General features: G+C 44.5%; 1 protein-coding gene across 7 annotated transcripts; it reads left to right on the top strand.

Annotated features, from left to right (window-relative positions):
• Positions 1–142,883: 142,883 nt before the first annotated feature.
• LOC142760285 (excitatory amino acid transporter 1-like) lies at positions 142,884–277,646 on the top strand. 7 transcript variants are annotated; one of them, XM_075863421.1, is made up of 12 exons: positions 142,884–142,999; positions 162,022–162,084; positions 224,074–224,121; positions 245,717–245,966; positions 246,129–246,266; positions 254,777–254,981; positions 257,819–257,861; positions 270,231–270,565; positions 271,028–271,261; positions 272,505–272,699; positions 275,228–275,362; positions 275,575–277,646. In XM_075863421.1, exons 4-12 carry the CDS (start codon positions 245,750–245,752, stop codon positions 275,771–275,773), a joined length of 1,701 nt encoding a protein of 566 aa, XP_075719536.1. In that variant the 5' UTR covers positions 142,884–142,999; positions 162,022–162,084; positions 224,074–224,121; positions 245,717–245,749; the 3' UTR covers positions 275,774–277,646. The 7 variants fall into 7 exon arrangements, with proteins under 7 accessions (XP_075719536.1, XP_075719560.1, XP_075719553.1 ...); XM_075863445.1 differs by lacking the exon at positions 224,074–224,121 and adding an exon at positions 220,952–221,086; XM_075863438.1 differs by lacking the exon at positions 224,074–224,121 and adding an exon at positions 169,639–169,741.
• Positions 277,647–288,358: the final 10,712 nt, after the last annotated feature.

Below are 288,358 nucleotides of genomic sequence, written 5' to 3'. Positions count from 1 at the left end.
AATTTCTGTGAAATGCCTGAAGGGTTAAAAAAAACTTTCTAAATGCTGGTTTGAATACTTTGAGGGGTTTAGTTTTTAAAATGGGGTGTTTTATATGGGTTTCTAATATATAGGCCCCTCAAAGCAACTTCAGAACTCAAGAGGTACCTTAAAAAAAAGGCTTTTCTTAAAAATATGAGAAATTGCTGTTTATGTTCTAAGCCTTGTAACATCCAAGAAAAATAAAAGAATGTTCAAAAAACGATGCCAATCTAAAGTAGACATATGGGAAATGTGAACTAGTAACTATTTTGGGTGGTATAACCGTCTGCTTTACAAGCAAATGCCTTTAAATTCTGAAAAATGCTATTTTTTCAAAATTTCTCTACATTTTGCAATTTTTCACCAATAAACACTGAATAGATCGACCAAATTTTACCACAAACATGAAGCCCAATGTGTCACGAGAAAACAATCTCAGAATCGCTTGGATAGGTTTAAGCATTCCGACGTTATTACCACATAAACTGAAATATGTCAGATTTGAAAAATGGGCTCTGAGCCTTAAGGCCAAAACAAGGCTGCGTCCTTAAGGGGTTAATTTACACATTAGACGTCTATGAGGGACAGTGTCAAAGGCCTTTGCAAAGTCCAAAAACACTATATCCACAGCGGCCCCTCTGTCTAGGCTTCTGCTCACCTCTTCATAAAAACAAATCAGGTTGGTTTGACAGCTTCTGTCCTTAGTAAAACCGTGCTGGCTGTCACTTGTAATACTATTTACTGTCACATAATTCTGTATATAGTCCCTCAAACATTTTCCACACAATGGATGTTAAGCTTACTGGTCTATAATTACCCTGGGAAGACCTAGGTCCCTTTTTGAAATTAGGCACATTTGCCCTGCGCCAGTCCCTTGGCACTATACCAGTCACTAGAGAATCCCTAAATATTATGAAGAGAGGGACAGAAATAACTGAACTAAGCTCCTTAAGAACTCTAGGGTGTAACCCATCTGGTCCCGGGGCCTTGTGTACGCTTATTTTATTTTATTTAGCTGGCACCATATTTACATTCATCCAATTCATTATATTAACTGATATATTAACAGCACTGGCACCAGCTACATCAGCTGCTCTTTCTTCTGTTGTACATACAGAGCTGAAGAACACATTTAGTTACTCTGCCTTCTCTTGATCCCCTGTGACCAACTCCCCATTACCACTATCTAGGGGTCCTACATGTTCAGACCTTGGCTTTTTTACATTTTATACTTATTTTTTGGGATTTGTTTTACTATCCTTGGCCACCTGTCTTTCATTTTGTATTTTTGCTGATTTTATTACCTTTTTACAGTTTATTAAGCTCCTTATATTTTACAAAGACTACAGCTGTACCCTCGGATTTGTATTTTTCAAATGCCGTTTTTTTTGTCATGTATTGCCCTTTTTACAGAAGGTGTAAGCCATGTGGGGTTTAATTTTAGTCGTTTATACTTGTTACCTATAGGAATAAATTTTGCACTATAATTACCCAAAGTAGATTTGAAAATCTCCCATTTATCATTTGTACCATTATTTGACATTATTTCTTCCCAGTCTATATCCTGAATTGCAGCTCTCATCCTGGGGAAATTGGCCTTCTTAAAATTAAGTGTTTTTGCCCTTCCAGCCTGTGTTTGTTTTTTACAGTATATGTAAAATATAACTATATTGTGATCACCGTTACCGAGGTTTCAACGAACATTGATATTCCCAACAAGCTCTGTATTGTTAGAAATGACCAGATCCAACAGAGTTTCACCTCTAGTCGGGTCTTCCACAAACTGGCCCATAAAATTTTCCTGCAACAGTTTGAGGAAATATCTCCCCTTTGCCTGTTGATAACGAACCATGACACCAATTAATATCTCGGTAATTAAAATCTCCCATTATCACTACAGTACCCGCCTGTGCAGCCCGCTCCATCTGTTTATATAGCTGAACTTCCATCTCCTCAGTTATATTGGGGGGGTCTATAGATTACACCAAAAGTAATTTTTTCAGTGTTTACCTCCCTTTGTAATTCCACCCACAAGGTTTCAACCTCCTCACAATCTTCACCCTCTAATGTCTCATTCACACTCGCCTTCATATCGCTTCTCACATACAGACATACACCACCACCTTTCCTATTCACCCTGTCTTTCCGAAACAGTGTAAAACCCTGTAGATTTACAGCCCAATCATGTGAAGAGTCTAGCCATGTTTCAGCAACACCAACTATATCTATATGCTCTTCCAGTATCAAGGCCTCCAGCTCCCCCATTTTGCTTGCTAGACTTCTGGCATTTGTGAACATACACTTTAACTTGCCTTTAAATGTTTCACTTTCAGTATCAGAAATGTGATTATTTGACATTATTTGGCCATTTTTATTTTCACTGCTGTTTTGTAATGAAAGAATCTCATCTTGTTGCCTAGTCCTCTCCCCACAGTCTGTTTCTCCCCCCACCAATATAGTCTGACCCCTCTCTAACCTAACTACCCCTTTATTTTCTACATTAGCCTCCCTCCTCAGCCCTAGTTTAAATACTCCGCCATCCCAGCTAGAATTCTCTCCCCCAGCACAGCGGACCCCGTTCCATTTAGGTGCAAATCATCTGCAGAATACAGTTTGTACCCCAATGAAAAGTCAGCCCAATGCTCTAGGAACCGAAAGCCTTCTCCTCTACACCAAGACTTAAGCCATGCATTTAACTTCTGCATTGACTTGGTATCCTGTTAGCCAGCAGCTATACCGCTACGGCGGTACGGCCCAGTGGGTCCACATACCCAGAGATCGTGACAGTGGCCATCTTTGTCTCGCTTGCGCTAAGACTCCTCGAAGTCGTCCTGTGGGTGAACTGCTGCCATTGTCTGTTCCACAGAAATCTTGGTCTCATCTGTCCATGGATTTTATCACCAATTTTCCTCCCTCTGAAGAGAAAACTGTCATTTGGGTTGTGGTGGACTGTTTCAGTAAAATGTGTCATTTCATTCCATTGCCTCAACTCCCTGATTCCAAAACGTTGTCTAAATTATTTATTGATCAAGTGGTTCGTCTGCATGATATTCCAGATAATATTGTCTCTGATAGGGGTGTACAATTTGTGGCTAACTTCTGGAGAGTTTTCTGTAAGAAACTTGGTGTACAGTTATCTTTCTCTTCTGCATTTCACCTTGAGACTAATGGTCAAACTGAGCGCTTTAACCCCTTCCCGCTCCTGGACGTACTATTAGGTCATGGCAGCTGTATCGTTCGCGCTCCATGACCTAATAGTACGTCTCGGGGGTAACGGCCGTTTCGGCCGTCCTCCCGACACATACAGGAGCTGTGACAGCTGCTGTCTTGTTCAGCAGCTGTCACAGCTCCTACAGCGGGGACCGATCGCTGTGTCCCCGCTGATTAACCCCTGAAAAGCCGCGTTCTAATGAGATCGCGGCTTTTTAGGGGTTAAGCTGCCATCGCCGGCCTGCTACGCGATAGCGGCCGGAGATGGTGACTATGGCAACCGGACACCAAGCAATGGCGTCCGGCTATGCCATAGATGGAAGCCTAGTGGGTCCTGACAACGTCAGGACCCACTATGCTTGCTGTCAGTGAGTAGCTGACAGTTCTAATACACTGCACTACGCATGTAGTGCAGTGTTTTAGAATTGCGATCAGGGCCTCCTGCCCTCAAGTCCCCTAGTGGGACAAAGTAATAAAGTAAAAAAAAAGTAAAAAAAAGATGTGTAAAAATAAGAAAATAAAAGTTTTAAAAGTATTCAAAGTAAAAATCCCCCTTTTTACCTTATCAGTCATTTATTATTAATAAAAATATATAAACAAACAAATAAACTATACATAATTGGTATCGCCGCGTCCGTAACGGCCTGAATTACAAAATTATTTCGTTATTTATCCCGCGCAGTGAACGCCGTAAAAGAAAATAATAAACCGTACCACAATCACAATTGTTTGGTCACTTCACCTCCCAAAAAATGGAATAAAAAGAGATCAAAAAGTCGCATGTACCTAAAAATGGTACTGATCGAAACTACAGTTCGTTACGCAAAAAATAAGTCCTCGCACGGCTTTATTGATTGAAAAATAAAAAAGTTCTGGCGCTTAGAATAAGGTAACACAAAAAGTGAATGATTTTTTACAAAACGTATTTTATTGTGCAAACGCCATAAGAAATAAAAAAAAACTATAAACATCTGGTATCGCCGTAATCGTATCGCCCCGCAGAATAAAGTTAATATGTCATTTATAGCGCACGGTGAACGCTGTAAAAAAAAAGAATAAAAAAACAATAGTAGAATTGCGGTTTTTTTAGTCACCAGGCCACCTAAAAATAGTATAAAAACTGATCAAAAAGCTGCATGCACCCCAAGAAAACTACAATGAATTCCTCAAGGGGTCTAGTTTCCAAATTGGGGTCACTTTTGGGGGGTTCCCAATGTTTTGGCACCACAAGACCTCTTCAAACCGGACATGGTGCCTAATAAAAAAGAGGCCTCAAAATCCTCTAGGTGCTCCTTTGCTTCGGAGGCCGGTGCTTCAGTCCATTACCGCCCGAGGGCCACATGTGGGATATTTCTCAAAACTGCAGAATCTGGGCAATAAATATTGAGTTGCGTTTCTCTGATAAATCCTTTTGTGTTATAAAAAAAATGGTATAAAGAGGATTTTCTGACAAAAAAAATAATGTAAATTTCACCTCTACTTTGATCTAAATTTCTGTGAAACACCTAAAGGGTTCATAAACTTTCTAAATGCTGTTGTGAATACTTTGAGGGGTCTAGTTTCTAAAATGGGGTATTTGATAGGGGTTTCTAATATATGGGCCTCTCAAAGCAACTTCAGAACTGAACTGTAACCTAAAAAAATTAATAAATGAGGCAATACTTTGCTTCTTACATTATACTGATAATGAGCCGTGCCCACCCCGAGATGACCCAAGTTTTGACCGTTTGTATAAACGGAGACCCCTATTAGACCGTTCCAGTGCCCGGTTTTCCCAAGCATACACCCCCGAGAAGTGTATTTCTATTGATGAGTCCCTGGTACATTTTAAAGGAAGGGTTCAATTCTGCGCGTACCTGCCGGGTAAGAGGGCAAGGTATGGCGTGAAGATGTATAAGCTGCGAGAGTGCATCAGGGTATACCTACAGGTTTAGGATATATGAAGGAAAGGCCACCCCCAAACCAGACTGCATCCTGGACTACAATAGGTACATGGGAGGGATGGACTTGTAAGATCAAATCCTGAAGCCATACAGCGCCATACGGTGTGGTAGAAGGAGCTGGCCGGGGCACATCATACAGATGGCTTTGTACAATGTGTACGTGCTACGTCGATGTGCAGGCCAGACGGGAACTTTCCTGGAATTTCAAGAGGTGATTATCAAGAACCTAATCTTTAGGGACCAAGAAGGGGGGGCACCCAGTACTTCTGGAAGCGAGGCCACACGCATCGTACCAGGGCGGCAACACTTTCCAGGAGAAGTTCCCCAAACTGGCAAGAAGGGAAAAAGTCAAAAGAGGTGCAAAGTCTGCTATAAGAGGGCGATAAGGGATGACACAATATATCAATGTGACACGTGTCCCGAATAACCAGAGCTCTGTATGAAAGAGTGTTTTAAAATTTATCATACATCCCTTGGTTTATAATTTACCCCAATTTTACTCACCCTGATGCCCTCCGCACAGCTTATCCCCCCTCGTCTTTCCCCTCTGAGCCCTGCTGTGTGCCCAGGTAGCTGATAACAGCCACATGTAGGGTATTGCCGTACCCGGGAGAACCCACATTACAGTTTATGGGGTGTAGGTCTCAGGTCAAAATTCTCACTACACCTCTAGATGAATGCCTTAAGGGTGTAGTTTTTAAAATGCGGTCACTTCTTGTTGTTGGTTTCAACTGTACTGGTACCTCAGGTGCTTCTGCATACATGACTTCGCACTTGAAAATCCCCAGTAGGCCAAATGGTGGTCCTTTCCTTCTGAGCCCTCCCATGGGTCCAAACGGCAGTTTATCACCACAAATGGGTTATTGCGGCACTCAGAACAAATTGCGCAACCGAATGGGGTATTTTATTTCTTGTGAAAATAAGAATTTTTGAGTTAAAATGACATATTATTGGAAAAAATATATTTTTTTTTAATTCGCAGCCCAATTCAAATAAGTTCTGTGAAGAAACTATGGGGTCTAAATGGTCACATTACCCATAAATGAATTCCTTGAGGGGTGTAGTTTCCAAAATGGGGTCACTTCTGATAGGTTTCCATTGCTTTGATACCTCTGGGGCTCTGCAAATGCGACATGGAACCCGAAAACTAAACCAGCAAAATCTGTACTCCAAAGAACACACAGCGCTCCTTCCCTTCTGAGGCCTCCCATGGGCCCAAACGGCAGTTTATCACCACAAATGGGGTATTGCCACACTAAGAACAAATTGGGAAACAAAATGGGGTATTTTGTTCCCTGTGAAAATAAGAAATTTTGATCACAAATGACATTTTATTGGAAAAAAATACATTTTTTTCAATTCACAGCCCAATTCAAATACGTGCTGTGAAAAAACTGTGCGGTCAAAATGGTAACAACAACCATAAATGAATTCCTTGAGGGGTGTAGTTTCCAAAATGGGGTCACTATTGGGGGATTCCTACTGTTTTGGCACCTCAACACCTCTTCAAACCTGGCATGCTGCCTAAAATATATTCTAATAAAAAAGAGGACTCAAAATGCACTAGGTGCTTCCTTGCTTCTAGGGCTTGTGTTTTATTCCACGAGCGCAGTAGAGCCACATGTGGGACATTTCTAAAAACTGCAGAATCTGGACAATACATATTTAGTAGTGTTTCTCTGGTAAAACCTTCTGTGTTACAAAAAAAAAAAATGGATAAAATTGAAATTCAGCAATAAAAATGAAATTTGCAAATTTCACCTCCACTTTGCTTTAATTTCTGTGAAATGCCTGAAGGGTTAAAAAACTTTCTAAATGCTGTTTTGAATACTTTGAGGGGCCTAGTTTTTAAAATGGGGTGTTTTATCAGGGTTTCTAATACATAGGCCCCACAAAGCCACTTCAGAACTCAAGAGGTACCTTAAAGAAAAGGCTTTTGAAATTTTGTTAAAAATATGAGAAATTGCTGTTTATGTTCTAAGCCTTGTAACGTCCAAGAAAAAGAAAAGAATGTTCAAAAAACACTGCCAATCTAAAGTAGACATATGGGAAATGTGAACTAGTAACTATTTTGGGTGGTATAACCGTCTGTTTTACAAGCAGATGCATATAAATTCTGAAAAATTCAATTTTTTCAAAATTTTCTCTAAATTTTGCAATTTTTCACCAATAAACACTGAATATATCGCCCAAATTTTGCCACGATCATGAAGCCCAATATGTCACGAGAAAACAATCTCAGAATCGTTTGGGTAGGTTTAAGCATTCTGACGTTATTACCACATAAATTGAAATATGTCAGATTTGAAAAATGGGCTCTGAGCCTTAAGGCCCAAACTAGGCTGCGTCCTTAAGGGGTTAATCAAACCTTGGAACAGTATCTTAGGTGTTATATTGCTGATAACCAGATTGAATGGGTCTCGTATCTTCAATTAGCGGAATTTGCTATAAATAATCACCACCATTTCTCTTGACACCGCACCATTTTTCTGTAATTATGGTTTTCATCCTTGTTTTGGTTCATATTCCGCCTCTTCTAGTGATAATCCTGAGGTAGAAGTTGAATCAAATAAACTATGCACAGTTTGGGCTCAGGTTCAATTGAACCTGAAGAACTCCCCAAGTTATTCAAAAGAAAAATGGTAACAAAAAATGTATGGTGGGTCCTGTGTTTAGTGTGGGTCAAAAGGTCTGGCTTTCTACTAAAAATATGCGACTGAAAGTGCCTTCTCGTAAGTTAGGTTTATTGGTTCATATGAAATTGTTGAACTTATTAACCCTGTACCTTTTCGTCTGGGGCTTCCTGAAAATTCATGATGTTTTTGACAAATCTCTCCTTAACCTGTTGCGGACCTGCTCCGCAATAGTACGGCGCACGAATTGAAGCAGACCTGCACCGTACTATTGCGGAGCAGGAATAAACGGCGATGGCAGCGGTCATTGACAGCCGACCGTCTATGTTACCGGGCTGGGGACCAATCAGCATTCCCCCATGCCTGTGATTGGTCAGTCTTCAGAGGCTGACCAATCACAGCCGTCTATGACATCATCTGCAGGAGAAAGCTACTGTTTGCATCTCTGATCTCCTCATTTCTGTAAGATCGGTGAGGAGATCAGAGAAGACCTACAAGTGAAAAAAAAAAGAAGCTTTTATTAACCCCTTCCCGCAATTATGCGTACAGCAGCGCCCTGAGGATGAAGCGGGCACAGGAGCTGTGCATGCAATATACAGCCGACATCCCACTGCAATGGCGGCGATCACAGTTATCTCCGATCGCCTTCGTTTAACCCCTTAAATGCCGCTGTCAATAGCGACAGCGACATTTAAGTGATTAACACAGAGGGAGGGGGCTCCCTCTGCACCCCGTTGGCCCCCCGTGAAAAATCCGGATTGTGCCGATGGTTGCTATGGCAACCAGGAAGCCTAGCATCGACTTCCTGGTCGGCCAGGTACGGAAGACAGGACATAATAGGCTTAACTGTTAGTTGTAAAATGGCAGTTACAATACACTGCACAACATAAGTAGTGCAGTGTATTGTACAGGAAATCAGAAGATTAGATCTTCAAGTCCCCAAGTAAGTGTAAAAAAAAGTGTTTGGCAAATAAATAAATAAAAGTTGTATCTAATAAAAACAATAATCACCCTGTTTCCTTGATCAAGACCTTTATAATTAGAAAAAAATGAAAAAATAAAAAAAACCATACATAATAGTTATCGCCGCATTCATATCGGCCTGAACTATAAAAATATATTATTTATCCCGCACGGTGAACACCGTAAAAAAAATAAAATAAAAAACAAAGGCAGAAATAGCTTTTTTGGTCACGTTGTTTCCAAAAAATTGTAATAAAAAGTGATCAAAAAGTCGCAAGAACCCCAAAAGGCACCAATAAAAACTACAGTTTGTCATGCAAAAAACAAGCCCTCACACAGCTCGACAAAAAATAAAAACGTTATGGCTCTCAGGATATGGTGACACTAAGGCTATGTTCACACAGAGTTTTTTGACGAGATTTTTGTCGCGGAAACCGCGCCGCAAAACTTGTCAAAAACGGCCCTAAAATGCCTCCCATTGATTTCAATGGGAGGCGGAGGCGTCTTTTTCCCGCGAGCGGTAAAACCGCCTCGCAGGAAAAAGAAGCAACATGCCCTATCTTCTTGAGTTTACGTCTTTGACCTCCCATTGACATCAATGGGAGGCAGAGAAAGCATATTTTGCGGCGTTTTATGCCCGCGGCGCTCAATGGCCGCGGGCGAAATACGCCACGAAAATCGGCGTGCAGGGAGAGGAAAATCTGCCTCAAACTTTCAACTGGAATTTTGAGGCAGAAATTCCCCTGCAAATAACTCAGTGTGAACATAGCCTAAAACATTTTATTTAGTAAAAAGTGTTTTTATTGTGTAAAAGTAGTAAAACATTTAAAAACTTTCTAAATTTGGTATTGCCATAATCGTATCGAACCGCAGAATAAAGTAAACATGTTGCTTATACTGCACAGAGAACGACGTTAAAAATTTATAAAAAACAGTGAGAGAATTTCTGTTTTTTGGTATCCTCACCTCCCAAAAAAATTGAATAAAAATTGACAAAAAAAATCGCTTGTACCCCAAAATGATACTAATAAAAACTACAGCTCGTCCCATGAAAATCATGCATCTCACACAGCTCGTCAACGGAAAAATAAAAAGATATGACTTTCTGAACGCAATAATGCAAAACGACGGCCTAATTTATATATGCAGCAGTTCTTCACTTAAAACCCCACCTCATCATTTGCTAGTCCCCACTGGTAGACCCTGTAAATGTAGCGAAAACTATGACATTTTGGGGTCTGTGCTACATATGGGGCTAGTGAAGAAGTCAGAGATTAGTCAATGCTGGAGTGCGGATATTTTGTACAATACCACGGATACCCTTGAGAAGTGTGACTCCTGCACCCAAAAATCTGACCTGAGCATAACGGATTGGTTGAAAGCGTACGTCACTATCCATGGATAATTAATTTAATTATTCATTTACCCCATTATTACATCATCCTATTATATACCCTGATATACTCCGCCCATCTTACATATACCCTGATGTACTCCACCCAGCGTACATATACCCTGATGTACTCCGCCCATCTTACATATACCCTGATGTACTCCGCACAGTTTACATATACCCTGATGTACTCCTCACAGATTATATACACCCTGATGTTCTCCACACAGATTACATATAGCCTGATGTACTCCGCACAGTTTACATATACCCTGATGTACTCCTCACAGTTTACATATACCCTGATGTACTCCACACAGATTACATATAGGCTGATGTACTCCGCACAGCTTACATATATCCTTATGTACTCTGCACAGCTTAGATATACCCTGATGTACTCAGCCCAGTTTACATATACCCAGTGGCGGATTAAGAAGACCATGGGCCCTGGGCTGTTACCCAAACTTGGGCCCCCCTTCTCCACCACCACCCTGCCGCGCCGTAACTATTGCTAACACTACCTAAACACTAGTACACAAAGTACGCACATTATGCACAAAGTACGCACATTATGCACAAAGTACACAAAGTAGGCACATTATGCACAAAGTACGCACAGTACACAAAGTACCACATTATGCACAAAGTACGCACATTATGCACAAAGCACGCACAAAGTACGCACAGTACACACATTATGCACAAAGTACGCACAGTACACAAAGTACCACATTATGCACAAAGTACGCACAGTACACAAAGTACCACATTATGCACAAAGTACGCACATTATGCACAAAGTACGCACATTATGCACAAAGTACACAAAGTAGGCACATTATGCACAAAGTACGCACAGTACACAAAGTACCACATTATGCACAAAGTACGCACATTATGCACAAAGCACGCACAAAGTACGCACAGTACACACATTATGCACAAAGTACGCACAGTACACAAAGTACCACATTATGCACAAAGTACGCACAGTACACAAAGTACCACATTATGCACAAAGTACGCACATTATGCACAAAGTACGCACATTATGCACAAAGTACACAAAGTAGGCACATTATGCACAAAGTACGCACAGTACACAAAGTACCACATTATGCACAAAGTACGCACATTATGCACAAAGTACGCACAAAGTACGCACAGTACACACATTATGCACAAAGTACGCACAGTACACAAAGTACCACATTATGCACAAAGTACGCACAGTACACAAAGTACCACATTATGCACAAAGTACCACATTATGCACAAAGTACGCACAGTACACAAAGTACCACATTATGCACAAAGTACCACATTATGCACAAAGTACCACATTATGCACAAAGTATGCACAGTACACAAAGTACCACATTATGCACAAAGTACCACATTATGCACAAAGTACCACATTATGCACAAAGTACCACATTATGCACAAAGTACGCACAGTACACAAAGTACCACATTATGCACAAAGTACCACATTATGCACAAAGTACCACATTATGCACAAAGTACGCACATTATGTACAAAGTACGCACAAAGTACGCACAGTACACACATTATGCACAAAGTACGCACAGTACACAAAGTACCACATTATGCATAAAGTACGCACATTATGCACAAAGTACACAAAGTAGGCACATTATGCACAAAGTACGCACATTATGCACAAAGTAGGCACATTATGCACAAAGTATGCACAGTACACAAAGTACCACATTATGCACAAAGTACGCACATTATGCACAAAGTACGCACATTATGCACAAAGTACGCACATTATGCACAAAGTACGCACATTATGCACAAAGTACGCACAGTACACACATTATGCACAAAGTACGCACAGTACAAAGTATGCACATTATGCACAAAGTACACAAAGTAGGCACATTATACACAAAGTATGCATAGTACACAAAGTACACACGAGTATGCACATGATACACACGAGTATGCACATTATACACAAAGTAGGCACATTATACACGAGTATGCACATTATACACAAAGTACACCTTGTAAACACATGAATATGGACATTAAACATACATGAATATGGACATTAAACACAAATGCACTTACCTTTTATGTCTTCACCACAGCTCTTCTGCTCACAGCACGACACAGAGCCCGCCGACAGTCTCTCCTCCCCCATGTCCCGACAGCTAGCAGCAGAGGAGAGATGTTTAGAGCAGGGAAGGGGGGCTGGAGGGGGAGCTTCTAAAGCAGCACAGACCACGGCTGCTAAGTAGAAGCGAAGCTCCCCTCGTCTGACAGGTGCGGTCCTGGCACCGGGGCTCCCTCCGGTGCTAGCGACGCCACTGGGCATGAGGGGGTTCGGGCGGTCATAGGCCCCCTGGGAGCCTTGGGCCCCCTGGCAGCCTTGGGCCCCGGGCGACCACCCGAAACGCCCTAATGATAATCCGCCACTGCATATACCCTGATGTACTCTGCCCAGATTACATATGCCCTGATGTACTCCGCACAGATTACATATACCCTGATGTACTCCGCACAGCTTACATATACCCTGATGCACTCCGCCCAGCTTACATATACCCTGATGTACTCCTCACAGCTAACATATACCCTGATGTACTCCGCCTAGATTACATATACCCTGATGTACTCCGCACAGTTTACGTATATCCCGATGTACTCCACACAGCTTACCTATACCCTGATGTACTCCGCCCAGCGTACATATACCCTGATGTACTCTGACCATCTTACATATACCCTGATGTACTCTGCACAGCTTACATATTTCCTGATGTACTCCGCACAGCTTACATATACCCTGATGTACTCCACACATCTTACATATACCCTGATGTACTCCGCCCAGCTTACATATACCCTGATGTACTCCGCACAGCTTACATATACCCTGATGTATTCTGCACAGCTTACATATATCCTAATGTACTCCGCACAGCTTACATATATCCTTATGTACTCCGCCGAGCTTAGATATACCCTGATGTACTCCTCACAGTTTACATATGACTCTATGAATCGCAGCTTTTCCGCCGCAAAAAATCGCAACATGTGCTATTTGTTGTGAGTTTTACCTCCCATTGAATTCAATGGGGAAAACCCACAACAAAAGAGCAGCGATTCCGCAGCATAAATTAACATTCTACGCACCGCAGGTCAGTTTATAAACGCTTTTTAGCAGATTTTTTACACAGCGTGTGGATAAGATTTGTTCAATTCTCATCCATTCTACTGCTACTGTAATACACTGCCGATTTTCCATAATGAAATCCGTTGCGGAAAATCGGCAGCATTTAGCCTGTGTGTGTGGACATATCCTTAGGCTGCATTAACAGCGCGTATTCAAGGTTAAGGAAATTCCAGTGACTCCATCTGGAATTTCCTGCATAGTAATATCCAAGAAATATTAGCTCTGAGATGCAAATTCTGCCTTGCATTTCAACCATAGCACTTTGGTTTTCATACTATATAGCAATTCTAATAATAATTACTAATGTGATATCAAGAAAAACACATGCATTTGGACAAAAAAGGTTCAAATATGGTCCTTAGTTCTTGGGCTACAGACATTAATAATTAGCAGTATTAATGTACAAATAATGTTTATATATACAGTAGGTTGACTATTTGAAAATCAGAAAATTAGCTGGTAGTGCCTTGGATAGTTTAAAACTCAGCACCAACAATATGATTAATGCCCTGTGCAGTACCACAGTACCTATTGTTGGAAGCCTCCCATATGGTGTGCTGTCATACAGTGCATAAATAACCTTACCAAACATAGCCCAAGTTTAACCCCTTCCCTCTTTAGCCACTTTTGACCTTCCTGACAGAGCCTCATTTTTTAAATCTGACATGTGTCACTTTATGTGGTAATAACTCCGGAATGCTTTCACCTATCCAAGCGATTCTGAGACTGTTTTCTCGTGACACATTGCACTTTAAGATACTAGCAAAATTTGCTCGATATGTTCAGTATTTAATTGTGAAAAACAACAAAAATTTGCGAAAAATTGCAAAAATTAGCATTTTTCTCAATTTAAATGTATCTGCTTGTAAGACAGGCAGTTATACCACACAAAATTGTTGCTAATTAACATCACCCATATGTCTACTTTAGATTGGCATCGTTTTTTGAACATCCTTTTATTTTTCTATGACATCACAAGGCTTAGAACTTTAGCAGCAATTTCTCACATTTTCAAGAAAATTTCAAAAGGCTATTTTTACAGGGGCCAGTTCAGTTGTGAAGTGGTTTTGAGGGCCTTATATATTAGAAACCCCCAAAAAGTCACCCCATTTTAAAAACTTCACCCCTCAAAGTATTCAAAACAGCATTTAGAAAATGTCTTAACCCTTTACACATTTCACAGGAATTAAAGCAAAGTAGAGGTGAAATTTACAAATTTCATATTTCTTTGCAGAAATAAATTTTTAATACAATTTTTTTTATAACACAGAAGGTTTTACCAGAGAAATGCAACTCAATATTTGTTGCCCAGTTTCTGCAGTTCTAGGAAATATCCCACATGTGGCCATAGCGTGCTACTGGAATGAAGCACCGGCCTCAGAAGCAAAGGAACACCTAGGGGATTTTGGGGCCTTATTTTTGTTAGAATATATTTTAGGCACCATGTCAGGTTTGAAGGGCTCTTGCAGTGCCAAAACAGTAAAAATCCCCCAAAAGTGACCCCATCTGGGAAACTAGACACCTCAAGGAAATTATCTAGGGGTGTAGTGAGCATTTTGACCGCACAGTTTTTTTACAGAAATTATTGGAAGTAGGCCGTGAAAATTAAAATCAACATTTCTTCAAAGAAAATGTAGGTTTAGCGATTTTTTTTCTCATTTCCACAAGGACTAAAGGAGAAAAAGCACCGCAAAATTTGTAAAGCAATTTCTCCCGAGTAAAACAATACCCCACATGTGGTAATAAATGGATATTTGGATACACGGCAGGGCTTAGAAGCGAAAGAGCGCCATTTGGCTTTTGGAGCTCAAATTTAGCAGGAATGGTTTGAGAGGCCATGTCACATTTACAAAGCCCCTGAGGGGACAAAACAGTGGAAACACCCCACAAGTGACCCCATTTCGGAAACTACACACATTGAGGAAATTATCTAGGGGTATAGTGAGCGTTTTGACTCCACAGGTTTTTTGCATAAATTATTGGAAGTAGGCCCTGAAAATGACAATCTACATTTTTTCAAAGAAAATGTAGGTTTAGCTAATTTTTTCTCATTTCCACAAGGACTGAAGGAGAAAAAGCACTGTAAAATTTGTAAAGCAATTTCTCCCGAGTAAAACAATGCCCCACATGTGGTAATAAACGGATGTTTGGACACATGGCAGGGCTTAGAATGGATGGAGTGCCATTTGGCTTTTGGAGTCCACATTTAGCAGGAATGGTTTGCGGAGGCCATGTCACATTTACGAAGCCCCTGAGGGGACAAAACAGTGGAAACCCCCCACAAGTGACCCCATTTTGGAGACTACACCCATTGAGGAAATTATTTAGGGGTATAGTGAGCGATTTGACCCCACAGTTTTTTTGCAGAAATTATTGGAAGTAGGCCCTGAAAATAATAATCTACATTTTTTCAAAAAAAATGTAGGTTTAGCTAATTTTTTCTCATTTCCAGAAGGACTGAAGGAGAAAAAGCACCACAAAATTTGAAAGCAATTTCTCCTGAGTAAAACAATAACCCACATGTGGTAATAAACGGCTGTTTGGACACACGGCAGGGCTTAGAAGGGAAAGAGCACTATTTGGCTTTTTGAGATCACATTTAGCAGGAATAGTTTGCGGAGGCCAGGTCACATTTGCAAAGCCCCTGAGGGGACAAAACAATAAAAACGCCCAAAAAGGGACTCCATTTAGGAAACTACACCTCTTGAGGAATTCATCTAGGGGTGTAGTAAGCATTTTTACCCCACAGATGTTTCATAGAATTTATTAGAATTAGGCAGTGAAAATAAAAACAGTCCTTTTTCTTCAATAAGACGTAGCTTTAGTGCAGATTTTTTCATTTTCTCAACAAATAAAGGAAAAAAAGAACCCAACATTTGTAAAGCAATTTCTCCCGAGTATGGCAATACCCCATATGTGGTCATAAACTGCTGTTTGGGCAAACGGCAGGGCTCAGAAGGGAAGGACCGCCATTTGGAGTGCAGATGTTGCTGGATTGGTTTCGGGGCGCCTGTGGGCCCAAAACAGTGGTAACCCCCCAGAAGTGACCCCATTTTGGAAACTACACCCCTCAATGCATTTACCAAGGGGTGTAGTAAGCATTTTAACCCTGCAGGTGTTTTGTAGAAATTAGTGTTCACTCGATGTTGCAGAGTGAAAATGGGATTTTTATCCATAGATATGCCAATATGTGGTGCCCGGCTTGTGCCACCATAACAAGACAGCCCTCTAATTATTATGCGGTGTTTTCCAGTTTTAGAAACACCCTACATGTGGCCCTAATCTTTTGCCTGGACATATGACAGGGCTCAGGAGTGAAGAGTACCATGCGGAGTGGAGGCCTAATTTGGCGATTTACAAAGTATTGGTTCACAACTGCAGAGGCTCAGATGTGAAATAATAAAAAGAAACCCCTGAGAAGTGACCCCATTATGGAAATTGCACCCCTCAAGGCATTTATTAAGGGGTGTAGTGAGCATTTTCACCCCACAGGTCTTTTCCATAAATGAATGCACTGCGGATGGTGCAAATTAAAAATTTATATTTTTCCCTAGATATGCCATTCAGTGGCAAATATGTCATGCCAAGCTTATGACGCTGGAGACACACACCCCAAAAATTGTTAAAAGGGTTCTCCCCGGTATGACGATGCCATATATGTTGAAGGAAACTGCTGTTTGGGCACGCTGTAGGGTTCAGAGCCGAGGGAGCACCATTTGGCTTTTGGAGAGCGGATTTTGCTTGGTACTATATTTGTTTGAGTATTGCTGGTGTTTCCATTTATAATGTGGGGGTACATGTAAGCGGGGCGGAGTATATAAGGGGCAAAGTCAGGTGGTATAAAAAAAAAAAATAATCCATAGATGTGTGTTACGCTGTGAAGCAATCCTTTCTGCACAGGCCGGTGTCGCACTGATAAATGATATAATTTCTTATCCCCCTTTTGGTCCACACTCCGCACCTTTGTAATTTGGGGAACTTTGCTGGGAAAGTGTTGTCCTGGTATAATATTTTTGGGGTACATGCAACTTTTTGATCACCTTTTATCCTATTTTTTGGGATGCCAGGTAAACAAAAAAACGCAATTCTGGCACAGCTTTTTTCGTTTTTTTTATACAGCGTTCACCATGCGTTATAAATTACATGTTAACTTTATTCTGTGGGTCAGTATGATTCCGGCGATACCTATTTTATAGGACTTTTTTATGTTTTACAACTTTTTGCACAATAAAATTACTTTTATAAAAAGAATGTCTTTTTTCTGTTGCCAAGTTGTGAGAACCATAACTTTTTAATTTTTTTGTCGACGGAGGTGTATGAGGGCTTGTTTTTTGCGGGACGAGCTATAGTTTTTATAGGTACCATTTTTGGTACGTGCGACTTTTTGATCACTTTTTATTCTAATATTTGTAGGGCAAAGTGACCAAAAAACAGAAACTCTGGTAAAGTTTTTTACGTTTTTTTTTTACGCTGTTCACCACGTGCAATTAATAATATAATATTTTGATACCTCAGGTCGTTACGGTCGCGGCGATACCAAATACGTATGGTTTATTATTTTTTTCAATAATAAAGGACTTGATAAGAGTAAAAGGGGGATTGTGTTTTATTTGATTACTTGAAACTTTTATTGTTTTCAAACTTTTATTTTTTGCACTTTTTTTTTACACTTTTTTATACTTTTTTTTACACTTTTTCTCAAGTCACACTAGGGGACATGAAGGTCCAACGGTCAGATTTTTTTTTTCTAATACATTGCACTACCTATGTAGTGCAATGTATTAGATCTGTCAGTCATTCACTGACAGCAAGCCGATTAGGCTTCGCCTCCCGGCGGGGCCTAAATCGGCTTCCGTAATGGCAGAGCAGGAGACCATTGTGTCTCCTGTTGCCATAACAGCAGTCACCAGTCCTGATTGCCTGACAGGGCTGGCGATCTGCTAGTAACCGCTACGATGCAGCAATCACTTTCGATTGCTGCATCGAAGGGGTTAATGGCAGGGATTGGAGCTAGCTCCGTTTCCTGCCGTTACAGGTGGATGTCAGCTGTACAGTACAGCTGACTTCCACCGCTGATGACGCCGGATCAGCTCCTGACCCGGCGCCATCTTGCCGGCAGCTACGGAAGCCGATCAGGCTCCGCCGCCGGGCGGATCTTGACCGGCTTGGGTGCTAGGCAGACCGGGAGGCCAGTATTAGGCCTCCGGTTGCCATTGCAGCCACCGGAACCCCGGAAATTTCATTGCTGGGGCTCCGATGAGCTGCAAACACCTTAAGTGCAGCGATCGCGTTTGAGCGCTGCACTTAAGGGGTTAATGGCGGAGATCTAAGCTAATTTCGGTCCCCGCCGTTACAGTCGGATGTCAGCTGTAAGATACAGCTGAGATCCGATGATGATGGCACCGGCTCAGCTTCTGAGCCGGTGCCAAACATTTGGCGTAAATATACGACATTTTGCGGGAAGCACAGGCTTTCCATGACGTATATTTACGGCAAAAGTCGGGAAGGGGTTAAGCGCTATACTTCCACACAGTTGACAAATGAACAATGTTATTTACTGTTTATGATGCAGTTAATATGCACTATGGTGCACAGTCAGCATATACGGGGGGAAAATCCCCTAATGTATACGCCATTGTGTCCTTGGACTTTAATGCCCAAACAGATGTCAAAAAGGTGTAAGCCTGTACAGGAACAGCCATGTCATTGATTACATAAGTGCCTCTCCTCCTATGCCCCTGCACAGACAATGCATAAGACGCTATATATGCCGAGATATATACAGTAGTTTAGAAAGCAGCACTGTAAATCACACTGCCTAAACTACTATCTCACCCATCAGAAAGCTTTTTCCTGCATCTAAAACCTTAAAATATTCACGTTTATTATTGTATATCTGTTTATTATAGACATGGTTTAAGAGGTTTATACTGTATGTATTACTTTGTGTACAAAATACAGTATCAATCCACTGTGCTTAGCACCGTTTACTAAAGGTATGTTCACACTTAGTATTTTTACGCTGATTTTGATGCATTTTGTCGGAATCAGCATAAAAAACACCCCAAATCCGACTTCTATTGATTTCAATGGGAATCAGAGGTGGTTTTTTTTATCAGAACTGATTTTTTTATGCTCCCTGAAAAGAAAAAGTGTCCTACTCTATCTTGGAGCGGGTTCTGATCTTGAACGTCCTATTGAAATCATTGGAGGCATAAAATAAACAGTGCCGTGCGGCTCAAAGTGTTTTTTTGATGGTTTTTTTTTGTCCAATATACGCTAGCGGATTACAGATACCTAAGGTTCCTGTCTTAAAAATAGCCTAAAAAATCCACCTCAAAAAACGTCTCAAAAACCGCCTATATTTTAAAAACTTCCTCCAAAATCCTGAAGGAAATTTGGAGGCAGATTTTTTTCTGCTTGACAAAAAACTCCATGTGAACATACAGTTCTGTTACATATAACTTTGGCTGCACATCAAGTTTGTGCCAAATTTCCTGCAGGGCAAACAGAGCATTGTATGAACAGGTCTTTTTGAAGTAATTTCCTTTGAATCAGATTATGATGAATGCCTAAATATACATGCAATAAGAATTATGATGTAGACATACTTCTTACCTGCATCTCAATATAAGTTTTGGCATGTGTCTAAAAATGCTCATGAGGTTCCTCCTTATTAATGATAGTTAAAGTGTATCTCCACTATGAGGACAAATGTGAAAACATCAGGAGCATCAGTGCTCAGCAATCGAGTGCTGCACAGTCATTTCTCACTGACTATCATACTGACAAGCAATACGTTTGTATAGGTCATGTATATAATGTAAAATGTATGGAGTGCCTACCGGCAAACAGAGCCCTTGTTTCCCAACCACCAAAATTAAAATATAAAGTTTTAATTGGTATAGACGACCATCAACAGACTACATAGAAGTTAAAATTCCTTGTCCATTGCTGATAGAGATCAGCATAGTGCAATGTGTGGTTATTCAAAGAATAACTAGCCCCTATACCCCTGAAGACGCTACGTCGGTAGTGAAACATGTCGGGGGGGGGGGGCTCTTTTGAATTTTTAACTCTGGTCCTGCTGGTCTCTTAGTAATTTAACTTACAACGTGGTCCTGCGGTCTGCAGCCGTTAGCACCTTGCTTCTTTGAATAACCACACATTGCACTATGCTGATCTCTATCAGCAATGGACCAGGAATTTTAACTTCTATGTAGTCTGTTGATGGTCGTCTATACCAATTAAAACTTTATATTTTAATTTTGGTGGTTGGGAAACAAGGGCTCTGTTTGCCGGTAGGCACTCTATACATTTTGAATCCTTTGCGCCCACCAACTACTGAGGTCCACCCCTTAGTAATTGCTTATGTATATAATGTAAATCCTGATCCGGGTATTTGTAGAAGTGAACTATTCCCTATATTTCCCTTTACTATGAGGACCGCTCTTAACCTCTGGAAACAGCATCGAACTGGCCCACTGGAGGACCCCAGGCACCGAGTTGCATATCTCTTGTCATGGGGCAGGGAGCCATTGGATCCCTGCCCTGCCGCCTACTGGAGGTCAAGAAGACGTTGGCAACCCGGTGCAGGTGACACATTGACGTCACTGCGCTGGTGATGCGATGACATCACTGTGCCAGGCCACAGCAGAGGGAGGAAGAGGATCTAACTGCTTGTCATAGGAGCGGGGTTAGGTGAGTTTGTTTTATATTTTTTTCATTGGTGAAAATGGGGACCTGAAGTACTATAGGGAGGGCACAAGAGGGCATAACTTCTATATGGGGGGCACAAAGGGGGCCTGACTACTATATGAAGGGCACAAGGGGAACCTAACTACTATATGAGGGGCACAAGGGAGGCTAACTACTATATGGGTGGCCAGGGGTGTAGCTAAAGGCTCATGGGCCCTGGTGCAAAAGTTCCGCTTGGGCCCCCCCTTCCCCGCAACTTCTCTTTATGGCCGATGTCTGTGGCCCACCTGTAACTTACAGCTACATTGCTGGGTTTCTTAAGTGACCCATTGATGCAGCATTATCAGCCAGAGGCGTTGCAACGGCCAGAAAAGATTATGGGCACAAACTCAAAGGCATATACTTTGTACCGCGCCTCATACCTCTAAATAATGCAGCCCCCAATAAGTGTCAAATACCAGTTCTGTACAGTGAATAGTGAGCATAGTACAGTTACATCCAATAACTTACATTTGACGTCTTCTCTTACCCTTCTCTCCTCAACTTCTTCCAAATTCCAGTCGTGACTCGTTTTTCTGCACACACTTCCTACTCTGTGGCTACCCACAGTGCTTCAGCAGAGTTAGGCTATGTTCACACAGGGCGGATACGCTGCGGCACAGGGAATTCCTGAAGAAAAAATGCACCAAATTTTGGTGCAGTTTTTCGGCCGGAATGTCCGCTGCGGAAAATTGAACATAAAAAAGTCATACTTTTGAATAGCCATGGAGACGCGTTGCTCTGCCGTCCTGCAGGATGACCACCTGGGATGACATTTTATCCCATATGAATGGTGCAGCCTCTGATTGGCTGCAGCGGTCACATGGGATATCCCAGGAGGCCGATCTGGATGAAAAAACACATAATTCTGGATAAGTATAAGACCATTTTTTTGGGGGGGAGTTGAATTGCTGCTTTTCCGGCGCAAAAAAAACAACATCTGCTATCTGTTGCGGGTTTTACATCCCCATTGAATTCAATGGGGAAAACCCGTAAAAAAAAAATAAAAAATACAATTAACATGCTGCGGATTAAAAATCGCACCGCAGGTCAATTTCTAAGCAGATTTTCCCGCTCGTCATTTATGCAGCGTGTGGATGAGATGTAATTAAATCTCATCCACTTTGATGCTACTGTATTAACCTGCGGATTTTTTGCAAAAAAAAATCAGTTACGGAAAATCTGCAGTATCTACGCTACGTGTAAACTTACCCTTAAAATATTCCTTTTTGTGCCCCAAAGTAATAATACCCCCTGCAGTCTGCTGAGACAGAATGAGAGGTCCGGTGCCACCTGCCGTTTATCATGACATGTCTTTATTGGCAGTGTCTATATTGCATATATATCTAAATATAAAGTATTTTATTTTTTGTTATTTTGTTTTTTAAATAACTCAGTGACCCCTTTTATGGCTTTCTCCCCCAAGTTCTTTGTCTGTTCCCAGTTGGTTGGCGGGCAATCCTTGTAGGCCAGCACAGCAAACACAGTTTGTACTTCTATACCAGCTTGAAGGGGTTTTCTCATCTTGGACAATTATGGAATATCCACCTCTGGGACCTGCACCAATCTCTAGAACGGTGCCCCCTAAACCCTGTTCTAGCTTACACGGCTCTCCTGGCCAGATCCTGGTTAGGTGGTCGGGAGTTACGGAAACAGCCGAGCTCACTGAGCTACGCTGTTTCCGTAACTCCCATAGAAGTGAATGGGAGTTACAGAAACAGCGTAGCACAGCGAGCTATGCTGTTTCCGTAGCTACCGAGTTCTGGAAATAGCGTAGATCGCCGTGCTACGTTGTTTCAGTAACTCCCGACCACCTAACCAGGATGTGGCCGGGAGGCAGCGGAGTCGAGTAAGCTAGAACGTGGTGTAGGGGGCCCCATTCTATAGATAGGTGCGGGTCCCAGAGGTGGGACCTGCATCTATCAGACTTTTATGGCATATCAATTGTCCAAGGTGGGAAATCTAGTTAACAGGCACTATTTTACGATTTGTCTGTTTGTACCTTTCATGGGCAGTGAACTCTCAAGTGATAACAACAATACTATGAGTGTGAACTGAGCTATGCACAGCAGAACACATTATATATAGAGATGTAAATATCTCTGCACACTCCAGAAGAAAGGAATCAGAGTTTTTGGAGCAGTCCTAGTCTTATCTGATGCTAATTAGCAGCTCAGATTACAGTGTCCTAAGACTCTTTGCTGGAAGGAAGGGGGAGAATCACCCAGGCACAGAGACCAGTGCACGCAGAAAATTCATCCTAATGATGGGGAAGTAAGAGAACAGCACTGCATGCAAGTCCATCACTGCAGCCTGACACAGCGCGGAGTGCGCAGTGTGATTATCCTGGCTCCTCCTCCTTAGTACAGCCCTGTCAGCGTTAGTGTGGCGAGGGGGGCCTGCAGGCCCCCCTGGCTTAGGGGTCCAGTCGCAAGTGCGAGCGCTGCAAAACCTAGAGCTACGCCACTGTGGGTGGCACAAGGGGAGCTAACTAATATATGGGTGGCACAAGGGGTGCCTAATTACAATATGGGGGCACATAGTGGTCCTAACTACTATATAAAGGGCACAAGGAGGCCTAACTACTATATGGGGACAAAAGGGAGCCTAACTACTATATGGGAGGCACGAGGGGAGCCTAATTACAATATATGGGCACAAAGGGGGCCTAACTACTATATGGGGGGTACAAGGGGAGTCCAACTACCATATATGGGCACAAAGGGCCATTTTTGGAGCCATTTTTCATTGACTCTATTGAAAACCGCTCCAAAAACGGCCGTAAAAAACGCAGCGAAAAACACAGCGAAAATCGCGAGTGGCTTAAAAAACTTCTGAAAATCAGGAGCTGTTTTCCCTTGAAAACAGCTCTGTATTTTCACACGTTTTTTGACTCAGCGTGTGAACATACCCTGAGAGTGTCCAAATCAGCTTGCAATTTACGAACATCTTTTACAGACTGAACAATATTACATAGCTTGGTGTCACCTGCAAGAATATAAATAGTGCTATTAATCCCATCCTCTATATCATTAATAAATAAGTTGAATAATAGTGGCCCCAGCACTGAACCCTGGGGTACACCACTGATAACCCAGGACCATTCAGAGTAGGAATCATTGACCACAACTCTCTGGATAGGGTCCTTTAGCAAATTCTCAATCCAATTACAAACTATACTTTCTAAACCTAGTCCTTAATTTAATTTAAATGGGGACCCAACTACTACAAAGGGACACAAGGTTGTCTAATTACTATATAGGGGCACAAGGAGGGCCTAACTACTGTATGGTGACACAAAGCGGCCTAGCTAATATATAGGGGCCCGAAGGGGGCCTAACTATTCTGTGGTGACACAAAGGGGAACCTAACTACTATATGGGGCACAAAGGGGACCTAACTACTATATGGGGACACAAAGGGGGCCTAACTACTATATAGTGGTACAAAGGGGGACCTAACTACCATATGGGGCACAAAGGGCACCTAACGACTATATGGGGACACAAAGGGGGGCCTAAGTACAATATGGGGACACAAAGGGGGCCTAACCACTATATAGGGGTACAAAGAGGGACCTAACTACTATATGGGGCACAAAGGGCACCTAACGACTATTTAGAGACACAAAGGGGGCACCACACTGTAATAATACCCCACTTTTGTACTCCACACAGTAATAGTGCCTCTTGCACATTAATAGTGCCTTCTTTAGACACCACACAGTAAGGGTATGTTCACACACCCTATTTACAGACGTAATTCGGGCGTTTTTGCCACGAATTACGTCCGAAAAAAGCGCCTCGATAGCGCTGACAAACATCTGCCCATTGAAAGCAATGGGCTGACGTTTGTCTGTTCACAAGAGGTGTATATTTACGCGCCGCTGTCAAATGACGGCGTGTAAATAGACGCCCGCGTCAAAGAAGTGACCTGTCACTTCTTTCGGCGTAATTGGAGCCGTTATTCATTAACTCCAATGATTAGCAGCGCCAATTACATCCGTAACTGGCGCGGCGTTCAAGCGCCTGCACATGCCGTTACTGCTGAAATTACGGGGATGTTTCCTCCTGAAAACATCCCCGTAATTTCAGCCGTTACGGACGCTGCCGTGTGAACATACCCTAAGAGTGCCTTCCCTACACTGGAATGCCTTAGTTACCCCTTTGTGCCCCCATGTAGTAGTTAGGTCTTCTTTGTACCCTATATAGTACGAGCGCATCATGTATGCATCATATGTCCTAGAGGGAGCTATACTGGTAGAGTCACCTGTTGAGACTTCTCAACAAGTGACTCTCCCAGTATAGCTTTCTCTAGGACATATGATGCATGCAGGTTGTTGGTACCCAGATGCATAACTTTACATTTATCTACATTAAACCTCATTTGCCAAGTGGATGCCCAAACACTTAGCGCATGTTCACACGGCCTATTTTCAGCCGTAATTCGAGCGTTTTACGCCTTGAATTACGTCTGAAAAAACGGCTCCATTACGCCTACAAGCATCTGCCCATTGCTTTCAATGGGTTTTACTATGTTCTGTTCCCACGAGGTGTAATTTTACGCGTCGCTGTCAAAAGCCGGCGCGTAAAAAGACGACCCACGTCAAAGAAGTGCAGGACACTTCTTGGGCCGTTTTTGGAACCATTTTTAATTGACTCTATTGAAAACCGCTCCAAAAACGGCCGCAAAAAACGCAGCGAAAAACACAGCGAAAATCGTAAGTGGCTTAAAAAACTTCTGAAAATCAGGAGCTGTTTTCCCTTGAAAACAGCTCTGTATTTTCACACGTTTTTGACTCAACGTGTGAACATACCCTGAGAGTGTCCAAATCAGCTTGCAATTTACGAACATCTTTTACAGACTGAACAATATTACATAGCTTGGTGTCACCTGCAAAAATATAAATAGTGCTATTAATCCCATCCTCTATATCATTAATAAATAAGTTGAATAATAGTGGCCCCAGCACTGAACCCTGGGGTACACCACTGATAACCCAGGACCATTCAGAGTAGGAATCATTGACCACAACTCTCTGGATAGGGTCCTTTAGCCAATTCTCAATCCAATTACAAACTATACTTTCTAGTTGAAACCAATCCACTAGATCCTGGTGGATAAAATTAGCAGCCGCTCCAGAGTCAAGATAGGCGGAGGAAGGATGTGATGTCTGTCCGGTGACGATGGCCACAGGTATCGATAATTTGGAAGAGGTTTTAAAGTTTGGAGACATTCCACCTAGAGTTGCCTCTCCAACCAACCCTAGGTACTGGAGTTTCCCGGTTTCTGTGGGCATTGGCGCACAAAATGACCCTTGAGGCCACAATACATACAAAGTCCAGAGGAGCGTCTGCGCTGCTTCTCCTGTTCAGATAACCGGACTCTGTCTACCTGCATGGGTTCCTCGGGTAGCGCACTAGGAGTGGGCAATAGTGGTCTCTGGGCAGAGGGTGCTGGTCTGTGGACCCGGCTCTCCTGACGAACCTCTAGAGAGCGCTCCCGGATTCTCATATCAACCCGGGTGGCTAACAGGATGAGGGCATCCAAGGTAGAAGGAAGGTCGCGGGCTGCCAGTTCGTCCTTGATGTGAGAGGACAGTCCCTGCCAGAAGGTCGCCACCAGTGCCTCATTGTTCCATGCCAGCTCGGCTGCTAGGGTATGGAAGGAGATAGCATACTCCCCTACTGTGGAGCCTTCTTGCTTGAGGGTCAACAGAGTGGCTGCGGCAGAGGATGTTCGACCCGGCTCCTCGAACACGGCACGAAAGGACTGCAGGGAACAAGGCTAGGTCCGAGGATACAGGTCCTTGTTGCTCCAAGATTGGGTTCGCCCATGCGAAGTCCTTGCCAGCGAGGAGGGAGATAATAAACGCCACTTTGGCCTCCTCCTCGGGGAAGAGATGAGGCCGTAGCCTAAAATGTACCGTGCATTGATTGAGAAATCCTCTACATGCTCTGGGGTCACCGTCGTAGCGAGGAGGAAGAGGCAGAGGAATTGTGGATCCGGAACAAACAGGGGGAGCAACAGGCAGTGGCACAGCAACAGCTTCAGGAGGAAGAACCGGAGGTGGAACAGCGAGTAGATCCAGGCGGACCAGGATAGAATTCACCGCCTCAAGGAGTTGATCCTGACGTGTGCGTAGGTCATGCATCTCTGTCTGAATCTTCTGTACTGGGGTCTTGGGCTGGCCAGCGGGTTCCATGGCCTGAGCGTACTGTCACGGACACTGGGTTTGTGGACCCACTAGGCCGCTCCGCCGTAGCGGGGAGGCAGCTGACCAGGTCACAGTCTATGCGAAAGTAAAATGGCAGACAGTAATGCTTGGGTACCTGAAATAGTCCGGCGGTGGCTGTGGCTTCAGCACGGATGGAGGCAGGTGCGGCAAGTGGCGCCAGACGTGACGGGCAGTATCCGATGAGCGGTAGACACTTGAGGTGGCAAATGACACTTGACGTGGCAGATGGCACTTAACGTGGCAGATGACACTTGATGTGGCAGATGGCACTTGACGTGGCAGAAGACACTTGAACGCGGGTAGGCACAGGAACAATACGGAATACAGGAATGGTAACAGGGCACGGGTAACAGCTGGAACGGGAGACACTAAGGGACCATTTGCGAGACAGACTGGGAAAGACTAACAACGCTCAGGCAAGGATTAGAAGGCCAGGGGCATTCTTATAGACCAGGAAATCGTGGAAGTTGATGATTTCCTAATTGCGCGCGCTGGCCCTTTAAGGCCGGGCGCGAACGTGCGCGCGCACCCTACGGGACCCGGACGGAGCGGAAGTGAGCGCTGGCATCTCCTAGGAGGGAGACGGAGGCCAGCGCTCACAGATCCATGGCTGCGGGTGTCGGGAGGTGAGTAAACCCGACGGCCCGCGGCCATGGGCGCTACAAAGACATCTGAGCGTCAAACTCTGCAGAAATGGGTTGAGGCCGGGAGAAGTCATCATAGAGGTCAGGACCGGATGGAGAAGAAAAGAGAAAAAGAACAACTAGAATCTCAGATAGTCACCGATGAGTCACTTAATATAAATATTTATTCTGCGTCTAATCAGTACTGTAGTCACTGTATAATCTGCAGCGAGATGATGGGTGGTTTGTTGTTTTTTTGTGAAACAGTAACTCCCAGCATATCCTTACCATTGTTCGATCAATGCTGGGAGCTGTAGTTTTACGCCGTACAAACCTATACGGCAGGGGTTGCACTAAATTGAGCTGTATTTGTGCTGGTGCTGTATTTATGTGCTGAGCTTTGTTCTGATGCTGTATATATGTACTGAGCTTGGTTCTGGTGTAGTATATATGCACTGAGCTTGGTTCTGGTGCTGTATATATTTACTGAACTTTGTTCCGGTGCTGTATTAATGTACTGAGCTTTGTTCTGGTGTTTATATATGTACTGCGCATGTGTCCTAGGTGTGAGTGCGCATGTGTCCTAGGTGTGAGCGCGCATGTGTCCTAGGTGTGAGTGGCAAGAATGCAGCATGTGTCCAGCTTCTTGGTTGCATCTGTGCGTCAGGTTTCCAGGATATGAGTGTGTGCATGTGTGTGTATATGGCTAAATATGAAATTGAAATCATACTATTTAGTTACAGTATGGTGATATTTTAGCATTGTATACTGGTATAATTTGCAATCTTTATACGTCAGTATTAGGCCACGATCACGCAATCTGGATTTGATTAGGACTAAGTCCCTGATTCCACACCCAAATCCCTTTCAAAACCACTAACATTCTGCATCCATTATTAGTGACTGGGCTATATTATACCCCATTCACATGCAGCAGAAATAAGTCTGCTTCAATTTTTTTAGGTTCTTTCATGACTTGTATAGCTGAAAGGTGGTCCCAGCCCAACACTGGCGGCTGCGTATAGCCTGCGGTGGGCCTGTATGCTTAAAAATGCCAGGGCTGATTTTAAGTCCCCGTCCGGCCCTGCTATCATGTATGATACTGTCTGCTGAGACAATGCATCCAATTCTATCCAGCGATGTAGCTATAGGGACCTTAGTCTTATGGCGGATTTACACGAACGTGATATACGTCCGTGCAACGCGCGTGATTTTCACACGTCTCACACGTACCTATATTAGTCTATGGGGCCGTGCAGACAGTCCGTGAAACGCACGACATGTCCTATATTTGTGCGTTGTGCGCGCATCACGCACCCATTGAAGTCAATGGGTGCGTAAAAATCACGCGCACCACACGGAAACACTTCCGTGGGACACACGTGATTTGCGCAACAGCAGTAAAAAGTATGATTGAAAACAGAAAAGCACCACATGCTTTTCTGTTTACAAACATACAAATAGAGTGTCATAATGATGGCGGTTGCCAAATCACGCAGCCGCGCATCATATGGTGATGACACACGGAGCTGTTAAGTGTAAATCCTCGTGTAAATTCGCCCTTTTAGATATGCTATCTCCAATATGTACACCGTGTTCCAAATTATTATGCACATAGGATTTAAGTGTCATAAACATTTAATTATTCGTTTTTCAATAAAACTCATGGATGGTATTGTGTCTTAGGGCTCTTTGGATCATTGTAATCAATCTCAGACACCTGTGATAATTAGTTTGCCAGGTGTGCTCAATCAAAGGAAAACTACTTAAGAAGGACGTTCCACATTATTAAGCAGGCCACAGGTTTCAAGCAATATGGGAAAGAAAAAGGATCTCTCTGCTGCCGAAAAGCGTGAAAAAGTGCAATACCTTGGACAAGGTATGAAAACATTTGATATTACAAGAAAATTTAAGTGTGATCATCGTACTGTGAAAAGATTTGTGGCTAATTCAGAGCACAGATCGGTTCGTTCAGATAACGGCATAATGATGAAGGTTTCTGCCAGACAAATTAATAGCATTAGGAGAGCAGCTGCTAAAATGCCATTGCAAAGCAGCAAACAGGTATTTGAAGCCGCTGGTGCCTCTGGAGTCCCGCGAACCTCAAGGTGTAGGATCCTCCAGAGGTTTGCAAGTGTGCATAAAGCTATTATTCGGCCACCCCTTAACAATGCTCACAAGCAGAAACGGTTGCAGTGGGCTCAGAAATACATGAAGACTAATTTTCAAACCGTGTTGTTTACTGATGAGTGCCGTGCAACCCTGTATGGTCCAGATGGATGGAGTAGTGGATGGTAGGTGAATGGCCACCATGTCCCAACAAGGCTGCAACGTCACAAAGGAGGTGGCGGAGTCATGTTTTGGGCTGGAATCATGGGGAGAGAGCTGGTAGGCCCTTTTAGGGTCCCTGACGGTGTCAAAATGACCTCTGCAAAGTACGTAGAGTTTATGACTGACCACTTTCTTCCGTGGTACAAAAGAACAGTGCCTTCCGTAGCAAAATTATCTTCATGCATGACAATGCACCATCTCATGCTGCAAAGAATACCTCTGTGTCATTGGCTGCTATGGGCATAAAAGGAGAGAAACTCATGGTGTGGCCCCCATGTTCCCCTGACCTCAACCTTATTGAGTACCTTTGGAGCATCCTCAAGCAAAATATCTATGAGGGTGGGAGGCAGTTCACATCAAAACAGAAGCTCTGGGAGGCTATTCTGACATCCTGCAAAGATATTCAAGCAGAAACTGTCCAAATACTCACAAATTCAATGGATGCAAGAATTGTGAAGGTGATATCAAAGAAGGGGTCCTATGTTAACATGTAACTTGGCCTGCTAAGTTTTTTTTGATTGAAAGAGCTTTTGATTTCTGTAAATATGACCTCCTTGTAGCGCCCATGGCCGCGGGCCGTCGGGTTCACTCACCTCCCGACGCCCGCTGTTAGGGATCTGCCAGGTACTTCATCTAGGTATACTCCTGGGATTAATCAATCCACACCTGAGGCCAGACCTGTTCGACTGACACCATCTCCCACCAACCAGGGTGGCAGGCTCAGGAGTGGGAGAGCCTATCGCGGCCTGGTCTGTCGGAGTTAGCTCCGCCCCCTGTCCTTTATTACTTGCCCTGTTCTCTCCCTCAGTGCTTGTAATTCTTTTGGATTCCTGGCCCCACTGCTGCTTGCTCCAGCCTGCTTCTGCCGTGCTTCTGCCTTGCTGCAGTTCTGCTTGACCTGCTTTGCTTTGCCCCTGGCTTGCTTCTGTCTCCGTGCCCGCTCGGGTGTACTCACTTCGTCCTGGTCCTGACTGTTCGTTCGCCGCTCCGTTTCCTCGTGGCGTTCCGTGGCTACTGCCCCTTCCCTTGCGTGTTCCCTGTTTGTTTTCCTGTGCACTTAGACAGCGTAGGGACCGCCGCCCAGTTGTACCTCGTCGCCTAGGGCGGGTCGTTGCAAGTAGGCAGGGACAGGGCGGTGGGTAGATTAGGGCTCACTTTCCCTTCACCTCCTTCCTGCCATTACATAATTACAAGCCCTTACCTAGTCTACCATTTCTCCTACGCTGACGCTATCATGGACCCCCTTGAGACCCTGACCCAGCAGATGCAGGGCCTCTCCCTACAGGTCCAGGCCCTGGCCCAAAGGGTCAATCAGGGTGACGCTGCTTTAGTAGTACCCCTCACCTCACCTCTAGAACCCGACCTCAAGTTACCTGACCGGTTTTCAGGGGACCGTAAGACGTTTCTCTCCTTCCGGGAGAGTTGCAGACTGTATTTCCGCCTAAAGCCCCACTCCTCAGGTTCCGAGAACCAGCGGGTGGGTATCATCATATCCCGACTCCAGGAAGGGCCCCAAGAGTGGGCCTTCTCCTTGGCTCCTGACGCCCCTGAACTTTCCTCTGTTGATCGTTTTTTCTCTGCCCTCGGACTCATTTACGACGAGACTGACAGGACTGCTTTAGCCGAGAGTCAGCTGGTGACCTTACGTCAGGGTAGGAGACCGGTTGAGGAATACTGTTCTGATTTTAGGAAGTGGTGCGTAGCTTCTCAGTGGAACGATCCGGCCCTAAGGTGCCAGTTTAGGTTAGGATTATCTGACGCCCTGAAGGATCTGCTGGTTAGCTACCCCTCGTCTGACTCCCTTGACCAGGTTATGGCCCTAGCAGTACGACTTGACCGACGTCTCAGGGAACGTCAGCTAGAACGCTTCAGTGTGCTCCCCTCTGACTTTTCTGCGATCCCCCCCGAGGTCCCGTCTCCTCGCCCCTCCACGGAGGACTCGGAGGTACCTATGCAACTCGGGGCCTCCATGTCCCCTCGACAACGTAGGGAGTTTCGCAGAATGAATGGTCTCTGCTTCTACTGTGGGGACGACAAGCATCTACTGAACACCTGTCCCAGGCGCAAGAATAAGAAGCCGGAAAACTTCCGCGCCTAAGTGATCATCGGGGAGGTCACTTGGGCGCACAGGTATTTCCCGTTAATGTGAAACGCAATAAAATTTTGCTTCCCTTTCAGGTCTCGTTTGCTGGCCGGTCTGCCACAGGCAGTGCTTTCGTGGATTCTGGCTCATCTGCTAATATCATGTCTGTGGAATTTGCTATGTCTCTAAAGATGCCTTGTATTGATTTACCTTATCCTATCCCTGTAGTAGGAATCGACTCAACTCCCCTTGCTAATGGTTATTTTACTCAGCATACTCCTGTTTTTGAACTCCTGGTTGGCTCCATGCATTTGGAGCAGTGCTCTGTACTGGTGATGCAGGGATTATCATCTGATCTGGTTTTAGGCCTTCCCTGGTTGCAGCTGCATAATCCCACGTTTGATTGGAATACTGGGGATCTCACCAAATGGGGTAATGAATGTCTTATGTCATGTCTTTCTGTTAACTCTATTTCTCCCCGGGAGGAGGTAAACACGCTTCCTGAGTTTGTTCAGGACTTCGCCGATGTGTTTTCTAAGGAGGCCTCCGAGGTGTTGCCCCCCCATAGAGATTACGATTGCGCTATCGATTTGGTGCCTGGTGCCAAGCTTCCTAAGGGTAGGATATTTAATCTTTCATGTCCTGAACGTGAAGCTATGAGGGTGTATATCCAAGAATGCCTGGCCAAGGGTTTCATTCGCCCCTCGACTTCTCCTGTAGGTGCTGGCTTCTTCTTCGTGGGGAAGAAGGATGGTGGTCTTAGGCCGTGCATTGATTATCGTAACCTGAATAAGGTCACCGTAAGGAACCAGTACCCACTTCCTTTGATTCCGGATCTTTTTAATCAGGTTCAGGGAGCCCAATGGTTTTCTAAGTTCGATCTACGGGGGGCATATAACCTTATCCGCATCAAAGAGGGGGATGAGTGGAAAACTGCGTTCAACACACCCGAGGGTCATTTCGAATACCTGGTCATGCCCTTTGGGTTGTGTAACGCCCCTGCTGTCTTCCAGAATTTTATTAATGAAATCCTGAGAGAGTACCTGGGTAATTTTCTTGTTGTGTACCTTGATGACATACTGGTGTTTTCCAAGGACTGGTCCTCCCACGTGGAGCATGTCAGGAAGGTGCTCCAGGTCCTTCGGGAGAATAATCTGTTTGCTAAGACTGAAAAATGTGTCTTTGGGGTACAGGAGATACCATTTTTAGGGCAAATCCTCACTCCTCATGAATTCCGCATGGACCCTGCCAAGGTTCAAGCTGTGGCGGAATGGGTCCAACCTGCCTCCCTTAAGGCGTTACAGTGTTTTTTAGGGTTCGCCAACTATTACAGGAGATTTATTGCCAACTTCTCGGTCGTCGCTAAGCCTCTTACGGACCTTACCCGCAAGGGTGCTGATGTCCTCCATTGGCCCCCTGAGGCCGTCCAGGCCTTTGAGACTCTCAAGAAGTGCTTTATCTCGGCCCCCGTGCTGATTCAGCCCAACCAAGAGGAGCCATTTATTGTGGAGGTTGACGCTTCCGAGGTGGGAGTGGGGGCCGTCTTGTCCCAGGGTACCAGCTCCCTCACCCATCTCCGCCCCTGTGCTTACTTCTCTAGGAAGTTTTCGCCCACGGAGAGTAACTATGATATTGGCAACCGCGAACTTCTAGCCATTAAATGGGCTTTTGAGGAGTGGCGGCACTTCCTGGAGGGGGCCAGACACCAGGTAACGGTCCTTACGGATCACAAGAATCTGGTTTTCCTAGAATCGGCCCGGAGGCTTAATCCTAGACAAGCTCGGTGGGCACTATTCTTTACCAGATTTAATTTCTTGGTTACCTATAGGGCTGGGTCCAAGAATATTAAGGCTGATGCTCTGTCACGTAGTTTCATGGCCAATCCTCCTTCCGAGAAGGATCCTGCTTGTATTTTACCCCCTGGTATAATCTGCCACGGATTCTGATTTAGCTTCTGATATCGCGGCTGATCAGGGTGCAGCTCCCGGGAACGTCCCTGGGGACAAACTGTTTGTTCCCCTGCAATACCGGCTGAGGGTACTCAGGGAAAACCATGACTCCGCTCTATCTGGTCATCCTGGCATCTTGGGCACCAAACACCGGTGGCCTGGGTTGCCTAAAGATGTTAGGGCTTACGTCGCCGCTTGTGAGGTTTGCGCTAGGTCCAAAACCCCTAGGTCCCGACCTGCGGGCCTACTACGTTCCTTGCCCATTCCCCAGAGACCTTGGACCCATATCTCCATGGATTTTATCACCGATTTGCCTCCATCTCAGGGCAAGTCGGTGGTGTGGGTGGTAGTCGACCGCTTCAGCAAGATGTGCCACTTTGTGCCCCTTAAGAAGCTACCTAACGCCAAGACGTTAGCTTCTTTGTTTGTGAAACACATCCTGCGTCTCCATGGGGCCCCAGTCAATATCGTTTCTGACAGAGGGGTACAATTTGTTTCCTTATTTTGGAGAGCTTTTTGTAAAAAGTTGGAGATTGATCTGTCCTTCTCCTCCGCCTTCCATCCCGAAACTAATGGCCAAACGGAAAGGACCAACCAATCCCTGGAACAATATTTAAGGTGTTTCATCTCTGACTGTCAATTCGATTGGGTCTCATTCCTTCCCCTTGCTGAATTTTCCCTGAATAACCGGGTCAGTAACTCGTCAGGGGTCTCCCCGTTTTTCTGTAATTTCGGGATTTAACCCAAGGTTCTCCTCCGTCTCCCCTGGTTGTTCCAATAATCCTGAGGTAGAGGATGTTCATCGGGAACTGTGCACTGTCTGGGCCCAGGTTCAGAAGAACCTAGAGGCGTCCCAGAGCGCACAAAAGATTCAGGCGGATAGTAGACGTTCTGCTAACCCCCGGTTTGTCGTCGGGGATTTGGTCTGGTTGTCGTCCAGGAACTTGCGCCTTAAGGTCCCGTCCAGGAAGTTTGCTCCCCGATTTATTGGACCTTATAAGATCATTGAAGTCCTCAACCCTGTATCCTTCCGTCTGGAGCTCCCCCCATCCTTTCGCATACATGACGTCTCCCATGCCTCCCTCCTTAAACGCTGCTCCCCGTCCTGGTCCCCCTCGAGGATACCTCCTGTTCCCGTTCTCACCCCTGAGGGGGTGGAATTCGAGGTGGCCAAGATTATGGACAGTAGGATGGTCCAGGGCTCCCTCCAGTACCTGGTCCATTGGAGAGGATACGGGCCGGAGGAGAGGACTTGGGTACCTGCCCGTGATGTTCACGCTGGGGTATTGATCAGGAGGTTCCACCTCCTCTTCCCCACTAAACCGGGTCCCCTTAGTAAGGGTCCGGTGGCCCCTCATAAAAGGGGGAGTACTGTTAGGGATCTGCCAGGTACTTCATCTAGGTATACTCCTGGGATTAATCAATCCACACCTGAGGCCAGACCTGTTCGACTGACACCATCTCCCACCAACCAGGGTGGCAGGCTCAGGAGTGGGAGAGCCTATCGCGGCCTGGTCTGTCGGAGTTAGCTCCGCCCCCTGTCCTTTATTACCTGCCCTGTTCTCTCCCTCAGTGCTTGTAATTCTTTTGGATTCCTGGCCCCACTGCTGCTTGCTCCAGCCTGCTTCTGCCGTGCTTCTGCCTTGCTGCAGTTCTGCTTGACCTGCTTTGCTTTTCCCCTGGCTTGCTTCTGTCTCCGTGCCCGCTCGGGTGTACTCACTTCGTCCTGGTCCTGACTGTTCGTTCGCCGCTCCGTTTCCTCGTGGCGTTCCGTGGCTACTGCCCCTTCCCTTGCGTGTTCCCTGTTTGTTTTCCTGTGCACTTAGACAGCGTAGGGACCGCCGCCCAGTTGTACCTCGTCGCCTAGGGCGGGTCGTTGCAAGTAGGCAGGGACAGGGCGGTGGGTAGATTAGGGCTCACTTTCCCTTCACCTCCTTCCTGCCATTACACCCGCAGCCATGGATCTGTGAGCGCTGGCCTCCGTCTCCCTCCTAGGAGTTGCCAGCGCTCACTTCCGCTCCGTCCGGCCGGGTCCCGTAGGGTGAGCGCGCACACGCTCGCGCCTGCTCTTAAAGGGCCAGCGCGCGCACATGAAAACTATGATCACTAACCCACGTGATTCCCTGCTACCATCACGTGGTAAAGTGTCTTCTGCCACGTCAAGTACCATCTGCTCATCGGATACTGCCCACCACGTCTGGCGCCACTCTCCGCACCTGCCTCCATCCGTGCTGAAGCCACAGCCACCGTCCGGACTATTTCAGGTACCTAAGCATTACTGTCTGCCATCTTACTTTCACATAGACTGTGACCTGGTCAGCTATATGGTGGAATGGCCACGTCCTCAAGGCCTAAGGGCCATACAGCGGTTCCTGGGTTTCACCAATTTCTACCGGCAGTTTATTCCGAACTTTTCTTCTCTGACGGCCCCCATCTCTACCCTTACCAAGAAGGGTGTGAACGCCAAGGTGTGGACTCCGGAGGCAGAGTCCGCCATTCATTAGCCTCAAGAAAGCCTTCACTTCAGCTTCGATCCTCCATCACCCTGACATATCTCGGTAGTTCTCACTGGAAGTGGACGCTTCCTCTGTTGGTGCAGGCGCACTTCTGTTCCAGAGGAGCTCCAAAGGAAAGGCAGTAGTGTGTGGCTACTACTCAAGACTGTTTTCCTCTGCTGAGCGCAATTATTTCATTGGAGATCGGGAGCTACTGGCTATCAAATTGGCCCTGGAGGACTGGAGACATCTTCTGGAGGGCACTGCTCACCCCATCCTGATCTTCACCGACCACAAGAATCTGACATACCTTCAGTCCGCTCAAAGACTGAATCCTCGTCAAGCCAGGTGGTCACTGTTCTTCATCCGTTTCCAATTTCTGCTCCACTACCGTCCCGCGGACAAGAACGTGAACGCTGATGCCCTGTCCAGATCATTCAAAACGGAAGACACGGTGGAGTCCCTTCAGACGATCATAGACCCATCCTGCGTTGTCACCGCCAATCCTCTGCAGCTTAGAAATATCCCTCCAGGGAGAACTTTTGTTCGGTTGGCTGACAGAAAAAGAATTCTCCGCTGGGGACACTGTTCTAAACTGGCTGGGCACGCTGGTGTCTGTAAAACCCAAGACCTGGTCGCTCGTCACTTCTAGTGGCCCACGCTACCTAAAGATGTTCTGGACTTTGTCTCTGCTTGCACGGTGTGTGCCTCTAACAAGGTGGCTCACAGCAAGCCTGCCGGCCTGCTTCAACCCCTGCCTGTACCCAGTGCCCCCTGGCAGCACATCGCTATGGACTTCGTCACGGACCTTCCTCTCTCAGCAGGATGCAACACCATCTGGGTGGTGGTGGACCGGTTCTCTAAGATGGCACATTTTATCCCGCTAACCGGCCTACCCTCTGCTCCTCGACTGGCAAGCTTCTTCATTCAGCACATCTTTCGCTTGCATGGCTTGCCTCTTCACATTGTGTCCGACTGGGGGGTTCAGTTTACCTCCAAGTTCTGGAGAGCCCTCTGTAAACTCCTGGATGTGAGTTTGGACTTTTCCTCTGCCTATCACCCCCAGTCCAGTGGGCAAGTTGAGAGTATCAACCGGATCATGGAAAATTACGTCCGCCACTTCATCTCATTACAGCACGATAATTGGGTACAGCTTCTACCGTATACGGAGTTTTCATATAATAATCACACAAGTGAGTCCACCACCTCCACTCCGTTTCACATCGTGTACAGTCAACATCCCAGAGTTCCTCTTCCAGTGCCGACTTCATCTCAGGTACCCGCTGCTGACTCTGCATATGGGGACTTCCTGCAAATCTGGCAACAGACCCGGTCCTCTATTTTGCAGGCGGTAGATCGCATGAAGCGTAAGGCAGATACCAAAAGAAGAGAGCCGCCTCAGTATCTTCCTTGGACTAAAGTCTGGCTGTCCTCTCGAAACATTCGCTTGAGGGTGCCTGCATACAAGTTTGCTCCCAGGTTCCTTGGTCCCTTCGAGATCCTGCAACAAATTAACCCTGTTTCCTATAAGCTGCGGCTGCCCCCTACCCTCAGAATCCCTAACTCCTTCCATGTGTCCCTCCTGAAACCAGTGGTCCTGAACCGCTACAGCAAGACCTCTAGTTTCACAGTTGCTTCCAGCGGTCCTTCTGATGAATTCGAGGTAAAGGAGATCCTGGACCGCAAGAGGGTAGGAGGAAGGACTTTCTATCTGGTGGACTGGAGAGGGTTTGGTCCTGAGGAGAGGTCCTAGGAGCCAGAAGAGAAACTCAGTGCTCCTGCTCTTATTAAAAAGTTCCTCTCTCACTCTGGCCCCAAGAGGAGGGGGTGTAAGTGGGGGGATACTCACCTCCCGACGCCCGCAGCCATGGATCTGTGAGCGCTGGCCTCCGTCTCCCTCCTAGGAGTTGCCAGCGCTCACTTCCGCTCCGTCCGGCCGGGTCCCGTAGGGTACGCGCGCACGCTCGCGCCTGCTCTTAAAGGGCCAGCGCGCGCACATGAAAACTATGATCATTAACCCACGTGATTCCCTGCTACCATCACGTGGTAAAGTGTCTTCTGCCACGTCAAGTGCCATCTGCTCATCGGATACTGCCCGCCACGTCTGGCGCCACTCTCCGCACCTGCCTCCATCCGTGCTGAAGCCACAGCCACCGTCCGGACTATTTCAGGTACCTAAGCATTACTGTCTGCCATCTTACTTTCACATAAACTGTGACCTGGTCAGCTGCCTCCCCGTTACGGCGGAGCGGCCTAGTGGGTCCACAAACCCAGCGTCCGTGACAGTACGCTCAGGCCATGAAAACTATGATCATTAACCCACGTGATTCCCTGCTCTATAAGAATGCCCCAGCCCTTCTGATCCTTGCCTGAGCGTTGTTAGTTTTTCCCTGTCTGTTTCGCAAATGGTCCCTTAGTGTCTCCCGTTCCAGCTGTTACCCGTGCCCTGTTACCGTTCCTGTATTCCGCTTTGTTCCTGTGCCTACCCGTGTTCAGGTGCCATCTGCCAAGTCAAGTGCCATCTGCCACGTCAAGTGCCATCTGCCACGTCAAGTGCCATCTGCCACATCAAGTGTCTTCTGCCACGTCAAGTGCCATCTGCTCATCGGATACTGCCCGCCACGTCTGGCGCCACTCTCCGCACCTGCCTCCATCCATGCTGAAGCCACAGCCACCGTCCGGACTATTTCAGGTACCTAAGCATTATTGTCTGCCATCTTACTTTCACATAGACTGTGACCTGGTCAGCTGCCTCCCCGTTACGGCGGAGCGGCCTAGTGGGTCCACAAACCCAGCGTCCGTGACACTCCTGATGCTGCAAATTCAACAAATTACCATTTTAGTTCTCTTTATAAACTTTAAAATGTTTTGATCTCTGTTGTGCATAATAATTTGAAACAGTGCATTTTGAGTTTTTTACTTCTAAAAAAAAATCTGTTATCATTAGGAGATTTGTTCAAGAAAATTTGCATTATACTCCAACGGTTGATGGCTTGAAGATTATACTGACTGTCATTTGCATCGACTATTTAGGAAAATCAGCGATAAATAATATTTGCATAATAATTTGGAACACGGTGTATGTAAAAATGTATTTATATTTGGGGGAGGGTAAATATATGTCTCGTGCAGTGGCGTAGCTATAGGGGTCGCAGCGGTTGCAATTGCGACTGGGCCCCGAAGCCAGGGGGCCCGCGGCCCCCGCAACCACATCAATAAAAAGTTACTATAGTACCTCGGGCCGCAGGCGGAAGTTCTGTCCTGACTCTATCCAGGATCACGATATTCTGCGTGGCGCACAGCGCTGTGACGTCAGGACCCCCGCTGTGCTCTGGAACCAGGAAGGTAAGTAACTGACAGGAGGGTAAGATTAATATCCCTGTGTGCTGAAGTTGATTGGTAGGGTCCGTCTACTGGGACCCGCCAATCAGCTGTTTTGTAGGGGCCGCAGCGCTCGTACGTGAGCTGCTTCCTCTTCATTCCGGTTCTTTCATCCCGGTCACTATCTCACACTGTGAATCCATGTCAGCGATTCACAGTGTGAGCAAGTAAGGGAAATGAAGGGGAAGCAGCTCTCGTACGAGTACTGCGGCCCCTTCAAAACAGCTGATTGTCGGGTCCCGGGAGTCGGACCCGACACATCAGCTATTGATGGCCTATCCTGAGGATAGGCCATCAATGTTTAGGGACTGGACAACCCTTTTAAGCCTACGCTGCAGCAGGCTTAGAGGGCCCATGAGACAGGATCACAGATTGTGTGATTGTAATGCCGGGGTAGGGAGACAGACAGGTGAGCCCTAATCTACCCGCCACTCAGTCCCTGCCTACTTGCAACGGCCCGTCCTAGGCGATGGCGTACAACTGGGCGACGGTCCCTACTCTCACTATGTGCACGACAGACAGACAGACAGACAGACAAGGGTACAACGAAGCTAAGGGAAAAGGGGCAGATGCCCACGGCAACACCGTGAGCTACAAGAGTAGTGAACGAGCTGAGTCAAACCAGGAGCGTACGAGGTACCAAACGCAGAGCAAGAGAGTAGTCAGTAAAGCCAAGGTCAATATGAAGCAGAGGACAAATAGTACAAACAGCAGCAGCAAAGCCAGGAAACAATCAGAATCACAGGCAAAGGAGAAGCATTAAATGAAGGTATAAATAGACAGAGGGCGGGAGATAGCTCTGTCTGGCCAGGCTGTGATGGGCTCTCCCACTCCTCAGCCTCCCAGCCTGAGTGGTAGAAGAAGAAGTCACTCTATCAGACTTAAGAGCAGGTGCAGACTGAGTAACCATGGGCGTCGACACAGAAGCTGTGTCTGGCAGATCCTTTACAGTACCCCCCCCCCCTTTTATGAGGGGCCACTGGACCCTTTCTAGGTGGACCTGGCTTATTGGGGAGCCGAACATGGAACCTCCTGAGCAATACCCCAGCTTTAACATCCCGGGCGGGTACCCAAGTCCTCTCCTCAGGCCCGTATCCTCTCCAATGGACCAGGTACTGGAGGGAGCCTTGCACCATCCTGCTGTCCACAATCTTGGCCACCTCGAATTCTACCCCTTCAGGGGTGAGAACAGGGACAGGAGGTTTCCTCGAGGGAGCCAAGGACGGGGAGCAGCTTTAAAGGAGGGAGGCATGAAACACGTTGTGTATTCGAAAAGACGGGGGTAACTCAAGTCGGAAGGAGACAGGGTTAAGGACTTCAATGACCTTGTACGGCCCTATATAACGGGGAGCAAATTTTTTGGACGGGACTTTAAGGCGCAAATTTTTAGAAGACAGCCACACCAGGTCCCCGACCACAAATAAGGGGTTAGCAGAACGTCTTCTATCTGCCTGAGTCTTTTGTATGCTCTGGGACGCCTCTAGGTTCTTCTGAACCTGGGCCCAGACTGTGCACAGTTCCCAATGAACGACCTCTACCTCGGGATTGTTGGAACCACCAGGTGAAACGGAAGAGAACTGTGGATTAAACCCAAAATTACAGAAAAAGGGGGAGACCACTGACGAGTTACTGACCCGGTTATTAAGGGAAAATTCGGCAAGGGAAATGAAGGAGACCCAATCATATTGACAGTCAGAGATGAAACACCTTAAATTTTGTTCTAGAGACTGATTAGTCCTCTCAGTCTGGCCATTAGTTTCAGGATGGAAGGCCGAGGAGAAGGACAGATCAATCTCCAACTTCTTACAGAAGGCTCTCCAAAACAATGAAACAAATTGTACCCCTCTGTCAGAAACAATATTGACAGGAACCCCATGGAGACGCAGGATGTGTTTGACAAACAAGGTAGCTAACGTCTTAGCATTGGGTAGTTTCTTGAGGGGCACAAAGTGGCACATTTTACTGAAGCGGTCTACTACAACCCACACCACCGACTTGCCTTGAGATGGAGGCAGATCGGTGATAAAATCCATGGAGATATGGGTCCAAGGTCTCTGGGGAATGGGCAAAGAACGTAGTAAGCCCGCTGGTCGGGACCTGGGAGTCTTGGACCTAGCACAAATTTCACAAGCGGCGACGTAGGCCTTAACGTCTTTAAGCAACCCAGGCCACCAATAGTTTCTGGCAATGAGGTGCTTGGTACCCAGGATGCCTGGATGGTCAGATATTGCAGAGTCATGATTCTCCCTGAGTGCCCTAAGCCGGAATTGCAGGGGAACAAACAGCTTGTTCTCAGGAAGCTTCCCGGGAGCTGAACCTTGATCAGCCGCAATTTCGGAGACTAGGTCAGAATCAACAGAGGAAATTATTATACCTGGGGGCAAAACACAAGCAGGATCTTCCTCCGAAGGAGGGCTGGCCATGAAGCTACGCGACAGTGCATCAGCTTTAATATTTTTAGACCCAGCCCTATAGGTGACCAAAAAGTTGAATCTAGTAAAAAATAACGCCTATCGAGCTTGTCTCGGGTTTAGCCTCCGGGCAGACTCTAGGAAAACCAGATTCTTGTGGTCGGTAAGGACCGTTACCTGGTGCCTAGCCCCCTCCAGGAAGTGGCGCCACTCTTCAAATGCCCATTTAATGGCTAAGAGTTTGCGGTTGCCAATGTCATAGTTACTCTCAGTGGGTGAGAACTTCCTGGAGAAGTAGGCACAGGGACGGAGATGGGTGAGGGACCTGGTACCCTGGGACAAGACAGAACCCACTCCCACCTCGGACGCGTCAACCTCCACGATGAACGGCTCCATTTGGTTAGGCTGAATCAGCACCGGGGCCGAGATAAAGCACTTCTTAAGGACCACAAAAGCCTGGACCGCCACAGGAGGCCAGTGGAGGAGATCAGCACCTTTGTGAGTGAGATCCGTAAGAGGCTTAGCGATGACCGAGAAGTTAGCAATAAATCTCCTGTAATAATTAGCAAACCCCAGGAAGCACTGTAACGCCTTCAGGGAGGCAGGTTGGACCCATTCAGCCACAGCCTGAACCTTGGCAGGGTCCATGCGGAATTCATGAGGAGTGAGGATTTGACCCAAAAATGGTATCTCTTGCACCCTAAACACACATTTTTCGGTTTTAGCAAACAGTTTGTTTTCCCGAAGGGCCTGGAGCACCTTCCTGACATGCTCAATGTGGGAGGACCAGTCCTTGGAAAACACCAGTATGTCATCAAGGTACACTACAAGAAATACCCCCAGGTAGTCTCTTAAAATCTCATTTATGAAGTTCTGGAAGACCGCGGGAGCATTACACAACCCAAAGGGCATGACGAGGTATTCGAAATGACCTTCGGGCGTGTTAAACGCAGTCTTCCACTCATCCCCCTCTTTGATGCGGATAAGGTTATAAGCCCCCTGTAGATCAAACTTAGAGAACCATTGGGCCCCCTGAACCTGAGTGATGAGATCTGGAATCAACGGAAGGGGATACTGGTTCCTTACAGTGACCTTATTCAAATTTCGGTAACCGATGCACGGCCTAAGACCACCATTCTTCTTCCCTACGAAGAACAAGCCAGCACCTACCGGAGAAGTAGAGGGGCGAATGTAACCCTTGGCCAGGCATTCCTGGATATACTCTCTCATGGCTTCAGGTTTGGGACAAGAGAGATTAAATATCCTACCCTTAGGGAGCTTAGCCCCTGGTACCAAATTGAATGCGCAATCGTACTCTCTATGAGGAGGTAACACTTCGGAGGCCTTTTTAGAAAAAACATCAGAGAAGTCCTGAATAAACTCAGGTAGAGTGTTCACCTCCTCAGGGAGAGAAATAAAATTAACAGAAAAACATGACGTCATGCATTCATTACCCCATTTGGTAAGATCCCCAGTGTTCCAGTTAAACGTGGGATTATGCATCTGCAACCAGGGTAGGCCTAAAACCAAATCGGACGATAATCCCTGCATCACCAGTACAGAGCACTGCTCCAAATGCATGGAGCCAACAAGGAGTTCAAAAACAGGGGTATGCTACGTAAAATAACCATTAGCAAGAGGAGTGGAGTCGATGCCCACTACCAGGACAGGTTTAGGCAATTCAATCAATGGCATAGCTAGAGACATAGCAAATTCCACCGACATAATATTAGCAGAAGACCCTGAATCCACTAAGGCATTGCCGATAGCAGACCTACCACCAAAAGAGACCTGAAAGAAAAACAAGATCTTATTAGGTTTCATGTATGTAATGGCAGGAAGGAGGTGAAGGGAAAGTGAGCCCTAATCTACCCACCGCCCTGTCCCTGCCTACTTGCAACGACCCGCCCTAGGCGACGAGGTACAACTGGGCGGCGGTCCCTACGCTGGCTAAGTGCACAGGAAGACAAACAGGGAACACGCAAGGGAAGGGGCAGTAGCCACGGAACGCCACGAGGAAACGGGGCGGCGAACGAACAGTCAGGACCAGGACGAAGTGAGTACACCCGAGCGGGCACGGAGACAGAAGCAAGCCAGGGCAAGCAAAGCAGGTCAAGCAGAACTGCAGCAAGGCAGAAGCACGGCAGAAGCAGGCTGGCGCAAGCAGCAGTGGGGCCAGGAATCCAAAAGAATTACAAGCACTGAGGGAGAGCACAGGGCAGGTAATAAAGGGCAGGGGGCGGAGCTAACTCCGAGAGACCAGGCCGCGATAGGCTCTCCCACTCCTGAGCCTGCCACCCTGGTTGGTGGGAGATGGTGTCAGTCGAACAGGTCTGGCCTCAGGTGTGGATTGATTAATCCCAGGAGTATAGCTAGATGAAGTACCTGGCAGATCCCTAACAGTACTCCCCCTTTTATGAGGGGCCACCGGACCCTTACTAAGGGGACCCGGTTTAGTGGGGAAGAGGAGGTGGAACCTCCTGATCAATACCCCAGCGTGAACATCACGGGCAGGTACCCAAGTCCTCTCCTCCGGCCCGTATCCTCTCCAATGGACCAGGTACTGGAGGGAGCCCTGGACCATCCTACTGTCCATAATCTTGGCCACCTCGAATTCCACCCCCTCAGGGGTGAGAACGGGAACAGGAGGTATCCTCGAGGGGGACCAGGACGGGGAGCAGCGTTTAAGGAGGGAGGCATGGAAGACGTCATGTATGCGAAAGGATGGGGGGAGCTCCAGACGGAAGGATACAGGGTTGAGGACTTCAATGATCTTATAAGGTCCAATAAATCGGGGAGCAAACTTCCTGGACGGGACCTTAAGGCGCAAGTTCCTGGACGACAACCAGACCAAATCCCCGACGACAAACCGGGGGTTAGCAGAACGTCTACTATCCGCCTGAATCTTTTGTGCGCTCTGGGACGCCTCTAGGTTCTTCTGAACCTGGGCCCAGACAGTGCACAGTTCCCGATGAACCTCCTCTACCTCAGGATTATTGGAACAACCAGGGGAGACGGAGGAGAACCTTGGGTTAAACCCGAAATTACAGAAAAACGGGGAGACCCCTGACGAGTTACTGACCCGGTTATTCAGGGAAAATTCAGCAAGGGGAAGGAATGAGACCCAATCGAATTGACAGTCAGAGATGAAACACCTTAAATATTGTTCCAGGGATTGGTTGGTCCTTTCCGTTTGGCCATTAGTTTCGGGATGGAAGGCGGAGGAGAAGGACAGATCAATCTCCAACTTTTTACAAAAAGCTCTCCAAAATAAGGAAACAAATTGTACCCCTCTGTCAGAAACGATATTGACTGGGGCCCCATGGAGACGCAGGATGTGTTTCACAAACAAAGAAGCTAACGTCTTGGCGTTAGGTAACTTCTTAAGGGGCACAAAGTGGCACATCTTGCTGAAGCGGTCGACTACCACCCACACCACCGACTTGCCCTGAGATGGAGGCAAATCGGTGATAAAATCCATGGAGATATGGGTCCAAGGTCTCTGGGGAATGGGCAAGGAACGTAGTAGGCCCGCAGGTCGGGACCTAGGGGTTTTGGACCTAGCGCAAACCTCACAAGCGGCGACGTAAGCCCTAACATCTTTAGGCAACCCAGGCCACCAATAGTTTCTGGTAATGAGGTGTTTGGTGCCCAAGATGCCAGGATGACCAGATAGAGCGGAGTCATGGTTTTCCCTGAGTACCCTCAGCCGGTATTGCAGGGGAACAAACAGTTTGTCCCCAGGGACGTTCCCGGGAGCTGCACCCTGATCAGCCGCGATATCAGAAGCTAAATCAGAATCCGTGGCAGAGACGATTATACCAGGGGGTAAAATACAAGCGGGATCCTTCTCGGAAGGAGGATTGGCCATGAAACTACGTGACAGAGCGTCAGCCTTAATATTCTTGGACCCAGCCCTATAGGTAACCAAGAAATTAAATCTGGTAAAGAATAGTGCCCACCGAGCTTGTCTAGGATTAAGCCTCCGGGCCGATTCTAGGAAAACCAGATTCTTGTGATCCGTAAGGACCGTTACCTGGTGTCTGGCCCCCTCCAGGAAGTGCCGCCACTCCTCAAAAGCCCATTTAATGGCTAGAAGTTCGCGGTTGCCAATATCATAGTTACTCTCCGTGGCCGAAAACTTCCTAGAGAAGTAAGCACAGGGGCGGAGATGGGTGAGGGAGCTGGTACCCTGGGACAAGACGGCCCCCACTCCCACCTCGGAAGCGTCAACCTCCACAATAAATGGCTCCTCTTGGTTGGGCTGAATCAGCACGGGGGCCGAGATAAAGCACTTCTTGAGAGTCTCAAAGGCCTGGACGGCCTCAGGGGGCCAATGGAGGACATCGGCACCCTTGCGGGTAAGGTCCGTAAGAGGCTTAGCGACGACCGAGAAGTTGGCAATAAATCTCCTGTAATAGTTGGCGAACCCTAAAAAACACTGTAACGCCTTAAGGGAGGCAGGTTGGACCCATTCCGCCACAGCTTGAACCTTGGCAGGGTCCATGCGGAATTCATGAGGAGTGAGGATTTGCCCTAAAAATGGTATCTCCTGTACCCCAAAGACACATTTTTCAGTCTTAGCAAACAGATTATTCTCCCGAAGGACCTGGAGCACCTTCCTGACATGCTCCACGTGGGAGGACCAGTCCTTGGAAAACACCAGTATGTCATCAAGGTACACAACAAGAAAATTACCCAGGTACTCTCTCAGGATTTCATTAATAAAATTCTGGAAGACAGCAGGGGCATTACACAACCCAAAGGGCATGACCAGGTATTGCAACACTGAGGAGGATAGACAATTTTGAGCGGAGCTTGCTGCTCACAGAGCATGCAGTTAGTGGGTTAGAACTGGAGGGTGAAGACATGGGTGAGCAGGATCAGGTAAGTAGCTGGGTTAATGTAGTTAGGGGCAGTAGAAAGGGGTCAAAGACAAGGAAGGCCGATCCGGTTTCTGGCATTCCAAGCAAAATTGCCAGGTTGGGTGATGATGCGAGGGTGTCAGTCTCAGAAAAGGCAGCCCTAGTGGATACTGATCTCCCTAACAGCCGGGAGAACAGCCCAGCTAGTAGTCGGCGGGATGGTAATGCAGGCAAGCCAAGACAATTGATAGTTGTAGGGGATTCTATAATCAGGAAGACGGATAGAATAATTTGTCGCCAAGACCGCCTCAACCGAATGGTTTGCTGTCTCCCTGGTGCCAGGGTTCGGCATGTGGTGGAACGGGTGGACAAATTGCTGGGAGGGGCTGGTGATGATCCAGCTGTCGTGGTCCATGTCGGTACCAACGACAGAATAAATGGTAGGTGGAGGAGCCTTAAGAATAATTTTAAAGAACTAGGCTACAAGCTGAAGGGAAGGACCTCCAAGGTTGTATTCTCAGGAATACTGCCTGTGCCATGCGCATCACAGGAAAGACAGCGGGAGCTTAGGGAGTTAAATGCATGGCTGAAGTCTTGGTGTAGAGGAGAAGGATTTGGGTTCCTAGAGCACTGGGCTGACTTTTCATTGGGGTACAAACTGTATTCTGCAGATGATTTGCACCTAAATGGAAGGGGGTCCGCTGTGCTGGGGGAGAGAATTCTAGCTGGGGTGGCGGAGTATTTAAACTAGGGCTGAGGAGGGAGGTCAATGTAGAAAAAAAAGGGGTAGCCAGGTTAGAGAGGGGTCAGACTATATTGGTGGGGGGAGAAACAGAATGTGGGGAGAGGACTAGACAACAAGATAAGGAGATCCTTTCGTTGCAAAACATCAGTGTAAATAAAAAGGACCGATTAATGTCAAATCACATTTCTGATAATAAAAGTGAAAAACTGACAGGCAAGTTAAAGTGTATGTTCACAAATGCCAGAAGTCTAGCAAGCAAAATGGGGGAGCTGGAGGCCTTGATACTGGAAGAAAATATAGATATAGTTGGTGTTGCTGAAACATGGCTGGACTCTTCACATGACTGGGCTGTAAATCTACAGGGTTTTACACTTTTTCGTAAAGACAGGACAAATAGGAAAGGTGGTGGTGTATGTCTGTATGTGAAAAGTGATATGAAGGCGAGTGTGAAAGAGACAATAGTGGGTGAAGACTGTGAGGAGGTTGAAACCTTGTGGGTGGAACTAGAAAGGGAGGTAAACACTGAAAAAATTACTTTTGGTGTAATCTATAGACCCCCCAATATAACTGAGGAGATGGAAGGTCAGATATATAAACAGATGGAGCGGGCTGCACAGGCGGGTACTGTAGTGATAATGGGAGATTTTAATTTCCGGGATATTAATTGGTGTCATGGTTCGGCTTCAACTGCAAAGGGGAGACATTTCCTCAACCTGTTGCAGGAAAATTTTATGGGCCAGTTTGTGGAAGACCCGACTAGAGGTGAAGCTCTGTTGGATCTGGTCATTTCTAATAATGCAGATCTTGTTGGGAATGTCAATGTTCGTGAAAACCTCGGTAACAGTGATCATAATATAGTTACATTTTACCTATACTATAAAAAACAAACGCAGGCTGGGAGGGCAAAAACATTTAATTTTAAGAAAGCCAATTTCCCCAGGATGAGGGCTGCAATTCAGGATATAGACTGGGAAGAACTAATGTCAAATAATGGAACAAATGATAAATGGGAGATTTTCAAATCTACTTTGAGTTATTATAGTGCAAAATTTATTCCTACAGGTAATAAGTATAAACGACTCAAATTAAACCCCACATGGCTTACACCTTCTGTGAAAGGGGCAATACATGACAAAAAAAGGGCATTTAAAAAATACAAATCTGAGGGTACAGCTGTAGCCTTTGTAAAATATAAAGAGCTTAATAAAATCTGTAAAAATGTAATAAAATTAGCAAAAATACAAAATGAAAGGCAGGTGGCCAAGGATAGTAAAACAAATCCTAAAAAATTCTTCAAGCATATAAATGCAAAAAAGCCAAGGTCTGAACATGTAGGACCCTTAGATAGTGGTAATGGGGAGTTGGTCACAGGGGATCAAGAGAAGGTAGAGTTACTAAATGGGTTCTTTAGCTCTGTATATACAACAGAAGAAAGAGCAGCTGATGTAGCCGGTGCCAGTGCTGTTAATATATCAGTTGATATACTGAATTGGATGAATGTAGAGATGGTCCAAACTAAATTAAATAAAATAAATGTGCACAAGGCTCCGGGACCAGATGGGTTACACCCTAGAATTCTTAAAGAGCTTAGTTCAGTTATTTCTGTCCCCCTTTTCATAATATTCAGAGAATCTCTAGTGACTGGTATAGTGCCAAGGGACTGGCGCAGGGCAAATGTGGTGCCTATTTTCAAAAAGGGCTCTAGGTCTTCCCCGGGTAATTATAGACCAGTAAGCTTAACATCCATCGTGGGGAAAATGTTTGAGGGGCTATTGAGGGACTATATACAGGATTATGTGACAATAAATAGCATTATAAGTGACAGCCAGCACGGTTTTACTAAGGACAGAAGTTGTCAAACTAACCTAATCTGTTTTTATGAAGAGGTGAGCAGAAGTCTAGACAGAGGGGCCGCTGTGGATTTAGTGTTTTTAGACTTTGCAAAGGCATTTGACACTGTCCCCCATAGACGCCTAATGGGTAAATTAAGGACTATAGGTTTAGAAAATATAGTTTGTAATTGGATTGAGAATTGGCTCAAGGACCGTATCCAGAGGGTTGTGGTCAATGATTCCTTCTCTGAATGGTCCCCGGTTATAAGTGGTGTACCCCAGGGTTCAGTGCTGGGACCACTATTATTCAACTTATTTATTAATGATATAGAGGAAGGGATTAATAGCACTATTTCTATTTTTGCAGATGACACCAAGCTATGTAATATAGTTCAGACTATGGAAGATGTTCATGAATTACAGGCAGATTTAAACAAACTAAGTGTTTGGGCGTCCACTTGGCAAATGAAGTTTAATGTAGATAAATGTAAAGTTATGCATCTTGGTACCAACAACCTGCATGCATCATATGTCCTAGGGGGCGCTACACTGGCGGATTCACTTGTTGAGAAGGATCTGGGTGTACTTGTAAATCATAAACTCAATAACAGCATGCAGTGTCAATCAGCTGCTTCAAAGGCCAGCAGGATATTGTCGTGTATTAAAAGAGGCATGGACTCGCGGGACAGGGATGTAATAATGCCACTTTACAAAGCATTAGTGAGGCCTCATCTAGAATATGCAGTTCAGTTCTGGGCTCCAGTTCATAGAAAGGATGCCCTGGAGTTGGAAAAAATACAAAGAAGAGCAACGAAGCTAATAAGGGGCATGGAGAATTTAAGTTATGAGGAAAGATTGAAAGAATTAAACCTATTTAGCCTTGAAAAAAGAAGACTAAGGGGGGACATGATTAACTTATATAAATATATTAATGGCACATACAAAAAATATGGTGAAATCCTGTTCCTTGTAAAACCCCCTCAAAAAACAAGGGGGCACTCCCTCCGTCTGGAGAAAAAAAGGTTCAAGCTGCAGAGGCGACAAGGCTTCTTTACAGTGAGAACTGTGAATTTATGGAATAGCCTACCGCAGGAGCTGGTCACAGCAGGGACAGTAGATGGCTTTAAAAAAGGGTTAGATAATTTCCTAGAACAAAAAAATATTAGCTCCTATGTGTAGAAATTTTTCCTTCCCTTTTCCCTTCCCTTGGTTGAACTTGATGGACATGTGTCTTTTTTCAGCCGTACTAACTATGTAACTATATAAGGTATTCGAAATGACCCTCGGGTGTGTTGAACGCAGTTTTCCACTCATCCCCCTCTTTGATGCGGATAAGGTTATATGCCCCCCGTAGATCGAACTTAGAAAACCATTGGGCTCCCTGAACCTGATTAAAAAGATCCGGAATCAAAGGAAGTGGGTACTGGTTCCTTACGGTGACCTTATTCAGGTTACGATAATCAATGCACGGCCTAAGACCACCATCCTTCTTCCCCACGAAGAAGAAGCCAGCACCTACAGGAGAAGTCGAGGGGCGAATGAAACCCTTGGCCAGGCATTCTTGGATATACACCCTCATCGCTTCACGTTCAGGACATGAAAGATTAAATATCCTACCCTTAGGAAGCTTGGCACCAGGCACCAAATCGATAGCGCAATCGTAATCTCTATGGGGGGGCAACACCTCGGAGGCCTCCTTAGAAAACACATCGGCGAAGTCCTGAACAAACTCAGGAAGCGTGTTTACCTCCTCCCGGGGAGAAATAGAGTTAACAGAAAGACATGACATAAGACATTCATTACCCCATTTGGTGAGATCCCCAGTATTCCAATCAAATGTGGGATTATGCAACTGCAACCAGGGAAGGCCTAAAACCAGATCAGACGATAATCCCTGCATCACCAGTACAGAACACTGCTCCAAATGCATGGAGCCAACCAGGAGTTCAAAGACAGGAGTATGCTGAGTAAAATAACCATTAGCAAGGGGAGTTGAGTCGATTCCTACTACAGGGATAGGATAAGGTAAATCAATACAAGGCATCTTTAGAGACATAGCAAATTCCACAGACATGATATTAGCAGATGAGCCAGAATCCACGAAAGCACTGCCCGTGGCAGACCGGCCAGCAAACGAGACCTGAAAGGGAAGCAAAATTTTATTGCGTTTCACATTAACGGGAAATACCTGTGCGCCCAAGTGACCTCCCCGATGATCACTTAGGCGCGGAAGTTTTCCGGCTTCTTATTCTTGCACCTGGGACAGGTGTTCAGTAGATGCTTGTCGTCCCCACAGTAGAAGCAGAGACCATTCATTCTGCGAAACTCCCTACGTTGTCGAGGGGACATGGAGGCCCCGAGTTGCATAGGTACCTCCGAGTCCTCCGTGGAGGGGCGAGGAGACGGGACCTCGGGGGGAATCGCAGAAAAGTCAGAGGGGAGCACACTGAAGCGTTCTAGCTGACGTTCCCTGAGACGTCGGTCAAGTCGTACTGCTAGGGCCATAACCTGGTCAAGGGAGTCAGGCGAGGGGTAGCTAACCAGCAGATCCTTCAGGGCGTCAGATAATCCTAACCTAAACTGGCACCTTAGGGCCGGATCGTTCCACTGAGAAGCTACGCACCACTTCCTAAAATCAGAACAGTATTCCTCAACCGGTCTCCTACCCTGACGTAAGGTCACCAGCTGACTCTCGGCTAAAGCAGTCCTGTCAGTCTCGTCGTAAATGAGTCCGAGGGCAGAGAAAAAACGATCAACAGAGGAAAGTTCAGGGGCGTCAGGAGCCAAGGAGAAGGCCCACTCTTGGGGCCCTTCCTGGAGTCGGGATATGATGATACCCACCCGCTGGTTCTCGGAACCTGAGGAGTGGGGCTTTAGGCGGAAATACAGTCTGCAACTCTCCCGGAAGGAGAGAAACGTCTTACGGTCCCCTGAAAACCGGTCAGGTAACTTGAGGTTGGGTTCTAGAGGTGAGGTGAGGGGTACTACTAAAGCAGCGTCACCCTGATTGACCCTTTGGGCCAGGGCCTGGACCTGTAGGGAGAGGCCCTGCATCTGCTGGGTCAGGGTCTCAAGGGGGTCCATGATAGCGTCAGCGTAGGAGAAATGGTAGACTAGGTAAGGGCTTGTAATTATGTAATGGCAGGAAGGAGGTGAAGGGAAAGTGAGCCCTAATCTACCCACCGCCCTGTCCCTGCCTACTTGCAACGACCCGCCCTAGGCGACGAGGTACAACTGGGCGGCGGTCCCTACGCTGGCTAAGTGCACAGGAAGACAAACAGGGAACACGCAAGGGAAGGGGCAGTAGCCACGGAACGCCACGAGGAAACGGGGCGGCGAACGAACAGTCAGGACCAGGACGAAGTGAGTACACCCGAGCGGGCACGGAGACAGAAGCAAGCCAGGGCAAGCAAAGCAGGTCAAGCAGAACTGCAGCAAGGCAGAAGCACGGCAGAAGCAGGCTGGCGCAAGCAGCAGTGGGGCCAGGAATCCAAAAGAATTACAAGCACTGAGGGAGAGCACAGGGCAGGTAATAAAGGGCAGGGGGCGGAGCTAACTCCGAGAGACCAGGCCGCGATAGGCTCTCCCACTCCTGAGCCTGCCACCCTGGTTGGTGGGAGATGGTGTCAGTCGAACAGGTCTGGCCTCAGGTGTGGATTGATTAATCCCAGGAGTATAGCTAGATGAAGTACCTGGCAGATCCCTAACAGTACTCCCCCTTTTATGAGGGGCCACCGGACCCTTACTAAGGGGACCCGGTTTAGTGGGGAAGAGGAGGTGGAACCTCCTGATCAATACCCCAGCGTGAACATCACGGGCAGGTACCCAAGTCCTCTCCTCCGGCCCGTATCCTCTCCAATGGACCAGGTACTGGAGGGAGCCCTGGACCATCCTACTGTCCATAATCTTGGCCACCTCGAATTCCACCCCCTCAGGGGTGAGAACGGGAACAGGAGGTATCCTCGAGGGGGACCAGGACGGGGAGCAGCGTTTAAGGAGGGAGGCATGGAAGACGTCATGTATGCGAAAGGATGGGGGGAGCTCCAGACGGAAGGATACAGGGTTGAGGACTTCAATGATCTTATAAGGTCCAATAAATCGGGGAGCAAACTTCCTGGACGGGACCTTAAGGCGCAAGTTCCTGGACGACAACCAGACCAAATCCCCGACGACAAACCGGGGGTTAGCAGAACGTCTACTATCCGCCTGAATCTTTTGTGCGCTCTGGGACGCCTCTAGGTTCTTCTGAACCTGGGCCCAGACAGTGCACAGTTCCCGATGAACCTCCTCTACCTCAGGATTATTGGAACAACCAGGGGAGACGGAGGAGAACCTTGGGTTAAACCCGAAATTACAGAAAAACGGGGAGACCCCTGACGAGTTACTGACCCGGTTATTCAGGGAAAATTCAGCAAGGGGAAGGAATGAGACCCAATCGAATTGACAGTCAGAGATGAAACACCTTAAATATTGTTCCAGGGATTGGTTGGTCCTTTCCGTTTGGCCATTAGTTTCGGGATGGAAGGCGGAGGAGAAGGACAGATCAATCTCCAACTTTTTACAAAAAGCTCTCCAAAATAAGGAAACAAATTGTACCCCTCTGTCAGAAACGATATTGACTGGGGCCCCATGGAGACGCAGGATGTGTTTCACAAACAAAGAAGCTAACGTCTTGGCGTTAGGTAGCTTCTTAAGGGGCACAAAGTGGCACATCTTGCTGAAGCGGTCGACTACCACCCACACCACCGACTTGCCCTGAGATGGAGGCAAATCGGTGATAAAATCCATGGAGATATGGGTCCAAGGTCTCTGGGGAATGGGCAAGGAACGTAGTAGGCCCGCAGGTCGGGACCTAGGGGTTTTGGACCTAGCGCAAACCTCACAAGCGGCGACGTAAGCCCTAACATCTTTAGGCAACCCAGGCCACCAATAGTTTCTGGTAATGAGGTGTTTGGTGCCCAAGATGCCAGGATGACCAGATAGAGCGGAGTCATGGTTTTCCCTGAGTACCCTCAGCCGGTATTGCAGGGGAACAAACAGTTTGTCCCCAGGGACGTTCCCGGGAGCTGCACCCTGATCAGCCGCGATATCAGAAGCTAAATCAGAATCCGTGGCAGAGACGATTATACCAGGGGGTAAAATACAAGCGGGATCCTTCTCGGAAGGAGGATTGGCCATGAAACTACGTGACAGAGCGTCAGCCTTAATATTCTTGGACCCAGCCCTATAGGTAACCAAGAAATTAAATCTGGTAAAGAATAGTGCCCACCGAGCTTGTCTAGGATTAAGCCTCCGGGCCGATTCTAGGAAAACCAGATTCTTGTGATCCGTAAGGACCGTTACCTGGTGTCTGGCCCCCTCCAGGAAGTGCCGCCACTCCTCAAAAGCCCATTTAATGGCTAGAAGTTCGCGGTTGCCAATATCATAGTTACTCTCCGTGGCCGAAAACTTCCTAGAGAAGTAAGCACAGGGGCGGAGATGGGTGAGGGAGCTGGTACCCTGGGACAAGACGGCCCCCACTCCCACCTCGGAAGCGTCAACCTCCACAATAAATGGCTCCTCTTGGTTGGGCTGAATCAGCACGGGGGCCGAGATAAAGCACTTCTTGAGAGTCTCAAAGGCCTGGACGGCCTCAGGGGGCCAATGGAGGACATCGGCACCCTTGCGGGTAAGGTCCGTAAGAGGCTTAGCGACGACCGAGAAGTTGGCAATAAATCTCCTGTAATAGTTGGCGAACCCTAAAAAACACTGTAACGCCTTAAGGGAGGCAGGTTGGACCCATTCCGCCACAGCTTGAACCTTGGCAGGGTCCATGCGGAATTCATGAGGAGTGAGGATTTGCCCTAAAAATGGTATCTCCTGTACCCCAAAGACACATTTTTCAGTCTTAGCAAACAGATTATTCTCCCGAAGGACCTGGAGCACCTTCCTGACATGCTCCACGTGGGAGGACCAGTCCTTGGAAAACACCAGTATGTCATCAAGGTACACAACAAGAAAATTACCCAGGTACTCTCTCAGGATTTCATTAATAAAATTCTGGAAGACAGCAGGGGCATTACACAACCCAAAGGGCATGACCAGGTATTCGAAATGACCCTCGGGTGTGTTGAACGCAGTTTTCCACTCATCCCCCTCTTTGATGCGGATAAGGTTATATGCCCCCCGTAGATCGAACTTAGAAAACCATTGGGCTCCCTGAACCTGATTAAAAAGATCCGGAATCAAAGGAAGTGGGTACTGGTTCCTTACGGTGACCTTATTCAGGTTACGATAATCAATGCACGGCCTAAGACCACCATCCTTCTTCCCCACGAAGAAGAAGCCAGCACCTACAGGAGAAGTCGAGGGGCGAATGAAACCCTTGGCCAGGCATTCTTGGATATACACCCTCATCGCTTCACGTTCAGGACATGAAAGATTAAATATCCTACCCTTAGGAAGCTTGGCACCAGGCACCAAATCGATAGCGCAATCGTAATCTCTATGGGGGGGCAACACCTCGGAGGCCTCCTTAGAAAACACATCGGCGAAGTCCTGAACAAACTCAGGAAGCGTGTTTACCTCCTCCCGGGGAGAAATAGAGTTAACAGAAAGACATGACATAAGACATTCATTACCCCATTTGGTGAGATCCCCAGTATTCCAATCAAATGTGGGATTATGCAACTGCAACCAGGGAAGGCCTAAAACCAGATCAGACGATAATCCCTGCATCACCAGTACAGAACACTGCTCCAAATGCATGGAGCCAACCAGGAGTTCAAAGACAGGAGTATGCTGAGTAAAATAACCATTAGCAAGGGGAGTTGAGTCGATTCCTACTACAGGGATAGGATAAGGTAAATCAATACAAGGCATCTTTAGAGACATAGCAAATTCCACAGACATGATATTAGCAGATGAGCCAGAATCCACGAAAGCACTGCCCGTGGCAGACCGGCCAGCAAACGAGACCTGAAAGGGAAGCAAAATTTTATTGCGTTTCACATTAACGGGAAATACCTGTGCGCCCAAGTGACCTCCCCGATGATCACTTAGGCGCGGAAGTTTTCCGGCTTCTTATTCTTGCACCTGGGACAGGTGTTCAGTAGATGCTTGTCGTCCCCACAGTAGAAGCAGAGACCATTCATTCTGCGAAACTCCCTACGTTGTCGAGGGGACATGGAGGCCCCGAGTTGCATAGGTACCTCCGAGTCCTCCGTGGAGGGGCGAGGAGACGGGACCTCGGGGGGAATCGCAGAAAAGTCAGAGGGGAGCACACTGAAGCGTTCTAGCTGACGTTCCCTGAGACGTCGGTCAAGTCGTACTGCTAGGGCCATAACCTGGTCAAGGGAGTCAGGCGAGGGGTAGCTAACCAGCAGATCCTTCAGGGCGTCAGATAATCCTAACCTAAACTGGCACCTTAGGGCCGGATCGTTCCACTGAGAAGCTACGCACCACTTCCTAAAATCAGAACAGTATTCCTCAACCGGTCTCCTACCCTGACGTAAGGTCACCAGCTGACTCTCGGCTAAAGCAGTCCTGTCAGTCTCGTCGTAAATGAGTCCGAGGGCAGAGAAAAAACGATCAACAGAGGAAAGTTCAGGGGCGTCAGGAGCCAAGGAGAAGGCCCACTCTTGGGGCCCTTCCTGGAGTCGGGATATGATGATACCCACCCGCTGGTTCTCGGAACCTGAGGAGTGGGGCTTTAGGCGGAAATACAGTCTGCAACTCTCCCGGAAGGAGAGAAACGTCTTACGGTCCCCTGAAAACCGGTCAGGTAACTTGAGGTTGGGTTCTAGAGGTGAGGTGAGGGGTACTACTAAAGCAGCGTCACCCTGATTGACCCTTTGGGCCAGGGCCTGGACCTGTAGGGAGAGGCCCTGCATCTGCTGGGTCAGGGTCTCAAGGGGGTCCATGATAGCGTCAGCGTAGGAGAAATGGTAGACTAGGTAAGGGCTTGTAATTATGTAATGGCAGGAAGGAGGTGAAGGGAAAGTGAGCCCTAATCTACCCACCGCCCTGTCCCTGCCTACTTGCAACGACCCGCCCTAGGCGACGAGGTACAACTGGGCGGCGGTCCCTACGCTGGCTAAGTGCACAGGAAGACAAACAGGGAACACGCAAGGGAAGGGGCAGTAGCCACGGAACGCCACGAGGAAACGGGGCGGCGAACGAACAGTCAGGACCAGGACGAAGTGAGTACACCCGAGCGGGCACGGAGACAGAAGCAAGCCAGGGCAAGCAAAGCAGGTCAAGCAGAACTGCAGCAAGGCAGAAGCACGGCAGAAGCAGGCTGGCGCAAGCAGCAGTGGGGCCAGGAATCCAAAAGAATTACAAGCACTGAGGGAGAGCACAGGGCAGGTAATAAAGGGCAGGGGGCGGAGCTAACTCCGAGAGACCAGGCCGCGATAGGCTCTCCCACTCCTGAGCCTGCCACCCTGGTTGGTGGGAGATGGTGTCAGTCGAACAGGTCTGGCCTCAGGTGTGGATTGATTAATCCCAGGAGTATAGCTAGATGAAGTACCTGGCAGATCCCTAACAGTACTCCCCCTTTTATGAGGGGCCACCGGACCCTTACTAAGGGGACCCGGTTTAGTGGGGAAGAGGAGGTGGAACCTCCTGATCAATACCCCAGCGTGAACATCACGGGCAGGTACCCAAGTCCTCTCCTCCGGCCCGTATCCTCTCCAATGGACCAGGTACTGGAGGGAGCCCTGGACCATCCTACTGTCCATAATCTTGGCCACCTCGAATTCCACCCCCTCAGGGGTGAGAACGGGAACAGGAGGTATCCTCGAGGGGGACCAGGACGGGGAGCAGCGTTTAAGGAGGGAGGCATGGAAGACGTCATGTATGCGAAAGGATGGGGGGAGCTCCAGACGGAAGGATACAGGGTTGAGGACTTCAATGATCTTATAAGGTCCAATAAATCGGGGAGCAAACTTCCTGGACGGGACCTTAAGGCGCAAGTTCCTGGACGACAACCAGACCAAATCCCCGACGACAAACCGGGGGTTAGCAGAACGTCTACTATCCGCCTGAATCTTTTGTGCGCTCTGGGACGCCTCTAGGTTCTTCTGAACCTGGGCCCAGACAGTGCACAGTTCCCGATGAACCTCCTCTACCTCAGGATTATTGGAACAACCAGGGGAGACGGAGGAGAACCTTGGGTTAAACCCGAAATTACAGAAAAACGGGGAGACCCCTGACGAGTTACTGACCCGGTTATTCAGGGAAAATTCAGCAAGGGGAAGGAATGAGACCCAATCGAATTGACAGTCAGAGATGAAACACCTTAAATATTGTTCCAGGGATTGGTTGGTCCTTTCCGTTTGGCCATTAGTTTCGGGATGGAAGGCGGAGGAGAAGGACAGATCAATCTCCAACTTTTTACAAAAAGCTCTCCAAAATAAGGAAACAAATTGTACCCCTCTGTCAGAAACGATATTGACTGGGGCCCCATGGAGACGCAGGATGTGTTTCACAAACAAAGAAGCTAACGTCTTGGCGTTAGGTAGCTTCTTAAGGGGCACAAAGTGGCACATCTTGCTGAAGCGGTCGACTACCACCCACACCACCGACTTGCCCTGAGATGGAGGCAAATCGGTGATAAAATCCATGGAGATATGGGTCCAAGGTCTCTGGGGAATGGGCAAGGAACGTAGTAGGCCCGCAGGTCGGGACCTAGGGGTTTTGGACCTAGCGCAAACCTCACAAGCGGCGACGTAAGCCCTAACATCTTTAGGCAACCCAGGCCACCAATAGTTTCTGGTAATGAGGTGTTTGGTGCCCAAGATGCCAGGATGACCAGATAGAGCGGAGTCATGGTTTTCCCTGAGTACCCTCAGCCGGTATTGCAGGGGAACAAACAGTTTGTCCCCAGGGACGTTCCCGGGAGCTGCACCCTGATCAGCCGCGATATCAGAAGCTAAATCAGAATCCGTGGCAGAGACGATTATACCAGGGGGTAAAATACAAGCGGGATCCTTCTCGGAAGGAGGATTGGCCATGAAACTACGTGACAGAGCGTCAGCCTTAATATTCTTGGACCCAGCCCTATAGGTAACCAAGAAATTAAATCTGGTAAAGAATAGTGCCCACCGAGCTTGTCTAGGATTAAGCCTCCGGGCCGATTCTAGGAAAACCAGATTCTTGTGATCCGTAAGGACCGTTACCTGGTGTCTGGCCCCCTCCAGGAAGTGCCGCCACTCCTCAAAAGCCCATTTAATGGCTAGAAGTTCGCGGTTGCCAATATCATAGTTACTCTCCGTGGCCGAAAACTTCCTAGAGAAGTAAGCACAGGGGCGGAGATGGGTGAGGGAGCTGGTACCCTGGGACAAGACGGCCCCCACTCCCACCTCGGAAGCGTCAACCTCCACAATAAATGGCTCCTCTTGGTTGGGCTGAATCAGCACGGGGGCCGAGATAAAGCACTTCTTGAGAGTCTCAAAGGCCTGGACGGCCTCAGGGGGCCAATGGAGGACATCGGCACCCTTGCGGGTAAGGTCCGTAAGAGGCTTAGCGACGACCGAGAAGTTGGCAATAAATCTCCTGTAATAGTTGGCGAACCCTAAAAAACACTGTAACGCCTTAAGGGAGGCAGGTTGGACCCATTCCGCCACAGCTTGAACCTTGGCAGGGTCCATGCGGAATTCATGAGGAGTGAGGATTTGCCCTAAAAATGGTATCTCCTGTACCCCAAAGACACATTTTTCAGTCTTAGCAAACAGATTATTCTCCCGAAGGACCTGGAGCACCTTCCTGACATGCTCCACGTGGGAGGACCAGTCCTTGGAAAACACCAGTATGTCATCAAGGTACACAACAAGAAAATTACCCAGGTACTCTCTCAGGATTTCATTAATAAAATTCTGGAAGACAGCAGGGGCATTACACAACCCAAAGGGCATGACCAGGTATTCGAAATGACCCTCGGGTGTGTTGAACGCAGTTTTCCACTCATCCCCCTCTTTGATGCGGATAAGGTTATATGCCCCCCGTAGATCGAACTTAGAAAACCATTGGGCTCCCTGAACCTGATTAAAAAGATCCGGAATCAAAGGAAGTGGGTACTGGTTCCTTACGGTGACCTTATTCAGGTTACGATAATCAATGCACGGCCTAAGACCACCATCCTTCTTCCCCACGAAGAAGAAGCCAGCACCTACAGGAGAAGTCGAGGGGCGAATGAAACCCTTGGCCAGGCATTCTTGGATATACACCCTCATCGCTTCACGTTCAGGACATGAAAGATTAAATATCCTACCCTTAGGAAGCTTGGCACCAGGCACCAAATCGATAGCGCAATCGTAATCTCTATGGGGGGGCAACACCTCGGAGGCCTCCTTAGAAAACACATCGGCGAAGTCCTGAACAAACTCAGGAAGCGTGTTTACCTCCTCCCGGGGAGAAATAGAGTTAACAGAAAGACATGACATAAGACATTCATTACCCCATTTGGTGAGATCCCCAGTATTCCAATCAAATGTGGGATTATGCAACTGCAACCAGGGAAGGCCTAAAACCAGATCAGACGATAATCCCTGCATCACCAGTACAGAACACTGCTCCAAATGCATGGAGCCAACCAGGAGTTCAAAGACAGGAGTATGCTGAGTAAAATAACCATTAGCAAGGGGAGTTGAGTCGATTCCTACTACAGGGATAGGATAAGGTAAATCAATACAAGGCATCTTTAGAGACATAGCAAATTCCACAGACATGATATTAGCAGATGAGCCAGAATCCACGAAAGCACTGCCCGTGGCAGACCGGCCAGCAAACGAGACCTGAAAGGGAAGCAAAATTTTATTGCGTTTCACATTAACGGGAAATACCTGTGCGCCCAAGTGACCTCCCCGATGATCACTTAGGCGCGGAAGTTTTCCGGCTTCTTATTCTTGCACCTGGGACAGGTGTTCAGTAGATGCTTGTCGTCCCCACAGTAGAAGCAGAGACCATTCATTCTGCGAAACTCCCTACGTTGTCGAGGGGACATGGAGGCCCCGAGTTGCATAGGTACCTCCGAGTCCTCCGTGGAGGGGCGAGGAGACGGGACCTCGGGGGGAATCGCAGAAAAGTCAGAGGGGAGCACACTGAAGCGTTCTAGCTGACGTTCCCTGAGACGTCGGTCAAGTCGTACTGCTAGGGCCATAACCTGGTCAAGGGAGTCAGGCGAGGGGTAGCTAACCAGCAGATCCTTCAGGGCGTCAGATAATCCTAACCTAAACTGGCACCTTAGGGCCGGATCGTTCCACTGAGAAGCTACGCACCACTTCCTAAAATCAGAACAGTATTCCTCAACCGGTCTCCTACCCTGACGTAAGGTCACCAGCTGACTCTCGGCTAAAGCAGTCCTGTCAGTCTCGTCGTAAATGAGTCCGAGGGCAGAGAAAAAACGATCAACAGAGGAAAGTTCAGGGGCGTCAGGAGCCAAGGAGAAGGCCCACTCTTGGGGCCCTTCCTGGAGTCGGGATATGATGATACCCACCCGCTGGTTCTCGGAAACTGAGGAGTGGGGCTTTAGGCGGAAATACAGTCTGCAACTCTCCCGGAAGGAGAGAAACGTCTTACGGTCCCCTGAAAACCGGTCAGGTAACTTGAGGTTGGGTTCTAGAGGTGAGGTGAGGGGTACTACTAAAGCAGCGTCACCCTGATTGACCCTTTGGGCCAGGGCCTGGACCTGTAGGGAGAGGCCCTGCATCTGCTGGGTCAGGGTCTCAAGGGGGTCCATGATAGCGTCAGCGTAGGAGAAATGGTAGACTAGGTAAGGGCTTGTAATTATGTAATGGCAGGAAGGAGGTGAAGGGAAAGTGAGCCCTAATCTACCCACCGCCCTGTCCCTGCCTACTTGCAACGACCCGCCCTAGGCGACGAGGTACAACTGGGCGGCGGTCCCTACGCTGGCTAAGTGCACAGGAAGACAAACAGGGAACACGCAAGGGAAGGGGCAGTAGCCACGGAACGCCACGAGGAAACGGGGCGGCGAACGAACAGTCAGGACCAGGACGAAGTGAGTACACCCGAGCGGGCACGGAGACAGAAGCAAGCCAGGGCAAGCAAAGCAGGTCAAGCAGAACTGCAGCAAGGCAGAAGCACGGCAGAAGCAGGCTGGCGCAAGCAGCAGTGGGGCCAGGAATCCAAAAGAATTACAAGCACTGAGGGAGAGCACAGGGCAGGTAATAAAGGGCAGGGGGCGGAGCTAACTCCGAGAGACCAGGCCGCGATAGGCTCTCCCACTCCTGAGCCTGCCACCCTGGTTGGTGGGAGATGGTGTCAGTCGAACAGGTCTGGCCTCAGGTGTGGATTGATTAATCCCAGGAGTATAGCTAGATGAAGTACCTGGCAGATCCCTAACAGTACTCCCCCTTTTATGAGGGGCCACCGGACCCTTACTAAGGGGACCCGGTTTAGTGGGGAAGAGGAGGTGGAACCTCCTGATCAATACCCCAGCGTGAACATCACGGGCAGGTACCCAAGTCCTCTCCTCCGGCCCGTATCCTCTCCAATGGACCAGGTACTGGAGGGAGCCCTGGACCATCCTACTGTCCATAATCTTGGCCACCTCGAATTCCACCCCCTCAGGGGTGAGAACGGGAACAGGAGGTATCCTCGAGGGGGACCAGGACGGGGAGCAGCGTTTAAGGAGGGAGGCATGGAAGACGTCATGTATGCGAAAGGATGGGGGGAGCTCCAGACGGAAGGATACAGGGTTGAGGACTTCAATGATCTTATAAGGTCCAATAAATCGGGGAGCAAACTTCCTGGACGGGACCTTAAGGCGCAAGTTCCTGGACGACAACCAGACCAAATCCCCGACGACAAACCGGGGGTTAGCAGAACGTCTACTATCCGCCTGAATCTTTTGTGCGCTCTGGGACGCCTCTAGGTTCTTCTGAACCTGGGCCCAGACAGTGCACAGTTCCCGATGAACCTCCTCTACCTCAGGATTATTGGAACAACCAGGGGAGACGGAGGAGAACCTTGGGTTAAACCCGAAATTACAGAAAAACGGGGAGACCCCTGACGAGTTACTGACCCGGTTATTCAGGGAAAATTCAGCAAGGGGAAGGAATGAGACCCAATCGAATTGACAGTCAGAGATGAAACACCTTAAATATTGTTCCAGGGATTGGTTGGTCCTTTCCGTTTGGCCATTAGTTTCGGGATGGAAGGCGGAGGAGAAGGACAGATCAATCTCCAACTTTTTACAAAAAGCTCTCCAAAATAAGGAAACAAATTGTACCCCTCTGTCAGAAACGATATTGACTGGGGCCCCATGGAGACGCAGGATGTGTTTCACAAACAAAGAAGCTAACGTCTTGGCGTTAGGTAGCTTCTTAAGGGGCACAAAGTGGCACATCTTGCTGAAGCGGTCGACTACCACCCACACCACCGACTTGCCCTGAGATGGAGGCAAATCGGTGATAAAATCCATGGAGATATGGGTCCAAGGTCTCTGGGGAATGGGCAAGGAACGTAGTAGGCCCGCAGGTCGGGACCTAGGGGTTTTGGACCTAGCGCAAACCTCACAAGCGGCGACGTAAGCCCTAACATCTTTAGGCAACCCAGGCCACCAATAGTTTCTGGTAATGAGGTGTTTGGTGCCCAAGATGCCAGGATGACCAGATAGAGCGGAGTCATGGTTTTCCCTGAGTACCCTCAGCCGGTATTGCAGGGGAACAAACAGTTTGTCCCCAGGGACGTTCCCGGGAGCTGCACCCTGATCAGCCGCGATATCAGAAGCTAAATCAGAATCCGTGGCAGAGACGATTATACCAGGGGGTAAAATACAAGCGGGATCCTTCTCGGAAGGAGGATTGGCCATGAAACTACGTGACAGAGCGTCAGCCTTAATATTCTTGGACCCAGCCCTATAGGTAACCAAGAAATTAAATCTGGTAAAGAATAGTGCCCACCGAGCTTGTCTAGGATTAAGCCTCCGGGCCGATTCTAGGAAAACCAGATTCTTGTGATCCGTAAGGACCGTTACCTGGTGTCTGGCCCCCTCCAGGAAGTGCCGCCACTCCTCAAAAGCCCATTTAATGGCTAGAAGTTCGCGGTTGCCAATATCATAGTTACTCTCCGTGGCCGAAAACTTCCTAGAGAAGTAAGCACAGTAGCGGAGATGGGTGAGGGAGCTGGTACCCTGGGACAAGACGGCCCCCACTCCCACCTCGGAAGCGTCAACCTCCACAATAAATGGCTCCTCTTGGTTGGGCTGAATCAGCACGGGGGCCGAGATAAAGCACTTCTTGAGAGTCTCAAAGGCCTGGACGGCCTCAGGGGGCCAATGGAGGACATCGGCACCCTTGCGGGTAAGGTCCGTAAGAGGCTTAGCGACGACCGAGAAGTTGGCAATAAATCTCCTGTAATAGTTGGCGAACCCTAAAAAACACTGTAACGCCTTAAGGGAGGCAGGTTGGACCCATTCCGCCACAGCTTGAACCTTGGCAGGGTCCATGCGGAATTCATGAGGAGTGAGGATTTGCCCTAAAAATGGTATCTCCTGTACCCCAAAGACACATTTTTCAGTCTTAGCAAACAGATTATTCTCCCGAAGGACCTGGAGCACCTTCCTGACATGCTCCACGTGGGAGGACCAGTCCTTGGAAAACACCAGTATGTCATCAAGGTACACAACAAGAAAATTACCCAGGTACTCTCTCAGGATTTCATTAATAAAATTCTGGAAGACAGCAGGGGCATTACACAACCCAAAGGGCATGACCAGGTATTCGAAATGACCCTCGGGTGTGTTGAACGCAGTTTTCCACTCATCCCCCTCTTTGATGCGGATAAGGTTATATGCCCCCCGTAGATCGAACTTAGAAAACCATTGGGCTCCCTGAACCTGATTAAAAAGATCCGGAATCAAAGGAAGTGGGTACTGGTTCCTTACGGTGACCTTATTCAGGTTACGATAATCAATGCACGGCCTAAGACCACCATCCTTCTTCCCCACGAAGAAGAAGCCAGCACCTACAGGAGAAGTCGAGGGGCGAATGAAACCCTTGGCCAGGCATTCTTGGATATACACCCTCATCGCTTCACGTTCAGGACATGAAAGATTAAATATCCTACCCTTAGGAAGCTTGGCACCAGGCACCAAATCGATAGCGCAATCGTAATCTCTATGGGGGGGCAACACCTCGGAGGCCTCCTTAGAAAACACATCGGCGAAGTCCTGAACAAACTCAGGAAGCGTGTTTACCTCCTCCCGGGGAGAAATAGAGTTAACAGAAAGACATGACATAAGACATTCATTACCCCATTTGGTGAGATCCCCAGTATTCCAATCAAATGTGGGATTATGCAACTGCAACCAGGGAAGGCCTAAAACCAGATCAGACGATAATCCCTGCATCACCAGTACAGAACACTGCTCCAAATGCATGGAGCCAACCAGGAGTTCAAAGACAGGAGTATGCTGAGTAAAATAACCATTAGCAAGGGGAGTTGAGTCGATTCCTACTACAGGGATAGGATAAGGTAAATCAATACAAGGCATCTTTAGAGACATAGCAAATTCCACAGACATGATATTAGCAGATGAGCCAGAATCCACGAAAGCACTGCCCGTGGCAGACCGGCCAGCAAACGAGACCTGAAAGGGAAGCAAAATTTTATTGCGTTTCACATTAACGGGAAATACCTGTGCGCCCAAGTGACCTCCCCGATGATCACTTAGGCGCGGAAGTTTTCCGGCTTCTTATTCTTGCACCTGGGACAGGTGTTCAGTAGATGCTTGTCGTCCCCACAGTAGAAGCAGAGACCATTCATTCTGCGAAACTCCCTACGTTGTCGAGGGGACATGGAGGCCCCGAGTTGCATAGGTACCTCCGAGTCCTCCGTGGAGGGGCGAGGAGACGGGACCTCGGGGGGAATCGCAGAAAAGTCAGAGGGGAGCACACTGAAGCGTTCTAGCTGACGTTCCCTGAGACGTCGGTCAAGTCGTACTGCTAGGGCCATAACCTGGTCAAGGGAGTCAGGCGAGGGGTAGCTAACCAGCAGATCCTTCAGGGCGTCAGATAATCCTAACCTAAACTGGCACCTTAGGGCCGGATCGTTCCACTGAGAAGCTACGCACCACTTCCTAAAATCAGAACAGTATTCCTCAACCGGTCTCCTACCCTGACGTAAGGTCACCAGCTGACTCTCGGCTAAAGCAGTCCTGTCAGTCTCGTCGTAAATGAGTCCGAGGGCAGAGAAAAAACGATCAACAGAGGAAAGTTCAGGGGCGTCAGGAGCCAAGGAGAAGGCCCACTCTTGGGGCCCTTCCTGGAGTCGGGATATGATGATACCCACCCGCTGGTTCTCGGAACCTGAGGAGTGGGGCTTTAGGCGGAAATACAGTCTGCAACTCTCCCGGAAGGAGAGAAACGTCTTACGGTCCCCTGAAAACCGGTCAGGTAACTTGAGGTTGGGTTCTAGAGGTGAGGTGAGGGGTACTACTAAAGCAGCGTCACCCTGATTGACCCTTTGGGCCAGGGCCTGGACCTGTAGGGAGAGGCCCTGCATCTGCTGGGTCAGGGTCTCAAGGGGGTCCATGATAGCGTCAGCGTAGGAGAAATGGTAGACTAGGTAAGGGCTTGTAATTATGTAATGGCAGGAAGGAGGTGAAGGGAAAGTGAGCCCTAATCTACCCACCGCCCTGTCCCTGCCTACTTGCAACGACCCGCCCTAGGCGACGAGGTACAACTGGGCGGCGGTCCCTACGCTGGCTAAGTGCACAGGAAGACAAACAGGGAACACGCAAGGGAAGGGGCAGTAGCCACGGAACGCCACGAGGAAACGGGGCGGCGAACGAACAGTCAGGACCAGGACGAAGTGAGTACACCCGAGCGGGCACGGAGACAGAAGCAAGCCAGGGCAAGCAAAGCAGGTCAAGCAGAACTGCAGCAAGGCAGAAGCACGGCAGAAGCAGGCTGGCGCAAGCAGCAGTGGGGCCAGGAATCCAAAAGAATTACAAGCACTGAGGGAGAGCACAGGGCAGGTAATAAAGGGCAGGGGGCGGAGCTAACTCCGAGAGACCAGGCCGCGATAGGCTCTCCCACTCCTGAGCCTGCCACCCTGGTTGGTGGGAGATGGTGTCAGTCGAACAGGTCTGGCCTCAGGTGTGGATTGATTAATCCCAGGAGTATAGCTAGATGAAGTACCTGGCAGATCCCTAACAATGTATACGGGAAATACCTGTGCGCCCAAGCGACCTCCCCGATGGTCACTTAGGCGCGGAAGTTTTCTGGCTGCTTATTCTTACGCCTAGGACAGTTGTTCACTTGATGCTTGTCATCCCAACAGTAGAAGCAGAGACCATTCTTCCTGCGGAACTCTCTACGTTGTTGGGGAGACACGGAGGCCCCGAGTTGCATAGGTTCATCCGAGTTTTCCGTGGAAGAACGAAGCAACGGCACCTCGGGAACCATCATGGGAGATCCAGAGGAGAAGGCACAAAAACGTTCAAGTCGTCATTCCCTGAGACGTCGGTCAAGACGTACCACTAAAGCCATTACCTGATCTAGAGAGTCAGAAGAGGGATAGCTAACTAACAGGTCCTTCAGAGCGTTCGACAGACCCAATCTAAACTGGCACCTCAAGGCAGGGTCATTCCACCGAGAAGCTACACACCACTTCCTAAAGTCCGAACAGTACTCCTCAACGGGTCTCTTACCCTGACGTAAGTCACCAGCTGACTCTCGGCAAAGGCAGTCTTGTCAGTCTCGTCATATATGAGCCCGAGAGCAGAAAAAAAAAGGTCAACAGAGGAAATCTCAGGGGTGTCGGGAGCCAAGGAGAAGGCCCATTTTTGGGGACCGTCCTGGAGCCGGGACATAATTATACCCACTCGCTGGCTCTCAGAACCTGAGAAGTGGGGCTTTAGACGGAAATAGAGCCTACAACTCTCCCGAAAGGAGAAAAAAGTCTTCCGGCCCCCTGAGAACCGGTCAGGCAACTTGAGGTGGGGTTCAAGAGGTGAGGTGGGGGGCACTACCAGGGTAGCATCATGCAGGTTGCCCCTCTGAGTCAGGTATTGGACCTGTAGGGAGAGGACCTGCATTTGCTGAGCCAGGGTCTCAAGGGGGTCCATAGTGTGTCAGGGACCAGGGTAGAAAAGGTATATGGGCCTGTGATTATGTAATGCCGGGGTAGGGAGACAGACAGGTGAGCCCTAATCTACCCGCCACTCAGTCCCTGCCTACTTGCAACGGCCCGTCCTAGGCGACGGCGTACAACTGGGCGACGGTCCCTACTCTAACTATGTGCACGACAGACAGACAGACAGACAAGGGTACAAAGAAGCTAAGGGAAAAGGGGCAGATGCCCACGGCAACACCGTGAGCTACAAGAGTAGTGAACGAGCCGAGTCAAACCAGGAGTGTACGAGGTACCAAACGCAGAGCAAGAGAGTAGTCAGTAAAGCCAGGGTCAATATGAAGCAGAGGACAAATAGTACAGGCAGAAGCAGCAGAGCCGGGAAGCAAGCAGAATCACAGGCAAAGGAGAAGCAGGAAATGAAGGTATAAATAGACAGAGGGCAGGAGCTAGCTCCGTCTGGCCAGGCTGTGATAGGCTCTCCCACTCCTCAGCCTCCCAGCCTGAGTGGTAGAAGAAGGAGTCACTCTATCAGACTTAGGAGCAGGTGCAGACTGAGTAACCACAGGCGTTGACACAGAAGCTGTGTCTGGCAGATCCTTTACAGTGATGCTGTCTGCTGGGCCCTGTATCTAAGCCAATCACATGGTAGGCTTAGATACATGGCCCATGTGTGATCCTGTCTGATGGGCAATGTATATAAGCCTACCACATGTACTGTATAAGATTACTGTCTGCTGGACCCTGTATCTAAGCATACCTTGTGGTAGACTTAGATACAGGGTCCCACAGACAATATCACACATGGGCCCTGTATCTAAGCCTAACACGTGTTACTAATCGTTTTTTGTGTGTTTTCTTACAGGTTCGGTCATTGGACTACGTCGGATTCTAGGACTACTTCGATGACAGCTTTTTTTTTATCAATAAAATGGTTAATGAGAGTAGTGTGGGCTTTTTTTTTTTCAATAAAATATTTTTTCTATGTCTTTGTGGGTTTTTTTAAGCTATATTACTACCGCCTTAGTAATGGCCACCGGCTGATTGACAGCATCCATTACTAAGGTGGGGCTTAGTGTTAGCCGGTGCAGCGGCTAACACTAACCCCCTTTATTACCCCGGTACCCACTGCCACCAGGGGTGCTGGGAAGAGCCGGGTACGATCCAGTACTGCGGCCACAGGCTGGTATTATCAGGCTGGGAAAGGCCAGAAACAGTGCCCTTCCCAGCCTGGTACTGCTAGGCTGCTGCTGCTTTATTGTATCTGGCTGATTATGAAAAATGGGGGGGACCCCACGTCAATTTAAAAAAATTTAATTAAAAATAATTGGAAAGAACGATGTGGGGTCTCCCCCAATTTCCGTAACCAGCCAGATACAACACAGCAGCAGGCAGCATTACCAGGGTGGGAAGGGCAACTGTTTTTGGCCTTCCCCAGCCTAATAATACCAGCCTGCGGCCGCCCCGGTGCCTGACCATCACTATAGATGGTCGGGTACTGGTTCGTACCCGACTCTTCCCAGTACACCTGGTGCACATAGAAAAAAATATTTAATTAAAATAATAAAACACAACCCCCATTAACCATTTTATTGGGAATAAAAAAACTCTGTCATTGAAGTAGTCCTCGAATCCGAAATAGTCCAACAACCGAACTTTAAAAAAAAAACACACGGAAATAATTAGTAAAACTTAAAGAAGCAAAACAATTATTATTCTTACCTTTCCTGGGTCCAGCGCTGGAGCCGCAATGTCAGTGAGCTGGGCCCTATATCTAATCCAATCATTTGTGATACTGTCTGCTGAGCTGAGTATCTAATCCCATCATGTGTGATAGTCTGCTGGGCCTTATATCTAATCCTATCATGTGTGATACTGTCTGCAGAGCTACTGTATCTAATCCCATCATGTGTGATACTGCCTGCTGGTCCCTATCTCTAATCCTATCATGTGTAATACTGACTGCTGAGCCACTGTATCTAATCCTATAATGTGTGATACTGTCTGCTGAGCTGTGTATCTAATCCCATCCTGTGTGAAACTGTCTGCTGGGCCTTCTATCTAATCCTATCATGTGTAATCCTGTCTGCTGAGCCGTGTATCTAATCCTATCATGTGTGATACTGTCTGCTGAGCCAATGTATCTAATCCTATCCATAGTTTATAGGGTCGTAGTGACTTTAGATATGCTATGCTGTCTCCTATACACACAAACACATTTTTTTGGGGCGGACACATATGTATTGGGGCTATTTACCCTGACATTTTAAGTCCTTAGTGACGCCCCTGGCTGCTAGTGCTGCATTCTTGGGTCACTTAGGAGACCCAGCGATGCAGCTGAAAACTGCGGACCGTCGGCCATGAGAAGTTTGGGGGGGGGCCCAATAAGAGCTTTTGCATCGGGGCCCATGAGCCTTTAGCTACGCCCCTGGTCTCTGGGCTTGTGCCTCTGATCTTTTAAGATCCTAGCAACGCCCATGGTGCCTGAGCTGCCCTATTCTGTGGTTTTGGGCCAAGACATACCTGTTTTTTGTAGTATGCATAATTAGGCTCTGTCACCAGTTTATTACTTGTAGACAACCAAAAGCGAACAACAAAGGGACATAGCCCTTAGAATAATAGTCAACTATATAATATAGAAAAATGAACAATCTTTATTTAGAAATAGTACAACAAATATCACAGAATATAAAACACGAATGGACCACATAAGGAGATAAAGACAGTGCGGTCAGATGAAAAAGACCAAAAACGTACAGAGTCAGCCAACCTAGGGAAGTCAAAAACCGCACAAATGACCCACAGGGAAATGATCGTGCATGTGGAATGGCAATGCCCAGATGTATAGAGAGATGAGGAGAAAATGACTATGCATCTAGTAAGGAATATCTATACATCAAATAGGTATGAGTGGGCTATAGAGAATCTCAGCACAAAAACAGGGCAGGGTAAACCTGTAGTAGTGCATGGAAAGACAGAAATAATGTCATGCAGCAAACCAAAATGTACACATACCCTGAGACATGGTGGGGAGCGGAACAGACGACCCAAAGGGAAGGATGAAAGATGCCTCGACGCGCGTTTCGCCAAGCAGACCGGCTTCGTCAGGAGGCTGAGTGACCTAAAACTAGGGGGGCTTATATGGGAATGAACTATGGTTGCCCTCAGCTGTGGCGGATGCAAATCGGCGCTGGACACGCCCACCAAGCGACACACACATCCCGGGATGCGCCGCACGTCAGATGACCCGGCGCCGCATGATGACCTCGGCTGAGAGTCACCATGACAACGTAGGACGCTAAGCGGCACTCCCGGATGTGGGTCGCACGGCGCATGCGCAATCCAGCGTCTGTGCTCGCACCACAGCTAAGGGAACCAAGATTGACAGAAACAGGATACGCTGAAGAATGACAAGAGTGGGACTAATATGGTGAATGGCCCGAAGGGATACAGATATCCAATAGATCAGAGTACGTACATGAGTATCAATCAGTGTCATACACTAATAGTATTATACAGCGCATATAGTCATATATACAATTATGTTAATAACGATACATAGGAATGAATAAATAAATAAAGAACACAGTGTATAATAATGTGCAACATTTGATAAAAAATCCGAATGAGTAAATATTTATAAATGTGATTCTAAATAGAAAATGTGTACCAACATGATCATAAGAAATAAAAAATAAAAAATAAAAAATATATATAGGGAATTAATAAACATGTAAAGAAAAAACATGTGCAAAAACAATAAACAAGTGCATATTAATAGTGCATACATACAGTGAATAAAAATAATAATAATAAACAAAAATAATAAATAAATGCTAAATAAACAATGAAAAATAATAAAAAAAATAAAAAAAAATAAAAAGTGACAACAAGTAAGATGACCCAAGAATTAATGTATAATATTATGTAATAGGGGCATGAGATATAGTGAGAAAAATGGAGTGCTAAAAAAGGCCAAAATACATATATAAAATATAAAATATAAAAATATAATGCTGAAGTATAATAAATATAGTGCAAAATACATTATAATAAATATAAATATGAAAAAATAATAAAATAATAAAAAGTAAAAAAAGTAAAAAAATAAAAAATAAATAAAAATTAAAAAAAAATAATTTTTTTTTCATATTTATATTTATTATAATGTATTTTGCACTATATTTATTATACTTCAGCATTATATTTTTATATTTTATATTTTATATATGTATTTTGGTCTTTTTTAGCACTCCATTTTTCTCACTATATCTCATGCCCCTATTACATAATATTATACATTAATTCTTGGGTCATCTTACTTGTTGTCACTTTTTTTTTTTTTTTTATTATTTTTCATTGTTTATTTATCATTTATTTATTATTTTTGTTTATTATTATTATTTTTATTCACTGTATGTATGCACTATTAATATGCACTTGTTTATTGTTTTTGCACATGTTTTTTCTTTACATGTTTATTATTTCCCTATATATTTTTTTTATTTTTTATTTTTTATTTCTTACGATCATGTTGGTACACATTTTCTATTTAGAATCACATTTATAAATATTTACTCATTATGATTTTTTATCAAATGTTGCACATTATTATACACTGTGTTCTTTATTTATTTATTCATTCCTATGTATCGTTATTAACATAATTGTATATATGACTATATGCGCTGTATAATACTATTAGTGTATGACACTGATTGATACTCATGTACGTACTCTGATCTATTGGATATCTGTATCCCTTCGGGCCATTCACCATATTAGTCCCACTCTTGTCATTCTTCTGCGTATCCTGTTTCTGTCAATCTTGGTTCCCTTAGCTGTGGTGCGTGCACAGACGCTGGATTGCGCATGCGCCGTGCGACCCACATCCGGGAGTGCCGCTTAGCGTCCTACGTTGTCATGGTGACTCTCAGCCGAGGTCATCATGCGGCGCCGGGTCATCTGACGTGCGGCGCATCCCGGGATGTGTGTGTCGCTTGGTGGGCGTGTCCAGCGCCGATTTGCATCCGCCACAGCTGAGGGCAACCATAGTTCATTCCCATATAAGCCCCCCTAGTTTTAGGTCACTCAGCCTCCTGACGAAGCCGGTCAGCTTGGCGAAACGCGCGTCGAGGCATCTTTCATCCTTCCCTTTGGGTCGTCTGTTCCGCTCCCCACCATGTCTCAGGGTATGTGTACATTTTGGTTTGCTGCATGACATTATTTCTGTCTTTCCATGCACTACTACAGGTTTACCCTGCCCTGTTTTTGTGCTGAGATTCTCTATAGCCCACTCATACCTATTTGATGTATAGATATTCCTTACTAGATGCATAGTCATTTTCTCCTCATCTCTCTATACATCTGGGCATTGCCATTCCACATGCACGATCATTTCCCTGTGGGTCATTTGTGCGGTTTTTGACTTCCCTAGGTTGGCTGACTCTGTACGTTTTTGGTCTTTTTCATCTGACCGCACTGTCTTTATCTCCTTATGTGGTCCATTCGTGTTTTATATTCTGTGATATTTGTTGTACTATTTCTAAATAAAGATTGTTCATTTTTCTATATTATATAGTTGACTATTATTCTAAGGGCTATGTCCCTTTGTTGTTCGCTTTTGGTTGTCTACTTGTATTAAGGGACCCCTTTTCATGCCATTGCTTTGGTTCGAGGTTTGTGTAGGTTTTTCAATTACCAGTTTATTACTTCCCTATCTCCTACCTAATCTAATAGTCGCTTTGATGTAGATAACTACTGTTTTGTTTTTTAAAAAACGTTTATTATTGACCAAGTTATGACAATTTTTTTATTTATGCATTATTTTTTTCTAAATGCACAGCTGGGTGTTTTTGTTTCTATTCACCAAGTGGGCGTTGTATAGAAAAGTGTATGATGCTAACCTATCAGTGTCATACACTTCTCTTCAATCCAGCCCAGCTTGATTCACAGCACAGCGTGATCTCACGAGATCACACTGTGACGTGACTTCCTCCCGCAGGTCCTTCACGGTAACGACGGAAGACTGAACAGACATCACCTCCAGCCGTGCCAGGACGTTTATCAGAATCTGCAGCAGCATCACAGCGTGCAGGTAAGTATAGAAACCCCCCTAGAGACGAGCATACATTTTTTACAGGTGTCCCCGACGGCAACGAGCATTTGGGACTTATTTCAAAGAGCAGAAATCACCCCTTGGCAACGAGAATTTGAGGGCATTACTGCCAATACACATATCCCCTTGGCAACAAGCTTTTTTGGGGCATTACCATCAGTACCCATACCCCATTGGCAATGAGCACTTCAGAGGCATTGCCACCAGTGCCCATACTCCCTTGGCAATGAGCATTTCAGGGGCATTACCACCAGTACACATACCCCCTTGGCAACGAGCATTTCAGGGGCATTACCACCACTACCCATACCCCCTTGGCAATGAGCTTTTCAGGGGCATAACCACCAGAACCCATTCACCCTTGGCCATGAGCATTTCAGGGGCATTACCACCAGTAACCTTACCCCCTTGGCAACGAGCATTTCAGGGCATTAACACCAGTACCCATACCCCGTTTGCAACAAGCATTTCTGGGGCATTACCACCAGTATCCATACCCCCTTGGCAACAAGCATTTCAGGGCATTACCATCAGTACCCATACCCTCTTGGCAACGAGCATTTTGGGGCATACCACCAGTATCCATACCCCCTTTGCAAAAAGCATATTAAGAGCATTACCACCAGTAGCTATACCCCATTGGCAATGAGCATTTCTAGGGCATTACAACCAGTACCCATAGCCCCTTGGCAATGAGCATTTCAGGGCATTACCACCAGTACCCATACCCCCTTGGCAATGAGCATTTCTGGGGCATTACCACCAGTACCCATACCCCCTTGCCAACAAGCATTTCAGAGGCATTACCACTAGTACCCATACGCCCTTTGCAAAAAGCATATTAGGGGCATTACCACCTGTACCCTTCCTCACTTGGCAACAAGCATATTAGGGGCATTACCACCAGTACCCTTCCCCGCTTGGCAACAAGCACATATTAGGGGCATTACCACCAGTACCCATACCCCCATGGCAAAAAGCATATTAGTGGCATTACTACTAGTACCCATACTCCCTTAGCAAAGAGCATATTAGGGGCATTACCACCAGTACCCATACCCCCTTGGCAATGAGCAATTCTGGGGCATTACCACCAGTACCCATACCCCTTTGGCAACGAGAATTTCTGTAGGATTACCAACAGTATCCATACCCCCTTAGGAACGAGCATTTCTGGGGCATTACCACCAGTACCCATACCCCCTTGGCAAAAAGCATATTAAGGGCATTACCACCAGTACCCTTCTCCGCTTGGCAATAAGCATATTAGTGGCATTAACATCAGTACCCTTCCCTGCTTGGCAACAAGCATTTCTGGTGCATTACCACCAGTACCCATACCACCTTGGCAACTAGCATTTCAGGGGCATTACCACCAGTACCCAAACCCCCTTGGCAACGAGCATTTGAGGGCATTACCACCAGTACCCATATGACCATTCTAGGAGCATTTCTTCTCTGAATGACTAAAAATGTAAAAAAAAAATATTTGATTTTTGCGATTTTTAAATAAAAATGTAATAATTCTAAACACTTCAAATATTTTTATTTTTTTGCAGCTATATTTGGTTTAGCAGATTGGTAGGCAGACTTCAGGTAAGTGACCCATACATGTTCTTTGATGGGTGGAGAAGGACGTTTACATTTGAGTTTTTCAAGTTCAAGATTCCCATTTGCCGTTGCAATGGTATTTCTACAAATTCAACAGTTAAAGTTTTTGTTCACGTTGAACAAAGTTAAAAGTGAGTTATTGTAACGTCCGCGGTCGGAGACCGTAGACTCCTATCATCCTGCAGACGTCTTCCTCCACGGAGATGCACATGCGGCTGTCCTGTCCTGCAGTGACCACTAGGGTGCACGTGCGAGCGCATTCCCGGCCTTAAAGGGCCAGCGCGCACACATGTTAAAGATTTGACTGATTGATCCCAGTTCACCCTGGACTATAAGTGTAATGATGGGGGTAGGGAAACAGACAAGTGAGCCCTAATCTACCCGCCACTCAGTCCCTCCCTACATGCAACGACCCGCCCTAGGCGACGGGGTACAACTGGGCGACGGTCCCTACGCTCAATAAGTGCACGACAGACAAACAGACAAGGGTACAAAGAAGCTAAGGGAAATGGGGCAGTTGCCCATGGCAACACCGTGAGCAACAAGAGTGGTGAACGAGCCGAGTCAAACCAGGAGTGTACGAGGTACCAAACGCAGAGCAGGAGAGTAGTGAACAAGCCGAGTCAAACCAGGAGTGTACGAGGTACAAAACACAGAGCAGGAGAGTAGTCAGTAAGCCAGGGTCAGTATGAAGCAGGGACAAATAGTACAAGAAGCTGCAGCAGGGCCAGGAAACCAAACGAGAAGAATCACAAGCAAGGAGGAACAGGAAAGGCAGGTATAAATAGACAGAGGGCGGGAGCTAGCTCCGTCTGGCCAGGCTGTGATAGGCTCTCCCACTCCTAAGCCTGCCATCCTGAGTGGTGGAAGATGGAGTCAGTCTCACAGACATAGAAGCAGGTGCAGACTGATTACCTATGGGCGTTGACACAGAAGCTGTGCCTGGCAGATCCTTTACAGTACCCCCCCTTTTATGAGGGGCCACCGGACCCTTTCTAGGTGGACCTGGTTTATTGGGGAAACGAAGGTGGAACCTAATGACCAATACCCCAGCGTGAACATCCCGGGCGGGTACCCAAGTCCTCTCTTCAGGCCCGTATCCTCTCCAATGGACCAGGTACTGGAGGGAGCCTTGGACCATCTTGCTGTCCACAATCTTGGCCACCTCGAAATCCACCCCCTCAGGGGTGAGAACGGGGACAGGAGGTTTCCTCGAGGGAGCCAAGGACGGGGAGCAGCGTTTAAGGAGGGAGGCATGAAACACGTCGTGTACTCGAAAAGATGGGGGCAACTCCAGTCGGAAGGAGACAGGATTGAGGACTTCAATGACCTTGTACGGCCCTATAAACCGGGAAGCAAACTTCTTGGACGGGACTTTAAGGCGCAAGTTCTTTGACGATAGCCACACCAGATCCCCGACCATAAACAAGGGGTTAGCAGAACGTCTTCTATCTGCCAGAGTTTTTTGTATGCTCTGGGACGCCTCTAGGTTCTTCTGAACCTGGGCCCAGACTGTGCACAGTTCCCGATGAACGACCTCTACCTCGGGATTGTTGGAACTACCAGGTGAAACGGAGGAGAACCGTGGATTAAACCCAAAATTACAGAAAAAGGGGGAGACCCCTGATGAGTTACTGACCCGGTTATTAAGGGAAAATTCGGCGAGGGGAATGAATGAGACCCAATCATATTGACAGTCAGAGATAAAACACCTTAAATATTGTTCTAGAGACTGATTAGTCCTCTCAGTTTGGCCATTAGTTTCAGGATGGAAGGCAGAGGAGAAGGACAGATCAATCTCCAACTTTTTACAGAAGGCTCTCCAAAACAATGAAACAAATTGTACCCCTCAGTCAGAAACAATATTGACAGGGACCCCATGGAGACGCAGGATGTGTTTGACAAACAAGGTAGCTAACGTCTTAGCATTGGGTAGTTTCTTGAGGGGCACAAAGTGGCACATTTTACTGAAGCGGTCTACTACAACCCACACCACCGACTTGCCTTGAGATGGAGGCAAATCGGTGATAAAATCCATGGAGATATGGGTCCAAGGTCTCTGGGGAATGGGCAAAGAACATAGTAAGCCCGCTGGTCGGGACCTGGGAGTCTTGGACCTAGCACAAACTTCACAAGCGGCGACGTAGGCCTTAACGTCTTTAGGCAACCCAGGCCACCAATAGTTTCTGGCTATGAGGTGCTTGGTACCCAGGATGCCTGGATGACCAGATAGTGCGGAGTCATGATTTTCCCTAAGTACCCTTAGCCGGAATTGCAGGGGAACAAACAGCTTGTTCTCAGGAAGGTTCCCGGGAGCTGAACCTTGATCAGCCGCAATTTCAGAGACTAAATCAGAATCAATAGAGGAAATGATTATACCTGGAGGCAAAATACAAGCAGGATCTTCCTCTGAAGGAGGGCTGGCCATGAAGCTACGCGACAGTGCATCAGCCTTAATATTTTTAGTCCCAGCCCTATAGGTAACCAAAAAGTTGAATCTGGTAAAAAATAACGCCCACCGAGCTTGTCTCGGGTTTAACCTCTAGGCAGATTCTAGGAAAACCAGATTCTTGTGGTCGGTAAGGACTGTTACCTGGTGCCTAGCCCCCTCCAGGAAGTGGCGCCACTCTTCAAATGCCCATTTAATGGCTAAGAGTTTGCGGTTGCCAATATCATAGTTACTCTCAGTGGGCGAAAACTTCCTGGAGAAGTAGGCACAGGGACGGAGATGGGTGAGGGACCTGGTACCCTGGGACAAGACAGCCCCCACTCCCACCTCGGACGCATCAACCTCCACGGAAAAATGGCTCCATTTGGTTGGGCTGAACCAGCACCGGGGCCGAAATAAAGCACTTTTTAAAGATCTCAAATGCCTGGACAGCCTCAGGAGGCCAGTGGAGGAGATCAGCACCTTTGCAAGTGAGATCCGTAAGAGGCTTAGCGATGACCAAGAAGTTAGGGATAAATCTCCTGTAATAATTAGCGAACCCAAGGAAGCACTGTAACGCCTTCAGGGAGGCAGGTTCGACCCATTCCGCCACAGCCTGGACCTTGGCGGGGTCCATGCGGAATTCATGAGGAGTGAGGATTTGACCCAAAAATGGTATCTCCTGCACCCCAAACACACATTTTTCGGTCTTCGCAAACAGTTTGTTTTCCCGAAGGACCTGGAGCACCTTCCTGACATGCTCAATGTGGGAGGACCAGTCCTTAGAAAACACAAGTATGTCATCAAGGTACACTACAAGAAATACCCCCAGGTAATCTCTTAAAATCTAATTTATGAAATTCTGGAAGACCGCGGGAGCATTACACAACCCAAAGGGCATGACGAGGTATTCGAAATGACTTTCGGGCGTGTTAAACGCAGTCTTCCACTCATCCCCCTCTTTGATGCGGATAAGGTTATACGCCCCCCGTAGATCAAACTTAGAGAGCCATTGGGCTCCCTGAACCTGATTAAAGAGATCAGGAATCAAAGGAAGGGGATACTGGTTCCTTACAGTGACCTTATTCAAGTTACGGTAGTCAATGCATGGCCTAAGACCACCATCCTTCTTCCCTACGAAGAAGAAGCCATCACCTACCGGAGAAGTAGAGGGGCGAATGTAACCCTTGGCCAGGCATTCCTGGATATACTGTCTCATGGCTTCACGCTCGGGACAAGAGAGATTAAATATCCTACCCTTAGAGAGCTTAGCTCCTGGTACCAAATCGATAGGGCAATCGTATTCTCTATGAGGAGGTAACACTTCGGAGGCCTCCTTAGAGAAAACATCAGCGAAGTCCTGAACAAACTCAGGTAACGTGTTCACCTCCTCAGGGGGAGAAATAGAATTAACAGAAAAACATGACGTCAAGCATTCATTACCCCATTTGGTAAGATCCCCAGTATTCCAGTCAAACGTGGGATTATGCAACTGCAACCAGGGAAGGCCTAAAACCAAATCGGAAGATAATCCCTGCATCAAACAGTACAGAGCACTGCTCCAAATGCATGGAGCCAACAAGGAGTTCAAAAACAGGGGTACGCTGTGTAAGTCGATACCCACTACCGGGACAGGTTTAGGCAAATTAATCAAAGGCATAGCTAGAGACATAGCAAATTACACAGACATGATATTAGCAGAAGACCCTGAATCCACGAAGGCACTGCCGGTAGCAGACCTACCACCAAAAGAGACCTGAAAGGGAAGCAAGATTTTATTACGTTTCATATTTACGGGAAATACCTGTGCGCCCAAGTGACCTCCCCGATGATCACTTAGGCGCGGAAGTTTTCCGGCTGCTTATTCCTACGCCTAGGACAGTTGTTCACTTGATGCTTGTCATCCCCACAATAGAAGCAGAGACCATTCTTCCTGCGGAACTCTCTACGTTGTTGGGGGGACACGGAGGCCCCGCGTTGCATAGGTACCTCCGAGTCTTCCGTGGAAGAACGAAGCAACGGAACCTCGGGAGGCATCATGGGGGAGTCAGAGGATAAAACACAAAAACGTTCAAGTTGTCGTTCCCTGAGACGTCGGTCAAGTCGTACCGCTAAAGCCATAACCTGGTCTAGGGAGTCAGAAGAGGGATAGCTAACTAGCAGGTCTTTCAGGGCGTTCGACAGACCCAACCTAAACTGGCACCTTAAGGCAGGGTCATTCCACCGAGAAGCTACGCACCACTTCCTAAAGTCAGAACAATACTCCTCAACAGGTCTCTTACCCTGACGTAAGGCCACCAGCTGACTCTCGGCAAAGGTAGTCTTGTCAGTCTCGTCATAAATGAGTCCGAGAGCAGAAAAGAAAAGATCGTACCTGATCCAAGCAGCAGCGCCAATATAGATCCCCTCTTTTTCTACATTTATCCACTATACACCAGCGGTACCTTTGGTCACCGGTCCGGATCTGGCAGCAGCACCTGTGGACCCTTTTCCTCGCGCATTACCTATGGCTTTCTGGTGAGCATAGTATCTTCTTTCCTCCATTAGCCTATCCTAAACCTACTTCACTATGTGGCGCCGTGGTTTTTTCTCTATTTGTTAAAATATACAATAAAAGTTTCAAATAATAACACAAAACACAATCGCCCTTTTTCACTTATCAAGTCATTTATTATAGAAAAAAATAATAAAGCCATACATATTTGGTATCGCAGCGACCGTAACGACCTGAACTATAAAAATATTATGTTATTTATCCAGCACAGTGAACGCCATAAAAAAAAACCTCAAAAACACTGCCATAATTACTGTTTTTTTGGTCACTGTCTTCCATAAATTGAAATAAAAAGTGATCAAAAAGTCGCATGTATCCAAAAAGTACCTAAAAAATCTATACCTCGTCTCGCAAAAAAACAAGCACTCACACAGCTCCATCTACGAAAAAATGTAAAAGTTATGGCTCTCACAACTTGGCGACAGAAAAAATACATTCTCTTTCCAAAAGTAATTTTATTGTGCAAAAAGTTATAAAAAAGTTCTATAAATTTGGTATCGCCAGAATCGTACTGACCCGCAGAATAAAGGTAACATGTAGTTTATAACGTACGGTTAATGCTGTATATAAAAAAAAGTGCCACAAGCTGGGCACAACATATTTGACACTGAATTGGCATATCTAGGGAAAAATTTTAATTTGTACCTTCCGCAGCGCAATCATTTATGGAAAAGACACGTGGGGTGAAAATGCTCACTACACCTCTTAATAAATGACTTGAGGGGTGCAGTTTCCAAAATGGGGTCACTTCTCAGGGGTTTCTTTTATTATTTCACATCAAAGCCTCTGCAATTGTGAACCAATACTTTATATGTCGCCAAATTAGGCCTCAATTTTACACGGTACTCTTTCACTCCTGAGCCCTGTCGAATGTCCAGGCAAAAGATTAGGGCCACATGTAGGGTGATTATAAAACAGGGAAACACCGCATAATAATTGAGAGCTGTCTTGTTATGGTGGCACAAGCTGGGCACCACATATTGGCGTATCTAAGGAAAAATTCCCATTTTCATTCTCCCACATCGTGTGCACACGAATTTCTGCAAAACACCTGTGGGGTTAACATGCTCACTACACCCCTAGGTGAATACCTTGAGGGTGTTGTTTCCAAAATGGGGTCACTTCTGGGGGGATCCACTGTTTTGGTCCCACAGGGACTTTGCAAATGCAACATAGCGACCAGAAACCAAATGCAGCAAAATCTGTACACCAAAAGCAAATGGCGCTCCTTCCCTTCTGAGCCCTGCCGTGTGCCCAAACAGCATTTTATGACCATGTGTGGGGTATTGCCGTACTCCAGAGAAGTTGCTTTACAAATGTTGGGGTTCTTTTATTCCTTTATTTGTTGAGAAAATTAAAAATTTGGAGCTAAAGCTACGTCTTATTGAAGAAAAAGGATTTTTTTTATTTTCACTGCCCAATTCTAATAAAATCTATGAAACACCTGTGGGGGCAAAATGCTCACTACACCCCTAGATGGATTCCTCAAGGGGTGTAGTTTTCTCAATGGAGTCACTTTATTGGCGTTTTCACTGTTTTGGTCCCTCAGGGGCTTTGCAAATGCAACATGGCCTCCGCAAACCATTCCTGCTAAATTTGAGCTCCAAAAGCCAAATATCGCTCTTTCCCTTCTAAGCTCCGCCGTGTGTCCAAACATCCGTTTATAACCACATGTGGGGTATTGTTTTACTCGGGAGAAATTGCTTTACAAATCTTGTGGTGCTTTTTCTCCTTTTGTCCTCGTGGAAATTAGAAAAAATTAGCTAAACCTACATTATCTTTGAAAGAATGACGATTTTCATTTTCTCTGCCTATTCCAATAATTTCTGCAAAAAACCTGCGGGGTCAAAATGCTCACTATACCCATAGATAATTTCCTCAAGGGGTGTAGTTTTCCAAATGGGGTCACTTTTGGTGGATTTCCACTGTTTTGGCACCGAAAGAGCCCTTGAAACCTGACATGGTGCCTAAAATATTTTCTAATAAAAAGGAGGCCCAAAATCCACAAGGTGCTCTTTTGCTTCCGAGGCCGGTGCTTCAGTCCATTACCGCACTAGGGCCACATGTGGGATATTTCTAAAAACTTCAGAATCTGGGCAATAAATATTGAGTTGCGTTTCTCTGGTAAAAACTTCTGTGTTACAAAAAAAATAGATAAAAAATGAATTTCTGCAAAAAAAAATGAAATTTGAAAATTTCACCTCCACGTTGCTTTAATTCCTGTGAAATGTTTAACCCGTTAGTGACCGCCAATACGCCTTTTAACGGCGGCCACTAACGGGCTTTATTCTGATACATACGCCTTTTCACGGCGCTGCATCAGAATAAAATTGCGGCGCCGTGAAAGGAGATAGCTCCCTGCTCCCAGCTACCGGAGGTAGCTGAGGGCTTGGAGCACACTCTGGGGACCGTTGTTTGCGGTCCCCAAACCGGCGATCGCCGGTATTCAACGAATACCGGCGACCGCCGTTACAACTAGTGCAGCGGTGGAAAATGGACATTTTTATCTCCTCTCACCATGAATGTTTGGTGAGAGGAGATAAAAAACTAACCTGAAGGGCCTCCGATGCCCGCGATCGTGTCCCCCTTCTCTTCTCCTCCCGCAGCTGCCGGGAAGAGAAAAAAAATGGCGCCCGCGCATGCGCACACAATCTAATTAAGATTGCGGCGCCGTGCAGAGGGATAGCTCCCTGCCCTCAGCTACCAGAGGTAGCTGAGGGCTTGGAGCACAGTCTGGGGACCGTTGTTTGCGATCCCCAAACCGGCGATCGCCGGTATTCAACGAATACCGGCGATCGCCGTTACAATTAATGCAGCATTGAAATCTGACTTTTTATCTCCTCTCACCATGAATGTTTGGTGAGAGGAGATAAAAAACTATTTGTTAGGCCTCCGATCGTGCCCCCCCTCCCCCCAACCGCCGGAAAAAAAAAAAAAAAAAAAATGACGCACACATGCGCTGTCAGTGAAAGGTAGCTATTCTGCCTGTAAATGGAAACTGATCAGGGACCGTTATAATTGGTCCCTGATCAGATGGTCACTGTGATATACCTATCACAGTGACCATAGTCCCATATTTTCAAAATACAGCACAAGATTTGTGCTCTTTCCCTCCCTCCTCTCACTGTAGTTGATCTGTGAGAGGAGAGAGAGAAATACTATACAAATCTTGTGCTGTATTATACTGTAAAATACACCACATACTTACTCGCCAGTGTTTTCCGATATTATCCGAATATTGTCCGTAATTTACCCCAGATTACCCGTAATCACCCCAGATTACCCGTAATTACCCCAGATTACCAGTAATCACTCCAGATTACACGTAATCACCCCCGTTTTTTTGTTTGTCTTCTAAAAAAAAAAAATAATTATTAGTGTGGTGAACATGAACCGCAGAAGCCGCAGAATGTTCTCTGCAGAGCAGGCATACGCCATGCTGTGCTCTAGCGGTTCCGGCAGTGATACGGACACTGCGTCAGAAGCAGAACTTGGCTCAGAAAGCGACACAAGTTCTGCTTCTGCCACTGGACCCCCCAGCCCTATGGTGGTGGACGCAGCAGTCAGCGGTGAAGCGTCAGGAGACGGGCCTAGTACTGCAGTCCCTTCCGCAATTTGGGATCCTGCAATTGCTTTCTCCCCCCAAGTTTTGCCATTTACAGCGACTCCAGGCATCAACGCAGATGTCTCAAATTTTAGTCCCTATAATTTTTTTCATTTGTTTATAGGCGATCAGGTCCTGGAACTAATCGTCCAGCAGACGAATTTATACGCCAGGCAATTTGGCACCCAAAATCCCAGGTCTTGCTATGCCAGAGGATGGATCCCCACAACAGTTTCTGAAATAAATTTTTTTTGGGGAATTACCCTAAACATGGGGATAGTAAAAAAAACCTCTATCCGCTCCTATTGGGCTACCAGCGCTATCCATAGCACTCCTGTATTTGCAGCCGTTATGGCCCGAATGCGCTATGAGACTCTAATGCGTTTCATGCATTTTTCTGACAATACACAAATCCCCCCAAGAAGTGACCCAGCCTATGATCGCCTCAACAAACTGAGACCCCTAATCTCCCTCCTAAGTGACTCATTTTTCAATTTATACACCCCAGGCCAAAAACTAGCGGTAGATGAGTCCCTTATGTCCTTCAAGGGCCGTCTATCGTTTCGACAATACATCCCCTCCAAAAGAGCCCGATACGGAGTGAAACTCTATAAGGTGTGCGAGAGCACAACGGGCTACACCTGTGGCTTTTTCATTTATGAGGGCAGGGACCGCCACCTTAATCCCCCAGGATGCCCAGAGGATATTGGCATTAGTGGGAAAATTGTCTGGGAACTCATGGTGCCATTCCTACAAATAGGGTACCATGTGTACACCGACAATTACTACACCAGTGTCCCCCTGTATAAGTCCCTCCATGCTGCGAATACAGGGGCCTGTGGGACGGTACGAAAAAATAGAGTCGGCTTCCCTCAACGACTGGTGTCCAGGCGACTAGAAAGGGGTGCGTCACTCTCATTTGCAAGTGACCAGTTGCTCGCTGTCAAATGGAGTGACAAAAAGGACGTGTACATGCTCTCCACCGTGCACGAGGACACCACAGTGGCAGTAAGAGAGAGGGGCGCTACCTCTGATAAGAGGAAACCGGTCTGCGTGGTGGACTATAACAAGTTCATGGGGGGAGTCGATCTATCTGACCAGGTCCTACAACCGTACCTGGTCAAGCGCAAAACTAGGGCCTGGTATAAAAAGGTAGCGATCTACCTTATCCAGATGGCCACTTACAACAGCTATGTGCTGTACAAGACCCAGGGAACGCTCAGTTTCCTCCAGTATCAGGAGAAAATTATAGAGCACCTCCTGTTTGACTCCCCCGCACCTAGAGACTCCTTCGAGTCAGAGGATGTCAAAAGGCTCACTGAGCGCCACTTCCTTCACCCCGTCCCTGCCTCTGTGAACCAAAGATACCCCCAAAAGAGATGCCGGGTGTGCAGTAAACACGGAAGGAGGAGCGATTCCCGGTTTTACTGCCCCATGTGCCCTTCAAATCCAGGCCTGTGCAACTACCCCTGTTTTGAGACCTACCACACCGTTTCTAATTATTAATTTTATCTATAATTTAGGGAAAACCCAAAAGGGTGGGGTGGGGGGGGGGGATTCTTTTTAGGGAGTCAATTTCATTTATGCATATTTTTTTGTTTAGTTTCTGGGCTTTCCAAGGAAGGGAGGGATTCTCATGGGGAGGTTTATTTATTTCAGACTGTAAAACTACATTTCCCCTTTATGATTTTTTTAATAAAATTCTTGGACAATTAAATCCAGGACTTGATCACTCACAAATGAATACAGTTTATTGTGCAGGAGCCCACATCTGTCTATTCAGAACATGGACCCCCACAAGCGTTCTTGAAATAAAAAATAAATGTGGGCATTGCCCGTGCCGCCCCTGAATTAGTGGAAGTCGTGCATTTTAGAAATGGTTACAAGAATAAATTGGGGATGTATTTCCTTTTTCTTATGACTATGTCGTGCCACATACAGCGGTTACATTCCTAATTCTGTACCGTGATACGGGCATGATATTTTTTTTTTGGAGGATCTCTAATAATCGAGCTGTTCCTTATCAATACACCATGGGCTTTGTTACGGTTCTTCTGGAAATACTGACATAATTTTGGGGATTAGTGATCCTTTACTGTTCCTATAGATGGTTTTGGACACTGTCCCTTTATATATTCTGTAGGTGATTGGTTGTTTTGTGCACATAGCGGTTCCTACCTTGCCGGGCAGGGGCCTGTTATGGTGTACCGCGTCACTTGGCACATTCGTCCCTCATAAGGATTGATGGAGCTAAAGAGACGTTGTACAACCAGTCACTGAAAAAAAAATCCTTTTCATGACAGCCCTGCAGGTGTTCTTCTATCTAGTGAACAGACTCGAGTTTGCAACATAGTTGGATACATTTTCCTCCATTTGTTTGAAGATATTGCCCGTCACTCCAGTACAGTTTATTTTTTCCTCTCTGACTGATTTTATATTAGGACAGAATTCTGTCCACAATGACATCATAATGGCACCAACTGCTTCTTCAGCAAGACATAGTCATAAGTACAGGCAAATACGTCTATAGCTACATTTATCCGTTATGAATACACGGCTTCACTTCTCTTCTGTATGCCGCACAAATTTATTAATGTGGCGTATTTCTAACAAAATAACCTTCTACCACGTCTCCTCTATTTCATGTGGAAACGTAATAAGAGTTTGAAGAAAACATTATATACCCATAGTGTCTGAAATGATACCCATTATTTCCTCCTTTAAAAAATTTTTGGTCCGCATGCCCACTACACCACTAGATGAATACCTTTAGGGGTTTAGTTTTTAAAATGGGGTCATTTCTGCGTGTTTTTGTTTTTTGTTCAGGCAGCTCAATGCCTCTAAATGCATGATATGGGGCCTAGAATTTATTCAATTGTGCCCTGAAAGCCAAAGGGTGCTCCCTCTCTTTTTGGCCCAGCCACACGTCTAATAAGCAGATTGGGGCAACAATGAGAGTATTTTTGAAAACAGGAGAAACCGGGTGATAGATTTTGGGGTGTGTTTCTTCATTCTTATGGTCGCTTTACACAGAAATCGGTCTTCAAAGTGATATTTTTATGGAAAAAGTGATTTTTTATTTTTTTTCACCTGCTATGCATTAAATTTAGCAAAAAACTGTGGGGTCAAAATACTCAGTACACCCCTAGATAAATACCTTAAGGGGTCTAGTTTTCTAAATGGGGTCGTTTATGGGAAGTTTCTATCGTTCTGGTAGTTCAAAACCTCTCCAAATATACAGTGGGGCCTAAAACATTTTCAAGCAAAATATGAGTCCTGAAAGCCTCCGGGTGCTCCCTTCCTTTCAAGCCCTGCTGTGTGTCCAGGCAATGCATTAGAGTCACAATGGGGGCATTTTTGAAAACAGGAGAAACAGGGTGATAGATTTTGGGGTGTGTTTCTTCATTCTTATGGTCACTTTACACAGAAATCGGTCTTCAAAGTGATATTTTTATGGAAAAAGTGATTTTTTATTTTTTTTCACCTGCTATGCATTAAATTTAGCAAAAAACTGTGGGGTCAAAATACTCAGTACACCCCTAGATAAATACCTTAAGGGGTCTAGTTTTGTAAATGGGGTCGTTTATGGGGAGTTTCTATCGTTCTGGTAGTTCAAAACCTCTCCAAATATACAGTGGGGCCTAAAACATTTTCAAGCAAAATATGAGTCCTGAAAGCCTCCGGGTGCTCCCTTCCTTTCAAGCCCTGCTGTGTGTCCAGGCAATGCATTAGAGTCACAATGGGGGCATTTTTGAAAACAGGAGAAACAGGGTGATAGATTTTGGGGTGTGTTTCTTCATTCTTATGGTCGCTTTACACAGAAATCGGTCTTCAAAGTGATATTTTTATGGAAAAAGTGATTTTTTATTTTTTTTCACCTGCTATGCATTAAATTTAGCAAAAAACTGTGAGGTCAAAATACTCAGTACACCCCTAGATAAATTCCTTAAGGGGTCTAGTTTTCTAAATGGGGTCGTTTATGGGAAGTTTCTATCGTTCTGGTAGTTCAAAACCTCTCCAAATATACAGTGGAGCCTAAAACATTTTCAAGCAAAATATGAGTCCTGAAAGCCTCCGGGTGCTCCCTTCCTTTCAAGCCCTGCTGTGTGTCCAGGCAATGCATTAGAGTCACAATGGGGGCATTTTTGAAAACAGGAGAAACAGGGTGATAGATTTTGGGGTGTGTTTCTTCATTCTTATGGTCGCTTTACACAGAAATCGGTCTTCAAAGTGATATTTTTATGGAAAAAGTGATTTTTTATTTTTTTTCACCTGCTATGCATTAAATTTAGCAAAAAACTGTGGGGTCAATATACTCAGTACACCCCTAGATAAATACCTTAAGGGGTCTAGTTTTCTAAATGGGGTCGTTTATGGGGAGTTTCTATCGTTCTGGTAGCTCAAAACCTCTCCAAATATACAGTGGGGCCTAAAACATTTTCAAGCAAAATATGAGACCTGAAAGTCTCCGGGTGTTCTCTTCCTTTCGGGCCCTGCCGTGTGTCCAGGCAATGCATTAGGGTCACAATGGGGGCATTTTTGAAAACAGGAGAAACAGGGTGATAGATTTTGGGGTGTGTTTCTTCATTTTCATGGTCGCTTTACAAAGAAATCGGTCTTCAAAGTTATACTTTTATGAAAAAAGTGAGATTATATTTTTTTACGCCTGCTTTGCATGAATTCTTACAAAAAAACTGTGGGGTCAAAATACTTACAACACCCCTTAATAAATACCTTAAGGGGTGTAGTTTGCAAAATGGGGTCACTTGTGGGGGTTTCCACCATTCTGACACCTATGAGCCTCTGAAAACCTGGCTTGATGCAGGAAAACCAAATGTACTTCAAAATGTATAAAATTATTACTAAACTTGTAAGTCTTCTAAATTGCTCAAAAAAAAATTTTTTTTTCAAAAGTGCTGCCAAAATAGAGTAAAGAGATGGAAATATATATTTAATAAAAAAAATTGTACTGTATGTATGTACATATGTGACATATTGCCGTTAAAAATAGGGAAAAATGATAATTTTTACAAAATTTCTTAATTTTTTCTATTTTTTTATTAATTTCCGTAAATCGTATCAGTCTACTTTTACCACTAAAATAAAGTACAACATGTGACGAAAAAACAATGTCAGAATTACTTGGATATTCAAAACTTTCGCTGAGTTATTCTCTGATAAAGTCACACATACCAGATTTAACAAATCTGGCTTGGTCATTAAGGCCCAAACAGGCCCGGTCATTAAGGGGTTAAAGGGTTAAGAAACTTTCTAAATGCTGTTTTGAATACTTTGAGGGGTGAAGTTTTTAAAATGGGGTGACTTTTTGGGGGTTTCTAATATATAAGGCCCTAAAAGAAGCTTCACAACTGAACTGGCCCCAGTAGAAATAGCCTTTTGAAATTTTCTTGAAAATGTGAGAAATTGCTGCTAAAGTTCTAAGCCTTGTGACGTCATAGAAAAATAAAAGGACGTTCAAAAAACGATGCCAATCTAAAGTAGACATATGGGGGATGTTAATTAGCAACAATTTTGAGTGGTATAACTGCCTGTCTTACAAGCAGATACATTTACATTTAGAAAAATGCTAATTTTTGAAATTTTTCACAAAATTTTGGTGTTTTTCACTGGTAAATATTGAATTTATCGACCACATTTTTCCACTATCATAAAGTCCAATGTGTCACGAGAAAACACTCAGAATCGCTTTGATAGGTAAAAGCATTCCGGAGTTATTACCACATAAAGTGAAATATGTCAGATTTGAAAAAATGGGTCTGGTCCTGAAGGCCAAAATGAGCTTGGTATGATTGAAGGAACAGGGGGAGTAGGAAAAGTAGTGTGTTTCATAGATATAAAAAATAAAAAATACTTTATTATTAAATTGTTATTAAAAACAATGTTGGATGTAATTTACGTTGCGCCAAAGTCCCCTAGATTGGCACAATATGACAAATTATGTCTAAATTAAATTGCTCCAATTCTATAGTAGTATATTGATTTATATAGACGACTGACCTCTCAGTGTTGGTGAGAAAACAGTCAATTGCAAGCAAAAAAATATTATTAAGGTTCCTCCAACGGGCTGTAGATAAAGCCCAGCGATGGGGAAACCCCTACATCAATCTTGCTGCAATGGGTTCCATGTACATGCATATAACTCATAGATTGCATGCACAAATATCCTGTGTGAGCAGACACGACACAGCAGAGTCGAAACTGCTGCGTGCCAGCAACTACACAGGAGTAGGAAGGAACAAGCCACAACAAGTGACAGCACTGTTGAATTGCCTAGATAGTGACCTGTGAATGATGTATCAGCAAATACTCTGCCCTGTCAGGCAGTCAATGACTTGCGAATCACAGCTTGTGTGTTATCATGTATGTGTATCTCGGCATAGCAGAGTTGAAACTGCTATGCTGTGACAGCTCTGCAAGGGGGAGTAACAGATCGGCCGTGCTCCCGGACGGGCGGCCACACAGGCAGTGTGCCTGAACAATGAGCTCCAGTGCCTTGCAGGGGTGAGTACTCTGCCTGTCAGGCAGTTAGTATACTGAAGCACAGTTTCTTTATTATTTGTTATGTAAGTTGAGCTGCCAGGTCATTCACACACACGTGGTGAGGGCTGGGGGAAGGAGAGCCGCTATCAGCTGTCTGTGTACGGACTTTACTCAGACACAGCTCGGCTCCGTTCCACTGTGCAGAGCAAACTAAATCAGCTGCTCAGCGTGCAGCCTCGGCAGGCCATTGTCCCTAACTAAAGCAGATATTCTGCAGGGTAGATGGTGAATAGAACTGCTAGTAGGCAGTACGGAGCATATTAATATTGCTCCGTACTGCCTACTAGCAGTTCTATTCACCATCTACCCTGCAGAATATCTGCTTTAGTTAGGGACAATGGCCTGCCGAGGCTGCACGCTGAGCAGCTGATTTAGTTTGCTCTGCACAGTGGAACGGAGCCGAGCTGTGTCTGAGTAAAGTCCGTACACAGACAGCTGATAGCGGCTCTCCTTCCCCCAGCCCTCACCACGTGTGTGTGAATGACCTGGCAGCTCAACTTACATAACAAATAATAAAGAAACTGTGCTTCAGTATACTAACTGCCTGACAGGCAGAGTACTCACCCCTGCAAGGCACTGGAGCTCATTGTTCAGGCACACTGCCTGTGTGGCCGCCCGTCCGGGAGCACGGCCGATCTGTTACTCCCCCTTGCAGAGCTGTCACAGCATAGCAGTTTCAACTCTGCTATGCCGAGATACACATACATGATAACACACAAGCTGTGATTCGCAAGTCATTGACTGCCTGACAGGGCAGAGTATTTGCTGATACATCATTCACAGGTCACTATCTAGGCAATTCAACAGTGCTGTCACTTGTTGTGGCTTGTTCCTTCCTACTCCTGTGTAGTTGCTGGCACGCAGCAGTTTCGACTCTGCTGTGTCGTGTCTGCTCACACAGGATATTTGTGCATGCAATCTATGAGTTATATGCATGTACATGGAACCCATTGCAGCAAGATTGATGTAGGGGTTTCCCCATCGCTGGGCTTTATCTACAGCCCGTTGGAGGAACCTTAATAATAATTTTTTGCTTGCAATTGACTGTTTTCTCACCAACACTGAGAGGTCAGTCGTCTATATAAATCAATATACTACTATAGAATTGGAGCAATTTAATTTAGACATAATTTGTCATATTGTGCCAATCTAGGGGACTTTGGCGCAACGTAAATTACATCCAACATTGTTTTTAATAACAATTTAATAATAAAGTATTTTTTATTTTTTATATCTATGAAACACACTACTTTTCCTACTCCCCCTGTTCCTTCAATCATACATTGACAATCGGTGGTGTACACCTAGTGTGAGTTACTCCGACATATATTATATATAAATTGTACGGGGGTAATACCCATCCAAATATATAACAAAATGAGCTTGGTCCTGAAGGGGTTAACATTGTTATTTTAACTATTTACTAATAAAGAATTTATTATTTTCAAAATTAATTGATCACACTACTTTCCCCTTTCCCTTTCCTGTTACTATACATACTATATCATAATTCGGTGGTGTACACCTAGGGGGAATCTTATTGCTCCAACATTATATATAAAATTGTACGAGGGTAATACCTATCAATACATAGAACTATGTAACTATGTAAATATGTGGGTGTTTCATACACGCTGGGCGTAAGATGAAGTTTACAATGAATGCAAACTGAGTTTTGGAGATACTGATCTTTGTGCATGGGACCAGTATCACAACCAAAGTTGCCCTGTAGCCCCAGCCTGCAACTGTATAATACATCAACATATATGATATGAACGATATAGATAAATAGATAGGTAGAGAGAAATAATAATAATCTTTATTTGTATAAGGCTTTATTCAGACGAACGGGAATCACGTCCGTGCAACGCGCGTGTTGTTCACGCGCGTCGCACGGACCTATATTATAAACAAATGTCTCACAGGGACGGATAACTGGTTAGGTGCAGCCAACATTGGTGTAAGGCACCCCCAAAATGTCACAGAATAGCAGACTCGCTGATAACATAGCATAAATTGAGAAAAAAGAGTCCTAAAGCTATATGTAAAGTACAAAAGATAAATTTTATTACATATAATTTACATATCGAACAATAATTAAAAAAAACATGGCGAGGTTTCTAAAAAAGAAGAAGTTACATGTGGGTCACTCACAAGTAATATATAACCATGGGGACATGAGCATAACGGGATATAGATAGCACAAAAGCATACAGGTATGCAATATGATAGTAACTCGTAAACAATTGTAAAAGCAGCTGCTGGCTACTGATTATAAGTCTCACATTGCTGTGACTGTATCACTCCAAAAAAGGGGGGATCCAAGGCAGGAAACCCCTTACTCAAATACACATCCTACAGTTGAAACAGCATCAAAAATGCTCGAGAGGAAAAGACATAAATTCTTGGTATTGTCTAAATGTACTGTACAGAAGTCCCCGAGAACAGAAAAGAGTACCATCAGGTCCAACTATAACTGCGATATATAAGCAGGATGTGCAGAGTGTGCAAGGCTGTTCATCTGGAGTCACCAGATAAAGCCAGGAAAAGTCCACTCACCCATAGTTAGGAAGGTAAAGTTCGTGATCCACGTGCAGAGAAAATAACCACCCCAACGCGCGTTTCGCTGTATCAGCTTCCTCAGGGGGTATAATCTAGGCTCTATCCTGTCCACCTTTTTATATTGTCCCACGTCCCGAGTCGCAAAGAGGAGAAGGAAATGAAGTTCCGAGTGTCAGCCCTCATCAGTGGTCCATGGCGCATGCGCGAGATTACGTCGGAAATCACGGGACCTCGGTCACCGGTCGTCACGCCCAGACTGCGCACGCGCGTCTCCAGAGACGCGTCTCCATGGAGACCGCGCAAGCGCACCACGGGCGTATAGACGAGAGGGGGCCGAGACACGCGTCCGACATCTCTGCTCATGCGCAACCCCAGGGATGCGGTCTGTGTTTTATCAAAAAGTTTTATCTTTAAATGGATGGTGCTCCTCTCAAAAAAGGCCCAGGTACTTCTAAACGGCACATTCAAAGGGTCATTCCTATACGAGCCATAGTATCTGCCTCAAATCTTTAAGTTTACTCATAAAAACCATAAACATAGAATGAATACAAAGAAGGGGAGTTGATAAAAATACATTTTTACATAAATATATATATGTGAGACATAATCATATGTGAGAAATAAATAAATTTATCTACTACTGTAAAGGATCTGCCAGGCACTGCTTCGGGGTTAACTCCCAGAATTAATCAGTCAACACCTGAGTGTACATCCCTGAGACAGACACCAGCTTCCTCCACTCAGGCTGGCAGGCTTAGGAGTGGGAGAGCCTATCGCAACCTGGCCAGACTCAGCTAGCTCCCGCCCTCGGTCTATTTAAGCCTGCTCTTCCTGTCCATCTGTGCTTGTGAATTCTTTCCTTGAGGTTTCCTGGCCCAGCTACAGCTCCTGCTACTTTTTGATCCTGCTCCATACAGACCCCGGCTTACCGACTACTCTTCTGCTTTTCGCTTTGTACCTCGCACTCTCCTGGCTTGACTCGGCTCGTTCACTACTCTGTTGCTCACGGTGTTTCCGCGAGCAACTGCCCATTTCCCTTGCTTGTATTCCCTTGTTTGTTTGTCGTGTTTGTCATGCACTTACTGAGCGCAGGGACCGCCGCCCAGTTGTACCCCGTCGCCTAGGGCGGGTCGTTGCAAGTAGGCAGGGACAGAGTGGCGGGTAGATTAGGGCTCACTTGTCCGTTTCCCTACCCCCCCCCACCATTACAACTAAAGTAGTGACAAAATAATGAATACCTTACGACCGGGACCAGAAAGCTCGGACATGGGGGTGAAAGGTGGGGGGTGGGGGAGGGGATGGGGGAGAGAGGAAGGGACGAGGGATAGGGGGTGGCGAAGTGGGGATGGGGAAGGGAGTGGGGGAGGGGAGAAGGGGAAGAGAAGAAAGGGAGGTGAGGGGAGGCAAAAAGTGCACACCAATAGATGAAATTATACATACTTATAAAAATTGGCTAATAGTGATGATGGTTAATATGACAGTACGAAAAAAGTACTGATAAGTGCAGTAAGAAAAATACATACAAAACACTCCAAAAAGCATGTGATTACAAATATATATATGAGTATAAATATAGAGAGGCAGTTTTTCGGGGTCTCAAACGGAAAGGAAGAGAGGGACACCATCCCACAGTCTTACTTTGCACCATAATGGGTAATATTAGAACATGTCGCTGCAGAATTTACATTGTCCATTAACGTTGGACATTATCTGCATTTGTCTATGAGCTCCAAATTAATGAATGCCCTCTCAATGGTGGATCTGAGAGGGGCCGGCCGGAGAGAGACCATGACACGCAGCTTCAGTGTTCAAACAGTCTCTGCCCACAGGGGGCGGATCCATCTTTATTTATAAGAAAATGAGAGTAGGTGGTGACCTCATACTTGCAAAGCATGAGCATTCTTAATATGGTAATATCCCAAAACTCCACATATATCTTTAGCCATAAGAAATACAATGTCAGCACGTTTTCTCACGTTGCCTTTGTAACAGCTGAAATGCAAAGCCATAAACTAAACGACTTGAAATAGAATAGCCATCCCCCCATGTAGGCTCTTGTTTCAGCAGGTCTTTGAGCTTTAGTGACAACTCAACTGTCCATTTAAAGCAATATATGTTCACACATATAAAGATAATTAAAATATCTTTGACAATTCCCTTCTTTTGAACATAAAATTGCTTAGCCATGTATTCGAATATTCGTTCGAGATTACGTTCTGGCTAGATCCCCTAGACCAGGGCATTTTTAATGCCATTCACCGCGAAACAAATACTCAGTATACGTGTCTAGCAATAGGTGCGTGTACAGCGTTACATACTGTACACACCTGAAGATTTAGGGAATTACAGGTTTCACAATTCGGGCAATACCATCTATCTTGGTGGTTTTCTACAGCTTGACAGATAACTTTATCAGGTGTAGAAGCATTTAGTGTCACGTAAACAGGTGGCTCTGAATGTTTCCTCCCACCTCGGTTCTTAGGGTGGTCTGGACCTCATGCACTTTAATATCGTGTGCTGATACTTTTGCAATCAAACATGTTACAAGTTTAAACATAATATATCTCTATCTAAGTAGCTGGTTGTATCCTTGCTAAGGTACATACTCCTGGTCTCCTGGGTGGCAACCACTTATATGCCTCGTACCCACATATATGACATACATGTTGGGTTGAAGCACATCCCTGGAGTGATTTAACACTCCTGCAATCCAGGAGAACAAGATCATGCCCTGTCCGGTGGCATTCATCAATGCCACCCCCTTTATCAGTTAGATTACCTCGTGTTACACCCTCTAGACCCTGCGTCATCCATTTTCTAGCTGTTTCAGAGCACTAGGAGCTGCCAGTTGCTCTTATCCCCAGACTATACATATTCTGTGTCTCTTCCCTCACAGTCGGTGAGGTCTACAGCATCAAACAACATGTCATTTTTATTAACCTGACCTCTGTTTACACATCACACACTGTCATTGGGGTAACATCCAATCATGGACGGCAGCATTCCTAGCCTGAGATCTGTTTTCCACAGCGCTTCCCTCTTTGAATATCTTACACGGGTAAACAGACGGAACCAATACCCCCGCTGCTATTACAAGAACGACAACTCCAGGAGAGTGAGGTTTAAGCGCTAGAGAAAAGAGATGGGACAGCAAGGCCAAGCAATAACTTCATCTATCTTCACATATGGCATAGTTTCTGAATGGAGACATATACAACAGTCCAGTAATTTAGTCAATACTGATATCACTTGATGTTTGATAAACTTGTCATTAAACTCTTCTTCCAGCTCATCATTAGACAATAGGTAATGTAGAGATGACGGAGAAGATGGTGGTCAGCTGGAGCTTGACGAGACTCATAGTTCATCATCGTGATTGAGGACCTGTCAGCAGTGACCGGCGTGTCCAAGTTCTTTTCTTCCAATTTAACGGATGTGGAAGTTGTGAGCTGGACTTGGTGCGGACGTCACAGTGCGGCTCTAGTGCTTTACGGTGTCTCTTTAAACAGGCCAAGTCCCCTGACTGTATACAATGTCCTCCTTTCGCTTAGGTTCTGGAATGGAATCATAAACATATTTATACATCTGCGTGAGCTGTTTCTTCAGAGCTCCCACATAACGGGTGAGGTCAGAGGGCAATGGACAGGCGCTCAGTCCAGGGTTTATGGGTTTCAGCCATGACCTTCTGGATTTTTAACTTAAAAGTCCCATTCCACCTTTCTACCTTCCCACTGTTCTTGGGATACGGGGTGTGAAAAGCTGCTCTATACCCAGGACCTGCAGGATGTCTTGGAGTTCCTCTCCAGTAAAGTGAATTCCTCTATCACTTTCTATTGTCTCAGGGACCCCATATCTACACACCACTTCTGAGAGCCATCTTTTACTTTTGCTGTGGCCCACGTTACTGGCCACGCCTCAGGCCACCCAGAGAACAGATCTACACAGACCGGTACATGTTATACTGTCCCACCTTTGGTAACGGAGTCAATCTGCAATCGCTGATATGGGTAGTCTGCCTTTACCATATGCCTTTTTGCAACCTGCACAGTTTTGCCTATGTTATGGCAGACACATATCATGCACCTCTGGACAAATCTGGCAACAGCACTTGCTGAAACCCCGGGGGTACCCACCATTTGGTCACCATTGCACTCATTCCTTCTCTTGACACCTGCGTTGGTCCGTGCATTAGTTGGGTTATCATGGGGAAGAGGACTCTGGGTAGGCACATCCTGTTACCCACCTTCCATATTCCATCCTCCCCTTCACTGGCACCTTTTGTCTGCCAATGTCCTTTTTCCTCTTATATGGCTTGACTTTGTAGTCTACTTAATATTATCATGTCTATGGGACCAGATACTATGCTGGTCAGGAATACTACGTCCTCCTCTATGAGGGACATGAGAGCCGCAGCTTTCGCAGCCTTGTCTACTAGTCTATTTCCCCTTGCTTCGGGGGTAGTTTGCATTTTAGTAAGAGCTTGCACTTTACGTATATTTACCTGCTTTGGCAGTGTCAGAGCCTCAAACAGTTCTCTCACTCTCTCAACATTATGGGTTTACCTGTGGATCCAGCAAAATCTCTGCTCCTCCAGATTAGGCCATAATCATGTGCAATACCAAAAGCATATCTAGAGTCAGTATATATATATTTGTGGTTTTACCTTCAGTCAGTCTACACACCTCAGCGAGTACCTTCACCTCCACCTCCTGTGCTGACACGGAGGATGGGAGTGGTTGTTACTTTATTACCTCTGTTTCGGTGGTGACAGTATATACCCAGTCTTGTAGGATCCTTCATGGTGGTACCTGGAACCATCTACAAGAGAAACTCAAAAGCTGGATTAGATATTGGATCTTTTGTTACATTTTCTAATATTTTCATCTCTTTTGTCATTAATTCAAGACAATTATGTTGGTGATCTGGGTACTAGGGAATCAAATGTGCTGAGAAATCAACTTCCCACCAGGCCGGAAATTCACTGTCTACTGTTTCCTGTGACTTATCCCATTCCCTCTCAAGTCCCCCATTGACCATATATCCTTCTCTTCCTCCTCTGTTGAACCCTGCGGAAGCAATGTAGTAGGGTTTAACACTGTACACTGTACATCAATGTATAGTTAGTTTTATATGGGGTGATGAGACTGGTCTTATACTTAGCAGAGATGAGCTTAGTGTGTGCTTGATGAAGAATCTCACTAACAGCATGGGGCCCCCTGAGAACTAGGAGCTAATCTTAGCACTATGTCTGTTGTCTTGTCTTTGAGTAGAGCAGCTGCTGCTACCGTGTTTCCCCGAAAGTAAGACAGTGTCTTACTTTCTTTTTATCCCCAAAAGCCCCACTATGTCTTACTTTCGGGGTATGTCTTATATTGGAAAAAAAAAATATATTTTTTTTTTCACAAACTTTATTTAACTGTTTTACATTTTTTTTTTTAGTCCCACCAGGGGACTTCACTATGCGATGTGCCGATCGCATATATAATGCTTTGGTATACTTAGTATACCGAAGCATTATTGCCTGTCAGTGTAAAACTGACAGGCAACCTATTAGGTCATGCCTCCGGCATCGCCTAACAGGCAGATGCTGAAGGCAGACCTGGGGGTCTTTGTTAGACCCCCGGCTGTCATGGAAACCCGACGGCGACCCGCGATTTGTTTGCGGGGGCGCCGATCGGGTGACAGAGGGAGCTCCCCCCTCTGTCAAACACATTAAATGCCGCTGTCACTATTGACAGCGGCATTTAATGGGTTAAACTGCCGGAATCGGCGCGCGCTTCGATTCCGGCAGTTGCAGCAGGAGCCAGGCTGTGTATAACAGCCGTGCTCCTGCCGCTGATCGCGTGGGTACAGTCTCAGTACCCGCGCCATCACAGGACGGATATATCCGTCCTCCTGCGCGAACTAGCAGCTGCTGAGGACGGATATATCCGTCCTTCGGCGTTAAGTGGGAGTGGAAGTGGGCAGGAGGCGGCAATACCCCCGTGTTTCCCCGAAAGTAAGACATATGTCTTACTTTCGGGGTACGGCTTATATTAGCCGACCCCCCTGAAACCCCCGATACGTCTTACAATCGGGGGTGTCTTACTATCGGGGAAACACGGTACTACACAGATACAAGACGGAAGGTACAAAGTTTTTTTGGCATTCTGAGGGAGAAGGGCTTATTATAAGGACATACACATTTCTTCAGTACCCCTGCCTCCAAATACTGTCTTATCTGGTTATCAATACTTTTCAACTATGGAAGGCTCGGAGGGCACTTCTTCAAGTGAGGTTTGGGGCTGTTTGCAAACAATTTTAAGTCACAGGGGCCACAGACATACGTCCTACATCTGTTTACCCTGTGCCCAGAAGGAGGACAGGACCGTCCTCAATATTTCCTGAGGTGTGAGGTCTTCCTCCTCTCAGTGCAATCCCCATAAAGTGCTGCACACATAAAATTTTGCATATCATCAGTAACTTCAATCTGTCCATCAGCCTTATATTGGATGACAACCTGAATTGCTGCAAGGATGTCAGAAACTATAAGATTGACTGGACAGGAATCTGACACCATAACCGTGACAACAGCTCCTGTGAATGCTGTAATCTTATTTGCATTTTCATTTCATAAAATATATTCCCAACATGTTACTGTGTGTGTGTGTGTGTGTGTGTGTGTGTGTGTGTGTGTGTGTGTCATGTGCATATGTAATGTATATACCACCATTCAACAGAAAGGATACTCTTATAATTAAATAATAGAGCTTTGCAAAATCGCAAAATACTTGTTTCCTTAATCAGTATATGTCAATATTAAATAAACCAATCCATTAACACAAATGATGAAACATATCGTGCACTATATGCGTCATCATATGCCAATAGAAACTTGTTAATATCAAATAATCATAAACTAAAATGTAACAATGACATAAAAATCTTTCTTGTTGACTCACTTCTCATGTGGTGATTTCAAAGAAACCATTTCCCTTTAAAAATAGTTCAGCGCACACACCAGTCACTCACACACCAGTCACTCACACACCAGTCACTCACACACCGGTCACTCACAATACCAGCTGTTCCCAGACACTCTCAGTACTGAGAATCCAATCTCACACATTATATACCTTTTGTGTGTGACCTTATGTAAAACAAGTATATAACTAGAGTGACTGTGTATAAACTCCTATTCTTGGATTCTTCATCCAATGAACTATAATCATTTAGTAATGCGCATCATATTAAATTTAAATATGAATGAAGTTTTCCATTGTGGTCGACACATAAAACACAAATAACATAACATATAACATATGAACATAAAACATATAATACTCAATCCTGTGATTTTATCAGGCTTCTTTTCCTTTCTTTTTTAATCTTTAAGTTACAGTTCTTATTTTGCACTACATGTGCACTTTCTGTAGACACAGCTAAACTACAGATAACAGAGAATGTAGCATTAACCCCTTACTAGCCAAAACTTATGAGCTACAACGTCAAAATGTCACCATGTGCTCCTGTCAATCAATGACAAAACCTCTTCACATGTTTGTTTTTTCCCATAGTGGATATCTGAGGCATGCTCTTGTAAGTAACACGTTATTCTCTTATCATTAGTTCTATTAGTCTAACACGGTTACTATAGATTAACAATAACTCTTGTTAGACATTCCATGCAATTATTAAAATGACTGTTAAATAAACCAAAAAGGAAAAAGATTTACAGTAATGTTTAAAATGTTTTGGAAAACTCCTATAACGAGAGGAAATTTCATTAGTGACAATTTAGGACAGATGATATACAGTATATTCCAACAAGCAGATCTGGATAGAAATACATAAGAATCTTCACTTTATCAATCTCACGTCTTCTACAATCCGTGGTCATTACACTTATAATTATCCTATTGGCTTTAACTCTATTTCTAGCCAATTCCTAATCCACGTCTATTTATCTCTCTATCAATAATCCCTGAACATTTCACCCAATGTTTTCTTTTTGGGAAGTGAAAAATTAATTGATTCCTTTATGAATTCTGATGACGCCTTTCTCTCAATATATGGCTAATAACTGATCGCCTGTCACCCCTGGAAACCTCTTGTTTCTGGAAACCTTTGGTTTATAAAGCTGTACATAGAATAATTATACGTTGGCACATTCTTTTCTACTGGAATGTCTCTATCTATAGAATTAGATGCTGGTTAATTCTTACTGACAACTGTGTTTCCTTGTGTTTTTTTTTTTTGGTTTCTGGTGCATTCAATCACTTCTATCTGTTCTCTGCAACTCTGTCTATTAATCCAGGGCCCATCATCTCTCAAGAAACCATCCCATCCAGTTAAGCTGAAAACTACCTGCTTGGACATTCTCGATTTCTACGTTATTTTCTCTAGGTTCTAAACTAAACCTTTTCCCACTTAGTTTCCTAACAATATCTGCTGCTGTTTTTCCACACCCTGTACCTTGGGTGTTATGCCCCAATTCCCGGCTGGCCAGCACTTTACCTTGGGCATACTTTGAATCAGAAGTCCCCACGCCCTCTGCTAGACTTTCGGCTTTCTTAGTCTGTCAATGAGAATTCCCTAGGCACTCTGCTAACTCCTGTGTTTAGTCTGTCCGTAGGGCTCCTCAAAGCACTCTGCTAAATCCTGGGCCTATTTCTAGTCTGTCATGGTGGTTTCCCCCCTCACGCGCTCTGCTAAATATTCTAGACTGTCATGGAGTTTACCCCCCCACGCGCTCTGCTAAATGTTTTAGACTGTCGTTGGGCAACCACGTCTCTGATCCGGTCTCCTAAACAGCAGCCAACTATTGTCAACAAGATCACAATTATTGCCAGTCCCTCGGTGCAGTGTACGTTAACCTACTTTATGTTGTATTTAAAGGGATGGGTGCGATTTATAACTATCTCACTGTCTCAGGCGCCCATGGATATTCTATAAACTTTCTAGTTACAGAGATATTACTTAATAATCAGCAACTCATTCAGTTCGGGCGTCCGAGGATTAGCCCACATACATACTCTTACTTCCGGCCAGGTGCGCCTCCTATGGGTCACAGTCTGGATACGCGAAAGTCCTAACAATCACTTGGGCGGGGATGGTTACCCGTCACTTCTGCAAGGATCAATTTGCAACCTGATCTTAATACATACTAAACCCAGGGGCCGGAGGGAACACTTCGGACAGGCCGTTTAGTGTTATCTCGGTATTTGGTTGTTTCTGTATGTTTTGGGATCAGAAAACAAACGCTCCCTTATCTCAGCCTCTCACAGATACACTCACAGATTCATTTCTACTCACACACCTATTCCTATAATTCATACATACAAATACTCATAGACAAATGGTGTTCATGGTTCCCAAATAGTCAAAAGAGACAATACCTGGACGGCAGCTAAAACAAGAGAGAAGTGCACAGTAAGAATAACATTTCTTACTCACCGGTTTTGTGTGCAGTTCTCCATTATCTTAGCCGTCATCCACCTTCGATTGTCGCCTTCGATCTGTGTTGAGAATCCCGGACGAGCCCCCAAGTAATGTCGCTGCAGAATTTACATTGTCCATTAACGTTGGACATTATCTGCATTTGTCTATGAGTTCCAAATTAATGAATGCCCTCTCAATGGTGGATCTGAGAGGGGCCGGCCGGAGAGAGACCATGACATGCAGCTTCAGTGTTCAAACAGTCTCTGCCCACAGGGGGCGGATCCATCTTTATTTATAAGAAAATGAGAGTAGGTGGTAACCTCATACTTGCAAAGCATGAGCATTCTAAATATGGTAATATCCCAAAACTCCACATATATCTTTAGCCATAAGAAATACAATGTCAGCACGTTTTCTCACGTTGCCTTTGTAACAGCTGAAATGCAAAGCCATAAACTAAACGACTTGAAATAGAATAGCCATCCCCCCATGTAGGCTCTTGTTTCAGCAGGTCTTTGAGCTTTAGTGACAACTCAACTGTCCATTTAAAGCAATATATGTTCACACATATAAAGATAATTAAAATATCTTTGACAAACACAATATTCATTTCACATTCGGATGTCTGCTGTTAGTCAATCGAATGATCGTGTTTCCGTTTGTTCTTAGTACAGTCACGGTCGTCCAGCAGAGAGCAGTCCTCATACACAAAATACGACCAGATCTAAACGTAGACGTGGGAACAAAAAGTTAGTAACGTTTTACAGGTAGGACAGATGTATATTAAAATATAAAATCGCCTAAAAACCGCAAGAGATTTCAGTGGATGGATATGATCTATAGGAAGGGAGAAAAGCTCAAATTTTCATTTAGACCAAAAGGGGTCAGAGTGCCAAGGGTAATAATCCATCTGCACTCTTTTTGTGCTAGAATTTTAATCGCATTACCCCCTCTGACACCACAATGTACCATGTCTATGCCTCGCACTAAAAAAGTTTTAGGGTCACATCTGTGATGTAATTTGAAGTGCTTGGGTATCGTTTTTAGTAATGACAAATCGTTAACTCTTTCCGCAGCCCGGATGTCCCTCACATGCTCACGGACACGGATCCTAAGTTGTCTGGAGGTAAGGCCAACATATACTTTTGAGCATCCACATGTTGCGTAATACACAACATGGGTCGTACTGCATGATATGTAGTGTAAGATATTAAACTGGCGTCCATTTTTTACAGAGGTAAAAGAGGTTGTCCTTATTATGTTGGCACATGCCACACACTCACCGCAGGGGTAGCATCCCTGAATTGGACCTCGTGAGGAGAAAGGGTTAAGTTGTAAAGGTACATAATGGCTTTTAACTAATATGTCTTTCAGATTTTTATTTCTTCTGGCTGTCATCTGAGGATTAGTTTGTAGGACTTTAGAAAAAACAGGATCTGTATGTAAGATCGGCCAGTGTTTCTCTAAGATTGATCTCATTGTTTGCCACTGGTTGTTAAAAGTGGAAATAAATCTAATGTTGTTATCCGTCTGATCTTTCTTTTTTCTACCTATCGGGTGTAAAAGGTTCTTTCGTTCTGTTTTTTTGGCCCGGTTATATCCCTGTTTTATACTCCTTTGACTGTATCCCCTGGCTTGGAATCTTTCTTTGAGGTCTTGTGATTGTTTCTCAAATTTTTCCTCAGAGGAGCAAATCCGCTTCATTCTCAGGAACTGACCAACTGGGACAGCCGTTGTAGTAGAATATGGGTGCGCTGAAGTGGCATGTAGGAGAGAGTTAACTGATGTCTCCTTCCTATATACATCTGTCTGCAAAGATCCCCCCGTAGCTGTCTCAATGGTCACATCCAAAAAGTCTACCCTCTGTCTATCCAGGGTATATGTTAATTTAATGTTGAATGTGTTAACATTCAGCATTTGCATAAAATTGGTCAATGCTTTTTCTGTACCCTGCCAGATGATAAGTACATCATCTATGTAACGTAGCCAGCACTGTACATGGTCAGCGGCATGGGCGCCGCCACCCTGCAGAACCTGTCTCTCCCAAAATCCGAGGAACAGGTTCGCATATGACGGAGCGCATGCCGCGCCCATCGCAGTGCCTTGCTTTTGCACATAGAAGGTATCCTTGAAAACAAACAGATTGTGAGTGAGGATGTACTCTAACAATTCAATAATCAGATTTTGTGTCTCGCTGTCCCAGTTGCTCATCCCCAAGAAGAAACGGACCGCATTCACCCCGTCATGGTGTCTGATATTTGTGTATAGTGACTCAACGTCAGCCGTTACCAACAACATATCTGACTCCAGGGCAATCCCATCAATTCTCGTAAGCATGTCAGTTGTATCTTTTATATACGAGGGTAGAGTTTCAACCAGAGGTTTCAGGTAAAAATCAATAAATTTACAGGTTGGGTCACATAGGCCTCCAATCCCTGAGACAATGGGCCTCCCCGGTGGTTCCAATGGGTTTTTATGCACCTTTGGCAACAGGTAGAGGGTCGGGATTCTAGGGTATTGAACCATAAGGCCATCAAATACTTTTTTTGGAATTATCCCCTTCTCTAAGGCTCTATCCAAAATTCTTCTCAGTTCGCAAGAGAAAGTGCCGATAGGATTGTATGTGAGTTTCTCATATGTCTTTCGGTCTTTAAGTTGGCGGAACGCCTCTCTTTCATAGAGGTTCGTGAGCCAGATAACAATGTTCCCCCCCTTGTCCGCTGGTTTATAAACCACGTCTTTCTAAGATTGTAGTTGTTTCAGTGCGGATCTTTGGGTCGCTGTTAAATTATCGCATCGTTTGTTGATAGATATTTGTTGGAAATCTTCCATCACTAATTTTGTGAAAATTTCCACTTGAGGACAAAGGGACATGGGGGGGAACTTCGTTGACCTAGGAACTATGGACGTTGGAAACCCACCTTGCTGCGGGGAGGTTTGTTCTTTTAATAATTCCTCAAGGGCTAGCAGGGTTTCCTTCTCCAACGTGGTGTTCAAACCCATATCTATATCTCCCCTGCTATGTAGTTTTCTTAGGACCAGCTTCCGCGAGAATAAATGAAGGTCCTTCAGAGCTGTGAAATAATCAAACGAATTGCTTGGTGAAAAAGATAGTCCTTTATTAAGGATATCACATTGTGTGTCAGAGAGGGTATACTTAGATAGATTAATTACCTCCAGGTTTTTGGACTTTTTTCCCCGTTCATAAGGGGATGGGGTCTTGCGTTTGGCAGCCTGTCTCTCTCTATTCCTTCTCGGGAAAATGGGGTCTTGCCTGTTCAATGCTGACTCCCCAGTCCACCTATTTCCTGTTTGTTCATCCGAGGTCTGAGAGGACATTGACCCTGATCTAGAGCGGGGCCCGGTACGAGGATTTCCTCGTCGCCATTTATATACTCTACCCTGTTGGAAATCAGTGATATCCCTCTGGAACTTCTTGGTTTTAATTGAACAAATCTCTTGTTCCCATTTCTGGACATCTTTGTCTAGGTCTAAGTTAAGTTGATCTAGTGCTTCACTAGAGAGGTCTTTTTTAAGGGAAGTCTGTATTTCTTCAATTTCTTTTTCAATCCCCACCAGGGTTGTTGTATTTGATTGGATCAGAAGATCCATAAACCCACGTGAACATGTTGTGGATAGTGATTCCCATTTATCCTTAAAATTACCTTCATCTGTGGGAAAAGATGGAAACACTTGGATTCTGAGACCTCTTGGAATAAGGCCCTTACTTAGGTATCTGTCAAGAAAGGCCTTATTCCACCAGATCCTGGTCCTTTGTTTGAGCAATTCTTTTAATTTGTTGATAAGTTCCCTCATATCTCTACCACCACTATCTAAAAGCGTATTAAAATCTTCTTTGAAAACCTCGTTTAATTGCGAGATCCAAGACTGGTCTCGCAGACGGAAGTCCATGTTAGGCCTGGAGCCAGAGGCTGTGAAGAACACAGAAAGTACAATTATAAACAAATGTCTCACAGGGACGGATAACTGGTTAGGTGCAGCCAACATTGGTGTAAGGCACCCCCAAAATGTCACAGAATAGCAGACTCGCTGACAACATAGCATAAATTGAGAAAAAAGAGTCCTAAAGCTATATGTAAAGTACAAAAGATAAATTTTATTACATATAATTTACATATCGAACAATAATTAAAAAACATGGCGAGGTTTCTAAAAAAGAAGAAGTTACATGTGGGTCACTCACAAGTAATATATAACCATGGGGACATGAGCATAACGGGATATAGATAGCACAAAAGCATACAGGTATGCAATATGATAGTAACTCGTAAACAATTGTAAAAGCAGCTGCTGGCTACTGATTATAAGTCTCACATTGCTGTGACTGTATCACTCCAAAAAAGGGGGGATCCAAGGCAGGAAACCCCTTACTCAAATACACATCCTACAGTTGAAACAGCATCAAAAATGCTCGAGAGGAAAATACATCAATTCTTGGTATTGTCTAAATGTACTGTACAGAAGTCCCCGAGAACAGAAAAGAGTACCATCAGGTCCAACTATAACTGCGATATATAAGCAGGATGTGCAGAGTGTGCAAGGCTGTTCATCTGGAGTCACCAGATAAAGCCAGGAAAAGTCCACTCACCCATAGTTAGGAAGGTAAAGTTCGTGATCCACGTGCAGAGAAAATAACCACCCCAACGCGCGTTTCGCTGTATCAGCTTCCTCAGGGGGTATAATCTAGGCTCTATCCTGTCCACCTTTTTATATTGTCCCACGTCCCGAGTCGCAAAGAGGAGAAGGAAATGAAGTTCCGAGTGTCAGCCCTCATCAGTGGTCCATGGCGCATGCGCGAGATTACGTCGGAAATCGCGGGACCTCGGTCACCGGTCGTCACGCCCAGACTGCGCACGCGCGTCTCCAGAGACGCGTCTCCATGGAGACCGCGCAAGCGCACCACGGGCGTATAGACGAGAGGGGGCCGAGACACGCGTCCGACATCTCTGCTCATGCGCAACCCCAGGGATGCGGTCTGTGTTTTATCAAAAAGTTTTATCTTTAAATGGATGGTGCTCCTCTCAAAAAAGGCCCAGGTACTTCTAAACGGCACATTCAAAGGGTCATTCCTATACGAGCCATAGTATCTGCCTCAAATCTTTAAGTTTACTCATAAAAACCATAAACATAGAATGAATACAAAGAAGGGGAGTTGATAAAAATACATTTTTACATAAATATATATATGTGAGACATAATCATATGTGAGAAATAAATAAATTTCTCTGGAGACGCGCGTGCGCAGTCTGGGCGTGACGACCGGTGACCGAGGTCCCGTGATTTCCGACGTAATCTCGCGCATGCGCCATGGACCACTGATGAGGGCTGACACTCGGAACTTCATTTCCTTCTCCTCTTTGCGACTCGGGACGTGGGACAATATAAAAAGGTGGACAGGATAGAGCCTAGACTATACCCCCTGAGGAAGCTGATACAGCGAAACGCGCGTTGGGGTGGTTATTTTCTCTGCACGTGGATCACGAACTTTACCTTCCTAACTATGGGTGAGTGGACTTTTCCTGGCTTTATCTGGTGACTCCAGATGAACAGCCTTGCACACTCTGCACATCCTGCTTATATATCGCAGTTATAGTTGGACCTGATGGTACTCTTTTCTGTTCTCGGGGACTTCTGTACAGTACATTTAGACAATACCAAGAATTGATGTATTTTCCTCTCGAGCATTTTTGATTCTGTTTCAACTGTAGGATGTGTATTTGAGTAAGGGGTTTCCTGCCTTGGATCCCCCCTTTTTTGGAGTGATACAGTCACAGCAATGTGAGACTTATAATCAGTAGCCAGCAGCTGCTTTTACAATTGTTTACGAGTTACTATCATATTGCATACCTGTATGCTTTTGTGCTATCTATATCCCGTTATGCTCATGTCCCCATGGTTATATATTACTTGTGAGTGACCCACATGTAACTTCTTCTTTTTTAGAAACCTCGCCATGTTTTTTAATTATTGTTCGATATGTAAATTATATGTAATAAAATTTATCTTTTGTACTTTACATATAGCTTTAGGACTCTTTTTTCTCAATTTATGCTACGGACCTATATTAGTCTATGGGACCGTGCGGATATGTGCGTGATTTTTACTCAGCGTGATTCCGCTGAAAAAAAGTCACGACATGTCCGTTCTTTCGGCGTTTTGTGCGAATCACGCACCCATTGAAGTCAATGGGTGCGTGAAAACCATGCATGCCGCACGGAAGCACTTCCGTGCGAACTGCATGATTCGCGCAACAGCTGTCAAAAGCATGAATGTAAACAGAAAAGCACCACGTGCTTTTCTGTTTACAAACATCCAAATGGAGTGTCATAATGATGGCGGCTGCGCGAAAAGCACGCAGCCGCGCATCATATGCTGCTGCCCCATGGAGCTGATGAGTGTTTTTGCGCATGCAAAACGCCACGTTTTTGCGTGCGCAAAAACGCCACGCTCGTGTGAGTGAGGCCTAACACAAAAAAAATTGCAATTTAGATAAATATATAAAGATATTATAAACATCTATAAGGGTATGTGCACACACAAAATTAAAAACGTCTGAAAATACAGAGCTGTTTTCAAGGGAAAACAGCTCCTGATTTTCAGACGTTTATTAAGCCACTCGCGATTTTTGTGGCGTTTTAAGTTCGGAACAGAGCTCAGTTTTTCCCATTCAAATCAATGGGCTGATGTTTGGAGGAGTTCTGATTCTGATTTTTTGGCCGTTTATGGCCCGAAAAATGGCCGAAAATAAGTAGTGTGAACATACCCTAATAATTTTAGTCTGGGGCTGCAGGACGACTTTGCCAGGACACAGGTCCCATGGCCAAAAATCGCTTTGTCCGGTAGCCTACATCGCAAGTAAAATTACCGCGACCACATTCTTTGTCATTACTTGCCATGTAGGCTACGGAACATAGAAATCTTGGGCCGTGCGACTCGCGGCCAAAGTCGCCGTGTAGCCCAAGCCTAAAACTATACTATATATCAATATCAATGAGATAGATAGATGTGGCGGAACGGGTGACGGTTACAGGCATTGTAACCAAATAAAGGTTAAGCCTGCCGCAAACCGTCGCACTCCCGCCATCCGGGTGCCATATATTAGATGGCGCCCGGTGCTAGATGGGGATATGTCCCCTCAAACTGCATTACGTTATGTTTGATAATCAGTTGATTTATATTATATTGTATTCAGTGCTGCTTCACTGTCCTCCCCTCTAGGGTTAATCTTATACTGTAGGAGAGTGAGTCACAGGCTGCAAGCGGGAACTTGTCTGAATGTAAATAAGAAAAAGAGGGGGCAAGAGCAGAAAGCACATGGCCTGATTTCTGAGGGAGGGGTGAGTGAGGGAGATAGTGGTGCAGTGTGAGATCTCAGTTAGTTCCTGTCGAGGAGAGGATGAGATAGCAGTGTGAGCTGCAGGCAGGGGCTATCTACCTCAGAGATGGTACCTGACCTAGGGACAGTAATAGAGGGCAAGTGCTGGAGTCCCATCTAACTAAGGAGGATCTGGAGACACCCCAAAGGATGAAAGGTACAGTGGAGAGACCCCATAGTGAGGTAGCCTGTCACATCCAGTCCAGAGGGGAGAAGCAGCGGTGCCTTGTTTCTGTGTGTGTCTGTCCCTGTTAATAAACGCGCCTCTGTGGCTTGTCCCCTGTTAATCTGTGTCGCCTGAATCTATCGCCCACATTCTCTAGGCGTAAACCGTCCCCCACTGACCCGGTTTCGCCACAATAGACATACCTCCCAAACGTCCCGGATCCGGAGGGACAGTCCCAGCTTCTCACCGCTGTCCCGTCGTCCCGGGCGGTCTGCAAAATGTCCGGCTGGGCGCTGCAGCTGTATCAAAACAGCTGATCGCTGCTGACAGGCGCCCTGCATGCCAGACGACTGCAGCAGCGATCAAAAGAAGGAAGGAGTCTTGCGGCAGTGTTCTCTCTGGGATCGATGCCGGCATGGGAGAGGACCAGTCCAGTCACCTGACCTGTCATCTGACCTCACCGGTCAGGTGACAGGTCAGGTGACTGAACTGGTCCACTCCCGGGCTGGCTTCGACACCATTGAGAACGCCGCCGCAAGACTCCTGCCTTCTTCTAACGGTGAGTGAAAGCACAGCGGAGAGTGGCAGCAGTAGGGCCGGCTACCTCTTATAAGGGGGTTGTGTTGCGCTACCTACAGGGAGCTATCTACAGGGGGGCTGTGTCTTGCGCTATGTACAGGGGGGCTGTGTGTGGAGCTACCTACAGGGGGCTGTGTGTGGAGCTATCTGCAGGGGGGCTGTGTGTGGAGCTATCTGCAGGGGGGCTGTGTGTGGAGCTATCTACGAGGGCGCTATGTGTGGAGCTATCTACAAGGGGGCTGTGTCTGGCGCTATGTACAGGGGGCTGGGTGGAGCAATCTACAGGGGGGCTGTATCTGGCACTATGTACATGGGGGCTGTGTGTGGCGCTATCTACAGGGGAGCTGTGTGTGGAGCTATCTACAGGGGGCTGTGTGTGGAGCTATCTACAGAGGGGCTGTGTGTGGCGCTATCTACAGGGGGGCTGTGTGTGGCGCTATCAACAGGGGGGCTGTGTCTGGCACTATGTACAGGGCGGCTGTGTGGAGCAATCTACAAGGGGGCTGTGTCTGGCGCTATGTACATGGGGGCTGTGTGTGGCACTATCTACAGGGTGGCTGTGTGTGGAGCTATCTACAGGGGGGCTGTGTGTGGAGCTGTCTACAGGGGGCTGTGTGTGGAGCTATCTACAGGGGGGCTGTGTGTGAAGCTTTCTGCAGGGGGACTGTGTGTGGAGCTATCTACAGGGGGGCTGTGTGTGGAGCTATCTACAGGGGGCTGTGTCTGGCGCTATGTACAGGGGGGCTGTATCTGGAGCTATCTACAGGGGGCTGTGTCTGGCGCTATGTGCAGGGGTCTGTGTGGGGCAATTTACAGGGGGCTGTATCTGGAGCTATCTACAGGGGGGTTGTGTGTGGTGCTATCTACAGGGGACTGTGTGTGGAGCTATGTACAGGGGCTGTGTGTGGAGCTATCTACAGGGGGGCTTTGTGTGGTGCTATCTACAGGGGGCTGTGTGTGGAGCTATCTACAGTGGGCTGTGTCTAGCGCTATGTACAGGGGGACTGTGTGTGGTGATATCTACAGCGGGGCTGTGTGTGGAGCTATCTACAGGGGGGCTGTGTGTGGCGCTATGTACAGGGGGGCTGTGTCTGGCACTATCTACAGGGGGGCTGTGCCTGGCGCTATTTACAGGGGGGCTGTGTCTGGTGCCATCTACAGGGGGGTCTGTGAGTGGCGCCATCTACAGGGGGGCTGTGTGTGGCGCCATCTACAGGGGGTTGTGTCTGGCGCTATCTACAGGCTGTTTCTGGAGCAATCTACAGGGGGGCTGTGTGTGAAACTTTCTACAGGGGGACTGTGAGTGGAGCTATCTACAGGGGGCTGTGTGTGGAGCTGTCTACAGGGGGACTGTGTGTGGAGCTATCTACAGGGGGCTGTGTCTGGTGCTATGTACAGGGGGCTGTGTCTGGTGCTATGTACAGGGGGCTGTGTGTGGCAGAATCTGCAGGGGTGGTTGAGTGTGGCGCTATCTACAGGGGGGCAGTATGTGGAGCTATGTACAGGGGGCTGTGTGTGGAGATATCTACAGGGGGCTGTGTCTGGCGCTATGTACAGGGGGGCTGTATCTGGAGCTATCTACAGGGGGGCTGTGTCTGGCGCTATGTGCAGGGGTCTGTGTGGAGCAATCTACAGGGGGCTGTATCTGGAGCTATCTACAGGGTGGTTGTGTGTGGTGCTATCTACAGGGGGCTGTGTGTGGAGCTATCTACAGGGGGCTGTGTGTGGCGCTATCTACAGGGGGGCTGTGTGTGGTGCTATCTACAGGGGGCTGTGTGTGGAGCTATCTACAGGGGGCTGTGTCTGGCGCTATGTACAGGGGGACTGTGTATGGTGCTATCTACAGCGGGGCTGTGTGTGGAGCTATCTACAGGGGGCTGTGGGCTGTGTCTGGAGCTATCTACAGGGGGTTGTGTCTGGCGCTATTTATAGGGGGCTGTGTCTGGCGCTATGTACTGGGGGCTGTGCGTGGAGCAATCTGCAGGGTGGCTGTGTGTGTGTAGCTATCTACAGGGGGCTGTATCTGGAGCTATCTACAGGGGGCTGTGTGTAGCGCTATCTAGAGGGGAGCTGTGTGTGGAACTATGTACAAGGGGGCTGTGTGTGGAACTATGTACAGGGGGGCTGTGTGTGGAGCTATCTACAGGGGACTGTATCTGGCACTATGTACTGTGGGGCTGTATCTGGAGCTATCTACAGGGGGGCTGTGTCTGGTGTTATGTACAGGGGGCTGTGTGTGGAGCAATCTACAGGGGGCTGTGTGTGGAGCTATCTACAGGGGGCTGTGTGTGGAGCTATCTACAGGGGGACTGTGTCTGGCGCTATGTACAGGGGGGCTGTGTCTGGAACTATCTACAGGGAGCTGTATCTGGTGCTATGTACAGGGGGGCTGTGTCTGGCACTATGTACAAGGGGGCTGTGTCTGGCGCTATCTACAGGGGGGCTGTGTCTGGAGCTATCTACAGGGGGGCTGTGTGTGGCGCCATCTACAGGGGGCTGTGTGTGGCGCTAATTACAGGGGGGTTGTGTGTGGCGCTATCTACAGGGGGCTGTGTGTGCAGCTACGTATAGGGGGGCTGTGTGTGGAGCTATCTACAGGGGGGCTGTGTGTGGAGCTATATACAGGGGGGCTGTGTGTGGAGCTATATACAGGGGGGCTGTGTCTGGCGCTATGTACAGGGGGGCTGTGTCTGGCGCTATGTACAGGGGGCTGTGTCTGGCGCTATGTACAAGGGGGCTGTGTGTGGAGCAATCTACAGGGGGCTGTGTGTGTAGCTATCTATAGGGGGGCTGTATCTGGAGCTATCTACAATGGGGCTGTAGTATACCTACATGAAGGACACCACGGAAAATACTCCCCAGATTCATTTATTATAGTCACAAATCTGACTTATTATGTAATATCTTATGGGGACTAAAGCATGGTAGTAACGGTGGAACCCGCTGATTAATAGCAAAACCTAAAGTTCGGAGTCTGACATACCAAAATGATATTAAAACAAAATATCTTTATTAAATTCATCTAAAATAAGACATAAATTAAAACAGAGATGATTTCCACAGTGCAGAAAGACAACCAGATTAATTGTACATGATATATCCAAATATATGAGTAATAGGCGACACAGTTTAACCCCTTAAGGACGCAGCCTAGTTTTGGTCTTAAGGCTCAGAGCCCATTTTTCAAATCTGACACATTTCACTTTATGTGGTAATAACGTCGGAATGCTTAAACCTATCCAAGCGATTCTGAGACAGTTTTCTCGTGACACATTGGGCTTCATGTTCGTGGTAAAATTTGGTCGATATATTCAGTGTTTATTGGTGAAAAATTGCAAAATTTAGAGAAAATTTTGAAAAAATTGCATTTTTCAGAATTGAAATGCATCTGCTTGTAAAACAGACGGTTATACCACCCAAAATAGTTACTAGTTCACATTTCCCATATATCTACTTTAGATTGGCATCGTTTTTTGAACATTCTTTTATTTTTCTTGGACGTTACAAGGCTTAGAACATAAACAGCAATTTCTCATATTTTTAAGAAAATTTCAAAAGCCTTTTTTTTAAGGTACCTCTTGAGTTCTGAAGTGGCTTTGTGGGGCCTATGTATTAGAAACCCGGATAAAACACCCCATTTTAAAAACTAGACCCCTCAAAGTATTCAAAACAGCATTTAGAAAGTTTTTTAACCCTTCAGGCATTTCACAGGAATTAAAGCAAAGTGGAGGTGAAATTTGCAAATTTCATTTTTCTTGCTGAATTTCAATTTTATTCATTTTTTTTTTCTGTAACACAGAAGGTTTTACCAGAGAAACACTACAAAATATGTATTGTCCAGATTCTGCAGTTTTTAGAAATGTCCCACATGTGGCCTTACTGCGCTCGTGGACTAAAACACAAGCCCTAGAAGCAAAGAATCACCTAGTGCATTTTGAGGCCTCTTTTTTATTAGAATATATTTTAGGCAGCATGCCAGGTTTGAAGAGGTGTTGAGGTGCCAAAACAGTAGGAATCCCCCAATAGTGACCCCATTTTGGAAACTACACCCCTCAAGGAATTCATTTATGGTTGTTATTACCAATTTGACTGCACAGTTTTTTCACAGCACGTATTTGAATTGGGCGTTGAAATGAAAAAAATGTCATTTTTTCCAATAAAATGTCATTTGTGATCAAAATTTCTTATTTTCACAGGGAACAAAATACCCTATTTTGTTGCCCAATTTGTCCTTAGTGTGGCAACACCCCATTTGTGGTGATAAACTGCTGTTTGGGCCCATGGGAGGGCTCAGAAGGAAAGGAGCGCTGTATGTTTGTTGGAGTCCAGATTTTGCTGGATTGGTTTTCGGGTGCCATGTCGCATTTGCAGAGCCTCAGAGGTATCAAAGCAATGGAAACCTACCAAAATTGACCCCATTTTGGAAACTACACCCCTCAAGGAATTCATTTATGGTTGTTGTTAGCATTTTGACCACACAGTTTTTTCACAGCACCTATTTCAATTGGGCTGTGACATTAAAAAAATGAAATTTTTTCCAATAAGATGTAATTTTTTATCAAAATTTCTTATTTTCACAGGGAACAAAATACTCAATTTTGTTGCCCAATTTCTCCTGAGTGCAGCAATACCCCATTTGTGGCAATAAACTGCCGTTTGGGCCCATGGGAGGCCTCAGAAGGGAAGGAGCGCTGTGTGTTCTTTAGAGTGCAGATTTTGCTGGATTGGTTTTCGGGTGCCATGTCGCATTTGCAGAGCCCCAGAGGTATCAAAGCAATGGAAACCCACCAAAAGTGACCCCATTTTGGAAACTACACCCCTCAAGGAATTCATTTATGGGTAATGTGACCATTTAGACCCCATAGTTTCTTCACAGAACTTATTTGAATTGGGCTGGGAATTAAAAAAATATATATTTTTTCCAATAATATGTCATTTTAGCTCAAAAATTCTTATTTTCACAAGAAATAAAATACTCCATTTTGTTGCCCAATTTGTCCTGAGTGCGGCAATACCCCATTTGTGGTGATAAACTGCCGTTTGGGCCCATGGGAGGGCTCAGAAGGAAAGGAGCGCTGTGTGTTCTTTGGAGTCCAGATTTTGCTGGATTGGTTTTCGGGTGCCATGTCGCATTTGCAGAGCCCCAGAGGTATCAAAGCAAAGGAAACCAACCACAAATGACCCCATTTTGGAAACTACACCCCTCAAGGAATTCATTTATAGGTAATCTGACCATTTAGACCCCATAGTTTTTTCACAGAACTTATTTGAATTGGGCTGGGAATGAAAACAAAATTATTTTTTTCAAATAATATGTAGTTTTGGCTGAAAATTTCTTATTTTCACACGAAACAAAATACCCCATTCTGTTGCGCAATTTGTTCTGAGTGCCGCAATACCCCATTTGTTGTGATAAACTGCCGTTTGGCCCATGGGAGGGCTCAGAAGGAAAGGACCACCATTTGGCCTACTGGGGATTTTCTAGTGCGAAGTCATGTATGCAGAAGCCCCTGAGGTACCAGTACAGTTGAAACCCGCAAGAAGTGACCCAGTTTTAATAACTAAACCCTTAAGGCATTCATCTAGAGGTGTAGTGAGCATTTTGACCAGAGACCTACAACCCATAAACTGTAATGTGGGTTCTCCCGGGTATGGCAATACCCTACATGTGGCTGTTATCAGCTGCCTGGACATACAGCAGGGCTCAAAGGGGAAAGACGAGGGGGGATAAACTGTGCGGAGTGCATCAGGGTAAGTAAAATTGGGGTAAATTATAAACCAAGGGATGTATGATAAATTTTAAAACTGACTTTCATACAGAGCTCTGGTTATTCGGGACACGTGTCACATTGATATATTGTATCATCCCTTATCGCCCTCTTATAGCAGACTTTGCACCTCTTTTGACTTTTTCCCTTCTTGCCAGTTTGGGGAACTTCTCCTGGAAAGTGCCGCCTTGGTACGATGCGTGTGGCCCCGCTTCCAGAAGTACTGGGTGCCCCCCTTCTTGGTCCCTAAAGATTAGGTTCTTGATAATCACCTCTTGAAATTCCAGGAAAGTTCCCGTCTGGCCTGCACATCGACGTAGCACGTACGCATTGTACAATGCCATCTGTATGATGTGCCCGGCCAGCTTCTTATACCACACCGCATGGCGCTGTAGGGCTTCAGGATTTGATCTTACAAGTCCATCCCTCCCATGTACCTATTGTAGTCCAGGATGCAGTCTGGTTTTGGGGTGGCCTTTCCTTCATATAGCCTAAACCTGTAGGTATACCCGGATGCACTCTCGCAGCTTATACATCTTCACGCCATACCTTGCCCTCTTACCCGGCAGGTACTCGCGGAATTGAACCCTCCCTTTAAAATGTACCAGGGACTCATTAATAGAAATACACTTCTCGGGGGTGTATTCTTGGGAAAACCGGGCACTGGAACGGTCTAATAGGGGTCTCCGTTTATACAAACGGCTAAAACTGGGGTCATCTCGGGGTGGGCACGGCTCATTATCAGTATAATGTAAGAAGCAAAGTATTGCCTCAATTATTTATTTTTTTAGGTTCCAGTTCAGTTCTGAAGTTGCTTTGAGGGGCCCATATATTAGAAACCCCTATCAAATACCCCATTTTAGAAACTAGACCCCTCAAAGTATTCACAAAAGCATTTAGAAAGTTTATGAACCCTTTAGGTGTTTCACAGAAATTTAAAGCAAAGTAGAGGTGAAATTTACATTTTTTTTTGTCAGAAAATCCTCTTTATACCATTTTTTTTATAACACAAAAAGATTTATCAGAGAAACGCAACTTAATATGTATTGCCCAGATTCTGCAGTTTTGAGAAATATCCCACATGTGGCCCCAGTGCAGTAATGGACTGAAGCACCGGCCTCCGAAGCAAAGGAGCACCTAGAGGATTTTGAGGCCTCTTTTTTTATTAGGCACCATGTCCGGTTTGAAGAGGTCTTGTGGTGCCAAAACATTGGGAACCCCCCAAAAGTGACCCCAATTTGGAAACTAGAGCCCTTGAGGAATCCATTGTTTTCTTGGGGTGCATGCGGCTTTTTGATCAGTTTTTATTCTATTTTTAGGTGGTGTGGTGACTAAAAAACAGCAATTCTACTATTGTTTTTTTATTCTTTTTTTTTACTGCGTGCACCGTGCGCTATAAATGACATATTCACTTTATTCTGCGGGGCGATACGATTACGGCGATACCAGATGTTTATAGTTTTTTTTTATGTCTTATGGCGTTTGCACAATAAAGTACGTTTTATTACTTTGTCCCACTAGGGGACTTGAGGGCAGGAGGCCCTGATCGCAATTCTAATACACTGCACTACATGCGTAGTGCAGTGTATTAGAACTGTCAGCTACTCACTGACAGCAAGCATAGTAGCTTCCGTCTATGGCATAGCCGGACGTCATTGTTTGGTGTCCGGTTGCCATAGTCACCATCGCCGGCCGCTATCGAGTAGCAGGCCGGCGATGGCAGCTTAACCCCTAAAAAGCCGCGATCTCTATAGAACGCGGCTTTTAAGGGCTTAATCAGCGGGGACACAGCGATCGGTCCCCGCTGTAGGAGCTGTGACAGCTGCTGAACAAGACAGCAGCTGTCACAGCTCCTGTATGTGTCGGGAGGACAGCCGAAACGGCCGTTACTCCCGAGACGTACTATTAGGTCATGGAGCGCGAACGATACAGCTGCCATGACCTAATAGTACGTCCAGGAGCGGGAAGGGGTTAACCACAAAAATACATCAGCAGTATATTACAATTATATGATGTACACATTCTGATACATTAGCCGGCAAGAGAAACTGTTCAGCAGCAGAAGAATTGTATATATCGATTCAAATATAATTTAAATAAATACAAGTCAGTGAGTGTAGATCAGTGTGAATACTCCTGAATAGAGCCAGATGAGAAAGTCAATAGTAATACTATGCACGAGCAAAACACATAGCTCAGTTTAGCCCAATAAGCACAAACACATACGGCAAAGTCAGGGCAATAGCTGTGTTGGCAGCCACGAATTTAAAGGGAATGTGTTGCCAGCAAAACATGATTTTTTTTTTTTTTAGTTAAACAGTTAGTGTGTAGGTGATTAAACATTGTTCTAATTTTTTTTTTTTTTCACGAGTCAGGAAATATTATAAATTAGATTCTAATTTATAATATTTCCCATTGCTGGTCACTAGATGGAGCCATTCCCAAAATTGCAGCATTGCATGTGGTAAAGCAACCACATTGCTTTATGCTGCAAAATTGGGTAAAAAGCCCTCGCTCTAGTGAGCTCTCAGCATCCCCCCCTCCTTTATCCTGGCTAGTGCCGGGAGAAACGAGGGGTTTGAACGGTCTAACCTCCTACACTGTGTGTCGCCATTTTTTGAGCTAACACACAGTGTAGAAGGTTTACATACAGTAGTAAACACATACTGAAACACAAACATACATAGAAATCCCTTACCTGCTCCAGTCGCCGCCGCTCCCTCCGGTCCATCCGCTCCGTGTGCTGCCGCTGCTCCATGTGCACAAGTCCGGAAGCCGCGACCGGAAGTAGTAATCTTACTGCCCGGCCGCGACTTCCGGTCCACAGGAAAATGGCGCCGGATGGCGCGCATTTCAAATTGAACTGTGTGGGAGCGGCGCATGCGCCGTTCCCACACAGCGGCGTACATGTTAGTGGATGGAACGGGCCCCGTTCGCAGTCCCTATGGGACTGCAGCTGCCGTATTCCATGTCTGTATGTGTCGTTAATCGACACATACAGAAATGGAAAAAAAAATGGCAGCCCCCATAGGGAAGAAAAAGTGTAAAAATAAGAAAAAGTAACACACAAACACACAAATTAATCCAAACGTTTTTAATAAAGCACTAACATCTTTAACATATTAAAAAAATTTTTGTGGTAACACTGTTCCTTTAACAATCAATGCACAAAAGGTTTAATGTAATAAGAAAACCTTTTGCTGAAAAAAAAAAAAACGGGCCGAAACGCGCGTCGAGGTGACGCCAGAGACGGTGACCTGTCACAATGGGTATGAGCTCCTCTTCAGCATATGCACTTTTTTTTTTTTTTCCAGCAAAAGGTTTTCTTATTACATTAACCCGTTAGTGACCGCCAATACGCCTTTTAACGGCGGCCACTAACGGGCTCTATTCTGATGCATATGCCTTTTTACGGCACTGCATCAGGATAAAGTAAACAGAGAAGGGAGCGTCAAATCTCCCTGCTCTCAGCTGCCAGAGGCAGCTGAGGGCTGGGGGCGTCCCTGCTCTGCCGGGTGAGATCGATATTAGTATCGATCTCACCCGTTTAACCCCTCCGATGCGGTGCACAATAGCGTGCACCGCATCTGAGTGGTTTTGGAGAAAGGGAGGGAGCTCCCTCTCTCTCCCACCGACACCCGGCGATACGATCGCCGAATGTCTGTGTCTCCAATGGCAGCCAGGGGCCTAATAAAGGCTCCCAGGTCTGCCTGGAGTGAATGCCTGCTAGATCATGCCGGAGGCATGACCTAGCAGATGCCTGTCCGTTTTAAACGGACAGGCAGTAATACACTGCAATACAAAAGTATTGCAGTGTATTATAATAGCGATCGGACAATCGCATATTAAAGTCCCCTAGTGGGACTAGTAAAAAAGTTAAAAAAAAGTTTAATAAAGTTAATTGAAAAAAAAGTGAAAAAAATGAAAAACCCAGCTTTTCCCCTTACAAAATGCTTTACTATTAAAAAAACAAAATAAAGTAAAAATATTGCACATATTTGGTATCGCCGCGTCCGTAACGACCCCGACTATAAATCTATTACATTATTTAACCCGCACGGTGAACGCCGTAAAAAATGTAGTAAAAAACTATGGAAAAATTGCTGTTTTCTGTGAATCCTGACTTAAAAAAAATTTGATAAGAAGTGATCAAAAAGTCGCATCTACTCCAAAATGGTACCAATAAAAACTACAAGTCTTCCCGCAATAAAAAAAAGCCCTCACACAACCGCATCGGCGAAAAAATAAAAACGTTACGGCTCTTCAAATATGGAGACACAAAAACAAATAATTTTGAAAAAAAAGCATTTTTACAGTGTAAAAGTAGTAAAACATACACAAACGATACAAATTTGGTATCGTTGCAATCGTAACAACCTGCTGAATAAAGTTCTTGTGTTATTTATATCACACGGTAAACGGCGTAGATTTAAGACACGAAAAAGAAAGGCGAAATTTCAGGTTTTTTTCTATTCCCCCCAAAAAAAAGTTAATAAAAGTTAATCAATAAATAATATGTCCCCCAAAATGGTGCTATTAAAAAAATACAACTTGTCCCGCAAAAAACAAGACCTTATACAGCTATGTCGACGCAAAAATAAAAAGGTTATAGCTCTTGGAATGCGACGATGGAAAAACGTAAAAAATAGCCTGGTCGTTAAGGTTTAAAATAGGCTGGTCATTAAGGGGTTAAACCTATTGTGCATTGATTGTTAAATTCGTGGCTGCCAACACAGCTATAGAAGAGGCTGGACGCAGCTGCAGGCTTGAGGGAAGCCGACATGACCGTCCTGGTAGGGAAAGGGTTAATGTTAAGAGGTGAGGGAAAGGTGAAGGAGCTGAAGGAGGGACGGGGAGGAGCTAGGGGGGACGGGGGGGCCGTTACTGCGCTTCCCGCTGTTTCTCGGCATTGAGCCGGAAGCAGCGGGAGGAGTAATACACAAGAAGCAAAGCTCCCACCCTCCCACCCTTGTTTTGTTACTCCTTAGGTCTTCTGTACGTCCGTATATGAGCGTTGTGTTTTATTTTGTGTGTTTATTTAACATGTTTTTCTTTTTTCCGGAGTAGGTTCTGTTGTCATGGCAGCTGGCGGGGGGAGTCCTTGAGGCCAGTCAGTACAAAATGGTGGGGGGGTCGCATCGGGGGTATGCGTCCCCCAAAAAAGGTACATGGTTGAAGACTTCATCGGGTGTTATCCCTTTGAAGTGGTCTTCTGGTAGAAGGTATGTCACTTGAAGGCTTCATCGGGTGTTATCCCTTTGAAGTGGACTTCTAGTGGTCGGTATATCACTTGAGGGCTTCAACGGGTGTTATCCCCTTGAAGTGGACTTCTAGTGGTTGGAGCCATCTGCAGAGGTGAACGGTGCTTCCGAGCTGGTTTACGGCTGGAGGTAATTAGTGGTTTGCAGATGGCTAATTCGGTGTGTTCTTGAAAGGAACATCTGAAGGGGCTTCAAGGACTTCCTCTGCTCGGGTTAATGTTAACGTTAATTGTTATTTATGATTCTGACCCATGTTGGGTCATGTGAATTATTAGGAGGAATTCTCTGGTGGATTCCTAACTAGTTATCCGAATGTTTCGGATTTAAATTGTTGTTATAAAACTGTGAAATTAATAAACGGCTGCTGTGGCCATTTCACATCCAACCTCGGTGTCATGTGTCGTTACTAAATGGGGGTGGGGGATAGTATGGTTTAAGGTTAACACACGACTCTACCTAGGCAGGTCATGCCCTGACTTTGCCTTATGTGTTTGTGTTTATTGGGCTAAACTGAGCTATGTATTTTGCTCGTGCATAGTATTACTATTGACTTTCTCATCTGGCTCTATTCAGGAGTATTCACACTGATCTACACTCATTGACTTGTATTTATTTAAATTATATTTGAATCGATATATACAATTCTTCTGCTGCTGAACAGTTTCTCTTGCCTGATAATGTATCAGAATGTGTACATCATATAATTGTAATATACTGCTGATGTATTTCTGTGGTTAAACTGTGTCGCCTATTACTCATATATTTGGATATATCATGTACAATTAATCTGGTTGGCTTTCTGCACTGTGGAAATCATCTCTGTTTTAATTTATGTCTTATTTTAGATGAATTTAATAAAGATATTTTGTGTTAATATCATTTTGGTGTGTCAGACTCCGAACTTTAGGTTTTGCTACAATGGGGCTGTGTCTGGTGCTATATACAGGGGACTGTGTGTGGAGCAATCTACAGGGGGGGCTGTGTGTGGAGCTATCTACAGGGGGGGCTGTGTGTGGAGCTATCTACAGGGGGGGCTGTGTGTGGAGATATCTACAGGGGCTGTGGGCTGTGTCTGGAGCTATCTACAGGGGGGCTGTGTCTGGTGCTATTTACAGGGGGCTGTGTCTGGCACTATGTACAGGGGGCTGTGTGTGGAGCAATCTACAGGGGGCTGTGTGTGTAGCTATCTACAGGGGGGCTGTATCTGGAGCTATCTACAGGGGAGCTGTGTATAGCGCTATCTACAGGGGGGCTGTGTGTGGAGCTATCTACAGGGAGGCTGTGTGTGAAGCTATCTATAGGGGGCTGTGTGTGGAGCTATGTTCAGGGGGGCTGTGTGTGGAGCTATGTACAGGGGGCTTTGTGTGGAGCTATCTACAGGGGACTGTATCTAGCACTATGTACAGGGGGGCTGTGTGTGGCGCTATGTACAGGGGGCTGTATCTGGAGCAATCTACAGGGGGGTTGTGTGTGGAGCTATCTACGGGGGGCCTGTGTGTGGAGCTATCTACAGGGAGGCTGTGTGTGGAGCTGTCTACAGGGGGGCTGTGTGTGGAGCTTTTTACAGGGGGCTGTGTGTGGAGCTATCTACAGGGGGCTGTGTGTGGAGCTATGTACAGGGGGGCTGTGTGTGGCGCTTTCTACAGGGGGCTGTGTGTGGAGATATGTACAGGGGGCTGTGTGTGGAGCTATCTACAGGGACTGTATCTGGCACTATGTACAGGGGGCTGTGTGTGGCGCTATGTACAGGTGGGCTGTATCTGGAGCTATCTACAGGGGGGCTGTATCTGGCGCTATGTACAGGGTGGCTGTGTCTGGCGCTATGTACAGGGGGGCTGTGTGTGGCGCTATATACAGTGGGGCTGTGTCTGGCGCTATGTACAGGGGGACTGTGTGTGGAGCAATCTACAGGGTGGCTGTGTGTGGAGCTATCTACAGGGGGCTGTGGGCTGTGTCTGGAGCTATCTACAGGGGGGCTGTGTCTGGTGCTATTTACAGGGGGCTGTGTCTGGCGCTATGTACAGGGGGGCTGTGTGTGGAGCAATCTACAGGGGGGCTGTGTGTTTAGCTATCTAAAGCGTGGCTGTATCTGGAGCTATCTACAGGGGGCTGTGTGTAGCGCTATCTATAGGGGGCTGTGTGTGGAGCTATCTACAGGGGGCTGTGTGTGGAGCTATCTACAGGGGGCTGTGTGTGGAGCTATCTACAGGGGGCTGTGTGTGGAGCTATGTACAGGGGGGCTGTGTGTGGAGCTATGTCAGGGGGGCTGTGTGTGGAACTATCTACAGGGGACTGTATCTGGCACTATGTACAGGGGAGCTGTGTGTGGCGCTATGTACAGGTGGGCTATATCTGGAGCTATCTATAGGGGGGGCTGTGTCTGGCGCTATGTACAGGGGGGCTGTATCTGGAGCTATCTACAGGGGAGTTGTATCTGGCGCTATGTACAGGGGGGATGTGTATGGCGCTATGTACAGGTGTACTGTGTGTGGAGCAATCTACAGGGTGCTGTGTGTGGAGCTATCTACAGGGGGCTGTGGGCTGTGTCTGGAGCTATCTACAGGGGGGCTGTGTCTGGCGCTATTTATAGGGGGGCTGTGTCTGGCACTATGTACTGGGGGCTGTGCGTGTAGCAATCTACAGGGGGGCTGTGTATGTAGCTATCTACAGGGGGGCTGTGTGTGGAGCTATGTACAGGGGGCTGTGTGTGGAGCTATGTACAGGGGGGCTGTGTGTGGAGCTATCTACAGGGGACTGTATCTGGCACTATGTACAGGGGGGCTGTGTGTGGCGCTATGTACAAGGGGGCTGTATCTGGAGCTATCTACAGGGGGGCTGTGTGTGGAGCTATGTACAGGGGGCTGTGTGTGGAGCTATGTACAGGGGGGTTGTGTGTGGAGCTATCTACAGGGGACTGTATCTGGCACTATGTACAGGGGGGTTGTGTGTGGCGCTATGTACAAGGGGGATGTATCTAGAGCTATCTACAGGGGGGCTGTGTGTGGAGCTATGTACAAGGGGGCTGTGTGTGGAGCTATGTACAGGTGGACTGTGTGTGGAGCAATCTACAGGAGGCTGTGTGTGGAGCTATCTACAGGGGGGCAGTGTGTGGAGCGATCTACAGGGGGCTGTGGGCTGTGTCTGGAGCTATCTACAGGGGCGCTGTGTCTGGCGCTATTTATAGGGGGGCTGTGTCTGGTGCTATGTACTGGGGGGCTGTGCGTGGAGCAATCTACAGGGGGGCTGTGTATGTAGCTATCTACAGGGGGCTGTATCTGGAGCTATCTACAGGGGGCTGTGTGTAGCGCTATCTACAGGGGGGCTGTGTGTGGAGCTATGTACAGGGGGGCTGTGTGTGGAGCTATCTACAGGGGACTGTATCTGGCACTATGTACAGGGGGGCTGTGTGTGGCGCTATGTACAAGGGGGCTGTATCTGGAGCTATCTACAGGGGGGCTGTGTGTGGAGCTATCTAAAGGGGGGCTGTGTGTGGAGCTATCTACAGGGGGGCTGTGTGTGGAGCTATCTACAGGGGGCTGTGTGTGGAGCTATGTACAGGGGGCTGTGTGTGGAGCTATGTACAGGGGGGCTGTGTGTGGAACTATCTACAGGGGACTGTATCTGGCACTACGTACAGGGGAGCTGTGTGTGGCGCTATGTACAGTTGGGCTGTATCTGGAGCTATCTACAGGGGGGCTGTGTCTGGCGCTATGTACAGGGGGCTGTATCTGGAGCTATCTACAGGGGAGTTGTATCTGGCGCTATGTACAGGGGGGCTGTGTATGGCGCTATGTACAGGTGTACTGTGTGTGGAGCAATCTACAGGGTGCTGTGTGTGGAGCTATCTACAGGGGGCTGTGGGCTGTGTCTGGAGCTATCTACAAGGGGGCTGTGTCTGGCGCTATTTATAGGGGGGCTGTGTCTGGCACTATGTACTGGGGGCTGTGCGTGTAGCAATCTACAGGGGGGCTGTGTATGTAGCTATCTACAGGGGGGCTGTGTGTGGAGCTATGTACAGGGGGCTGTGTGTGGAGCTATGTACAGGGGGGCTGTGTGTGGAGCTATCTACAGGGGACTGTATCTGGCACTATGTACAGGGGGGCTGTGTGTGGCGCTATGTACAAGGGGGCTGTATCTGGAGCTATCTACAGGGGGCTGTGTGTGGAGCTATGTACAGGGGGCTGTGTGTGGAGCTATGTACAGGGGGGTTGTGTGTGGAGCTATCTACAGGGGACTGTATCTGGCACTATGTACAGGGGGGTTGTGTGTGGCGCTATGTACAAGGGGGCTGTATCTAGAGCTATCTACAGGGGGCTGTGTGTGGAGCTATGTACAAGGGGGCTGTGTGTGGAGCTATGTACAGGTGGACTGTGTGTGGAGCAATCTACAGGAGGCTGTGTGTGGAGCTATCTACAGGGGGCAGTGTGTGGAGCGATCTACAGGGGGCTGTGGGCTGTGTCTGGAGCTATCTACAGGGGCGCTGTGTCTGGCGCTATTTATAGGGGGGCTGTGTCTGGTGCTATGTACTGGGGGGCTGTGCGTGGAGCAATCTACAGGGGGGCTGTGTATGTAGCTATCTACAGGGGGCTGTATCTGGAGCTATCTACAGGGGGCTGTGTGTAGCGCTATCTACAGGGGGGCTGTGTGTGGAGCTATGTACAGGGGGCTGTGTGTGGAGCTATCTACAGGGGACTGTATCTGGCACTATGTACAGGGGGGCTGTGTGTGGCGCTATGTACAAGGGGGCTGTATCTGGAGCTATCTACAGGGGGGCTGTGTGTGGAGCTATCTACAGGGGGGGCTGTGTGTGGAGCTATCTACAGGGGGGCTGTGTGTGGAGCTATCTACAGGGGGCTGTGTGTGGAGCTATGTACAGGGGGGCTGTGTGTGGAGCTATGTACAGGGGGCTGTGTGTGGAACTATCTACAGGGGACTGTATCTGGCACTACGTACAGGGGAGCTGTGTGTGGCGCTATGTACAGTTGGGCTGTATCTGGAGCTATCTACAGGGGGGCTGTGTCTGGCGCTATGTACAGGGGGCTGTATCTGGAGCTATCTACAGGGGAGTTGTATCTGGCGCTATGTACAGGGGGGCTGTGTATGGCGCTATGTACAGGTGAACTGTGTGTGGAGCAATCTACAGGGGGCTGTGTGTGGAGCTATCTACAGGGGGCTGAGGGCTGTGTCTGGAGCTATCTACAGGGGCGCTGTGTCTGGCGCTATTTATAGGGGGCTGTGTCTGGTGCTATGTACTGGGGGGCTGTGCGTGGAGCAATCTACAGGGGGGCTGTGTATGTAGCTATCTACAGGGGGCTGTATCTGGAGCTATCTACAGGGGGCTGTGTGTAGCGCTATCTACAGGGGGGCTGTGTGTGGAGCTATGTACAGGGGGCTGTGTGTGGAGCTATGTACAGGGAGGCTGTGTGTGGAGCTATGAACAGGGGGGCTATGTGTGGAGCTATCTACAGGGGACTGTATCTGGCACTATGTACAGGGGGGCTGTGTGTGGCGCTATGTACAGGTGGGCTGTATCTGGAGCTATCTACAGGGGGGCTGTGTCTGGCGCTATGTACACGGGGGCTGTATCTGTAGCTATCTACAGGGGGCTGTAGCTGGCGCTATGTACAGCGGGGCTGTATCTGGAGCGATCTACATGGAGGCTGTGTCTGACGCTATTTACAGGGGGGCTCTGTGTGGAGCAATCTACAAGGGGGCTGTGTGTGGAGCTATCTACAGGGGGGCTGTGTGTGGAGCTGTCTACAGGGGGACTGTGTGTGGAGCTATCTACAGGGGGCTGTCTGTGTGTGGAGCTGTCTACAGGGGGACTGTGTGTGGAGCAATCTACAGGCAGGCTGTGTGTGGAGCTGTCTATAGGGTGACTGTGTGTGGAGCAATCTACAGGCTGGCTGTGTGTGGAGCTGTCTACAGGGGGATTGTGTGTGGAGCTGTCTACAGGGGGGCTGTGTGTGGAGCTATCTACAGGGGGCTGTGTGTGGTGCTATCTACAGGGGGGCTGTGTGTGGCGCTATCTACAGGGGGGCTGTGTGTGGTGCTATCTACAGGGGGGCTGTGTGTGGAGCTGTCTACAGGGGGACTGTGTGTGGAGCAATCTACAGGCATGCTGTGTGTGGAGCTGTCTACAGGGGGATTGTGTGTGGAGCTGTCTACAGGGGGGCTGTGTGTGGAGCTGTCTACAGGGGGGCTGTGTGTGGTGCTATCTACAGGGGCTGTGTGTGGCGCTATCTACAGGGGGGCTGTGTGTGGTGCTATCTACAAGTGGGCTGTGTGTGGCGCTATCTACAGGGGGGCTGTGTGTGGAGCTATGTACAGGGGGACTGTGTGTGGAGCAATCTACAGGCAGGCTGTGTGTGGAGCTGTCTACAGGGGGATTGTGTGTGGAGCTGTCTACAGGGGGGCTGTGTGTGGAGCTGTCTACAGGGGGGCTGTGTGTGGTGCTATCTACAGGGGCTGTGTGTGGCGCTATCTACAGGGGGGCTGTGTGTGGTGCTATCTACAAGTGGGCTGTGTGTGGCGCTATCTACAGGGGGGCTGTGTGTGGAGCTATGTACAGGGGGGCTGTATGTGGAGCTATCTACAGGGGGGTTGTATCTGGAGCTATCTACAGGGAGGCTGTGTCTGGCGCTATGTACAGGCGGGCTGTGTGTGGAGCAATCTACAGGGGGGCTCTGGTGGATGATTTTTCCATTGACCGGTAGCAGTTACACAACTGGAAAAAAAAAATCCCCATCATGTAACTCTGCTACCTGTCAATTGAAAAGTCATCAACCACAGGGTCTCCCTCTTGACTTTCATTGTTCTCAACTTTTTGGTTTGTCCTGCAGCTGCTGCCGTTTTTAGTTTATGGGCGGTCCGCTAGTCGTTAATTAACCCTTTCAGGACTGAGCCATTTTTTTGCTTTTTCATTTTCGGTTTTCACTTCCCGCCTTCCAGGAGCCATAACTTCTACATTTTTACATCAATAGAGTAAAATGAGGGCTTATTCTTTGTGGGAGGAGTTGTTGTGGTACTGGGAAACTGAAAAAATATTCTTTGTGGGCAGAACTTGAAAAAAAAAACGATTCCTCCATTGTTTTTTGGGTTTCCTTTTTATGCTTTTAACATGCGGTAAAAATGACAACTTAACTTAATTCTGTGGCTCAATACGATTACGATGATACCAAATGTATATATTTTTTTTTTATTTGGCTACTTTTAAAGAGAGAAATCTATTTGTTAAACACAAAATTTTAATTTCACCACATTCTGACAGCCGCAATTTTTTTTAATTTTTGGTCGATTGAGCGGTGTAAGCGCTTATTTTTTGAAGGACGAGTTGTAGTTATTACTAATTGCATCGTGGGGGGTGCCGATCTGCTACAAACTCCTTAAATGCGACAATTGCTATTAAGGGTACGAACACACTAGGCATAAACTTTGTGGATTTTACGCAATGGATTCATTGCGGAAAATCCGCAGCATATTACAGTAGCAGCAGTGTGGGTGGGATTTCAACAAATCTCATCCCCACACAGCAGAAAAAAAAAACGCTGAAAAAAACGCACATAAATGGACCTGCGGTGAAGTTTCTTTAACCGCAGCATGTTCATTAACCCCTTAATGACCGCCGATACGTCTTTTTACGGCGGTCATTAGTGGGCTTTATTCTAGAGCGCCGCCAAACTACGTCGCTGCATTAGAATAAAGTAAACAGAGCAGGGAGCCGTGAAATCTCCCTGCTCTCAGCTGCCAGAAGCAGCTGAGGGCTGGGGGCGTCCCTGCTCTGCCGGGTGAGATCGATATTAGTATCGATCTCACCCGTTTAACCCTTCAGATGCGGTGCACAATAGCGAGCACCGCATCTGAATGGTTTTGCAGAGAGGGAGGGAGCTCCCTCTCATCTCACTGACACCCGGCGATAAAATCGCCGAGTGTCTGTGTCTTCTATGGCAGCCGGGGGTCTAATAAAGACCCCCAGGTCTGCCTGCAGCGAATGCCTGCTAGATCATGCCGCAGGCATGACCTAGCAGATGCCTGTCCGTTTTAAACGGACAGGCAGTAATACACTGCAATACAAAAGTATTGCAGTGTATTATAATAGCGATCGGAGGATAGGGAAGTCCCCTAGTGGGACTAGTAAAAAAGTAAAAAAAGTTTAATAAAGTTAATTAAAAAAAAAAGTGAAAAAAAAAATGAAAAACCCAGCTTTTCCCCTTACAAACTGCTTTACTATTAAAAAAAACTACAATAAAGCAAAAAAGTTACACATATTTGGTATCGCCGCGTCCGTAACGACCCCGACTATAAAGCTGTTACATTATTTAACCCGCACGGTGAACGTCGTAAAAAATAAAATAAAAAACAATGGAAAAATTGCTGTTTTCTGTTAATCCTGACTTAAAAAAAATGTGATAGAAAGTGATCAAAAAGTCGCATCTACTCTCAAATGGTACCAATAAAAACTGCAAGTCGTCCCGCAAAAAACAAGACCTTATACAGCTATGCCGACGCAAAAATAAAAAGGTTACAGCTCTTCGAATGTGACAATGGAAAAATCTAAAAAATGGCTTGGACATTAGGGCCCAGAATGCCAGCAGGGGGAAGGGGTTAATCCTGCGAAATCACTGCTCTTGTGTTGCGGGTTTAACCCATAGAATTCAATGGGGTATTTAAACCCGCAACAAAGTGGTTTGTGTAGCGACATTTGCAGCGGAATCACAGCGGCGGAAATTCAAGCCATTCTGCTGCAAAGATCGCAAATAAGAAAAAAAAGTTATACTTTTTTTATGCTTCTTCTCCAGTCCGGCCTCTTGGAATGACGTTTCAACTCATGTGACTTCTGCAGCAAATCACAGGTGGTAGCGTCACATGGCATGCAAAGTCATCCCAGGAGGCCGGACTATGTCAGAGAAGAGGGAGGGGGTAAGTCTGAACGTTTTTGTTTACACAGCGGAAATTCCGCTAGAAAAACGTAACACAGTGTCTTGCAATTTTTCGTACGGCATTGTCATATCTCCCAACCGTTCCGGATTCAGCGGGACAGTCCAGGATTGCGGGCGGTGTACCGCTGTCCCGAGCGGCTGGGGGTATGTCCCGCTGTCAAAATAATTCTGAAGCAGGGAACCATCAGCTCCCTGCTTCAGAATTGGTTCATAGCGGAGGACCAAAGGGAGCTCCTGCACTCGCCGAGGGCTCCCCGGGCACAGTGCTACTTTGCGGGTGGATTGAGAGTCCGACTCACCAGTCACAGCCCCGCTTGTAGCTTTCCTGTGCTTAATTAGCGTGGGAAAGCTACAAGCGGTGCTGTGACTGGTGAGTCTCACAGTTACTCCCAGTGCACACTGCATGCGGCAGCCAGTCTGACAGTGAGTCTCTGACCAGTCACCACCCACACGCAGCAGACTAACAGACGTTGCCGGCAGGATAGATTGACATAGTGCCTGTCATTCTTGAATAATCCCTCAACTACCACTGTTTCGCAGGTAGTGAATATGATGGCTTCTATAGTGTAGTGGTCAGCTTGTCTGCCTTACATAAGGAAGGTTGCTGGTTCAAAGCGCAGCAGGGTTTTGTTTTGTTTTATATTATTAATATCTTAGTTGTATTAGGCTTTGTTCACACTAGCATTAATATACATTTACCTCTCTTCCGTCAGAGGAAAAGAGGACCGATACGTTAAACGGAAAGCAACGGTTCCATTAGAATTACCATTGAATTCAATTGCTTTCAATGGTAAATTTTTTGTATCAGTTGCTTTCCGTTTGTCTCCGTTCGCTAAGTTTCCGTTCTTTTGAACGGAAATAAAAGTTCTGCAGACTGCACTTTTATTTTCTTTAAAAAAAAACGGAAACTTAGCGAATGGAGACAAACGGAAAGCAACTGATACAAAATAATAACCATTGAAAGCAATGGTAATTCTAATGGAACCGTTGCTTTCCGTTTAACGTATCGGTCCTCTCTTCCTCTGACGGAAGAGAGGTAAACGTACACTACCGTTCAAAAGTTTAGGGTCACTTACAAATTTCCTTATTTTTGAAACAAAAGCACAGTTTTTTTCAATGAAGATAACATTAAATTAATCAGAAATACACTCTATACATTGTTAATGTGATAAATGACTATTCTAGCTGCAAACGTCTTGTTTTTAATGCAATATCTACATAGGTGTATAGAGGCCCATTTCCAGCAACCATCACTCCAGTGTTCTAATGGTACATTGTGTTTGCTAACTGTGTTAGAAGGCTAATGGATGATTAGAAAACACTTGAAAACCCTTGTGCAATTATGTTAGCACCGCTGTAAACAGTTTTGCTGTTTAGAGGAGCTATAAAACTGACCTTCCTTTGAGCTAGTTGAGAATCTGGAGCATTACATTTGTGAGTTCGATTAAACTCTCAAAATGGCTAGAAAAAGAGAGCTTTCATGTGAAACTCGACAGTCTATTCTTGTTCTTAGAAATGAAGGCTATTCCATGCGAGAAATTGCCAAGAAACTGAAGATTTCCTACAACGGTGTGTACTACTCCCTTCAGAGGACAGCACACACAGGCTCTAACCGCTAACCGCTGTCTCTGGGTTATTTTTGACTCAGATCTTTCCTTTACTCCTCACATACAATCACTTTCACGCTCCTGTCATTTTCACCTCAAAAACATCTCCAGAATCCGCTCTTTTCTTACGGAGGAAACCGCCAAAACTCTCATTGTTGCTCTGATTCACTTTCGTCTTGACTACTGTAACTCATTACTAGTCGGTCTTCCCCTCACTAAACTCTCCCCTCTCCAATATATCCTCAATGCAGCAGCCAGGCTCATCTTTATGACCAACTGCTACACCAACGCCTCTGTTCTGTGCCAGTCACTGCACTGGATGCCCATCCCCTTCCAAATAAAATTCAAACTTATTACTCTCACCCACAAAGCTCTCCACAGTGCTGCACCTCCTTACATCTCCTCCCTCATCTCTGTCTACCACCCTACTCGGGCTCTACGTTCTGCCAACGACCTTAGATTAAAATCCTCCATAATCCGAACCTCCCACTCCCGTCTCCAAGATTTCTCTTGTGCTGCACCCGTCCTCTGGAATGTGCTACCCCAGACAATCCGATTAATTCCCAATATCCACAGTTTTAAACGTGCCCTGAAAACACATCTATTTAGACAGGCCTATAACATTCTCTAATCTGACTCCTTTCCATGGCCCTCCTTTTAGATTAGTCATCAGAATAAGATTCCCTCACACTCCTTCTCTTCATGTCCGTCATACACGGATACTGGCTGGTGACCGGCTCATGCAGCTTTATGTTACCACCGCATGTGTATAAAAATGGCCGGACCATTGTACAGAACAAACACTGTTACACTTTGTGTCTCCCTTATTTCCTCATAGCTTGTAAGCTCTTGCGAGCAGGGTCCTCACTCCCCAGGTTTGAATTGTAAATGAACTTTGTCACTATGTAATGTCTGATATTGTTTGTTTCATGTTCAGTCTAAATTGTAAAGTGCTGCGTAATATGTTGGCGCTATATAAATAAAGATTATTATTATTATTATTATTATAGTTTAAGAAATAGACACCTCACAGGTCCTCAACTGGCAGCTTCATTAAATAGTACCCGCAAAACGCCAGTGTCAACGTCTACAGTGAAGAGGCAACTCCGGGATGCTGGCCTTCAGGGCAGAGTGGCAAAGAAAAAGCCATATCTGAGACTGGCTAATAAAAGGAAAAGATTAATATGGGCAAAAGCACACAGACAAGGTGAGGAAGATTGGAAAAAAGTGTTATGGACAGACGAATCGAAGTTTGAGGTGTTTGGATCACACAGAAGAACATTTGTGAGATGCAGAACAACTGAAAAGATGCTGGAAGAGTGCCTGACGCCATCTGTCAAGCATGGTGGAGGTAATGTGATGGTCTGGGGTTGCTTTGTTGCTGGTAAAGTGGGAGATTTGTACAAGGTAAAAGGGATTTTGGATAAGGAAGGCTATCACTCTATTTTGCCACGCCATGCCATACCCTGTGGATTGGAGCCAATTTCATCCTACAACAGGACAATGACCCAAAGCACACCTCCAAATTATGCAAGAACTATTTAGGGAAGAAGCAGGCAGCTGGCATTCTATCTGTAATGGAGTGGCCAGCGCAGTCACCAGATCTCAACCCCATAGAGCTGTTGTGGGAGCAGCTTGACCGTATGGTACGCAAGAAGTGCCCATCAAGCCAATCCAACTTGTGGGAGGGCCTTCTGGAAGCATGGGGTGAAATTTCTCCCAATTACCTCAGCAAATTAACAGCTAGAAGGCCAAAGGTCTGCAATGCTGTAATTGCTGCAAATGGAGCATTCTTTGACAAAAGAAAAGTTTGAAGGAGAAAATTATTATTTCAAATAAAAATCATTATTTCTAACCTTGTCAATGTCTTGACTATATTTTCTAGTCATTTTGCAACTCATTTGATAAATATAAGTGTGAGTTTTTATGGAAAAGACAAAATTGTCTGGGTGACCCCAAACTTTTGAACGGTAGTGTATATTAATGGTAGAGTGAAAGAAGCCAGTGGCGTAACTACCGCCGTAGCAGCAGTAGCGGCTGCTACGGGGCCCGCAGCATGAGGGGGCCCGTGTCGCCCGCCGGCACGGGCCCCCACCATGGCCGGAGGCTCCGCTAGCAGCCGCTATGGCTGCTACAGCGGGACGCCACTGAACACTACGGCAGAGCAGGGAGGTATCTCCCCGCTCTGCCATTAACTGGTTCCCGACCGCTGACTGTATTTTTACGGCCAGCGGTCAGGGTCCTTAAAACCCGAGCCATAGACTTTCTACGGTTCGGGTTTTAACTTGCTGCCCACGCGATCGGGCAGCTGAATGTCGGGTCTCCGGCTGTCAGTGACTGCCGGGGACCCTGAGGAGAGGATAGAAGCAGCTTTCGCTGCTTCTGTCTTCTCTGATCACTTGTACACAGCGCTCAATGCGCGCTGTGTACAGGAATAGAGACAGCAGCAGCGGCGCTGTCTCTATTCCTCGCGGTGATCATGTGACTGGTCACATGATCGCCGGGTGCCGTTAGTGGCAGACTGTTGCTGGGTCTTACTAGACCCAGCACAGCCCTATTAGTGACAATCGTCACTATGAGAGGGCTGATTTCCCTTGTAACTGGGGCTGCTGTGCAGCTCCAGTTACAGTGGAAAAACATGGTGTAAAAGAAAGAAAAAATATATATAAAGTTCCCCAAAGGTCTTCTTTGACCTTTGGGGGACAGACCATAGTAATAAAAAAAGAATAAAGTAAAGTGCAAAAAAAATATAAATAATAAATACACATAAAATACCCACGCCAAAAAAAATACCGTTCCCCCCGCCAATCATTGTTGTAACGCTAGCGCTGACCCAATTATCCTAATATAGACATGTAATATATAAAAATTTACGGTAGACAATGACGATCACAAATAAAAGGTCTATTTTAGGGTAAAACTATGTTATTACCAAAAAATAAATAGCTGAAATGTAAAAAAGCTTATTTTTTTACTATTATTTTCAAACTTTATGAATAAAAATTCTAAAATAGCAAAAAAGGTGTGTATAAAAACGATAAAAAATGAAACCTGCATTGTCTACGGAAAAAACTTCGCAAAAATCACGTCGTTAGCCCAACAAATAAAAAAGTTATAGCAATTTAACTAACACGTGCTAAAAATGGCTAAACGGTGTCTGGTCCTGAAGGCGCAAAATAGAGCAAAAGACACGTATCCCCCCCCCTCTCCACAGGACACGTATCCCCCCCTCTCCACAGGACATGTATCCCCTCTCCACAGGATCTCCACAGGACATGTATCCCCCCCCCCCCTCTCCACAGGATCTCCACAGGACAGGGGATACATGTGTGATCGCTGGCATTGATAGGGAGAACGGGGGACTGAAAGCCTCCTGAAGTTCTCCATCACAAACCTCGGACTTCCGGGATCTGTGTCGGCAGCTCCGTAGAAATGAATGGAGCGCCGGGCGCGCTTGTGCGCATGCGTGACCAGCGCTCCTTTCATTTTTATTGAGCTGCGCAGACGCCGGAAGTCAGAGGTTAGTCATGGAGAAGTTCAGGGGACTTTCAGTCCCCCGTTCTCCCTATTGCTGCCAGCGATCACACATGTATCCCCTCTCCTGTGGAGATCCTGTGGAGAGGGGATACATGTATTTTGTAGGACACACTGTAGGTCGCATTTTTTTGAGAGGGGTGACGCTGTATGGCGTTCCCTACAGGGGGGGGGAACGCTGTATGGCGTTCCCTACAGGGGGGGTGGCTGTATGGCGTTCCCTACAGGGGGGGAGCTGTATGGTGTTCCCTACAGGGGGGGCTCTATGGCGTTCTCTACAGGGGGGGCTGTATGGCGTTCCCTACAGGGGGGGGCTGTATGGCGTTCTCTACAGGCGGGGCTGTATGGAGTTCTCTGCAGGGGGGGCTGTATGGCGTTATCTACAGGGGGCTGTATGGCGTTATCTACAGGGGGGCTGTATGACGTTCTCTACAGGGGGATGTATGGCGCTATCTACAGAGGGGGGGCTGTATGGCGTTATCTACAGGGGGGGCTGTAAAAAAGGCACTATCTACAAGGGGGGGGGGTTGTGTGACACCCAGGGGAGGGGGGGCCCCAGTCAAAAGTTTGCTATGGGGCCCAGTCTTTCCTAGTTACGCCCCTGAAAGAAGCCTTAGGGCCTGTTCACATCAGCATTGGCTTTGCGTTTCGGGGTTCTGTCGGAAGTTTCCGTCGGGTGAACCCCGCAACGGAAAGTCAAACTGAAACCACAGCTTCCGTTTCAGGCACCATTGATATCAATGGTGACGGAAACATTGCTAATGGTTTCCGTTCGTCACCATTCCGGCAGGTTTCTGTTTTTCTGACGGAATCAATAGCGCAGTCGACTGAAACGTAATCTGTGATTTCAGTTTGACTTTCCGTTGCGGGGTTCACCCGACGGGAACCTCCGACGGACCCAGGAACGGAAAGCGAACGGTGATGTGAACAGGCCCTTACTTTAATCGTTTTTTAATTCAACTTCAGTTGTGCCCGTACTCTTCTCTTTTCTATCCCACTTGTGTGATCACTTATAAAAGGTGTTAGTTATGCTCTTTATTATCACTGAGGCCCCATTCACACGACCGTGCCGTAATCACAATCTGTGATTACGGGCACGGCCGGCCACGGACGTCTGCGGACAGTCATCCGCATTTGCAGACCATGCTCCCATTATAAAGTATAGGACCATGGCCCATAAAATAAAAAAATAGGACATGTCCTATTTTTTACGGAAGGTTTCTACGGCCATAGAAATTAATGGGTCCGTAATTACGGACGAAATCTATGGTCGTGTGCATGGGGCCTTACTCTTGATTTTGTAATGTGTCCGTAAAACTTTTGGTCTGTCCGTGATTTTTAGCTCAGTTGTCCAGAAATTTCTGAAGTGTTGTTGGCAACGATGCCGAGGAGTCTTCGGTGAGCGGAGGAGCTCCCTCCGCTCTGAACTAATTCTGAAGTAAGGAGCTGATAGTTTCCTGCTTCAGAATTAGTGGCTACTCCTTGAGCGGAATCCCTGTTGCCGATGATCTGGACATTGACGTCAACGGCTCCTCCTGGAGCGGAATCCCCGGCAAGAGTCGGCAACGGGGATTCGCTCAAGGAGTATCCACTGACGTCACTGTCCATATATGGACAGTAACATCTGGGCTTCCCTCTAGGAGCGGAATCCCCGGCCTATGCTCTGGCTGGGGATTCCGCTTCTAGAGGGAGTCTCAATGGCGCTGTCTACAGAGTGGGGGTAGCACTATCTACAGGGGGGTGGCACTATCAACATGGAAACTGTAGCACTATATAGGGGCACTATTTACATGAGCACTGTGGCACTATCGAGAGGGCACTGGCACTTTATATAGGGGCACTGGCACTAGGGGCAGCGTTGGGGGTATTATACTGTATGAGGGCAGCTAGGGGGGCATTATACTGTTTGAAGCAGCTATGGGGGCATTATACTGTATGGGGAGGCTATTGAGGCATTATGCTGTAGGGGGCTTTAAGCTGTATGGGGCAGCTATGGGGCTTTATACTGTATGGGGCAGTTATGGGGCATTATACTGTATGGGGCAGCTATGGGGGCATTATACTGTATGGTGGCATCTGTATGGGCATTTTACTGTATGGGGCAGCTATGGGGGCATTATGCTGCATGGGGCAGCTATGGGGCATTATGTTGTATGGGGGAATTTGTTTGGGCATTATACTGCATGTGGGCATCTGTGTGGGCATTATACAGCATGTGAGAATCTATGTGGGCATTATACTGTATGGGGGCATTTGTGTTGGCTTTATACTGTATGGGTGATTATACTGTATGGTGGCAGCAAGAGGACAATATACTGTGGCACTACCTGCATGGGCACTGTGTCACTATCTACAAGGGCACTGGAACTAGGGGCAGCTAAGGGGGCATTATACTGTATGGTGGCATCTGTATGGGCATTTTACTGTATGGGGCAGCTATGGAGGCATTATGCTGCATGGGGCAGCTATGGGGCATTATGTTGTATGGGGGAATTTGTTTGGGCATTATACTGCATGTGGGCATCTGTTTGGGCATTATACAGCATGTGAGAATCTATGTGGGCATTATACTGTATGGGGGCATTTGTGTTGGCTTTATACTGTATGGGTGATTATACTGTATGGTGGCAGCAAGAGGACAATATACTGTGGCACTACCTGCATGGGCACTGTGTCACTATCTACAAGGGCACTGGAACTAGGGGCAGCTAAGGGGGCATTATACTGTATGGGGGCAGCTATGGGGGCATTTTGCTGTATGGGGAAAGCAATGGGGGCGTTATGCTGTATGGAGAAATTTGTTTGGGCATTATACTGCATGGGAGCATCTGTATGGCATTATTCTGCATCTGAGAATATGTGTGGGCTTTATACTGTATGGGGCCATCTGTGTTGGCTTTATACTGTATGGGTGCATCTATGGGGCATTATACTGTATGGTGGCAGCTAGAGGGCATTATACTGTGTAGGGGCAGCTATTTGGGAGAGTGATACTGTGTGAGCTGAATCGGGTGTGTATGGGCGGTGATTGGGTGGGATTAGAGGCGTGGCTTAAAAGAAAAAATATTGTCCCTCTTTGTGATACTTGAAAGTTGGGAAGTATGCATTACCTGCAGTGTTCAGGGAGGATATGCTGCGATGCTTGACACAGAGTATCCACCCTGAACACACTGTTTGTAGCCTTCAGGGGTTAATTGCAGAAATCGCCAGCGCTGAACCGCTGGCCGTTAACAGGGGAGACTCTCAAGTACAGCTGATCTCCCAGTTCCCGGACACTGTCCGTTAGGACAGTGAGCACCGGGAACGGTTCAGTAACTGTACATCCTGGTGCGGGAAGTAACCTCTCACCAGGATGTACAGTTGCTGACTCGTGCGGGTGGGGGGATTGTCTCACCATTACAAATCATATTCATTGCATAAGTCATCATTTTTCTAAAAATGTTTGCTATTTACATGCTGTTAAAAAAATGACCCAGTGAAGTGTTTTGACATTCATTTATATAGTATGGCGCAACCTGGTGTTTAAAGTGTATAGCAATGTGCACGTCCACCTAATCAGCTGAGTGCTGGTGGGCATGCTCGGTAACTCTCCAAAATGTGTTTCACCTGTATTTACTGTACAGACATAAAATGCATCGAAAAAAACAATTAATACACGTATTTGCCTGTGCAGTACACTACCGGTGCCAACCGGCACATGAGAATACACCCTTGAATCTGAGCTAAGAGTGCTTGTGTGCCCTTCCATTAAGGCCGGATTCACACGAGCGTGTGCGTTTTGTGCGTGCAAAAAATGCAGTGTTTTGCGCGTGTTGCAGTTCCTTGTGTCATCAGTGAATGGTGATTTTCACGCATATGCCATCCTTATGACACGCGGTTTTGATGTTTTTGAAGTGCTTTTATTTTTTCCTTCATTTCTTTATCTACTGTTGCACGAATCACGCGCGACACCCGGAAGTGCTTCCGTGTGCTGCGCGTGATTTTCACGTACCCATTGAATTTAATGGGTGCGTGATTCGCGAAAAACGGCCAAGTATAGGACATGTCGTGAGTTTTACACAGCGGACATACGCTGCGTGAAAATCACGGACTGTCTTAACGGCCCCATTGACTAACATAGGTCTGTGCGACACACGTGATTTTCACACACGCATCACGGACGTTAAACACGTTAGTGTAAATAAAGGCCTAATTGGCCCAGTTTTTCAATGCAGTTGTTAGCCGCACAGCTTTTGCAGACTGTTTGGCCAAAAACCATATTGAAAAACCAATTCACGTTAAAACCACACCGGTGTACTAGCACGTGTGAATACACCCTTAGGGCTTATTCAGACGAACGTATAATAGGTCCGTGCAACGCGCATGATTTTCACGCGCCTCGCACGGACCTATGTTAGTCTATGGGGCCGTGCAGACTGTGAGTTTCACGCAGCGTGTGTCCGCTGCGTAAAACTCACGACATGTCCTATATTTGTGCGTTGTTCGCGCATCACGCACCCATTGAAGTCAATGGGTGCGTGAAAATCACGCGCAGCACACGGAAGCACTTCCATGTGACGCGCGTGATTCGCGCAACAGCAGTAAAAAGTATGACTGAAAACAGAAAAGCACCACATGCTTTTCTGTTTACGTTGCGTAAAAAAACAGCCGCGAAAAACAAGTGCAGGTCACTTCTTGGGACGTTTTTGGAGCCGTTTTTCATAGACTATTGAAAACAGCTCCAAAACGGCCGTAAAAAATGCAGCGAAAAACACGAGTGACTTAAAAAACTTCTGAAATTCAGGAGCTGTTTTCCCTTGAAAACCGCTCCGTATTTTCAGACGTTTTTGAGTTTGCATGTGAACATACCCTAATAGCATACTGGTCTCACAGACTTTAAGGCCTTATTCACACAAACTTATTTTACGTCCGTGATACGCACGGACCTATGTTAAGCAATGAGGACATTCAGACTGCGTGAGTCCGCTGCGTAAAACTCACGACATGTCCTATACTTGGGCGTTTTTCGCGCATCACGCACCTATTGAAGTCAATGGGTGCGTGAAAATCGCGCATGGCACACAGAGGTACTTCCATGTGTCGCGCGTGATTCGCGCTACAGTTGTAAAATAAATTAATGAAAATGAATTCTAAACATAAAAACAGTGTCATAACAATGCCATATGCACGAAAATCACGCAGGCACGCACCAAATACTGATGACACACGGAACTGCTACGCGCGCAAAACGCAGCGTTTTTTACACGCACAAAACGGACACGTTCGTGTGAATAAGGCCTAAATTAGGTAAATCCTGAGGATTAATGAATTTGTCATAGTTTTAGAATAGTAATATACAGATCAATGTCATATAGCCTGCAATAAGATATAATACGAGGGAAGGTAATGAAATCTTAAGTGCAGCTGTCAACATTAGCGAGGAATGACACCAGCACAACCTGTTTGGTGTATTTGTCCTATGGAAACTACAAGAATGAACCAAGAGTTTTGTGAGTTGGAAGATAGATCTGCAGAATGTGACATTGTCAGCCCTGTCCAGGAGCACAGTAACCTAACAATTGTGTTACAGACGGATGACTGCAAGGAGCTCTAGAGATTACACACACTAATAATATGCAATGTAGTCCAGATACATTTGGCGGTAAAAGGGTTACTTCCCACCCACAGTCACACTCCTCCACCCTTTTCCTTCCAGCTACATAAGTTCTTTCTTTCTCCTAATCCTTATGGTGTGTGATCCTCTTTCAATGTAAGTATACAGCTGTATTTGTCTGTGCAATGACATTTTACGTATGCCTTTATTTACACTGCAGACTGTGCTTTATGCTTCGCTGGACACGGATTTCCTGGATTTTAATTGTTATGGTCTAAAGATGATGTATTTTATTTTTTGTACTAGTAGCCATGTGCTCAGGGCTTGCAGCAGTCTGCCTCTAAAACTGTCACTGGCCATTATGACTGCAGATAGTCTGATGTCACAGTACTAGGTTATTTAAGGGGGTCGCCCACATCTACAGAACCAACACTGAGCGCAGGGGGACTCTAATCTTCGGATAGGAGGGATCGTGTCTTTTATTGTAGATGTGGACGATCCCATGTTGTGTGATACAGCTGTCACTAGAGAATACTCTGGCCCTGGCGAATAGATCCAAAATCTTCCCATATACCATGCCAGCATTTCTACAGAGACATTGCTGATGAACACGAGTTTGTTACTTTCCTTATTTAGGATTTTATTAAAATAAAGCAAATTAAATTTATTTTAATCCAATCCAATGGAATCTAAATGTAGCAATATTTCCAGGAACAAAATATTTCTAGTGACCAATTCTTGAAACTCGTGGAAATTCTATAGAGTTGGCACACATGTTGGCATTGTCTGTTTTGGAGCATGTAACAGAAAGTTCTTTACAAACAAAATCAAGCATTCAAGTTATTTTCCCAGTTCTGGGTTTGCAAATGTCAATAAGGCCTTATTCACACGAACGTGTGCGTTGCAGTTCCGTGTGTCATCAGTGAATGCTGCGTGATTTTCACGCATATGCCATCCTTATGACACGCGGCCAAGTATAGGACATGTCGTGAGTTTTATGCGGCGGAAACACGCTGCGTGAAAATCACGGAATGTCTGAACGGCCCCATTGACTAACATAGGTCCGAGCGACGCGCGTTAAGCACATTCGTGTGAATAAGACCGAAATTAATATCAGAAGAGCATGTCGCTACTGTGCTTGCCATGTATCTTCTCTATAGAAGCTCAATCATACAAAATCACCTGAAGTTCTAACTCTTTTAATACTCTATTTTGACATTTTTTTTTTAGTTATATATGTTTCTAGAAGAAGGGAAAATAACCAATATGGCTGCCGTTACAACTCTCACAGGGATTGCCAATCAACTTTCCTAATGCCTAAATGGCAAAACTGCTGAATTGTGCAGTGATATAGGAACAGTTGGTTCTTCACTACATAACTAGGCGGATTTGCATTCAGGGGTCTGGTAAAGATGATTGACAAACCCTTTAAGCGCTGTAATGGTGGCCATATTGGTCATTACCCAGTTTTCGCAGAAACCGTTGAAAAGAACATTAGACTTTTTACTTTCTCTCAGGGATTCTCATCTACAGGTGTGTTTGTTTTTTTTTCTTTAATATGGGGAATGTATTTTGGTGTAAAGTATTCACACAGCAACAGATTTTTCAGTCACATAAGACAGTTATATTTATTAATGTCTAATAGAATTTTAGAGCTTAGAACATTCCCGTGTATAGTATCTGAGCGATTTATCATGAGCCTATGAGACGTGTAAAATATGACTTTGGTATCATGCAGATTAATGCCAATTTGACAGAAATCCTAAATATGCCCCTGCAGCAGTATTTGTTCCAGATTGCATTTGCTAGTTTAGTGTGAGGGTATGTTCACACAGGTCAAAAAAGTACGCAACATATCCAACCTAGAACCCGCAGGACATTCTGCCCGGAAGACTGCACAAAATAGGTGGTGCAGATTTTCGACCGCGATCGACGCTGCAAAAAGCAGAGCAGAAAAAAAATCTATATTTCCCTTCACTGGCGTTGCCATAGCAATGCTTAGCTGCCCTCCACTTCAGGTCTCAGTGCAGCCCGGCCTCCTGTGATGATGCTGTAGCCCATAACCTTAAAAGCCTGTGATTGGCTGCAGCAGTCACATGGGATGAAACGTCATTCCAGGAAGCCAGCAGCATGAAGAACAGCCGGGGGAACAAGGAGCCGTCGCTATGGCAATGCCAAGGAAGTAAGTATTGACTTTTTTATTAAATTTAAACAATCTCTATATTTTTTTCAGATTTGCCATTTTTGCAACAGAATTGCAGCTTTTCTGCAGCAAAAATTCCAACATTTGCTATTCGTTGCGGCTTTTACCTAATTTAACTCAATGGCGAAAAGTCGCAACAAAAGTGCAAAGATTCCGCCGCATAAATTGACATGCTGTCGATTAAAAATCTGTACCGCAGATCAGTTTATGCAGGTTTTCTCAGCGGGGTTTTTCCCGCAGCGTGTGGATGAGATTTGATCACATCTCATCCACTTTTCTTCTAATGTACTACACTGCGGATTTTCCGCAACCAAGTCCTTTGCAAAAGATCTGCAGCTAATCTACAACCCCCCGCCCCCCCCCCCTTTGTGCGCACATTTTAAAACTGCACTGTTTGTAGGTGCGGATTTTCCATTCTGATCTGGAAACAGGTGAATATTTTATGCTGCTGATTTTGAAATGTGATTATAAATTGACTTGCTGTGGATTTTAAAAACCACATTGCAGGTGAATTTACGCGCGGAAAGAAATTCTACAACGTGCAGATGAGGTTACTTGAAATATCATTTAGGCTGGGTTCACACGAGCACATTAACGTCCGTAATGGACGGACGTATTTCGGCCGGAAGTCCCGGACCGAACTACGTGCAGGGAGCCGGGCTCCTAGCATCATAGTTATGTATGACGCTAGGAGTCCCTGCCTCTCCGTGGAACTACTGTCCCGTACTGAAAACATGATTACAGTACGGGACAGTTGTCCTGCAGAGAGGCAGGGACTCCTAGCATCGTACATAACTATGATGCTAGGAGCCCGGCTCCCTGCACTGAGTTCGGTCCGGGACTTCCGGCCGAAATACGTCCGTCCATTACGGACGTTAATGTGCTCGTGTGAACCCAGCCTTACATTGCTGGTACTGTATTATGCCGCAGATTTGCCACATGAAATCTGCACGGCAAATCCGCAAGTAAAATGCATCGTGTGCATGTGGCCTTAGGGTATGTGCACACGTAGTGACCAAAAACGTCTGAAAATACAGAGCTGTTTTCAAGGGAAAACAGCCCCTGCTTTTCAGACGTTTTTTGAGCAACTCGCGTTTTTCACTGCAGTTTTCGCTGCGTTTTTTACGTCCGTTTTTGGAGCTGTCTTCATTGGAGTCTATGAGATAACAGCTCGAAAAACGTCCAAAGAAGTGTCCTGCACTTCTTTTGACGAGGCTGTATTTTTACGCGTCGTCGTTTGACAGCTGTCAAACGACGACCCGTAAATGACAGGTCGTCTGCACAGTACGTCAGCAAACCCATTCAAATGAATGGGCAGATGTTTGCCGACGTATTGTAGCCTTATTTTCAGACTTAAAACGAGGCATAATACGCCTCGTTTACGTCTGAAAATAGGTTGTGTGAACCCAGCCTCAGGGTGCACTCACACGTGGTGTACTTGCATTGTATTTCCGCAGCATAAAAATATGTTGCAAACTATAATCTATGCTTATGGGGTAGTTCACACACTGTTTTTTTGTGGGCAGAAAAAATCTGGCTCAAAATTCCTTCCCGGAGAGAAAATAACACCTCTGCCTCCCATTGAAATCAATGTGGGCGATTGTAGCAGATTTTTAGCGCTGAAAGGGAAGGGAAAAATATTCTCATACAGAGAAATCTGTCTGCATTGCACAATATTTCTCCTATAGGCAGACATTGTAGTTAAATACAATGAAAGTATGCCAAGTACAAGCACACCTTAAGGCCTTATTCACATGAACGTGTTTAACGTCCATGATACGCACGTGAAAATCACGCGCGTCGCACGGACCTATGTTAGTGAATGGGGCCGTTCAGACATTCCATGATTTTCACGCAGCGTGTGTCCGCTGCGTAAAACCCACTACATATCCTATACTTGGGTGTTTTTCACGCACCCATTGAAGTCAATGGGTGCGTGAAAAGCACATGGAAGCACTTCCGTGTGTTGCGCGTGATTCGCGCAACAGTAGATAAGGAAAAAATTAAAGCACTTCCTTCATTTATTTTTCTAAACGGCAAAACCGCATGTCATAAGGATGCTATATGCATAAAAATCACGTAGCAAACACTGATGACACACGGAACTGCAACACGCAAAATACGCAGCGTTTTTTGCATGCGCAAAATGCACTTATTCGTGTGAATAAGGCAGGGGTGGGGAACTTTTTTTTTTTTTTTTCTGTCGAGGGCCATTTAGATATTTATAACATCATTCGCGGGCCATACAAAAATGAGCCTGCTATATTTGGTCAAACATTTAACACCCCTAATGTGATGGCTGGAACTTCTCTTTGGTGAGGCATGTGATGTTAGCCGGTATTGATGATGTTACTCCTGCGTCGGTCAGTATGGAGTCCGACTCTTTACAATGGTAAGTTTTGAAAAGAACTCGCAGCAGTACGTTGTTCCGACTTATTTAAAGGGGTTACCCATCAGGGACATTTGACATATCCACAGGATATTTCATAAATGTCAGATAGATGTGGGAAATTCGGAAGCATTTAGGCTGGATTCACACGAGCATGTTCGGTCCGTAAAGGACGGAACGTATTTCGGCCGCAAGTCCTGGACCGAACACACTGCAGGGAGCCGGGCTCCTAGCATCATAGTTATGTACGACGCTAGGAGTGCCTGCCTCTCCGTGGAACTACTGTCACGTACTGAAAACATGATTACAGTCAATGGGGCCGTCAAAAAAACTGAAGGCACACGAAAGGCATCCGTGTGTGACAGAGCCGTTGCCTAGCAACGGCCGGGCGGGCAGAAATACATTACAGAAATATTACACTAATCGGCAGCCACTTGTCTCTATCAATCACTGATGGAGAAAAGAGGCTGCTGATATAAAATAAAAAGCAGTTTATACGTACCCGTTCGTTGTCTTGGTGACGAGTCCCTCTTCTTCCTCCAGTCCGACCTTCCTTTCTGACGTGGCAGCCTGTGATTGGCTGCAGAGGCCGCGGCAGCCTGTGATTGGCTGCAGAGGCGGTCACGTGGGATGAAGCGTCATCCCTGGAGGCCGGCCTTCTGACGTCATCCTGACGTGCGTGACCGCAACTACAGCCTGTGATTGGCTGCAGCAGCGACATGGATGAAACGTCATCGTTGGAGGCCGGACAGGAGGAATGTAAGTATGAACTTATATATATATATATATATATATATAATTATTTTTTTTTATTTTTTTTTTTATTACATTAAGGCCTGATTTACACGAGCGTGTGCGTTTTGGCACGCAAAAAACGCGCCGTTTTGCGTGCGCAAAATGCACTTAACAGCTGCGTGTGTCATCAGTGTATGATGCACGGCTGCGTGATTTTCGCGCAGCCGCCATTATTATGACACTCCGTTTGGATGTTTGTAAACAGACAAGCACGTGGTGCTTTTCTGTTTACATTCAGAGTTTGACAGCTGATGCGCGAATCACGCAGTTCGCACGGAAGTGCTTCTGTGCGACCTGCGTGGTTTTCACGCACCCATTGACTTCAATGATGCGCAAAAAACGCTGAAATATAGAACATGTCGTGAGTTTTACGCAGCGCACTCACGCTGCGCAAAACCCACGGACTGTCTGCACTGCCCCATAGAGTAATATAGGTGAAAAGCGTACGCGCGTCGCACGCGCGTATATTACGCTCGTGTAAATGATGCATAAAATTGTATTTTCCGAGCATGGTACTGTCCAGGGTGCTGAAAGAGTTACCGCCGATCAGTGCAGCCCATTAACTCTTTCAGCACCCTGGACAGTACCATGCTCGAAAACGGAAACACGGAGTGCACACGGCCGCTAAAACGGGCACACGGATCCGTCACAAACGGCCGTGAAAACTGTGGCGGAAGTGTGCACGAGGCCTTAAGGCCTTCAGACCAACACTTCAATGTTATAAAATGTAATATTTTTTTCTTTTAAATGTATCATGCATATGAAAGAATACAGTCCGCATATGTCAGCCAGCTCTAACTTTATTGTCCCAATTTAATTGCAAGAGTTGGCCACCAGCTGTGAATAAGGCCAGATTCACACGAGCGTGTGCGTTTTGCGAACGCAAAAAATGCTGCGTTTTGCACGTGCAAAAGGCACTTGACAGCTCTGTGTGTCATCACCATATGCTGCGTGCTTTTCGCGCAGCCGGCATCATTATGACACTCCGTTTGTAAACAGAAGAGCACGTGGTGCTTTTCTGCTTTCATTCATACTTTTCACTGCTGTTGCGCGAATCACGCACGTCACACGGAAGTGCTTCCGTGTGGTGCGCGTGATTTTTCACGCACCCATTGACTTCAATGGGTGCGTGATGCACAAAGAACGGACATGTCGTGAGTTTTACGTAGCGGACTCACGCTGCGTAAAAATCACGGTACTGTCTGCACGGCCCCACAGACTAATATAGGTCCGTGCGACGTGCGTGAAAATCACGCGCGTTGCACGGACGTATATCACGTTCGTCTGAATAAGCCCTAAAACACAGATATTATAAACAAACCAGCTCAGGGGAACAGGCCAAAATATGAATCTACGTACTAAAAAGGCACCAGAACCAGCGAACCATTATCAAAAGCCATTTTAGGGCCTGTCAGCCTAAAGGTATGTTCACACATGTTTAAATTTGTTGCTGACATTTCTATGACTGAAAATCTATTCCATACATCTGAACGGGTGTATTTCTGTAGCACATACACCTTCAGGCCTGATTCAGACGGGCGTAGCGCATCTCGGACTTGAAAAACGGTGCATCCGTGCCTTGCGCTGCGGGACGCGATATCACGCATCCCCCATAGACTACAACCTATGGAGGGATGCATGAAGCGTGAAAAAATAGGACATGTCCTGTTTTCTCACGGACCCTTCACACATTGATGATAATTTGACGGAATAAGACGATTGTTAACCCTAAATGCATGTTTCTAATATGATCCGTTTTAACCAATGGAAATGTGTTCAATGGGTCATAACAGATAAATGGCCTCTTTTTTTTCAGATGTTACTGAAAAACTATGGTTATAGCATTTGTCAGCTGTCAGATGAGAAAATACATATGCAGCCGTACATATAAACAATATTTGAAGGAGTAGGAATAATTTTTCATAGGGAAATCATTCTCATCGTTGTAGATATGTTAGTGTACGCCCTGTTAATGTGGGTGTAGAATTGTTGTGTGGTGGAATGGGGAAAAAAACAATATTTTTTTTTTTTTTTTCAGTTTCTCAGTACATTATATGTTAGGCTGGGTTCACACGACCTATTTTCAGGCGTAAACGAGGCGTATTATGCCTCGATTTACGGCTCCAATACGTCGGCAAACATCTGCCCATTCATTTGAATGGGTTTGCCGACGTACTGTGCCGACGACCTGTAATTTACGCGTCCCTGCACTGAGTTCAGTCCGGAACTTCCGGCCGAAATACGTCCGTCCATTACGGACGTTAATGTGCTCGTGTGAACCCAGCCTTACAATAAATGGTGCCGTAAAAAAGTACAACTCCTCCTGCAGAAATCAAGCCCTCATTAGTTATGTCATTTTTTAATGTAGGGAGGAAAAAACTAAATGGCTGCGGCGGATAATAAATCTCCCCTATTGTGCACTGTTTGACGAGAAAATTGTTCCTGATTGGGTGCTTTTTCTCTGACTCTATTCTCTCACAAAAAGCACTGAAAACAGAAGAATTAGGGTATACGTATTTTGCTAAGCCGTGTGAACATACCCTTAGATCCCAGATACCGCATCTGATGAAGCATGCTGATTTTTATTTTTAGCGATGCCCCACTATGTCATTACAATCATGGGGTGTTGGTTCCCGATTGCCCTGAGGTGACCCTACTCTTTTTATATTCCCTTTACCTCTGTCCACATACAAACTCTCTATGACCAGACATCTCCTACAAATAGCCAAATCAGTCATCCCGCGCCGAGCATGGTACTGTCAAGGTTGCTGAAAGAGTTAGTGCAGCCCATTAACTCTTTCAGCACCCTGGACAGTACCATGCTCGGCGCACGGAAATTACAGGTTCGGTCAGAACTAGTTCGGTCCGAATCGAACTTTTTTGTGAAATTCGGCGAACCAGCCGAACCGAACTTTTCATAAGTTCGCTCATCTCTATACATGAGCCCTAACCTCATATATAAACAATCTTTCTGCTTCTTACTAATCATTCCTCATATACTTTCTCCCTGGAGTCATTAAAAAATAATACAATGTAGTACATATGCATGTATTTTTATAGATGTGTTATAACCTAGGACTGATCAGTGGCAGCTAATTCGTATAATAACATACAGATACATTTTAGAAGTATTTTAATGAAACATTATTGCAGTTTTACAAAACCACTAGTCAAGCTAATTCTTGTCTGGATTTATTGACTAGGGCAAATTGGCTCATGCCTCATGGGTTTCATTTATTTTTTTTCAACTTTTCTCTGGATCAATAGGGGAAAACTAAGCTTTTTTTTTTTTCCCACCCTCTGCTCCCCATTGAATTAATAGTCATATGTCTTTTTCAACTATACTATGCAAACCTACTGGACATGGCTTTATCCTGAATTTTGAGGCAATCTGGATCTTTGTTTTCAAACTATTTTTTATTAGTCATGGGGTAGACAGCAAAATTACAAGAGTAGTAAGTCATCAAAAGTATAACATCATACCCACACAACTGGTTTTGTAGATAAACAGAGGTATAACAATGCGGTATCAAAGTCATACAAATATAACATTAAAGTTATACATACAAAAGAATGAATGAAAATATACAAGGAAAAACATAACAAACCAATGAGGGAAGGAGGGGGGGGGGATGATAGGGGAAGGGAAGTACCTGTCAAGTCCTCATTTCGAGAGACTGTAAGAGTTCCTGTGTTAACAAGACGCGTGTATCATATGTCATGGCTTACACACTACAAGATAGAATTCGGTGTATGATAATCAATATATACAATATGCCGTTTCTCACCTACATAACGGACGTTTGGCAACAAGGAATCATATTAAACCCATATTATACAATGGCGGACCTAGTGTTGTCCAAGTAAACCCTCCAAGGAGACCATATGCGCAGAAACTTAGCCCTAGTACCCCTAGGGCTAAGGATTTCTTGAACCTTGAGCTCCCATTGTTCCATTGTAGGAGGTGAAGTACTCTTCCATCCCAAAGGAATGAGAAGTTTTTGCTGCAGCAATCAAAAAAGTTGGAAGGTCATTACGTTTTGGTATAAAAGAGTCTACAGGTAACCACAAGAGAATCGCAGTAGGCGAGACTGGGACAGAGGAGGAACAAATTATATTAATCTTGTCTATAACCGCCACCCAAAATGCCTGAAACGAGGGACAGTCCCACCAAATATGTAATAAGGATCCCGTGTCCGTTTGGCATCTCCAGCAAGTAGCAGGGATATCCGGATTAATCATATGCAACCATTCAGGGGTTCTGTACCAATGAGAAAATAGTTTATATGAGTTCTCTCATTTTAATACATTGGGAAAACCCATGTGAGTGCTTTAACGCAATCTTAGGCCTGATTTACACGAGCGTGTGCATTTTGCGCACACAAAAAACGCGGCATTTTGCGTGCGCAAAAGGCACTTAACAGCTGCATGTCATCAGTGCATGATGCGCGGCTGCGTGATTTTCGCGCAGCCGCCATCATTATGACACTCAGTTTGAATGTTTGTAAACAGAAAAACATTCAGTTTGACAGCTGATGCGCGAACCACGTGCGACCTGCGTGGTTTTCACGCACCCATTGACTTCAATGGGTGCGTGATGCGCGAACAGCGCACAAAGATAGGACATGTCGTGAGTTTTACGCAACGCACTCGCGCTGCTCAAAACTCACGCACTGCCCCATAGCCTAATATAGGTGCGTACGACACGCGTGAAAAGCACGCGCGTATATTACGCTCGTGTAAATGATGCCTTAAGGTCATGTTCACTAAAGGAAACCTGCAGACTCTTCTCCCAGTTCTTCAAAGATTTGACCTGCCCAGTATCTAATTGCAACAGAAACTCATATGAAGCAGCTAATGCCTTTTTCTGTTGGGCCACTTTCTGCAAGCGAGTTTCAAATTGAGTAAGAGAAAACGACGAGGTGTAGGTATCAACATATTTAGTACAAATAGTTTGAAAGTCATTGATGTGTATGAAACCCTTCAGCAGAAGACCCGTCTTTCTAAGAAGTAGATTCGTGAATACCTGGTCTTCTGTATCAAAGAAGGATGAGATGGTGACCTCCCCTATTTTATCCCAGAAACTGGCTTGTGGAGGACGTTTAGGGTGGACCAGGTAAGGCAGAAGACTTAAGGGCATTAACGGTGAGTTCTTAGATAGAAGCGGATGGAAGTGGTGAATCTCTTGCCCAACTCTAAAGACCCCTTTCAATAGTACACTAGAACAGGTCGTCAGTGGTGAGAAGTCTCTCAAATTCCATAAAAATAATTTGTCAGTCAGTGGAATTAGTTCTTTCTCTAATGCAAGGTATAAAGTATGTGTAGAGCCATTAGCAAGATCCATCCATCTATTTAATTGGTTAGCTTTATAATCCGTAAAGACATCCGGTACCCCTATACCACCCAATTTAGGTTTTTGAATGAGAGACTTATGTTGGAGTCTGGGTCTACTATTATTCCATAGGAATTTGGAGAATAATTTTCTCGTTTTGTCAAAGAAGGATCGTGGTAACCAAACAGGCAATGTTTGCAGCAGGTACAAAAATGTAGGTACTATAAAGGTCTTAGGGCTGATTCAGATGTGCGTGGCGTTTTTGCGCACGCAAAACACGAGGCGTTTTGCCTGCGCAAAAGCCACTTACCTGCTCCGTGAGGCAGCATCCTATGATGCGCGGCTGCGTGCTTTTCGCGCAGCCGCCATCATTATGACACGCCATTTGGATGTTTGTAAACAGAAAAGCACATGGTGCTTTTCTGTTTACATTCATCCTTTTGACAGCTGGTGCGCGAAACAGGCAGTTCGCACGGAAGTGCGACCTGCGTGGTTTTCACGCACCCATTGACTTCAATGGGTGCGTGATGCGCAAAATACGCCGAGATATTGACCATGTCGCGCTTTTTGCGCAGCGGACAAAGGCTGCGCAAAAAGCACGGACTGTCTGTACTGCCCCATAGACTTGTATTGGTCTGTGCGTGGCGCGTGAAAACCACGCGGCCCGCACGGACGCAATACACGTTCGTGTGAATCCAGCCTTAAGCAGGTTTTTACGACCCATCCAGGAAAGGAAAGGGACTTTATGACTCTGAAGAAGTTTTTGTACTGTGGTTAACAAAGGGAGATAGTTAGGGTATGTTCACACGCACTAATTACGGACGTAATTCGGGCGTTTTTGCCCCGAATTACGTCCGAAAATAGCGTTGAGAAACATCTGCCCATTGAAAGCAATGGGCAGACGTTTGTCTGTTCACACGAGGCGTATATTTACGCGCCGCTGTCAAATGACGGCGCGTAAATAGACGCCCGCGTCAAAAAAGTGACCTGTCAATACTTTGGCCGTAATTGGAGCCGTTATTCATTGACTCCAATGAATAGCAGCGCCAATTACGTCCATAATGGACGCGGCGTTCAAGCGCCTGCACATGCCGTTACGGCTGAAATTACGGGGATGTTTTCAGGCGGAAACATCCCCGTAATTTCAGCCGTTACGGACGCTGTCGTGTGAACATACCCTTACATTGATGTAGTTTAGAAGGATCCTTAGTGAGGTGTATACCTAAGTATTTTATAGAAGTAGCTGGCCATTGAAAGGGAGAATGGGCCTTAATCCGGTCAATAAGTGTAGTAGGTGCAGAGACATTTAGAGCTTCCGATTTCCCAAAATTAATCTTAAAATTGGATATCGTACCATACATTTCAAATAACCGTGTGATATAAGGTATTGAAACAGCTGGATTAGTAGTTAAAACCAAAAGGTCAGCCGCAAATGCAGCTATTTTATGGGTATATGAACCCACCTTCAATCCTTCTATCATGGGATCCTGCCGAATTTTTTGTAAGAGGTTCCATAACCAGTACAAATAGTGAGGGCGAAAGGGGGCAGCCCTGCCTCGTACCGTTACATATATTAAAGGCATTTGAGAGTGTTCCATTCACCCTGATTTTAGCACTGGGAGACTGAGAGAGAGTAAAGATGGCCCCAATAAACATTTGAGGAAACCCAAACTTCCGTAGAGTAGCTGTCAATGGCCTTCTCGGCGTCTGTTCCGAGAAGGACCAACGGTGTACCGTTAGATTTGGCGACTTCCATCAATCTGATGACTCGACATGTGTAATCCTTTCCCTGTCTGTGCTTTACAAAGCCTGCTTGATCACCCCCAATCAATCCTGGCAAGATCTGACTAATTCTAGATGCAAGTGCTTTGCCCCACCATTTAACATCAGTATTAAGCAGGGATATCGGCCTATAACTACCACAAAGAGTTGGATCTTTCGCCTCTTTAGGTAGAATAGTGATATGGGCTTCCAGGGCTTGTTTAGGCAGTGAGCAGCCATAAAATAAGGAGTTACAAATAGCAGTAAAGTGTGGGAGCAGGATGGATTTAAATGATTTATAGTATCCGATCGGGACCAGGACTTTTCCCGGAACGGATAGTGGAGAGCACTTTCTCCAGTTCAGCCTCAGTGAAAGGACGCACTAGCATCTTTATGGCCTCACCCTCCAATGCTGGCAGATCAACTGAATTCAGAAATGAGTTCATAAGCTCAGAATCTGTAATGTCCCCTAAGCCTGTAGTGGTTGGGTTGTTTATGTTATAAAGACCCTGATAAAAGGACTGGAAAGCATCTGCTATAAGCTTAGTATCCATAACCGAATTCCCACCAGAGGTCTTTATCTCCGAGATAAAAGTATGTCCTTGGTGTTTACTTATCAGTGCTGACATCATCTTATTACCTCTATCACCATGTGCATATTGTTTAAACTTCAGAATCTGGAGCATTTTAGCTGACTGAACATTGAGAAGATCTTTAACTCTATCTCTGAGGGCAGACCATTCCTTCAAAGAAGAAGCAGCCTTGGACTTCTTATGCGCCCCCTCAAGGTGAGAAATCTGATCAAACAAAGAATCAAGGGTTTTGGTCCTTTATTTTTTTCACTTGAGAACCCAAAGAAATGAGTTCACCCCTAATAACGGACTTGTGGGCCTCCCACAAAATAGGTGCGGATATAGAATCTGATGCATTATGAAGAAAATACTGAGATAAGTTGCTCTCAACAAGATGTGCATTAGAAGCCTCACCAATCAGGGTATTATTAAGCCTCCAGCTCCAATCACCTTTTGGGGTGTCCGCCAATCTTAGAACTAGAGAAACCGGGGCATGGTCTGAGAGCACAATACTAACAATATCCACCACCTGCACCCAAGGAATACATTTTTTTGAAAGAAAAATATAATCTAGTCTATGGTATGTGTCATGTGTGGGAGAAAAATGTGTAATCTTTTTCCGTGGGATGATATAATATCCACCAGATGTAGAGAATGTAATAACTTGTTTAGTTTAGATAGTTTTCGAAAAGGCACATGCTGAGACCCAGTTGTATCCAACATAGGATTCAGAGGGAGATTAAAATCCCCACCTACCACTAGAACCCCTTCAGCGAAATCCCTCAGTAACTTCAAAGTCTGGACTATCCAGGCAGTTTGGTTTACATTTGGTGCATACAGATTGGCATCCTTCAGTTCTGACATAAGTGTAAGGCCTCATTTACACGAGCGTGTGCGTTTTGCGCGCGCAAAAGGCACTTGGCAGCTCCGTGTGTCATCCGTGTATGATGCGCGGCTGCGTGATTTTCGCGCAGCCGCCATCATAGAGATGAGGCTAGTCGACGCCCGTCACTGTCCAAGGTGCTGAAAGAGCTAACTGATCGGCAGTAACTCTTTCAGCACCCTCGACAGTGAATGCCGAACACAATATACACCAACCTGTGAATAAAAAAAGACTTTCATACTTACCAAGAACTTCCTGCTTCCCCCAGTCCGGGCTCCCGGCCGTTGCCTTGATGACGTGTCCCTCTCGTCATCCGGCCCCACCTCCCAGGATGACGCCGCAGTCCATGAGACCGCTGCAGCCTGTGATTGGCTGCAGCCAGTGCTTGGCCTGTGATTGGCTGCAGCTGTCACTTGGACTGAACTGTCATCCCGGGAGGTCGGACCGGAGTTATCGGTAAGTCAGAACGTCTTTTTTTTTTTTTTTTTTACAGGTTCATGGATTTTCGGAGCGGAAGTCACTGTCCACGGTGCTGAACCAGTTTAACGCTTTCAGCACCGTGGACAGTGACTGTCTCCTGATGTCGCGTACCCGAACATTTTTTACCGGTTTCGGTCAAAACGAGTTTGGCCGAACCCGGTGAAGTTCGGTGCGCTCATCTCGAATTTGACACTCCGTTTGGATGTTTGTAAACAGAAAAGCACGTGGTGCTTTTCTGTTTACATTCAGGAGTTTGACAGCTCTTGCGCGAATCACGCAGTTCGCACGGAAGTGCTTCCGTGCGGCATGCGTGGTTTTCACGCACCCATTGACTTCAATGGGTGCGTGAGTGCGCGAAAAACGCACGATTATAGAACATGTCGTGAGTTTTTTTCTGCGCACACGCGCTGAGCGCAATTCACGCATCGTCTAAACTGCCCCATTGACTAATATAGGTGCGTACGACATGCGTGCAAAGCGCGTCGCACGCGCGTATATTACGTTCGTGTAAATGAGGCCTAAAAGGGACACGCTTATTAAAGGCAATGCTCACTCCTCTAGCTGCTGCATGGTAAATGCTATGAAACCATAGAGCAAATTCACCTGTAGGAAGCGAGGGGATTCGATAATGCTTAAAATGCATCTCCTGAAAAAGGGCTATACTCGCTGCGTTCTTCCTTAATAACCTAAACACTTGACTCCGCTTCTGCGGCACATTCAAGCCTCGCACATTATGTGAAACTATCTTTAGTGTAATTATGTTGTAAAATCGGCACCTAATTCCATATGTAGAAATACAGCCTTCAATAGAGCAAGCAGAGGTAGTGTGTAGAACATTGAGACAGAGGAATATAAAAGGAAACCATACAAAATTTGTGTTGCCATCTGATATCTCTCGACCATGGAGACCACGGATGCAACCCATAACGACATTAACCAGCTCAGTATAGAAAAAACGTAACTCCTTCAAATTTGAAGAAGTGCGGAGATCTGTAGTAGAAAATGAGGTTGACCCACATCGTGACAACACAGACCAGGCCCATAAAATCTAACAAATACAATCTGAAAAATAGGCAGCAGGAGTGCCTTACAACTCAAGGAGAAGAGTATGCAAATATAACAATTATATGTGCAAAATGCGGCAATCAGTAATATGCATAAGTGAGTAAAGCGACACTTCAGCGCGCAGGATATGCGGCCCGATTCTTGTGAGAAGATCTAGAAAGCGGAGATAAAGGAAGCCATGAAGGAATGGCGATTGGGCTAATACCCAGCAGTTCCCAGGCAGAGTCCAGGTCCTCCGGTTTCCGTATAACAATATTTTTCTCATTCTTCATGATAGACAGGCCAAATGGAAATAACCACCGGAACGGCATGTTGTTAATTCTCAGTACATCCAGCAGGGGCTTTAGGGTGCGGCGTTTAGCCAAAGTAGAGGCCGCCAAATCTTGAAAGATGATAATGGAGGAGCCGTCATATTTGAAATCAGGGTATGCTCTAGCCGCCTTCAGAACTGCCTCAGCATCAGTATAGCTTAACATGCCACAAATAACGTCCCTAGGAGGGGTCAGTAGGGCGCGGTTTTGCGCGCAGCTCCCTGTGGATCCTTTCAATCTTAATAACTGCTGCAGCCTCCGTCCCCACCAGGGAGCCAAAGATCTCAAGGGCCACTTTAGGCAGGGCCTCGTATGCCATACTTTCGGGTAATCTCCAAATTCTAACATTTTTGCGGCGACTCCTATTCTCATGATCCTCGGATTGCAAGAGTGCCATATTAATGTGGTCTTGTTGCACCTGGAGAGATTCATGTACTGCAGAGCCAAATGTAAGCACAGCATTGTGTGCAGTTTCAAGTGTTTCCAAACTTTCACCCATATGACGTAAATCAGCTTTAATATCTGCAAGGTCCTTAGCAAGGGGACTCAGGGCTTTGTATAAAATGCTCCTTATAAAATCCCTAGATACAGGGGCAATGTCCGACTCAGCACCTGCATCAGAACGTTCCCCCATGCTCTCATCATCGGAGTCTGCCTCAGCCGCATGGAGCCTTGTCCAGCCGTTTGCGGAGGAATTTATCCAAGTCCGCTTGGGTTTTCCCCGCTTTCGGTGTGGCAGAGGGTTGCCTGCTCTTCTCCCTGATTGTTTTCCCCATCGTGGTGCAAATAATCCTGCTGTGTCAGGTAGGCCCGGTCGGGTTGTGCGAGGAGCTCCGAACTAAGATGCCGTTCTCGCTCGCGGTCAAGCTCCACCCCCCCCCCCCAATCTGGATCTTTTACCATCCAAGAATTGTTATTGATTGGTTACAACCGTTTAAACAAATCAGAATCTAGAACAATTGCTTCTTCATACAGGTTACAAAGTAGACCACCTCTGATAAAAAGGGTTGTCCAAGAATTAACAATTATTACCTATCGTAAGAATCTGGGTCCTGAACCCCCAGATCTTTCTCACTTTTGTGTGGGGGGAGTGCATTGAGGAGGATCTTGGGGTTCAGGACCCCTATTTTTGCTGTACTCGGCTGTTTCAGTGTAATGTCCGTGGCTGCGGGCGGTCAGCTCCAACCTTCCCCTGACAGCCGCAGCAACGAGTCGGCAAGTGCTGGCCCCAGCCTCCTCCTCAGGAGACGCCAGTGCTCGCGTCCAGTCACCTCTGCCAGATCCCGTAGGGTGCCCGCTCTTAAAGGGGCAGCGAGCGCACCGGACCGGATGGACCGTGAGTACCCTGGACTATAAGAGGGGTCCAGCCCCCTAGTTCTATGCCTGAGCGTTGTTGTGTATCCCTTAGTCTGTCTATGCAAATGGTCCCGTAGTGTTTTCTGCTCCCAGTGTTCCTGTACCTGTATCCCGATCTAGTGCCGTGCTTGCTATAGTCATGCTGTGCTGGATACCACGCTTGCCTGCTTCTCCACGCCTGACATCCACCCGCTGCCTAGTTCCTGCCAAGCTACTGTCCGTGCTGCCACAGGTACCATATATACCATAGACTGTGACCTGCGCCCTGTTGGTCAGCTGCCCTACCGCCAAGGCGGTACAGCCCAGAGGGTCCACAGACACTTTGTGACATTCAGTCATTCCCATAGACTTTGAATGGAGTGACAGTGTACATGCTCTACCAACGCTCACTGCAGTTGAGCAGGAATCAGAAACTGGGGGTTCGGTACCCCCGTTCTCGTGATCAGTGGGGCCCCCAGCAATCAGCCAATTATCACCTATCCTCTGGATACGTGATCAATTTTAATTCTAGGAATATCCTTTTAAATACAAAGACCTTGTATTGCTCCAATCAGCTCGGCACTCTGAATTTTTTTTTTATCGGCGCCAAAGATCCCAGTGGTTTAAATTTAAAATGTGACCCTATGTACTATTAATAGGTGATGGCATTGACATATACCCAGATCTATTGTTTTGTTTGTGCATCTATCCATCTCTTGGCAAGTAGTTTTTGTATGGTCAATTGTAATTAATGTGTGATTTATTATGTGAATGGCTAATGGTACATTAAACGTTTTGACTATGGAGATAGCAATCATGTTATAACTAAAAGCCGTTATGGCTCAAAACGCGTAATCATTTCCCTCTGTTCACACTTTTAATAAGATCCATCAGGCTTTACTGATGGCAGGAACAGCCACGGAAGCACGCCATCATTAATGGAAAAAAGTTTGAAAACCGGTCAGACATAGTTGTCATGGCTCATTATAAACAGAGGCCTTGACGCTAGCGTGAAGCCAAAGGGTATGTTCACACGCTTAACAAAAAACGGCTGGAAAATATGGAGCTGTATTCAAGGGAAAATAGCCTCTGATTTTCAGCCGTTTTTTAAGCATCAAGCATTTTGTGATGCGTTTTTTACTGTCCTTTTTTGGAGCTGTTTTTCTATTGACCCAATGAAAAACTGCTCCAGAAGTGACATGCACTTATTTTTTACAGGGCGTTTTTTTTACGCGCCGGTTTTAAAAACAGCCACGTAAAAACGCCCAGTGGGAACGGAATATCATTTTTCCAATTTGAAATCAATGGGCAGATGCTTGGAGACGTTCAGCCCCCCTCGTATTTTCAGCCGATTTTTTCAGGGCGTTTACGGCCCGAAAAACAGCTGAAAATAGACCGTGTGAACATCCCTTACTTTTCCATTTTGTACTGTTATATCCAAAGGCTTTTAATATTTTTGAATAAAGATTGTTTATATGGATTGGAGCGTTGTTCCACTCCTCGGATAATACCTTTATACATTTATATCCGTGTACTATACATGTGGAAAGGTTTTTGTCAGCAGCATATAAATGACCCATAGTGATCATTTTAGTCAGACAGGCCACATTGTGCCGATGAAAGACAAATACTCTAGTTTTCATTCAGCACCGGAAATAATGGGCTTCCAATATCAAATTGCGATATAAAGAAATCTTGCCCATCTGATTAAACAATCGCTATATGAAAGCACTTTGTATAGTTGTAATAATAATCAGATCTCCAATCCGATCAAGATCATTAGGTGTTTAAAGAAAAGTGAACATAGAGAAGCATTCACAGTATAACCTCCAAATCTGTAAACAATGGGGTATAGATAGCTAACCATTTCTGCAATGCCCCATGTCATCCCTTATTACTTTACTCTATTTTACACTGTTTCTAATTTCCTTTTTTTTTTCCCTTTCACCCACACACTTTATTCCTCCCCTCCACTCGGATAGTCTCTCTGTAACACCACCTCACACGTAAGCTCTGCCTCCTTCACACATCTCTGTATTTCTTCTCTTCTAGCTTCAGAAACTGTCTGTTCAGTAACACGAGTGGATATCTATTGGAACAAGATCTTTGGAACAGGTAATTGCATCCACTAAAATCTAATTCTTATCAAATGTACCTTTCATAGACATCAGAACATAGACCTTTTAACCCAACTGTGCCAAAACGCATTATTATGTCATACCTACAAACTTTTAAAACATAGACTTTAAGGCATGCACTATTGTATCTGTCACCCTCCTAATATAAAGCAATGAGAACATACACCATTTCCATTTCATTCTTTAAAAATAGACACCTAAGGCAACTCTTCTAAATAAACATAAAATCTCTTCATTCACAATCCTTAGAATTGATAACTGTAATTCCATTCTAATCTCATCCATAACTACTAATACAACCAGTCATAAATTCATCTCCTAATATTGTCTCATCCCACCTTTCAATAAAACATATGTTCGATTCAGGCCTCTGATACCATCCAATTCACATACGATATGCATTCCAATCTCCTCACATTCTTTCACCTTCTTTTAAAGGCACAAGCACACATTTATTAAAGCTGTTTAGATGGAAGCATTCAGGATTTCTTAAACATTGACCGTTAAATACAGGACTGATTTTAAACTATACTCTTTATAGAAACTGTCAATATAAAAGAAAAATATATAATTTCCTATTTTTTTAGGCCTAGAAAGTTGCAGGTGTCAGATAGAAGTAGCACATCCTCCAGTCTTGGTTTTCAGATATATTTCTCGCTCCTGGTTTTGCTTGCTTCTTCTTCTTGTGGTGTTGAAATGTGGCTTATTGTCTGTTTTAAGTTAAATGTAGAATAAACACCAGGAATGTAAAATGTGACTGTTTCTCAAATACATTATATTCTAATAACTGTACTCCACAATCATTGTTTTATAACCTGTCAGAATATACAGCAAAAAAAAAAGTTAAATCCATTTATACAGCGAAGACTAGTCTGCTCTGAAAAGGTAATGTAATAGATTTTGAATTCCTTTTTTACAATGCTACTTATTTATTGGGTGTTAGATGAGTAAGGGTATGTGCACACGACCTCTTTTCAGACGTAATAGAGGCATTTTACGCCTCGAAGTACGCCTGAAAAAACGCCCCTAATACACATAAACATCTGCACATTGCTTTCAATGGGAATTACGATGTTCTGTTCCCACGAGCCTTTATTTTACGCTTCCCTGTCAAAAAACGGAGCGTAAAAAGACGCTCCGTAAAAAGAAGTAGCATGTCACTTCTAGAGGCGTTTATTTGGAGCTGATTTTCCATTGAGCACTATGAAAAACTCCTCAAAAAACGTCTGATAAGAAGCTCCAAATTTCATTCTCGGCTTCAAAAATGCCTGAAAATCAGAGGCGGTTTTCTCTGAAATCAGCTCCGTATTTTTCAGACGTTTTTTGTTAAGCGTGTGAACATACCCTAAATCATTTAGCCTGATTTCTCAGATCTGCTTGATTTTTCCAATTCACCTGATTCACTACTGCATAGAATACAATGGGTAAATTGCCCCCCCCCCATCCTGATGCTTCTACGCATTAGCTGAACGTCGGCTAAATCTGCCAATTTAGGCGGTACTGGTTGACCATCTAATGAGGGGTGTTCCGAATCTCTCCTCTACTGCAGATGTCGTGGGGAAAAAAGGATCATTCATGTTGGAGTTCAACATATCTAAGTATTTGCTCTCACGGAAGATAAGTCACGGCCTATTCCCCAGTGCTGTCGGCTGAACAAGCTTTTCGGTGATTCTATCTAAGGTGTATGGCCACTTTTTTTTTTTTTTTTTATTCTCAAATTCGCCATAAGAAAATCTGAAACCTGACAAATCAATATGCTGTGTATTTGGGTTCTCTTTTATATAGAACCTGAATCACTCCTATACTCTGGCAGGATTTCATCATCCAGGTAAAGTCATGAAGCTATCCTAATACAGGGAACACTCCCTAGCCCCAAAGGAGTTCATTAGAGGTCCTGGGCAAATGTAAAGCCTGCTGGGGCCCAGCCAAGTAATGGGAAAGTGAATTTTGGAAAAGGAGGCGGGCCAGAATTTTTCTTATCACGTCTGATCCAAAAGCAGGGCTGGCCCGAGGGGTGTGTGACCTCTGCGAGTGCACAGGGTGTTGCAGCCTCCCAGAGGGTAGGGGGCGCTACTGTGCAGGCCGTTTGATCTCTATATCCTCTGCTCCTCGTTACACACACGGAGGAAGCAGAGGCAGCAAGTGCAAAGGAGGAAGCTCTGCATACAACCCACCCCATGCAAAAAGTCTGTCAGCAAGGAGAGATAGTGTGTGTGTGTGTATGTATGTGTGTGTGTGTGTGTATATATATATATATATATAATTAGTGTGTGTGTGTATATCTTTCTGTGTGGGTATAGTTAAGGCCAGCCCTGCCCAGAAGACAATATCTAGCACCTGTAATCATCCCAGATTTACCTATTGTCAATGCCTAGTAAATGGATATTTAAACTGCCTCTAAGTGCAACCCCTTTTTAGTGTTTATTTTGTTGCTGTTTTATTAAATACTACTTTAGTAACAATCATTAATTCAAACTCTGAAGGTTGGCAAGTAAGCTGCTAATGCAGCTTAAAAAGACCTTGTGACAAATGCCTAACACACATTCTGGTGAGAAAACAACATACCATTATACAAGTGTGTATCTAGGATTCATGACTTCTTCTTAGATGGATTATTCCATTATAGATTCTGGAATATTGACATCAATCCCTCTTCCTGTTAAAATATTCACATAACAGACTTATATGGACAGATGACGTAACAATGGAAAGTCCATACAAATAGTAATTTGGGCTTTATGTGTTTTGCATACTGTTTATCAATGTGGAAGATTGAAGTTCTGACAAATCATGGGGGGGAATTTATTAAGACTTGCGTTTCATACGCGAAACAAGCTGGAGTAAGATGCGACAAATTACGAGGCGCACACCTCTTAGTAAATTTATCACGACTTTGACTGTTCTTGCACCACTGTGTGAGATCTCCGCCGTAATTAGTGCCATCTTCAAGCGTAAATGATAGTAAATACGTCGGGCTGCGGTAGCCCAATTTCCACTAAGCTCCGCCCTCCTTTTGAAACTTGCTGAGCGGCGTAAACCTCTCAATTTGTAATTTTACGACTTTTCTAGGCCTGAAAATTAACACAGAATAGTGGTTAAATTCACCCCTACATGTCCACGTATGATATAATTCTTCTGATTCTCCACATAGGGCTGGACATAACATATGTGCAGTTGCATAGGGGCCCAGTTGGTAAGACGACCCACTGACACCTTAACAGCTTCCTACTGTCTATTTTAAAGAGGGTCATAGGGTTAAAATGACAATACTTCTCTCCCAACTTTTTTCTTTCTGAAATTATAAGGAGCGCAATGGAGCGAGGCACAGCCATAGCGGAAGATGGCTTGACTGTGGTAGAAGCAGGGAGGCTTTCAGCATAGGAAGATTTAAGTTCAGGCCAATGGCAGGAAGCGGCCAATAGGGAGGCACTGCTGAGGCGTGGTTATATAAGTCCGAGCAGGGGAAGGGATAGGCAGGGTGCGCGCAGACAGAGACAAAGTTAGTTGGAGTCAGTGGAGTTTTTTAGTTTGTCTGCACTAATGACGTCCTCTATAGAGGATTTCCTTGCTGCTGTGAGGGCAGCTGTTACTCAGCGAGGCCAGGACTGGGTTCAAGCCACTCTGATGGCTGCGGTTATGGATGGCGGGGGTGCGGTGGCAGAACCCGTGACGCGGGCCCGTTGTTCTCAGCCACCAGAGCGCCTCAGCCCTGAGGTGACCACCAGAGTCAGGCACCGCTTACAGAGCCCCACCAGGGACCCTCCCGCCACAGCTGACCAGAGACGATCTGCGCCGGCAGGCTTGCGGTCGGGGAGGAAACCCTCTCGGCAGCGGGAGTTGGGCGGGATCCCCACTTCCTTTCGTTAGGGAGCAGTGCGGCTGAGGACCCGGTCAGGGGGAGGGGGGCGCGTGGCCTTGCCGGGTATTGTATCTGGGCAGGAGACGCGCGTTCCCATTACATGAGTGGTGGGGAGCGATGGACCTGCAGAGCTGGCGGAACAGTGCCGCAGCTTTCACAGAAGTGAAGGCGGGCGACATTCGCGAGAAGGATCAGTGATGGGCGTTTATGCTAGCCCCGCCCCTGGGCAAGATGGCGTCGTGCCGTCCAAGGACTCTCACGAGGAGGGAAAGCTGCAGGACGCGGCTGGGGAAGTCTTTCCGGATGTGCCTCCGGTAAAGGGTACACTCTCCGTGTTGTCAGCCAGGAGCTCCGTGGGACAGCCGGGAGGACATAAAGTTACCGCTGCAGCTGCTCGGGGTCCTTCCCAGGGACAGCCAGGTGAGAGCACCTTGGCGCAACAGGGGTTGGGGGAACTTTATTGCTGGTTGGGTTTGCTGAAAGGTTGGGGTTGGATAGGAATGCACAGGAGGTGATTGTAATGACGGGGTAGGGAGACAGACAGGTGAGCCCTAATCTACCCGCCACTCAGTCCCTGCCTACTTGCACGACCCGTCCTAGGCGACGGCGTACAACTGGGCGACGGTCCCTATGCTCAATATGTGCCCGACAGACAAACAGAGAAGGGAACACAGAAGCAAATGGAAAAGGGGCAGTTGCTTACGGCAACACCATTAGCAACAAGAGTAGAGAACGAGCCGAGTCAAACCAGGAGTGTACGAGGTACCAAGAGCAGGAGCATAGTCAGTAAAGCCAGGGTCAATATGCAGCTGAGGTCAATAGTAATAGCTGGAACAGCAGAGCCAGCAAACAAGAGAGAATCACAGGCAAAGACAAGAAGCAAATGAAGGTATACATAGACCGAGGGCGGGAGCTAGAACCGTCTGGCCAGGCTGTGATAGGTTCTCCCACTCCTCAGCCTGAGTGGTAGCAGATCGAGTCACTCTATCAGAGCTAGGAGCAGATGCAGACTGATTAACCATGGGCGTCGACTCAGAAGCTGTGTCTGGCAGATCCTTTAGGGCAGATTCAGACTAACGTTGCGTTTTTGCGCGCGCAAACAACGCGGCGTTTTGCGCGTGCAAAAACCATTTGACAGCTGCGTGTGTCATCCGTGTATGATGCGCGGCTGCGTGATTTTCGCGCAGCCGCCATCATATAGATGAGGCTAGTTGACGCCCGTCACTGTCCAAGGTGCTGAAAGAGCTAACTGATCGGCAGTAACTCTTTCAGCACCCTCGACAGTGAATGCCGAACACAATATACAGCAACCTGTTAAAAAGAAAAAGTTCGTACTTACCGAGAACTTCCCTCCCGGCCGTTGCCTTGGTGACGCGCCTCTCCTGACATCGGGCCCCACCTCCCTGGATGACGCGGCAGTCCATGTGACCGCTACAGCCTGTGCTTGGCCTGTGATTGGCTGGAGCTGTCACTTGGACTGAATTGTCATCCCGGGAGGTCAGACTGGAGGAAGAAGCCGGGAGTTATCGGTAAGTCAGAACTTATTTTTTTTTTTTTTTACAGGTTCATGTATATTGGGATCGGAAGTCACTGTCCTTGGTGCTGAAACAGTTTAACTCTTTCAGCACCCTGGACAGTGACTATCTCCTGACGTCGCGTACCGGAAACTTTTTTGCCGGGTTCGGCCAAAACGAGTTCGGCCGAACCCGGTGAAGTTCGGTTCGGTTGTCCGGGTTCGCTCATCTAAAAAGACACTCCGTTTGGATGTTTGGAAACAGAAAAGCACGTGGTGCTTTTCTGTTTACATTCATCCTTTTGACAGCTGGTGCGCTGTTTCAGTTGGTTCGTACGGAAGTGCTTCCGTGCGACCTGCGTGGTTTTCACACACCCATTGACTTCAATGGGTGCGTGATGCGCGAAATACGCGGAGATATTGAACATGTCGCGTTTTTTGCGCAGCTGACAAACGCTGCGCAAAAAGCACGGACTGTCTGTACTGCCCCATAGACTTGTATTGGTCTGTGCGTGGCGCGTGAAAACCACGCGGCCCGCACGGACCGAATACACGTTCGTGTGAATCCCCCCTTACAGTGATGTCTGGGGTGTTGATGTTCCTGGCGGGTTTAGGGGGCAATGTGCAAGGTGGTTTGGCGGCCCCACGGCTGTGTGGTCTGCTGTTGCTCAGGAAGGTGCGAGGCTTGGGGGGGGTGTCGGCTGCTAATGAGGTGGCTGTGGATATTTCTGCTGATGGGGTGCTGTTGGGGCAGCGGTAGTCGGTGGTGTGATGGCAGCTCAGGCTACGGGTTTGGGTGCTGGGTCGAATGGAGGGGGTGAGGCTGTAAAAGCTAAGACTGGGGATGGTCACCAGGAAATTGGCATCTGCGTTGGCCTGCACAGGGTTGGTACAAGAAAAGATTGATAAGGAAGTTGCGTTGTGGAGGGATCGCGGACTCATTCGTTTCCCCCCCCCCCCCCATGGGTTGATATGTGAAGTTTGCCGCTGGGGCTGGTTCAAAAGAAGGAACCAAATAAATTTTGCCTTATTCAAAACCGGTCTTACCCTGCTGGTGGTTTGGTTAATGACCGCATTGATCCAACTCTGTGCTCTGTTTCATATACCTCTTTTGATTCGGCGGTTGCGTGGGTTCGGAAGTTTAGGCAGGGGGCCCTTTTGGCTAAGACTGATATCGAAGCCGCTTTCCGATTTTGTTAGGGTTTTGTTGGCAGGGGTCGTTTTAGGTTGACTGTTGCCTGCCCATGGGTTGTTCCATCTTATGTTCATATTTCGAGGCGTTTAGTACTTTTCTGGAATGGGTGGTGAAGCAGGAGACCGGGTGGTTTTCTGTGCTTCACTACCTTGACGATTTTTCGTTCCTGGGGCCTGCGGGTTCAAGGATTTGTTCGGTTTTATTACATACGATGGAGCGTGTGGCGGGTTTGTTTGGGGTCCCTTTTGGCTCTTGAGATGTCTGTGCGGTTCTCTGGTATAGTTATCGATACCGTTCGCATGGAATGCCGGTTGCCGGAGTATAAGCTACGGGATTTACGGGTAATGGTGGATCAGCTGTGGGGGGCTCATAAGGTGCAGCTCATGCAGATTCAGTCGTTGCTTGGAAAATTTAATTTTGCATGCATAGTTATGCCCATGGGGCGGGTGTTCTGCCACCAACTGGCCTTAGTGGGGGTGGTTCCCCATGATTTCGTTTGGTTGTCGGCTGATTTCCGGGCAGGTTTGGATGTGTGGGCAGAGTTCTTGGGTTTGTATAATGGGAAGTCTGTGTGGATGGATGCGGTGGTGACTAGTGTGGAATTGGAGTTGTACACAGACGCGTCAGGGGGCATGGTTTCCGGGCATATTTGTAGGGTGAGTGGTGTGCTAGTGCATGGCCGCTTTCTTGGAGGGAGGCGTTATGGTGAAGAATTTGGCACTACTAGAGTTGTTGTTGATAGTGATGGCAGCAGAACTCTGGGGTGACTGTTTTCGCAACAAAAGAGTGCATTTTTGTTGTGATAACTTGTGAATAGTGCAGGCCATTAATAGGCAGACCGCCAATTCCTGTCCTGTGGTGCGGCGGTTGGTGTTGAGGTGTTTGCAGCTGAATGCTTGTTTTTGTTGCTGTTAATGTGCCTGGTGTTTCTAATGACATTGCTGATTCTCTTTCTCGGTTTCAGAGGGACAGATTTTGCTGGTTGGCACGGAGCAGCTGGAGAAGTCTTGTCCATTGTGGCTGTGGGACGTGGTCTTGGGGTGTCAGCAGCATTGATTCAACGGTCTGTGAGTACTGGTACATGGGCGGCATATTCTAGGGTGTGGGCGCAATGCTGTTGCAGATGGGTGCGGATGAGTCGGAAGATGCTTTAGGTTCATTATTGCTATATTTTGTTGGTTTGTCTTTCTGTGATGGCGCGTCTCTCTGAGGGTGGCCTTTTGGTGGAAAATAAGGAGCGTTGTGGACGTTTTCTAAATATTTTTTTTTTTTTGTGAAACTGGCTCTGTATGGGTATCGGAGACAAGGTGACAGGCGTGACTCACAGCGACCTGTGTCTTTTGAACTGTTGGGAAGTCTGTGCGATTTAGGGACCTTGTGTCGGATTATGAGGTGTCTTTATTCCGAGCCACGTTTTTCCTTGGCATTTTTGGTGCGTTTCGTGTTTCGGAAATTAGTCTCTCCAAGTGGAATGGTGGGTGGTGGCCTACAGGTCTGTGATGTGACCGTTTCGGCAGGGCATGCGACTTGTGTGATTAGGCGATCAAAAACTGATCAGTATGGTAAGGGGTTACGTGTGGTGTTGGCCCGTCTCAATGGGTCTGATTTGTGTCCGGTTCTGTGTGTTGTGAAGTTTTTGGCTTTGCGGCCCACTGTGGGTTCACTTCTGTTCGTACATGTGAATGGTACCTATTTATCTTGCTACCAGTTTGTGGCCATGTTTCGTAAGTGTGTAGTTGCTTTAGGTTTGGATGCTCAGAATTTTTGCTCTCCTTCCATTCGTATTGGGGCTGCCATGGAGGCAGCTCGTTGGGGGGGGGGGGGGGGGTTGGCTGATTCAGTGATTGGGAGGTGGGAGTCTGCCAGGTTTAAGGGGTACATTCGCCTTCCGTTATTGTGTAGATTATGTTTGCTGGGTGTTGTATGTTGTTTTCACATTCTTGATGTCTTTCAGGCTCCACGGCGTGCCTGGCATGGATAGTCAGCCACTCTTTTGTTTATTGGGGTGCCCTCCGGGCTGACGTTCGCCCTGATGTTGGGCTTTTATAAGTCAGTGATGCAGGTGCGGTGGTTGGGGCTTAGGGGTATGCTATGGAACAGGCTCCTTTCTGAGGTTCAGTTCTATGCTGCGATGGAGAGACCTCCCAGACGTATTGGTGATTCACACGGGGACAATGATTTGAGCATGCAGCCGTCTAGGGATCTTGTTAGGGATGTTAAAGTTGGATCTGCTTTAGTCTACTTTTCCTGATATTATAGTGGTGTGGTCGGATATGTTGGCTTGGCGGCATGCGCGGTCCATGGATGGTGTGAATAAGGCCCAAGCAAAAATTACTAAGTAGGTGGCACATTTTGTGGAGAGAAATGGTGGTTCGGCATCGAGACTTAGAGCGTCCTTCTCCGGAGTTCAGGAGGGGTGATGGTGTTCACCTGAATGCTATTGGCGTGGATCTGTGGGCTTCTGGCTTGCAGGATGGGTTGGAACTTGCCCTGAGGGTGTGGCGGGACGGGCGAACGTAAGGTGTCACTATTGTCCGTCTGTGGCGGGGAGAAGGGGTCCTTGGAGGTAGAAAAAGGGTTGTACATCTGAATTGTCAATATACAACAAGTGGAGCTCCTGTGGGGATGGAGTCCTCAGGAGCAGCTTTCATGTACTTGGTGCCTTTTGGGTCAGGTGTGTGGACGACCTTGGTAATGTGATTTACCTCACATAACAAGTAGGGCGAGAATGGAGACTGCCTTCAAGAATCATTTATTCTCCCACAGGTTCTAGTTTACAAGATGAGAGCAGGGGGAAATGTTTGATTGCAAAATGTTTGTAATATTAGTGCATATGTTATTTATGTTTCCCTGCAGATATTTTTGTGGATATTGTTTGATAAATGCGGCTGCTATGGCCTTTTACCACGATTAAAGTCTCAGTCTTATTATGAGGGGAAGAGGGTGGTGGTCATGGTAAGCCAAGTGATAGTCTTCTATCCTTAAAATCCCTGTAAAGAGAACTTGTTTTCTAGATCTTCCATTATTTCCAAAACATCTGTTCAGCTCATTACTTATAGTATACCTCCCAACTTTCAAGTATCGCAAAGAGGGACAATTTATTTTTTCCATTTTAAGCCATGGCTCTAACCCCTACAAAGTATGGTGCCCCCAGAGTATAATACCACCATAGTGCCTCCCATCCAGTATAATGACCCCATAAAGTATAAAGTCAGTACAGATGCTCCTATACAGTATAATGCCCACACAAATTGACCCATACGGTATAATGCCCCCATAGCTGCCACCATACAGTATAATGCTGGCCCCATACCGTATGATGCCCCCTTAGCTGCCACCATACAGTATAATGCTGGCCCCATACCGTATGATACCCCCTTAGCTGCTCCTAGTGCCAGTGCCCACATAGCACCACAGTGTCCGCTGTAGATAGTGCTCTTATAGTGCTACAGTGCCCATGTAGAAAGTGCCACACACCCCTTAAATATAGCACTACCCTCTGTAGACAGTGTTACTCCCCCCCCCCCCCCCCTCTCCTGTAGACCACAGAATTGGGGCTCACTCTAGGAACGGAGTCCCCAGCCAGAGCATTGCCGATTCCGGGTATTCCGCTCCAGGACTTTCCCCTGACGTCACTGTCCATATATGGATTGTAAGGCCAGGGGCTCCTCCTAGGAGCTGAATCCCCACCCAGAAAACATCGTTCTCATATATGGACAGTGATGTTAGGGGCTTTGAGATGCCAGAATCCCTGCCCAGATCATCGGCAACACTCTGGCCGGGGATTCCGCTCCTGGAGGAGGACTGATGTCACTGTCCGTATATGGACAGTGGCGTCAAGAGCTTCCATGGCTTCAGTGCTTAAAGTGGCGCTGTGCCCAGGGAGTCCTCGACTAGTGGACAGTGTATGCTGAAGTAGGTAGCTGACGGTTCCTTGCTTCAGCATTTGATTCTGTAACGGCCTTGGTCGCAGACAGTAGACCCCTCTCATCCTGCCGACATCTCCATCCCCGGAGTTGCCAGCACATGTGGCCGTCCTGTCCTGCAGTGACCACTAGGGTGCGCGCGAGCTCATTCCTGGCCTTAAAGGGCCAGCGCGCGCACATTACAATAATTAACTAATTGCTCCCAGGTCACCCTGGACTATAAAAAAGGCCCTGCCCTTTCACTCCTTGCCTGAGCGTTGTTTGTATTCCCCTATTAGGCTTGCAAATGGTCCCTTAGACGTATCCTGTTGCCTGTGTTCCCGTGCCCTGTTACCTGTATCCCGTGCTGTATTTGTTCCTGTCACATAAACAACACAAAAAAATTGAATAGCACATTCCAACAAAATTAAACAAAACGTGTATATACAGGTCCAAGAACGCCTGTGACTGCAAATTTATACAGCACACAAGAAATGGTGAACACTAATGCCACCTAAGCCACTAAATATAATTAAATATGCATTACTGCTAAATCTACTTAGAATAGGGAGGTTCTTAGCGCACATTTTGATTAAATTGTGTGAGCCCACCTGCCATGACAAGGCAAACTCTGAGGTGGGAACCTACGCTGCACATACACCCAGAACTGGGACTAAACCTACATATTCTTGGGGATGGTAGGATCCATCACAGAACTACTTAAAATCACCCAGGGCAGAATGGGAGGAGTGCAAGATCAAAAAATGGAGGCAGTCACTAACCCCACATATATGAATCACGTAAAACAACACAAAAGTTTGAACTGCACATTCCAACAAAATGTATATACAGGTGCAAGAACGCCCAACTGCAAATTTATACAGCACACCAGAAAATGGCTTAGGTGGCATTAGTGTTCGCAGTGTGCTGTCGCCATTTTCTTGTGTGCTGTAATTGTTCCTGTGCCATTTCTAGTGTTGGAGTAGTCTTGTGCCGTCTACTATGCCTGCTGACTTACACCATGTCTGGTGTAATCTGCCACGTTTTGCATCACCTACTGCCAAAGACCCATCTGTGCCTAAGCCGTGCTACTGTCTGGACTATTGCAGGTACCCTTGTGCTCGGACTTTATATTGACTTGGTACTCTGTTTGGCCAGCTGATACGGCGGTGCGGCCTAGTGGGTCCACATACCCACAGATCGTGACAGATTTAACTGTATTTGTGTCCTGAGGACCCTTATACATTTGACACCGGGACATGCTGCCAGCCGCCTAGGACAGCGGTACACCACCCGGAATCCAGGACTGTAGCCTGAATATGGGACGGTTGGGAGGTATGCTTATAGACTACTGGGAAAAGAACATTGATGCAAAAAATTATAGTACAAGCTTAGAGAAGCACATTCATTTTTTTACTCCCAGCACTAAGTACAGAAAGTTCCCCATTTATGTGAACTTTCTTATCAGTAGTAAAAATTCAAGGATTTCGTAGTTTATAGGTATTTTTATGCTACAGGGCTTATTCACATGAACGTTGAATACGTCTGTGTGATGGCCGTTAAAACAACGGCCATCACACGGATGCATGTATTTCAATGGGGCCCTTCACATGACCGTTGTTTTAATAAACCGTGTGAAAGGTCCATTGAAGGATAGAACATGACCTATTTTCTTCAGTTTTCACGGATGCACATAGACTTGAGTCTATGGAGGATAGACTCAAGTCTATGGGGATCCGTGAAAACGGGTCCCATACATGTGGAACTCGGATGTGAAAAATGTCAGTTTCCCCATGTTCGTGTGAATAAGCAATTTAAGCATTGGTTGTTTTGATATCCAGATGAATTCTAATAACCATTGCTATAATAATTTCTAATGAATCTACCTGCCAGAAGGACTGTTAATTTATTTATTTTTTTTCTCACTGGCTGGTTATATATTTGCCCACGCTGATCATGCCACGACACCTGGTGCTTTTTTAATCTTGAGGAGCAGTAGCAGAATGACTACTGAGGCTCCTTTTTTAAAAATGTATTTTAATCTTTTTACATAGTAGACCGTGGTAAACTCACGGCCACATATTAAAGCGTATCTCTCATCTGAATATGCTGCATGTTACAGGGATATGTCCACTCTCCTATTAGACCAAATGGCACACCAAAAAATACTTTGCTGTTTGGCAAATTAGAGCACTCCACGAATACAGCATACCTATAGTTAGCCAAATAGTACTATATTTTTTTTGTGAGGTTTGGGCTAATAGGAGAGCAGACCTGTCCCTGTAACATGGTGCCCCTACATAGGGCAGCATATTTAGATGATCGGTCCAATTTAACAAATTACACATATTAAATTAAGAAGAAGCTGAACACGTCACCTGTTTCTTAAGAATTTCTCAAACGTCAGATGCACATAGTAGCAATTCCTTTGTGCCAAATTAAAACTAGCATCGGCCCTGGGCGGTGGAGAGTCATATGTCCAAACTGTATTGTATAACCTGTTGCCTATTGGACTCTCAGGGGAAATCCTGTGCTGGTTCAACTAAACTGTAAGAAACTACAGGGTTGTTGACTGTTTCTGATGGCGACTAGCATAACTGTGAATGGGTTATAATATACACTATGGGACAAAATTTAGATTTTTATATATATATATATATATATATATATATATATATACACCCTCTCCACTTGACTATGCTCCCATAGTACTGCTCTCTCCTGCAGGCTTGTGTGGGTGGGACATCCGAAAAGTGAAACTAAAAATCCCAGCATGCATCCCTGCCTGCCTATACTCCCATTGTGTGCGCAACACCTCAGCCAGCGGCTCTGCTGCCATTTTACAGTTATAAACAGATGTCTCACAGGGACAGGTAGCTGGTTGGGTACAAACCACATTGGTATACAGTACCCCCACAATGTCATGAAATAGCAAACTCACTGATAGCATAGCATATATATGAGAAAGAAACGAGTCATGAGCTATATGTATAAAGTACAAAATACAATTTTATTAGATATAATTGACACAGTTGTATAAAGTGTGCCTCGCTGTAGCTGAGAAAGTGTAAAAAATTAAATTAAATTGTAAGATTCACACAGCCCCATCGGTAAACAAAGTTTTTTGTTTGTTTTTATTTATTTTTATCCCCTTCCCACTCAAAACTGTGATCTGTAGATATATATAAATCTTTTTGTGAAAGTATGTATCAAAATATATATATATAGATCTCCTATCAGCATTATATAATTCGTATCATCCCTCCCAGTGTCCTCTCCCTGCCACCAATTATCTCCCATAATATGATTTCTCTTCCCCTTCAGTACCCCCCCAGTATCATTCCTGTTCCATATCATCTTCCTCCCAGTATCACTGCCCTATAGAAAATCCTGACTTCCCCAGGTCCGCACAATCTCGTCTCTGCTCCTTTGTATAGTACTGTACTAGTATTAGCAGCTGTTCCCGTGCTGTGTGACCAGAGAGCGAAGACACTGACATGTTACACGGCACAGGAGCTAGCAGAGCCCTCGGCAAGAGCTGCCCACAGCTGCTGCTACAAGTAGTACAGTGTTAGGCTGCTGTGTAGAGACTAGATCGTGCCGACATGGGTAAAATAGTTGCTGCTTATAGAGAGTGATTTGAAGAGCGGATGATAGTGCGGGGGGGGGGGTGATGTGAGGAGCAGGGTTTCAGAAATTTCTGGACAACTAAGCTAAAAATCACGGACAGACCAAAATTTTTACGGGCACATTACAAAGTCATTGCCTGTGCAGTGTGCTAGGAGTGACTCTCCAATCACAGCCCTGCTTGTAGCTTTCCCGCGCTAACTTGGGTGATTTATTTTTTTTTTTTTTGGAGTCGTTCACTTTCCCTTTTTTTTTTTTTTTTTTTTTTTTCTTTTTTTTTTCTTCCATCCGGCCCAGACTACTGTGACGACTTTTTCCAGCCTCGACTCGTCTCTGCAGAATTTGACACAGATGTGTTGGTTTCTTGCTTTTCCAGCATCCTCGCTACCTATACCCCATCCTCTAAACAAACTGGTAATCCAGTGAACCAGACGAAAATAATGATTGTGATGCTCTACACAATAAAAGTGCCCCCTCCGTAACCGTGCCCCCTTGTAGATAGCGCCACACAGCCCCCCCTTGTAGATAGCGTCACACAGCTCCCCCTTGTAATTAGTGCCACACAGCCGCCCCTTGTAAATAGTGGCCCAGCTCCCCCTTGTAAAAAGTGCCATGCTGCCCATCCCTTGTAAAAAGTAGCGCCACGCTGCCCATACCTTGTAAAGGTGCCACACGGCTACTCCTTTTAGATAGTGCCACACACAGCCCCCCTTGTAAATCGCGCCACCCCCCCTCTACTTAGCGCCACACTGTAAAGGGAGCGGTAGTGGAAGCCCACCACTCTCCGCTCTGCCTGACATGACTCACCGGAGGAGCTGAGGAGGTAATGTGCCACAGTGGCGGAGTTTCTTCTGACTAGGGTCGGTGACGGCCCGGGAGTGGACCAGTCCCGTCACCTGACCTCATGTCGCTGACGTGAGGTCAGGTGACTGGATTGGTCCACTCTCGACACCAACCACACTTGGCAGCGGTCTTCATATTTTCAGATTTTACGGAATCTGAGAATATGCCCGGCCGCGGTCTTCCTTTGCGCGGCGCATGTAAATTTAGGCGCATACGCAGTCCAAAGTTCCGGGAGAATAAAGAAAAATCCTGGAAAGTGCTGTTTTTTTTTGGGGTTTTTTTTTGCCGGACGCTACGGCAATATATTAATATATTGATTACTGACCTCATAGAGGGATTGCACAGTAACTTTTTTTTATTCTTGCAGATGATACTAAACTGTGTAAAGTAATTAACACAAAGGAGGTCAGCAATATTTTAGAAATGGATCTAGAGAAGTTGAAAGCTTGGGCAGAGAAGTGGCAACTGAGGTTTAACGCTATTAAATGTAAGGTTATGTACTTGGGAAGGAAAAATACAATTCACCATTCAATACTTAACCCTTTCAGGACCGATCTCATTTTGGCCTTCAGGACCAGACCCATTTTTTAATCTGACATATGTAATTTTATGTGGTAATAACTCTGGAATTCTTTTATCTATCCAAGCGATTCTGCGATTTTCTCGTGACATATTGTAATTTGTGTTTAGTGGAAAAACTTGGTCAATAAATTCATTGATTTGTGAAAAAACTGCAAAATGTAAATAAAATTTGCAAAAATTATGATTTTTCTAATTTTAAATGTGTCTGCTTGTAAAACAGATAATACCACACAAAATAATTACTATTTTACATATTCCATGTCTACTTTATGTTTGCATCGTTTTTTGAACATTCTTTTATTTTTCTAGGACGTTACACGGCTTAGAACTTTAGCAGCAATTTCTCACATTTTCAAGAAAATTTCAAAAGGCTATTTTTCAAGGACCAGTTCAGTTCTGAAGTGGCTTTGAGGGCCTTATATACACTAGATAGACCCCCATAAATCACCCCATTTTAAAAACTGCACCCCCTCAAAGTATTCAAAACCACATTCAGAAAGTTTCTTAACCCTTTAGGCATTTCACAGGAATTAAAGCTATGTAGAGGGGAAATGTACAAATTAAATTCACTTGTAATACGTTTCTTTTTCTGTAACACAAAGTTTTACAAGAGAAACGCAACTTAATATTTATTGCCCAGATTCTGCAGTTCTTACAAATATCCCACATGTGGCCCTAGTGCGCTAATGGACTGAAACACAGGCCTCCGAAGCAAAGGAGCTCTTTTTTTTTTTTTTTTTAAGAATATATTTTAGGCACCATGTCCGGTTTGAAGAGGTCTTGTGGTGCCATCACAGTGGAAATTTCCCATAAGTGACACGGTTTTGGAAACTACATGTCTCAAGGAGTTTATCTAGGGGTATAGTTGGCATCTTGACCCCACATGTCTTTTGCTAAATTTATTGGAGTTAGTCTGTGAAACTAAAATTTACATTTTTACAAGGAATAAAGCATAAAAAGCACCCCAAAACTTTTAAAGCTATTTCTCCCGATTACGGCAATACCCCATATGTGGTAATAAACTGCTGTTTGGAACCACAGGGAAGGAGCGCCATTTGGATTTTGGAGCGCAGATTTTGCTGGATTGGTTTTCAATTCTATGTCGCGTTTGCAACGCCCTGGAGGGACCAAAACCGTGGAAACTCCGCAAAAGTGACTCATTTTGGAAACCACACCCCTCAAGGAATTTTTCTAGGGGTATAGTTAGCATTTTGACACCACAGGTTTGTTGCTGAATTTAGTGGAATTAGACCGTGAAAATTAATATCAACATTTTTTAATTTAATTTTCACAAAGGATAAGGGTATGTTCACACTGCTTAGCAAAATACGTCTGAAAATACGGAGCTGTTTTCAGGCGAAAACAGATCCTGATTCAGATGTTTTTGTAGCAACTCGCGTTTTTCGTGGCGTATTTTATGGACGTTATTAGAGCTGTTTTTCAGTGGAGTACATGAAAAACTGCTCCAAAAATGTCCCAAGAAGTGACATGCACTTCTTGCGGGCGTCTTTTTTTACGTGCCGTCTCTTGACAGCGACGCGTAAAATTACACCTAGTGGGAACAGAACATCGTAAAACCCATTGAAAGCAATGGGCAGATGTTTGTAGGTGTAATGGAGCCGTTTTTTCAGGCGTAATTTGAGGCATAAAACGCCCGAATTGCGTGTGAACATACCCTTAAGGAGAAAAAGCACTCAAACGTTTGTAAACCAATTTCTCCCAGGTATGGCAATACCCCACATGGTCATAAATGTTTTTTATTAGAAAATAAATGTACCCTTTAAGGACTATTTTCTTTTTCCATCTGTAGAGTGGTGTGAGGGCTTATTTTTTGCGGGAGTAGATGTAGTCTCTAGTGACACCGTTTAAAGTACCATAAAATGTACTGGGAAACTGAAAATAAAATTCTTTTGCAGGCTAAAATTGGTAACCGCTTTTATTCCTCCATTGTTTTTTGGGTTTTGTTTTTACAGCTTTCACCGTGCAGTAATAACGACAACTTAAAATTTTTTCTGAGACTTAATACGATTAAGGTAATACCAAATTTAGACTCTTTAATTTTAATTCTTTATTTTTTACGGCGTTCACTGTGCAAGGTAAATAGTATATTGTAATAGTTCAGACTTTTACGTCCGTGATACCAATTTTGTTTACTTTTTTTTTATTTTTTACATTAAACCCTTCCCGCGATTGGGCGTGACTGTACATCCGGAATCAAATTGATTTCCCGCATTCGGGAGTACAGTTACGCCCAAGCTTCAAACTGTCACCATGTCAACAGACATGGTGACAGCGTCCCGATCGCAACTGTCATAGACAGATGTCGAGCAGGACTCGCGGCACAGGACCAATCAGAGTGGTCCCATGCCGGCACGAGCTGTGATTGGCCAGTCAGTACTGACAGGCAAATCACAGCGCAGGAGCAGTGTTTTGCCGGCATCTCCGTCTCTGACAAGCTCCTTCCTGTCAGAGAGCCTGTCAGTCGGAAGCAAGTAAAAATACAGTGAAGATTGTTAAAAAAAGACCACAAAAACCCAGCGATCTGCCCCTTTTGTGCCCACTAACTAGTGATCACCCCCTTTGGTGCCCACTGGTTATATATATATATTTATTTTCTTAATATCATTTCAGTCCCACACAGTAGCCTTCTGCTGTGCTGTGATCTGTACCCATCGATCACCTGTCGCAGTACCCAGTTGCCATCACCCTGCTGTGTCCCTAGATTGCCTACTGCCCGAGTTCCCTGTTGGGTAGCAATGCCACGTCTCATTTAGTTTTTCCCCTGGTAGGTAGGGTACCCTTACTAATTGAATACAGCAGGGTTAGCTGATCTGTTCTCATTCCACAGTTGAGAGTAGCAGTTTATTTTTTGATAAATAACACATTATTTTTTTTTTGTAACTTTTTTTTTTTAGGTAGCAAGAGTTAGTTAGTATGGCCAAAAGAGTCTTCACAGCCGAGGAAGCATATGAAATGCTGTGTTCCGATACGGACAGCGTGAGTGAAGGTGAAGCACAGTTCGTGCTTCCATCTTAATCAGCATCGAGTGACTGAGTCTGCACCCCCCCCCCCCCCCAGCCGGCGCAGAAGAACCATAGGTCCTGCTCTGCCTGAGCTGACCTGGGAAGCTGCGGACAATTATACCCCCCAGGTGCCTGAATTTACAGCCCCCTCAGGCATTCAAATTGAAACTACGGGTTTCAGCCCCATTGATTATTTTAAACTTTTTTTTTTTTTTTTTCAGACGCCCTTTTAGAATTAACTGTCCAGCAGACCAACATTTATGCAGAACAATTTATCTCCCAGAATCCCGAATCATTTTATGGGAGAGGCCAAAATTGGACCCCCACAAACCCAGTGGAATTGTGGAAGTTTTGGGGCTTATTTTTAAGTTTTGGTCTCATAAAAAAGCCCAGTATTATAGACTATTGGTCCCCTGATATTTTATATAATAAACAAGGAAGCGATTCTAAACCATCCTAAAGTTCCTGCATTACTATGACAATAGTCAGTGCCCACCCCCAAAGGACCCAAATTTTGATAGGTATATAAAATAAGACCATTAATTGCCCACTACTGCCAAATTTTTTCCCAAGTTTATACCCCCAACAAAATATTTCGGTGGAAGAATCACTAGTGAGCTTCAAGGGTAGACTGCACTTCCCGCAGTATCTACCCAATAAAAGAGCCCGGTACGGCATAAAACTCTACAAGCTATGTGAAAGTGCCACCGGTTACACCTACTCTTTTAGGGTCTATGAGAGAAAAGACTCCCATATAGATCCCCCCCAGAATACCCCACCTTCCTAGGAATTAGTGGAAAGATCGTATGGGATCTTATCCATCCTTTACTTGGCAAAGGATATCATCTTTATCTGGACAACTTTTACAATAGTGTCCCATTGTTAAAAGTTCTCTCGTCCAGATCCACCTTGGCGTGCGGAACAATCCGCAAAAATCAGAAGGGCCTCCCCAAAACTTTGCTGGGTCAGATTCTAAAATTAGGAGGGAGAAGAGCTGTCTGCAGCGACGATCTGCTCCTCCTGAAATATAAGGATAAAAGGGACGTCCTTATACTGACCAGCATTCACAACAGCAGAGGCAGCCTTGTCCCTGTACGCGGATCCACCACCCAAGTTCCCAAACCATATTGTGTACAGGAGTACAACAAATATATGGGTGGCGTTGACCTGTCTGACCAGATTATAAAACCATACAGCGCCATGCACAAGACCAGGGTATGGTATAAAAAGCTGTCTGTGCATCTTACACAGATGGTAGCATATAACGCCTTTGTCCTCTACAGATACGCTGGCAGTGGGGATACGTTCCTGCAATTTCAGGAAAAGGTAAAATCCCTGATATTTGGTGACCAGGAAGGGGAGGGCAGTTCATCCGGTTCTTCCGTCAGCAGGATAATTCCCGGTCAGCATTTCCCCACAGAAATCCCCCCCCCCCCCACTGAAAAAAACCAGAAGCCCCAAAAGAAATGCCGTGCGTGCGCCAAGTGAGGCATTCGTAAGGACACCACATACCATTGTGAGACGTGTCCCACAAATCCCGGCCTGTGCATGAAACAATGTTTCAAAATATATCATACCTCCTTGGATTTTTAATTTATTTATTCTTCATTCACCTTTTCGGTCTCCCATATTGGCCATGACCAATTATAAATTTTTTTACTGACCAGCCCCATTTAAAATGTGATCATTTAAAATTTGTAAAAAACCACCTAAAACAAAACTAAAAATTCTCACTATACCAAGGACCCGAGGGAGTGTCTGTCTCATCCAGGTTGCAAATCTGGGTGAGAGGAATAAATCCAGATGAGATTGGTTGTCTCATCAAATCTTTTTTTTTTTCTTTTTTTGCTGAGGCCTTTGATTTATTTTTTGGGCTGGATTTTATGGAATGGTGGGTAGGTTGGTAGTTGGACCTGGTAGTGGGACCTGCCATTCCCTCTCCCTCCATTGCGGGTTTTCCAGGTTGTCCTCATTATTTACTAAAATTTAAGCATTTCTTATTATACCCCTAGATGAATACCTAGAGGGTTGTCCCTTCACAAATTAAAAATTCTCACTATACCCCTAGATGAATACCTTGAAAGGTGTTACATTACAATCTAAATCTTTTCATCTAGCGGTATAGTGAGATCTTTGAGGGGTTTAGTTTCCTAAATGGGGTCACTTTTTTCTGGGTTTCTATTGTTTTGACACCCCAGAGCCTCGGTTTTCATGACACAGGGCAGTAAATGCCATCGTAGTAGGCCTCAGGTGTTGCATGGTTCTCTTTACCTTCTGAGCCCCGCCACATGCTCAAACAGCAGTTTATCTTCACAAATGGGGTATTGCCGTATTCAGGAGAAATTGTGTAACAAAATGTGGGTGCTTTTTCTCCTTTAACCCCTTGTGAAAATTATGAATTTGGGGCTAAAGCAACATTTTCTTTGAAAAAAATCTAAATTTTATTATTTTACTGAATAGTGTATGAAACACCTGTGGGGTCAAACTGCTCACTATACCACTTGAAAAATTCCTTGAGGGGTGTAGTTTCCCAAATGGGTCACTTTTGGGGGGCTTCCACTGCACTGGTACCTTTACAAATGCGACATGGTGCAAAGTAATCAATCCAGCACTCCAAAAGCTAAATGGCGTGCCTTCCTTTCGGAGTCCTGCCGCTTGCCCAAACAGCAGTTTATGACCACATGTTTGGTATTTCCGTACTCTGGAGAAGTTGCTTTACAAATGTTGGGGACCTTTTCCTCATTTATTTGTTGAAAAAAATACAAATTTTGAGGTAAAGCTACACCTTATTGGAAAATAATGTAATTTTTCATTTTCACTGCCCAATTCTAATGAAATCTATGAAACACCTGTGGGGTCAAAATGCTCACTACACCCCTAGATGAATTCCTCAAGTGGTGTAGTTTCCAAAATGGAGTATTTTTTTGAGTGTTTCCTTTATTTTTGCACCACAAGACATCTTCTAACCTGACATGGTGCCTGAAATATAATTTAAGAAAAGGAAGGCCCAAAAATCCTCTAGATACTCCTTTTGCTTCTGGGGCTTTTGTTTCAGTCCATTAGTGGATTGGGGATTCCGACTCCTACAGGGAGCAAAAAAAGACCCTCCTCCTCACATGCACTCTGCACTGTGAGGCGGAGGAGAGAGAGTGTGCGAGCGACGGTAGACCCGGCCATCACTCGGTAACACATTCTGGTGATGGCCGTGTATTACCCGGCCCCATAGACTTCTATGGGAGCCGGGCACCCGGCCGAAAATAGGGCATGTCCCATTTTTTGACGTCCGGTTTTCCCGGCCGTCCAAAAATTGGTCGTATAAATAGCCCCATTAGGGGTCTATTATTCCTAATGCAGCCGGGTGCCGGCCGATTTATGAACGGCCGGCACCCGGCCGGGAAACCCTGTCGTGTGAATCCCGCCTTAAGGGGTTAAAAAACAGGTTTTTGTTTTTTTTAACTTTAAATATATTTATTTTTTTTCACTAATAATGACTTTATTAACTTTTTTTTTACACATTTTATTAGTCCCCCTAGAAGACTTAACACAGCGATTATTAGATCGCTGGTACAATACACTGCAATACTAATGTATTGCAGTATAATGTCATTTTTACAGGCTCCTGTAACAGCGCGATTGCTGTTCCTGTCCATTAGTCCCGGTTGTCAGCTGTAATACACAGCTGACACCTGAAGCATATGGAGTGGGCTCTGCATGTGAGCCCATTCCATAGATAGCCCCCAGCACCACAACATTCTATTAAGTCGTGGTGCGCGAAGGGGTTAATGCAAAGTGAAAATGAAAATTTTTCACTGATATGCCATTTTAGTGCACAATATGTTGTGCCCAGTTTGTACCACTAAAGACAAATACCTCATACAATGTTGAGTGGATTCTCCCGGATATAAAATGTCATATGTGGACGTAAACTGGTGTTTGGGCACGCTGCAGGGCTCAGAAGGGAGGGAGCGGCATTTGGCTTTCGGTGTGAAGATTTTGCTTGGTAGTAGTTTTTGTTTTGAGTTTTACTGGTATTTGAGTTTACAATGTTGGGGCATATGTAAGCTGTGCGGAGTACATCAGGGCATAACTTTTTATTTTATTTTTTATATATTTTTTTTCAGTCAAAGCTGTGTAAGGGCTTTTTTTTTTTGCGGAATGGATTGTAGTTTTTATAGGTACTATTTTGGGGTACATGCGACTTTTTGATCACTTCTTATGCTATATTTTGGGAGGGGTGGTGACCAAAAAAATTGTAATTATGGCATTGTTTTTTACTTATTTTTTTTGCGGTGTTCACCTTGCAGGAAAAATAATATTATAGTTTGGGTCGTTACGAACGCGGTGATACCAAATATGTGTACTTATTTAACGTGGTCACTAGTCGGCAGCACATCTGTGTAAGCAGGGAGATGTGCTGCTGACATGATGGAAATGTATGTGGCCGAACGTTCCTACTAGCGCCCTAGTCACATAGTGCAGTGAACGCACGCATCCCTGCATCGTAATCGGCGCATCTGCAATATAATAAATTTGTGTAATATGTGCAATTGTAATCGGCACTACTGCGCATGCGCCGATGTCCGCCTACCCCGGAAGAGAAGGACCTGAGGCATTGTGAAGAAGAGGGAGTAGGCTGACATCATCGGCGCATGCGCAGTAGTGCCGATTGCAACGACTAACATATTGATTATACTGCGCATGCGCAGATTACGATGCAGAGACGCGCGTTCACTACACTACGGGGCCAGCCGTGAACTCGCCGAGTAGCATTTTGGAGCAACAGAGACTCGCTCGTTGCGCCAAAATGCTAATTTGCATGAATTTAATAAAATAGTTTATACCGCAAAATACACGCTGGGCAACAAAGAAAAACAAAGTGAAAATCAGGTTAGCAGGATATGTCGTAAATGTCCGATGCGGGTCCCACCTATCTCTAGAACGGGGCCCCCTAAACGCCGTTCTACCTCTCTGTTTTGCGGCTGAAGCATGAGCTACACTGTTTTCAGAAGTGCCATAGTAGTGAATGGCAGTTACGGTAGCAGCATAGCATGCGAGCTACGCTGTTTCTGTAACTACCATTCAGTTCTATGGGACTTATGGAAACCGCGTAGCTCGACAAGCTACGCTGCTTTCTTCTTCATGGCCGGAAATCACACGAGTTAGCCAGAGCACAGAGAGGTAGAACAGGGTTTAGGGGGCCCCGTTCTTGGGATAGATGCGGGTCCTACCTCTGGGACCTGCGCCTATTTGATATTTATGACCTATTCTGTGGATATGTCATAAATGTCCCTGATGGGAAAACCCCTATAAAGCTAGGGCTACACAGCGACTTTGGCCGCGGCACAGACTTCACGGCCAAAGATCGCTGTGTAGTGCTGCCGGCATCGCAGGTAATAAAAGTGAATGTGATTGCTTTGCACTCAAAAGTTGCTGCAATTGCGACTCCACAGTTGCAAGGAATTCAAAGCTGCTTTACTTTTTGCAACTGCAGTTTTGTGTCATAGCGACTTGCAGGTCGCAAAGCGTCAACATTCACTTTAATTACCTGCAATGCAGTCAGCGCAACACCGCGGTCTTTGGACGTGCGACCTGTTGCGGCCAAACTAGCCGTGTAGCCCTAGCTTAAGAAGGTAGTTACTCTCAGGGATCACAGCAGGATAAACAGACTTGTATGATACTGATGAAACTGTTTCTTTTGGCCTAACCAATATCACAATTGACTTTAGCTAAATTGGCACAAATATGTCCACAGACACTCCAAAATCTGGTAGACAGCCTTTCCAGAAGAGTAGAGACTGTTAAAGCTGCAAAAGGGGCCCCAACTCAATTTCAACCCCCATGGTTTTAGAATGGGATATAAAACAAGCTTGTATAGCTGGCCGGCATCCACAAACCATTGGCCAGATAGTGTATGCTGAGATATGCTAACTTGTGATAAAATGTATTTGTAGATTATATCTATTTGCTGTATAATCTGCATATTAGCGGTCATGTATAGCTCATCAGGTTTTGGTAGAACACTCCTACTCTTTATACAGCATGCCATGTTTCCTTGGTATTGGTTATTACATGTGTTTCAAGTTTTGCAAACTTGAATATGTTTACTTCATTTATTTGACATGCTGGAGGGCAAAGTACCATTAGGGAAATAAAGCGTACCCAAAAACGACACCTTACATATGTAGAAAACCTTACATATAAAAAAAAATAACCATGGTATCCTAAAATGTCCAGGACATCTAAGCCGAGCAAATGTGTGCTAGTGATATTATAGTTACCTGTTACATTAACAATAAATATTATAATTCTGAACACAAAATGTACAGGGAGCCTGAAATTAAATTTTGCTTTATGATAGAAGTTATGTAAGAATCTCCTTTTGTAGCAGACTTGTGACCCAAATATACGATCATGACCTCACAGCAGTGCATTGCTTGATATCCTATAAATATCTCTCAAATACAGACCTCGGAATTGGGTGTTGTAGTACAAAATCAGAATCAACATAGGAAGCTCTTTGACAGATTAGACAAGGATTAGTAAGAAGGACAGAGATCTACAAACGAAAATACAGAGAATAAGGAGCAGATAATTCCTGGATTGGTGATTTTTCGAACAGAATGTGGGCCATCTGTGTTTATGTTGCTAAGGTTATGACACCAGCGAGTACAAGACGAGTCAATGCTAAAGTTAGAGGGAGAGAAATGTTGCTTGTGAATAAATATATATATTTAAAGCAGCACTGCTTCGGTAGTTGGGTGCAATCCTCCTAGTCTCAGGCTATGAGCCCATAGGTATACAACAAAAAAAGAATGAGGCAACACTCCAGTGTAGTGAATAAAGAAAAAGGTGTGTGTTCACCCCATCAGCGACGTTTCGATCCGACTAAATTAGCTTGAGAGAGAGCCCGTTGAGTCGGATCGAAACGTCGCTGATATCAAGGGAGCAACCTTCTCCCAAAAAGGAAACGAATGAAAGGGAAGCAGTACCCAGGTAAACAGGACTTTATTCACCACAACAGCAGCAGCAGCAACATTTCACTCTGAGAGCTTTTTCAAGAATTGCTTTCATTGCTTGAAAAAGCGCTCACGGAGAGTGAAACGTTGCTGCTATTTGATGTTGTGGTGAATAAAGTCCTTTTTACCTGAGTGCTGCTTCCCTTCCATTAGTGTGTGTGTGTGTGTGTGTGTGTGTGTGTGTGTATATATATATATATATATATATATATATATATATATATATACACAAAAAGTGAAACTCCTATTATATAGATTCATTACACACAGAGTGATCTACTTTCAGCATTTTTTTCTTATAATGTTGATGATTATGGCTAATAGTTAATGAAAACCCAAAATTTTGTATCTCAGAAAATTTATCTCTAGTGACTGGTATAGTGCCAAGGGACTGGCGCAGGGAAAATGTGGTGCCTATTTTCAAAAAGGGCTCTTGGTCTTCTCCGGGAAATTATAGACCAGTAAGCTTAACATCCATTGGGGGAAAATGTTTGAGTGGCTATTGTGGGACTATATACAGGATTATGTGACAAAAAATAGTATTATAAGTGACAGCCAGCGTGGTTTTTACTAAGGACAGAAGCTGTCAAACCAACCTGATTTGTTTTTATGAAGAGGTGAGCAGAAGCCTAGACAGAGGGGCCGCTGTGGATATAGTGTTTTTGGACATTGCAAAGGTATTTGACACTGTCCCTCATAGACGTCTAATGTGTAAATTAAGGACTATAGGTTTAGAAAGTATAGTTTGTAATTGGATTGAGAATTGGCTCAATGACCGTATCCAGAGAGTTGTGGTCCATGATTCCTACGCTGAATGGTCTCCGGTTATAAGTGGTGTACCCCAGGGTTCAGTACTCGGACCACTATTATTCTACTTATTTATTAATGATATAGAGGATGGGATTAATAGCACTATTTCTATTTTTGCAGATGACACCAAGCTATGTAATATAGTTCAGACTACGGAAGATGTTCGTGAATTGCAAGTGGATTTAAACAAACAGAGTTTGGGCGTCCACTTGGCAAATGAAGCAGAGGCGTAGCTAGGTTCTCCAGCGCCCGGGGCAAAGATACAATTTGGCGCTCCCCACCCCAACCTCTTTCTCGACATCTCCTTCCCCCTTGCCGTGTTTGTTTTCTCTACCAATCAATGCCGTGTCCTTTCTTTTCCACATTTCTTATGTAACTCGAGCATAAAAACATTTGTACATTTTACAAGCAATATAGTTCTATACACAACACCAGAACCAAGCTCATACATATATACAGCACCAGAACAAAGCTCATTACATAAATACAACACCAGCACAAATACAGCTCAATTTAGTGCAACCCCTGCCGTATAGGTGTAAAACTACAGCTCCCAGCATGGCCCGAACAATGGTAAGGATCTGCTGGGAGATGCTGTTTCTCAAAAAATAAATCCTATCATAATCATACTTCCCATCATCTCACTGCAGATCATACAGTGCTGATTAGAGGCAGAATAAACATTTACATTAAGTGACTCACCGGTGACGTCTCAGATTCTAGTTCGTTTTATCCATCCGGTCCAGACCTCTATGATGACTTCTCCCAATCACAGACCATTTCTGCAGTTTGCCGCTCAGATGTCTTCAGCTTGTCACTTTTCCAACATTTCTACACCTATAAATAAAGATAAAGTTCTCATTATACCACACACTACGCCCCTAAATATAATAGCGCCATACACTGCACCTCTAATTATATTAGCACCATACGCTGTGTCACACACACACACACACACACACACACACACACACACACACACACCGTGCCCCCTATAGATAGTGCTTGCCATAGAGTCCCCTGTAGATAGTGCTCCACATATAGTCCACCCCTGTATATAGTGCTCCACAGATAGTGCACCCCTGTAGATAAAGCCCCCCTTGTAGATAAAGCCACACACTTTTTTTTTTTTTATTACAATAAAATAAAAACTATTCAAACTCCCCTTAATCCAGTTCCCACGCTGGCAGGCAGCAATGGAAACCTGCTCACTTCTGCGCAGGTCTCCTGGGGTTGAACGAAGCGTCTATGAAAGGCACTGATTGGCTGGGCAGAATGACTTTCCTTGTCAGCGAGCGCCTTTCAGTGATTTGAAGCGCGATACCGCTTCACTCGTAGAAAAGCGCTGAATGGCTGGGCACGGAACATACCCGGCCATTCATTGCTTCTAATTGTACCTGTGTCCTATAGACGCAGGTACAATTATAGTGCAGGAGGGGGTGGCGCTAGCGCCCCCTCTAAGTTGCACCCAGGGCACATGCTACGCCCCTGAATGAAGTTTAATGTAGATAAATGTAAAGTTATGCACCTGGGTACGAACAACCTGCATGTATCAGATGTCCTAGGGGGAGCTACACTGGGGAAGTCACTTGTTGAGAAGGGTCTGGGTGTACTTGTAAATCATAAACTAAATAACCGCATGCAGTGTCAATCAGCTGCTTCAAGGGCCAGCAAGATATTGTCGTGTATTAAAAGAGGCATGGACTCACGGGACAGGAATGTTATATTACCACTTTACAAAGCATTAGTGAGGCCTCATCTAGAATATGCAGTTCAGTTTTGGGCTCCAGTTGATAGAAACGATGCCCTGGAGTTGGAAAAAATACAAAGAAGCTCAACGGAGCTAATAAGGGGCATGGAGAATCTAAGTTATGAGGAAAGATTAAAAGAACTAAACCTATTTAGCCTTGAAAAAAGACGACTAAGGGGGGACATGATTAACTTATATAAATATATGAATGGCACATACAAAAAATATGGTGAAATCCTGTTCAATGTAAAACCCCCTCAAAAAACAAGGGGGCACTCCCTCCGTCTGGAAAAAAGGTTCAAGCTGCAGAGGCGACAAGCCTTCTTTACTGTGAGAATGGTGAATTGATGGAATAGTCTACCGCAGGAGCTGGTCATTACAGGGACAGTAGACGGCTTTAAAAAAGGCTTAGATAAATTCCTAGAACAAAAAAATATTAGCTCCTATGTGTAGAAATTTTTTACTTCACCTTTCCCATCCCTTGGTCGAACTTGATGGACATGTGTCTTTTTTCAACCGTATAAACTATGTAAGTATTATATAAGCCCAATTTCAAAAATGATTTTTAATACCGAAACGTTGGCCTACTGTAAAGTATATACATTATATGCACTCAATACTTGGTCGGGGATCATTTTGCATGAATTACTGCATCAATGCAGCGTGGCATGGAGGCGATCAGCCTGTGGCACTGCTGATGTGTTATGGAAGGTTGCTTTGATAGCGGCCTTCAGCTCGTCTGCATTGTTGGGTCTGGCAATCAAGCTGTAAAGGATTTGCCTGACACAGCTGCTGTGTCGACGCCCATGGTTAATCAGCCTGCATCTGTTCCTAGGTCTGCTAGAGTGACTCGATCTGCTACCACTCAGGCTGGTAGGCTGAGAAGTGGGAGAGCCTATCGCAGCCTGGCCAGACGGTTCTAGCTCCCGCCCTTGGTCTACTTATACCTTCATTTGCTGCTTGTCTTTTGCCTGTGATTCTCTTGCTTCCTGGCTCTGTTTCTGCTGTTACCATTGACCTCTGCTTTATATTGACACTGGCTTGACTGACTATTCTCCTGCTCTGCATTTGTTACCTCGTACACTCCTGGTTTGACTCGACTCGTCCACTACTCTGTTGCTCACGGTGTTGCCGTGGGCAACTGCCCTTCTTCCCTTGCTTCTGTGTACCCTTGTCTTGTTTTGTCTGTCGTGCACATATTGAGTGTAGGGACCGTCGCCCAGTTGTACGCCGTCGCCTAGGATGGGCTGTGCAAGTAGGCAGAGACTGAGTGGTGGGTAGATTAGGGCTCACCTGTCTATCTCCCTATCCTGACATTACACAAGCACAGTGATACTGTGGTTATTAAACCAGGTATTGGTACCTTTGGCAGTGTGGGCAGGTGCCAATTCCTGCTGGAAAATTTAAATCAGCAGCTCCATAAAGCTGGTCAGCAGAGGGAAGCATGAAGTGCTCTAAAATTTCCTGCGTTGACTCTGGACTTGATATAACACAGTGGACCAACACCAACAGATGACATGACTCCCCAAACCATCACTGACTTTGGAAACTTCACAATGGACCGCTAACAACTTGGATTGATTCCTCTCCACTCTTCCTCCAGACTCTGGGACCATGATTTCCAAATAAAATGCAAAATTTATTTTAATCTGGAAACAGGACTTTAGACCACTGAGCAACAGATCGATCCTTTTTCTCCTTAGCCCATGTAAGACGCTTCTGACGTTGTCTCAAGGAATGCGACAATTGTAGCCCATGTCCAGAATACGTCTTTGTGTTGTTGCTCTTGAAGCACTGACTCCAGCCACAGTACACTCCTTGTGAATTTCCCTCAGATTCTTGTACATATAGGTTTTGGTTACCTGAAATGTTTCTATTAATAAATGACAAGTACCAAAAAAAAAACAAGCCCACAACTGCTGCATTGTAGGAAACATCATAAAGTTATGGCTCTTAGAATGTGGTGACATAAAACCTTTATTTGTTTTTTTTCCATGAAATATGCTATTGTGCAAAGGCAGAAAAACCTATATACAGTGCCCACCAAAAGTTCCGGAACACCCTCATAACTTTTGAACGGCTCGAGGTAGAGGGTTGAAATTTGGTGGGATTTAATGGGGTCCTAAAATCTACCTGTTAACTCCAACAACAAAAAAACACCCCCACCCCCTTGGGGCGGTGGGGTGGGCAGCAAAATCTTAAATGGCACGGGGGGGTCGAGAGGCGGCTCATTTGAAAGCTCTTTTCAATACCGCAATCGACTTTGAGATAGGATTTTTTTTCTCTGAGATATTTAACTTTTAAAGTTATCTTCATTATTGACTACCACCGGTGTTGGCATTACTCAAAATGTACCGCGCGGGTAAAATCCTAAATGTGTGTGTGTGTGTGTGTGAGCTTGGGAATGTCACATCAAGATTACTTTAAATTACGTATTATTATAATCTGCCTCGGGGATACAAAATGGACCTTGTCTACGATTGTAACATGATTTCATGTGTACACATTACGGTAGTCACTTGTGAATTTCAGAGTGCTAATTCGGAGAGTAATTTTAATTTTTGTACATTTCTATTGTCATAACACAAAATGCATTTGACAAACTGAAAGGATCACTTTATTGATGATGAGAGGGTATGGCGAAGAAGAAATAAGATCCTATCGAGAAGTAGCGGCTTTATTCAATGCCACTTATCCTATCCGTGATCCAATTTCATTGTCAACTGTTCATCGTTTCGAAATAACCGGTTCAATTAAAGATGCACCAAGAAGACCCCAAACATGCTAGTAATGATGAAAAAGCTTTAGCTGTTCTGCTCACTGTACATGATAATCCTCATACATCTGTCTTGAGTGGAGCACAACAAAATGAGATCAGCGCCACATCAGTCCGTCGAATTTTGAAGAGGCATCATTATAGAATACGTCTAGTTCAGGAGCGATCCGGAGATGATTATGACAGAAGAGTGGAATTTTGCGATACAATGATGCCACGATTTGATGATAATCATCAGATTTTAACTCCTTAATGACCGTGCCATTTTGCGCGTTAATGAGATTAATTAGATCTATTTTTTGTTTCTTCACGGTCGCATTCCAAGAGTCGTAACTGTCTTTTTATTCTGTCGACATAGCTGTATAAGGGCTTGTTTTTTGTGGGACGAGTAGTTGTATTTTGTAATTGTACCATTTTCAGATGCTTCTAATATATCGATTAACTTTATTTTAGGAGAGAATTGAAAATAAGCAGCTATTCCAGCATTGATTTTCACGTTATAAATTTACGCCGTTTACTATGCAGCGTAAATAACATGTTAACTTTATTCTATGGGTCGGCATGATTAAGGGGATATCAAATATGTAAAGGTTTTATGTTTTCCTACGTTTGCACAATAAAAACCCTTTTAGAAAAAAAATTGTTTTTGCATCGCCGCATTCCAAATTACCGTACCTTTTTTATTTTTCCGTCAATATGGCCGTATGTGGGCTTGATTTTTGCGGGCCAAGGTGTAGTTTTCAGTAGTACTATTTTGGGGTACATAGGACTTATAGATTAACTTTTATTTTATTTTTTTATGGGGGGGAATGTGAGAAAAGAGAGCTTTGCCGTTTGTTTTGGACGCCGTTTATCCCGCAGTTTATTTAATGTGTTTAATTTTATTGTTCAAGTTGTTACGATCGCGGGGATACCATATATGTGTATGTGTTATTTGTTTTGACACTTTTACTAAATAAAACCACTTTTTGGGCAAGAAAAGTAGTTTTTTATTTTATTTTGACCGTAAATGACGATTTAGAACTGCTTTAAAATATTTTTTTTAGTCCCACCAGGGGACGTCACCATGCGATCTACTGATCGCATACATAATTCTTTGGTATACTTAGGTAATAATGCTTTGGTATACTAACAGGCATTTGCTGAAGGCAGACCTGGGACCTCTGTTAGGCCCCCGGCTGCCATGGAAACCCGACGGCGCCCCACGATTTCTTTTTTGCGGGTGCGCCGATGGGGTGACAGAGGGAGCTCCCTCCCTCTGTCAAACACATTAGCTGTCGCTGTCGAAATTGACAGCGGCAGTTGCGGCAGGAGCCAGGGTGTTTATAACAGCCGTGCTCCTGCCGCTGATCGCATGGGTACACTGGCAGTACATGCGCGATCAGAGGACTGATATATCCATCCTCCTGCGCGAACTAGCAGCTGCAGAGGACGGATATATCCGTCCTTCGGCATTAAGAGGCTAAACTGGACCTGTTTTTCGGATTAAGCTACGTTTGAAATAAACTGTTCTGTAAATCGACAGAACATGAGGTATTGGACAGACAAAAATCCACGTTGGATGAGAGACATTCATACCCAGTATCCTCAGAAGGTTAACGTTTGGGCCGGAACATTGCTCAATCATATTGTAGCACTGTTTTTCATTGAAGGACACATAAATGCAGAAAATTACTGCAATTTGCTAAGAAACCAAGTGATACCGGCTATTCAAAATATTGCTGGAGAAGCTTTCCGCAATGTTTGGTATCAGCAGGATGGAGCTCCGGCTCATTTTTCTCTGCGAGCTTGAAATCTTCTGAACGATAATTTTCTTGATCAATGGATTGGTAGAGGAGGCCCGATAGAATGGCCACAGAGATCACCAGATCTGACCCCATTAGACTTTTTTTTACTGAGGGTATTTAAAAAGTCAAGTCTGAGACTAGGATCGCAAACTTAGACGAGCTGCGGGAAAGAATAGTGAACATTTCTAATTCAATCACACCAGATGTTATAAATAACGTCATCTATACGTTTTACTTTCGCTTAATACACTGTCAAGTTGTTGAAGGACATCAGTTCAAACATTTGATTTAATACAGTAATTGTTTGTACGAATACGCATAATACATGTCCTCTGTCTTGCTTTGGTTTGCCGGACAACACACACAGCGCAGAGAGGGTTTGGAGTCGTTAAATACCGGGGGAATGACGAACCCTGGGGTCCTTATCTCGGGCTGTGTACACACACACACACACACACAAACACACACACACACGTATGTGAGAGGAAAGGGGACCCACATTAATTTAGCACCCCAATGAGCTGTAAATCCGACCGTGCGACCTCCGCGCGGTACATTTTGGGTAATAGTAATGAAGATGATCACTATAACATTAAATATCTCAGCGAAAAAAAAAATCCTATCTCAAAATCGTTTGCAGCATCGTTTTTGTATTGAAAAGAGCTTTCAAATGAGCCCCCACTCGACCTCCCCTCCCCTCTCCCCATGCCATTTAAGATTTTGCTGCCCCCAGCGGGGTGGGGGTGTTTTTTTTGGGGCGTTAACTGGTAGATTTTATGATGCCATTAAGTCCCACCAAATTTCAACACTCTATTGTACTGACTCATTATTTACGCCACGTGGTGAGTGGCACAAAATTTAAGACCGAGCTGGTAAATGTTCATGCTTGAGGGGGCCCATTATAGTTACACCCCTGCGTAAAACTATTTTTTTTGTCTTTTATAGCGAATAGCCTACATTTATTGTCTGCCTGCGAACATGTAGGATAGACTTTACTGGATGAACTACCCTGGAATACTTACAGAATTACTTAGGCAGCAAATGTTAAATTTCTCAGGTAAAAATTAAGCCTTTCCCATTGAAATCAGTGGACTGTTCATGTAATTCATGGAACTGCTTGGTCGCCCAGACTGAGGGAACTTATTTGTAACTGCTCTCTGCTCTGAATAAAAGTATAGGGTCCTAAGCGGGGGACTACCCTATATTTATTAACAGGTTATTTGAAAATGGGTTTTCTAAAACTAACAATCCTTTTTAAGCTGGCCAATGTGAAGACTTTTAAAAAGAAATTCCCAAAGAGTAAATATAATCTATTATATGTAGAGATAAAATACATTCTTTGACGCATACACTTTGGAAAGGTAATATTCAAAACCTTTTTTACCACCCATGTAATTAATTATCGTTTAAATCTGGCAATACACCTAAGACAACTGTGAGTCAAAAGCAAATTCAACTATTTTCCCCACCTCCCTCAAAACACACGAAGGCTCAGTTTGGCAGTGTAAGTATGTTCAATAGTTCAATGGGGAAAGGGAGACAAGCAGTTGCCAAACACTACTGACATTGACAGACAGCACAGAGTATCGGGCATGTTGAAATCCATCATGCCTGCTCTTCATTTCCCCCAACATCTGCCATCAAGATAAAGTCAGAAGACCATGGATCTGCTTGGGTAACCTAAAGTGACACATATGCTGACCGGAGGATTAGGCAAGGCATTTATCTATAGAGAACTTTGCCTTGTCTTTTTCCCTGGACAGTTTATTGTAACATGTATGGTCATAAAGGCTCTTAACCTGACACAATAGAAGGCTTTCCATAGATAAAAGATGCATTCGTGGAATCCTGGAGCTTTTTATGTGATACATTTCACAAATATGTGATATCTTTAATTATATTTAAAAAAAATCATGTATAGCAGCAGAAAGGCACCCACGTAGCAACAGATGGAGTTTCTATAGCAATGTCATAGCAACCTTGTGCAATCCTTATAGGTTTCCTATAGTGTAATGGATTAATTTACTAGATAAACAGTTGGATATATTTTTAGAAAGAATCTTCTTATGGTGATAACATAAACACTATGGGAAGATTTACTTTTTTTTCTATGGGGTAGTATATAACCAGCTTAAAAAAAAATCACATATGCCAAAATTTTGTAACCGCAATAATTCAATAATTGAAGCCATGGTCCTGATCCAACTAGCTTCAGCAAAGTTCAAAACCCAAAAATTAGAACTACCCATAGTAACAATTTTATAGTAAATTGATTTTACAGAATGCAGATCACATTTCTGTTTCCGTAATCGTCATTATTAGTATTATCATTATTATTTTTACAGTAAAATTAATTCAATCCAGTATCAATGAGACCAATGTGTAGGATTATCGGATTATTGCACAGCTATAAAAAAGCTAATTAAACTCACTTCTTATGATTGAGAACCTTAAAATAGAAAGACAAAATAAAATGTTAACGCACAATTTAGGCTCTGTTCTCATCTGTGCCTCCGTCAAAGGAACAGAGGAGCCCACAAGCGCCAGAACCATTGCATCAAGGACACTAACGGCGACCAACTGAACCCATTGGCTTTAATGGATACCACCGGATTTCCATGAAGTTGTCCGCCAGTGCAGCTTGATGCTCTTGCTTTCACAATTTTTGTATTGCTATTCATTTTCTGATTAGTTCCTAGGTTTCACTTCTTGTGAAATTCCATATTATATTGCAGTTCAGTGCTGGAAACAAATGTCGGATTAAGAAACGTTTTGTATTTAACAGATTTTGGATTGTACTTTTATAATATAAAATATATTCTATGTGTATATCCATATTACAAAAAGAAAGCAGCACAACTCCAGATAGTGGGTGCAAAGAATCCTCCTGTGTGGTGTATTTATCCACCCAAGCAACGTTTCAATCCTACTCAACGGGATCTTTCTCAAGCAAAGTGTGACATACAAAGTTGGGTATATATACCCCAGGATTACATTGAATCAATCAACATAATTCAAGTAGTAGTAATGTAAAAAAAAGTATAAGACCCAGGGGCGTAGCTAAAGGTTCATGGGCCCCGATGCAAAGTTCTTATTGCCCACCCTCCCCCCTGCAAACTTCTCATGGCCGACGGTCAGCAGGTTTCAGATGCATCGCTGGGTCTCCTAAGTGACCCAACAATGCAGCACTAGCAGCCAGCCAGGGACATCACTAAGGACTTAAAATGTCAGGGGAAATAGCCCCAATACATATGTGTCCGCCCATAAAAATGTGTGTGTGTATAGGAGACAGCATAGCATATCTATAGCACTACGACCCTATCAACTATGGATAGGATTAGATACTCACTGCTGAGCCACTGTATCACACATGATGGGATTAGATATAGGGCCCAGCAGACCGTACCACACATGATAGGATTAGATACAGTGGCTGAGCAGACAGTATCAGACATGATTGGATTAGATATAGGGCCCAGCTCGCTGACATTGCGGCTCCAGCGCTGGACCCAGGAAAGGTAAGAATAATAATTGTTTTGCTTCTTTATGTGTTACTAATTATTTTTGTGTTTGTGTTATTTTACAGATTCGGTTGTTGGACTACTTCAGATTCGAGGACTACTTCAATGACAGCATTTGTTTATTCTCAATAAAATTGTTAATGGGGGTTGTGTTTTTTTATTTCAATAAAAAAAATTTCATGTGCTTGTATTTTTTTAAACTTTATTATTACTGCCTTAGTAATGTCCGCTGGCTGACAACCTCCATTACTAAGGCGGGGCTTAATGTTAGCAGGTGCAGAGGCTAACACTAACCCCCATTATTACCCCGCTACCCACCGCCACCAGGGGTGCCGGGAAGAGCCGGGTATGAACCAGTTCCCGACCATCTGTAGTGACGGTCAGGCAACGGGGCGGCCGCAGGCTGGTAGTATTAGGCTGGGGAAGGCCAAAAACAGTGGCCCTTCCCACCCTGGTAATGCTGCCTGCTGCTGCTGCTGTGTTGTATCTAGCTGGTTATGGAAATTGGGGGGGGGACCCCACATCGTTCTTTCCAATTTTTTTTTTATTTTTTTTAAATGACGTGGGGTCCCCCCCCCATTTTTCATAACCAGCCAGATAGAACATAGCAGCAGCAGGCAGCATTACCAGGATGGGAAGGGCCGCTGTTTTTGGCCTTTCCCATCCTGATAATATCAGCCTGCGGCCGCCCCATTGCCCGGCCATCACTACAGATGGTCAAGCACTGGATCGTACCCGGTTCTTCCCAGCACCCCTGGTGGCGGTGGGTACCAAGGTTATAATGGGGGTTAGTTTTCGCCTCTGAACCGGCTAACACTAAGCCCTGCCTTAGCAACGGACGCTGTTAATCAGCCGGCGGCCATTACTAAAGCGATCGTAGTATAGTTTACAAAAAACACAGACATAGAAAAAATATTTTATTGAAATAAACCCACACAACCCTCATTAACCATTTTATTGATAATAAAAAAAAAAAGCCGTCATCGAAGTAGTCCAAAGACTGAACCTGTAAGAAAACAAAAAACTTTTTACATGTGTTAGTATCACACATGGGCCCTGTATCTAAGCCTACCAGTGTAAGATTACTGTGTGCTGGGGCTCTGTATCTAAACCTACCATGTGGTAGGCTTAAATACAGGGCCCATCAGACAGGATCACACATGGGCCATGTATCTAAGCCTACCATGTGATTGGCTTAGATACAGGGCCCAGCAGACCGCATCACACTATCTGTGACCCTGTCTCATGGGCCCTCTAAGCCTGCTACATCGTAGACTTAAAGGGGTTGTCCAGTCTAAAAACATTGATGGCATATCCTGTGGCACGGATTCACAATGTGAGCAAGTGACCGGAATGAAGGGGAAGCAGCTCTCGTACGAGTGGTACGGCCCCTTCAAAATAGCTGATTGGCGGGACCCGGGAGTCGGACCCCGCCAATCAACTTCAGCAGACAGGGATATTAATCTTACCCTCCTCTTCAGCCGCGGCGGAAGTTCTGTCCTGACTCTATCCAGGATCACGATGTTGTGCGCGGCGCATAGCGTTGTGATGTCATGCGCTGCGCACAACGCTGTGACGTCAGGACCTCTGCTGCGCTCCGGAACCAGGAAGGTAAGTACTGTCAGTTACTATAGTAACAGGGGCCCACGGCCCGAGTTACTATAGTAACTTTTTATTGATATGGTGCGGGGGGCCGTGGCCCCCCTGGCTTCGACCGCTGCGACCCTTATAGCTACATCACTGATAAGACCAATATATACATACAATATACATGTTTTAACCAAGTAATAATAATCTTTATTTATATAGCGCCAACATATTACGCAGCACTTTACAATTTAGAGGGAAACATGAAACAAACAATATCAGACATTACATAGTGACAAAGTTAATTTACAATTCAAACCTGGGGAGTGAGGACCCTGCTCGCAAGAGCTTACAATCTATGAGGACATAAGGGAGACACAAAGTGTAATAGTGTTTGTTCTGTACAATGGTCCGGACATTTTTATACACATGGGGTGGTGACATAAAGCTGCATGAGCCGGTCATCAGCCAGTATCCGTGTATGACGGACATGAAGAGAAGGAGTGTGAGGGAATCTTATTCTGATGACTAATCTAAATGGAGGGCCATGGAAAGGAGTCAGATTAGGGAATGTTATAGGCCTGTCTAAATAGATGTGTTTTCAGGGCACGTTTAAAACTGTGTGGATATTGGGAATTAATCTGATTGTCTGGGGTAGCACATTCCAGAGGACGGGTGCAGCACGAGAGAAATCCTGGAGACGGTAGTGGGAGGTTCGGATTATGGAGGATTTTAATCTAAGGTCGTTGGCAGAACGTAGAGCCCTAGTAGGGTGGTAGACAGAGATGAGGGAGGAGATATAAGGAGGTGCAGCACTGTGGAGAGCTTTGTGGGTGAGAGTAATAAGTTTGAATTGTATTCGGAAGGGGATGGGCAAAGAGTGCAGTGACTGGCACAGATTAGAGGCGTTGGTGTAGTGGTTGGTCATAAAGATGAGCCTGGCTGCTGCATTGAGGATAGATTGGAGAGGGGAGAGTTTAGTGAGGGGAATACCGACTAGTAATGAGTTACAGTAGTCCAGACGAGAGTGAATCAGAGCAACAATGAGAGTTTGGGCAGTTTCCTCCGTAAGAAAAGAGCGGATTCTGGAGATGTTTTTGAGGTGAAAATGACAGGAGCGTGAAAGTGATTGTATGTGAGGAGTAAAGGAAAGATCTGAGTCAAAAATACCCCCGAGACAGCGGGCGTGCTGCTTACGAGTTATGATAGTGCCACACACAGAGATGGAGACATCAGGTTTAGGGAGGTTAGTAGATGGTGGGAACACAAGGAGCTCAGTTTTAGAAAGATTCAGTTTCAGATAGAGAGAGGACATGATGTTAGAGACAGCGGACAGACAATCACTGGTGTTCTGTATTAGAGCAGGGGTGATGTCACGGGAAGAGGTATATAATTGGGTGTCATCAGCGTAGAGATGGTACTGGAAGCCAAATCTGCTGATGGTTTGTCCAATAGGAGCTGTGTAGAGAGAAAAGAGGAGCGGACCTAGGACTGATCCCTGAGGAACCCCGATTATCAAGGGGAAGAGGAGAAGAAGTGGAACCAGCAAATGAAACACTGAATGAGCGGTCAGAGAGATAGGAGGAAAACCAAGAGAGAGCCGCGTCCTGGAGGCCAATAGAGTGGAGCATGTTAAGTAGGAGTTTGTGGTCTACAGTGTCAAAGGCTGCAGAGAGATCCAAAAGAATCAGGAGAGAGGATTTACCGTCCGATTTAGCCGCCAATAGATCATTTGAGACTTTAGTAAGGGCAGTTTCTGTGGAGTGTAGAGTGCGGAAACCAGATTGTAAGGGGTCAAGAATGGAGTTAGCAGAGAGATAGCGGATAAGGCGAGAGTAGACCAAGCGTTCCAGGAGTTTGGAGATGAAGGGCAGATTAGAGACTGGTCGGTAGTTGGCAGCGCTGGATGGGTCAAGTGTTGGTTTTTTCAATAATGGGTTTATAATGGCATGTTTAAAAGCGGAGGGAAAGATACCAGAGGAAAGAGAGAGGTTAAATATTTTAGTGAGGTGACTAGTGACAGCTGGGGAGAGGGACTGGAGGAGGTGTGAGGGGACAGGATCACTAGGGCAGGTAGTAGGACGAGAAGAACAGAGGAGCCTCAAGACTTCTTCTTCAGTTATTGGGTCAAATGCTGAGAGTGAAGAAGAGGGAGTGCGGGGGGAAGGGGATCGATGTTACTAGGGGACTGGGAGATAATATCATGCCGGATGTTGTCAATTTTAACTTTAAAATAAGTGGCCATGTCTTCAGCACTGAGATCTGTGATTGGCGTCTGCACTTTAGGACTAAGGAGGGAGTGAAAAGTATCAAAGAGGCGTTTTGGATTATTAGATAGTGTGGAGATGAGAGAAGTGAAGTAGACTTGTTTGGCGCGGTGAAGGGCAGAGTTGTAAGTTTTGAGCATAAATTTGTAATGGAGGAAATCTGCATCCAAATGCGATTTTCTCCACAGTCGTTCGGCACATCTCAAGCACCGCTGAAGAAAGCGGGATTGAGGCGTGTGCCAGGGTTGTCGTCGTCTTTGTCGGGTGGTTCGAAGTGTAGTGGGGGCTGCTTCATCTAATGCATTTTTGAGAGTGTTATTATAAAGTTTGGCAGCCAGATTGGGACAGGAGAGGGAAGAGATAGGGGACAATGAGGACTGTAGACTGTCTATGAGTTTCACAGTGTTAATGGCATGTAGATTTCTGTATGTCTGATACGTAGGGATGACCTGAGGAGGCAGAGAATATTTGATAGTAAAGCAGAGAAGATTGTGGTCAGAAAGCGGGAGAGGAGAGTTAATAAAGTCAGAAACTGAGCAGAGCCGGAAGAAGACCAGGTCAAGTGAATGCCCGTCTGCATGTGTAGGAGAGTTAGTAAGTTGTGACAGACCGAGGGACGAGGTTAAAGATAGAAACTGGGAGGCAGATGAGGAGATTGGGTTATCAATGGGGATGTTGAAGTCACCCATGATGAGAGTCGGTGTTTCAGAGGATAGAAATTGTGGAAGCCAGGCAGCAAAATGATCCAGGAATTGGCGGGGTGAGCCCGGTGGGCGGTAGACAACTGCCACTCGGAGGGGAAAAGGGTGAAAGAGTCTGAGGGTGTGGACTTCAAAAGAGGGAAATGTGAGTGAGGGGACCGGGGGAATGACCTGGAAAGTGCAGTGTGGGGAAAGAAGTATACCTACTCCTCCACCCTGCCTGTTCTCAGTTCTGGGGGCATGAGAGAACTGGAGACCACCATAAGATAGAGCAGCAGGGGAAGCAGTGTCAGACAGGTGTAGCCATGTTTCTGTAAGAGCCAGAAGGTTGAGAGAGTTAGAAAGGAATAAGTCATGAATAAAGGTGAGTTTGTTGCACACGGACCGAGAGTTCCAGAGAGCACAGTTAAAAGAGACAGGAGAAGACATACAAGGAATGGCAAGAAGATTTGCAGGGTTTCTATGTGTGGCAGGTAAGTGGTTGAGCTTGGCAGAAGAAAAGGGAGGCCCAGGGTTGGGAGAGATGTCCCCTGCAGCTAATAGCAGGAGAATGGAGAGAGACAGCAGATGGTTCTGTGATTTATGAGAGCGTTTTTTATGTTGGGCAGTGTGATGAGATGGGTTAAGTTGACTGAGGAAAGTGAATAGTGAATGGGAGCTGTACATGGGTGAGGCCAGGAGAGAAGGACTGATGCGGACTGTTTTTGGGCAAGTCTTAAATGGGCGATAGGATTGAAAACCAAGAGCAGCTATAATGATGAGAGCGGTGGCAAACATGTTTGTTTACAGATAGTTAGAAATCTAATATTGAGAGCGTGGGCTATTTTGTCTGGTTTGGTAATGCAGCTTACCTGTCACTGACCCTGTGCAACTGCCATGTATAACTGCCAGGACACTTTGACAGTATGACACTTAGACAGAGATGACTTCTGCCGTCGTGCCCCCCTGCACGAGTGCCTTCCCCATATGCTACATCTAAATTTATAGGGGAGTAGATGCTCAGATCTAGGCCTAATTAAGCTCGTTCAGCTATTACCTTGTATTACATTTCATAATGTGTAAAACAATTCATATACTGTGAACAAAGTGCAACAAAAGGTGTGATTATTAATAAAAAGATTTTAAAGAGATAAAAAAAATCATTAGCTGTCTAATATAATTCACTTAGGGCATTACTAAATTAGTGACAGATCCTCTATCTCCTAGCTGATCTAATAGGCGATGTCACACTGATAATGCTAGTGAAAATTGTGTCCCAAAAAGTTTTATTATTTTAAATGTTATGAGCTTTTTTCTGAATATGCAAATGAGGCTATAGTAGACAAGTGGGTGTCAATACCTGTGATTCTCCTGCGGTGCAGCTACCTCACCGCCTCTGACACTGTCCTATCCGCACACACAGTGTGAGAGACTCTAGCTGGAGGGAAGAAGGATCACTTAAACATCCATATCTCGGCTGTGGACCACCTAGAACAGCAGTTCTGGTGGCATGTGAAAGATGCGATACTAATCTTTCAAATGTTCTAGCTGTGAAACTGGAGGTATCACCAGTTGGGAATGGAAGCTGTATCCTATATGATCAGGCTGATCAGCTGGACTGGGATAAGGAGAACTGTTTGACGCTGCTTGGACAGCGTCCTACAGAAAACACTATGCCGCCCAGATTGAAAAGAACGCGTAACCTCCCAGTGGAGACTCTCTACCCCTTGAACACACAGGTTTGACAGGTTGACGGCGTCTCTATACCACTCTGCGCGTGTGGTAGATGGAAGGGGAAGTGGAACGCATGCAGCGCGCATTCGTCCAGCTCCCCAGTTCTCTAATGTATAGGTAAACAGTTCGACAAGTAAAAGAAAACACGGGGGATGAGGAAAAGGGAAATGAGCATACCATACCTAAAGCAAATAAATACATAAATAAGAGGGCAATTGAAACAGTGGGCGCCATCTTGGAGATGGCCAACTAATGTAACGACTCCCTCTGATGTGTATATGGTTAGTTTTGACTCGCAGGCTCCATCTAGTGAATAAACTAAGGGATGACTGGAATGAACATAAGGTTGGTTGCTGGAAATATCAACCATTAAGGCTGGGTTCACACGAGCATGTTACGTCCGTAAAGGACGGAACGTATTTCGGCCACAAGTCCCGGACCGAACACACTGCAGGGAGCCGGGCTCCTAGCATCATAGTTATGTACAATACTAGGAGTCCCTGCCTCGCTGCAGAACAAGTGTCCCGTACTGTAATCATGTTTTTAGTACGGGACAGTAGTTACACGGAGAGGCAGGGACTCCTAGCATCGTACATAACTATGATGCTAGGAGCCCGGCTCCCTGCAGTGTGTTCGGTCCGGGACTTGCGGTCAAAATACGTTCCGTCCTTTGCGGACGTAACATGCTCGTGTGAACCCAGCCTAATAAAGCAAAAAACTTCCATTCACACCTAAGGCTGGGTTCACACGACCATGTTACGTCTGTAATGTACGGAACGTATTTCGGCCGGAAGACCCGGACCGAACACACTGCAGGGGGCCGGGCTCCTAGCATCATAGTGATGTACGATGCTAGGAGTCCCTGCCTCGCTGCAGGACAACTGTCCTGCAGCGGTCCGGGTCCGGGTCTTCCGGCCGAAATACGTTCCGTACATTACGGACGTAACATGGTCGTGTGAACCCAGCCTTAAGCCCAAAACCCAAAGGGTACCTCCCAGGGAAGGGGCCCTACATAGTGGGGATCTCAGCCCTGGGAGTGATGAGCGGGGGGGAGGTCGCACGCCTCAGCGTACGAAAGCCTCCCTTTCACCAAGATACACTGAGGCGTAGATCCTCCTCCTTAATATACCCAACTTAGTAATTTTCTAGAGATTTCCGAGGGATCTTGATATTGCTCACTAAAAGAAAAAAGTACCTATTACTTTTTAAAATCGGAAATCTAAGCATGTAGCGATTTAAAAAAAGAAATAGCAAGCGACTCGCTTGACAAGTAATTTTGAAGAGTTTTTCAAGCTACTCAATGGATTTCAACGGACAGCAATTTCAGAGCAATATTTTGTAGTGAGTGATAAAGTCTAGGTGTAGCCCTAGCCTTCGAATCTCAGGGGAATGAGATATAGTAAGCAGAAGTTGGCAACAGCTAGTCCCCCAATTGTTAATTGTACATACAATATTGGATTGTTCAGCCAGCACTTGAGGTAAAATCTGCTAAATTTTTAAAAATTATCCATTAAGAGAGATCTTAAGTATACATACTAAAAACAAGAAGAGTACCGTTTACATGTTTCAAAGTGTGCACGGCGTTCTTAACCCCTTCCCGCTTTGGCCACTTTTGACCTTCCTGACAGAGCCTCATTTTTCAAATCTGACATGTTTCACTTTATATGGTAATAACTCCGGAATGCTTTTACCTATCCAAGTGATTCTGAGATTGTTTTCTCGTGACACATTGGACTTTATGTTACTGCCAAAATTTGCCCGATACATTCAGTATTTAATTGTGAAAAACACCAAAATTTTGCGAAAAATTGCAAAAATGTGCATTTTTCTCAATTTAAATGTATCTGCTTGTAAGACAGGCAGTTATACCACACAAAAATGTTGCTAACTAACATCCCCCATATGTCTACTTTAGATTGGCATCGTTTTTTAAACATAATTTTATTTTTCTAGGACGTTACAAGGCTTAGAACTTTAGCAGCAATTTCTCACATTTTCAAGAAAATTTCAAAATGCTATTTTTACAGGGGCCAGTTCAGTTGTGAAGTGGCTTTGAGGGCCTTGTATATTAGAAACCCCCAATAAATCACCCCATTTTAAAAACTGCACCCCTCAAAGTATTCAAAACAGCATTTAGAAAGTTTCTTAACCCTTTAGACATTGCGCAGGAATTAAGGCAATGTAGAGGTGAAATTTACAAAGTTCATTTTTTTTTTCCAGAAATTCATTTTGAATCCATTTTTTTTGTACCACAGAATGTTTTACCCAAGAAATGCAACTCAATATTTATTGCCCAGGTTCTGCAGTTTTAGGAAATATCCCACATGTGGCTCTAGTGTGCTACTGGACTGAAGCACCGGCCTCAGAAGCAAAGGAGCACCTGGTGGATTTTGGGTCTCCTTTTTATTAGAATATATTTTAGGCACCATGTCAGCTTTGAACAGGTCTTGTGGAACTAAAACAGTGGAAACCCCCCAAAAGTGACCCGATTTGGGAAACTACACCCCTCGAGGAATTTATCTAGGGGTGTAGCAAGCATTTTGACCGGCCAGTTTTTTTGCAAAAATTTTTGGAACTAGGCCATGAAAATGAAAATCTAAATTTTTTCAAATAAAATGTAGGTTTAGCTAATTTTTTTTTCATTTCCAAAAGAACTAAAGTAGAAAAAGCACCACAACATTTGTAGAGCAATTTCTCCCGAGTAAAACAATACCCCACATGTGGTTATAAACGGTTGTTTGGACACACGGCAGGGCTTAGAATGGAAAGAGCGCCATTTGGCTCTTGGAGCTCAAATTTAGCAGGAATGGTTTGCGGAGGCCATGTCATATTTGCTGAGCCCCTGTAGTACTAATACAGTGGAAACACCCCAAAAGTGACTCCATTTGGGAAACTGCACCCCCTGAGGAATCATCTAGGGGTATAGTGAAAATTTTGATCGCAAAGGTTTTTTGCTGAATTAATTAGAATTAAGCTATGAAAATGAAAAATAATTTTTTTTTCCAACAAGATGTAGTTTTAGATCAACATTTTTCATTTTTACAAGGAATAGAGAAGAAAAAGCACCCCAACATTTGTAAAGTAATTTCTCCCGAGTACGGTAACACCCCATATGTGGTTATAATCAGCTGTTTACATATATGGGAGCATTCAGAAGAAAAGGAGCGGTATTTATCTTTTGGAGCGTAGATTTTTCTGGAATGGTTTGCGGACGCCATGTTGCATTTGCAAAACCCCTCATGTACCAAACAAAAGTGACACCGTTTTAGAAACTACACCCCTAAAGGCATTTATCAAGGGATGTAGTGAGAATTTAGACTCCACAGGTGTTTTTCAGAAATGAATACGCAGTGGATTGTGCAAAGTAAAAATTGCAATTTTTCCACTGATCTGCCTATTCACCGCACAATATGTTGTGCCCCTGGAGAATCTTACCCCATAAATTGTTAAGCGGGTTCTCCCGGGTATGGTAATGCCTTACTTGTGGCCATAAATTGCTGTTTGGGCACGCTGTAGGGCTAAGAAGGAATAGACCGCCATTTTGAGCATGGATTTTGCTTGGTAGTTCTGTTTGGGGTTTTGCTGGTATTTCCGTTTATAATGTGGTGGCATATGTAATCTGTGCGGAGTACATCAGGGCATATGTAATCTGTGCGGAGTACATCAGGGCATATGTAATCTGTGCGGAGTATATCAGGGGTATATGTAATCTGTGCGGAGTACATCAGGGGTATATGTAATCTGTGCGGAGTACATCAGGGCATAATAAGAGGGTATAATAATGGGGTAAATAATACAATTATCCATACATGTGTGTTACGCTGTGAAGCGATCCGTTATGCGCAGGCCGGTGTCACACTGATAAACGGTTTTCTTTCTTATCCCCTTTTGTAGCACTCTGCACCTTTTGGGGACTTTTTCTCCTTCGTAGTTTGGGAAATATTACTGGGAAAGTTTTGCGCTGGTATAATACGGGCACCCTCGCTTCCAGCGGATGTGCTACTTCCCTTCCTAGTTCCTAAATACTAGCGCCCTGAAACTGAAGGAATGTTCCCCTCCGGCCTGCGCATTGAGATGTTTTTCATCACTGCATTACTAGTGCCGTAACTTTTTTATTTTTAGTTGATTGAGCGGTGTGCGGGCTCGTTTTTTGCGAGACGGGCTGTAGATTTTATTGGTACCATTTTAGAACACATACGACTTTTTGAACACTTTTTATTTCATTCTTTGGTAAAGGAAATGACCAAAAACAAGCAATTCTGGAATCGTTTTTTATTGTTTTTTTTATCGGCATCCACAGTGCGCCCTAAATTACATGTTAGCTTTATTCTGCGGGTCGATACGATTACGGCGATACCAAATTTATATAGTTTTTCTTATGTATTGCGGCTTTTGCACAATAAAATCACTTGTTTTATAAAATCATTTGTTTTCAGTGTCGACATATTCTAAGACCCATAACTTTTTTATTTTTGCGTGCACAAAGCGGTGTCAGGGATTATTTTTTGCGGGACGGATTGTTGTTTTTATTAGTACTATTTTGGAGTAAATGTGACTTTTTGATCACTTTTTATAGCATTTTTTGGAAGGAGATGTGACCTAAAAACAAAGATTCTGGCGTTGTTTTTCATGGTTTTTTTTTACGGCGTTCACCGTGCGGGATAAATTACATAATAGTTTTGTAGTTTGGGTCGTTACGGACGCGGCGATACCAATTATGTATAGTTTTTTTTAATTTTTACGGTTTTTCCCATAATAAAAGACTTACTATGGGAAAAAAGTCAGTTTAGCTTTATTTTTATTTGAAATGTGTGTTTTTATTGTTTTACCACATTTTTATTAACTTTTTTTTACTTTTCTGACTTGTCCCACTAGGGGACATGAGGGCCGGATGCCCCGATCGCTACTCTAATACACTGCACTACATACGAAGTGCAGTGTATTAGTGCTGTCAGTTATTCACTGACAGCAAGCCTATGAGGACACGCCGAAGGCGGGTCCTCATCGGCTCCCGTACAAGGCAGACTCGGACGCCATTTTCTGGCGTCCGATTGCCACAGCAACCCAGCGATTGCATCACTGGGTTGCCAGTCGGGTGAAAACCTATCAGATGCTGCGCTCTATTGAGCGCAGCATCTGAGGGGTTAATCTGCCGGATCGGAGAGTAGCTCCGGTCCTGGCAGTTACAGGAGGGTGCCAGCTGTATAATACAGCTGTCCCCCCGCAGTGATAGTGCCGGCTCTGCTTCTGAGCCCGCACAATCACTGCGCCGTACATGTACGGCGCTTTGCGGGAAGCACCTCCCGACAGCGCCGTACATGTACGGCGCATGTCGGGAAGGGGTTAAAGTGGTTTTCTCATAATGATGATTATTTATCACCGATTTACATGATGGGAGATAAATATCTGATCGGTTGGGGTCCGACCCCTTGCATCCTCACCAATCCCGAGAACAGGGATCCCCTATGTGAATGGAGCAGAACTGGGCATTCTTGGACCCATTCCATTCACTTTCTATGGAAATGCACGAGATAGCGCTTGTACTGCTCTATTTACATAGGGAACCTTGGAACCCCACAGATCAAAGATTCTTTACCTATCCTGTGTATATGTACAGTACTGTGCAAAAGTTTTAGACCGTTGTGGAAATATGGTGCAAAGTAAGAATGCTTTTAAAAAAATAGAAATGTTAATCGTTTGTTAAAAGATAAAAAAACAAAGTACAAAGTAAATAAAAGAGAAAGCTAATTCAAATTAATATTCGGCGTGACCACCCATTGCCTTCAAAACAGCATCAATTCTTCTAGGTACATTTGCACAAAGTCATGGATGTTGTAGGATTTTAGTCAGGTGTATGATTAACCAATTATACCTAACAGGTGATAATCATCATTCTTTTCATATGTAGGTTGAAACACAGTCATTAACTGCAACAGAAACAGCTGTGTAGTAGACTTAAAACTGGGTGAGGAACAGCCAAACTCTGCTACAAAGGTGAGGTAGTGGAAGACCGTTTCATGTCACAGGTCCACCATGGCAAGACTGAGCACTGGAACAAGATACAAGGTAGTAATAATACATCAGCAAGGTCTCTCCCAGGAAAAAATTTCAAAGCAGACTGGGGTTTGAAGATGTGCTGTTCAAGCCCTTTTTAAGCAGCACAAAGAAACGGGCAACGTTGAGGACCGTAGACGCAGTGGACAGCCAAGGAAACTTAGTGCAGCAGATCGAAGACACATCATGCTTACTTTCCTTCAAAATTGGAAGATGTCCAGCAGTGCCATCTGCTCAGAACTGGCAGCAACCAGTAAGATACAGGTACACCCATCTATTGTTCGGAAAAGTCATGCCAGAAGTGGTCTTCATGGAAGAATTGTGGCCAAAAAGCCATACATTTTGACGTGGAAACAGGGCCAAGCGACTCCACTATGCACAAAAAAACATAGTAATTGGGGTGCATAAAAATGGCAGTAGGTGCTCTGGACTGATGAGTCAAAATTTGAAATATTTGGCAGTAACAGAAGGCAGTTTGTTTGCCGAAGGGCTGAAGAGCAGTACAATAATGAGTGTCTGCAGGAAACTGTTAAGCTTGGTCGAGATTCCTTGCAAGTTTGGAGCTGTATTTCAACCAATTGAGTCAGGGATTTGGTCAGGGTTAATGGTGTCCTCAATGCTGTGAAATACAGGCCGATACTTATCCATCATGCAAAACTATCAGGGAGGTGTCTGATTGGCTCCAAAATTATTCTGCAGCAGCACAACGACCCCAAACATACAGCCAATGTCATTAAGAACTATCTTCAGCGTATAGAAGAACAAGGAGCCCTGGAAGTGATGATATGGCTCGCAGAAGATCTGTGGTCAGTTCTCCAAGATTTGAAACAACCTTCCTGCTGAGTTCTTACAAAAACTGCAAGTGTACCTAGAATAATTGATGCGGGTTTGAAAGCAAAGGGTGGTCGCACCAAATATTGAAATGATTTAGATTTCTGTTTATTCACTTTGTATTTTGTTAATTGATAAAATAAAACATTAACACTTTGTTGTTTGTTTGTTTGTTTGTTTTTTTAATGCATTCTTACTGTGCTGCATTTTTCCACAACTGCATAAAACTTTTGCACAGTACTGTATATTAGGAATTTGGGGCTGATAGTGCATCGCTGGCCTGGTTAAGTTTAGTAATAAAGGAATAACATTTTAGTTTTGTTTTGGTTTTTTTAAGTCTGCAACTGATTGAAGTTTGTCAACAAATTTTTTAACACGTATCTGCAATGATACAAAAATTGGATCATGTACTTTTATACACATAACACAGTAAAACTTCTCCAAAAGACCAGCTCTTTGAGAAGACAACCGATATCTAGACTAGATTTTTTTTTTAAACAGATTTTCAGTTCTCCTATATTCTTTGACTGCCCCCTCACTGCAGACCATTTTTTATTGCACTTTTGGGTGCTTGTCTCAAAGAGGTTTAAAGAGGCTCTGTCACCAGATTTTGCAGCCCCTATCTGCTATTGCAGCAGATCGGCGCTGCAATGTAGATTACAGTAACGTTTTTATTTTTAAAAAACGAGCATTTTTGGCCAAGTTATGACCATTTTCGTATTTATGCAAATGAGGCTTGCAAAGTACAACTGGGCGTGTTGAAAAGTAAAAGTACAACTGGGCGTGTATTATGTGCGTACATCGGGGCGTTTTTAATACTTTTACTAGCTGGGCGTTCTGATGAGAAGTATCATCCACTTCTCTTCAGAACGCCCAGCTTCTGGCAGTGCAGCACTGTGACGTCACTCACAGGTCCTGCATCGTGTCGGCACCAGAGGCTACAGTTGATTCTGCAGCAGCATCAGCATTTGCAGGTAAGTAGCTACATCGACTTACCTGCAAACGCCGATGCTGCTGCAGAATCATCTGTAGCCTCTGGTGCCGACACGATGCAGGACCTGTGAGTGACGTCACAGCGTGATCTCTGGAGAACACGGCTGTGTCTGCACTGCCAGAAGCTGGGCGTTGTGAAGAGAAGTGGATGATACTTCTATACACAACGCCCAGCTAGTAAAAGTAGTAAACACGCCCCGATGTACGCACATAATACACGCCCAGTTGTACTTTTACTTTTCAACACGCCCAGTTGTACTTTTGCAAACCTCATTTGCATAAATACGAAAAAGGTCATAACTTGGCCAAAAATGCTCGTTTTTTTAAAAATAAAAACGTTACTGTAATCTACATTGCAGCGCCGATCTGCTGCAATAGCAGATAGGGGTTGCAAAATCTGGTGACAGAGCCTCTTTAAAGAGGCTCTGTCACCAGATTTTGCAACCCCTATCTGCTATTGCAGCAGATCGGCGCTGCAATGTAGATTACAGTAACGTTTTTATTTTAAAAAAACGAGCATTTTTGGCCAAGTTATGACCATTTTTGTAGTTATGCAAATGAGGCTTGCAAAAGTCCAAGTGGGTGTGTTTAAAAGTAAAAGTCCAAGTGGGTGTGTATTATGTGCGTACATCGGGGCGTTTTTAATACTTTCACTAGCTGGGCGCTCTGAAGAGAAGTAACATCCTCTTCTCTTCAGAACGCCCAGCTTGTGACAGTGCAGATCTGTGACGTCACTCACAGGTCCTGCATCGTGACGGCCACATCGGCACCAGAGGCTACAGTTGATTCTGCAGCAGCATCAGCGTTTGCAGGTAAGTCGATCTTACCTGCAAACGCTGATGCTGCTGCAGAATCAACTGTAGCCTCTGCTGCCGATGTGGCCGTCACGATGCAGGACCTGTGAGTGACGTCACAGATCTGCACTGTCACAAGCTGGGAGTTCTGAAGAGAAGAGGATGTTACTTCTCTTCACAGCGCCCAGCTAGTAAAAGTAATAAAAACGCCCCGATGTACGCACCTAATACACGCCCACTTGGACTTTTACTTTTAAACACACCCACTTGGACTTTTGCAAGCCTCATTTGCATAATTACAAAAATGGTCATAACTTGGCCAAAAATGCTCGTTTTTTAAAAATAAAAACGTTACTGTAATCTACATTGCAGCGCCTATCTGCTGCAATAGCAGATAGGGGCTGCAAAATCTGGTGACAGAGCCTCTTTAACTGTATACACATAATAAATATATAGCTATCATATTTAACATTGCAGGTACAATAGTTAGACAGGCAATCCAGTTATTGATACACAATCACTGAATGTAGCTGCTTTCCTTGCAGGGGGTGGAATGAGAGAATTCTTTATAAACTAGTGTGGAGCATGTTTTTCTTCTTCTCACCCGCCTGCAGTGACTGCTGCTTAATAATTCAGAGCTCTTCCTACAAACAGTGAAAATGTTGTGACCACTGGCATCATTAGAATAGGGCAAGCTTTTTGACTTCATAATGTATGACTGAAGGAGATATTGTAAAAGGTCCATTTTACTTTGTCTATGTGATTCACTATTCATATACCCTGTGTATATGACTTGGAGGGCATTATAATCTATGCCAGGCTTCATATACAGTATAGTACAGACCACAGATTACTATTCATGTATTAAACTGCAAATAGAGCATGTACAGTATTGTCTTTACATTAAAATATTAATCTATGTTTAGGATTAAAGTGCACTATAGATTATTACATTTCCTTTGTATTGACAGTGCCAGGCAGCATTAATGAAGTTATCACGCCTGGCCTTGTCCTATCAGGAACGCGTTTCTCATTGTAATTGGGTAAGGGGCAGTACCAGACTACAGTTTTCACTATCCAATAGGATGCACTGCGCATGCTCCGATTAGGTCACCGTACACCCGGAAGAGGCCGACTTGGAGAATAGGGGAGGCGCATGCACAGTACAACTTGTTTGATCATGAAAACTGTAGTTCGGTACTGTGCATGCGCCGATTACAATGAGAAGCGCGTTTCCGATAAGACAGGGGCCAGGCGTGATAACTTCATTAATGCTGCCTAGCCCTGTCAATCAAAGGTGTAAGGGAGGGAGAGAGGGCGGGGAAGTAGAGCTGTTTGGAGCAATGGTGATGCCCTCGTTGCTCCAAACAGCTCGTTTGCATAAGCAGAATATCGTTCATAGCGCTGCAATGGAGCCAAGTTTAGAAAAAAGAAAAACACCCTTACATTTTGTTCAGCTAAGCCTATGTGACTATGTTGGTACTTTCATATGGAAATTTGTGTTGACAAACTCCCTTTAACCCGTTAGTGAACGCCCATAGGTGTTTTTACGGTGGCCACGAACGGTCTTTATTCTGATGCAGTAGCCTTTTTACGGCGCTGCATCAGAATAAATAAACAGCGCCGGGAGCAGTGAAATCTCCCTACCAGAGGTAGCTGAGGGCTGGGAGCATACCTGCTCGAATGGGCGATATCGATATCCGTATCTATCTCACCCGTTTAACCCCTCAGATGCGGCGCTGAATAGCAAGCACCGCATCTGAGTGGTTTTGGAGAGAGTGAGGGAGCTCCCTCTCTCACCCCACCGACATCCTGCGATAAATCGCAGGGTACCGGTGGTTTCTATGGCAAGCCAGGGGCCTAACAAAGACCCCCAAGTCTGCCTCTGGATAATGCCTGCTTTGTGCCCAACTTGTGCCACTGGATAATCTTACCCCATAAATTGTTAAGCAGGTTCTCCCTGGAATGGCAATGCCATACATGTGGACGTAAAACTGCTGTTTTGGCACAGTGTAGGGCTTAGGAGGGAGGGAGCGCCACTTTGCTTTTGGAGCATGGATTTTACTGGTATTTAGTAAATAATAAAATTATTCATAGATGTGTGCTACGCTTTTAAGTAATCCATTGTGTACAGGCCAGTGTCTCACTAATAAATGGTGTCCTTTCTTATCCCTCTTTTGGAACACTCTGCACCTTTTTGTGACTTTTCCTCCTTTGTAGTTTGGGACACTTTGCAGGGAAAGTGTTACCCTGATATTATACGGGCGCCCTCGCTATCAGCGGATGTGCTATGGCTCTCCTCTTCCTGGTACCCAAATACTAGGGCCTTGAAACCACATCTTGAAACCGAAGGAATGTTCTCCTCTGGCCTGCACATCATGATGGTTTTTTTTCAATCATTTTAGGCGGCTAGGGAACAAAAATCTGTGATTTTTGGCATTTGTTTTTTTTATAAAAGCTTCTTTACGGTGTTCACCGTGCAGTATAAACGACAGGTTAACTTTATTCAGTGGGTCAGTACGATTACGATGATACCAAATTTATATAATTTTTGTATGTTTTACTACAGGAAGGAATGTTTCCCTCTGGCTGCACATCAGGCTGTTTTTTCCTCCACTCCTTACTAGATCCATAACTTTTGCATTTTTCCGAGTGATAGAGCTGTATGAGGGCTTGTTTTTTGTGGGATAAGCAGTTTATTTTATTGGTACCATTTTGCGACACATGTGACTTTTTGATCACTTTTCATTTCATTTTTTGGAAGAGGAAATTACCAAAAAACAGCAATTCTAGGATTGTTTTTCATGTTTTTTTTTCTGGCATTCACCATGCGCCACAAATTACATGTTAACTTTATTCTGTGTGTCAATACGATTATGAAAAATGTAGGTATAGGGAGAGAGGAGCAAAGGTAGAGCATGGTGGACAATGTCGCCTTCAATTTTTTATTGATACCGACTAGTGTAGTAGGAGAAGGATTATACTGTGCAATGTCCCCTTTATTGCCACATTGTGTGGTGTTTTGATTAAATTATTGCACAGTGTGATTACAGCTTTAAACAAATTCCACTGGGTAGGGAGCTTGTTGGCCCTACTACTCAGGTGGAAATAAACGAGGTGGTGCTGCAAGGGTTATTTTTGTATCTGTAAGATACCTTGCATATGCACACTACAGGAGGTTGTGTTCAAACTCTATGAGCAACTGCCTGATCATTGACTACCTTTTAAGCGTTGCCGCTCCAAACTTTTGGTGAGTAGCAGCGCAAAAGGATTAAAAAAATTTTGTGTCAATGAACAGTTAATTAGTCTTCAGATTGTGTTGTATTTGTTCTGTTACCAGCGTTGCTGTTCCATTCCTGGCTCAAGCAGCAGCTCGGCCAGCAACGCGGACAGAAAGCAATCTATCTCAGTTAGCAGCTAGCTGGTCACCGAGTGCGTTTTGTGTTCTCAGCGTTGCCGCTGCGGTTCTTAATTATGCGGCAATGCAGAGAGACAAACTGCCTGTTGTGTTTTATTTAGTGTTCTCAGCGTTGCCGCTGCGATACACAATTCGGCGGCAATACAGAGACAGCAGCGTACGCTGTGTTTAGGCAAACAGACAGCCTGCCTGTTAGCAGTGAAAACTACTGGTTCGTGCAGTTGTAAGGATTGCTGGCTGTTTCAGAGTATTGGCCAATACTCTGAAACAGACAGCAATGCTTACAACTGCTGTCTCTGTATTGCCGCCGAATTGTGTATCGCAGCGGCAACGCTGAGAACACTAAATAAAACACAACAGGCAGTGTGTCTCTCTGCATTGCCGCATAATTAAGAAACGCAGCGGCAACGCTGAGAACACAAAACGCACTCGGTGACCAGCTAGCTGCTCACTGAGATAGATTGCTTTCTGTCCGCGTTGCTGGCCGAGCTGCTGCTTGAGCCAGGAATGGAACAGCAACGCTGGTAACAGAACAAATACAACACAATCTGAAGACTAATTAACTGTTCATTGACACAAAAATTGTAATCCTTTTGCGCTGCTACTCACCAAAAGTTTGGAGCGGCAACGCTTAAAAGGTAGTCAATGATCAGGCAGTTGCTCATAGAGTTTGAACACAACCTCCTGTAGTGTGCATATGCAAGGTATCTTACAGATACAAAAATAACCCTTGCAGCACCACCTCGTTTATTTCCACCTGAGTAGTAGGGCCAACAAGCTCCCTACCCAGTGGAATTTGTTTAAAGCTGTAATCACACTGTGCAATAATTTAATCAAAACACCACACAATGTGGCAATAAAGGGGACATTGCACAGTATAATCCTTCTCCTACTACACTAGTCGGTATCAATAAAAAATTGAAGGCGACATTGTCCACCATGCTCTACCTTTCCTCCTCTCTCCCTATACCTACATTTTTCATGATTTAATAGGTGGTGTACACCAGAGCATGGAGGGATAAATTTAACAACTTATAATATAAATTGGAGGTCTACTCTACCAATTTCAATACGATTATGGTGATACCAAATTTACATTGTTTTTTTTTTATGTATTGCAGCTTTTGCACAATAAAATCACTTTTTTTTATTTTTATTTTTTTTAAATCATTTGTTTTCTGTGTCTCCACATTCTAAGAGCCATAACTTTTTTTTAAGCTGTGTCATGGCTTGTTTATTGCGAGACTGGCTGTCATTTTTATTGGTACTATTTTGAGGTAAATGTGACTTTTTGATCACTTTCTATTCAATTATTTTGGGAGAGCTGACCTAAAAACAGGGATTCTGACAATTTTTTTCATATTTTTTTTCTTCCGGCATTCACCATGCAGGACAAACTATGTGATATTTTTATATTAATACCAATTATGTATAGTTTTCCCTTTTTTTTTTTTTTTTTTTCTTTTTTTTCCAATAATAAATGACATGGGAAAAAAGCATTTTCGGGTTTTTTAACGTAAAACAATTTTATTTATTTTTTATAAATTTTTATTAACTTCTTTTTTTTTTACACACAATTTTACTTTATTGTTTTTGTCCCACTAGGGGACTTGAAGGCCTGCAACGCTTATCGCTATACAAATACATTGAACTACCTACATACTGCAGGGGCGTAGCTAGGGGATGCAGGCGGGGCATGTGCCCCGGGCGCAACTTAGAGGGAGGCGCAAGCGCCATCCCTTCCTGCACTATAATTGTACTTGCGTCTATAGGACACGGGTACAATTAGAACCAATGAATGGCCGGGTTCGTTCCGTGCCTGGCCATCAAAGGCGGATTATCATATTATCTGTAAAGGATCTGCCAGGCACAGCTTCTGTGTATACGCCCATAGGTAATCAGTCTGCACCTGCTTCTATGTCTGTGAGACTGACTCCATCTTCCACCACTCAGGATGGCAGGCTTAGGAGTGGGAGAGCCTATCACAGCCTGGCCAGACGGAGCTAGCTCCCTCCCTCTGTCTATTTATACCTGCCTTTCCTGTTCCTCCTTGCTTGTGATTCTTCTCGTTAGGTTTCCTGGCCCTGCTGCAGCTTCTGAACTATTTGACCCTGCTTCATACTGACCCTGGCTTACTGACTACTCCACTGCTCTGCGTTTGGTACCTCGTACACTCCTGGTTTAACTCGGCTTGTTCACTACTCTCCTGCTCTGCGTTTTGGTACCTCGTACACTCCTGGTTTGACTCGGCTCGTTCACCACTCTTGTTGCTCACGGTGTTGCCGTGGGCAACTGCCCCATTTCCCTTTGCTTTGTGTACCCTTGTCTGTCTGTCGTGCACTTACTGAGCGTAGGGACCGTCGCCCAGTTGTACCCCGTCGCCTAGGGCGGGTCGTTGCAAGTAGGCAGGGACTGAGTGGCGGGTAGATTAGGGCTCACTTGTCTGTTTCCCTACCCCCATCATTACATTATCATGGCCGCCCAAAGTACATTGTAGTTTTCTCGCTTTTGCCGCAAAAGCTGCGACGAAACTGCTTTGTGTATGTCCTGCAAAAGGACCTTTAGACATAAGGTCACATGACCTTCGCAGGACCTCGAGCAGCAGCAGCAAAACTCCACAGAGAAGACTGACTATGTAAGTATAAGGGGATTGATTTGTTAAATGGGTCTGTATTTAGGGGCCCTGTATTTATGGGATATGGTGTGGGGTCTGTATTTAGGGGGTCTGGGTTCTGTATCAGTTTAAGGGGTTTAGGGTCTGTATATTTAGGGGTCTGTGTTAGTTTAAGTGGTCTGGGGTCGGTATTTAGGGGGTCTGTTTTAGTTTGAGGTCTGTATTAGTTTATAGGGTCTACTTAGAGGGCCTGTTCTAGGGTCTGTATTAGAATAGGGGGTCTGGTCTGGGGTCTGTATTACTTAAGGGAGTCAGGTCTTTTGGTCATTATTAGTGTAGGGGTCTGGTCTGGTGTCTGTATTTAGGGGTCTGGTCTTGGGGTCTGTATTTAGGGGTGTGGTATGGGGTCTGTATTAGTTTATGGGGTCTGTATTAGTTTTGGGGTATTTAGGGGGTCTGGTCTGAGGTCTGTTTTAAGGGAGTCCGGGCTGGGGTCATTATTAGTGTAGGTCAGGTCTGGGGCCTGTATTTAGGGGTCCGTTCTGAGGTCTGTATTTATTCAGGGTGCTTGTTCTGGGGTCTGTATTTGTTTATGGGGGTCTGGTCTGGGGACTGCAATAGTTTAGAAGGTTTCGGGTCTGTATGTATTCTATGATCTAGTCTGTGGTCCAAATTTATTAGTCTGAGTAAAAGGGGTTGTCCGGGCACATCATCAGTATAAAAACCGGTCTGTGCCCGCACCATCCCTTTTTAATGTATGGTCCTGGGCCTTGGTGTCTAAATTTGTGTGTTTCTATAGGGGCTGGAAATGGCTGCAGAAGTGATGGGCAATGATGTCTCATCATGAGAAGTCGCCATAACGTCACTGGATCTATAGGGGATCTCCTCTCCTGACATGTCTGTTGCAGGTAATCCTTGTATTCTACATATCTCTGTGTACCCAGAGCTAATAGACAAATGCGTGTTACCATTCACATTATCAGGAGGATGTGTCCCTACACAGTGTGATACTGTCAGCGATGGTTGGAGACTGTCAGTATGTAGAGACACTACCCTTTGATAAGGGGAATCGTAACAACCATTTGTCAATGCTCACACAGAAAGGTGGTGTTCATTATAGAAACGGCAGGGCGGCGGTGGGGAAGGGGGGTCCAAGTTTGTGGAACAGCCCAGGGCCTATGGTCTACTTAATCCACCACTGCCGGCCATTCTACGAGTGAAGCGGCATGATGCTTTCCGTCGTTGAAAGGCGATGATTGACAGGGAAGCGTTGAACCCCAGGAGACCTGCGCAGAAGAGAGCAGGTCTCCATTGCTGCCGGACGGCGTGGGAACGGGATTAAGGTGAGTTTGAATAGTTTGTTGTTTTATCGTAATAAAAAAGTGTGTGGCTTTATCTATGGGGGGGCTTTATCTACCAGGGGGGCTTTTTCTACGGTGGGGCTCTATCGACAGGGGGGGGGCTATATACAGGGGTGGGCTATATACAGGGGTGGGCTATCTGTGGAGCACTATAGGGGGAGCTATATGTGGGACACTATACAGGGGTGGGCTATATGGGGGCACTATCTACATGGAGTACAGTGTGTGTGGGACACAGTGTATGGCGCTATTATATTTAGGGGCGTAGTGTGTGGTATAATGAGAACTTTATCTTTGTTTATAGGTGTAGAAATGTTGGAAAAGTGAGATGCTGAAGACCTCTGAGCGGCAAACTGCAGAAATTCGCTGTGACCGGGAGAAGTCATCATAGAGGTCTGGACCGGATGGAGAAAAAGAACTAGAATCTGAAACGTCACCGGTGAGTCAATGTAAATGTTAATTCTGCCTCTAATCAGTACTGTAGTCACAGTATGATCTGCAGCGAGATGATGGGTGGTATGATTATGATATGATTTTTTGTGAAACAGCATTTCCCAGCATATCCTTACCATTGTTCGGGCCATGCTGGGAGCTGGAAACAATTTAGTGTGGATCTATACGTCAGGGGTTGCACTAAATTGAGCTGTATTTTTGCTAGTGCTGAAAATATGTATTGAGCTTGGTTCTGGTGCTGTATATTTGTACTGAGCACTATTGTGGTGTTGTGTATAGAACTGTATTGCTTGTAAAATGTACAACCGTTTTTATGCTCGAGTTACATAAAAAGAAATGTGGAAAAGAAATGACACGTCGATTTGGTAGAGAAAACAAACCTGGCGAGGGGGAAGGAGATGTCGGGAAAGAGGTTGGGGGGCGCCCAACTGAATCTTTGGCCCGGGTGCTGGAGAATCTAGCTACGCCTCTGCATACTGCAATGCATTAGAGCTGTCAGTATCCAGCCTATTAGACTACTTGGCAGACCCAGAGGCCATTGTTAGGCTTCTGGTTGCCACACTAACCATCGGCACCTCCTCAATAGCATCACGGGGGTGCTGATCGGCTACAAACTCCTTAGATGCCGTGGTCGCTATTGACCGCGGCATCTAAGGGGTTAATCGGCCAGATCGGAGGTTAGCTCCAGTCCTGGTCATTACAGCAGGGTGTCAGCTGTAATATACAGCTGACAACCGGCGGTGATGGCGCAGGCTCAGCTTCTGAACCCATGCCATCACTTCGACGTAACTGTATCTCGTTTTGCGGGAACCAGTTCCCAACTGGGCCGTATGTATACGGTGCATATTAGGAAGGGCATATTGTTTTTTTATGTTTTAGTACTTTTGCATTAAAAGTTTTATGAAAAAAAATATTATTTTGCTGTCACCGCATTCCGAGTCCCATAACTTTTGTTTAATTTTATTGTCGACATAGCCATATGGTTTTTATTGGTATCAGTTTGGGATACATATAATTTATTGTGTAACTTTTAGGGTTTTTTTTGGGGGGGGGTAAATGGGGGAAAAAAGGCAAATAGTTTTTTTGGGGGGTTTACAGCATGTGCCGTGTTGTATAAATATTATGTTTACTTCTATGTGTTTTAACCCCTTCCCGCTTTGGCCACTTTTGACCTTCCTGACAGGGCCTCATTTTTCAAATCTGACATGTTTCACTTTATGTGGTAATGACTTCGGAATGCTTTTACCTATCCAAGCAATTCTCCGATTGTTTTCTTGTGACACATTGGACTTTATGTTACTGTTAAAATTTGCTCGGTACATTTAGTATTTAATTGTGGAATACACCAAAATGTTGTGAAAAATTGCAATTATTAGCATTTTTTCGAAATTTACATGTATCTGCTTGTAAGACAGGCAGTTATACCGCACAAAATTGTTGTTAATTAACATCCCGGTGGGGTGTGGCCGGATGTAGAACGGAGCAGCAGCACTAGCGGCGAGCTCCATGTACCAGCGGGACAAAAGCGGCTCAAAGCGGACACCAGAAATCCCTCTAGTGACAGCTGAAGAGATCAGGCATCAACCATGCTGAGATCGACCCGAAGAAAACCGGGGGTGCCTACGAAATTAACCTCCTTCACTGGAGCTACAGCCTCCCAAGATGGCACCGGACAAGGAGGAACTTCCACGGCCACGCTGCAAACAACAACTAAGCAGCCATTTCTCACTTGCAGCGCTGACCACGCTTTTGAAAGGGATAATGGCCTTCAGAACAAGCAAGGTGAGATCTGTAAACGCTCTTCCTCCTTCACTACATCTGATCTTCCTAAGCGTGTAAATGATTTCACTTATGCCCACTCTCCTGGAAGTGATTTATTGATTCACACTACTTTTCCTCCTGATCATCCTGTCACCATATCTGACATGAGATCTTTGCTGACTGACCTCAAAGAATCTATCCATAGTGAAATACGCACAGCGGTATCTGCACTTAGGTCTGATATTATATCTATAGATGAACGAACAGCGCGCCTTGAAGATAAAATGGAGGATTTCACCACAGCATAGAACAGTTTGGTAGATGCGCACAATGCAACTGAAGATGATTTATCACTCCTCAAACTAAAACTGGCAGATTTAGAAGACCGGTCAAGGAGGAATAACGTCCGTTTCAGGAATATTCCTGAATCTATTTCAGATAATGAACTGAAAGAATTCCTATCAGATTTATTTGCTGCTATTCTACCCAATGCTCCTGAAAGGGACTTCCTAATTGATAGGGCCCACATGGTCCCCAAACACAAACATCTAACTGTTTCAGTTCCAAGGGATGTCTTGGCTCGCCGGCACTGCTTTCATTTTAAAGATGCCCTCCTAAAGGCTGCTGCCTTCAATAAAGACCTGCCGGAGCGATTTCAAAGAATTTCTCTATATGCCGATTTATCAATCGCTACGCTAGCGAGAAGAAGGGAATTCGCCAAATTTACTCAAATGTTACGTGATCATAACATTCCTTACAAGTGGGGATTTCCTGTCCAGTTGATAATAATAAGAAATGGCATAACCCATGTCCTCTCTTCCCACAAAGAAGCAGAATCTCTAATATCATCGTGGAATCTCACCTTCTCTCGAGATTGCGCAACTTCACCACCGTCTAAGAAACGAGGGACCATACAACCTGAATGGATACAAGTGAATAAAGCAAAGCCTTCGTCATCTCCTACATCTTGATCATTATTCCAGGACTCTCACTCACCACATTCTTTATGATAAGATTGGATATGTATCCTTCTAATCCTAACGTCTTAAATGACCCGCTGGATCACCTTCCACCACTACTCTTCTAATGATCCTCGACCCTCAAAGTCCCTAGGTCATATTAAATGACCAGACAGGTTCACTTAGAACCAGAACTGTTCTATTGTACAGTTTTACTATTTTGTTTTTGTTCTGATTTTTTATTATTTTTCAGGTTACTCACTCCTGACTTACTTGTATGCCTCACGATCTACCATATACGGTAATTTTTACTTTGTGACAATTTATATACATCCTTTTATTGTCTCTATCGCACTGCTATATGCTGATGTTCTTCCTAGTCCTAATCATGTCATGTCATTTTATTCTAAGCATTGATATTTACTCAAGATGGTTTTTAAAATATGCACCTTAAAGGGAACCTGTCACCAGCATTTCACCTATTGAACTTTACTTATCCCTCACTGGCTGCTGCTATCAAAAGTTCATCAAAAGGATATCCCCTCCCCTAAGCTCCTCCTCCGACTGTAAATAACGGTCTGCAAATACTTTGTGCTTTGTATCATAATAATCTGGTGTCCCTTTGTGCGCACACACCAGAGGAGGACATCGATGCACAAGCGCAGGATTTTGGGTGCTGGGGGAAGGCGAGGAGCTGTCAATCAAAAGTAAAGAGACAGGGTAAACTCGGAAAGACTTCAGGAATGAAGATATGACTCTATCCAAACGAAGATATGACTCTTTCCAAACGAAGATATGACTCTTTCCAAACGAAGATATGACTCTTTCCAAACGAAGCTATGACTCTTTCCAAACGAAGCTATGACTCTTTCCAAACGAAGCTATGACTCTTTCCAAACGAAGCTATGACTCTTTCCAAACGAAGCTACGACTCTTTCCAAATGAAGCTATGACTCTTTCCAAACGAAGCTATGACTCTTTCCAAACGAAGCTATGACTCTTTCCAAACGAAGCTATGACTCTTTCCAAACGAAGATATGACTCTTTCCAAACGAAGATATGACTCTTTCCAAACGAAGATTTAACTCTTATGCTCATTAGCATACGGTGTGGAGACACTAAAAAACTGAATACTAAAGCTACAGAGCCAACTAAGAAGACCATTATAGATTATATACAAATGATTTTTCACCCACTACCACCAGGTATTGCTGGTTTAATTCGTGAAATGCTGGTGACAGGTTCCCTTTTAAATGTCAAGGGCCTCAACAGCCCATTCAAGAGAGCTCTGTTTTGGAACGGATATCAGAAGCAACAATGTGATATTATATGCACACAGGAAACTCATATAAACAATCGCGATACCTTCCGAATTCAGAATAAGAATTTCCCGAATATTTTATTTTCCTTTGCACTAAAAAAAAAAAAAAAAGGTGTTTTGATAGCATTCAAGAATTCCATCGCTTTTCAACTTATATCCACTGTTCAAGATCCAGATGGTAGATACTTAATAGTCAAATGCCTCTTAAATAATGTACCCTTTACCATAGCAACACTATACGCACCCAATACCCATCAACATCAATTTCTTAAAAAATTAATTTCCTTAGTTCAAACAGTCAACAAGGATCTCTACTCATTTGCGGAGACTTCAATAAAATAATAGATCCTATATTAGATAGATCTCCCCTTAATTCTAAAGATAAAAACTATAATTTAAGAAACGTATTGCATAAAGAGTTTATATGATATATGGAGAGTCACCCACGCCTCAGAGGAAGATTTTACTTTCTTTTCCCACCCACATAATAATTCCAGAATAGATCTAATTTTAGTAGATAAATGGCTGCTCCAGAAAACTGCCAATATCAATATTGATATAATCACATGGTCAGACCATGCTCCAGGCTCTGCATTTATTATAGAAGCTTATATCTCACACCCATCCTCACCTTGGAGACTCAATAACTCTTTGCTTAATAACTCTTCTCACACCTCCAAAATAGAATCCCTTATGTTAGACTACTTCTCCATTAACAATACTGAAGATGTCACCAAAACAACACTGTGGTGCGCTCACAAGGCGGTGATTAGGGGCCATTTTATTAACCCCTTCCCGCACCTTGGTGTAAATGCACGTCCAGGTGAGCAGTAACTTCGCGCACCTGGACGTGCAGTTAAGTCCGCGTTTTAACAGTTAACCGCCGCACTGCGCTACACCGCAGCGGCGGTTAACTGTGCAGGGCGTCTGCCCTGCTCTCCCCGTTGCCTGTCGCCGCTGAAATCGGCAATTAACCCCTTCGATGCGATGGTTGATTGCGATCACCACATCGAAGAGGTTTACAGCGGATCGGCAGCCCCCCACATGCATTTTCGGGGGCTGGCGATCATTATCATGGCAACCAGAGGCCAGACAATGACCTCCGGGTTGCCATGTACGGAAGCCTCGGAGGAGCAGCCTCCGGCCGGTCCTCCGATGCTTCCTGTCAGTGTGACTGTCACGTCACAATGACAGTTAGAACACATTACACTACGTGTGTAGTGTAATGTGTTCTAGCAGCGATCAGAGCTGCAAGTCTAAGTGTCCCCTAGTGGGACAAGTGAAAAAAGTAAAAAAAAGATAATAAAAATGTTTTTAAAAGTGTAAAAATAAAAGTTAGAAGTGACATAAACAAAGAATGTTTTTTTTCCTATAATAAGTCTTTTATTATAGGAAAAAAATGAACACGTTAAAAAAAGTACACATATTTGGTATCACCGCGTTCGTAACGACCCCAACTATAAGACTGTAATATTATTTTTCCTGCACGGTGAACACCGCGAAAAAAATAAACGAAAAACAGTGCCCAAATCACAATTTTTTGGTTACCAACCCTCCCAAAATATACAATAAAAAGTGATCAAAAAGTCGCATGTACGCCAAAATTGTACCGATACAAACTACATCCCTTCCCGCAAAAAACAAGCCCTTACACCGCTTTTTTGACTGAAAAATAAAAAAGTTATCGCTCTCAGAATATGGGGACACAAAAGATTATTTGTTTTATAAATAAGTGATTTTATTGCACAAACACTGCAAAACAAAAAAAAATTATATACATCTGGTATCGCCGTAATCGTATCGACCCGCAGAATAAAGTAAAATGGTCATTTATAACCCGGGGTGAAGGCCATAAAAAAACGAATAAAAAACATTGTCCGAATTTATGGTTTTTGGTCACCTTGTTTGCCAAAAAATGGAATAAAACGTGATCAAAAAAATTTCTGGTACCCCAAAATGGTACCAATGAAAACCTACAGATTGTCCCGCAAAGAATAAACCCTCACACAGCTCCGGTGGAGAAAAAATAAAACCGTTCTGGCTCCCAGAATATGGCGATGCAAAATGTGAAGAGTGTCCAAAAGCAGATAAGATCGGGTGCCATTTATCAGTGCGACACCGGCCACATATCTGTGGATTATTATTTACTGCATTATTATACCCTCTTATTATACCCTGATGTACCCCGCACAGATAACATATGCCCCCACATTATAAACTGAAACACCAGTAAAACCCCAAACCGAACAACTACCAAGCTACATCTGCGCCCCAAAAGCCAAATGGCGTCCCTCCATTCTGAGCCCTGCAGCGTGCCTAAACACCAGTTTACGTCCACAGATATGGCCTCGCCATACCCGGGAGAACCCGGTTAATATTTTATGAGGTATTTGTCTTCAGTGGCACAAACTGGGCATAACATGTAGTGCACTAAAATGGCATATGAGTGGAAAATTTTAATTTTCACTCCGCACCATGCGCTGCACATTAACCCCTCCGCGCACCACAACATAGCATGTCTTAGTGTGGGGGGTGATGTATGGAGCGTCTCACGTGAAAAATTAAGAAAATTTAAAATGGCAAAATCGCTGTTTTCTTGGTCACCTTGGCTCTACCTAAAAATGTAATAAAAAGTGCTCAAAAAGTTGTATGTACTAAAAAATGGTACCAATAAAAACGACCGCTCGTCCCTCAATAAATAAGCCCTCATACCGCTCTATTGACTGAAAAATAAAAAAGTTGTGGCTCTTGGAACGCGGGGAGGAAAAAACGAAAAAGGAAAATAAAAAAATGGATCAGTCCAGAAAGGGTTAATTACTTTCTAATGAAAAACCATTTATGACCACACGTGGGGTATTGCCGTACTCAGAAGAAATTGCTTTACAAATGTTGGGCAGATTTTACCCCCTTTATCCTTTGTGAAATTGAAAAAATGCAACATTTTAGTGGAAGAAATGTTGATAGTCATTTTCACGGCCTAATTCTAATAAATCCTACAAAAGACTTGTGGGGTCTAAATGCCCACTATATCCCTAGATAGATTCTTTAAGTGGTTCTAATTTCCACTTTTGGGGGGTTTCCACTGTTTTGGTCCCTCGGGGGCTTTGCAAATGCGACATGGCACCCAAAAACCATTTCAGCTAAATTTGAGCTCCAAAAGCCAAATAGCGCTCCTTCCCTTCTAAGCCTTGCTGTGGGTCCAGAAAGCAGTTTATTACCACATATGGCATATTTCTGTAATCGGGAGAAATTGTTTTACAAGTGTTGGGGTGCTTTTTCTCCTTTATTCCTTGTAAAAATTAAAAATGGCTACCTTTTTTCAGAAAAAAAGTTGATTTTTACCTTTACAGAATAATTCCAATGAATTCAGCAAAACAACCGTGAGGTCAAAATGCTAACTTTACCCCTAGAAAAATTCCTTGATGAGTGTAGTTTCCAAAATGGGGTCACTTTCCGGGGGTTTCCACTATTTTGTTCCCTATTTTGCATTTCAAACGCGACACGGCACTGAAAACGATTCCAGCAAAATCAGAATTTCAAAATCCAAATGGTGCTCCTTCCCTTCTAAGTCCTGCTGTGGGTCCAAACACCAGTTTATTACCACATATGGGGTATTGCTATAATCAGGAGAAATTGCTTTGCATATGTTGGGGTGTTTTTTCTCTTTTATTCCTTGAAAAAATTAAAAATGTCTATGTTTTTTCAGAAAAAAAGTAGATTTTCATCTTCACAAACTAATTCAAATAAATTTAGCAAAACATCTGTGGGTTCAAAATGCTAACTATACCCCTAGATAAATTCCCTGAGGGGTGTAGTTTCCAAAATGAGGTCACTTTTGGGGGTCTTTATTGTTTTGGCCCCACAAGACCTCTTCAAACCTGACATGGTACCTAAAATATATACTAAAAAAAAAGGAGGCCCCAAAATCCACTAGGTGCTCCTTTGCTTCTGAGGCCTGTATTTCAGTAAATTAGCGCACTAGGGCCACATGTGTGGTATTTCTAAAAACTGAAGAATCTGGGCAATAAATAATAAGTTACATTTCTCGGGTAAAACCTTCTGTGGTATAAAAAAAATGTATTACAAATGAATTTTGCAAAAAAAAAATTACATTTGTAACTTTCACCTCTACTTTGCTTTAATTCCTGTGAAACGCCTAAAGGGTTAATACACTTTCTGAATGCTGTTTTGAATACTTTGAGGGGTGCAGTTTTCAAAATGGGGTGATTTATGGGGACTTTCTAATATATAAGGCCCTCAAAGCCACTTCAGAACTGAACTGGTCCTTGTAAAAATCGCCTTTTGAAATTTTCTTGAAAATATGAGAAATCGCTGCTAAAGTTCTAAGTCTTGTAACGTCCTAGAAAAATAAAAGAATGTTCAAAAAACAATGCCAAACTAAAGTAGACATATGGGAAATGTTAACTAGTAACTATTTTGTGTGGTATTACTATCTGTTTTACAAGCAGATACATTTAAATTTCGAAAAATGCTAATTTTTGCAAATTGTCTCCAAATCTTGGTGTTTTTTACAAATAAATATTGAATTTATCAACCAAATTTTTTCACTAACATAAAGTACAATATGTCACGAGGAAACAATCTCAGAATCGCTTGGATAGGTAAAAGCATTCCGGAGTTATTACCACATAAAGTGACACATGTCAGATTTGAAAAATCGGCTTCGTCCTGAAGGCCAAAACAGGCTCAGTCTCTCAGACACCAGCTATATTTAATTATGCAAAACAGCTACGAACTTTACCTTCGCAGAACTAAAATAACACATTATTGGCAAGGCAACAAAGCCTCAAAACTTTTAGCAAACTAAAAATAAAAGCAGCAAAATCAAGAATCCCATATATCTTGGGCAGCAATAACTACAAAATTCTAAACCCTCAATCAATCGCCAATGAATTTGCCAAATATTATACCTCTTTATATAACCTTAAAGATGACCCCCAAACCATTCAACCATCGTTAGAATGCATACAGGATTTTTTAAAAGACATAAAGCTACCATCTCTCTCTTCTGAACATCTCGAAATCCTCAACAGAGATCTCTCGATAAGTGAAATTCTAGATGTTATACGTACTCTGAAATTCAACAAATCTCCGGTACCAGATGGTTTTTCAAATGAATACTTTCAAAAGTTCTCAAATACCCTAGCCCCTTATCGCTTACAATGTTTCCAAACTATAATTTCAACCGGGAAAATTCCTGATGAAATGTAACATGCATTAGTTGTTACATTACCCAAACTGGGCAAATCCCCAGATTCACCCGCAAATTTTAGACCAATTTTATTACTAAACACAGATTTGAAAATATTTGCCAAATTGTTAACGTCTAGACTTATTATAAAAAGGCTGTTTAATAAAAACAGGCAGACATTTGGTGGTACAAGGAGATTTGTTGATTTCATTGACATTGTACACTCACGTTGGACACCTTCTCTGTTACTCTCCCTGGATGCGGAAAAGGCGTTCGACAGAGTCCATTGGGGTTACTTGCGTATGGTACTAGACCAATTTGGTTTCTCAGGTCCCTTTCTCTCAGTTATTCTCTCCTTCTATTCCTCACTTCCGTTTACTCTTCAGGTTTCTTGTCCCGCTCATTCCCCATTTCTAATGGGACAAGACAGGGTTGCCCTATGTCACCCCTTATATTTGCCCTTATGATGAAGACATTTGCACAGTCTATAACCAGTTAGTGACCGCTAATACGCCTTTTCACGTCAGTCACTAACGGGCTTTATTCTGATGCATAAGCCTTTTTACGGCACTGCATCAGGATAAATAAACAGAGCAGGGAGCTGTCAAATCTCCCTGCTCTCAGCTGCCAGAGGTAGCTGAGGGCTGGGGGCCTCCCTGCTCGAACGGGTGAAATCGATATAAGTATCAATCTCACCCGTTTAACCCTTCAGATGCGGTGCTCAATAGCGTGCACCGCATCTGAGTGGTTTTGGAGAGAGGGAGGGAGCTCCCTCTCTCTCCCACCGACACCCGGCGATAAGATCGCAGAGTGTCTGTCTCTCCGATGGCATCCGGGGGACTAATAAAGGCCCCCAGGTCAGCCTGTAGCGAATGCCTGCTAGGTCATGCCGGAGGCATGACCTAGCAGATGCCTGTTTGTTTTAAGCGGACAGGCAGTAATACACTGCAATACAAAAGTATTGCAGTGTATTATAATAACGATCGGAGAATCGCATATTAAAGTCCCCTAGTGGGACTAGTAAAAAAGTAAAAAAAAGTTTAATAAAGTAAATTAAAAAAAATGTGAAAAAAAAAATGTAAACCCCACTTTTTCCCCTTACAAAATGTTTTACTGTTAAAAAACCAAAATAAAATAAAGTTACGCATATTTGGTATCGCCGCGTCAGTAACGACCCCGGCTATAAATCTATTATATTATTTAACCCGCGCGGTGAACGCCATAAAAAATGTAATAAAAACTATGGAAAAATTGCTGTTTTCTGTGAATCCTGACTTCAAAAAAATGTGATAAAAAGTGATCAAAAAGGTCACATCTACTCCAAAATGGTACCAATAAAAACTACAAGTCTTCCCGCAAAAAAAAAGCCCTCATACAACTGCATCGGCGGAACAATAAAAAAGTTATGGCTCTTCAAATATGGAGACACAAAAACAAATAATTTTGAAAAAAAAACGTTTTTACTGTGTAAAAGTAGTAAAACATACAAAAACGATACAAATTTGGTATCGTTGCAATCGTAACAACCCGCTGAATAAAGTTATTGTTATTTATACAACACGGTAAACGGTGTAGATTTAAGACACGACAAAGAGTGGCGAAATTTCAGGTTTTTTTCTATTCCCCCCCCCCCCCCAAAAAAAGTTAATAAAAGTTAATCAATAAATAATACGTACCTCAAAATAATGCTATTAAAAAATACAACTTGTCCCACAAAAAACAAGACCTTATCCAGCTATGTTGACGCAAAAATAAAAAAGTTATAGCTCTTGGAATGCGACGATGGAAAAATGTAAAAAATGGCTTGGTCATTAAGGTTTCAAATAGGCTGGTCATTAAGGGGTTAAGATCCTCCTTCCTTATAACTGGTATAACAGTTGGTGACGCGGAACATCGTATAGGATTGTTCGCGGATGATGTGCTGATATCCGTCTCCAATCCTATCCGTCTACCAATACATCTCTACAAGCCATCCTGAACATAATTCTAAATTTTAGTAATGCCTCATATTATAAAATTAACCTTTCCAAAAGTCAAATTCTAGACCTAGGACTTCCCAGTACACAACGTATTAACCTAACTCGCAAATTTCATTTCAAATGGGTGAAAGAAGAACTATCTTACTTAGGTACTAAACTAACCTATCCCCCCTCCAAATAAACTATTTACCCATGCTGGGAAAAATTAAAACAGAACTGTCTAACCTTCGTACTCATGGAATATCGTGGCTAGGGAAGATAGCTGCAGTAAAGATAATCGTCCTTACAAAATTTTTATACATGTTCCGTAATATTCCAATTTTTGTTACGATTTCATATCTAAAAAATCTCCGAAAACTAATCCTACAGTTCCTCTGGAATAAAAAGAAAGCATGTATTAAAGCAGATATTCTATATCTTCCTCCCAGACTAGGGGGTTTGAATTGCCCATCTATCTTACAATATTACAGAGCCGTCATAATGGACCAAATTCGCCCTTTATGGTCTAAAGATATGTCTAAAAGATGGGTACAAATTGAACTTCAGTCTCTGAAGATAAACCACTTCAAACACTTTTTAGTGACTGTGTCCCATCTTGGACACTCATCACTCCTTATCTACCATACGAGCCATATCAACCCTATGACCGATCATATCTGACAAAAAACAATTGGTCCACTTAGATCCTTATGGCTCTTTGGACCCCCTAGAAGTTGCCATTTCTAATTTGTCTCTAGCTAAATGGAAAAATAATAATCTTGTTAAGTTACATCAATTGTGGCATAATGGTTCCTTTGTCTCCTATTCTCAAATATCCTCTCTCTATAACCTTCCTAAACAAGTACTTGCAAGTACGTCATGCTCTAAAATCCCTTCCTCCACTATCACATTATACAAATTCACCATTACCCTTGGAAATTTGGTTAAATTCAAACCCTCTCCAACAAAGGTATCTCCAAATGCTATAAAATTCTGATATCCCCAAACTCTAATCCACTTCTCACTATCAAGTCTCATTGGGAAACTGATCTAACGCGATCAATCACAAATGATCAATGGGAATCAGCCCTCAATGTGATTTCCAAACATTCTAAATGCATTAACCACATTGAAAATGCTAAAAAAAAAAATATAGATAGCATTATATCCCGCTGCGATTTATCTCAATTCTTTCCTGATTTTTCTCCTACATGTTGGTCTTGTGGTTCACATGAGGGATCTTTCTTTCACTTGTGGTGGAATTGTAAAAAAGCCCAATTATTATGGAACATATTTAAATTTCTTTCAGACCTATTTGAATTAAACATAACTCCTGACCCAGGGCTAGCAGCTCTTCTCTCGATTTGACCTAGATACCTATCCGAGAAAGTTTCAAACCGTAATGCAACATATCCTCATTGCTGCTAGACCAATTATCTCCTCCACATGGAAAGAGAATCCCTCCATATCTGTATCAAATTTGATAAACTGTGTTGGTATGAAGGTATGTCCGCTTCTGCTTTTCATAAAAAATATTACTTTCTCAAACAATGGGGGTTTATGTCTTACAAGTATTCATAATTACTCAACTATATCACCTAACACCTGATTGATCTTCATAATTAAATAAACAGTTTCAAAAAAACATTATATATTTCCTCTTAAGCTCAAATAATTAACCTTATGTAATGAGTTCCAGATGTGTCACGAGTAACACTAATTCATTTTATTTATTTTTCTCTGTTTCTTTATTTTACATTTTTGTTTTGTTTGTTTTGATTCATAGATACTGTTCCAACTGTACCCTGTATCTCACATGATTTTTAAAACATAACATATGTACGGTTTTACTTTGCTTTGTTGTGTATAAATGTACCATCCTGAAAAAATTAAAATTTTATGTTTAAAAAAAAAAAAAAGACAAACATCCCCCATATGTCTAATTTTAGATTGCCATCATTTTTTTAACATCTTTTTATTTTTGTAGGACATTACAAGGCTTAGATCTTTAGCAGCAATTTCTCACATTTTCAAGAAAATTTCAAAAGGCTATTTTTACAGGAGCCAGTCCAGTTGTGAAGTGGCTTTTAGGGCCTTATATATTAGAAACTCCCAATAAGTCACCTCGTTTTTTTTTTTTGCAGAAATACATTTTTAACCGGTTAAGGACTAGGCTGTTTTACAGCTAAATGACCAGAGCAAATTTCACAATTTTGCTATGCGCTTCTTTAGATGACTATAACTCAGCAGGTGAATAAAGTTCATCTTTGAATTTTACACTCTTTTTAAAGGACAGATAGGGCTTTGTTTTAGTGGCATTTGTCAGTATATATCATTTTTTTTTTTTCTCTAAAGTGGGCAAAATTGGAAAAAAATGCAAGAATTTAACAATTGCGTCGGTTTATGCTAGCATTTTTCACACACGGTATGAACCACGGCCAAAATTTAATCTCCTTTCACATTCTTCCACTTCTCCCGTGCATGGGGATACCAAATATGTGAGCCTTATTCACTGTGCGGGCATGTGCCAGGGCTTGGCATAAAAGGAGGCTTTTTGGCCTTTTCGGTCCAGGAATTTTGCATTTGATTTTATAGCCGTATACTGTTTTCTGGGGGGCCTAATGCTGCTGAAACATTAGAAACACCCCATAAATGACTTCATTCACACAAGTAGACCCCACAAGGTTTCCTTCAAGGGGTTTATCATATTTTTAGCAAGTCCAGTTTTCTTCTGAAAGTTTCTTGAATAAGATGGAACAAAATAAAATCAGCACTTTTTTAGCAAATGCGTCAGTTTAGGCTAGTATTTTTCACACACGGTATAGACCACGGACAAAATTCATCTGCTTTCACGTTCTTCCACTTCTCCCGTGCACGGGGATACCAAATATGTGTGCCTTATTCACTGTGCGGGCATGTGCCAGGGCTTGGCATAAAAGGAGGCTTTTTGGCCTTTTCGGTCCAGGAATTTTGCATTTGATTTTAGAGCCGCATACTGTTTTCTGGGGGGCCTAATGCTGCTGAAACATTAGAAACACCCCATAAATGACTTCATTCACACAAGTAGACCCCACAAGGTTTCCTTCAAGGGGTTTATCATATTTTTAGCAAGTCCAGTTTTCTTCTGAAAGTTTCTTGAATAAGATGGAACAAAATAAAATCAGCACTTTTTTAGCAAATGCGTCAGTTTAGGCTAGTATTTTTCACACACGGTATAGACCACGGCCAAAATTCATCTCCTTTCACGTTCTTCCACTTCTCCCGTGCATGGGGATACCAAATATGTGTGCCTTATTCGCTGTGCGGGCATGTGCCAGGGCTTGGCATAAAAGGAGGCTTTTTGGCCTTTTCGGTCCAGGAATTTTGCATTTGATTTTAGAGCCGCATACTGTTTTCTGGGGGGCCTAATGCTGCTGAAACATTAGAAACACCCCATAAATGACTTAATTCACACAAGTAGACCCCACAAGATTTCCTTCAAGGGGTTTATCATATTTTTAGCAAGTCCAGTTTTCTTCTGAAAGTTTCTTGAATAAGATGGAACAAAATAAAATTACCTTTTTTTTTTAACAAATGCGTCAGTTTTATGCTAGCTTTTTCACACACAAAATGGACCACGGACAAAATTCATCGCATTTCACATTCTTCCACTTCTCCCGTGCATGTGGATACCAAATATGTGTGCTTTATTCACGGGCATGTGCCAGGGCTTGGCATAAAAGGAGGCTTTTTGGCCTTTTCGGTCCAGGAATTCTGCACTTGATTTTATAGCCGCATACTGTTTTCTGGGGGGCGTAATGCTGCTGAAACATTAGAAACACCCCATAAATGACTTCATTCACACAAGTAGACCCCACAAGGTTTCCTTCAAGGGGTTTATCATATTTTTAGACAGTCCAGTATTCTTCTGAAAGTTTCTTGAATAAGATGGATCAAAATAAAATTAGCAATTTTTTAGCAAATGCGTCAGTTTATACCAGCATTTTTCACACACGGCATAGACCACGGTCAAAATTAATCTCCGTTCACATTCTGCCACTTCTCCCGTGCACGGGGATACCAAATATGTGGCCTTATTTATCACATAGAGATGTAGGAGGGCGGAGGATAGAAGAAGATTATTTCACAAATCGCTTTTTTTCAAAGCTGGTTTTACAAAACTCAACAGAGTTGCTATAACACTTCCAAAATATCTGCTCTTGAAGCAGAAATCCCAAAATATTCATCTAGGGGTATAATGGGAATTTATTTTTTGGGGTTTTCTAAAATAAGAAATTGCAGGTTTATGCAAATGGAGCTATTCAGCAGATGAACTTTAGAGAATATGCAAACATGACATCCACCCCCCACCCATTCCCTCCCTCACCCTTGGAGTAAAATCAGGGGAAAAATAAAAACGTAATGTAGGGCAAATATATTTTCAACAAATTAACTAAAATCTAATAATTCAGAACAGTGTGGTATTTTTTAAAACATGGCTCAATGCACAGGCCTGGTTGCGAGGGACATGAGGGACAGAAATATCGGGAATCTTTGCGGTGCCCGTCTTTTCTGCAGACGCGGCACTTTTTCTGGGGGTTGCTTCTGGTTGCTGTTGGGGGAATCCGACTGATGAAGTGTCTTTCAGTCAGTCGCGTGACATCCTCAGACTGGGGGCATTCTCGGGTGTACTGAACATCAAAAATGAGGCCTTCAATAATTTTTTCCTGGAAATCCAGGTATGTGTCTCTGCCTCTGTTTTTTTTATAGAGCACAAATGAGTTGTGGATGGCCACCTGTAACAAATAAATGGCCACCTTTTTGTACCAGGTTTTAGTTTTGCGTTTTACTAAATAGGGCTGTAAAACCTGGTCGCTTAAATCCACCCCCCCCATGTACTTGTTATATTCGGACACGCTCACTGGTTTGTGCTTGTCCGATGTTGCCCCTCTTTCCCTCACTGCCACTGTTCCTGCGGTATGAATCGTGCTTAGCACATACACATCTTTGCGATCCCTGAACTTGACCGCCAGCAATTCTTCAGATGCATAAGCACAGGAGTCCCCCTTTACCATGCGCTTCCCCACTAATTGCTGTGGAAAACCAATTCGGTTTTTGCGCATGGTACCACATGCCCCAGTCCTTGCAGCATGCAAATGCCTAAACAGGGGCACACTCGAATAAAAATTATCACAGTACAGGTGGTACCCCTTGTGAAGCAGAGGCTGCATTATCTCCCACACAATCTTACTGCTGGTGGAAAGATCAGGGGGGCATCCAGGAACATTTATTGTGCGGTCCCGCCCTTCATAAATCCTGAAGGCGGTGGTATATCCTGACCCGCTTTCACACAATTTGTAGAGCTTAACGCCATATCTTGCCCTTTTGGAAGGTAGATATTGGCGAAAGCTAAGTCTGCCATGAAAGTTGAGGAGGGATTCGTCCACACTTACATTCTGCTCAGGGGTGTAGAGTTGCAGAAATAAATTATTCAGGGAATTTATTAGCGGTCTTATTTTGAACAACCGATCCCGGTTTGCATCGGTACTTGGGGGGGCCTGTGCGTTGTCATTGAAGTGGAGGAACCTCATTATTGTCTCATAACGAGACCTGGGCATTACTGCAGAATATACTGGGGTGGCTTGGGCGGGTCTTGTTGACCAGTAAGACCTAATGGAGGGCTTTTTGACAATACCCATATTTAGGGTGAGCCCCAAAATTTTTTTTAATTCCTGCAAATTGGTGGGCGTCCAATCTCTGGCATGGGTGGATGAAGGTTTCTGCCTTATATATTGCGTGGCATATAAATTTGTTTCGTGGACAATCTGATTTTAGGATGTCGTCCGTTATAAATAAATGGAAGTAATCCATTTGGACAAAATTTGTATTGTCCACGGTTATGCCAGGAGTGGCCGTAAATCCGTGGATTCTAGGCCCAAAAGATGGGGCAGGTGCCCATACAAGAGCCTGGACTGGAGGGACCAGGCTGTCCCGTGCTACAGCGCTACTTGGCCCTGCGCTTTCATGTTCTGCAGTTTCGACTGCATCAGGGACAACGTCCCCTGAAGATGAACCTGAAGTGACGCTGTCATCGTCACTACCTAAAACAGGTTCCATCTCGGACGCCATCTCTGATGCGGTCTCCGACTCAGACCACAGCATGGCGTATGCCTCCTCGGCGCTAAACAACTTCCTCGCCATAACGTAACTAACACTAACACTAACTAAACAAATTTTTTTTTTTTTTTTTATAAAACACACAAACTAACTGCTATATATATCTACACTACCGCTAACAAAAAAATAAACCGCTATTGCTATATATATTATATATATGTGGATATATATATAATTATATACTCCCTACCTGCCTATTCTAATAGAATAAAAGAAAGAAAGGTAGATAGATAGATAGAAAAAAAGATAGATGGATAGATAGATTGTATAGATAGATAGAAATCTATCTATACAGAGAATGTTTTAGTGTAACTGTATTTTTTTTCACTGTATTCTTCTGGCAGCAATTCTCCCGAGTCTCTTCTTCTCCTCAAACTGAAACAATGTTTGAGGAGAAGAAAAGAGGCAGGAGATTTACTGCCAGAAAAGTCAAAATAAAACAAATGTGGTCGCTGTGATAGGTTTTCACAGCGACCACATGATCAGGGACCATCAGATTGGTCCCTGATACTCTGCCCAGTGCCCAGAGCTGTTGGTAACAGCGTGGGCACAGGGCTGTGTGCACGCGATCGCGTGCACACTGTTTTATAAGCAGGAATGCATGTGATCGCTGTGATTGGTTGTCACAGCGACCACATGTTCAGGGACCATCAGATTGGTCCCTGATACTCTGCCCAGTGCCCAGAGCTGTTAGTAACAGCGAGGGCACAGGGCTGTGTGCACGCGATCGCGTGCACACTGTTTTCTATGCAGAAATGCATGTGATCGCTGTGATTGGTTGTCACAGCGATCACATGTTCAGGGGCCAAAAGATTGACCCCTGACATTCTGCCCAGTGCCCATGGCTGTTAGCAACAGCCAGGGCATAGAGCTGTGTGCACGCGATTGCGCGTGCACAGTCTCTGAAGTGCGGCCGTATATATACTATACGCCGGACTTTAGAGACCCTGACCGCTGGCCGTATATTTACGGCCAGCGGTCGGGAACCTGTTAATCCATTTTTTTTGTAACACAAAGTTTTACCAGAGAAACGCAATGCAATATTTATTGCCCTGATTCTGCAGTTTTAGGAAATATCCCACATGTGGCCCTAGTGTGCTACTGGACTGAAGCACAGGCCTCAGAAGAAAAGGAGTACCTAGTGGATTTTAGGCCTCCTTTTTATTAGAATATATTTTAGGCACCATGTCAGGTTTGAAGGGCTCTTGCGGTGCCAAAACAGTGGAAACCCCCAAAGTGACCCATTTTGGGAAATTACACCCCTCAAGGAAATTATCTAGGGGTATAGTAAGCGTTTTGACCCTACAGGTTTATTGCAGAAATTATTGGAAGTACGCCATAAAAATGAAAATATACATTCTTTCAAAGAAAATGTAGGTTTAGCAAATTTTTTTCTAATTTCCACAAGAACTAAAGGAGAAAAAGCACCGCAACATTTGTAAAGCAATTTCTCCCGAGTAAAACTATACCCACATGTGGTCATAAACTGCTGTTTGGCACACGGCAGGGCTCAGAAGGGAAAGAGCGCCATTTAGATTTTGGAGCTCAAATTTAGCAGGAATGGTTTGCGGAGGCCATGTCGCATTTGCAAAGCCCCTGAGGGACCAAACCAGTGAAAACGCCCAAAAAGTGACTCCATTTAGGAAACTACACTCCTTGAGGAATTAATCTAGGGGTGTAGTGAGCATTTTGACTCCACAGGTGTTCCTTTAGAATTGGGCAGGGAAAATAAAAACAATCCTTTTTCTTCAATAAGACATAGCTTTAGCTCAAAATTGTTCATTTTCTCAACAAATAAAGGAAAAAAAGAACCCCAACATTTGTAAAGCAGCTTCTCTGGAGTACGGAAATATCCCATATCTGGCCATAAACTGCTGTTTGGGCGCACGGCAAGGATCAGAGGAGAAGGAGCACCATTTGGCATTTGGAGCACAGATTTTGCTGGATTGGTTTCTTGACACCATGTCGCTTTTGCAAAGCCCCTAAGGTACCAGTACAGTGGAAACTACCCAAAAGGGACTCCATTTGGGATACTACACCCCTTCAGGAATTAGTATAGGGGTGTAGTGAGCATTTTGACCCCACAGGTTTATTTATAGATTTTATTTTGAATTCGGCAGTGAAAATAAAATAAAAAATTTTTTCCCAATAAGACGTAGCTTTAGCGCAAAATTTTTCATTTTCTCAAAAAATAAAGGACAAAAAGCACCCCAAGATTTGTAAAACAATTTCTCACGAGTACGGCAATACCCCATATGTGGTCATAAACTGCTTGTTGGCCACACGGCAGGGCTCAGAAGGGAAGGAGCGCCATTTCGCTTTTGGAGTGCAGATTTTACTGGATTGGTTTCTGATCGCTATGTAGCATTTGCAAAGCCCCTGTGGGACCAAAACAGTGGAGACCCTCAGAAGTGACCCCATTTTGGGAACTACACCCCTCAAGGTATTCACCTAGGGGTGTAGTGAGCATGTTAACCCCGCAGGTGTTTTGCAGAAATTAGTGTGCACTCGATGTCGCAGAGTGAAAATGGGATTTTTTTCCATAGATATGCCAATATGTGCTGCCCAGCTTGTGCCACCATAACAAGACAGCTCTCTAATTATTATGCTGTGTTTCCCGGTTTTAGAATCACCCTACATGGGGCACTAATCTTTTGCCTGGACATTCGACCAGGCTCAGGAGTGAAAGTGTACCATCCGAAATTGAGGCCTAATTTGGTGACTTACAAAGTATTGGTTCACAATTGCAGGACTCTGATGTGAAATAATAAAAAGAAACCCTCGAGAAATAACCCCAGTTTGGAAATTACACCCCTCAAGGCATTTATTAAGGGGTGTAGTGAACATTTTCACCCCACAGGTCTTTTCGATAAATTAATGCGCTGCGGATGGTGCAAAGTAAAAATTTCAAGTTTTCCCCAGATATGCCAACTCAGTGGCAAATATGTCATGCCCAGCTTATACCACTGGAGACACACCCCAAAAATTGTTTAAAAGGGTTCTCCCGGGTATGGCGGTGCCATATATGTGGAAGTAAACTGTTGTTTGGGCACGCTGTAGGGTTCCGAAGGGAGGGAGCGCCATTTGGCTTTGGAAGCATAATTTTGCTTGGTGGTAGTTTTGTTTGGAGTTATACTGGTATTTCCATTTATAATGTGGGGGCATATGTGAGCTGGCAGAGTACATCAGGGGCATATTTAGGTGGTATAATAATTGGGTTAACAATAAAATAATCCATAGATGTGTGTTACACTGTGGCCTGTGCAGAAAGTATTCTTCAGTGTCACGCTTATAAATGGTGTCCTTTCTTTTCCCCCTTTTGGTGCATACTCGGCACCTTTGCCGTTTGGGGAAAGTGTTGTCCTGGTATAATACGGGCACCCTCGCTTCCAGCAGATATGTTTGGGCCTTCCCCTTCCTGGTTCCCTAATTTTAGGGCCCCGATAAATCGCCTCTTGAAACAGAAGACCTGTTCCCCTCGAGCCTGCACAACCGCATATTTTTATTTCCTGACTTATTGGAGCCTTAACTAATTTTATTTTTTCATAGACTTAGTCGTATGAGGGCTGTTTTTTGCAGGATGAACTGTGTAGTAGTTATTGGTAACGTTTTAGGGTACATGCGACTTTTTGATCACTTTTTATCCTATTTTTGTGGAGGCAAGGTGACCAAAAAACAGCAATTAGCATAGGTTTTTTTTTTTTTTCGTTTTTTTTTATACAGCGTTCACCATGCGTTTATAAATGAAATGTTCACTTTATTCTGTGGGTCAGTACGATTCTGGCGATACCTAATTTATAGCAATTTTTTATGTTTTCCAAGTTTTTGCACAATAAAATTACTTTTGTAAAGAGAATGCATTTTTTCTGTCGCCATGTTGTGAGAACCATTTTTTTTTTTTTTTCCGTCGATGGAGCTGTATGAGGGCTTGTTTTTTTTGAGACGAGCTATAGTTTTTATAGGTACCATCTTTGAATGCATGCGACTTTTTGATCACTTTTTCTTTCAAGTTTTTTTGTAGGGCAAAGCGACCAAAAAGCAGAAATTCTGGCATGGTTTGTTTTTTTTAGGTTGTTTTTTTACGCCGTTCACCGCGTCGAATAAATAACATAATATTTTTATCGTTTAGACCGTTACGGTCGTGGCGATAGCAAATATGTATGGTATATTTCTTTTTTTTCAATAATTAAGGACTTGATAAGGGAAAAATGGCGATTGTATTCTATTTCATTACTTGAAACTTTCATTAGATTTTGTCGAACTTTTTTCTTTTCGCTTTTTTACACTTTTTTTTACACTTTTCTTTAGTCCCACTAAGGGACTTGAAGATCCAACTGTCAGAATTCTTTTTTTGTAATACATTGCACTACCTACAGTGAAGGAAATAAGTATTTGATCCCTTGCTGATTTTGTAAGTTTGCCCACTGTCAAAGACATGAACAGTCTAGAATTTCTAGGCTAGGTTAATTTTACCAGTGAGAGATAGATTATATTTAAAAAATAAAAAACAGAAAATCACATTGTCAAAATTATATATATTTATTTGCATTGTACACAGAGAAATAAGTATTTGATCCCTTTGGCAAACAAGACTTAATACTTGGTGGCAAAACCCTTGTTGGCAAGCACAGCAGTCAGATGTTTTTTGTAGTTGATGATAAGGTTTGCACACATGTTAGATGGAATTTTGGCCCACTCCTCTTTGCAGATCATCTGTAAATCATTAAGATTTCGAGGCTGTCGCTTGGCAACTCGGATCTTCAGCTCCCTCCATAAGTTTTCGATGGGATTAAGGTCTGGAGACTGGCTAGGCCACTCCATGACCTTAATGTGCTTCTTTTTGAGCCACTCCTTTGTTGCCTTGGCTGTATTTTTCGGGTCATTGTCGTGCTGGAAGACCCAGCCACGAGCCATTTTTAATGTCCTGGTGGAGGGAAGGAGGTTGTCACTCAGGATTTGACGGTACATGGCTCCATCCATTCTCTCATTGATGCGGTGAACTAGTCCTGTGCCCTTAGCAGAGAAACATCCCCAAAACATAATGTTTCCACCTCCATGCTTGACAGTGGGAACGGTGTTCTTTGGGTCATAGGCAGCATTTCTCTTTCTCCAAACACGGCGAGTTGAGTTAATGCCAAAGAGCTCAATTTTAGTCTCATCTGACCACAGCACCTTCTCCCAATCACTCTCAGAATCATCCAGATGTTAATTTGCAAACTTCAGATGGGCCTGTACATGTGCCTTCTTGAGCAGGGGGACCTTGCGGGCACTGCAGGATTTTAATCCATTACGGCGTAATGTGTTACCAATGGTTTTCTTGGTGACTGTGGTCCCAGCTGCCTTGAGATCATTAACAAGTCCCGTCCCCGTCCCCCCCCCCCCCCCGTGTAGTTTTTGGCTGAGCTCTCCCCTTCCTCAGGATCAAGGATACCCCACGAGGTGAGATTTTACATGGAGCCCCAGATCGATGTCGATTGACAGTCATTTTGTATGTCTTCCATTTTCTTACTATTGCACCAACAGTTGTCTCCTTCTCACCCAGCGTCTTACTTATGGTTTTGTAGCCCATTCCAGCCTTGTGCAGGTCTATGATCTTGTCACTGACATCCTTAGAAAGCTCTTTGGTCTTGCCCATGTTGTAGAGGTTAGAGTCAGACTGATTGAGTCTGTGGACAGGAGTCTTTTATACAGGTGACCATTTAAGACAGCTGTCTTTAATGCAGGCACCAAGTTGATTTGGAGCGTGTAACTGGTCTGGAGGAGGCTGAACTCTTAATGGTTTGTAGGGGATCAAGTACTTATTTCTCTGTGCACAATGCAAATAACTATATATAATTTTGGGCGGGAGCTGAAGGTTTTCCGTACAAGGCAGACTGGGAGGCCACTATTAGGCCTCCGGTTGCCATTGCAGCCACTGATACCCAGGCGATTTCATTGCTGGGGTGTCGATGAGCTGCAAACACCTTTAATGCAGCGATCGCTTTTGACCGCGGCATTTAAGGGGTTAGTCGCAGGGATCGAAGCTAACTTCGGTCTCCGCCATTACAGCAGGGTGTCAGCTGTAAGATACAACTGACATCCGGGGATGATGGCAACGACTCAGCTTCTGAGCCGGTGCCATCCATTTTGCAGGAAACACTGGCTGTCCATGACGTATACGTACGACAAATGTCAGGAAGGGGTTAAATTGTGGCGGTGCCGAATATGTATTTTATTTACTGTTTACTATATTTAAACGTTCAAATCTTTATTAATGAAGATAAAGGTTTATTTATTTTGAGGGGGACTTCTTTTTTATTTATTTTTTTTCTTTTACTAAACTTTCCCTTTTTTTTTGGTGTCCCACTAGTGGACTTGAAGCTGTGATGCTTAGTATTCCAAAGCATTATTGCCTGTCAGAGATACACTGACAGGCACTCTATAAGGTTATGTCTGTAGGCCTAATAAGCAGATACCTAAGGCAGTCTGGGGGCTAATTGGCAGAAAGAGGGAGGTTTGGGCAGTCAGAGGTTTCTCTGGTCCCTGACAATACAGCAGGAGCCCAGATGTCAGTCAGCCGGGCTCCGGCTGCAAAAGGGGCTATGTGGGGACCGAAAAGTATTCGCAGTGTACTCACTGCAGTATTTGAGTACACTCGCTAATATACATTCCAGTCCCCCGTTGCGCAGATCATGAGATTTGAATAGATTTTTACAGCACTGGCGAGGGACCAGAAGTCTAGTTGCACAGTCTTCCTTCATGACGACACGACTCTTCGTCATGTGACTGGCCTCGCTGTACTCTAATCGTTGTACTACTCGTTGTACATAGAGTACAGCAGGGCCAGTCACATGACAGAGTCGTGTCGTCATGAAGAAAGACTGTGCAACTAGACTTTCGGTCCCCTGCCAGTGCTAAAAAAAAAATCTATCAAAATACCCTCATCAGCGCAACGGGGTACTGGAATGTATATTAGCGAGTGTACTCAAATACTGCAGTGAGTACACTGCTAATACTTTTCGTTCCCCACATAACCCCATTAATCGCACCGGCGCATCTCCTATGTATTTTTCCACTAACCAAAAGCCTCAGAAGATGAGCCTATTACAAGTTTGGAGAAAATGGAGTGACTGTCAGATGATGACTGCTACTCACTCTTTTTTGTCTAAGCATATTTGTTATTAAAAAAACAAACAAACAAAAAACCCACTTTTCATCCCCTTTAAAAGAGACGTTTTAAGCACTCATTTGATCTCTTCTTTTATCACAGACCTAATTTTTAATCAATCCTCATAACTTCAGGATGAGTGAGAAAGATGGAAATGCTGAAAACTTGTTCCTAAAAGAGGACTTGGCAAAGGAGGAAAAAGCTGAAGGGCACATGCACAGCTGGCAGCATGCCGTGGGAAAGAGAGCGTCACGAGCTGGGACTCAAATGCGCAAGGTGACATTAGGAAAAGTCCGTGGATTCCTTCTTCGACATGCTTTTGTAATACTCACAATTGCAGCTGTTGTGCTGGGTACGTTATTTGGAGCTTTACTCATTGCTATATTGATGATATATTATGTGATCTAGAATATGATTATTTATTCAAACACGTTTTCAAATGATTACTAACGAGATTAAATTAGGTTGAACACCTTTGATACAGTTCTGTTCACAGCATTTTTTATTTCTTCAGGTATTGTTTTGGCCTTTACACTAAGACCCTACAAGATGTCTTACCGGCAGATCAAATATTTTTCCTTTCCTGGAGAATTGCTCATGAGGATGTTACAGATGCTAGTCCTGCCACTTATAGTGTCCAGTTTAGTGACAGGTAATTAAGCTATTATTTCCACTGACCTTATAGTTCTGATATTTATTGACACTTCTGCTGGTTGTTTTTGGAAATAGATGACAAGCTTGTCGTCCGACAAACCCTCAATATTTTAGCTTAGAGTTCTTACAATGTCGTGGGTCAGTTACAACAGACTACTCAATAGTGTTTTGTATGAAGACTAGGCTTTCCAGAAGGCAAATCACCAGAGCAACCTCTGTGCCAACATTGAGCCAGCGTGGAATCCTGGGAGATTTCAGCTATGAAGCCTGGACTACAATGCATAGGACTCCGCACTCTAAATTAAAGTAGTGCTGCATAGTAGTAGGACAAATCTGCACATTTTATTACACTTAATATTAATTCATGGAGATCACAAGCTTGATATGCAAATAAGCATGTAATTTATAAAAAATACAAAATGTCATGAATAGTTCAATGCATTTGTTTCTTCCTGACAGAGCCTCATTTTTCAAATCTGATGTGTCACTTTATGTGGTAATAACTTTGGAATGCTTTTACCTATCCATGCAATTCTGGGAATGTTTTCTCGTGACACATTGTACTTTATGTCAGAGGTAAAATTTGGTCGATACATTTATTGCTTGTTTGTGAAAAACACTGAAATTTTGAGAAAATGTGCAAGAATTTTTCTGAATTTAAATGGATCTTCTTGTAAGACAGATCTTTATACCACACAAAATAGTTATTAATTAACATTTCCTATATGTCCACTTTATGTTGGCATGTCTGCTTTATGTTGGCATGGTTTTTTTGGACATCCTTTTATTTTTCTAGGACGCTACAAGACTTATAAGTTTAGCAGAAATCTCTCACATTCAAGAAAATTTCAAAGCCTTTTTTTTTAGGGAACAGTTCAGTTCTGAAGTGGCTTTGTAGGGCCCATACATTAGAAACCATCATAAATCACCCCATTTTAAAAACTGTACCCCTCAAAGTATTCAAAACAGCATTTAGAAAGTTTCTTAACCCTTTAGGCATTTCACAGGAATTAAATCAAAGTGGAGGTGAAATTTATAAATGTAATTTTTTTTCAGAAATTCCATTTTAATCTACACCGCATTCCAAATTATTATGCAAATGTTATTTTTCACTGATTTTCCTAAATAGTCGATGCAACTGACAGTCAGTATAATCTTCAAGCCATCAACCGTTGGAGTATAATGCAAATTTTATTGAACAAATCTCCTAATGATAACAGATTTTTTCTTAGAAGTAAAAAACTCAAAATGCACTGTTTCAAATTATTATGCACAACAGAGATCAAAACATTTTAAAAGTTGTAAAGAGAACTAAAATGGTAATTTGTTGAATTTGCAGCATCAGGAGGTCATATTTACAGAAATCAAAAGCTCTTTCAATCAAAAAAAACTTAGCAGGCCAAGTTACATGTTAACATAGGACCCCTTCTTTGATATCACCTTCACAATTCTTGCATCCATTGAATTTGTGAGTATTTGGACAGTTTCTGCTTGAATATCTTTGCAGGATGTCAGAATAGCCTCCCAGAGCTTCTGTTTTGATGTGAACTGCCTCCCACCCTCATAGATATTTTGCTTGAGGATGCTCCAAAAGTTCTCAATAGGGTTGAGGTCAGGGGAACATGGGGGACACACCATGAGTTTCTTTTCTTTTATGCCCATAGCAGCCAATAACACAGAGGTATTCTTTGCAACATGAGATGGTGCATTGTCATGCATGAAGATAATTTTGCTACGGAAGGCACGGTTCTTCTTTTTGTACCACGGAAGAAAGTGGTCAGTCATAAACTCTACGTACTTTGCAGAGGTAATTTTCACACCGTTAGGGACCCTAAAGGGGCCTACCAGCTCTCTCCCCATGATTCCAGCCCAAAACATGACTCCGCCCACCTCCTTGCTGACGTTGCAGCCTTGTTGGGACATGGTGGCCATTCACCAACCATCCACTACTCCATCCATCTGGACCATCCAGGGTTGCACGGCACTCCTCAGTAAACAACACGGTTTGAAAATTTAGTCTTCATGTATTTCTGAGCCCACTGCAACCGTTTCTGCTTGTGAGCATTGTTTAGGGGTGGCCGAGTAATAGCTTTATGCACACTTGCAAACCTCTGGAGGATCCCACACCTTGAGGTTCGCGGGACTCCAGAGGCACCAGCGGCTTCAAATATCTGTTTGCTGCTTTGCAATGGCATTTTAGCAGCTGCTCTCCTAATCCTATTAATTTGTCTGGCAGAAACCTTCCTCATTATGCCTTTATCTGAACGAACCCATCTGTGCTCTGAATAAGCCACAAATCTTTTCACAGTACGATGATCACGCTTACGTTTTCTTGAAATATTCAATGTTTTCATACCTTGTCCAAGGTATTGCACTATTTCACGCTTTTCGGCAGCAGAGAGATCCTTTTTCTTTCCCATATTGCTTGAAACCTGTGGCCTGCTTAATAATGTGGAACGTCCGCCTTAAGTAGTTTTCCTTTGATTGGGCACACCTGGCAAACTAATTATCACAGGTGTCTGAGATTGATTACAATGGTCCAAAGAGCCCTAAGACACAATACCATCCATGAGTTTAATTGAAAAACTAATAATTAAATGTTTATGACACTTAAATCCAATGTGCATAATAATTTGGAACACGGTGTATAACACAGAAGGTTTTACCAGAGAAACACAACTCCATATTTATTGGCCAGATTCTGCAGTTTTTAGAAATACGGGATAATATGTGTCCCTAGTGTGCTAATGGACTGAAACACCGGCCTCATAAGCAAAGGAGCACCTAGTGGATTTTGGGTCCTTTTTGTTTTATTAGAATATATTTTAGCCACCATGTCAAGTTTGAAGAGGTCTTGTGATGCCAAAAAAAGTAAACACCCCAAAAAAGACCCCATTTGATAACTTTACTTCACAAGGAATTTATCTAGGGGTGTAGTGAGCATTTTCATCCCACAGGTGTTTCAAAGATTTTATTAGAAAATTAAACTTTTTTTTTTCCAATATGATCGTTATAGCTAAAAAAAAAAAGAAAAAAAATCCACGAGGAATATAGGAGAAAAAGCCCCTCAACAGTTGTAAAGCTATTTTTTTTTAACACGGAAATACCCCATATGTGTTCATAAACTGCTGCTTAGGCACACGGTAGGGCAGGAGCGCCATCAGCCTAAGCCGTAGCTTTAGCAGAGTGCGTAAATACCCCATATGTGGTCATAAACTGGTGTTTAGTGACACGGCAGGGCTTAGAAGGGAAGAAGCACCATTTGGCTTTTGGAGTGCAGATTTTGCTGGATTGGTTTCTGGGCGCCATGTCGCACTTGCAAAGTCCCTGAGGCACCAGTACAGTGGCAACCCCAGAGAAGTGACTCAATTTGGGAAACCACGCACCACAAGGAATTCTTCTAGGGGTATAGTGTGCATTTTGACCCCTGGCTTTTGGAGTGTAGATTTTTCTAGATTGGTTTCTGGGTGCCATGTCGCTATTGCAAAGCCCCTGTAGGACCAAAACCGTGGGAACCCCCCAGAAAAGACCTCCTTTTGGAAACTAAACCCCATAAGGTATTGACCTAAGGTTGTAGTGAGCATATTAACCCTACAGATGTTTTCCAGAAATTAGTGTGAAGTGGAAGTTGCAGAGTGAACATGGCAAGGTTTTCCATAGATATGCCATTTCAGTGTCCAATATGTTGTGCCCAGCATGTGCCAACATGAATATACAGCTCTGTATGCGGTTTCCAAGTTTTAGAAACACCCTACATGTGGCTCTAGCTTGTGCCTGGGCATACAACAGGGCTCAGGAGTGAAAGAGTACGGTCATGAACGAATACAGTGAGGTCCCTGTTCTTCCCAAACCTCTGTACCTACCTACTTGTACGACCTGACCTAAACGACGGCGCACAACTGGGCGGCGTTCCCTATACTGGTACAGTGAAACTGACAAACAGATAAGACAGAGACAGTACGAAATAACAAAGGGTCACCTGGGAAGTACACGGAGGGAGAGGCAGGGCAAATGCGCCGCAGATAAGTCCGGGCTCAAAAGGCGGAGTCAGGCAGGCAGGGTCAAACCCGGGAGAGAACGGAAAAAACAAAAGTCAGAAGGCAAAGAAAAGTCAGGAGTGCAGCTGAGGTCAGGTCACAAGAAGTCAAAAAGCAAGTCGCTAAGGGGAGTCTGAAACAAGGGAAAGCACCAGGAAAGAAAACTCTAATTACAGACAAAGGCCAACTATCCCAGGCTGAACTAAATAAGGAGAGGACGGGAGCTCAGGAACATCAGCCAAGCTTTGATTGGCCTGACGCTACTGAGCTCCTATTGGCTGCAGACTGCCTCAGTCTGCAAGGCCGGGCGACGCCCGAGCGAGTAACTCTCGATGTCCTGGAGACCAAGGGAGCCGCAGGCAGAGAGTACATGACAAGTACCATGCGAATTTGAGCCATAATTTGGCGATTTACATATTGGTTCACAAGTGCAAGGCTTTTATGTGAAATAATAAAAGAAACTCCTGAGAAGTAACCCAAATTTGGAAAGTACACCCCTCAAGGCATTGATTAGGGGGTTTTAACCCCACAGGTGTTTTCCAGAAATGAATGCGCTGCAGATGGTTCAAAGTAAAAATTGCAATTTATCCCCAAAAATGCAGTTTCAGTGGCATATATGTCGTGCTCAGCTTGTGCCACTGGAGACACACACCCCAAAAAATTTTAAAAGAGTACTTCCAGGTATTCGGATGCCATATATGTGGAAGTAAACTGCCATTTGGGCACAGTGTAGGGCTTAGAAGGGAGGGAGCGTCACTTGGCTTTTGGAGCGTGGATTTTGCTGAGTAGTAGTTTTGTTTGTTGTTTTTACTGGTATTTCAGTTTATAATGTGGTGGCATATGTAATCTGTGCGGAGTACGTCAGGGCATAATAAGGTAGTATAATAATAGTGTAAAAAAATAATAAAATAGTCCATAGATGTGTGTTACGCTGTGAAGCAATCCTTTCTGCGCTGATAAATGTCCTTTCTTATCCCCCTTTTGGTCCACACTCTCGATCTTTCAGTTTGGGGAATTTTGCTGGTAAAGTGTTGACCTGGTATAATACGGGCTGATATGTTTGAGCTCCTCCCTTCCTGGTTCCCAAATATTAGGGCCTTTATAATCGCTTCTTGAAACAGAATGTTCCCCTCAGGCCTGCACAGCTGCATATTTTTTCTATCCTGAATTATGGGAGCCATAACTTCTTTTATTTTTTCATTGATGTAGTGGTATGAGGGCAGTTTTTAGCGGGACGAGCTGTTGATTTTGTTAGTACCATTTTGGGGTACATGCAACTTTTTGTTAACATTATATAAAAAATTTAATATAAGTGATTCCTGCATCGTTTTTTTCGTTTTTTTTTTTTAATGTGGCGTTCACCGTTCTATATAAATGAAATGTTAACGTTATTCAGCGGGTCAGTACGATTCTGTTGATAGCTAATTTATATATATATATTTATGTTTTACAACTTTTTGCACAATAAAATTCCTTTTTTGTAAAAATTTATTTTTTCTGTCGCCATGTTCTGAGAACCGTAACCTTTACATTTTTTTGTCGACCGCTGTATGGCAACCATTTTTGGATATATGCAAATGTTACCATTTGAAACGTTTATTTTTTTTGCAACTTTTTTATTTCACTTTTCTTTTACCTTTTTTTTTTAAGACCACTAGGGGACTTGAAGGTACAACTGTCTGATCCCTATTCTAATACATTGCACTACCTACGTAGTGCAATGCATCAAAACAGTCCGTTTGACTGACTGACTTTTTCACGGGGATGCCGATCGGCTACAAACCATTTAGATGCCACAGTTATGGCGGGGATTGGAGCTAGCTGCGGTGTGTCAGCTGTAACCTACAAGGCGGCAGGTACACACTCCTGAGCTGCAAACTAGATGGGGTAGGTAGAAAAATAGGCATCGGACTCGGGCCCGGACCTGGCCAATCACTGCATAGAAGGTAAACCACAGCCAGGATTTCAGAGGTAGTCACCTAAGGGAGCATATAGGTATTGGAACTTAAAGGGGTCCTATAGGTGATAGGTGATGTATGATCACTGGGACCCCCACCAATCACTAGAATGTGGGTCCTTAGTCCCCATTCCTCCTTACTGCATGATCGCAGCAAGGTGGATTTTGAGTGAGGGCATATGCATGACCGCCACTTCATTTGATGTCTATGGGTCTGACGGAAACAGCAGAGAGCTACACTCCCCATAGAGATGGACTATCCTGTGGATAAGTGATAATTGCTCTTAGTGGGAAAACCCATTTAAGGCCACTGCATTGTGGGAGAGGGAAGGGGTTAGATAATTAGGAAAACAAGGCCCATCAGGGAAATCTTTAAAGGAGCGAATTCCCAAGCATGTAAGCATTAATCAAAAGTTAGCAAAGTGCTCAAATTAACAGACCAGTTCTTGGCACCTGGTATGGGATCATTAGTGGCCATATCTTATATGCAGCATAAGGAAGTAAAGCATAAATGGGGCATCACCCCTGGGTCTCCACGGCGAAGTGACACCTTGTTCATGAGGCAATGTTCCTCATGTTGCAGTGTGAGGGGGTAGAGGGGTCTATTTAGGCAGCGAATATTGAAGCCAGTCCGACAGCTAGATAGACGGGTCCCCAAGGAAGTGGCTTAGATCAGTAGCTTGATCAGGTGAATGGAGAGGGAAGGAATCACCAGGTCTCCGTAAGATCAGATGAAGAGGATGACTCCATCTGTAGTTGGCTTGGGTGCGTTATACACAGTCAGTACTGGTTTGAGCATACTACGCAATGCCAGTGTGCTTGTAGAGATCCATTAAAATCCTCCAGCCTACTGCGCCAAGCCTTGAGGCGGATATCTTTTTCCCTGAATAAATGCACCTGGCAGAGGACATCTCTGGGATGGAGAGTGCCACTTAGCTTGGCCCCCAGTTCATGGTGGAGTCTGTCAATGTGAATGTCCATGTCGGGGGTGCTCCAGCACCTGATTAAAGATGTCATTATGGTCTGCAGTTTGCCATCCGGAACCAATTCTGGAATTTCTCGTAGCTTGATATTTTTATGGCGACCGCTGTTTTTATTATCTTCGACTTGTAGCACCAGTAATCTGTTGAAGTGTTGTTGGCACTCTAGTTAGCCTGATTGTAAGATCATTATTTATGTGTTCAAAATGTGGCAACGCATGTAGTAAGAGATTGCAACTCAGTTTTGATTTAGGTTAGTGCCTATTCATGTTTGAGCACTGTATCAATAATTCCAAATTTTGGCCGGAAGGTATCAGGCTTAACATGACTAGGATCTCTTGATAAGAGGTAGAGGCTGAGGCAGGCTTTGGACTAGGGTCCATTAAGGCTGATATGGAGGAGCTGGAGGAAGCCATTAATGGTGTAGTTTATAGAGCCCTCAGGATGGAGGGTAGAGGGGTAGTCATCAGAGCCCAACAAGTCAACTAGTATTTTTGACTGTTGGGGGGGGGGGGGGAGTATATGGAGGCCAGGTTAACAGCATGAACTGGGCTTTGTGCAACAGGAGCTGGGCTAAGTACACCAGGGGCATGACTGCATGCAGCAGGGACCAGGCTGTGTGCTGCAGGAGCTGGACTGTGTACCACAGGAGATGTGTTGTGTGCAGCAGGAGTTGTGCTGCATTCTGCTGGCCGGCACCATGGGCACCACGTTGAATGCTGCCTGGGGACCTGTCCGAGAGAGAGCAGGGCTGAAATACTTGATAATCTACGACTCAAGAGGGGGAGCAGGTGTGTCAGCCTTCTTCCCCATGAGTCACATGCTTGAGTGACAGAGAATGCATACTGGACTGTAAACGGCCGTCGGTCCGGGAGCAGAAAAACATGCTCCTTCATGGCAACATTTGTAAGTTACGCTCCCCTGGATCCTCATTATAACAAATTACACACATATTTGCACATCAAGCTTGTGTTGTATAATTGTAACACATGTTAAACTTGTAAAAAAGACAATATATATTTTGGTCTGTGATACAAATCGTGCGAGACTTCATGACTTTATTGTGTACCTATCTTTTATTAGTCAGGACCTTACCTTTTTTGCACATCTAATATATTCAAATACTTTTAATAGATATATAGGATATACAGGCCATCCCTGCACTGTATTTTAGAAAAATCTTTCGAGGGAAATCTATGTGTCAATCAATATGGTTCCAATTACAGTTACCACATGGGTTGTTATTGAACTTTCTTGATGTCTGCCTAGGAAAAAAGCAGTTAGGGGATGAAATCTGTGTCATTGTTTTTATAGGCAAATTTTCCATTCAATAGTTTAGAAAGTCGGGTTGGCAACCCTTAAAGGGGTTGTCCACTTTGGCAAATGTCTTTTTGATAGACCGGTTCCCTGACAGGAAGCTAATCACAGGGTGTCATGCAGCTGAATCTCTAATCTGCTGTAATTTGTAGGGGGATTCTGGCATCAAATGTAAAATTTTCCATTCTTGTTCGTTTTACATATTTTGTGTTTTTAGGTATGGCATCTCTAGACAGCAAAGCCTCAGGTAAAATGGGCATGCGAGCAGTGGCGTACTACACTGTAACTACCTTCATAGCTGTTTTCATTGGCATTGTCATGGTCATCATCATTCATCCTGGCAGAGGCAGTAAGGAGAACATGACATCCCAAGGAAAAATTGAGCGAGTACAAGCTGCAGATGCCATTTTGGATTTAATACGGTAAGAATAACGGATTTATCTTAGTAAAACATAATAAAGATGTTTGCCATTATTACTGGCATATAGCAATATTGTATCTGTAGCAAGGGCTCAATGAAATTGTAAGCCTCTCAACTCTTTTGCTGCAATCTTTGAGAAATTTGCATATATGGAGCTTTTTTATTTTTTTTCATTTTTTACTATGCTGAAAGCAGAAATAAAGAATTAAATATAATCGTTATACATTCCAATAACTATATTTTAATAAGTTGACCTTATAAAAAAAAAATTAATCTATCTAAAAATAACATTTTAATTTATTGAAATAATAAATAACAAAACATTACTAAAAGTAAAATGGTAACCACAAAAAAAACTCCCCAATTGTACTTAATTAGAAGTTTTTGTGTGTGTGTAGTACATACAGTCCATTCGTAAAGTCTTTAGATCTTTAGACTTTTTTTTTCACATTTTGTTATGTTGAGGCCTTGTGCTAAAATAAAAAATTGTTACGTTTTTCCCCATCATTCTGCACTAAATACCCCATAATGACAAAGTGAAAACAAAATGTTTGCATTTTTTTGGGCAAATTTATTAAAAAAATCAAAAACTAAATTTTCACGTGTACACAAGTATTCAGAGCCTTTGCTGTGACACTTAAAATTTAGCTCTGGGGGCCTCCCTATTATCTAGATCATCTTTGAAATGTCTCTACACCTTGATTGGTGTTCCACTGGGGTTAATTCATTTGATTGGACATGATTTGGAAAGCCATGAGGAGGAAAGAATTGCCTGTAGAGCTCAGACAGGATTGCATGGAGGCACAGATCTGGAGAAGGGTACAAAAATATTTCTGCTGCACTGAAAGTTCCCAAGAGCACAGTGGCCTCCATAATTCTTAAATAGAAGAAGTTTGGAGTAACCAGGACTCTTCATAGAGCTGGCCGCCCCACCAAACTAAAGTAATCGGGGAGAATGGCCTTGGTAAGATAGGTGACCAAGAACCCAATGGTCACTCTGGCTGAGCTCCAAAGATCCTGTGTGCAGATGGGAGAAACTTCGATAGATAGATAGATAGATAGATAGATAAAACTTTATCCCCAAAGGGAAATTAATTTGTCAACCATCACTGCAGCACTCCGCCAATCTGGGCTTTATGGCCAGAAAAAAGCCTCTCCTCAGCAAAAGACACATGAATGCCCACCTAGGGTCTGCAAAAAAAAAGCACCTAAAGGAAACAGTTTCTGTGGTCTGATGAAACCAAGATTGAACTTTTTGGCCCCAATTCTAAGCATCATGTCTGGAGGAAACCAGGCACTGCTAATCCCTACAGTGAAGCATGGTGGTGGAAGCATCATGCTGTGGGGGTGTTTTTCAGCGGCTGTGACATGGAGACTGGTCAGGGTTGAGAGAAAGATGAATGGCGCAAAATCCAGACATATTCTTGATGAAAACCTGATCCAGAGTGCTCTGGACCTCAGACTGGGCCAAAGGTTCAGCTTCCAACAAGACAATGGCCGTAAGCATACAGCTAAGACAACAGAGAAGTAGCTTAGGGACAACTGAATGAATGTCCTTGGGTGGCACAGAGTCCTAGCTTGAACCCAATCAAACATCTCAGGAGTGGACAAAAAATGGCTGTCCACCGACGGTCCCCATCCAACCTGACAGAGCTTGAGAGGATCTGCAGAAAAGAAAGGCAGAAATTCCCCAAATCCAGGTGTGCAAAGCTTGTGGCATCATACCCAAGAAGACTGGAGGCCGTTCAACAAAGTACTGAGTAAAGGGTCTGAATACTTATGTCAATACAATATTTTGGTTTTTCCTTTTCAATAAATTAGCAAAGATTACTAACCTTCTGTTTTCACTTTGTCATTATGGGGTATTGAGTGCAGAATGACGTGCTAAAATAAAATAAAAAATATTCAAGTTTTTCCCCAAGACCTCAACATAACCAAATTCGAAAAAATGTAAAGGGTCTGAAGACTTTGTGAATGCATTGTACATACCACATATGTACAGGTCTATAGGAGCACATGCCGACAATCACCCAAACCCTTTAAATGGCAGTAAAGTGAATATAGTAATATATCCCTCAAATAGTCTGCACTACCAAAACAACAACAAAAATCCTCTACATTACATTGCACAGTTGACTTTTAAGGAAAAATTGTATGGTATAGGCAGAGACGCTGTGAGGTTCTGTGGTGTAGCATATTATGAAGTAATATAAATTTTTGCAATAAGTATACTAAAGCTAACTCCCTATTCTAGCATTGTCTTTCAGTCCTTTTCAAGTTGGTCATACATCATAGACAGCTGTATATTTTGGGATCAAACTATAAAGTGACCACTAGAATAGATGTAGTAATGTAGAGATCTGTTTTAGTTTCTATCTACAGTCTTTTTATATATCCAATGTGAGAAATAAACCATTTTATGTTTTACACTAGCGTAATACACGCAGATTTCTGTGCCTATATTACAGCCACAAATCCAGACCTGACTGCAGGTCTAATAACCAGAACTAATCGTATTATAGAGACCTAAAACGCTGTTAGTTTGTGATATTAGACCCACAGTCGAGCCGGAATTTACGGCCATAATACGCTTGTGTGAAATAGGATTGGTAAAAACAAAATGAACCTCAGTAAGACCAGCTAAATGTTAACCGAATCAATACTCAACTTGACTTCCGCTGCTCTGTTCCTGCAGAGAGGCACACGGCCAATGAGCACGTTAATCTATGTCCAGTCTCCACTAATAAACTGAAGAAACTTGGTGCATGCTCTTTATTAAAGCCTTGGGGTACTGCATTGTGTTATTTTAATTGTCAATTTATTTTAATTTTTCTAAAGGAATATGTTCCCACCCAATCTGGTAGAAGCCTGCTTCAAACAGGTATGTATTTAACTTGTAACGTCTTCATTATGGTCTTCTCTTTTAACTTTTCAGTTGAGTACACTTAAAGAGACTGTCCCTAATATAGTAATGCCCTATCTCCTAGCTAATCTAATAGACTAATAATGATAGTGAAAATTGTTTCCCAAAATGTTTATTATTTTAAAAGTGTCACACACCCCCCCCTGTAGATAATGCCTTTTTTACAGCCCCCCCCCCTGTAGATAACGCCATACAGCCCCCTCTGTAGATAGCGCCATACAGCCCCCTCTGTAGATGTTTACAAAGGGGGCTGTATGGCGTTATCTACAGGGGGGCTGTATGGCGCTATCTACAGGGGGGCTATATGGCGCTATCTACAGAGGGGGCTGTATGGCGTTATCTACAGGGGGATCTATGGCGTTATCTACAGAGGGGTCTGTATGGCGCTATCTACAGGGGGTCTATATGGCGCTATCTACAGAGGGGGCTGTATGGCGCTATCTACAGAGGGGGCTGTATGGCGCTATCTACAGGGGGGGCTGTATGGTGCTATCTATAGGGGGGGCTGTATGGCGCTATCTACAGGGTGGTCTGTATGGCGTTATCTACAGGGGGTCTGTATGGCGTTATCTACAGGGGGTCTGTATGGCGTTATCTACAGGGGGGCTGTATGGTGTTCCCTACAGGGGGGCTGTAGGGCGTTATCTACAGGGGGTCTTTATGGCGTTATCTACAGGGGGTCTGTAGGGAATGCCATACAGCCCCCCTGTAGGGAACGCCATACAGCCCCCCCTGTAGGGAACGCCATACAGCCCCCCCTGTAGGGAACGCCATACAGCCCCCCCTGTAGAGAATGCAATACAGCCCCCCCTGTAGGGAACGCCATACAGCCCCCCTGTAGGGAACGCCATACAGTCCCCCCCTGTAGGGAATGCCATACAGTTCCCCCCTGTAGGGAATGCCATACAGCCCCCCCTGTCGGGGAACGCCATACAGCCCCCCCTGTAGGGAACGCCATACAGCCCCCCCTGTAGAGAACGCCATACAGCCCCCCCTGTAGGGAACGCCATACAGCCCCCCTGTTGGGGAACGCCATACAGCCCCCCTGTTGGGGAACGCCATACAGCCCCCCCTGTAGAGAACGCCATACAGCCCCCCCTGTAGGGAACGCCATACAGCCCCCCCTGTAGGGAACGCCATACAGCCCCCCCTGTAGGGAACGCCATACAGCCCCCCCTGTAGGGAACGCCATACAGTCCCCCCCTGTAGGGAATGCCATACAGTCCCCCCCTGTAGGGAATGCCATACAGCCCCCCCCCCTGTAGGGAACGCCATACAGCCCCACCCCCTGTAGGGAACGCCATACAGCGTCCCCAACCCCACAGGATAGGGGATACATGTGTGATCACTGGCATTGATAGGGAGAACGGGGGACCGAAAGTCCCCCAAGTTCTCCATGACTAACCTCTGACTTCCGGCGTCTGCGCAGCTCAATAAAAATGAAAGGAGCGCTGGTCATGCATGCGCACAAGCGCGACCGGCGCTCCATTCATTTCTACGGAGCTGCCGACACAGACCCCGGAAGTCTGAGGTTTGTGATGGAGAACTTCAGGGGACTTTCAGTCCCCCGTTCTCCCTACCGCTGCCAGTGATCACACATGTATCCCCTGTCCTGTGGATAGGGGATACATGTCTTTTGTTTAATGACAGAGCGGGGAGATGCCTCCCTGCTCTGCCGTAGTGTTCAGTGGCGTCCCGCTGTAGCAGCCATAGCGGCTGCTAGCGGAGCCTCCGGCCATGGTGGGGGCCCGTGCAGGCGGGCGACACGGGCCCCCTCATGCCGCTACAGCTGCTATAGCGGTAGTTACGCCACTGGGTGGAACACTTCAAAGAGCCATATCTCAGGCTGTGGTTCTGGTGGCATATGAAAGAAGAGATTCTAGCTGTGACACAACCGGACATATCACCAGTTGAAAACAGTCGGGAATGGAAGCTGTACACTATATGATCACGCTGTGTTGCTGGGGAGGGAACTGTATGATGCTGATTGGACAGCGTCATACAGAAAACATTACACCGCCCAGAGTGAAAAGAGAGTTACCACCCATTTGGCAAGTATAGCCAAATTAGCATATTTGGAAAAACGCACACAACTTTGCAAATAATAAAAGTTTTTGGAAAAAAAAATGACACTGCCGTTATCAGCATCATAGCGCCTATTAGATTAGTTAGGAGATAGGGCATTAATAAACTAGTGACAGATCCTCTTCAACAAGGGCGGCCAAATCGTATACGGTCATACAGTGAACAAAGAACCATACTATACAGGGCCTAATTATTAGCAGTAGTATGGTGCCCGAGTAACCATGCCAAACGTTGGCCAAAAACCACTTCTACACTGCAAAATATAATGTACTGTACAGTGGCTAACACAATGTAAATACCACCATATAGTGGTGTTTATAAAATACCAAGTATAGACTATGTACATCAAGTGAGCCAATAAAAGTACTCAAAACTGTTTAATAAAACATATTAAAATTTGTGATGTGGCTGATGTGCCCTGTGTGACTACACAGGTCGCACACCCCTAAGCCCATCCCTGATACTTAAATTCTTACACACAGAATTCATGTCTCCGGTTTACTTTCAGTATTTGTGTAGAATAATTGCATTACCAGTGCAAGCTAAACTTAGTGACTACTGATTTTCTTAGACTAGGTTCAGCACCTGCGTCGGGTCATTCCATTGTTCTGTGCCCTCAGACGAGCACAATAAGGGAATACCGGAAGAAAGGGTTCCGTTGTACAACGGACACCACCGGCAGCCGACAGAACACATCGACTTTAATCGGTTCTGATGGCTTTCCGTCGGGGTGTCCGTGGTTTTGGCCGGATCTGCAATGGAGGCCCCTAACGGAATAACTTGAATTTCAACATGCCCGATCCTTTGTTGCTCAAGGAGATAAGTGGTGCCACTGGCGTAGCTATAGGGGTTGCAGCGGTCGCAATTGCGACCAGGCCCCGAAGCCAGGGGGGCCCACAGCCCCCCGTACCACATCAATAAAAAGTTACTATAGTAACTCGGGCCGTGGGCCCCTGTTACTATAGTAACAGACTTTACTTACCTTCCTGGTTCCGGATCGCAGCGGAGGTCCTGACGTCAAGCGCTGTGCGCAGCGCATGACGTCACAGCGCTATGCGCCGCGCACAGCATCGAGACGACAGAACTACCGCCACGGCTGAAGAGAAAGGTAAGATTAGCCCTGACTGGCGGGGTCCGACTTCCGGGACCCGCCAATCAGCTGTTTTGAAGGGGCCGCAGCACTCGTACGAGAGCTGCTCCCCTTCATTCCGGTCACACTGTGAATCGGTGTCGGCGATTCACAGTGTGAGCGAGTAGTGAAATGAAGGGGAAGCAGCTCTCGTACGAGTGCTGCGGCCACTTCAAAACAGCTGATTTGCGGGTCCCGGGAGACACATCAGCTAATGATGGCCTATCCTGTGGATAGGCCATCAATGTTTAGGGACTGCACAACCCCTAAGCCTACGATGTAGCAGGCTTAGAGTGCCCATGAGACAGGATCACAGTATAAAGGATCTGCCAGGCACAGCTTCGGGGTTAACGCCCATAGATAATCAGTCTGCACCTGCTTCTATGTCTGTGAGACTGACTCCATCTTCCGCCACTCAGTCAGTCTCACAGACATAGAAGCAGGTGCAGACTGATTATCTATGGGCGTTAACCCCGAAGCTGTGCCTGGCAGATCCTTTACACACAGATTGTGTGATCCTGTCTGCTGGGCCCTGTATCTAAGCCAATCACATGGTAGGCTTAGATACATGGCCCATGTGTGATCCTGTCTGATGGGCCCTGTATATAAGCCTACCACACTGTAGGCTTAGATACAGGGCCCCAGCACACAGTAATCTTATATTGTATAAGATTACGGTCTGCTGGACCCTGTATCTAAGCCTACGTTGTAATAGGCTTAGATACAGGGTCCCACAGACAGTATCACACATGGGCCCTGTATCTAAGCCGAACACATGTGTTACTAATCGTTTTTCTTGTGTGTTTTCTTACAGGTTCGGTCGTTGGACTACGGTGGATTCCAGGACTACTTCGATGACGGCTTTTTTTTTTTATTATCAATAAAATGGTTAATGAGGGTTGTGTGTTTTTTTTTTTTTTCAATAAAATATTTTTTCTATGTCTTTGTGTTTTTTTTTAAACTATATTACTACCGCCTTAGTAATGGCCGCCGGCTGAGTGACAGTGTGCATTGCTAAGGCGGGGCTTAGTGTTAGCCGGTGTAGAGGCTAACACTAACCCCCATTATTACCCCGGTACCCACCGCCACCAGGGGTGCTGGGAAGAGCCGGGTACGATCCAGTACCTGACGATCTGTAGTGATGGTCGGCCGCAGGCTGATATTATCAGGAGGGGAAAGGCCAGATACAGTGGCCCTTCCCACCCTGGTAATGCTAGGCTCCTGCTGCTTTATTGTATCTGGCTGGTTATGAAAAATGGGGGGACCCCACGTCATTTAAAAAAAATAAAAAATAATAATTGGAAAGAACGATGTCGGGTCACCCCCAATTTTCATAACCAGCCAGATCCAACACAGCAGCAGCAGGCAGCATTACCAGGGTAGGTGCCACTGTTTTTGGCCTTCCCCAGCCTAATACTACCAGCCTGCGGCCGCCCCGGTGCCTGACCGTCACTACAGATGGTCGGGTACTGGTTCGTACCCGGCTCTTCCCAGCACCCCTGGTGGCGGTGGGTACCGGGGTAATAATGGGGGTTAGTGTTGGCCTCTGCACCTGCTAACATTAAGCCCCGCCTTAGTAATGGAGGTTGTCAATCAGCCAGCAGCCATTACTAAGGTGGTGATAATAAAGTTTAAAAAGATACAAGCACATAGAAAAAATATTTTATTGAAATAAAAAAACACAACCCTCATTAACCATTTTATTGAGAATAAAAAAAACGCCGTCATTGAAGTCCTCGAATCCGAAGTCCAACAACCGAACCTGTAAAAAACCACAAACACACAAAAATAATCAGTAACACATAAAGAAGCAAAATTATTATTCTTACCTTTCCTGGGTCCAGCGCTGGAGCCGCAATGTCAGCGAGCTGAGTCCTGTATCTAATCCAATCATGTGTGATACTGTCTGCTGGGCCCTGTATCTAATCGTATCATGTGTGATACTGTCTGCTGGGCCCTATATCTAATCCTGTCATGTGTGATACTGTCTGCTGGGCCCTATATCTAATCCAATCATGTGTGATACTGTCTGCTGAGCCGCTGTATCTAATCCTATCATGTGTGATACTGCCTTCCGAGCCACTGTATCTAATCCGATCATGTGTGATACTGTCTGCTCAGCCACTGTATCTAATCCTATCATGTGTGATACTGTCTGCTGAGTCATTGTATCTAATCCTATCATGTGTGATACTGTCTGCTGGGCCACTGCATCTAATCCTATCATGTGTGATACTGTCTGCTCAGCTGTGTATCTAATCCTATCATGTGTGATACTGTCTGCTGAGCCTCTGTATCTAATCCTATCCATAGTTTATAGGGTCGTAGTGCTATAGATATTCTGTCTCCTATACACACATTTTTTTTGGGGCGGACACATATGTATTGGGGCTATTTCCCCTGACATTTTAAGCCCTGAGGGTGTGTTCACACGGCAGCGTCCATTACGGCTGAAATTACGGGGCTGTTTTCAGGAGAAAACAGCTCCGGAATTTCAGATGTAATGGAATGTGCAGGCGTTTTTCGCTGCGTCCATTACGGACGTACTTGGAGCTGTTTTTCTATGGAGTCCATGGAAAACTGCTCCATTTACGTCTGAAGAAGTGACAGGCACTTCTTTGACGCGGGCGTCTTTTTTACGCGCCGCCTTTTGACAGCGGCGCGTAAAAAAAATGACCGTCGGCACAGAACATCGTAAAACCGATTCAAATGAATGGACAGATGTTTTCCAACGCTTTTGAGCCGCATTTTCGGACGTAATTCAATGCTAAAACGCCCGAATTACGTCCGTAAATAGGGTGTGTGAACCCAGCCTTGTTGGGTCACTTAGGAGACCCAGAGATGCAGCTGAAAGCTGCGGACAGTCGGCCATGAGGAGTTTGCGGGGGGGGGGGCCATGAGCCTTTAGCTACGCCCCTGAGTGGTGCTAAAGGTATCTCTCCATATCTATATGGTAATAAACCTTTTTATGAGTCCATGAGGAGAAATAGCTGTTGGCTGACCGATATCTCCAGTGTATAACCAGCATAACTCTTCCGGGGTTCTTTTTTTTAGACATTTTGCGCCTCTGGTAGCCTGGACAATTTTCACACTTTTGACATGTACAAATCAAATGTCAATTGTAAAATAAAAATTCATACTAAACACTTAGACCCATAAATTTTCTGAAAGTAGACACCTGGTACATTATCAAAATGCTACTCAGCATTTTATGCACAAAGGCACCTTCATTCAATTTTACGTCAATGTGCACTTTTTCATAAAGAAATTAATATTTGTGGATAAAAGAGAGAATATGACCGCGCTGAATGATGACCTTTCACTCGTTAGAGTGGATTTACTGATTAGACGAGGTAGATGTGGCCAATCCACGGAACCCCAATCATTTATTGCTCATCATTCGATCAATGCATGCTATTACACGTGGTGATTATCTCTTACATCCGAGCGATTATTTTACAAAAATTCATACAATATTCGTGCCATCTAATAGGGCTTTAAGACAACTGGCTGTAGCACCCTCTGCTTTGTTTGCAATGTAAGATGAGGAACCCACTAAACAGCACTTATTTGGCTAAATTCCTCCCCCCTTATGTGCCGCCTTCCGAAAATGCAAGAAATCAGAAAGATGTTATCCCCTGTGTAATCTACAAGTAGGAAATCTCACAAGCAGTGCAAAGAAGTTGTGTTTTTTTTTTTTTCAGTTTATTTTTGTTATTAATTTCTTGTTTCAGTGTTCCTTTAAGTGGCAACAGATGTGTCTAGTTAATTCTCTCTCCCTCCCTGCTAAAATAAGGGTTGCCATATACATAAAATTTCATCAGAACTATCTAATTCGGCCGAATGTTATTCTTTCCGACTCCCTTGATCCCCTCGACCCAGTGTGCATGTTTATTTTAATGTGGAGAAGGGAAAAATCTGATGCAAGACACCTCTGGAAGCGGCTTATCTTCCATGGGAACAAAGGATTGGGCATGTTGGATTTATGTCACCTGGGGACATCTCGGTGGCCCCATACACATAGATTGTCAGCATTGAAATCAGCGGGTTTGGTCGAGTTTTGACTAGTGTGTATAGGCACCTTAACAAGCACTCTCGAGGGGATTTAGCTGGTATCTAAAATGTGTACCAGTAGTTTAAAATCTCATGCACATAGTTCTGCAGCTGCACAGCCTCCATCTGCTGCCATACAGGCTCCGTAAGGTGCCCATAGTAATTTATATTGCTCAAAGCAGTGGTCCCCAACCTTTTTTGGACGGAGGACCAGTTTGATGCAAGAACATTTTTCCAGGGACCGGCGGGGCGAGTGGGGGGGGGTTTGGGTTTTAGAGTTAGTTCACACATTGCGTAAATACGGCGTATATCTGTATTCTAATACCTGTATTATGCTGCGGATTTTCATACAGTAGTGGCAAAGTGGATGAGATAAAACAAGTTTCATCCACACTCTGCGTAAATACTGATAGGAAAAAACACTTAGAAATGGACCTGCGGTGCAGAATTTTATTCCGCAGCAAGTCAATTGTATTTGCATAAACGCTGCTTATTTGTTGCAGCTTTTCCCCATTGAATTCAGGTAAAATCCACAACGAATAGCAGCAGGGGAATAGCTAAGGGCTTATGGGCCCTGGTGCAAGAATTCAGCTTGGGCCCCCCTATCCCTCCCCAACACCACCAGACCCCTGCGCCTATGCCCAGCCACCTTGCCCAACAGTCCCCATGGATGACCCCACAGTATAATGCCCCCATAGCTGACTCCACGGTATAACGCCCCCCATAGCTTCCCCCACACAGTATAATGCCCCCATAGTATAATGCTCCCCAAAGCTGCCCCCTCACAGTATAATGCCCCTATAGTATAATGCTACTGATAGTTGCCCCCACACAATATAAGACCCACCATACAGTATAAGTCCTCCCATACTGTATAAGACCCCCTTAGTTGCCCCATACAGTAAAATGCTCCCGTAGCTGACACCATAGATGCCTAATAAAAAATAATAATATAATTACTTACCTATCTCCGTTCCCACGACGGGTGGAGGATCCTTCTCCTCCGGTCTGTGCTATGAGTGACTCGGCGCAGACAGGCGCAATGATGTCACAACATTGCGCCTGCTTGCGCCGAGCTGCTCACGACAGAGTGAATTCTGGTGCAAGGAGCCATCACTCTTGCTCCAGCATTCAATTCAACTGTATCTGCATCCTGAGGATGCAGATGCAGTGGGAACTGGGACCAGCGGCGGTCACATGGAATGAAAAGTCATCCCAGGGGGCCAGCCTGGATGACGTTAGAGGGCCGGCCTCCTGGGATGACGTTTCATCCCATGTGACTGCTGCTGCAGCCAATCACAGGCTGCATATAAAAGAAAGTATCTGGCACACCAATTTGAAAAAAAGGTAATTTCTTTATTTTTTGTGCAACGTTTCGCGCCATTACAAAGCGGCAAGCCGCTATTAACACAACAAGCGCTCGTCTATGCAGTATTCCCAGCATGGCTCAATGCCTGAAGAAGGTCGTATTGACCGAAACATTGCACTCTGCCACTGGCATTAAAGACAAAAAATAAAGAAATTACCTTTTTTCAAATTGGTGTGCTGGATACTTTCTTTTATACTCATCATTTGGGTTGGGCTCCTATCCGTGCAAAACCACTTTCACCCAGTTTCTGGTGCTATCTGAACCTATACACTAATCACAGGCTGCAGCGGTTTCCTGGGACGAAACGTCATCCCAGGAGGCGTGCTCAGCAGTACCAAATGATCCGCGGCCCGGTATTGGTCCGCGGCCTGGTGGTTGGGGATCACTGGCTTAACCCCTTCGGGACAAAGTCATTTTTAAATTGAAAGTTTTTTTTTTTTCATTTTTCGTTTTTCACTCCACGCATTCCAAGAGCCATAACTTTTTTATTTTTCCGTCAATAGAGTAGTGTGAGGGCTTATTTTTTGCGGGAGGAGTTGTAGTTTTCTTTTAGTACCATTTATAGTTCCATATAATGTACTGGGAAACTGAAAAAAAATTATTTGCGGGCTGAATTTGAACTTTTTTTGGGTTTCGTTTTTTACGGCTTTCACCGTGCGGTAACACACATATCTTTATTCTGTGGCTCAACACTATTACGGTGATACCAAATTTATATAGGTTTTTTTATATTTTATTTATTTTATGATAAAAAAATGTTTTGTCACCACATTCTGAGAGCCATAACTTTTTTTTATTTTTTCACCGATTTGAGCAGTGTGTTATTTTTTGCGGGACTAACTTTAGTTTTCATCGGTACCATTTATTGGTACGTAGATAATTTTGATCACTTTTTATTTAATTTTTCTTTAGAGCTAAGTTGACCAAAAACAGCGATTTTGTCGTTTTTACTTTTTTTTTTTTTACGGCATTCACCGTGTGCATTAAATAACACTTTATTGCAATAGTACAGACGCAGCGATACCAATTTTGTTTACTTTTTTATTTTTTACTTTACATTAGGGGAAAAATGGGAAAAGGGGTGTTTTTTTTAAACTTTTAATATATATATACACTACCATTCAAAAGTTTAGGGTCACTTAGAAATTTCCTTATTTTTGAAAGAAAAGCACAGTTTTTTTCAAAGAAGATAACATTAAATTAATCAGAAATACACTCTATACATTGTTAATGGGGTAAATGACTATTCTAGCTGCAAACGTATGGTTTTTAATGCAATATCTACATAGGTGTATAGAGGCCCATTTCCAGCAACCATCACTCCAGTGTTCTAATGGTACATTGTGTTTGCTAACTGTGTTAGAAGGCTAATGGATAATTAGAAAACACTTGAAAACCCTTGTGCAATTATGTTAGCACCGCTGTAAACAGTTTTGCTGTTTAGAGGAGCTATAAAACGGACCTTCCTTTGAGCTAGTTGAGAATCTGGAGCATTACATTTGTGGGTTAGATTAAACTCTCAAAATGGCTAGAAAAAGAGAGCTTTCATGTGAAACTCGACAGTCTATTCTTGTTCTTAGAAATGAAGGCTATTCCATGCGAGAAATTTCCAAGAAACTGAAGATTTCCTACAACGGTGTGTACTACTCCCTTCAGAGGACAGCACAAACAGGCTCTAACCAGAGTAGAAAGAGAAGTGGGAGGCCCCGCAGCACAACTGCGCAACAAGACAAGTACATTAGAGTCTCTAGTTTGAGAAATAGAAGCCTCACAGGTCCTCAACTGGCAGCTTCATTAAATAGTACCCGCAAAACGTCAGTGTCAACGTCTACAGTGAAGAGGCGACTCCGGGATGCTGGCCTTCAGGGCAGAGTGGCAAAGAAAAAGCCATATCTGAGACTGGCTAATGAAAGGAAAAGATTAATATGGCCAAAAGCACACAGACATTGGACAGAGAAAGACTGGAAAAAAGTGTTATGGACAGACTAATCGAAGTTTGAGGTGTTTGGGTCACACAGAAGAACATTTGTGAGACGTAGAACAACTGAAAAGATGCTGGAAGAGTGCCTGATGCCATCTGTCAAGCATAGTGGAGGTTATGTGATGGTCTGGGGTTGCTTTGGTGCCGGTAAAGTGGGAGATTTGTACAAGGTAAAAGGGATTTTGAATAAGGAAGGCTATCACTCCATTTTGCAACGCCATGCCATACCCTGTGGACAGCGCTTGATTGGAGCCAATTTCATCCTACAAAAGGACAATGACCCAAAGCACACCTCCAAATTATGCAAGAACTATTTAGGGAAGAAGCAGGCGGCTGGTATTCTATCTGTAATGGAGTGGCCAGCGCAGTCACCAGATCTCCACCCCATATAGCTGTTGTGGGAGCAGCTTGACCGTATGGTACGCAAGAAGTGCCCATCAAGCCAATCCAACTTGTGGGAGGGGCTTCTGGAAGCATGGGGTGAAATTTCTCCCGTTTTACTTCAGCAAATTAACAGCTAGAATGCCAAAGGTCTGCAATGCTGTAATTGCTGCAAATGGTGCATTCTTTGACGAAAGCAAAGTTTGAAGGAGAAAATTATTATTTGAAATAAAAATCATTATTTCTAAGGTTGTCAATGTCTTGACTATATTTTCTAGTCATTTTGCAACTCATTTGATAAATATAAGTGTGAGTTTTCATGGAAAACACAAAATTGTCTGGGTGACCCCAAACTTTTGAACGGTAGTGTATATATTTTTTTTTCACTACTAAAAACTAACGTATTGCAGTATATTGTAATTTTTACAGGCCTCTGCTAACAGAGGCAGAGTGAGGGCAGCCCTGGGGGTCTTTATTAGAGGGGATAAACAGCCAGGAACAGCACGATCGCTGCTCCCGACTGTTAGTCCCAGGTGACCGCAGCAAATCCCCCCGCGCACCCGGACGGAATAACACATCTGGGTGTGCGAAGGGGTTAAAGAATGCTTGAACAACAAAATACTGAATGTATTCTTTTAAATTACACCAATAAAATATTGGATTCTACATAATGAGCTACTGGTATCCTATGTAAAATGTGTTGCTCACTAATATGCGATCAGTTCCAGAGGTTATGTTATGTGAATTTAGCTGCTGCAGGACACTCCACAACAAGCCAGATGGTTATGAAGGACTTTTGTATCCCGCAGCCCTATCCCAGATGATATTTCATCCTTATTCAAACCACATGCAGGTTGTAAAAGAGGCATGGGACATCCTGAAACCTTTGTGTTCAGAGAAGGTGTTTGTGTAAGTTGTGTGTCACCTCAGTGCCTTCATTCAAAACCTTGGATGGAGCCTTGTAGGTCTTCAAGGGACTAATTCCACACAATTCCACACAAGACACTAAGTACACACAATTCCACACAAGACATTAATTCCACACAAGACACTAATTCCACACAAGACACTCAATTCCACACAAGACACTCAATTCCACACAAGACACTAAGTACACACAAGACACTAATTCCACACAAGACACTAAGTACACACAATTCCTCACAAGACACGAATTACACACAAGGACGATTCACTATGTGACTGTAGAAAGAAAAGAAAATAGGGTATATTATAGATCTTCTGCTATGACAACATTGTAATCTAACATTTAGTCCAATGCTTGTTGCTGTTTTAACTTATAATAAAGTTTTATATTTTTTCATGCAGTACAAGACCCAGTACCACACAAAAGTTTACAAAATACCCGCCCCACCTGAACAGAATTTTACAATATTAACAGAAAATCTCACTGAAGCAGTTAACATCAGTGATGTAGTGGAGAATGTTACCCGGGCACTGGGGAGACTTCATGAGATGATGGAGATGGAAACAGTGGTAGCTGTAGCAGGTTCAGCAAATGGTGTAAATGCTCTGGGCCTGGTCGTTTTTTCTATATGCTTTGGACTGGTGATTGGGAACATGAAGGAACAAGGAAGACCTCTCAAGGAATTCTTTGATAGTCTTAATGAAGCCATCATGAGGCTGGTAGCCATCATTATATGGTAAGCATAATACAACATATCAAAAGCAATAAATACGGATCAACTGTATGTAAACCACTGCTGGTTATGATGGTGGCATGTACACTTCTATCATTTGTTTCTGCTTCTATAATATTATACAGTCTTGAATCTGCCCACTCTTTACAGCAGTTGTAGTAGTTTTCAGACTGTAACGGTCATCTGGCTCCAACAATGCTCTTCTCTGGAAATTCAGATCTTACCGTTCTGTCTGTACAGTCAATAAAACATCATGTAATTTAAAAGCAGTACAAGATAAGTGAAGCAAACTATTGATAAAGTGACATCTTTTTATGTAGACAAACTATGGAATATTGTAAAATGTCATTCAATAACCGTTTATGTAATTTGTAAAACTTTACAAACACTAGACAGTGGTTTAATTTAGCTTTTGATAACCAAAATGTATAGCAACATATAACATTTTGATTTTATTGTTCTCAGGTATGCTCCAATTGGAATTCTGTTTTTGATCTCAGGAAAAATCCTGGAAATGGATGATCTGCTTGTTATGGGGGGACAACTTGGAATGTACACGATCACTGTCATTATAGGACTTCTCATACATGCTTTGGTGGTACTTCCATTGCTATTTTTCATTGTTACTCGGAGAAACCCCTGGCCATTCATCGGTGGGCTACTTCAAGCCCTAATCACTGCTTTGGGGACATCATCAAGGTGTGTAAGGTTGACAAAATAAATATCATCAGAATCTTATGCCAATCCATTGCTTCCTAGATACTGTAGGTCGATGTTTTTGGCCTTAAATTTTATTAATAGATTTTTTCCAGATTTACGGAGAATAATTTTATTTAATAGTTGTTCAACAGCATGGTACCTTGATCTCACATAGGCAACACTATGGGCCATATTTATCATTGTCTTTGCACTTCTTTTTTGTGTATTTTATTCCAAAAGAGTGTCTATTCTCTTGTGATATATTTATTAACCATTTGCGACATGCAAATTAGTTTGTAAAAGTGGAATGAAGCGTGGGGATGGTGGCAAGGATTTAGACACATTTATGAAATGTGACTTTTTTTTTTTTTTTTTTTTTAAATGTCACAAAAAAAAAAAAAAATATCGGAAAAAAAAAAATTGCACCTCTACTCTACACAGACACCAGCGTAGAGAAAATTGCATCACTTTAGTCCGCGTCAAACGGGGGTCACGGAGTGCCCTATGTGAATTGAGTGGAACTGCGCATACTCGGTCGAATAGTGAGAAAGAGCTTGAACGGCACAGCGGTCGAGCATGCACCTGCTGTTCTATTTAATGTCTATAGGACTGATTTAACAGTCAAGTGCTGTGCTCGGCTATTTCTATGAATCCCATAGACTTTGCATGTCCTATAAAATACCTCGGAGGAACTTTTTCATTAAATACTCTCTATATACCCTCATCTCAGGAGCAAATTAGTTGGTCTTTGCAAAAATCATCATAACACTTAGGGTATGTTCACATGCTTAACAAAAAATGTCTGAAAATATGGAGCTGTTTTCAAGGGAAAATAGCTCCTGATTTTCAGCCTTTTTTTTTTTTTTTTTAGCAACTTGCGTTTTTCGCAGCGTTTTTGGAGCTGTTTTTCTATAGAGTCCATGAGAAAACGGCTCAAGAAGTGACATGCACTACTTTTTCACCTATGTCTTTTTACGTGGCCGTTTTTCAAAACGGCCACGTAAAAAAAACGGCTTGTAAGAACAGAACGCAGTTTTTGCCATTGAAATCAATGGGCAGATGTTTGGAAGCGTACTTCTACTGACTATACGGCCCGAAAAATGGCAGAAAATAAGCAGTGTGAACATACCCTTAACATTAACGCATTGATCATAAGTTTAATTTACAGAAATCTGGACCACTCAAAAGTATGAAACTAGGCTGTTGACTTTCAGACATATGTGACCGTCTTTTGTTTCTACAGCTCTGCTACCCTACCCATCACTTTTAGATGCTTGGAAGAAAATAATCGAGTAGACAAGCGTGTCACTCGTTTTGTGCTGCCTGTGGGAGCCACAATAAACATGGATGGAACAGCTTTGTATGAGGCACTAGCCGCCATTTTTATTGCTCAAGTAAACAATTATGAACTAAACTTTGGGCAGATTCTCACCATCAGGTAAGTTGTTCTGAGCAGTGGGTGTGTATATAGTGGTAGATGAAAGGCCAACTCTCACAGTGGACCTCTTTCAGTATCCATGGCTTTGGCTGAAACACAAATTACATACATGCACGTAGTAGTTTGGTAGTTTATTATTTTTGAGGTGCAAGTAGGTGGGTAAATAATTCTGACACTATATGAAAGGGGAGGAATGAGAGTGGTCTGGGCCCCTTACCAGCCACTAGTAAACTAGTCCTTTCATCGGTCATCTACTTTTTGCTAACATACATTTTTTAATAGGTAAGCAAGAAGTTGGGAACTGACGGAACCCAATAAGACTACAAGATCAGACTACACAGGGTTTGCTCATAGTTTGTTACCATGGAGACATATGTCTGCTTAGGAGCTGTACACACTAAACGACTATTTGCAAAGTTTTCATTTTAGATGCATTTGATCTATAAAAAAAAATTGTTGTGACGGTGGACATAGTCCTTTACAACCTTAGTCCACAGATGAAAATAAGCCTCATTATGCTATCCTAATATGGCTGCATATTTCAGAATCTTGAAAACATTAAAACGTACCTAACTTTTCAGGAGACTTTTTAGAATAAGCCGTCGAGTATGTGTACATGAGGAATAACACTATTTCTGGCCATTATATGATTTGCATTTTTAGCAGTTTTCCCCTCTGCAGGCTCGATCTCTCTCTGAGATAGTGGGCAGAGCCTATGGCCCTGTTCACACAGAGTTTTTTTGCAGGCAGAAAAATCTGCCTCAAAATTCCTTCAGCGATTTTCACTGCGTTTTTTGACCACGGCCATTCGAGCAAAAAAAAATGCCACAAAAAAAAGCTTTCTCTGCCTCCCAATGGGAGGTCAGAGGCGGAACCGCGGCAAGAAAGAGCATGCCGCTTTTTTTGCGCGTCAAAATCAGCGTTAAAAAAACTCTTTGTGAACTGAATCCAGCACTAGGGTGAGTTAAAACACTTACCAGGGAGCTGCAGCATGTCTGTGTGTCTTTACTCTGCTCCTGCTCCTCCTTCCTAAAAACTTGTATTGGCAGTGTATCTGTGTCTTTCTCTCTCTCTGCCCTACTCTCCCCTCTCCATAGGCTTGTATAGGCAGGCAGTGAAAAGACACACCCCCACCTTCTGCAGTCCATCAATTCTGCTCACTAACTAGGGACAGATTTTGCTTGACAATAGCGGATGGAAAGCAGATTACAGGAAGAGAGAAACCTAGTGGCAGCAACTTTACACAGAATTTGCATGGATAAAACAACCAAGTTTTAACAATAAGTAAATTGTAAATTACAAAGATGATCTATATCAGATATCCTTTTAGATAATTTGAAAAGTTAGTGTCTGATTAAGCCATAACCAGGTAAAAACTAAAAATTCTGCTTTTTTTCCCCAAATGATGGGCCTCTAATTACCCAAAGATTCATTTACCAGTATGGCATTTTTACTGTATAAAATAAATTAGCTGTGTGCACCTGCCAACTGATATCTATGTAGGGAGAGGTAACTAACATATTACTCTTTTACTAGCCTGAAAAAAATGTATGCCAAGTGGATAGTATCCACTTGATGCTGCAATGTAAAAAAATATGCAGCAACGGTAAATTACAGGAAGTGCAAAGCCTTTACAATATAAAGGTGTTGCTATCCTGCCTTATCCCTGTCATCTGTCATTAAATCCCCCCTGCAATAATGAGATGGCTGTTCTGACAATGTCCCAAACTACACAGCAAAGCTGAGAAGTGAGCTGCAGAATATAGGAAATGTTAGCCTATTGTGTATGTTCCTGTAGCCTGTGTGAAAACTGGAATATAAATCACATTATAAAAAAAACGCAAAAATAGCCAAAAATGTTTTCTAATATAATGGTGATTTTAATAATAAGCAATTTTCTGATGATACATTCCCTTTATGAACAATTTGAAGAATAGTCCTATTTTGGAGACTCCACAAAGAGGTCACACTTATGCAGAAATACAGGCATCAATGTGGGTTTTGGTGGGTCTATTTATATGTTTTTGGAAATATATATTTAGATAAGATTGGGCATATAGGCTGAAGATTTTTTAGTCCCAGTTCCTGCCTGATCATAGAGAAGTATGTTTATTAATATTTTTATTTCTAGGCAGCATAACTTTAAACCCTCATGATGAAGGAATACCATTCATTGCGTCAATTTACTTTACTGATTCATGATTTACATCCCTTTTCAGATACTAGGATTAAAAACGTCGATATACCTTTTATTTACTATGCGTCCCCTAGCTAAAGTCTTTTTTTTTTCTATATTTATTTTTTTCAAGTATCATTATTTATATAAAGAAGTCTGCATTTGATTTATTCACAACAACAAACATTTTATTTATGCTAGATGTAAACTATGGGTATGGAGCAGGGAATGATAGGTTGTATAGGAACTAGATTCTTGCCTTATACAGTATTATATAACAGTGATGCTTATACTGTTTACCATATACTGTGTAAAAAGGCTTTCTGAAGTTCCATTTTTATTGTTCACACAGTATCACAGCAACAGCTGCCAGCATTGGAGCAGCGGGTATTCCTCAAGCGGGTCTCGTTACCATGGTTATAGTGTTGACATCGGTAGGACTCCCCACTGAGGATATATCACTCATTATTGCAGTAGACTGGTTCCTGTAAGTATCTGAACAGTGGGATATGTGAATATGGGACAGTTAAAAACTTGATACAAAAAAACAACAACAGACAACAGGGATCAAAGTCCCAAAGTATAGTAATATTGTAAATAATATAAGGACAACACATTTACCTTTTGACCCTAATATTGTGATATGATGTTAATTCTCTTCTATAATTTTGTGTTATGAATTTTTATTTTGTCTTCAAGTGACCGTCTACGTACAACTACCAATGTCCTTGGAGATTCCTTAGGAGCTGGCATAGTTGAACACCTTTCAAGACATGAACTTCATAAACAAGATGCTGAACTTGGAAACTCTGTACTGGAGGAGAGTAAGAAACCCTATCAATTAATCTGTACAGAAAATGACATTCAGAAGCATCCCGCTAGTGAAACTTCTATGTGAGTGTGCCTGTCATCTCTTTCCTGTAGATGTGACTTGGACCCATCATTCCATGTATCCCATGTCTGACTTCTTTTAACAGTTCTTGGGTCAATGTTTTGGAAATACAATAGAACATGTGACGAGTGTACATGGACATGCATTCGGCAAGGGTTTTTGTAATTGGCTTAGTGGACTTGTCCAACGAAGATCTTGTCTTCTCCAAATTCTACATCTCTTCAGCAATACCACGGCTACAATGTGAAGACTCCTGAAAGGGAAAAATTAAAAACAATGCTGGAGATTCCAGATAATTTTTTATTGCTTGCAAGAAAGGTGATTATCTTGCATTCCTTGCTTTACGTTTAGAAGAAAACCTAGCGTTAAATGGCAGCTTCATTGGACAATGGCATCTTCTCTGAAGAATGCCATCCATCCACTCATTTGCATTTATAGCTGTATTAATATAGTAAACCACATAGATCGAAATATGTTACACTTCTTGAATAATGTTGGTGATATCTTACACTCTACTCTATATGGAGGTAGGACAGCTCTTTGGTCAGTGTTATTCCAGTGTTAGCAGTAACATGATCACCCATGTTCCTAAACAGTGAGTAACATTGTTGGTTATCAAAACGACTTCTTCAGACTGCGATTATTCTTGTTGTATTCAGCACTAATTGTGAAAACGTCATGCTACTATAAGATGATGAAACAACCGAGCCAACTGTTTGCCTACTAAATTGAGCAAAGCAAGTGTATGTTCCCACACTCAGGATACGTTGCCAATTTTTGGCAATCAAAAATATGCAGCAGAATCTGAAAACAACCTGCTGATAAAACAGTCAGAAAAATCCACACAAAATAGTGCATTTTTGCTGTGCATATTGCTGCAGAAATGCTGCGGTCTTTACTGTGGATTTGCAGTGTTTTTTACAGTGTCTCCGCTGCATAAATGCTTGTAAATCTGAAATGCCAATTTTATCTTTTTGTTTAGATCAGATTGTGAACATTTTAATATTTTATTTAAGGAAAGCATTAGCACATTCTTGCTCAGAAATGAATCCTACATATCTGTGCAAGTTAAAAGCGATGTACACATTTGCATCTAAATATTTTTTGTTATTTCCCTAATGCATCTAAAATGAAAAATGAAGCTTCTGCAAATACTGTATTTAATGTTTCTGTCTACAGCTCCTATGCAGACCCATATGTGTCTCCATGATAACGGACAACAAACAAACCCTGTGCAGTCTAATTCTGCAGTCATACTCCCTTCCATCTGTCTCCTAATTCATCTAGGGGATATAAGCATGGTAGGACATTATTAATAAAGACTATTTGCAGTGTGGTTTTATTTTTTATTTTCTTTTAGATGCATTGGAGAACAATCAAAAGGAAGTGGGATTTGTATTGTGTAATATAAATAATGACTTTATCTATTCTATATGTTTATTTTCTGCTATCGATTAATAGCCATGTTAATGCTGCTACCCGGTATTTGGTATCTGGATGTCTTCAAATATCTCAATTTATTTTGACCGTGATATGGACTTTTCTGATGATTATAATTGTGTTTTTTCCTTCTTTTGAAGTTTATGTTGGTGTTTTATTTTCACGTATTGAAAGTGTGTTAATATTCAGTCATTCAAAATAACTTTGGATGTGATGCTAAATTGAAGTGTATGTTTTTGCGTATTCGTGTTTGAAATATTTCATGTTTTACAAAGCAAACTGAATACTCAGCGACTGGACCAGGATAACCAAGCTGGTAAAAATAAAATGTAATTAACCGTGTAGTACAATCAAACGATAGTGGCTCCCTCATGGCCAGCAGTTTATATCATGTCTTATTAATAAAAGTTTCTTCACATGTTATATGAGACTTGTGTGTAGTGGCTTAATATATCTATAAGAGAATGGCCACAATGGCTATACATTTTATCAGAAATAAAAAGATTTCAGCAAACTGCATTTTCAAAAAAGATTTCAGCTTTGAATTAGTATTCGGTTTGGTTTTTAATTTTCAGGGTGCAGTCACGCTTGACGTATTTGCCTTTAAATGGTTCATAAGTGGGCAAGTAGAGTATTTGCCTTGTAAAAATATGCAGCGGAAAACTTTACAATGAGGCCTTATTCACACAAACGTGTCCGTTTGCACGCGTAAAAAACGCAGCGTTTTTCCTGCGTTGCAGTTCCGTGTGACATCAGTGTTTGGTGCTTGTCAGCGTTTTTTACGTGCGTATGTCATGCGTTATTTACATCAGCAAAATAAAATTAAGGAGGTGGTTTTTCTTCTCATAATTTCTATAGCAACTGTTGCGTGAATCACGCACAGCACACGGATGTGCGTCCCTGTGCTGTCCGTGATTTTCACGCACCTATTGACTTCAATGGGTGCGTGATGTGCGTTTTTTGCAGGACATGCAGTGAGTTTCACGCAGCGGACACACGCTGCGTGAAAAACACAATGTCTGAATGGCCCCATTTACTTGCATAGGTCCGTGTGACGTGCGTTATTTTTACGCGCGTAACACGGACGTGAAATAAGTTCGTGTGAATTAGGCCTGAGAAAGATATTCCGCAACTCCATTCTCAATTGCTTGCGTTCTGGAGTATTTTTCCTTTAGGATTACGTTGTAAAGTTTTCCTCAATGTATTTTTAGGGTATGTTCACTCGCTTAACAAAAAACGTCTGAAAATACGGAGCTGTTTTCAGGGAAAACAACCTCTGATTTTCAGGCGTTTTTGAAGCTGAAAATGAAGCTTCTTTTAATTTCGAGCTTCATTTGAGGCTTCTTTTCAGGTTTCTTTTGTGGCGTTTTTCATAGTGTTCAATGGAAAATCAGCCCCAAAAAACGCCTCGAAGTGACATGCACTTCTTTTTACGGAGCGTCTTTTTACGCTCCGTTTTTTAAAACCGCAACGTAAAAAGAAGCCCCGTATGAACTAAATGTTGTTTTTCCCATTGATTTCAATGGGCAGATGTTTGTAGGCGTTCAGCTTCAGCTTCCAAAATACGCCCCGAAATACGCCTGAAAACACTGCGTGTGAACATACCCTTACACTGTGAAAATATAAGGAAAATAACCCATATAAATGTTCCCGACAGCTGACACACCACTCTTGCTGGCCAGCGGTCCACCGCCGCTGATTTAGGCATTTAAGCAGTTTGTAGCAGATAGGCAGACCCATGATGTGATCGCTGGGGTTGGCATGGCAACCGGAGGCCAGACAATGGCTGCCATGTACGGAAGCCTATGAGGACTAGCCTCAGGCTGGTCTTGATAGGCTTCCTGTCAGAGTGACAGGAAGTCACTAAGTCGTTCACGATGCACACTGTCGGTGATTACATTGTGACAGTTTGCACCAGGAACCAGGAGGGCTGCGGTCTCTGAAAGCTGACACTCCACTGTTGCATCTGATTTCGGCAATGAACCCCTTAAATGAGGCAATCGATTGCGATCGCCGCATTTAAGGGATATGTAGCACAATGGCAGCCCCCACGATGCGACCGTGGAGGTGCCGATGGTTGTCATGGAAACCGGCCTCTGGCTGGCCCTGATACGCTTCCTGTCAGATTGACTGTCAGCGTTACAATGACCGTTGGAATACATTACACTTCGTAGGTAGTGTAATGTATTATAGCAGCTATCAGTGCTGCAGGTCTTCAATTCCCTAGTGGGACAAAAAAAAGTAAAAAAAAAGTTCAGAAAAAGGTTTTATAAAAGTGTAGAAATAAAAGTCAAAAAAACAAAAACTGCTTTTTTCCCTATAATAAGTCTCTTTTTATTATAGGGAAAAAATGAAAACGTAAAATAAAAAAAGTGCACTTATTTGGAATAACCGCGTTCAGAACGACCCCTCTCAAAATATACGAATGAATAGTGATCAAAAAGTCGCATGTACCCCAAAATATTACCAATAAAAACTACAGCCCTTACACAGCTTTTTGGACTGAAAAGTAAAAAAGTTATGGCTCTCACAATATGGTGACACAAAAAATAAATAATTTTTATTAAAAAAGTAATTTTATTGTGCAAACGCAGCAACACATAAAAAAAACTATATACATATGGTATCGCTGTAATCGTATCGACTCGCAGAATAAAGTAAAATTTTAATTTATAGCCCACAGTAAATACGGTCACGGTAAAAAAGCATTGTTAGAATTGCTTGTTTTTGGTCACCATGCTTGCCAAAATAAAGTGTCAGCGGTGCTAGGAAAGCCTTTTTACTTCATACCTTGCCAGCTCCACTCGGACTCCAGTTGGACATGGTGGCATATCCTAGCAATATCCCACCAATGTTTATGATGAGACAACAGCTCTACTCTAGTTGCCTGCTTATAAACCTTCTACAACTCTCCTATAACTGTCTGTCTTAGATCACTGGTCAGCTTAAGGGTATATGTTCACACGGCTTATTTTCGGCCGTTCTTCGGGCCGTAAACGATCCAAAAATTGGAGGCAGAACGCCTCCAAACATCTGCCCATTGTTTTCAATGGGAAAACGGTGTTCTGTTCTGACGGGGCTGTTTTTTTACGCGGCCGTTTTGAAAAATAGCCGCATAAAAAAACAGCCGCGAAAAAGGAGTGCTTGTCACTTCTTCAGCCGTTTTTGGAGCCGTTATATTCCTACTCTATAGAAAACCGCTCCAAAAACGGCCGTAAAAAACGCAGTGAAAATCACGAGTGGCTTAAAAAATTTCTGAAAATCAGGAGCTGGTTTCCCTTGAAAAGCGCTCCGTATTTTCAGACGTTTTTGGTTAAGCATGTGAACATACCCTAAGGCAGAATTACTAATGTGGGCAGATAAAGGCCAAGGAGGTTTAGCAAGATCCTTTTCTCCATCTCTTACTGCCACAATACTGCCATATTACTGCGGGTTCCAAGTCGGATACGCTGTGCAGTTTTTACGCAGCTATCAGACCCATGGGAACCTGGACTTAATTAATCTGGCACATTTCGAAACTTCTAACTACACTCCTTTTTCTAGGCACTTTTCAAAACTTCAGTAATTCAAATTAACATTTAAATGTGCAGTTTGAATGTTACAGTACATTTATGAAAGCTGAGGTGCACCATATGTTGAGGGGGGCTTCATAAATATGGTGTTTGCATCAAATGCAGCTTTACGATTCCGGTCACCTACCCTGTGATGACTAGGGATGGGATAAAAGGGGAGGCCGACTAATGTTCGAGTGAGATAGATTTTCAGAACCTTCAATCATAGGTTGCAGTCACACGTGGGTTTGCCTTGGCTCCGTCTACACGCCCCAGTCCTGTATTGGAACTCCGGAAAGGTTCTCAAGTGTCTCAACCGCTGTCTGGGGCATATCCATCCGCCTCAGTCTCCTCCACTTCAGTCATTGGCAGGGTTGCCCCCTTGCTACTCTCAGTTCTCAGATGTCTTCGACAAGAAGGAGGCAGAGCCGTTGCCACCACATCGAGCGTATGATTGTCCTATTAACTTGGTTCTGATTCGTCCCCTCCTCACGGTAGAGTATACCCTCTCTCCTTACCTGAAACCCATTCAATGTCTGCCTATATTAAGGAGAATCTAGAGAGGGGCTTCATACGTAAATCTTCATCCCTGGCCGGAGCCGGGTTTTTCTTTGTCAAGAAAAAAGATGGATCCCTCCGACCCTGCATTGACTACCAGGGTCTCAACCAGATCACGGTAAAGAACAGATACCCATTGCCTTTAATCACTGAACTATTTGATTGCATACGGGGGGCAATTTTTTTTTCTAAACTAGACCTGCGGGGGGCCTATAATCTAATCCAGATTCGTCAGAGTGACGAGTGGAAGACTGCATTTAATACATGTGATGGGCACTACGAATACCTGGTTATGCCCTTCAGCCTCTGTAATGCCCCCTCGGTTTTTCAAGAATTCGTCAATGACATTTTCCATGATCTCCTCTATGTCTGTGTTGTGGTGTATCTCGATGACATTTTGATTTTTTTCACCAGAACCAGTAACTCATCAAAGACATGTCCGCCAGGTTTTGCTTAGATTAAGGGAGAATCACCTATATGCCAAGCTGCAGAAGTGCGTGTTCGAAAGAAAGTCTCTACCCTTCCTGGGCTATATCATCTCCAATCAGGTCCTCAAAATGGATCCTGAGAAGGTAAAGGCTGTCCTGGAATGGCCACGCCCTCACGGCTTAAGGGCCATACAGCACTTCCTGGGATTCGCCAACTTCTACCGGCTGTTCATTCCCAACTTCTCCTCGACAGCTCCCATCTCTACCCTCACCAAAAAGGGCATGAATGCCAAGCTGTGGTCTCCAGAAGAAGAGGCCACGTTCAAGATCTTAAAGAAGGCCTTCACGTCAGCCTGAATTCTTCATCATCCTGATGTGTCCCTACAGCTTTAGTTGGAGGTGGACGCCTCCTCTGTTGGTGCTGGCGCACTTCTGTTCCAGAGAGGTTCAAAAGGCAAGACTGTGGTATATGGCTACTACTCCTAAACTTTTTTCTCCCGCAGAGCGCAACTACTCTTTTGCGGATCGGGAGTTACTGGCCATCAAGCTGGCTCTGCAGGAGTGGAGACACCTACTAGAAGTCGCAGCTCATCCAATCCCGGTCTTCACGGACCATAAGATTTTCACCTATCTTCAGACGGCTCAACGGCTGAATCCTCGTCAAGCTGGAGAGCACTCTGCAGTCTCCTCGGTGTAAAGTTGGACTTCTCCTCGCCCTACCATCCCCAGTCCAATGGTCAAGTCGAGAGGGTCAATCAGAACTATCTGCGGCACTTTATCTCCAGGCAACATGATGACTGGGTGCAGCTGCTTCCTTGGGCTGAGTTCTCCTATAACAACCATACTAGTGAGTCCACCACCTCCAGCCCGTTCTTCATTGTCTACGGCCAACATCACCCGAATAACTCTTGCTGTTTCCACTATGTCCCAGGTGCCTGCAGCGGACTCTACCTTCAGGGACTTTCTGCAGATATGGCAGCAGACCCGACCTATTCTAGTTGTGGGGTGGGTGGGGATTTTAACTCCATTATGGACCCTTCGTTGGACTACTCTGCAACTTCATAGAGATCTCCGTCTGCTATAGCTTCTCTGTTGAGTGAGAGGTCATTGTACGATGTCTGGAGGTGTCATCACAGATTCGAGGTAGACTTTACATTTTTTTCACACTTGCACTGCTCATATTCCATGATAGACATGTTCTTCTTGGAGCATCAGAGTTTGCGAGATGTTACAGGGACCGAGATCGGCACGATAACCTGGTCCGACCACGCCCCGATTACGCTTCTTCTTAACTAAACAGTTTCACATTCCCCTACTTATGTGTGGAGGCTTAACAAATATATTTTGTTGTACCCAGAACATCAACATAAATTGGAGACTGAATTGGTACGATATTTTGACACCAATTCACAATCTGTCTCTGACACTTTCATGGTCTGGAATGCGCACAAAGCAGTAATGAGAGGTATGTTCCTTAAATCGTGTGATTTAGTTAAACGGAAAAGAGATAAAGAATTTAACTCCCTAATTTCTAAAATTCTGCTTCTAGAGATTCAAAATAAAACGTCCCCCCTCTGCTCGATTAATTTCTGAACTGCATAAACTTCACTCCGATTTACGAACCCTTTTGTTGTCAAAATTTGATTATGCGTTTAAAAAAAAAATAATTTACTTTTATGCCCATGATAACCGCTCAGGAGCTCTATTGGCTAAACAATTAAAAACTGCTAGAGCTAAGCAAAAAATTAGCTTTTTATTAGATTCCCAAGGCCATAAAACTTCACACCCTCAAAAGATAGTGAATCAGTTTGCATCCTATTATGACTCTTTATAATCTCCAGCAAGATCAGGGCACGTATTTGCCGACAGCAGCTGACATCTTTCGTTTCTAGACAGAGTCTCTCTCCCCCAATTGTCAATCGAACAGGTGGCCTCACTATCGTTCCCCATTTCTGTGGAGGAGGTAACTCGTGCCATAATATCCCTAAAGGCTTTTAAATCACCTGGTCCGGATGGGTTTTCCAATGGGTACTATAAGAAATATACTTTTACCCTCGCTCCTCATTTGGCATCTGTGTTCAATTTGGCGATGGATCAGGGCTCTTTCCCTTCTGAAATGCTGGAAGCTCTCCTAATTACTCTGCCTAAACCCGGCAAGGAGCTAATTACCCCTGCAAATTTTCGTCCAATCTCCCTGCTGAATACATACGTCAAGTTATATGCTAAGATTTTGTCTGCCCGTCTGTTTGCGATTTTGCCTGACTTCATTCATCCTGATCAGGTGGGTTTTGTTCCTCAGACAGGCTCCTGTGGTACGACAAGATTTCTAAATCTTATTAGAGCTGCGGAACTCGCACGAGCCCCTTCTCTGCTTCTGGCCTTGGATGCGGAGAAGGCGTTTGACCGTATTCATTGAGGTTTTCTGGAAGCTACATTGACTAAATTTGGCTAAATAGGGCCCATTAAATCTGCCATATTGGCCTTATCTTCGTCTCCTTCCGCTAGGGTGTTTACATCTGGGTGTCTTTCGGGACCCTTTCGTATTACAAATGGGACGAGGCAGGGGTGTCCCCTGTCTCCTATCATCTTCGCGCTTATGATGGTACCTCTGGTGGAACTAGTTCGAACTTTATCTGAGATTCAAGGAATCACGGTAGGACAACAGGAACACAAGATTGGCCTTTATGCCGATGATGTGATCTTGGCAGTAACAAACCTGGTTACCACTTTACCATGTATATTAGATCGCTTACATGCTTTCGGTCGGGTCTCCTATTATAAAATTAACAGGTCAAAGTCCCTACTACTTAATATTGGCTTAGATCCCATTACCAAATCCTCTATAGCAGCTTTCTTCCCTTTCCAATGGAGTTGTTAAGGATCTGCCAGGCTCAGCTTCTGTGTCTACGCCCATAGGTAATCAGTCTGCACCTGCTTCTATGTCTGTGAGACTGACTCCATCTTCCACCACTCAGGATGGCAGGCTTAGGAGTGGGAGAGCCCATCACAGCCTGGCCAGACGGAGCTAGCTCCCGCCCTCTGTCTATTTATACCTGCCTTTCCTGTTCCTCCTTGCTTGTGATTCTTCTCGTTTGGTTTCCTGGCCCTGCTGCAGCTTCTTGAACTATTTGACCCTGCTTCATATTGACCCTGGCTTACTGACTACTCTTCTGCTCTGCGTTTGGTACCTCGTACACTCCTGGTTTGACTCGGCTTGTTCACTACTCTCCTGCTCTGCGTTTGGTACCTCGTACACTCCTGGTTTGACTCGGCTCGTTCACCACTCTTCCCTTGCTTCTGTGTACCCTTGTCTGTTTGTCTGTCGTGCACTTATTGAGCGTAGGGACAGTCGCCCAGTTGTACCCCGTCGCCTAGGGCGGGTCGTTGCAAGTAGGCAGGGACTGAGTGGCAGGTAGATTAGGGCTCACTTGTCTGTTTCCCTACCCCCATCATTACATAATCACAAGCCCATATACCTAGTCTACCCTGGTCCCTCACACTACTATGGACCCCCTTGAGACCCTGGCTCAGCAAATGCAGGGTCTCTCCCTACAGGACCAGGCCCTGGCTCAGAGGGTCAACCAGCCTGATGCTACCATGGTAGTGCCCCTCACCTCACCTCTTGAACCCCACCTCAAGTTGCCTGACCGGTTCTCAGGGGACCGGAAGACTTTTCTCTCCTTTCGGGAGAGTTGTAGGCTCTATTTTCGCTTAAAGCCCCACTCCTGAGGTTCTGAGAGCCAGCGGGTGGGTATAATTATGTCCCGGCTCCAGGAAGGGCCCCAAGAATGGGCCTACTCCTTGGCTCCTGATGCCCCTGACCTTTCCTCCGTTGATCTTTTCTTTTCTGCTCTCGGACTCATTTTTGACGAGACTGACAAGACTGCCTTTGCCGAGAGTCAGCTGGTGACCTTACGTCAGGGTAAGAGACCTGTTGAGGAGTATTGTTCTGACTTTAGGAAGTGGTGCGTAGCTTCTCGGTGGAATGACCCTGCCTTAAGGTGCCAGTTTAGGTTGGGTCTGTCGAACGCCCTGAAAGACCTGCTAGTTAGCTATCCCTCTTCTGACTCCCTAGACCAGGTTATGGCTTTAGCGGTACGACTTGACCGACGTCTCAGGGAACGACAACATGAACGTTTTTGTGTTTTCTCCTCTGACTCCCCCATGATGCCTCCCGAGGTTCCGTTGCTTCGTTCTTCCACGGAAGAGTCGGAGGTACCTATGCAACTCGGGGCCTCCGTGTCCCCCCAACAACGTAGAGAGTTCCGCAGGAAGAATGGTCTCTGCTTCTATTGTGGGGATGACAAGCATCAAGTGAACACCTGTCCTAGGCGTAAGAATAAGTAGCCGGAAAACTTCCGCGCCTAAGTGATCATCGGGGAGGTCACTTGGGCGCACAGGTATTTCCCGTAAATATGAAACGTAATAAAATCTTGCTTCCCTTTCAGGTCTCTTTTGGTGGTAGGTCTGCTACCGGCAGTGCCTTCGTGGATTCAGGGTCTTCTGCTAATATCATGTCTGTGGAATTTGCTATGTCTCTAGCTATGCCTTCGATTGATTTGCCTAAACCTGTCCCGGTAGTGGGTATCTACTCCACTCCTCTTGCTAATGGTTATTTTACACAGCATACCCCTGTTTTTGAACTCCTTGTTGGCTCCATGCATTTGGAGCAGTGCTCTGTACTGTTGATGCAGGGATTATCGTCCGATTTGGTTTTAGGCCTTCCCTGGTTGCAGTTGCATAATCCCATGTTTGACTGGAATACTGGGGATCTTACCAAATGGGGTAATGAATGCTTGACGTCATGTTTTTCTGTTCATTCTATTTCTCCACCTGAGGAGGTGAACACGCTACCTGAGTTTGTTCAGGACTTCGTTGATGTTTTCTCTAAGGAGGCCTCCGAAGTGTTACCTCCTCATAGAGAATACGATAGCGCTATCGATTTGGTACCAGGAGCTAAGCTCCCTAAGGGTAGGATATTTAATCTCTCTTGTCCCGAACGTGAAGCCATGAGAGAGTATATCCAGGAATGCCTGGCCAAGGGTTACATTCGCCCCTCTACTTCTCCGGTAGGTGCTGGCTTCTTCTTCGTAGGGAATAAGGATGGTGGTCTTAGGCCATGCATTGACTACCGTAACTTGAATAAGGTCACTGTAAGGAACCAGTATCCCCTTCCTTTGATTCCTGATCTCTTTATGGTTCAATCTTTTTTATTAAAGTTTGTTTTTCATATATAACAAGCATGACATTACACTTATTAATTCCATAAGCATAGTATTGCAAATTTCTGTCATACATAACTTCAAAAATATATTCATCAACCAGACGCATTGAAAAACACATAAAACAACACATATACATACATTTCTTCCACAAAGTTGACTTTAAGATGTCTCGTTTAGCTTATATTTATGTTCGATTTGCATATATTTTTAACATTCTTGTCTCAAGTTGATTTCAGTCATCTCTTCTTTCTCAATACTATTTGGTCCTCCTAATCCGAGCCTCCCAAACACATTTCACTTGGGGTTGTTAGTTCTTATAGTTGGAGTTAAGTCTCCATGCCTCCCATACCTTCGAAAAGGGTTGGGGAACCGATGAACCATATGCCACTATCTTCTCATATAAATATGTATTATTTATTTCCAATATTACTTCTTCAATTGAAGGAACGAAACTGGATTTCCAGTATCTGGACAGAATAATTTTAGCTATAACTAATATTTTGCAAATCAGAGCTCTGAATCTTGGAGGGACAACCCGAAGCTCCATGAATAGCAAGGCCAGTTGAGGCGATCCTATGACAGATGTTCCTATAATATCAGACACTAGATTAAATATCAATCCCCAGTACCCTACAATACTTGGACATTCCCATAAAGTATGCAGTAAAGTACCCTTTTGCCCACACCCCCTCCAACACAGGTTCGAGGATGTTGGATACATTTTACTTAACCGTTCTGGAGTATAATACCATCTTAATATTGTTTTCATTGCTGATTCATAATGTGAGCTGCAGTTTAGAGATTTGTTAATCCAGCTTAACGCCTTGGCCCACTCCTCATTATCAAAGGTAATACCTAAATCTCGTTCCCATTCCCGATATGGGTATGTCTTAACAAACGTATTTTTTCCCTCGATAAGAGAATATATATGTTTTAACCCTTTTTTCCGCTGTTTGAATATCTGAAAGATAGATGTATTACCCCTAGTCTCCTCCTGATTTTGAGTTGTTATGAAGTGTTTAATTTGTATATATTTATATCTATCTGTCTCTGTAAGGGCATATGTACCAGATAATCTTTCAAAAGGCAAAATTTGGGAATTTACACACATTTTGGAGATGTCCGAGATACCCTTTTGGATCCATGCTGTCATATTTAAATTTGGAATCGCCACTTCCAATAATTCCGTGGGGTATGAATATCTATCTAAAACAGTATTCGGTACTGAAAGCTCGTGAAATTTTGACCAAATATGTAATGAGGTTTTAATTAATGGAGATGTTTTTGAAGAAATGGGCATCTTCCAGTATTCTGCCATCATCATCAGTTTCAAGTTAAACGGTTGAACTCCGTGGTTTTCAATTTGTACCCAATGTTTGTGTGTGTCTA

The sequence above is a fragment of the Rhinoderma darwinii genome, chromosome 1 (genome assembly GCF_050947455.1).
Source record: "Rhinoderma darwinii isolate aRhiDar2 chromosome 1, aRhiDar2.hap1, whole genome shotgun sequence".
Classification (NCBI taxonomy): Eukaryota; Metazoa; Chordata; class Amphibia; order Anura; family Rhinodermatidae; genus Rhinoderma; species Rhinoderma darwinii.
The sequence above is the reverse complement of the archived record's forward strand: the minus strand, read 5'-3'. Positions and strand labels throughout refer to the sequence as shown.

Bases quoted from the DNA above. Each gene is read 5' to 3' on its own strand.
- LOC142760285 (XM_075863393.1), top strand. From the start codon at position 245,750: ATGAGTGAGAAAGATGGAAATGCTGAAAACTTGTTCCTAAAAGAGGAC. The intron at 257,862-270,230 runs GTATGTATTTAA...TTTTTCATGCAG, and splicing joins TAGAAGCCTGCTTCAAACAG to TACAAGACCCAGTACCACAC. The intron at 275,363-275,574 runs GTAAGTATCTGA...TTTGTCTTCAAG, and splicing joins ATTGCAGTAGACTGGTTCCT to TGACCGTCTACGTACAACTA.